Raw genomic sequence first — 229,510 nt, 5'->3', positions numbered from 1 at the left:
GTTTGAGTCAGTTTGAGATACATGTGTTTTCATTTATATCCATTTGTACCAATACTCTTTCTAGTTTAAAGCCAAGTAAAGTCAATATAAACACCCCAGCCAACATTACAAAGAAACAAAATGTAGATACTACAGATACAGGCACAGCAGATACTATGAGATAAGTTAAAGGATTATCTGATCTGATCTTATCTTATCCCAGTTTACCAGTAACCGTGACGCAGCTGTATTTCGTAATTGTCTTGTGAAACTTTCCAAATTATTAAGTCAGAGGTAAATGTGATCTCATCAGTGTTTTTTATTTTCCTTACAGCCCATAAACCATTTAAAGCAAACCATTCAAATAACAGTTGATTCAACGTAGTGATTTTATGGGCTTTTACGTAGAGATCAGGAAACAATGTGGTAGGAAAAGGAAAATGTGAAAACAAACGTTTGACCATAAAACATTCAGTTAGAAGCCAACCTTTGGTATCCATTGATCTGATTGTAAAACTGTACGAGCCTTTCTCCAGTTTTATCTCCACCCTAACAACGCCCTACCTGGCAGCTATTGTTCTTTACCCAGGGTGTTGCTACTGATACCAACACATTAACACACACCTGCAAATTAAGAGATTTGACAGGTTTAAATGAGCAGATTTTTTTTTTTTTTTAGTATATCTTTAATAAGGTGAATTTGTCAGTGAAACCTGCCACAGTTGTAGTTGGCATTAATAAGAAATTGGGCCGTTTTATACAGAAGTACAAAGCAGCCATTTCATTTTTATTATTATTATGACTTTTTGTTTTTTAAATCACCAGATTGTTAGCTTATTTTGTCAAGAAAATACAAAAATGAATTTTATCACTAAATTTTAAGTCAACTATGGAGTAAAATAACGACTAAATTTGAGAATGAAATTCCAAATACCATTTACATTTTGCCTGGAAATCAGGCTGGAACAATTTACAGATTAAAATAAGGACATAAAAACATGTTGGCTAATCCACCAAATCAAATTCCTGATGGTACAAAACACCTGTAAATTTTATATTTTTCTTTATCTTGTTGATAATCAAAAATGGGAATATCTATTCCCACAGCTCCTTTGTTATAAAGCTGATTTCTAACAAGGCTGTCTCCCTAGCAAGGCTGTCTCTCTGTAATCGTCTCTAGGTCAGGACCTACTGTAGAAAAGTGAATGTAACCTTACTATTGCCAGTTGATTCTGTACTTGCTATAGTGCATGTGTCGACTCCTTGCTGCAAGTAAAACTTTTGAACGAGAACCCACTGACTCTGTCATTCTTGATTAAAGAATTTCCCTAAAAACTTGGTCCTTTGAGCCGGATCCCAACAGCCTTTCATCCGTCCAGGTTTTGGGGCCAACACCGCGTACAGAGGCATCTGGGACTCCTACAGAAAGACCTCCAACTGAATTGTTGTGTAAAGAGGCCGGTACCCACTGGGAGGAGGAAGGGTGGCGGGATCCCAAAGAGAACACAGCAGGCTCACTGGACTCTTGGGTAGGCTAATTTAAGTGTTCTGTTGGAAAATACAAAGACTAGTTCTATTTAAAAGGTTAAGAGTAAGATAAAGCAGTGATGATGTTATTGTTTAAATCAAACACCCGTCAATATATTGGTCACCATATTGCGGACTTGATACAAGAATAATCAGAGAAACACAGCCACATTTAACTGAGTAAAACAAGAACTAGGAATAGTCCATAGTCTGTGTGAGAAGACTACAGGAATAAATAACAAAAACAAAAAAATAAATAAAAATAGATAAAAAGGAGAGGCTAGTTGGATTGGTTATAGTGTCTTTTGGTGAAGGACACAGAGAGGGGCAACCTAACAGTGACAACAAACTCTCTGACCACGGAAACCTAGCGGTGATAACAGAAGTGGTGCTCACCAACATTGGACCAGTTGCTCGGGTGAACTCCATACAAACCAGTTGGCTATAACCGAGACGAAATAAAATAAGATCAAGGCAGATAAGATATGAAGATGGGGAACTCATGTTGTAAAGCTAGAACAGAAGATGCAAAATTCATGATACAGAGAGAAGACAAAAATGTTAAACATTTGAAGAAATGGGAAGAGAAATACGGATTTGCAGGGAAGTTAAGTTTACCAGAATGTGCTAAACTAGTACAGGCAATAGAGCAGGAATGTGGAAAACCTAAAAAGAGAAGTGAGATAGAAACACTTGCATTAATAGACAAAGATGATGAGAATACAGCAGTAGGGAGAAGAAAAGGAGGCGAGGATCTAGGGCGAGGGCTTGATCCTCCGTCTTATCTAAGTAATACACTACCCATGGCATCTGTTCCAATGCACCCAGAAATGCCACCACTCAGGACACCTCAAAAGGTGACAGGTACAAAGTGGGGTACATGGTCAGTACTAAACCCATTTGCAGCACAACCACATCTCCACACAGATGAGACTGAAACATTCCCAGTGATAGCAGCGCCCAATCCTAATCCTGGTGAAGGCAGAGACGCTAAACCAGTAATGTATGTCTATAGACCCAGGACTGCTGAAGATGTAAAGAAAGCTACTGAAGGCATCCCTCACCCTAAAGTGAATGTTAGAGGAGGGCTATATGAACGCTACCGCCTGAATGGCCTAGAGCTAGAAAGGGCAGTCCAACAGGTAATGAGTCCTGATTGGTGTTTAATTGGTGGAGATTGGAATCCTAGAGGAAACAATGACCAACCCTTAGCATATGAGACTGCTGACCTGAACCAGAGATTGAATGCCCTTATAGCAAGGAACCGAGGGAAATATCAGGTTAGAGCAGACTGGACAGGAATAAACAGGTGTGTCCAGAAGGAAGAGGAGGATGTAGATACATATTATGCTAGACTTAAGGAAGTCTATGACACCCACAGTGGGGTGACTCCACCAGCAAACCATGACCAGGACAGTCCCTATGAACAACACCTTAAGAATACTTTCCTGAAAGGCTGTCTGCCTCAAATAAGCAGCTTTATCACTAAACATATGGAGACCTATGGCACTGCCAGAATGACCGACATACAAGAGTATGCTAAACAAGCAGAACAGCATTACAAAAGCAAGAAGAAGGGAAAGAAAGGACAGATACTCTTAACAGAGGAAGATACCATCTTCCTAATGACAGAACACAGAGGAAGGGGAAGAGGCAGGGGAAATAAAAAGCACAGGGATATGTGTTATGTCTGTGGGAAATATGGCCATTGGGCCCGAGAATGCAGACGCAAAAAGGGACACCGTACAGGACATAAAGAGTCATTCATTCATTCATCTTCTGTAACCGCTTGTCCTGTGAGGGGCCGCGGGGGGGCTGGAGCTGTCATCGGGCAAGAGGCGGGGTACACCCTGGACAGGTCTCCAGTCTATCTCAGGGCTAACACAGAGAGGCAGACAACCATTCACACTCACACATGCTAACTCCACTCAGAAAGGCCCCAGTCGGCCCATGGATTCAGACCCGGAACCTTCTTGCTGTGAGGCATCAGTGAGGAAGGAAGGAGAGGACAGGAGAAAAGAGTGTTTTGGAACAGAAACAGATTGTATGTGCTAGATGTGTAACTCCATCAGCCGCTCATGCTGATATGATGTCTTGCTCATAGCTGAATAATGTACTGGGACAAGTGTTTTTGCTGGAAAAAGTACATGGGGGAAGGAAGATGAAGAAAGGTTTTTGTAAGTGTTAATGGTTGCAGAGATGGGAAAAAAAGAGAAAGGGACACTAACCTTATGCTCAAAGTTAGTGTCTGTTAGTTACATCAATTAAATATAAACGTGTATTTCTAAAAATGGATATATTTATATTGCAGTTTAGTCTCAAGGCTTCTAAACTGACGATACGAGACTCCGTTATTTCTGTTTAGCTACTTGAATGAACTAAAGAAAACGTGTTAACTCGTGTAACGAGCACCACAGCACAGCCCACTTGCTAACAACAACGTTGTGCGTCCATTTTCTCGCTCGAAGGGCAGCATGGGAAATGCAGTCCTTCTTGACACAACGCCATACATTTGCTTGTACCCATTACTTAAATCAAATATTCAAATTAAATTTACAGTGCCTTTTTAACGTATTATTTTCTGTATTTACTGTTTAAATGAATCAACTCATTAACCCAAATAAATTATGTTCTTCCAAAATAAATTATCTAACAGTATTTAAACGTGTCAGGCTAAAGAGGGGCTTGAATTTATTTTTTTTGAGTGTGTAAAAGAAAAGAACAAATGGAAAAACGAAGTTGCACAACTACAAGTAGACACAGAACTATACACCTGACCTGAAGGCAAACCAATCCTCCCAAACAGTTTATTTAAATATGCTGCTTTATTGAGCCACGGACTTTGTCAAGTGTTTACTTTTAGTAAAAGAGATAATCCCAAACTATGGCATTCCTGAAAGAATCTACAGTGACAACGGGACTCATTTTGTTAACAGCGTAATCACACTCATGTCCCAGACTCTGAAGATACAAAAAAAAACTAAAACATTGTGCTCATCACCCACAGTCTGCAGGATTAGTGGGAAGAGATAATGGCCGAATAAAGTCAAAGCTGAAAAAGGCCATGGAAGAAACTGGAAAGAACTGGTTATACTGTTTACCCCTGGTAATATTGAATATGCATATTGTCACAGTATCATCAGGTCAAACACCATTTGAAATGATGTACGCCAGGCCATGCCAAATTTCTCAGCTAAAACCATTCAAGAGACCATAAGGGGAAAAAAAGCACAAACATTAGCTGACTGCATGGTACAGATGCTAACAAACTGAGAGATTTCTTCAGTTAACTCTGTTCCAGACACTCCCCTGAGTCCTGAGGACTAAGCCTGGAGACTTGGTGTTGATCAGAGTCATAAAGAGAAAGATGTGGTCCAGTCCGAGATGGGAAGGCCCAGTCCAAGTCCTTCTCACCACCCCGACTGCTGTAAAAATCGCTGAAAGGACTGCATGGATTCATCTGTCACACTGTAAAAAGGTACTTGGGTTGTCTGAGGGGACAGACAGAACTGATAGCTCTTTAAAGACACTGATCCGCCAGTGGCTGGGGGAAGTCTGGGCTACAAAGGGGGTTCAATTAGATAAAGTTAGAGGACCGTCTCAAACCCAGTGAAGAGTCAGAGATCCCAGTCACTTAGAGGAGAAAGTGTAGAGTATTTCAGTAGAGGTAACTCCCTGAGGAAAACCACAAACAAAATGGACAGACCTAGACCATGGCACCCCTTCAGATATCATCCAGGACTCTGTGGCTTAAGAGGAACAACATGTATCTTAGAAATGCCGGCAGTGATTATAGTGTTTCCCATATTCTGGCTAGAAATCCAACACTCAAAGGCTCTTAACTCCACACACACAGACGCTGACATTCCAGTACATGACACATTCACATAATAATAATGTGATGACACCCTCAACAGGGTATTCCTCTTCTATGGGAAGGAAGAAAAGAGAAGTTACAAATCAAGCAATTATCACTCTCACTGAAGGACAGACCAGCATGTTGCATCTAGACTTCGCAACTCCTATATCTAATCAATGTAAGTCTTTGAGTTTGTTGTTTCCTCCAGTCAAGGACTCCCTCCCACCAATGACAGCCGCCCTACCAGGTAATTCCACCTGTTTTCTACGATCAGGAAATGGCATGGATGTAAGGACCCTCAAGTGGTGCTCCAATACCATCAATATTACCGCTGACAACGGCAACTATTCCGCCTCGTGGTTTGTAAAGAAAACTACAAGCAGAGCTGACCTCTGGTGGCTGTGTGGAGGCCGAAAGTTGAGATCTAAGCTGACTCTGAGGTGGTATGGTAGCTGTGCGGTGGTGCAGTTACTCATGCCATCCCAACTCGTCGCAGTAGGAGATTTTAAGAATCTCTCAGCTATACTCCATGACAGACAACTGCACAGACAGGGCATACCACCGTTCAAAGAGGGCTCAGCCAGGAGGTACGTCTGATAGCAGAGTGTACATTGATGCTGCTGGTGTACCAAGAGGTGTTCCTGATGAGTTTAAGGCATCACTTGGCAGCTGGGTTTGAGTCATTCCTTTTCTGGTGGTCTACAATAAACAAAAATGTTGATTGGATTAACTACTTGTACTACAACCAAAAGAGATCTATGAACCACACAAGAGATGCTGTGAGAGGCATAGCTGAACATTTAGCTCCAACTTCTCTCATGGCATGGCAAAATAGAACGGCTTTGGACATGTTGCTCGCTGAAAGAGGAAGTGTACGACGAATGTTCGGAGCGTTCTGTTGTACTTTCATTCCTAACAACACAGCTCCGGATGGAAGCATCACCAGAGCCTTGGAGGGACTGACGGCTCCGTCGGAAGAATTGGCTGAGGACGCAGGGACAGATGATCCATTTAAGAATCTCTTAGAGTCATGGTTCGGTAGGTGGAGCAGAATGATATCCTCGAAGAAATCCAAGCCCAAGGGCCCTGTACCTTAACGACACTGAAGTGAACTACCCATGATGCACGTAATGAACATCTTTTGAAGTGTTATGTGTTGATGTTACTCAGGATGAACACAGTGAAGCTGATGTTCTGTGATTTTTCTGTTTTCCTTTGTCCCACAGATAAGGCACCGATGCACCCAGGCTTCAGCTCCCTTGTTATGATTAGCTGATTTCTAACAAGGCTGTCTCCCCAGCAAGGCAGTCTCTCTGTAATCGTCTCTAGGTCAGGACCTACTGTAGAAAAGTGAATGTACCTTACTGTTGATTGTACAGTTGACTCTGTACTTGCTACAGAGTATGTGTCAACTCCATGCTGCCAGTAAAACTTTTGAACGAGACTCCAGTGACTCTTGATTATTCATTCTTCATTAATTTCCCTAACACAGCCACATCTCATGGACCATACTGTCCTATTGCTCAAACACACTTGTACTATTTAATCATTTTATCTTGGCAGACATCAGATACAACTATCTTGTGGTTATGGCTTAAGTCTGATATAGTCTTGAGTAAACAAACACTGGGTTTTGCCAGATTTCAACACTGCAGTACAATTTGTTTTGGCTAGATGAATCAGAACTAACTTTAAAAAGTTTAATATGTTCCTGATTGTTTTCACCCGTGACATGGCATCAGCTTAATTTATGTACGTTTACACACCGAATTGTATTCAGTGCCTTTGTCAAATCTAACATCAAGAGTCCCACACAAGACAGACACGTTTTTTTTTTTTTTTTCATCCAACACATTTATTGACATAGTCGAAAACATTTCAGGTGTGGTAGAATATTTTCCCAGGGTAAAATGGTATAAATTAAACAGACCTATAAATTACAGAGGTTAGCAAATGTTTCTGGCTAGCATGCTGACAAAATGAAGCATTTTACTACAAACTGAAAAAAAAAGAAAACCAAAAAAATGGAAAAAAAAAAAAGGCGCTCTTTAGCTTCCATACTTCCACAGACTTTAAGAAAAACAGACTGTGACCTCCAGGTTTAGGAGTTATAGATAAATTCTGTTATTAGAGATTAGTTTCAGGTCTACCTCTGAGTCTGTAAAACAGCCTCACAAATAATCTCCTTTAGTAAAGTTAATGTCCACTGTGGAGAAAATGAACAGAAGTTTGAGAGCAGATGATCTGCTGGTTTAAAAAAAAAAAAAAAAAAAAAAAAAAGGATGGTAGCAGGAACAGCAGAGGTCATGGCAAACGCATGGATCAGTGAGTGAAAGCCCGGCTTAAAGCTGTCCTGCTCATCCTGCTGCTGATTTAACAAACATCTCGCTGTGAGTCTGGACCTGGAAAGGAAATGAGACGGCGGGCAGAATATTTTGTCTTCACTCAGCTGTGATGTGTGGCCTGGTCGTGAGGTCGAGAACGTAGACTATATTATAAGCTCTGTTAATGTCTGCCTGTGTGTGTGTGTGTACGTGCCGTCCTCTTCACAACACCATCCCTCCGCCCATGATCTCCATCCTCTGTGGAGAAGACAAAGGAAACTTGGTAAAACACACTGGGCCCTCTGAAGATTCATTTCAGGCTTTTATATATTGAAATTAGCATTCATAGCAGTTCACTGTTGGATATACACTAATCAGCCATAACATTATGACAGGCCAAGTGGATAACACTGATTATCTGTTTATAATGTCAGTGGTTGGGATGTACAGTGGGTACATTTTTCCCTTTGGCTGCTCAAGGAAGAGCGGCCAGTGGGTAGCCAAGGATCACTGATGAATGTGGGGACTGATCCAACAGATGAGCTACTGTAGCTCTAACTGTTGGAAAAGTTAATGCTGGTTCTGATCCAAAGGTGTCTGATCAGTCATGCTCATCACCCTGAGTATCACTGATCAGGAAGAGATAACCCAAAGATGTTTGTGTTTAAACCCCAACTGAATGCTGAATGCGTTACTTGGAAGAGACTCTACAAGTCCAGATACCCTCGTTTCAGCTTGCTTTTTGGAAATACTACGACCTGAAGACTGAGAACCTTCACACACAGTTTGTTTTTATGGTTCTGTGTAGATGCAGACTGGTAAGTGTGTCCGTGCCAACCCGTGTCCACTGATAAAAGCTCCTACAATGGACACATGAGAACTGGACCACGGAGGACCAATGGAAGAAGGTGGTCTGGTCCGTTTTCACTGACAATTACTATTACCATGCTTGATCTGCAGCAGGTGGTGGTACGCATCAAAGTATCATCCACGTGGATGCCAGGAACCAGGTTTAGCAGAAGAACATTACGTCGTAAAGAGATCATCGATGTTATTCACTTCAAAGGCTGGGGGTTTTAATGTTGTGGCTGATCGGTGCATGAAAAAACAATCAATATTATTCTCACATGTGGTGTGCCACGCCTGAAACTACTTTCACAGATTTTGTGAGAATTAATACAACTGAATACAATCACAGCAAGAGCAAACACAATGTGTTTCAGTCACATAGCAACTATACTGAGATGAGTCAAGCCGTGGATAAATCCCCACCTCTTCTTCAATAGTTTGTGGAGACCCTGGTCCTTATTGCATCATATATGAACAGTTAGAACTTAAAACCACCATCCTAGTGCTTCTTTTCTTCTGACAAAATGAGCACATTGTGCCCTCTACTGAGCTGAAAGCAGTAGCACAGCAGGCTCAGGTGCACAAGACTCTTTATGAAGATTTAAGAGGCCTGGGAGGAGTCAGAAAACCTGAATGAAAAAGCTTGATTCATTAGGGAGTATTAAGAATGTCCTGGTCTTAAAATAAAACAAACACAGACTGGACTCTAACTGTGAAACAAATCCTCTGCTTGCCTTATCCAAAATTAGACTTCATCAGCTGAGGGTTCAGTACGTTCTGAGAGGCCATAATGTGACTATGCTCCCGCAGCCCTTTGGAGACTTTACCTGAGGAGTCTCTATGAAAGCCAGCCAATCAGACGAGTGCGTCGGGAGCAGCCCCATCGACTGGCACTTGTAGATGGCCAACGCCGAGCCCAGGAGGTTACCGACCAGGTAGACGAGTCCCTGCAGCCACTGCTGGCTGGAGCTCTCCAGAAGCTTGAAGGCTGAGACGCAAGAGGACGTAGGGGTGAGGCGAAACAACAGGAGACTTTTGAGACCGAATCAAACGAGATGGTGAAACGTGGTGACGGGAGACGCCCCGAAGGCTGGATACTCACTGGCAGACATGGACATAAGAGCCTGTATGGGCCTCCAGGCCATCATGCAGACCATCATGATGGGGAAGATGGAGATGGTGTTGCCCGACATGTACATGATGAACAGGTTCATGGGGATCTGTTTCAGGGGCCCGAGGGCCACGTCCCAGCAGCGCTGTAGGACGAAGAGAGAGACAGAAGGTAGACATTTAATCTCTTTCTCACAAGTTACACTGAATGCAGATTACTCTTCTCATCTTAGAGGAACTGGAGAAAACGAGGAAGAGGCCACTGCTCCAAAACTGCCACAAAAAAAGAAAGAATACAGTTTGCAGCTGCACATGAGGGCCGAAAAAAAATGTTCTCTGGTCTAAGGAAACAAAAATTTTGCTTTAATGACAATAGTTAAGTCACAGGGGGTACGGCACGGGGGTGGCAGCATCATGTTGTGGGCTTGCTTTGCAGACAACACGATGAAGGAAGACTGTGTGGATATACTGGAGCTACATCTGAAGATATCAGCCAGGAATTAAAAGGCCGGTCATAAACAGGTCTTCCAAACGGACAATGAAGCCGAGCATACTTCCAAAGACAGAATATTACTTTAGGAAAGGGTCGCAAAGCACAAGAGCTACGGTAAAATAAAACCCTGATCGCTGCTGGAAATAAGTGGAATGTGTCCGTACCACAGAAATAAAGCTTTCCTCACCTTCTCCACCAGGTTCTTGTCCGTCTCCTGGATGCTGGTGTCGGGGACAGGTTTCTCAGAGTAGCCGATGGGGTAAACCACGTCCCCCTGGCCGCCCTGACGGTCCCCACGGCCCCTGCAACGCAAAAGAAACACAGTCCGTTTAACTTTTATTCTTCATGATCGACTGTGGACTCTTTCAGCTCTGTCATTTGAACCAGACTAGCTCGTGTGTTTGTCAATATATACCACAGTTGATATTTTTTTATTTGTCTTAAACTCTTCTGGATTATTTTAGAGATTTTTTTTAAAATTCATGTTGTCAGATGATGTGACTGCTCAGAGGGATGCTCAGGGTTTAGTTTAGTTACTCCGTTCCTGTTTACCTGGTGTTTCCCAAGCTCAGCTCCAGAGCCCATTTCATCCTCCTGGCCCCGCCGCCTCCTCTCGTCGACAGAGCTCCTCCTCCTTGTCCCCCTGGAGACGCCATGGCAACCGACAGCACTGCTGGACCTCAGAGACAGAAAGCACCTGGAAAGATGAAAACAGGAAGGCGTCGTGGTTACTTTAAAGAACAAAAACTGAAAAAAAAAAGAACACACAAAAAAAAATAAAAATCAACAAAAGCACAAAAAACACATCAACTGTTTTCAGAGCCAGTTCAAAACCATGAGGATATCTAACGGACAGACTTAAAGACTGACATTAACCAATCAGCCACAACATTAAAACCACCAACTTTTGAAGTGAATGACATTGATGATCTCATTAAGGTGTTATGTTCTTGAGGGAAACCTGGTTCCTGACACCACCACCTGGACACTGCTGCAGACCAAGCACACCCTCATGGCAACGGCAGTTTGCTGAAAAGTGAAAACCTGATACATCAGACCAGACTACCTCCTTCCATTGATCTGTGGTCCAGCTCTGATGCTCACATATCTTTCACAAGTGGACATGGGTCACCCAAATGGTGATGCGCTGTGTGTTCCAACGCCTTTCTACCAGAACCATCCAGGTTCTTGACCACACGGACCAGCCCTAAATCCCTACCGGCGTCAGTGAGACTTGGCCACCCATGAGCCTAGCGCTTGTTCATCTGTTTTCCTTCCTGATCACTGCTCACATGGAACGTCTTGTTTACTTGTTCCCTTATATGTCCCACCCACTGACATGTGCCGTGGTAACCAGGTAATCAGTGTTATTCACACCTACGAGTGGTCATAATGTTATGGCTGTATGATTAATTGTCTTTATTAAAAGGTATTTCTCAAAGCTGTTAAATCCACAGCAACTCGCATTACTCACTGCTCTGCCATAAGCACTCTTGATTTATGGTAGAATTTTTATTCAAAATCAAATTCGTGTCGATTTAATCAATGTGATTATCGAAGACCTCCTGACAAAATGAGTTTATTTAGTTACATGTTTCCTGACATTATCCAACGGTTCATATGAGTCTCATACTCTAAAAGCAAAAGGGATTAATATCAATCTATCGACGACTAACCGACTAGTTTCAGGTGGTCCGTTAAAGCAGCGCAGGCAATTTAAACAACACAGCCCGTAAATTAAAGCGACGCGACGCAACGCAGGATGTTACCGTCACTTGACGTCGATGTCGTTTATCAGACATGAACACAAACAAGTCAACGCAACGCGATTCTAAAACGATATTACCTTACAGAAACATCCAAGACAGCTGCTATGAGGTTACTCAGGCGGTAGTTTTGATCAAAACAGCAAAAACCGACCGAGCGCTGTAAAAGAGGAACAAGTCAACCCCTCTCGTCGCTCGATGGTTCTGGGGCACGCAGTGATGACGCAGGTACGCGTACGAGGCGGATATTGCGTCATGCAGTCTGCGTCGTTGGCGAAAATAAAATAAAATAAAATAAAACGAAATAAAATAAAATAAAAAGGGGAAATACAGCACAGACCTATCAAATATTTTATAAATAGTTAAATACATTCAATTCAAATAAAATAACAAGAAATAAAATAAAGAAGAAAACCCCAAATAAAATAAAATGGCTATATTTTGGCTCATAGGTTAAATCGACTTCAGCAGTATATAGATGATTTATATCTTGTACATCGTTGTACATTGTGGGAAGGTTTAAAATGAACATTGATGATGCAGTTATGTCTTTAAGAATAAATGAAACTAAATAAAAGAGAAATAAACCACAAAAAATATCAACTAGTTGATCATATTGGGAACTATAGCCTGTGCTGTATTCAAAAATAAAATTAAATAGAAATAAACAACATACTAAATATTATCAATAACAAATAAATATGTTCATAATTAAGATTTAGAACATTAAGTTGTGGGAAGTTTTAAAATTAACTTTTACTTGTGTGTAGAACATGTTATTTTTGAACAATGTGCAAAATTTGGTATGTAATGTTTAATAAAAAAAATAACTTTTTGACTGCATAACAGCATAATAACAATACTGCATCATGAAGGATTGTTTGAGGTACCTGTGCTATAACTTACCATTATTGTTACATATCCTTTTTACTTATTTATTATCTTTTACACATTCCATTTAATGTAGAGAGATTTTTGGGCGCACAATGAAAAGACACAAATAAATGCAAACTGGAGGAGGATCATAGTTTTTATTATGTCAGACTTGGATTCCACTTTTTGTATTAAATTAAACAACCCGTAAGCAATATAAATGTTGAAACATCAGTGTGCAACTTTACTGTCAGTTAAAGGCAGCGCTATTATATACACACACACTTACTGACATGTAAAGGAAGCAGTGCAAATTGAACGGTACAGTGGACACTTGTCATAGGCACAGTGGTTCTGTACAGTGTGTGAGTTTATTAAGGCACAGTAAACTAAGGTTTGCAGCAGCATAGTAAAAAGTTCAGGAGTGCACAAAATCAGTTAGTTAAAAATAATCTACCGTCTGTGCAGATTTGATCATAAGGCACATTAGACGTGTGTAAATACTGCAGTTTTTGTGATTTAATTGTGTTTAAGGAAGAGAGCCAAGCATCTTACATGCTACAATATAACCTTCTAGGACACTTACAGCTGTTCTGGACTTACTACCTGAACACTCAAACACCCTCTGACACAAACACCTTAACTTCTAAGTGTAAACAAGGCCCGACAGGCCTTGAACAGGTCACGTGTCGAGGGGTTTTGTGAGCATTTCAAATTCTACTGGGTGAAGTGATAAATAAATGCTGGTCAAGAACCTGAGGACGAGACATCTGAGCAGCTTTCAGTCACTTGTAGAGGCTGAGCTCAGGGCTGTGGTAAAGACACATGTAGGAGTCACAGAGCAGGCGGCGGGCGGACTCCCGCAAGGAGGTGGAGTCCACTCTGCTCAGCTCCTGCTCCGACAGGCTGAGGTAGCGTCCCACCTCAGGACAGGCCTTCACCTGGGGGATGTTGAAGCCGTTCTCTCCACCTGGTTTAGACGATGCAGAGAAATGGGATCTTAAACAGTTCGATTGTGACATTTGTTCATACCTGTATCAGCAAAAGTTATTGTTATGTTACCTTCCCGGTCCGCCATACTGTCAAAAAACAGCCAGTCGGTGGAGAGGGGTCCGTGCTTGACGAAGCTCACATAATGGCTGGTCTCGATGCACGTCACAGCAAAGAGGGACATTCGCTGGCGTGTGCAGTGCAGAGGGCCTGTCCACGGTCCACCAGGAACACTTATCTTCACAGGATTGTGGGACGCTCGCTTCTTGTGACTGTGGACCTGATGATCGATAGGAAAGATGATCAAATATATAAAAAGAGACATAGGGACTCCAATTTCCCGGTTTCTCTCTGGTTGGAATAAATCCGTTCTTTCTGAGCATGCTTGCTCCACGTGGGGTAAACAACATCTGACATGATGGGGGGGTTGAAGAATTAAATGGTGCTTTAAGCTAGTACCTACCTCTTAGGTACCAACACAAGCTGCAAAGACACACTGTATGATCACCATATAAAGTTTAAGTGGTAACTGTTAACATATACAGTGGGATTTATTTAAAGCTATGTTTCTGGCTACTTGATTAATAGCTCCATTTTTGGTCTCCTCCACCTCCTGAGGGAAATATCTGTCACTTTTTGCTATTTGTGTCACAGTGTTACAGTGAATTAACTCGATCTACCTGCCGAGTCTGGATACAAAGTCGATGTCAACAATGAGTGCGCCAAAAAACAGGAAAGTCGTAGCCAGTAACACCTAAATAAATTCCCGAATTGTGTCTTGAGATCCAAAGTATGAAATGGCTACCTGTGTGTTGCAGGTTTGGCAGTACTGTTTCAGTTGTCCTGGAGTGATGTCCACGTCTTCATAACATTGCGGACACTCCCACTCAGCCACAGCTTGACAGATACTGCACTGTCTCAGAGCTGCAAAGAGACAGAGATGGAGAGAGCAGATTATATGAATACTTAGAAAGACATGAGATCAATATATAAGTAAAACTAAATCATAACTGTATTCATTTGATGCGGCTAAAGTGTCCTTACTGTCATCCAGCAGGTCTGTGATGTCCAGGCTCAGGGTGGGCAAGATGGCGTCAAACATTTTGAAGTCCTTTCCAAACCTCGGCATGAGCAGTAAGAGGCAGGAGGGAGCCTGGTGGGGGGGATTGATATACGTGATGTGTTTCAACAACAAGCTCTGTTTTGATTTGACGTGGCATTTTTTTACCTCGACAAACTTGAGGCCGGCGTGGAAGAAGGAGGTCTCCAGCAGGGCTTGGACGCTGGCGACCCTCATCCGACTGGGCGACGGTGAGGAGAGGGGGATGGGGGAGTTCAACGGGGACAGGGGTAAAGGCGAGGTAGGTGACGAAGGGAGGATGGGAGGGAAGAGCTGATAGAGGTGGCACTCCTGAGGCTGCTGAGTCATAGATCTGAAAGAACAGAGAGATTACTTTTACATCTAGAGCAGCTAAATAAACCAACAGAAGGGTCTGATCTGGAGTAAACTAACTGCAGGTCTCCGAGAAGAATGCCACAAATGCAGGAGAACGGCTGTGTGGGGAAAAACTCAACAACTGGCCTCAATCAAAGACACAAAAGGGGCAGTGAGGTTACCTGATCTTGAGGAGAGGCTCCACTCGGAGGAGCTGGAAAAGCTTGTTGAGGAACTCTTCCGGATCTGATAGACAGAGTGAAAGCAGCGTGACAGCATTCCTCGGACTCCTCAACGTCGTCTGTGGCATGTACGCCAGCAGAGGGCTGATAGAGTGCAAACAACCACATACCTTTCTCCTGGTTGGTGAAGCCGCCTTCGCTGTTGGCAGCTTCCAGAAGTCGTCTCAGGGCCATGGTCTTACTGGCGCACACGTATCCGTACCTTACAACGCAACAGGAAGATTCTTTAACATAAAAAACTACAGCTCACATTAACACGAATTCTTAGATTTTAGTATTAATTTGGGCGTCACAACTACAACAAGTTGCAGCAGTTTATAGTCAAGGCCATACACTGTGTGAAACTAAATTTAATCCTATTATTAATCTCTGCGCCACATCCCTGTGATTTTTTGTTTGGAATTCCTTCTAGAACTTTCCTGAGCAGTGAGGATATGTTGAGTTTTAATGTTTTACCTTGAAACAACATCGATGAGGGAGGTTTGATATTATCATTTAGCCTTTGGGTCCTATGGGTTGAGGGGAGGGGCCTCTGTGGATCATCCCACAGATACTTGATCAGTTTTGGATCTAGTGAATTTAGAGGTCATGTCAACACCTTGTGCTGTTCTTCATGTTTTTTTTAGTTGTTCCTAAAGCGTTTTTGTGTGTGTGTCTGTGTCAGGCTGCATCCTGCTGGGGATGGCTGCTGCCATCAAGGAGTGTCATTGCTATGGGGTGGGGGTGTCTGGTCTGGTCTAGGTGGGTGCTACATGTCTAAGTAACATCCACATGAATGCCAGGTCCAATAGTTTCCCAGCAGAACATTGAATTATGACAAGATGGTAATAATAACACACATTTGCATAAAGCTTTCATGTTAGTCCACTCCTATGTTAATAAGTGCATTAAAAACTTGAAAAATATATTTATGGTACATTGGGAACAGAAAAAAACAGCGTGATTAAGTTCAATTAAATATTTAAATCAAGTTGCTGCCATTTTATTAACATGAATACTCTAGTAACAACACAAGTTGATAAAGAATGAGTTTAATGTACAATCCAAAAGATACACACACCTCCTCAGTGGGTTGACTATCTCGCAGCGCAGCAGGTCCTGGGCCTGACCGGAGCTTTGTTCGGTTTCAGCATCAGAAGGCCAAAATAACACCCAGTCTGCTGAACTGCAGCAGGAGAACAGACTGAAACAGACAGGAAGAGACAGACAATGATTAAATGAGCAGCCGTGCTATTTTTAGAGGATACACTGTGCAGACACTCCTGGTGGAGGACGGTGAGCTACACCTACATAAAGATGGCCGACACTTGTCACACTATAAATAAAAGCTGAGCTGGCTTCACTGTTTTTCAGCGCTTCAGTGACACATCAATAGATCACATTGATCTATTGATGTTAAGGCTAATAGTGAGAATGTAGAGTAACTGAACTGTCTGAAAGGATCTTAAGTAAATAAAATAGCCCAAAATAGCTCAGACTGATTAGTATCTTCCCTTATCTTCCCTTCCTTTATCTCATCTTAATATTATACATGATAACTTTTGTAAATGTATCAGTGAGCAGTCATTAATCTCCACCTTAGACAAACAAAGCTATAATTCATTAACAGGGGAGACTTTGACAACCCTAATTGAAAAATGTCTGACAGTCTCCGTCTCAATGCAGATTTCTTTACCTGAACAGCGTAGCGTCCAGGTAGCAGGAGTTCAGGTGACCCTGGATGCCTCTCTTCCAGCCCTGGTAAAGCTCCCTGGCCTCGTCCCCGTCCACAGGTGGCGTGTGGTCCTCCACGCGCTCGCTGCCCCACTCTGCGAAGGCTGACGGCCACAGACACACAGAAGACTGAATTTAACCTCAAATCTGAAAGCACGTTCAGAGCAGAGGAGATTTAACAGTAGAAGGCCTGATAGTGGGTGTTGTTGGGGGGGTCAGGACGCTCAAGATGAATAAAGGCAGAATTGAGGCCCCAAGCAGTAGTTGACTTGCACCCCCCCAGAAATGTAACTACGAATCGCGGCGACGCAGAGCACAAGAGCTGTGACACATTTCAGCTTTAGTATTTCCAGCTGCTTCCCGGCAATTTTCAAATTGATTGTTTTGGATCAATGAAGACGGAACACATTGAGGAAAGGTTAACGCAGGAAGTGGAAAGTGAAGCAGGCAGTAGAAACAAAAATGAACCCGACTGGCAAAAAAGACACAGCGCCAACTAGCGTTTGGGTGGTACAGAGCGAGCCAGACTGATGAGCGCACAAGTATCAATGGATCGCACAGACAGAGGGTAGGGTACGTGTGTAGGTTACACCGTCTATGCCCCGCAGAGGAATAAACTCCACTTAAGATGAAATAGAGGTGTCCTAGCAAATGTTGCCAGCATCTTCTTACCGATAGAGTTGCATCGCTCCACCTGATTGACAGGCGTCTCGGGGGCGGGGAACCTGGAGTCCCGCCTACAGTTATGAAGCTTGACGAACAGCCCCTTGTTGGCCGGGCAACGGAAGTGACGCTCGCCGAGGTAACTGCCGTCTGTTCCTGCAGACAGCTCCTGGTCCTGACACACACACACACACACACACACACACACACACACACACACACACACACACACACACACACACACACACAAAAAATGGGTTTGTATTTCATTAGTGATGTTTACAAAAAGGAACCTAATGTTTAAATGAAAATAAATCCTTTTATGGAACAATTCTTGGTATGTTTTGCATGTTACCATACATTTTTTTCATCTTTAATAAATAATATGACTGATAATATACGCCTGGTAACAGAAATCATAAGTAAGGGGTGAATTACTTCACACTATTAGCACAAGTTTGCTGACAAAGAGTAAGCAGAGTAATAGTTGCAATAGTTAGTTGCATAGTTTAATAGTTATCATTATATTTCTATTTACAAAATTGACCTTTCTCTACCATTTAAATCCCAATTTACCTTGTCTAAAAGTAAACATATGCACCTAGTACTACTAATACTAGTACTATGAGTATTTGTTATCTGTGTGCTCATAAAATAAAACATGTATTTGAGACAGGATCCACTGGACTAGCGCAACAATAAACAGTCTAGAGTCAGTCCTCACCAGCTCTATCCCTGCCACTGGCACTGGAACGCCGTTGATCCGCCCAATCCAGCGGATAACCCCAAAAAGCGGCGGGTCATTCACTTCGACCATGGACCCCACCTCCAGCTCGTCCCAAACTCCTGCCTCCTCGTTCTCCTCTGCATCTCCGGCGCTCTCTGGGGACCTCAGGGGCGAGGGAGGGCCGTGGACGTCGCCGGCGTGCTGCAGCTGCTCGGTGGCAGCGGTCGGGGCCAGGCCTTGAGGTTTCGGCGGCGGCAGAGGAGGCAGGGGCTTCTGCGTGGGCTTCGGCGGAGGCGGGGGAGGAGACTTAAGCGCAGGCTTGGCAGGGGGCATCAGGGCGATCTTGGGAGCTGACGAGGGAGGGGGCGATACCGGGACCGGTTTGGTGACGGGAGGCGGAGCCGTCTTCAGGATGGATTTGGGAACATGGTGAGGAGGTTTGTGTCGCTGGGGTTCTGGTTCTGAGGAAGAAATTTTAGTTCAGGATCATCAATCTTGGAAAAATACTGTCATTTATTTATTTACTTATTCTTTCAGTGAGGAAATTTCTTTTGAAAACAGAGATTCAAATCTAAAATGCGACAAACGTTAGAGGATTAAAGTGAAAACTAAGACTGTCAATGTAGAGAGTTGCTATACCTGGGAAAACCTTGGTGACTGGCAGCAGGAGTCCATACTGCGGTGAAGGAATGTGGCAGAGCTTCTCTCCTTTGAAACCACCGTCCCAGTTACCAACGGGATGGTCCTGCAAAGCAAATTGTCACACGGACTGAATACAGAGTACAGATGAACCGATAATCCCGAGGGCAGATGTTAGGAACACGCTAAGAAGCAAACATACTGACCAGAAGGACTCCAACGTATATTCCCGACATGGACCGACTCAGCAGGGGCCCACAGAAGCGCACCTCCCCTGCATAGATGGTGTCGTCCATGGGGAAACACACCCGCTGGCCGACATGGAACGGCGGCGGTGAAGCAGGGCCTCGGACCTGGTTGTGAGATGCCGATTCTGCCGTTCGCGGGAGGATGCCCAAAGGGTGCAGCTGAGGAGGGCTGCTGGGAAGATGATGGTGGAAACTAATCTGACGACCGTGCTGCTCCTGATGGTGATGATGATGTTGTTGATGATGGTGGTGATTGGGACGGTGGTCACTGTTGCTATGGTTCCCGTTCATGGGATGATTACCGCCGCTGCCTCGGTGGTGGTAGTGGTGCTCTCGGTCGCGGGCTCGCTCGTGTGCGTCGGAGCCGTTGCTGCGAGACCAGAGGCGCAGCCTGATCTGGCTGACCGGGACGAAGAGGGCGCAGTCATCGGGGCAGGTGAAGTGCCTGTGGCCCTTAATGGAGCCGTTGCCGAATCCTTGACCCATCGCTGCGCCCTGGAAGAGGAGCAGATGAACAGTTGCAGGTGCCACAATGTCTGCTTTGGAAACATCCTACAATATATGACAATACATTTCCTTCTTGTTACATTAAAACAAAACACATTAAATCTTCTTTTAGCTCTGATTAGGGCACTGGCTCCTCAGCTGCTAATAGTTCCACCATGTGACAAGCTAGTTGCTAATTTTGTCTGTATTTGGTGATGGCCTTAGGCAGATGGGTCCCTCCATATGAGCTGGGTTCTGCTCGAGGTTTCTTCCTGTTAAAAGGGAGTTTTTCCTTGCCACCGTTGCCTTCAGGCTGCTCTGGGGGTTTCAGGCCGGGTTTTTGTAAAGCGTCTTGAGACGATTTGTATTGTTATTGACGCTATATAAATAAAATTGAATTGAATTGAATTGAATTGAACAGGGAAGGTACCGTCGGTATGTTACCCTAATTTTCCCACACTGTTCTAAGCAGTTGGACTGCTGTCACCAGCTTTTGGGGCGGCTGTGGCTCAGTAGGTAGAGCGGGTTGTCCATGAACCAGAGGATTCGCGATTCGATCCCCAGAATGTGCCACATGTCCTTGAGCAAGACACTGAACCCCCAGTTGCTCCCAGTGCGTGGCACTGGTGTATGAATGTGTGTGAGCGAATGGGTAGATGTGTCTATGACTGTAAAGCGCTTTGAGTATCAATAGGTAGAAAAGTGCTATATAAAAGCAAGGCCATTTACCATTTTCCGGCAATTCATATGTGGTTCATGCTTCTGTGTTAAGCTGACGCAGAGGCTACGGCGACAACGCAGACACCTTCCCAGAGCCTGGCGCAGCAAGTGATGTGCACCTCCCCAGAAATGTAACTACGTGTCACGGCGATGGAGAGCGCAAGAGCTGTGATTGGTCCGCTTATTAGTAGCAAATTTTCAAATGGATTGTTTTGGTCAAAAGTTTCGGTCGCCATTGTTGAAAGTGAAGCCGGAAGTAGAAACGAAAATTAACCCGACGAGCAGAAAAGACACAGCGCCGACTAGTGTTTTTACAGAGCGAGACAGGCTGACGAGCGCACAAGTATAAACGGATCGCACCGGCATAGGCTACTAATTTACGGCGTAATTTACGGCGTTTATGTCCCGCAGAGGCATAAACTCTGCTTCAGTCGGTAGAACACGTGCAAAGTGCAAAAGAACAGAAGTGATGAAAGCAAACAAAACGCCAAAGTTCAAAAGGTCACACAGAAAGTGTTGTGGAACCTGATCCTCTTGAATGAATAAACTGTAGACCGGCTGATCAGCATGACTCAAGAGAGGCCAGCTCCGTACAACGGTACACACACTCTCCCTAGCTTCCTAGCCTCCCAGCTAACAGTACCTCTTCCTGTTTCCTCTTTTGAATGACGAATACTGCCACCCACTGCTGTGAAGAGTTATTTCCTTGCGTGGTGCATGAACAAGCCGACTGTTAGCCGTAGTTTTTGCGGTGTGTTCACTTTTTTGCCCAGACACAGGCAACGTATGTGAGGCGAGGTCATAGCCCAGCCTGCCTTCACTGGCAGTAGTTCTTTGATGCTGGTGGAGGTGACAATTCTCCGCAGGTTCCTCATTATAAGCAACCCCACAGTTCATTAGGTACACTAGTGAAAACTATTCAACTGTTGATTCAACTGTATGACCACGTTGGAGGCTGTAGTTTATAGTACTATTGAATGGTATTGAGACACATGTTTCTTATATTTTGCTTTTACATAAACTGAACATCAGCTCAGTCATGAAGGAGGACTTACCTTGAGTTGTACCCCAAAGTACACAGCGCTGCTTCCTCTGGTCAGCGGCCCGATGTACTTCAGCTCGGCCTCTGCCAGCTCGTCTGGCTGACCCATCTGGACCCACAGCGGGGTGTCGGCAGGCAGAGAAGCAAACTGCTGCAGCTTCCCAGGGTTGGCTGAAAAAAACAAACAAATCAAAACATTACTACAGAGGCAGGAAAACAAACAACTGGGTTTGATTAAAGGGGCTTTTTGGTTACGTTTCAGGTCGTAAATGTACATGTAGCAGAGAAACGCTTCAGTGAAGCAGTGACGTCTACGTGCATATGCAGGTAGTTACCCGTGAAAAGTAAAAATAGTACATCTTCAAGAAACTAGTCATGCACTTTGACTGCACTTCCCGTATTTGAGCATAATTTAGGAAAGGAAACTGACATTAGAAGACAAATGTAACGCATTACATAGAAGTCTTAAGCGAGCCTCCGGATCCTGCACAGCCTCCAGCAGGCCAGTGAGGTCAGACGGGACGTCGTGGAGGACCTTCCTCTCTATTTTCACCATCTCGTTATTGTCCAACACCTGCAGGAAAACAAAGGAGGTTCAGACAAAGACAAATGCGTTGAAGGAAGTACGACAGAAGGGATTAGGAACACAGAAGACAAGTTCATTCTAAATATGCCCACCATTTGAAACGTTCAGGATGATCTTATCCAAAGTGTGACACGGTCTCATAACAGGAGAAACATTTTAGGACGAGTGAGCCAGGCGATGTAATTAAAAGAGATTCATCAAGAAAGCAATCCGAAACCCCTCTTGCCATCTTTATGGATGCCAGCGCTTATGTTGGTTGGTTATGTTGCTCCAAACTTTGATAGAAGTAATTTTATAAAATATAAAAATAATGCATTGTTTTTTTTTTTGTTGTTATTTTTTTTTTTACAATAAAGTTGGTGAACTGATATTACTGATATCAGAGTGGTACTGTAGCCTCCAAAGTAGCTTATACCTCCGTATGTTAACTTAACTGGAAATGCAAATGACTGTTAATACCTTAACCCAGAGGCAGTCCCCCCTGGTCTTGCCCGAATCTTGCTCCTGGCAGATGAACCCCCGCTTTAACAGAATGGTACCGTCCAACTGATCATGCAGCTTGAAGTCGAGCGCGATCAAGAACGTTTTGGGGGGGCGGCGCTTCCTGTTCTGCTCGTGGGCCCCCGACATCTTAAAGGTGTCCCGTGTGTGTAGCTTGTTCACAGCGGAATTAAGTCCGTCATTTTTCTAAATAAAATGAAATAAAAAAGAAGAAAGTGAGTTAAATGGGTGCCAGAGTGTGTCCGTCCACCTCAGCTGACGGTCAGGTAACGACGGTTAAATGACGTTCACATTTAAACTCATTCACGTTCAAACTTAAATTCGTTTGTGAAAGCCTGTTAAAAGAGCAAAAGCAACAGTTCTACCAGTGGCGTACTAACAAAATAAACACACAGTTAACTTTGCCAATAAATATGGTCGCCCATTACAAACTCACCAACTTCCATCAACTCCGACCTGAACGTTTCCCCTCACATTTAAAGGAGCTCGGCTTCAACAACAAATCGCACAGTGAAGCAGGAAGCGGGTTGATTGACAACACAACAGCCAATGGGAAGTAAGAAAACATAAGCGGGTGAGAAGTTTAAACCAATCAGAGCGCCAGTGAGTATTACCGGAACAAGAGGGAAATTCCACAGGTCTCAATAGTCAAAGTACATTTTATGCATAACTGCTACGAAACTGCTATGAACAACACAGACAAGAGTGGATGTATTTGTTTTTATTTTTATTTTATTTTTATTATCACATTATAAATAGAATAGAAAAATATTTCCATGTAGTGAACATTGTCAGCCTCTTTTTCCATTCACACTTCATCATCATCATCATACATCATTCACAACAGAAACGCATTCTGTGCACAATCAAAATGTACTGTATGTAATGCAGAATTTCCTTCAAAAACACAACAAATTAGAAAGTGCAATGTCAAATGTGCATCATAACTTTTCACATCATCATTATACATACATGCAGAGATGTCACAACACGATTAATGTCAGTTTTGGGCCATAGCGGATAAAGAAATTCTACTCTGTATCAGCATAGTTGCTGTAAATGTCTCTGGCTCCAGCAGTGAGTGATCGCACTGATCCAACTGGCTGCATATGGTGAGCTGTGGGAAGTTTAAACAAAGACCGATCTTCCCTTTCCAGATTGTTTTGCTTGAGTGGCCAAGTCAAGTAAAACGAAACAAAACTTCCCAATAAAAGCACAAGTTAGAGAAAAGCAAAATAAATGGCCTTTTACAACATTTCACATATATAAACGCATTTGAATTTTCGTATCCCGAAAATCATCTTGTCCCGCCTTGACAAGAAAGGGTGAAGAGGGCATTCCACAGAGGCACTGTTAATGTTATAAACAACAGCTGTGCTTTTCCTTCATTGACAGGTCAAATACCAAAGACACTGAATATTCCATATAAATACAGTCCATAATGACAAATCTGACTTAAAAACAGTAATGGGATATTTTTTGCAACTTTGTGAAAAACAACAAAAAACTAAACACAAATAATCTAAAATAAAATCCTATAAATAATAAAATGGTCGTCATATTTCTTTATGAAGAGGTTACTTCTGTATAATCGTTCATAAAAATAATCTTTATTTTTTCCAATAAAACAACCATCTATGTCAACATTGTCTTGTAACTGGCCAATACATGTAATTAGCCACTCTAAGTGTACCAAAAAAGCACATTTCAGATTACATGTTTTCAGAATAACCCGGTGATACAGTAAGCAACACGACTGGTCCTCTGAATGAGTCCGTGCTTCCAGTCGCCAGTCAGGATTTTATTTCGTGTCTCATCCCAAAGACAAAGGAAGTTGATTCACAGATGTAAATGATTAACAGGTGTTCTGTCTCTGTTTCAGCGCTGAGTCAGTGCAGGCGTCCGTAATGACTGCAGGCCTGGTTGAACATACAGTGGTATTCTATTTTAAGTCCTCACCACTGATTGTGTTTCTCTGTCTGAGGGGTAAGCCAGAATGAGTCATGTAGTGTCAGTGTAGCTTCATTACAACAGGCACAGGCCTGCCGAGGACATCTTGATTAGAACTGAGGAGACGATTGATCTGTGTTAATGAAGTAGGTGGTGAGTTCCCCTTTGCCCTTCACGTTGACCACTCCTCTGAGAGTGACATTGTATCCCACACTCTGGACCATCTGGGCTGTCTCATCCGTTACCTGAAAACACATAAAAGGTTCATATGTTCAAATATATCCTGTTTATTCTTGAACAACCCCTGATCTGCCATTCCTTTAACCCCTTTCATCCCTTCACTTCCACCCCTCTAAACTTCCATCAGGTTCCCTCTAGATTTCTTGTATTAATTAAGGCGATGGTCTTGTAAATGCAGCACATATTGTATTTCTCATGTACCAGAAACATCTCTTTTACTCACCTGTATCTTGTCCAGCACTCCTGTGCTTTCCATCCTGCTGGCCACATTAACAGAGTTGCCCCAGATATCATACTGAGGTTTATGGGCTCCGATAACACCCGCAATGACTGGACCGTGGTTAATTCCTGCAGGTAAATAACAAAGATGAATTATTAAATATTTCTAAAGACAGATCATAAATCTTGAAATTGCCACATAGCACGTTTGATCAATGGCCCTTAGTTCTTTGTGAAACATATTAAAAATCTTGTATGATTCATAAACTGAAATATATCCTGATAAATGAACACACAGGCAACCTTAGATTAGACTCTACCTTTTAGTGTTGAGACAAGAAAATGAAAAAAGTTTAAGATTGTTTTTAGATTTAGTACTAGTTTTCTTGCAAACACTACTTCCTATCATTATTCATCCAGAACAGACTCACCGATCCTGAGTTTGAAGCTGTTAAAGGAGTGTGTGTTGATGAGCTCCAGTTTGGCCATCAGAGCGATGGCAAACTCCACCATGGAGCGAACATGGCTGTAGGACATCTCTAATTTCTGTAGGGGGAGCCAGAGGTCAAACTATTATTTTGCTCATTAATTAGACAGACATTTATTTCCAACACTCCATTCCAGTGAGGTTTTTATGTCCTTGTATTTATAGTAGTAATAGTATACCAGCTCAATGCACTTAAAGGACACAAACCTTTGTTTCATCAACAGGTGACTGTGTCAGCCCTGCAGCTGCCATGTAAGTGCTGCCGATGGTCTTAATCTTCTCCACTGAGGAGAATTTAGGCTTAGAAAGAAGCTGTGTGGATGAAACACAAGAAGGTGGACATAATTATAGCTGTAGACAGAGACAAAATGTCCCGAGCGGCCGATGCTGACAGTGAATGTTAATCCCATTGCGTCGCCACAGCATTCTCTTCCTCATACCTCATCAAAGTCTGATATGATTTCGTTGAGGAAGCGCAAACACTCCAGACCGTCCCTGTTGACGCTGCTCTCGCTGTAAAACTCTTTGAACTGAGGCACCGATGCGAACATCACACACACGCAGTCACATGACTGACTGTACAAGTCCTGGAAACGAGTTTTGGGAGAAAAACACCAAGAATACAAAGTTATGTCCAATCTGCAGCCGTAAGTCTTAAGTCAGATGACCAACCCATTCATATAATTTGTGTACATGAGTCTATGAATGGTTTTCTAACAACGTGAAAGATTCAAGTGTAGTTTATACAGGTGCACTATATGTGGGTCAGTAATGAATCTTTTTGAGTTTTGTTGTACTTACTTGGTTGCCAACTGTTTTTCCCATGAACGAGGCAGCGACGTGGAGCGGCAGGACGTTCTGAAGGAGCAGCTTGTTGACGTTCTCCATGGTCTCCATCTCGTCTCGTTCTGTCTGGAAGCAACGCTCCAGCAGGAAATCTACACGGCAGCCCAGCTCATCCTGACGGAGTAACACAGGCACAGGTCAAATGTGTACAAACATACCTGGACTTGGATGACTTTTTTTTTTTTTAAATTACAGTAAAAACACACACCTGTCTGGCCAGTATGAGGCACACAATGTAAAAAATGACGAGCCAAACTCCAGACATGATTAGAGGGTCCTTCAGCACACCAGGCCTGTAATAAAACACATATTTAAAGTTATTCTTTGCAAGTTACTAAACCACTAACCAGATTCCATTACCTATTTCCTCAAACAAGAGTGTCTTGTATGTCAAAGTTAATTGGACTTGCACCCCCGGGGAGGCATCTGTCTTTAGAGAACTGCTGAATTAATGATGGTGATCTGAAACTCCAGACAAGGATTCACAATCTGGGCTCTTAGTGATGGACAAAAGGCAGGAAACCTAACACCTAGGCTGAGCAACGCAGAGACTGTGTGGCGACTGGAGAGTGGGAAATGAATGAATGCGGAAAGTTTTGTTTTCCAGGATAACTGGGAGCCTGTGAGACTGTGTGGACACCTAACAAGCGTCAACATTTTACAGTAGACTGAACAGCCACAACATTAAAACCACCGCCCACTGAAGTGAATAACATTGATGATCTTCGTGATGTTCTTCTAGGAAACCTGGGCCCTGGCGTTAATGCGGATGTTACTTTGATCAAACCACCACGCAGCACGCCCCAAAGGCAACAGAAATTACAATCCATGTGATGGAAAAGAAAATGTGAGACCAGACTACCTTCTTCCATTGCTCTGTGGTCCAGTTTTGATGTTCACATGTCCACTGAAGGAGCTTTCAGCAGTGGACAGAGTTCAGCATTGACGCATTGACTACTCTGCAGCTACACAGTCCCTATCACAAACTGTGATAGTCTGTCAGAACTGTCATTTACTAGGAATGCTGAATTATCTATGTATTGCTATACTGTGATGAATACTGTTAGTATGGATCACTTTTCTTTTCAAAATAAGAAAAAACACACCTGTACTTATGGCTAATTTTCTTTCCTCGAAGTTAACTACTTAACCCATTCAGGCCTAAACACTCTTCTGTAAACCCCCTCTCAAAACCTGAGGTTTTTCAGAATATATCAACACTTAAACCTTAATTTCTCAGGCTCTGTAGCAGATAAAAACATGAGATAAAAAGCATTTGACAGCTTACTTCTTTGGCTTTCAACTTGACTGACTTGCTAGGGCATAATCTTCAAATGCATTTTTTTTAAAAATCAATAAACACCAAAAATTTTGAAAATTTTGAAAATCAGTAAAGATCTATTTTTTTAATTACTTCGTCAATATCACTTCCTTCACTTGAGTCAGCCGTGACGGATCGCTAGCACGGTGTTTAAAATTTTCAATCAAAACATACTCCACGTGTAGGCTTATTTCGACCAATCACAAAGCGTTTTATTAGTCGCATGAGTTTAAAAAAAAATCCCTAAGCATCTCTGTCACTCACCCAAGAATATTTCAGCCAATCACAGTGCATATAATTGGCCATGTGCCTCGAAAAAGACGACAACGCTCAAAATGACACAGCCGCGTTTGCCGGCCTTAATGGTAACTACGCATAGATGCGTGATCCGGTCTTAAAGGTAAACACGCACAGATGCGTGATCCGGTCTGAATGGGTTAACAGAAAAAGACCTGCTTACAAAATGTGTCTTCATTGTTGTTAAGCTTGACAAAGCTTGCATTCCATTCTTTCACTTTTTACAGCTCAACCAAAATCACAACACGGCTGTTTCCTGCTACCGTTTCCAGTACATGCATCCCCTGGTGTTTAACAGTCCCAACATATGCAGTGCTACTTACCTGGTCTCATTGTAAAGCAGTGTAACCAGACACGCGGACCTGGGAGCGTAAACGTCGAGGAAGAGGGCAAGGTAGACCACCACAGCAAGGGTGAGCAGCAGCACCTTCACAGATAAGGACGTTCTGATGAACACGATCACTCCCAGCATGGCCAACAGGCAGCAGTACAGGTAGTACTGGAGGTGACATTAAAGGACAAGTGTCAGTCTGACATATTAGGAAAGATTACACTAAACCTATAAAGGAGATTACAGTAAAATTAAAATTAAGATTTCAGCTAATAAACTTTAAAAAGACTAAATAAAATAAATGGTTTTTTGGAGGAATTTTCAAATAAAGGATTTATTTATAATTTTAGGTGTACTCACAGGCACAGTATAGAGTCTGAGAGCCTCTAACTCTGTCTTGTTGGTGATTGAGCTACAGTTTGTGCCTGGGAGGAAGATCTGGCAGGAACAAGAAAGAACACAAAATTAAGCACAACAGAAAACAAAAATTAAAATTCCTTACTGAATTAAAACAAAAAAGTAAACCGGATGCTGAAATAACTGTAAAGGGAGCATACAATGTTTAGGAAGGCCATCAGCAGGGTGAGGAGCACACAGAGGGTGACCACAAACAGCCGTACCGCCGCCCTGGTGGAGAGGCCACGGGACAGCCCAGATATCCACTGGACACTCAACGGCATCTTGGAGCGCCATTTCTGAGAAGACCAAAAGCATGTGAGTTTATATTGATAATCTGTGCAATAGGAAAATAGAATCTCTTTATAACCATGTAAACACTTGATCTGACTGTCTCTCTCTGGCTGGAATAAAGCCATTCTTCCTAACCAGGGGAAACATCAGGTGATGTGATGTGAGTCCAGTTAGAGGCCGGTTAGAAAGAGGAATGAAACCGGAATTGAGATGGATCCATCTTTTTCTATTGAATGAATTCAATATTGTCAGTAAAGTTTTGCAGTTAGCCTGGAAGCCAGATCAACTTCACAGTGCAAACATTTTTTTTGTGGCGGACAATCGCTCAGGGGTCACTTCACTGGGAACTGATTTTGCTCTGGATCTGCCGAGCCAATCAAATCGTTTGGGTGGGTTTACAGCAACTCTGTCATACACGTCATCTGATCACCATGGAGATGAATTTGTTTACAAAATTACCAAATGGGCCTGATTAGTTGTAGGACTGTCCAATTGTGTATTATTTTCTCCGTATCATTTAAAACACACCCCATAATGAAATCTCCACTGACTCTGATCACTGTTACTGTCACTTTTCAGTCACTCTTTCCACTAATCCTGAATATATGCTACCGGAGCAATACTTTTTGTTTTCACTTTTGATAAGACAATCTGTCTATTTTATGGTCAACCACATGTGTTCGTTTACCTCCAAGTATCCGGTGAAAGAAATGGACAGAAGCAGCACCACCACTGGGAAGGATGCACCGTAGGACACAGCCAACTCAAAGTTCCTGGAAGGAGTTAAATTGAAGAATATAAAACACTTCATTAATTCAAATGGATTAAGATATTTCTTTGTGAGCTGGCAAGAGACTTGACGCCAAGCTTGTGACAGCCAAAGTTTGTTTTAGTTTTATGTGAATGGCTCTCAATCACAGTGTGGTCGCGTGAATGAATATGACAAACTCACTTTTCAGAGACGAGCATCTGGACAGTGAACAGAGTTACAAAGATGTAAGCGTTGAAGCTCACTGAGTGGTGCAAGCCCTTCACGCCTGAAAGGCGGAACTGGAAAACAAATTGCAAAGTAGCTTAAGAACATTACACTGATCGTTTATACAAATAAACACTCACCTGCCAGTTCATTAGGTACACTTGTGAAAAGAAATGCATTCTAATATAACAGTTTTCATACTGAAGGATGCTGTTTGTAGTACTATTTAATTGTATTGTGTTGTACTGACAGCATAGACTGTATAAATATGGACAGCATGTCCCCGCTTCCTTGCATTGGCCAAACTGACACTATCTTCCTGGGGATACGGGCGGTGCCATCTTGCGACTTGCGGAAATACAGTCTGCGCAGTACTGTCCAAGAGTGGAGCCACGTGGAGCCACAATATCGTTGACACTTCAGCCAGACTCATTCACATTTCGTTAAATATACATTGTACTTATTTTAAAAATTTTTTTTTTTTTACAACTCTCAGGGTCGCCATTATGTCACATTCTGTTTCTATAGTGTCATATAACTTAATTTGGCCCAAGTCCCATCCACTAACATGGAGGAGGTGGAGCTTATAACCTATACTGCAGCCAGACACCAGGGGGAGCTCTACTAGCTTTGGCTTCACCTTTGAGGAGCTGTCCATGTTTATACTGTCTATGACTGACACATGTTTCTATTATTTTGACAACCCCACCATAGTCAGTGGCCAACGCTAAATAATAGAAACACTTTAGTGTCTAATTCAGTCCATTTTAACAGCAGCAAAACTACATCCTCGAAAATGATCATCCAGTTGGATTACCACCTTTCTGATTTCACCACAAACTGAACATTAGAACAGTCATGAAGAAAAGCAGGACTGTTACATTAGATTGCATTTGGTTTTACAAGTGTACCTAACATTGTGGCAAGAGAGTGTAAATCCAGCACAACACAACACAACACTGTCATCTTAGAGGTGGGAATCTATGTACCTGTTTCTCCAAGGAGAGGTCGTTGAACAACAGTGTAAAACAGTTGAGCTTCTTTGCTCTTCTCCTGAACAACAAATGAAACGAGTGATCAGATCTCTAACTTTGTTTATGAATATCAACAGAGCCATCAAAAGTCCAACAAGTCGTATTTCTAAATGATTATTAACTGGTCTAAAGAAGCAAAATGGCCTTGGTAAATGGCCTTGTTTTTATATAGCACTTTTCTACCTATTGGTACTTAAAGCGCTTTACAGCCACAGACGCATCTACCCATCTACCCACTAACCCTCTGGTTCGTGGACAACCCGCTCTACCACAGCTGCCAAAAATCAGAATAAAACTTACTCCGCAGTGTCCAGTGTGTCCAGTGATCCTCTAACGTGATTATCCACCACCAAACTGGGACAAAAGAAGAACACATTAAACTCAAAAAAGTATAACCAGCTTTTTTATACTTACATGGTAAATAAGAGTAGTTAATTTATTATACTGTTTGACTGGTCCATGGTACGTACCAGTTGGGGTTGTCCTGACAAGTTAGTCTTTCCTGAATAAAACACACAAACACACTGTCAGAGACTCTTGACTCAAATCTACACAAGAGAGGTGTGAGTACAGTATTTAGATACATAGTTCATGAATATGAAAGGAGGAAGTAAGTAACGAGGAGGAAAGAAGCATGAGCACATACTGCAGACGCCTGTGCTGTGTGGGTCGTGACAACACTGGTGGGGTGGATTTGCTTCTTGGAGGGTGTGGCGTCAGGGTTGTTCAGGCCTGCGAAGGGGTTGATGGTCTCCCAAGACTGGAGGTAAAGAGACATCCGGACCGACGCCCGCTGCCTCTTCTCTCCTGGTGCCTGAAATGAACACAGAAATAATTATATCTTAAAACATGAATGTTATCAGAGCAAAGTTTGATTTCCAAAAATCTCTTTGGCTCTTTTATTTGGGCTCCTCACAGACGTGCAGACACCTACCAGCCTATGTTGGTTGGAAATTCTATCTTTCTTCTGGGGGTCAATCACCAGGTATGTTTTTCTTCCTTTAAGAAGAGAATCCCTACTCGCCCCGTCCCCCTCCTCCACTTGGTATTCTCCATCCAAGTGTTGCAGCGTCTCCTCTGTGATATGGACTCGCCTGTTTGTAGCATTAATATCAAAATAGACAAATACTTTTTATAAAACTGGACCTATTGCCTTATCTGTTTATCGAAGCTTTTTAGCTTTGAATTATCTCTGAGCTGAACATTTTGAGACTTTCTCACCCAGGAAGTCCTCCAGATTCCATGTGATTGGCTAAAGTAACGTCATGTGACCACACATCGTACTGCCACTTCTGCAAGCCGATCACGCCAGAGAGAACGTTGCCGGTGTGAACGCCGACCCGCATGTTGATCTCAACCCTGGTCGCCTTCCGCAGATCACTAGGAGAAAAAACATCTTGCTAATGTCTGGCACTGCTGTTTTTTCTAAATTGTACCCATTGAACTAACTCCACAAAAAATGAAGAAATATATGATTATACATGGATGTAAAACTAGTTGAAAGTTGTCTCTGAGTAACTGTCCCACTAGTAAAAAAGTTCTTCATGTCAGTCAAACTATGCACTGTTTATGATTGATTTTTTAAGTGTAAATTAAGATTCAGAGAGGTAACGTAAGACCAGAGGTTGCGCTAGACTTTTTCGTTGTCTGTCATTTTGACTGACAGGGTCATAAAAATCCCGTCATAACCTATTTTTAACCGTCACTTTAATTTTTTAAAATGATAATAATAACATATTCAATAGCATTTTAGTTTCATTCATTTTTAATTAATAGTCATAATATTTAATATTCATTCATTCACTAAATGGTAAAAACAAAACAAAAAAAAATGTTTGGGCTGCTGACACGTCTTGTCCGTACTCAGACTGGGACTGCTAGCGCTGACAGCTCCAGCGGTTTCTGTGCTCACTGCAACATGCTTTGCATTTAGATGGCACCGTGGGGTTGAAGTGCTTCGGATGTATGCAAACTCGAAGCACAACAACTCCGCTTTTATCAAGGCTTCCATCAGGTAGTTTTTTTTAAATAAAATTTGCCTTCCATCAGTCCTAGCAACTTGCTTTCATCCGATTAGAGACAAGAGCCAATTAATAACACCCCTGACCACCAAGTGGTCAGGGGTGTGAATTGCAATCTGTCAAAATGACGGATGGCCTTCAGGTCACAGTTTAAGAAAAACGGTCAATGATGGTAAATATTCGGTTAACGCGACCCCTGCGTAAGACATTTCTGACAAATTTAAAATTGGAAGAAAAACTAAGACAATCTAATTGACAGGTGACAAGAAACAAAGAGGATTTATACAAAAATCTGTTTCTCATTCATCTTTCTGTACTTCACAGAAACTTAAAGCAGAGTTAATAATCTATTGACTAGTATCTGGAATAGTCAAACTAAAATCATAGCAAATTTTAATATTAACTCTTTGGATGAAGAAATAAAGTTCAGATTGAATCTGAATAAATATAATTAGGAGCTGTGCCGTTTACTATATCATAAAGTTATCTGTTGTGGTCCATTCATATAAGGTATTACAGTGGTTCCACGTTTTACAACTGTGAACTTTCAGCTATTATATACAGAGTAGTTTCCGTTGTAGATAAAATAAGCGTGTCACAGGAGCTATGAGGAAGTACAGAGTATGCGTCATCAAATGCAAAGTAAGACAACTGACTTGTTGTTCCAAAACTGGGAGCAGAAAATATAGAAAACTAATTTCTATATTTTAAATGAAATAACAACAGACTCCAAGAGGCTTCACATGCGTGCAGAGGAGGAAATAAATCAGAATACCAACTATATCTCTATGAACTGACCCGATAGCAGTGCACATGTCCAGGCCCATCTGAACACAGTTCTTGGCGTGGTCGGGAATGGGATCAGGCAGACCAGACACACAGTAGTAGCAGTCGCCCAGGATCTTAATGCGAAGACACCCATTATCCTACAGAGGAGGAAAGAGTGAGCTCACACGTTAACGTTTTCTTTGTGAAGAAATAACATTTGTTTATTCTGAGCTGGATGTGCTGGTGGTTTCACCTTGGCAATGTCGTCGAATTTGCCAAAAAGCTTGTTGAGCACAGCAACTAGCTCCTCTGGGGAGCAGGTACTCGCCAGCTTTGTGAAGCCCACGATGTCTGCATATAGGATGCTATAAAGCCCCAACACAGACACACACACGTATTAGACATGTATTAATCACTTGAAATAAATACAATAGATTGAAGACAAATGTACGAATCTCTCACTGCGAACATACTTACATCCCATACTACAATTACCAATTAATCCATGACTTAAACCAAGTGGCAAATCAGTACAAATATAAGAGATTAAGCTACAATAAACATCTTTATAAAAGGGATCATCACCTGACATCTTTGTGCTGCCGTATATAAAGGCTGTGAAAGTTGTGGAAGTTGGATTCATTCTCCGTTTCACTCTTGGGCTTGGACAACCTCTTTATCACCTCCGTTTTCAGCTCCACAGCAATGTACCGCGGCAACACCGACAACAAGAGCTGCTCCTGTCGCCAAGGGGACATAAAGGATGGAAGTGAGTTCTGAGATTCTGGTATTCGATTCCGTTTCTTATGGAGGAGACAATCTGCTGGCAGCGGCCGTGAAAGAAATCACTGGCCATCGAAAGCCTCCTTGAAACGGTGCCGTTTTTACTCAGCAGATAACGTTTCATCGGTTTGTTTACTTGCTGTGAATAGTGTCCATTTGGGGTTTGCCTATTCTGACGCTACTGGGCTTCAGACAAGTGAATGATTAATCTATTGGCCTAATAGCATGAAAAGCATACAGAGACCAAACCGAGACTGTACAGAGCCCTGTACAGAGTGATTACACGGTTTAAATTCAGAGATTATTAGACTAGCTGCCCAGAGAGAACAGGAGAAGTACATTTCTGTGAAAATATCCACTTGAACAAACAATCACATTAAAATTTATTTTAAATGTTTTAGATTATATTTAAATCAAAACAATTGCTTACATCTGCTTCTACATCTCTGCATTTGCTATAAAACTAAAGAAAATGAACCTCTTGGCAGATACTCTCATCTGTTTTCAGATGCACTATATTGTGATCTAGTCCTAATTTGATAGGCTGGGATGGAATGCATGAAATGGACGATTCAATCAATCATACTGAATCAATACTGTTTAGTAAGCTGGAGGTTCAACCTGCTGATATTTCCTTATTTCCTTCTGGGAGCGTATGGCGCTGAACCTCTCTCTCTTCTGATTGGACAGCCTGAGGTCGTGCTCAGTCGTCCACAGGTGAAAAACCCCGAAAGCGTTCACGCAAACGAAGAGCACGGCGTTGGCCACCAGCTGTAGTAAAAGGAGAAGAGATAATCGATTACTTATTCATTATCCCCTAGCCGTTTACACAGACAGACCGCTTTCGTGACTGCAGAAATTGGACTTCTCTGTAAGAGTATCAGGCTATAAAGATGATTTACATTTTTTTCTGGTGGCACTAACACCAGCTAGTCGCAAACTACAAAAGGCTATTGTGCAGGCTGACTGAAGCAACATGCAACATTTGAATTTGGACACTTTTTTTAGCAAATGCAAAAGCTGCATCCCTCTAAAAGGGAAGATTATTTGCAAGTTCATTCCCACATTTCCATTTGAAGCTTTATAGCTGGCACCAGTTGTGGAAATTAACTGTGATTATTGCACGTTTTAAATGTTTATTATACATTTTCCATTTGGTGGTGAAACTATTCAACGTCAAAACATAAGTTCTAATATAGGAGACTTTACCTGCACAGCTAGATCTGGTGTCTCTGGGCTGGTGACGGGGACGTAGGTGCTGATAATGATAATGTGTGAAAGACTGGTCCCTATCCCAACTATGAGGGCCCAGGACAGAGAAAGAGGCAGCACAGTGTACACACTCAGAGAGAGGAAGAGGAAAAACGCGACCTGAGAAGATAAAAGATAAGAATTTCAGATAAGCCCTCTAAAATAAACTCTAAACCTTTTTCTGGATCCTTCTCACCTGTTCCCACGTTGTAACAGGCCCTCCAGTGAAGATGAAGACAATGGCGGTGACGTACAGAGTCCCCCAGACGAAGAGTGCCAGCGCCCCTCCGCATCGCCTCACCGTGGCCAGCCAGGGCAGGCAGACGAGCAGGCCGGCACTCAGACAGAGAACCACGCACACCACCGACAGAGCGCCGACGTGGACATCGATGTTCTGTGCAGGGATGAGAGAGGAAAACTAAAAATTAGTCTAGTCTTTTCATCATTTCCTCTGCAGCTAGATAAATGTTGTGTCCGCCTGGCTGTTAAAAAGCTGCTAACCTAAAATTAAATTCACGATCAGACGCTTCTGCAAAGCTTTACCTTACACTGTCCTGATTTGACTCTGCTGTTTACTATATTCACAAAAACCACCTGTCTGCGCGAAATTAAAATGCTTTTATTCATCAGACATGAAAGCCTCAAACAGGTGGTGCAATGTTTTTAATCTGCCTCTGCCATGTAAAGTAAAGGTATTTTTCCAACAGGAGCCAGGGCTGTGGTCATTTTTTTAATGCTTTTAAACGAAATACTACATTCTATTACCACCTTCAACCTGGTGACCTATTTATAAGTTCATTGGAAGAGAAGGAAACACTGAATGACTACAATTTCTTCTTTAAAAAACGTGCGACTAGTTACTGGAGGCTTAAACACAAACTTCATCTGCATTCTAACTCTATTGCATTTTTGTTTGTTTTGTATGTTAGACCAGGGGCTCCCAAACTTTTCCATGCCAAGGCCCCCCCAAACAGCATTAGCTTCTGGCCGAGGACCCCCTTTGCAAACCCACAGACAATGCTACAAAATATGCAGAGAAACGTCATCTTTTATAATGTTTTTTTTTTTTCCTCTTACTTTTATTCACTATTTAATAACTATTACATTTGTTTAGCGTAAGTGCTGCCTCATATTTTCTGATTTTAGCTGGCCAGGAGCTCTTAGTTTGTTTTTTTTTGCAGCAGTGTCCTCCAAGACAGGGCTGTTGGTCTGTTCCTTTGGTCTCTTTCTTGTCAAAAACCTGTCCATTTTGCGCTAGCTACATGCTAGCTACATGCTAGCTACATGCTAGCTACATGCTAGCTTGAGGAGCAAAGCAGCTTGATAAATGGAGCAAACCACAATGTCTACACAGATTATGAGGTCATGAATGATGTTTTGACTGGCAGGGAATCAGAAAGATGAGCATGGCAAATAACATTTAGATATGATATATATAAATGCGTTACAAGAAATGGTGGATAATTTTAAGAGAAGAACCTTCATATTCCCACGGCCTTGTACATGGACATTAGCTTACTAACCGTTGGTTGCCTTGGCGGCTTCTAGATATCATCAGTTGCCAAGCAGCTGTGTTCTCATGACTTACACCAAGCATTTTGTGTACACAACTTTCAATGTTGTAACCGCAAGCTTACAAGTTACTAAATTTACAAGTTAATCTCTGCATTTGAGCCATCCATTCTTTCACACAGCAGTGTGTACACTACTGTGTGAAAGAATGGAGCGGTGAACTGCCACCTGTGCTGCTCTTGTACACGGCGGAATGCGAACCTGCGACTCTTTGGTCCCAAAGCTGCCTCTCTAACCACTGCTGCACAACTCCTCCAAAACTAGTGACGAGCCCAACGCGGGGCTCGATACCCACAACCCTGAGATTAAGAGTCTCATGCTCTCTGGATTAAGCTAGCCTGGCTACCAGGTCTGTTTGAAGGCAGCGTTAGTGGACTGGAAAACATAAGTGATGATATAAATGTTCTGTTTCTTCTACTGCAGGCCTGTAATAGCTTTGGCATACCATGTACGTTTCCCTAGTTCCTCAGGTCAAATATGTCTTTTTAAAAGCAGGTTAATGCCGATGACCTATATCCATTTTGTGAGAAGTCTTGTGCTTCTGTTAGACAGCACAGGAATGTTATGGCGCTTTGGAAGAACAGGTTTCAAGTTCTGTGTCATTTTCTCTTTTGTTTCTTTGTAATGTGATTCTGTCAAAAACTCAAAAAAAAACAACAACTTAATATTGAACGGGCCAGCTATGCTTTTGCTCATTTACATCGATTTGGAGCCAGTGATTCATTCTGTTACCGATAAGCCACCCAAATGCGCAAACAAAACGCACACACAGACACTGCCTCACCCTTCCAGTTGTTGGAATGAGGACGATGATGACCACGCAGAAGAGCAAAGACAGCAACAGTCCAGACAGCATGGCTGGAGTCTCCTCCACGCACTGCAGAAAAGCCCGGTGGAAGGCCTGATAGCAGCAGCACACCCCCTCCTTCACACTCTTCCTGGACCGCGTGCTCTGCCTGTCGTCGCCCACATCCTCGCCATCCCACCTGACATCCATGACATCCCCAGCTCGGCTGTCTTTGAGTGAAACACGAGGGACTGTCTTGGAATCATTCCCGTCACTATTTAGACTATTTTCTGTGTCCAAGGTGGACGTGGACAGACTGACGGGAGAATTAGGGTTTAACCTTTCCAGTGAGTTTACATCAAGCTCAGATAACTCTTGGTCAAAGGTACCGGTGCTGACATTACTGCAAGCGTAAGCCGGGCCGGATTTTGAGCTGCTGTAGTCCGAATCACTGTTCACGTGCAATGAGGTGCTGCTGCCATTTTGTAGCTTATCAGAGGACGAGCCGACCGGGACATCACGATCCATATCCTGCGGGGTCACACATGTCCCCTTCAACAAAGAATTGGTCTTGAAAGGTTCAGGGGCCTGTGCTGTTTTTGCCACACCGACCTGCACAGACGCCTCGGACACACCGAGTCCTGGCTCATCACTTGCTTTTAAAATGTTTACATCACTGTTTTGTGCAGAGTGTTTTAAGAGACTTAAGTCATCAAGCTCCAAGATATCACCTCCGGAGTGTTTCCCCTCTAATTCACTGGAGGAGACAATAATGTCCGGCACTAAGGCCACCCGTGGTCCTTCTTCTCCAGCACTTCCCTTGTCCTGAAGACCTCGGGCCTCGTCTGGCATGGTGACCTTTCGCAGTCTCGATATGTCCCTTTGCTTCCCTTCTGTCAGCTCGTCTAAACGAAATATAAACTCTAATAGTTTTCCTTGTCAGGCATCGTCCAAGAACTTCAGAGTCTGAGACTGATCCAGAAAGAGTCCAGCTCCTCTGATTTCAGTACTCTGCCACAAAAAATCTCTTTCAGTGAAGATTCTTCCCAACTTCGCGGCGTCACGGTCCCAGAGATCGGCAATCAAACTGTGGCGTAACCTCCTCTGAAGACCGATGATCCACGCCGGGAAGAAGAGGAGTCTCCCTGCCAAAAAAGGGGATTAGCGTTTAGAAAAGTCACAAGTCAATCAGCAAAGAGTAAACAAAGCTAACACATCCAGATTTTTAGCTCTCTCTGACTTGCCAAAAAAAACGTCCAACGAAAAGAACAACAACTTGTACCTGCACATGGTTTTAATGCCATTTTAATGACATCTGACAGTCATTTCCCCATTATGCAAAAAACTTGTTAGTCTAGCTGCCGGCTCTTCCTCAGTAACCCCATTCAGGTGTGTACAGGAATGACATGCCTGTGACGCACCCTGTGCACATCAGAAACATTTTTTTCAAGCCACCACCTACACTCAGTGGTTTATTTTGATCTGGCTCTCGGTCGCTTTCTTCTTCTTCCTCCCTATCACCTGACTTTGTCAAAACTCTGTACACTCTGTACCTGATCGGCATGCAGGACATCACCTGCCTCACACTGCTCCAAATTGTGGGCTTAAAATATATTTTTAATCCGTCTCCTCTGCTGCAAATACATCTGATTTAACGGCAAAGTCGCACATGGATTACACACTAATTCACTTGATTCATACCGTTCACCCTGACTGACCTGTCCATCTAAACAGATTTACATATCCTTTCACATTAAATAACAACACTCTGGTTCCCTTTAAAACCAAAGCACTTCGGTGACTCTGTGCAGTAATAACAGTGCATTTATTGTTCTTTCTTGCGTGCACTACTGTTCCTCTGGTGTCCCTTTTCCCCTCTCTGCTGGTTTCACTACTCTGTTCTGCTTGTTTGTGAGACACTTTCCAAAAAGCGGAGGGGATTTTCCAAAACTTCTTTAGATCAGACTCAGTCCAGCGACACAAGATCTGCATATCCAACCATAAAAATAAAGCATTCTATTTTCTAAAGAACATAAAAGAATATTGATTAATCTGTGAAATACTGTGTCGACTAATCCCCTGGCATACCATTTGACTTCTGTAAAATGTGGGAAATAAGTAAAACATTGTCCAGCACAGCTATCAAGAGTCTCGCCTTGTCCGACTAACAGAATTCAACCCCAAAATGTTCAAGTTTTCATATAGAAAAGTGGATTAGGCTAATTTTAGTGACTGATTCAACCTTATTTGTGTGCTCTGAATACCACAAGCATGATCTTATTTCTTTGTATCGCTCATGGAAAACGTCTTCCAAGTTTAAAAACCTTGTTAAATCTACATGTTACATTAAAGTGAGTTTTAAAATCAGGTTTAAAAGTAAATTATGAAAACAAATCTTATCAGGGAAGAGGAACAAATGAATGACTGGGTTGACAAAGCTAAAACCTAGCTAGCAGTCTGTGGTGTAACAACACGTTTTTAAAGCCCACCTAAATAATTTGCAGATTTGCTGAACAAAACACTATGTAATTACAAGTGCAAAACATTAACTTCTTAATATACCTAACTTAACTTATTTGACATGTCAGGAATAATAAGTAGAGTTTAAAATAACTTTGTCTTGTTAAAATAACTGGTAACGTTGCTAATAGTTTTGCCATCAATATCATTGGTTCAATGGACATCACTCACTTACTTAAGCTAACTGTTAAAGAGACTAATTAAAAAAACAACTTTTATTTGACATAAAATATCTGGTTAAAAAAAAAGTAGAATCAGTAAAATTTATTTAAAAGAAGTTAAAGTGTTAATAAGATACGCTTACCTCATTGTTTATTAATGTTAACGTCCAACTCCCTGTCACTTTTGACGTTTGTCAGCTCCAACACTCGATTACAGTAATTTCCCCGTGCGGCTTTATCGCCCAGTTTCCTCCGTCATCTTTTTCTTGTTGTCAGAGAGTGGCTCACGGCCGCGTTTAAGGTCCACAAAGCGGCAAAAAAGTTCAAAAATATACCGATAAAATCTTCTTTTCTCTCTCAAAAAAAACCAAACAGTCGTTAGAAAAGTTCGCAGCTGCTTTCTGGCGCACGAGCCACTCTGTGTGAGGCTCGGGCGCGAGGCAGGTGAGCGAGGGAGTGAGTGAGTGAGGGCGGGGGCGCGGCCATGCGAGAGCGCGCTCTGGTCTAGCAGCTATGCAAATAAGATGGAGGTAAACAGAGAGGCAGAGGGATGGAGACAGAGGTCAAAGGTTACGCCACGGAGGACTGGATGCTGATGGGAGTTACTGGCGTTACTTTTACGGTTTTGTTTAGATTTGTAGGTGCATCTAACTAGAAATAAAGCTGTCCAATGCTGGGATTCATCAGTGTCGGTACACTGGAGGGATGATTATTTTTGAATTTGTTTACATCTTTTTGTCGCTGTTATTATCAACATGAATGCATCTGCGTACGGGAAATGATTCGATCTGCAGAAAGTTCCCAAGTCACTATACAAAGAAGACAAAATTGTGCAAAAGGAGGGAAAATGTTGTGCAAAAGCAAGGCAAGAATCGTGCAAAGACAATCCAAATCGTGCACAAGGCGAAATGCTGCTATGACAAGACAAAAACGGTGAAGACAAGACAAAAAAAGTGCAAACGTCTATTCAAACTGTGCAAAGACAATACAAAAATGGTGCAAACACAAGACAAGAATAATGCAATGCAATGCACAATGCAGAACAATGCAAGTGTAATGCAAAGAAATGGTAAAAACAGTGCAAAGACCAGGTAAATGTAGTGCAAAGAGAAGGTAAGAACAGTGCAAAGATAAGGTAAGAGTAGTGTAAAAACATGGCAAAAAATGGCAGACTGAAAATGACGCGACAAGGCAAAAAATAACAACAATTCAAAACTGGAAAGACAAGGCAAACTAGAGCAAAAGTTCGAACACAGTATAACAATCCAAATTATAAACAGGGCAAAGTTATTATAAATTATCTTCAGTCAGTATGCAATTGCAATTCTGAATGTCCTTCCAGAAGAATCCAAACTGGAAAATTCAGGAATAACTTAAAAAAATAAAAGTTTTTGTATCTTTCTGTTGTTCTAATATCAATAACATTAAAGCATTGCATTGTGCAAAATAGGCAGTCGAGTTGAAAATTTTTCAAAATGGTGCAAATGACAAGGCAAAATTGTGCAAAGTTTGGATTAAAACAGTAAAACGTCAAAAACAGAGCAAAGACAAGTCAAAAACTGTTCAAAGGCAACCAAAAACATGCAGATATGAAACATCAAAACAGTTCAAAGACCAGTGTTGGGCACGTTACTTTTAAAAAGTAATTAGTTACAGTTATTAGTTACTTCTCCCAAAAAGTAACTGAGTTAGTAACTGAATTACTCCACTGTAAAAGTAACTATTTACTTTTTGGGAGAAGTAACTAATAACTATAACTAATTACTTTTTAAAAGTAACGTGCCCAACACTGGTAGCGCATAGTTCTGACAGAAGCAGTGCAAATGACAAGAGACAAATTTTTAATCATGACAGTGCAAAGGCAAAGCAACACTATAGTGCAAAGACTAGATAAAAATAGTGCAAAAGTAAAACACTGCAAAGACAGGGCAAAAATGAGTGCGGATATGATAAAACCTGTGCAAATGAACAATTTAAAACTAGTGCAAAGACAAAATAGAACAGAACATTTAACCATATTATTGAACATATTGAAGGTTGAGTGGGTGTGGTGAAATGGAGGTCTGCATTTGAAATAGTCCTCTAGGGATGAAATGTATTTGAGATGCTGCATTCACTTTCAGTTTTAAGTAGATCTTGATTCAACTCTATGGTCATTTTTGAGCCTGTAATTTGTGTTACTGTTTTATGAACTATGTTTCTAATATTTTGGGTCTCTATAACAATGCCAGTCAATAAAGCAGGAGTATTTAGTTTAGTTCAGGGTTGTTGCTAATTGCAATAACTCAACCAGTGCATACAAAATACGGAAATATGTCATATAATGAATTCATCATTGTTAAAAGTAGTCATGAACACTATATGGACTTGAAAAGAAGTCTCTGTTTCCATCTCTGTCTCATTTTTTTCCAACACACGCTGCTTTATTGCTGTAGTAATATTTCCCTATATTGGCAAAGAAGCAAATTTTACAACATCAGCAAACACACACGGCCAGACTGCGCCGGGGAGGGAGCAGCCGCTGGTTTTATGGCCTTGTTGAGTCTCCATGATGAATCCCTGGCATTGACATCTGGTATGCGTGGACATTGTGATGATACTGAGTGTCAGATTTAAAATACTCCAAAGTATTGAAGTAAAAGTGACTGCCTTGACCGTCCCAGTGATCATTATGACCACCTTCCTAATATCGTGTCGGTCCCCCGCTGTGGTATCCAGCACCAAGACGTTAGCAGGTGAAGCCTCTGTAGGATCCAACAGATGCTTGATTGGACTGAGATATGGGGAAATTATGTCAGTCAGCACATTAGACTTGTTGTTGTGCGCCTCAAACCATTCCTAAACCATTTTTGATTTTTGGATAAAGTGTTATCCTGCTGAAAGAGGCCACTACCATAAGGGAATTTCCATGAAAGGGTGAACATGGTCTGCACCAATGGTTAGGTAGGTGGTATGTGTCAAAGTAACATCCACATGGATTTCAGAACCTGAGGTCTCCCTGCAGAACATTGACTAAAGCTTCACGCTGCTTTTCTTGACTTGTCTTCTAACCATAGTGCATCCTGATTCCATGTGTTCCCTAGACAATGATTCATCAAGCCAAGACACCTTCTTCCATTGCTCCAGTTGTGGTCCAGTTCTGATTCCCACATGGCCATTACAGGAGCATTAAGCAGTGGACGGGGGTGAGCGTGGACACCCTAACTGGTCTTCAGCCATGCAGCCCCATTCAAGACAAACTGTTATTCCCGTTTGTGTTCTGACATCTTTCTATCACCACCATCATTAACTTTTTCAGCAATTTGTTCTTTAATAGCTGATGTTGGGTCGCACTACCCAGTGTACGTCAATGAGCCATTGACGTATGTTGGGTAGTCCGTCGGTAGTCAGAACATCTTCAAAACTTAGTTCAGGGCCATGCCAGTTTTGAAGATGTTCTGAGCCAATCATCTAGCCATCACAATTTGTCAAAGTCACTTAAATCCTTCCAAATTGTTCACTTGCTGCCTGGTATATCCCATCCACTCGCTTCATCCCAGCAGGTGCGTGGCATTTCTAAATACAATAATGCACAAAACAAAGAGAACAATCTGGACACAACCCAACAGACAACACAATGGCAGCCAGTCAGAGAAGAACAGAATTTCAAAGCAACAAAAGAAAGTCAGCAGGAAAACAAGCCACTCAACAAACAGCACAGAGAACGCTGCAGTTAGGCATTCACCGACCATCATTTTCACTTTCTTTTCATCTTATTTCTTTTGGTGTAACTAACTTGGGTAAGTGTTAAGGCCTCTTAACCTCCTTACCCACCCAATCCAGGTAGTGTTGAGGTAATGAGTGGAAACATAACAGAGACAAATTTAGGTAGTTTCATGATGCTGTGCGTTTACTGCTGCAGTTTTTTAAGTCATTCAGGGACAAAGCATCACCAAACCAACAAAACACTGGGCAATTTGTGCTTAAATTCTCATGGAAGCCCTTATGTGCCAAAGACGAAATGTGTTTTCAACAGTCTTCACGAGAAATCAACGTTTCTTTTGGGTCAACAGGAGCAGCTTCCTGTTTCAGTCCTTTCCTAACTGTTGTTACAGTTTCATGTTCAAACCTCAAAAGAAGGAACTTCTATGCAGTAATATTATCAGCATTGACACGTTTTTTAGGTTTACCACAGCTGTAAAATAAAAGCTTGTTTTCATGTTCCTCCTCCATGTGTGAAGTTCAAAACCACACTGCTGTGATTCAACAGTTTGACTCTAATCAAACTATTGGAAAGCTTGATGACACCACAGGTAGTTTAGAAAAAAAGAGAAGCAGAGGGTAATGTTAACTACTAAAACAGAGCTCAAAAATAGGGTAAAGACAAGGTAAGAAAGTGCAGACAAAAAAAACTATACAAACAGGAACATGTCATTTCAAGGTTAGATTATGAGAATGCAAAAGCAAAACTGCAAAAATAAGGACAAAACAGAGTCAAATATGATGCAAAACAAAGCCAAAACAGTGCAAAAGGCAAGGAATATGTGCAAAGACTGTACAATAAAAGTGCAAAGGCAAATAAATGAGAGAAACAATTCAAATACGGTGCAGACTAAGCACAAACTTTGCAAAGACAAGACCAAAACAGTGCAAAACAAGGCCAAAAGGAGTGCAAAGACAAGGCAAAAATGGTGCAGACAAAACAAAAATGTTGCAAAGACTATGTAAAAAAACAAAAGTGCAAAGACAAGGCAAAAACCATGCAAAGACAAATTAAAAACCGTGCAAAGATGAAGCAAAAAGGATGAAAAAGCAGTGCACAACAAGAGAAAAACAGTGCAAAGACAAGCAAAACGGTGCAAAGACAATGCAAAAACAAGGAAATGACAGTACACAATAAGAGCAAAACAGTGCAAGGACAAGGCAAAAGGAGCACAAATGACAAGGAACAGGTGCTAAGGTTATTCTAAAATGTGAAGGCCAAACCAGTGCCAAGACGAATCAAACGGAATGCAAACGACAAGGAACTAGTCGAAAGATTAGATGACTGCCAGCACAAAAACAGAGAATGTCAAGTCAAAAGCAGCGCAAACACAAAAAAAGTGACGATAGGATAAGAAATAGTGCAAAGACAAGGCAAAAATGGTGCAAAGACAAGGTACAAGGAGAGCAAATGACAGTGAAGAGGCGCAAAGATTAGAGGAAAATAATGCACAAGTAGGCAACAAGATATGATGTTTATGATCATAATGTCGAGGAATCTGTCCTGCTGTTTTTCTAGCATGTATTTCAGTTTTCTTTGCCTTTGTCTGCTTCCTTTCTCTCCATTGTGACTCCTTTGCCAGAGCAGATCAAAATGACAATACAGTCTGTTTATTGGTGTTTATACAGCAAAGCCTTAACGTAGAATGACTTGTTACTTCTTTTAGGCTTCACAGAGGTGCACTTCTCTGTCTGAAAATAGATTCATAATAAACCGGTTAGGTGAGGTGTTGAACAATAGCGATAATAGACAGCACATCTCTTTTATTTTGAGTGAACAGGGCGGAGGGAATTTTCACACAAGCTTGACACATAAAAAGAGGCACCGAAGGCAAGCTAATTAACTTGCGTGGTATGTAATTAATATTCACGTGTCTACGGATGCCTTGTCTCTGCAGAAGTTTAAATCAGTGAGCGGGTGGTGACTGTACAGTTGGTCTGATCGGCCCTTTTTAAAACCAGTTTAACACCTTTGCGAGTGATACAATGATGGAAAAGCACAGATAAACTCAAGGCCCAGGAGATAATCTAGTAAATAAAATTATCACGTGAAAGTGTTTGGTCCTTATGGAAGTACATTGCTGCCCAAAAAACAATTAATAAAAATTTCATTATGACTAGAAAGCTGTTAAAAATGAATGAGTCAGTATCTAGTTTTTGTCTTTTCTTCTTCACATTTCCTGATAAAAAGTAGTGAAGTGCGCCCTCTGGTGGAAGTTGAATGAACATGGACGTTTAATAAGGGGAGTGAGGTGCTGAGTAAAAAAGTAAAAAAAATCAGATTTTAGTTTAGTCATTATGGTCAAGGTCTATTTGTCATCTTAAAACTAAATATGGTATGAGTCACTTCTTTTTTTTACTTTAAACTACTACCCACAATGGAATACAATGCCTGAATTTGACAAAGCTTTCCAAACATGCAGTCTGAACCAACTCAAATGGACACGGGACATGTTCCAAAACTAAAGTTGAATGGACTTCTTGATGGGTCAAACACTAGTGGAATCAGTAATATTTAGTGCTACGGTACTCTGGTTGCAGAACAGAGACATTGTTGGAGTTTGCAGTTCCACCTGTGCCTTTCCTAGGTCTGAATGAATCTGATTAATTTAGGCAAGATTTAAAATTATATGACGCAGTCAATCAGGGAATGCTTTAATAAAATCTTAAAACGTACAAACACGAACAATACAAACAGGATCATAAGTTTTCACAAATGGTAAACTTCAAAATTGCCTTTGAAAAAATACTTTATTGTTATTGTTTGGTCTTTATTTGATCTCTCATCTAGGCACAAGGCTTATATAAATGAAAACAAAAGATTTGGTAAAAATAAGTTAACGATATAAGTGTACACATTATTGTAAGGCTTGATTTAGTAGGTTTCTAGCAGGACACAGACTCATTCATCTGTTTACCACACACTATAGTCAGCGCCACACAGTGTTCAATAAAATGGCTGCACGGCTGAAAATCCAACCAATGCATTTCAGCTGTTCACCAGAGGAAAGTGGATGATAGGCGTCATTATGCACTGACTGTAATTCAAATATTATAAAAAAAAGACATTAAAAATACAAGAAGACTACAGTTATGTAAGGAGAGCTGATGCTGTGGCACAAATACTATCCTAACTTATCTTATCTATCTGAGATAAATGCTAACATTAGTGTGCTAACATGCTCACAGTGCTAACAAGTACTGCTGCCTTCAAATGGAGTTGTATTTCCCGGGTTGGAGATGAGTCGGTATTCACATATTCATATTCACAGTGACATTCACAACTTTCTAAGTTAATTTATTTGTTGAGGCCCGAGTTTGAGTCGTGACGTGTTAATTGACGTTTTCAGAAATGGTAGGGGTGGATGGTGAATTAGTATACTGTAATTTAGCCTTAATAATATGTCTATGTGAAAATGTTGATATTCCCAACAGCCTCGTCTTTTTATTGTGCCTTTGCGCTTCTTACATTAAGTTACCCGGTTGTTAGCTTGCTTAACTGTTAGCCTCAGTGGTTTCCAAACACCAACAGTTACCACTTGAACATCAAACATTTTGTGTACGTGACTTCCAGTGTTGTAGCCATGAGTTCACAGATTCCATTTGAAGGCAACATATGACATTTACAATGTTCATGTGTTAGCTTAGTGTGTTAGCATGCTAACATTTAGCACTAAAGCCAAAGAGAATGTCACAAGTTTTGCTGGTGTCTCAACAAAAAGCACTGGACAAAATAAAACAAATCTGACACTGTAGAAAACTTAAAAGGATAACTAAAGTTACCAGAATTACTTTTATGGGGACCTTGAATGTCTAAAACTAATTTTGTCATCTAATAGTAATTGACTTGAGGCATTCCTGCCAGAAACAAAGTGGTGGACTCATGACATAAATCTCTTGTTTATGTATCCATTTATCCATCAAAAATCAACATAATTCATTTATTTTATTTTTTATAATTTCCTCAGTGAGAAGTAGATTATTAATTCTGCTGTTTCTTTTCCACCAAATCATCCTCATCTTTATGGCTACTCTTTGCAAGTGTTTTGTTGACTGTCGAAGATGGTGTCAATGCTGATAAAGAAGACAAGAAGTTTAAACTAAAAATGGGCAAACTCTAAAAGTGAGAAGTTTCTAGTCCTTTTGCTTCTCCAATATCAGATCGGACAAGACGTTGATGTCAGTCTCCGTCGGGTGGCACTGCAGCACCAGCGTCACCATGTGGTCCTGCCCCAGGAAAACCTGACCGAGCTGCTCTCTTAGGTTGGCTGTTTCCTCCGGACTCCTGTTCACATGGACCACCGGTCCAGGACCTGCAGCCCCCGGCTGGCCATGCTGGTGTCCCATGTCCCATCCCTTTTTGTGTCCTCTCCCTCTACCCCTGCCGCCTCCACCTGATGCATCCAGGGCACCCCCAAATGTGCGGTCACGGAAGTTCAAGACCTCGGTCTGGGAGCGTGGAGGCTTGGAGGAAAGGAATGACGAGGCTGAACCAGCAAAAGAGTGATTTCCTGCATCAGGAGTCCTGAAAGGGAATAACATAAAGTGTTGTACATAATTATTTAGAATAAACAGATAGGATAAAAGAGGTCATGCTGGTTTTTATTACCTGTGCTCTGAACGTAGAAAGTCATCCAGGTGAGGTCCTCCTCTGCCCAAAGGGTCGTCAGGGACCATGAAGTGATCCCCAACAAATGTGTACTGAAGAAGTCTGGGGAGGCAACAAGAGATCATTCAAAAAAACTGCAAATTTGGCTATACAAAATATTTGTTTACATATTTTTATTTAAAGTAAAACTGAATATAATCAGCTTTTCAAGACTAAATAAAATACACTAGCATCCTGCTTGTAAACCGTTCAACATGAGCAAACTTGTGGCTTTGCAGTTCAGTGATGCTTGCTGCAGTGGCGGATACATTTTTCTATCAGCCAGAAACAGGAAATCCCCATGACTGCAGAGTCTGAGTACAATGAAAATTAAAACGAAGATGTTGGGCAGTCCTTGTTCAGCGTTCCCTACCTCTTCTTAATGATGTCCCTCCATACAGGGGATTCATCCGAGAGATCTCTCAGGTTGTCGTTAGTTACAATCACTCCATCTGTCTTTTGTGCAAGCTGCAGTATTAGTCTGCGGAAACAAGGGAGAAGAGGGTTAAGCGAGATACTATAAAATACACCTGGTAAAGAAGTCTCAGTCTTCAGCGAGTTGAGTTGTCTGAAAATGCCAAACTCTTGAAAAAAGGGGAAACAGAAGAGCTAGCTGGGAGGCTAGGAATATAGGAAGAGTTACAAACCAGGGCACAGAGGTGATTCACCATGCTGAATTGTGTGAATAGCCACCGACAGAATTCCAACTAGTGCCAACAGTTTAACCTTGAAGCAGATGCATATCAGAGTATTACATTGACCACACAGGTTACTCTATTATTGACCAACCTATCTAATCTGTAGATTTGGTGCATAGACTGTATATAAATATGGACAATGTGTCCCCACTTCCTTGCATTGGCCAAACAGACGCTATTTTCCCGGGGAAACGTGAGCTGCCATCTTGTGAGTTTGGAACCAGAGTCTGCGCAGTACAATCCGAGAGTGGAACCACGTGGAGCCGCATTATCGACGACCCACTTACACTCACGGGATGGCTTCACAGAGCGGTTGGCATGGCAACTTGTAGTCATCATGATGTCACATCCTGCGTCTATAGCATCAGATGACTAACTAAAACGAAACTTAACAGAACAATTGACATTTCAGTATGAATCCGTATTATATCAACTACCTAAAATGACAGAAACCATCCTTGGAAATAAAAAACACCAGGGGAGCTCTACATGTTCCGTTGTCCATCTTGACAATGTGCACCACACACCCACACACATACACACTGACTGATCTACCTGTCATCATACGAGCTGATCCTCTTGCCTTGGACCTCTCTGGAGGGTGTGTAGGAGACCAGTCCCAACTTCTGCAGTTCTGTCAGATAGTGCTGCTCTGAGAGACAGGAACAAACAACGCTAAGTTTAGTCTGCTGCGAGGGGAAAACACACACCCACACACTCGCCGAACGAACACCACAAGGCCACATTCACGGAGTCCTGATTTGTTTTATCCTTTAATGTGTGACTCAGAATACAATATGAGCAACAATTTGGAATCCATTCTCTTCCTGTAACAGCAAGTAAACACACATGCACAAATGCATGGAAGCACAGAGGCCTTTGTAATTTTAAAACCACAAAATGTGTTACCCAAAAAGTATGAAGCGCAACTGTGACTGTGCGCAAGTACTGCACTGGAAACTGTTTGTTTTCTTTTTATTTAAAAGTTTTAACAAAAAGCTGGAGGAAATTGTGAATCAAATGATGAATCAAGGTAGAGAAAATGTGTCTTAAAATTGATATCTGTAAAAAATACAGAACCGAATAGATACTATGGGTTAACTGGAACTAAAGGCTTATGTTTTCATTGACAGCCAATGCATGATATTGTGAGGTAGTATAATGTTACAGCATGTTTTACCCAAGATTCTATAAATCCCACAAATTTAACATTACACGTATTTGAATTATACAACAGGGTATGCACAGAAACTTTGCACTGTATTACACTGTAGCAAATGAAGTGTACGTTGATAAATAAATTATTTGAGCCGAATGTCAAGACTCTCTCACAAGTAAGAACTGGCTGTTTCAGTGATTGTAAATGGATCATCGTCAGTCATCCAGATCACGGTATATCTAAAAACAAAGCTAAAACAAAGTCCAGTTGGGACTTGTTTGAGTTTAAATGAAAACATTTTTTGCACCCAGCATCCAAGTGGTTTCTATTAAGTGTTACCTTTGTTCCTGGGGTCAATCTTCTGTCTCCACTGTGGCAGCAGAGCGCTGATGTTACGATGGCCTCTGTCCCAAAAGTGCTGGACGGCCAGAGCAATTCCCCGACAGGAGAAGAAATGACCCAACCCGTGACTGCACAAAAAAATATGAAATTAAAACAAACCCAGTTCACTGTTTTCACAATCCTAAATTTGATTTATTGCTGAGTGGCAGCTCTTTTGAATGAATGGTGTTCACCAACAGAAAACTTATTCTAAAGTGTGATATCAACAGAATTTATGTGTGTTTTAAGAGAAGAGGGCTACTTCTCTATTGGCAGCTGATGGCGGTAACAGGCCAAGAAATTTAACAACACCACTAAGGTAGTGTAAAGCTTTTGTTTGAATTTATTTAAAATATTATTTGGAGAACAAATAGTAACGTAACATGCAGATCCACAAACCTGGAAAATAGTTTTTGCCAAATGTCAGGACCAAAAAATATATATAGATATAGGCAGTACCTAAATTGCATTCCAATAAATTGTACACATTAGTTTAAAACCTAATTTTTCCACTCTTTCTTATAATTCCCACCTCATTGCCACATTGCTCCCGTCAATGATGATCGTCCTCAGATTCGGGTTTCCAGGCTTGTCTGTTAGTTTGAGGTCAAAGGGAGCCTGCAGACCCTCCAGGAATCGCTGCTCCCCTGTCACCACCACTGAAGAAGCAGACGTGAAGCCGCGTCTTTCCTTCGGTCTGGTGGGAGACGAGTCATTAACGGTGAAGATGAGGGGTTGAGAAGCTTTAAGTGTTTGTTTTACGGAGTTTGAAGACTGTGGCTTTGGGTTAGGGGCGTTGTCTTGATGATTTGATTTTGAAGTGGATGGATTAGTCCAGTAGACGTTTTGGACCTGCTGGTCAGATTGGAAATTAGGGAGTGGGGGATCTAGGGGATAAATAGGCATGGGTGGCCCTTTGACTTCAGGCTGGATGAGTGGTTGAGGAGTTGGTGATTTTGAAATGTGGTGTAGCGTTGGCTGAGATGTGTAGTGACTTGTCGGCAGGTTCTGTGCAAGGTTATTCCAAGTCAACAAATCTGGTTCGGCAGCAGACACATTACGATTTGGAGCCTTTACTTGTCCTTTCTCATCAGATTCTCTCTGTTCTGCAGGAATGAGAAGCTCACTTTCTCCTCTTGTTTCGACGTCTGTTGTTCCACCTTTTTCTGCATCCTTTGCCAGAACGACATCATCCATCTCCCGGGGTCCATCCCTCAAAGCATCCATCTCTCTGCCCTCCTCTCTCTGTAGCTCCAAGAGCAGCTGGTGAGTGGATCGGTCAGGCAACATGTTGTAGACTTTGGCTACGTTCTGTTCGGCGTAACCACAGCTGGCTGCTGCCTTCTTCACCACTCCCAGGACAAAGTCTTCCTCTTGCCCTAGCTCCGCCGCCTCTTCACGGCCTTCTCCCTCAAAGTGTCTTGTTTTTCCTTCCCCATCCTCGTCTCTCTCTCCAACTCCTCCAATTGCTCCATCACCACTCATGACCTTATCTCCTCCAGATGCGGTTCCCTCGTCCTCTCTGTGCTCTGTCTCGCAGGGTGGGTTCCTCTCCCTCTGATTCACAGAGTCTTGACCTTTTGGGTCCGTGGCACCACACATTTCCTGCTTCGCCCGGTCACTGCGATCCTGCTCCTGTTGTACCAAGTCCAGAATCTGTGATGCTTCCTTAAGTCCTGTTTGGGCAAGGACACGTTTCACAACGTCCTCCGTGTAACCCATGGCTGTGAAGAACTTCAAAAGTAGCCAAAACTCTTTGTTTCCTGTTGACAACTGCATCTCCTGTTCCTGATCTTTGTGTAGTCCTGCTTTCACCTTGGTGCCTAATGTTGCCATCTGCCCCAGCTGCTCCTCTTCTCCTACCTCCTGCGGAGAATGCATGAGTCTCTCCTCAGCGCCCTCAGGCCTCCCTCGGGTCCCTGCAGTGGTGGAAAAAGACTGAAAGAAGGAGTTCCTGGCTGCAGAGTCTTTCTCCAGACCTGCAGGCAATCCTTCAGCCCATCGATCAGTAGTGCTAAAAGGATCAGGGAGTGTTTGCTTAGTGGCATTTGGATTGTGCCATCTATCCCCCAATTCCCCATGTGATCTTGCCCCCGTATTTCCATCTGTCAAATCTGAGTTTGAGCTCGATCCAAGTCCCGAGTCTTTCACCAAATCCAGCAAGATTTCCTTCACTGACCACGGAAGCACAAGAAGATCGAGGGTGTGTCGGTCCTCCAGCTTCTCCACCAGAGTTTTAAAGGCCCTGCGTGAATCCAGGGATTCGCCCGAGCTTCTGTCCACAGTCTCAGGGCGTCTGGACTGCGTGCACTCATACTTCTGCACCAGGTCTGCAATAAGGGAGTAGGCCCGCACCACCGGCTCCGTCAGACCCGATATGAGTAGGAACCCTGGAGAGCCAACCTGGTTCGGTGCGAGGAAAACAGAATGACATTGATTCTTCTTAATGACAGCAAAATAAAATGTTAATGTCAAAAACAGCCCTGAGTTAAAACAATGAAAGAAGTATGATCAAAGACATCCCGTTTGAAAGATCCACAAGTATGGAGGCTCGTCAACGTCCAAAACATTGCCCAGCTGTAGCTAATACTAAGAAGACTGCCTCTGGATTGCACAGCCATGGAGAGTCGTAATTGCTGGCCAGCCCTTTGCAGAATGACTTTGCAATGAATTCCAGCAAAAGTCAGGGATTTTATTTTGTTGTTGCTTGAGCTGCCTTCATTGAGATGATTGCTACTTTACTTTACAAATGAAGGATAATCCCCTTGAACCTTGGTAACAACTTTCAAATAACATGAGCACGCACATTTTAGGGTGCATGAATTCTTTTAAAATAACAGATAAAGTTGAGAGATACTTTACTGATTCCAAAGCTATTTCTACAAAGGGGTGAAGAAACATTAATAAGGAATATTCTAAGCAATTTGCATCAACTAATAATGAAAAAGAAAGTTGTCAAAAAGAAAAAAAAAAAATCCCTGAGTATATTCAAGTGTTAAAAGATCATGTTAATAATAGATTAAAAATTCCCAGTGACAACAGTATGAAGTTACACCCAAAGGCAAATTGACGAGGTGACGCCTTTATTTTGACGCAATACTGATATTGACCAATAATGTAATTTCATGTTGGAATAGCAAGAATGGAATCACTAGATATCACATTATTAGTCAATATCACTGTTTCATCATTGGTCAGAAATGGTATGGTAAAGTATGAAGTTGGTGGGGGATTGGTACGACGCTGGAAGTGATTCAAGGGTTGATGTAATATGGACAAAATTTCATTTCTCTTTTCAAAACTCTTCATGGGATTAAATAGAACCGAAACAGTTAGTCAGAATTAGTCAGAATGTTGGACTCATGGTTACATAAAATTAGATTTCAGGATACCACCTTATCCTCAGAGAAATAGCGATGTGCATTGCTTCATAATTTTGGATTGACACTTATTACAAAATCATTAGTCAAATGAATCGGAAAAATAACAGGAATACAATTAAAAGATGAAAATAATTGTAGATAATTATATGAATGTTCAGCACTTACCACTATGTGTGCCGAGGTGTTTTTTATCAGGCTGTCCAAGAACAGCCCTCTGGCTCCACAGAAGATGCAGTGAAGGACCCCGGGGTACGAAACCTCCTGCTGTTCCTCCTGGTTCACAACTCCCTTCACAAATAACTATAAGACAGGAATATTTCAAACAGACTATGTGATTTAGGCTTCTCAACAAATGCTGTGATTGCTGTTAACTATTTAACATGTACTTTAATTTCACTGTTGGTATCTTTTACAGCAGATGTGACAGCAAAATGCAGACATCTCACTTCTCTGATGGCGGCCATTTTGTTGTAAACAAAATCAACTCAGTGGCGTTCAGATGACTTGTATGATTACGTCGCTGTTATTCTTCCGTCCATCACCCGCCCAAATGATTTAATCCAGTCCACAAATTTTGTGCGTTGGGAATTCTAGTCATTGCTTCCAGGATAAAACTAAACATTGTGCATCCACATTCAGGAATAAAGTTGAAACAAAACCTGGTAGATAAATGTGACCCGTTATTTCTTGATGTTGGATACAACAGGACCACTTAATCTCTAACGCCTAGTCTTTGATCACTGAGCAACCTCTGGTGTATGTATCTAGTGTCTCCAGTAAAGACTGATAAATCTTCCAATCAAGCGAGTGAAAGCAACTCTAGTCTAGCTTTATTAGTGGATATCTCATTATAGTATAGTAAAATCTTGATTTAATTGTATAATATATTTCAGCCAATCTGAGCCATGTCAGATTGTGTGATCAATCACTGGTGAATTGTAGCACTAGTATTCAAACTGAAAAAAAAAAAAAAGGATTTGAAAGCAGTATCTTAGCTACGATATGTATGTATGTATTGCACTATACTGGTTGTTCATTTTGCAAATGTTGGATGTAGTCATGTGATAAGTCATAAGAGAAAATCGTCCTAAATTGACACCACAGGTTGTCTTTGGTCACCAAGCAGACTGGGAGTTCTACACGGATCAGCCACAACATTATGACCACTGAGATTAGAAGTAATTAGCATTGACCATCTTGTGACAATTCAATGTTTTGCTGGAAGACTTTTGGACCTGGCATTCATAATGGCAGCAGCTATCACCAGCAGGATGCAGCCTGACACAGACACACACACAAAAAAGGTTTATGAACAACTAAAAAAACATGAAGAACAGCACAAGGTGCTGACCCGGCCTCCAAATTTAAGGCCCCCAAAGGCCCCCACTAACAACATTCTGGGACACCCTCAGAAGGCCCATGTCCATTCTCTGATGAGTCACAACTGTTGAAGGCACAACATGGAGGCACAAGGGAGACCTACACAATATCAGGATTAGGTCATAATGTTATGCCTCATCAGTGTAGGATCACCATTTTGGATCGAAGACTATAAACTTCAGTGTATTTTTATCAGGCGTGTCAACTTCTCAGACAGCCAAAAATCGTAGAGTGAACATGAACTTAAGTGGAGGTTTCGGAAGATGAATTGTGTTTCAGTTAGTTGAAGTGCCAACAACGGCACGCCACACGCAATCGTAGTTATGTGCTTTGACATTTAGTCAGATTTCAGATCCCACACTGTTTTTGCCTTCTTTAGTTGAATGAAAGGTCAATGATCTTTACTTGTTTTTTATCCTCTCATGTGGTTTTGTTGCTTTTTATTATTCATTATTATTCATTTTCCTAAGTCACAGTTTGGATTTTGGACTGTGAATTCAAAAAAGGGCATTACATAGAAATATATGGGTTTTTATTTTAGCCTGACAAAGTTCTTGGCATGCAAGAGATCAAATACATTAAATAAAGTTAAATCCCGATTTGCCAAACTAAGTTGTGTCTCTCCAAAAATTTATCTTAGCAGTGAGAACGTACAACTACATTTGGTTTGCAAACTCCGAACAATGAAAACACAGACTGTTTCTAATAAAGCCTTACTTTATTCACGCACTTCACTTGGTTGTACTTTCCCTTTCTTTGTATTTGAATTCAGTTCAGTCGTATGCAGTCAATCGGTGTGACTGCATGTGTCAGTAGGTTTCCAATCAATTAAAAACACTTGATGAGTCATTTCCCTGGGACGGAGCCTTTCTCGTCAAACAACTGTAAACTAACACTAATGGTTAGGTGTTCAGAAATTTCTAATTAAAATATACAAACTAGTTACAAATCAGTCCATCAAAAATCAGTACTAATGCTTTCAAAACTCAACTGACTCAACTATTGGCTCACAGTGTGTTTTAAAGCAAATCATAGCGCCTTACTTTTGCAGCTTTCACGTTGGTGCTCGGGCCTCGCAGCTTCAGCCATATCTGACCGTTGTTGCCATGAGGCAAATCGTCCGCCCCGATCGCGAAAGTCACCCTGAATATGCGCTCCACGCTGCTGTGCAGGGAGGTCAGAGATCCCCGTAGCATCCCGGCACACGCAAACTCATCCTCCACCTCTGGATCTCCACCACCACCTCCATCACTTCTTTCACCGTTCATCCCGTCGTCTTAAATTGGGGCAAGAGAGCCAAACATACTGCAACAAAAACAAAACCAAAAAGATTTCACATTTCTGTTTAAGACATTTATAGCATAATGTTTTGGTTATACTGAGGTTCATTACTTCCTTGGTAAAGGGGTGTTTTGGATTACGATAGTTGTTTCCTTGCATGGGTGAAATATTGTACACAAAAATGTCAAGTGGCCAAGTTGTTACATGTATTATAGTGTTGCTGCTTAATCCCCCTGAGCATAATGCATTATAGTTCAATTTGCAAGTATAATTTTGTACAAAACGTGAAAACACAGACGATATGGATTTTACCCTAAACACTTTTAGGGTACTGAGGGATGTGGACGCCGCAACCTAGGCATGTAGGCAACGCCTGTGCGTGTCATTTATAACTGTACTCGTCAGTCTGGCTCGCTCTGTAAAGACACCACCCAAATGCTAGGAGTGTCTTTTTTGCCAGTTGGGTTAATCTTTGTTTCTACTTCCTGCTTCACTTTCCACTTCCTGCTTTCAACAATGGCGACTGAAACTTTCACCGAAATTTCGCTGAAGTCGAGTCATACGAATGTTTGTATCTCCTAACCACCTCAGTTAACCTTTGCTGGTTGTGGTCCATCTTTATTGACCCAAAACAATCAATTTAAAACTTGCGGAGATGGAGAAGAAGCCGGAAATACTAAAGAGGAAACATGCTACTTCCAAGTGGACCAATCACAGCTCTTGTGGTCTGCATTGCCGTCTAGAAAGTATAGAAGAAAAAAGTCGAGGTACCAGGCCGGGCCAGATGTTGCCTATGCCTCTTTCCTTCAACACTTAACATAGATTCTTAGAGTTTACCGGTGTCTGGAGTATCTTCAAAGTCAAAGAGAATCACTGGACAAGTCAGGAGTTGATTCTTAAAAAGATACAAACTCATCTAACCAACTTCAACACACCACAAATACTACAGCCAAGGACTCGCTGGCTAATACATTGCGAAAAACCACAAGAGCCACCATTAGCTTGAGAGCTAGGAAGCTAGGAAGAGCTACAAACTATCGTACAGAGCTGTACAGAACTGTGATCTCTTGAATCATGCTGATCAGTTGGTCTACAGTTGAGTCATTCCAGGTATTCATGTTGTTGTGAAAATATTTGTGTATTTTTAGGTTCAGATGAGTTGAAGATGTACAATGATAAAAAGCGTTCGCCGTAACTTTTGATCTTTGTCAATTTTGTACTTCCATTTTTCATCTCGAGCACTGGCTCTCTAAACTGATCAATCAGAGACCTCTCTGAACGGCTTGTTCTGCCGAGAAATCAACATAATCTGTTTGCTGGAAAGTCACCAACAGGGTTGCGACTAGTACCAGCGGTACGGGACACACCGCCAAACCTGGAGCCAAAAACCCTCAACAACGGGAAACAGCCGACTGTTGACATCACTGGTGCATCATTACCGTAAGAAAGAATACTAACAGAACAATCGAAAAATGTTGCGTAAACAGTAGAAAGATGCAAACGTATTATCAGACAGTTAAGCATCTACTAAGACCGTTGCACCAATGCAAAAACATCTTTTCAGGAACGCTGTAGCAGGTCGAGGTAAGACTAAACCAACTAAGACGACAAGAGGGGAATTTTTAGTGCCTTTGGTGAAACCACTCATACAACAACTCGCAGACACAATGCACTTAGCTTTGCCTCACTGTCACACACTTACTTGCCATATCATTAGGTACACTAGTGAAAACGAATGCCATATAACAACTCTGCAGTAAATCCCCCTTTATGACTGTTCTAATGTTCAGATAAAAGGTGCTAAGATCACTGTGGAGGACCTAGTTTGTGGTGCTGTAAAACTGTAGAGTGTTTCTGTTATTTAGCCTAGCCCACTGGCTAAAATGCTGTTGCCAAAATAATAGGCACGGGTGTCGATACAACACAACACAATTCAGTTGTAGCTACTATAAACCACAACCTCCACAATGAAAACAACAGCTCCCTCGGTTATTTAAAAAAACAAAAAACAAAATGCTGTATACCGTAACCTTCTTGAAGCTAGGATTTAATGCAGGAATGTTATATTATAATGCAGTAGTGCACCCAGTGAATTGGCAGTTGAGTGTGTGTGTGTGAAAACCCCTTAATCTGAAAGTAAGCAGAGATCAGTGCTCTGAAATTTAGTGAAATATATATAAAACACACAATAATAAAGCAAATTTGCCACTCATATAGGTTTGTAAACATGAAAACAAGCCTCTAGTGTCTTTCTCTGACATTTTTTTGACATTTGGAACACTGTACCAAGAAAGACAAACATGGCTGGTTGAGTATAATTAGGGAACTGTCTGAGTGTTGTGAAACGTTTGTGTTATTGGCAACCGATCACAGACAACAGACTACGTTTCTACGTTTCTGACATATAAAAGTGCAAATAATAATCAGCGTCGTTTTCTTACGTGAGGTCGATCGCTCTCTGCGCCGTCTTCAAAGTTTCGTTTCCAGCAGCGGCAGCAGCTCGGTACAGGGAAGCAGTCGTCGCTCTTCCGCAATCACGAAACAACAACAACAAATATAGGAGTGTAAAGTTCAACACATGCTCCAATGATCGCTGACAGTCACGTAACAATGACCGGGGGAGGCTGGAGCCGCTGGACGGATGAGGAAGCCTGAGCCGAACCTGGCCATCACGTCACCGCTGAAAAACCCAGAAGACAAAACCGAAACTAAACGAAAAGAAGGTCTTTATCAGACTCGAGTTTACCTCCGTCTGCGTCATGATACGACTTATAGTGAACAATGTATTACACCCAAAAGCGCGTAAAATGCGCTTCAAAGTTTCCCATAACAGCCGCTTTAATCAGCTCTAATGTACATTTATTAAACATGTACATTTATTTAGCTTAAAATATTGATGGGTTGAACAAAGCACGGTACCGTCACTGTCTTCATGTTTAATATAAGCCGTGTTTAAAAATGTTTGACTTTTGTCAAACAGGAAATAAGGGGGATTTCCACTGACGTCACAAGCTTTTGTGCGTGTGTATTTCTTGCTTTTATTACGTTATGGGGACCAAAGTGTAGCGTTTTTCTAACGTTGTGGGGACATGTTGTCATTCTGGGGCCATATTTCCCGTCCCCACTCAACTATTTGAGGGGTAAACCCCGTTTAGACTACAATTAGGTTACTGCAAGCTTTACATTTAGTTAATTTGGTAAAGGGCTATATACATTATGTCAATGGAGTGTAGACTCAAAACTAGAAACATTAGTTTGTGTGTATTCTGTTCAATAACAGGCTTGATAGATGAGCAGTTTTTTCCACATTCCTCCTTTCAACAAATCCTAGTGTCAGTTGATTGTAAAATAAATACACTTTTTAATGTGTTTATTAAATGTTTCTGGTGCAAGAATACGTGGAAGCTCTGTTTTAAAGACAGGAAAAGAAGTGTGACCTCCTACGCAACTTCCTGTGTCATCCATTTAAAAAAAACAACAATGACCTGATCTTATTAACTGTCATCCGTGTAGCTAGACTTATATTTCCTCCTTCCTCTGTGTCATGGAGGTCAATTTTAAAATCATAAATCATAAAAAATAAAAAACTTTTTTTTTATTATAGGTTGTAACTCTACAGGTCCTAGATTGGAGACCTGTTTATACATATATGTTTATGCCATTTACTATATAAAGACTGACGATCCCTCCATGGCGCCAGCCATAAGTTTCTTGAAGACTGGTTTTGAAGCTCAATGTAGTGCCTCTCAGAGTCGCCATCTTGGCAGTGACTGATTCCTCCTAACTGCTAGCTAATTCAAAAATGGGCAGAGAGGTGGAGCGCCAGTGAATCTGGCAGGTGGGCGATGCCAAGGTAGACAGCCACCTGTGACCTTAAGTACTCACATCCTAAATTATGAGACTAGCAGTGCTCTGCCAACAACAGACCATGGAATCTGAGTCAAATTCTGTAAGACATTGCAATGAAAGGCGAAAAAACTATGGCAATGCAAAGTGGGCTGGTATCATGGTGAATTAATCTCAACTCTGAGGTGACGTTCAGTGCAAGTCACTGGTAAAGTTTTTTGAAATATGGGTGGGAAATATACAAGAGATTTACCACTGCTATGCTACGTTTAAACTAGCAATGATACAGGCTGCAGTTTATTGTCAATGGAAGCCAGCGATAGGAAGCATCAAAGTGACATCCGATCAAAGGTGAGCTGGCTTAATTTTTTTTGGATTTCTCCAACGATGCGGTGAGGCGTCAACCAATCAAATGCATTTGTTTCATCAGTTAACCTTTAAACAGATGATGTCAACCAACGTCAACAAGCACTTAGCTCAGCTAAGTGATAGGCAACAAGCAAACCGCTTTATAGGTGGACAGGGCTTAAGGCTTGATATCATTTAAGGTGAGTTCTATAAAATGTTTTGCTCCATACAGTTGTCATGAGTGGAGAAATAAGCTACAGAGGCCAAAACTATTTTTTGTACCAGGATGGTAATGTGTTCATTTCTGCTGTAAAGTTAGATTTTTTGACACAGAGGTCTATGTGTTTGTTGCCTTGTATTTGAACATGTGTAATGACATCAAAGTTGAATCGAATCTAATCTAAGATAATCTGGTGTAGGTAGATTGATTCACTTTTGGAGCCAACTTCAAGTGGTTATTTCAGGAGCTGCAGTTTTGGGCCTTCAGTGTTGACCTGAAAATGCTTCATACATAGGTCGGAGCTGCCTTTTAACCTGGATCTGAAGTAGCAGTGGTTATATCATTTCACCACACACACACACACACAGATAAGTTTCACGTGACTGTAAATAAAAACCACCCTGTCCAAGGGTTTTCACTATGGGTTTCAGTCTTACAGAACACCACATGATGATAACGTGCTTAAATGAAGGCTGTATTCAACTGCATTCTCATGCTGGAATGCAACCTTTTCTCAAGTTTTAATGTGGTTAGTGGAAAATGCACAACACACCTTAAATCTGAAATGTATGACACTATATTTTAGCTTTCCTTTGCTTTAGTTATGTTCATTACAAAGATGATTCAAATCAAATGCCAACAGTATTTGTTAAATTAAGTCTCTATATTGTTTTAACTGTCGAAATGTATTTGACAGTTAAAAACAATATATCTGACAGTTAAAAACAATGTATTTGACAGTTAAAAACAATAGGACTGTTCAGGAGTGAAGCCTTTTGTAATCCAGGCTTGGTGTTAGTCATTCATTTTGTATAAATCTTCCATTTACTGTAATTGCCTTGACAGGTTGATTCGAGTGCCCTCTGCTGGACAAATTAAAACAAACTCTTCTGTATTGAACATTCTTGTTTTGACTTTACATTAGGTAGTAAACTGTTCATCTCTATCTACAAATCTCTTTCCCTGAGTAAGTCTACTTCTTATCTGCCAAATTTAAAAAGTAATCTTGAAAATGTATTAATCAAAGAAACACCAAACTGGTGGCAGTAGTTTTAATTTTTAAAACATACTTTAGTTTGAAATGTGACCCTCCCCTAAATGTAGATGAGGATGTATTAAAAAACATTACACAAACTGCACACTCATAGGGCATACAAAAAATCCAAATATGACAATGAGGATTAGAGTTACATAAAAAAAAAGTCAGCTAGTTTGTTGAGTAGCACAGAAGCAGAAGTAAAAGGAAGAATTATGGGATGGATCAAGGCTACGTGGTTTCACTTCTGCTTTCAGCTCGAGCTGCTGCTACTAGTAGAAAGTCACTGAATGAGCAGGAGGGTTTTTACACTCCGTCGTTATGGTTGAATGATGAGGGAGAAGAGCTGATCCCTAAGGGTGAGTGGTTTCCCCATTTTTTGACAAATCACCTTATTAGTGAGTCTGTAGTAGTGAATTTGTCTTTCTCCTTCTTTGTGGTTTCTACCTTTAAGGTAGTCTTTTTTATTTATATATTACACTTAAGCGGTCGGTTGGTTAATCTCAACAAAAGTACGTGTATTTCTCATAAAGTGTTCAGATTATGAACATAACTACATGTAAAGTCAAGAAAAAGATTTATTTCATGGCAGGAACGCTGTATTTTTTCATTTCACATTTGTCTTTGTTACCTTGTCAGCTCTCTGGACTTTCCATAGCATGCTTGTGGTTTCCTGTAGTGTGTGTAGGTGTGCAAATGTCTATGCCACTCTGTGAAAAGGTTAAACCATAGTATGTTTAATAATGGACCATAAAGACGAGGCTCTCTGAATATAATGATCCAGAACAAGGCAGCAAAAGTAATTACACCCTGCTGGTGTTTATGTACTTCCTGTACAGTGATGATAGGGAGGTGAGTTTGGGAAATTTAAAGGGAAAGGAAAAGACATCCAGCATTATAATGTATAATGTTTATTAGTTAAGTAATTAAATAACCATATCCAAAATATTTTGTGATTTTGGTTCTTTTAGGATAATTTTTTGTTCAAGTATTGTCGTCTGTTTGTATTGCAACAAGTACGCAGCATGAAACAAAAATGTTGTTCATAATCCTAGCTAATTTCAATGTTTGCCCATAGACTGGGTTTTAAAATACATAAAACTCAAAACTCACAAGGATATACGCACAGCAACAGAAACATACAGAACAATACAAGACACAATCGACTATTTGACCTCTGGGGTTACATACCTTTAACAGAAAAGGTTGACAATCTCCATAAATGTGTTCTGTTGTGTCCAGTAAGGACCTTTAATCACACAACTCGTGATAAGGTAAATAAAATTCTCTCTGCAGTTTTAAACTCCAAACTCCAAATCCCCCCCACCCCCACCCCACCCATCACCAACATTATAAACCAATCATTGGAGGAATGTATTTTCTCTAGTGTACTAAAAACAGTTATTGTAACTCAAATTGGGTGACAAACAGGAAGTCAGTAATTATAGACCCATCAGTATACTTCCTGATGTCTCAAAAGTGATTGAAAAGGTGGTAGCTGAACAATTGCTGGCCCACTTAAATTCTGAAAACTTATTACATCCTATGCAGTTTGGTTTTAGAACAAATCATTCAACGACCCTTTATGTACATGATAAAGACCCCAAAAAAGATGCTGCCAAACTGGGGGGAGGGGGGTCTATACTTCTATCCTACCTGCCCTGGGACTGCAGATGGAAAGTAGCAATTTGCTAAATCTGGTACAGTGTATCTTCTCCTCTGTGATTAATGCAGTTTGTCCCTGTAAGAAAAAAAAAAAAAAAAAAGACATTCAGACATTTAGAGACTAACTGGTGGACACAGAGAAGCCAGAGGTAAAAGGAGGAAGACTGCTAAGGTGCACTGTTTCCAGCTTGTTTCTGCTTCCCCGGTTGGCAAAAATGGCAGTTCATAAGTTTGTATTTATTCATATCAGAAGTTGCCTTAAATTTGAATCAGATCCATGATCATAATTTAATGTAGCTTTTTTTCCTGGCTTAAATTTATTTAGACCCAGAGAAGGGCTATAATGGACAATCTAGTGTCGAGGATAGAAGCCTGTTGACCTCCAAATTACTTCCCTAACCAAACAGCCTAATCACTATAACCAAAGTTTTGGTCCAGACAGTGCTTGTATAGAATATATTCTCAGAATGTAACTGCCATTGACAATCTTCTTCTTCTTCTAGTGAACAATGGCACTGATGAGCGGTCCAGCTCCAGTTATGATTGAAGGCGACTTTCTGGAGGGCTGGAAAAAGATTGACTCTGGTGGTTTTGGTCAAATCTACAAAGCCAGGCATCGTAAATGGTGCTGTGATGTGGCTATTAAACTGCTTCATTTCGATGACGGGTAAGTAGTCAAGCTGAGTTTCTGTTTACTGGTAATAAAATAATTCCTAAGTAAGCAACTGATGGTACATACCAACACAAACAGGACCAGTTCATCTTTGCTGCGCGAAGTCGACATGATGCGCCAAGGAAGCAACCCGCATGTTATTCATGTCTTCGGGGTGTTCAGGGGTCGATTACCCTCGTGTGCATCTACATCAAAGCTTGGACTAGTCATGGAGTTCATGGAGAGAGGATCACTGGCCTCCTTACAGGTAAAAGACATATCTGGTCCACCAGTTTGTTCCAGACTGAAACATTTCATCAACCGTTGGATGGATTGTCATGAACATTTGAACATTAGTGTTTTCCCAGAGGATGAAGTCAACATGTCTCCCCATTTTCAAAAGAAAAAAAAGTTATTTTTCAGCCAATGAGAATGACATCTTCTGATCTAACAGCCCAATGAACAGGATGATATTATTCGTCCATTACAGCGGAACTATTTTATAATGTGATGAGGTTATTGCGTTGCCTTGGTCAGGCTTACACACAAAACTCATTTGGGTTAAGGGAAATACAAAGGTTTAGGCTGAAATATCTACTTGGGTAAAGTTAAGAAACATTGTGGTTTGGGTTACAGGTTACAAAACCTGCGTTCGCATGGTTACAGTTATGAAATATGGGCTTGAAGTTGGGGATCAGTTGTGGTCATGGTTAAAAAAAACATTAACTTGTGATATGAAATGGGAAATAAATTGTGGTCTTTTTGTTCATTCTGCATCTTCATTAATAGAAAATTGCACTTTCTTGAAAATTTGGTGACCGATACTACTGCAAGATTTTATCATGTTTTTGGACATTTCTGACTTCATAGCCGGATTAATAGGCTTCTGTATACACTTTCATCATGATTTGATGTTACTTTTACAATCCTGCTATTTAAACACATTTTGAAACGAATTTCAGTTTAGAGTAGTAAATAACATAAATATTTATCATTCTTCAAACAAATCAGGGTACATTGCCCACAACAGCAGCAAATATATATCCAGTTAGTTAGTAATGCATATCCAAATATGTATCCAGTTAACAAGACTTCTCATCGTAATTATTTGTATTAACTTTACTGTAAATGCTCAAAACTAACATGCTAAACTAAGATGGTGTTCTGGATATACAGTATAATGAATTGGTGATAATTTACTTGTGAAACAACAAAGTAATTAAAAAAACTTGGAGTCAGCAAACAATCTGGCTGTTAATACTTTCATAAACTTTACTGTAGCACTCAACATGCTAAACTAAGATGGGAAACAGGCTAAACCTGCTAAGATTCTGCATGTTAGCATAGTAACTGTGAGTAAGTCAGCTGGCTAACATTAGTATTTAGCTCAAAGGACTATGCTAGCAAGTCTTGTTATGAATATATTCAACTTTACTATAACTGCTAGCATGCTAAACAAAGATGGGACACAGGCTAAACCTGCAAATATTCTGCATGTTGGCATAGTAACTGTGAGTAAGTCAGCTGGCTAACATTAGTATTTAGCTCAAACGACTATGCTAGCAAGTCTTGTTATGAATATATTCATCAACTTTACTGTAACTGCTAGCATGCTAAACAAAGATGGGAACCAGGCTAAACCTGCAAAGATTCTGCATGTTAGCATAGTAACTGTGAGTGAGGCAGCTGGCTAACATTAGTATTTAGCTCAAAGGACTATGCTAGCAAGTCTTGTTATGAATATATTCATTAACTTTACTGTAACTGCTAGCATGCTAAACGAAGATGGGAAACAGGCTAAACCTGCAAAGATTCTGCGTGTTAGCATAGTCACTGTAAACATGTCAGCTGCCTAATTTTAGCATGTAGCTTAAAGATTTCCACTGGCAAGACTTGTAGAATAACAAAGACCATTTTATTTCCCTCCCTACATGTATGATGAAAAGGTGAGGCAAGGCAAGAGGATAAAGTAATTCATAGACTCGTTTATTTTTCTCTAACAGAAAACCTTACAAGGACCCCCGCCCTGGCCCCTGACCTTCAGACTGATTCACCAGGTGGCTCTGGGTATAAACTTCCTCCACAATCTGTCCCCTGCCCTGCTGCACCTGGATCTGAAGCCCAACAATGTTCTGCTGGACTCTGCTCTGAATGCCAAGGTGAGACCTAGGAAAATATTATCACAAAATTGATGAGACAAACTCCACTTCTCAACAGTGTGAGCAGGTGGCGTATGAGACCATCTGAGGCATTATTTCATTAAAAGAACTGATATATATATATTTTTTATTTATTCAACCTTTATTTAACCAGGAAAAGTCCCATTGAGTTACAGTAACTCTTCTCCCAGGGAGTCCTGGCCAAGACTGGTGGCAAAAAGTTACAAAGAAGAATATATATATAGACAGGACAAAGGTTACATACTACACCACAAATCTCTGTACATACATTATACATACTAAAACACAAACAAGACATTACACATTTAAGTGAGCTTTGAATGAATAAGACTTAATTATCAAATGTTAATTGGACCTCAGTTACTGAAATCACTGCTTACTTGGACTTGAAAGGCATCAGAGCAGTGGATCCAGAATTAATCCTGTTTTTGGATAAAAACAGGACACTTATCATAAAACAAACCAACTGAAAACCAACAAATTTGTATATAAATTACAAAAAGACACAATGTCAAGTAGATATATTGTATTTACACCCGTCCTGATGTAGAAGAGCAAAGACATGTCATGTCCCTTCAGTCTCGCAGGATCAATCAATGTCCAGAGGTGTCATACGTGGACTGCTCTTTTACCCTATTGTATACACAGGTCAGCAAATTACCAGTGAAACATGCAAATGGTATTCTAGCTAACAACAGCATTGTGCTTTGATGACTGACATAACTTCGCTGTAACTTATACATTAACCAGGTTATTTTAGCCCACCAGCAACCATTGTTAGTATCCTACAAACAACTTCTTTTTGATAAAATGTAGGTTACAGGATATAGTGATTGTTTGTACAGTACACCTGAAGTAGTGAAGAGAAGACCTCTCATCAGCGTCTCTACATTTTTTTTCAACAATTCCATCCCAACAGTGTCCAAAGACAAAGGCTCATCTGAGCCTTTTTTCAACCAACTACACAGAAAATTAAAACTTTGATTTAGTTTGTTGTTTACACTGTTTCTGTCTATGTTGTACACAGAGGCGTTGTTTTCCTCAAAGATGACTAGGCTCTGGGTGACCTATTCCCTGTTGGATCAATAGTTCAATAACCCAATAGCTTGTGATCTCTGTGTTTACTTAAATGCTTCCTTGTTTCTATGCTAATTTTCTTCTCCTTTTCACCGTCTTTCTAGCTAACAGATTTTGGCCTTGCCAAGTTTTACCACAGTGTGACACGGATTTCCAAGGAAAGCAAAGATGAAGGGGGGACTCTCAGCTACATGCCTCCAGAGGCATTTGACTTATCATACCATCCTACACTGGCCTCCGATATCTACAGGTAGATGAACATGGAACCAGTTATTTGCTAAAAAATTATTAGTACCATCTAATTTGGCTTTACTCAATAAATACAAACATAAAACAAAGTAATTTTAGTGAAGTTAATAATTGAAGTTGGATATATGTCATAAGGGCGAATTAACACAACATATTTGACAAACCATACACTTTACACATTTAAACAGATTGAGACTAAGTAGGAAGCCTTTAACAAGTAAGGGAACCGGATTATTTGCATTCAACTTCCTGGTAATTATGTGACTTCTTCATACAACAAACTGCCTCTACATCTCCCTCTGGGCTCTACATATGACGACTCTGGTATATTGTGATTTAAGTACTGCAGTCAATACATCATTTGGAAATCTCTCTCTGGTGCTCTTTCAGCTATGGTATAGTGCTTTGGTCCATTGTCACAGGAAAACAACCATATCCATGTAAGTGGCTTTTAAGTTATTATTCTATTATGATGCGAGGCATTCTGAACTATAATGCTTTTTTTTACAGTTTTACAGAAGAACCCCATGAACAACAAGTGTCTCTTACACCGATCAGGCATAACATTATGACCAGAATGTTGTAAGTGGGGGGCCGTTGGGTCCCATGGGTTGAGGGGAGGAGCCTCTGTGGATCATCCCACAGATACTTGATCAGTTTAGGATTTGTTAATTTGGAGACCATTTTAGAATTTTATCTTTTCTCAAAACAAAATATATGGCAACGTGATGGGAAGTGACCTGACTAACAAAACTTTATCTCTGTTTTGGTCTCAACCATCTTCTTGAGGACATTACAGACTGTTTAGCTGTTAAAAACAGTGATATGTTTACAAGGTTACTGCTAAATTCGTCTACAGTGCATGCTTGTTCGTGTTGAGGAGGTAACACAGGGATGAAAGCAACAGCCAGAGAGTGTACCAAAGCAGTGACACTGTGGTCCAGTAAACCAAAACAATATGTTGAGAGCCGCTCCTTGGAGCTAAGGAAAGCTGCAAGTTGAGTGAAAATACTCATATCAAGTTCCTTCAAATGACATGTTTAATATTCCTTATAGCTGTCAGGCCGGGACTCAGAACAGGACTCAGACGCAGAGAACGATTAAAGGCAGATGCCGACTTTAATGAACAGGACCAATATAAACCTCTCGACGGAGAGAGAAAGTAAACAGCCTACAGAACTTAAGAGAAATCAAAATCACTCCTGAAGGAGGCAAACAAAAACTGTGTGGAAATTAATGTTAGTTTTGATTCAAAAAACTAGATAACAAAACTCACAAGGAGGCAAAAGGAATCTGTCTAAGGCAGCGTGAACAGACTTAGCTGTGGCTTGAGATACAGACTTGGACAAAAGGCTGTGGTGCACAATAGGCTGAAACACTCTGGCACTAAACAAGTGGAAAAGCAGACTATATATACACATAAGGGTAAAGGGGAACAGGTGGAAACAATCAGAAATCAGGGAAGACAATCAGACAGGTGACATGTGAGGGATGGGCAAGTGACCTGAAATGAGAGGACAGTTACTTTTCAAAATAAAACAGGAAGTCACAAGACAAAATGAAACGGGAACGAGACAAAACCTCACCTCAGCAATCTAGTGCATTGTTAGTATAATTTTAGTGCAGTGTTAATTCTAGAAAAAGTTGTTGCTAATCAGTTGTGTGACCACTTAAACAAGAATGGTCTGTTTGAAGAGTTTCAGTCAGGTTTTAGTTCATCATAGTACAGAAACAGCTTTGGTTAAAGTTACCAATGACCTCCTCATGGCTTCAGACAGTGGACTTGTCTCTATACTTGTTCTGCTAGATCTTAGTGCTGCATTTGACACTATTGATCATAATATTTTACTACAGAGACTTGAAAGTGAGGTCAAGATTAAAGGAACTGCATTAGACTGGTTTGAATCCTATCTATCTGACAGATTCCAGTTTGTTCATGTCAATAATGATTCCTCTACTTATACAAAAGTAAGTTACGGAGTTCCTCAGGGGTCTGTGCTAGGACCAATACTCTTCACGTTATACATGTTGCCATTAGGCAAGATTATTAGAAAACATGGCATAAACTTTCATTGCTATGCAGACGACACCCAGCTATATTTATCTATGAAACCAGATGAAACTAATCAGCTGGTTAAACTCCAAGCATGCCTTAAAGACATAAAGGCTTGGGTGACCTGTAATTTCCTACTCTTAAACTCAGACAAAACAGAAGTTATTGTATTCGGTCCTAAGCATCTCAGAGATTCATTATCTAATCATGTGGTGTCTTTGGATGGCATTACCTTGGCCTCCAGTACTACTGTAAAAAACCTTGGTGTTATATTTGATGAGGATATGTCCTTTAAATGTCACATAAAGCAAGTGACCAGGACTGCCTTCTTTCACCTGCGTAATATTGTCAAAATTAGGAACATCCTGTCTCAGAGTGATGCTGAAAAAGTAGTTCATGCATTTGTGTCATCCAGACTGGATTACTGTAATTCATTACTGTCTGGCTGTCCAAATAGCTCTTTAAAAAGCCTCCAGTTGATTCAAAATGCCGCAGCAAGAGCACTGACAGGAATTAGCAAGAGAGATCATATTACTCCAGTTTTAGCTTCTCTTCACTGGCGCCCTTTAAAGTCTAGAATAGAATTTAAAATCCTCCTCCTTACATACAAGGCCCTTAAAGGCCTAGCTCCATCGTATCTTAAAGACCTCATTGTACCATATCATCCCAACAGATCACTTCGGTCTGAAAGTGCAGGCCTACTTGTGGTTCCTAGAATTTCAAAAAGTAGAATGGGAGGTAGAGCTTTCAGCTATCAGGCTCCTCTCCTGTGGAACCAACTCCCAGTTTGGGTTCGGGAGGCAGACACTCTCTCTATTTTTAAGGTCAGGCTTAAGACTTTCCTTTTTGATCAAGCTTATAGTTAGGGCTGGACTAAACCATCCCTTAGTTATGCTGCTATAGGCCTAGGCTGCTGGGGGACGATGCACCAAACACATGTCCTCCTTCTTTCTTCTCTCTCGCATCCTCCACTTTCTTTTCTCTGGCACAGAGCTCTTGCCCTCTAATTTCCTATCTACTACTAGTCATGCAATTCTGTGCTATTACTATGTAGAATGTTTACTGCTGTGTGTGTCCCCCCCCCCTCTTGTGAGTATCTCTGGCCTGGAGCTGTGCGTTTCCTGTGGCGCTCCATACTACATGTTGTCGTGGTCTCATCAGCCTGCCCAGTCTTCATGGAATCCTGAAGTTATCCACTCCTTCCTGAATGAACAATTCTCCAACATGTCTATGATTCCTCTTACATTTTCAAACTGTCATGTAATATCATCAGTTTGTATCATAAGATTCCACATGTACGCTTTAGTCAGATATGTGTATCTATGACAGATGTATGTTTATCTTGCTGTTCTCTTCTCTTCTCTCTTTGCTGTTCTCTTCTCTCTTTCTTCTGTCTGTACCCGGCTGGCCTTAGGCAGATGGGTCCCTCCATATGAGCTGGGTTCTGCTCGAGGTTTCTTCCTATTAAAAGGGAGTTTTTCCTTGCCACCGCTGCCTTCAGGCTTGCTCTGGGGGTTTCAGGCCGGGTTTTTGTAAAGCGTCTTGAGACGATTTGTATTGTTATTGACGCTATATAAATAAAATTGAATTGAATTGAATTGTTAATCCGTGAAGAAATGTGAAAACATGCATCACTGCAGGCACTTAGAATATTCAGGGCTTTCAAAAAGACATACAGCATCCTGATGTTAATGCACCATCTTCAATTCTTCCTCTGCCGTAGATGCAATGTCCAGTATGGTGCGGCTTCGCATCCCACAAGGAGACCGTCCACCGATGGACGAGATCAGATCTCAGGCTGCAGGGATTGCAGGTTTGACAAGACTGATGGAACTCATGGAAAGATGCTGGGAGACAAAACCCTCACAAAGGCCCTCCTCCTTTGGTAAGAAAACAACCTTTGGTATTTATAAAGATCTATTTTTTCTTACTAATCATCATGTATGGGTTGTGTTGATAAAATCCATATGGTCTAAAGGTTTTGTTGTACCAAATACCAGCAAAGCTTTTGTAGTTCTACTTAAACTATACTCTATATATTTATAGTGCAGCATATCTTAGATATAGATGGCAATACAGAAGTCTTAAACTCACATAAAAAGTTACTAATACAGTTACTGATGTCTGCTTATGTCTGCAGAGTGCACAGCAGTGACAGAAGAATTGTATAAGATGCACAAACATGCAATTCGTAACGCTGTTGACGAAGTGCTGGAGAAACTGGTAAGGGACAAATCTCTTCACATACACAGACGTAAGTCATGCTCAGATGTAAACTTTTGGCATGACCTGACAAATCACTAGTTTTATTCTTAATTTACGTCACATCCTGATTTGCTCTTTCACTTCCTATTTCCAGGACCAAAAAGAAGAAGAAGAAGAGGGATTAGCATGGCAGGTTCAGACGGTTTATATTTCTCAGGCTTCAGGTCTGTTTTATGATATGATTTCAGAAACTACTGCATCTATGTTCTATTGTTGATCATTTCATTTTGCAAATGTAGCACAAATTACTATCTATCACATTAAAAACTTACTTATTAAGTATTGTATGTTTAATCTATAGACAAACCAAGCAGTTACACCTTGTTTCAAAGATTTATGCTTAACTAAGCTAAGTGGTTGCTAACTGTAGCTAAATCTGCTCATCTAACTCTCTGTGAAAAAGCAAATATGGATAATTCCTAAAATGTAAAACGGTTGCTCTTAAGAAATGAATTCATACTTTTGAAAAATATTTTTTTTCTTAGAGTTAAATAAAAACATTAATACTACATTCATGTTCAATTTGAAGCTAAATGAGCTCAGCAACTGTTTTAGTTTAGCGTAAGGAATTTAGCATAAAGAATAGTTGAAAACAGCTAACCTGCTTCTGATAAAATTTCAAAAAATCCCATTATTACAACCTTCAAAGGCAAATACGTTTGTTCAGTCCTGCAAGCCTTTCCTCAGTCTTTATGCTAAGCTAACCTAGCTAAGCTAGCTGTAGCCTCAGATTCAGAATAAGCTAACATATGTCTTGATATATAAAAATCCTTTGTTACTTCAATTAACTTTCAGGCACATCTAATCCACTTTAATTTCTCAGGTAAGAATTTGTGTTACAACACAAACGCACACAAAAAAGACATTTTCAAGGACCAGTCTGACATTTCATATTGTTTTTTTTTGCAGCGAGTGCGAGAAATGCAGCGGTGAATTATCATTGTACTGACAATGTGCCGACAAGAGGCCCGCCTGTCCAGGTGAGCCAAGAGTGAAGTTCATGTCTTAAACACTCAAATTATATGATTTAGCTCAACTCTAAATCACATGTAGATACATTGAAAAACTTTAAGTGACTCACTATGTGATGTTTTTTTTTTTTTTGTTCGGGACTATTTTTTCCCCTTTGCCACAAATGGGTCAATGCCACAGTATTTCTACACTGCATGTTTTTTTTGTTTTGTTTTTTTTTGTTTTTTTATGCCAGTGCGGGGAAATACCGTGCGCATCACTTCCTGGTGCAGCAGGGGGATTTACATAGGAAAGTGTGTTGAACACTTTTGAGCAAGTTTGGATCACTTTCAGTTCTATAACCTAAATGTTTGTCAGATGGTTGTTAAACCATTTATAGTGCTGTCAGCATTTTTGACTTTTGGCCTGAGCTACCTTTGACCTCAGTTTGGCTGGTTTTGAACATCAATTGACAAATGAATGCAGTTTTCAGAGTGGCTTCACATGTTGGCTCTAGTTAGTCCATATTGTCCACTTTTTGAACGTAAAGTAATATTTTATTTTAAGAAGCATCTTCACTTTCTTACAGAGATTGATTCCTCTCATGTGTTTGTAATAAATATGTAGGTAATTTTAGTTTAGATTAAACATTGCATTGTCTAAATGTAACTAAAGTCTTGCTACCACTAAATTCAACTAATTAAAATGTATTTTGAACTAAAATTGCCCTTCACTCCCTCTTTCAGTGAAGTCAAATCTTTTGCTAAAGTAAGGATTATAGCATTATAACATTGTTCCACAAGCTAAAATCCAAAGCAAACAATTACACACAACCATAAAGCCCATAACAACCTTCAAAAGGTAAAATAAATCCACTTTGAACCGTTGGGTCTTAATCGTAGTCATCTTTAATCTGGAAGTCATCATGTCGTTTCAACGAGGTCACCTGTCACAAACAACCATCAGACAACCCGCACACTTCCTTCTGTTGCAGGAAATGGCTGGTGGGTGGACTGCAAATCAAAGAGACAAAGCAAGAGTCACAAGTAAGAAGGCAGCTGGTGCCAAAGCAGCACAGTTTTTGATCATCCAAACAAGTGAAATCATGGCTCAATGTTTCCTTTCAGATTCATCTTCCCCTCGAACTGCAAGTATGTGTCATAATGAACACAACAGGACGACAGGGCATAAGATGAAACCGTCGTCTGTTCATCCCATCCAGTCGCCACCGCAGCCTCATTGCAGTAGGAGGGCACCTCAAGACAGAGGTGCACAAAACTCCCGGCTGGCTTTTAAGGAACAGTACCAGGTGGGTTTGTGTGAGGAAGGCTGACGATTTCATACCTATACTTTAACACACTTGTCTCAGTGAAGTGTTGGAAAAGCAGGACCCAAACGCAGATTAGAGACAAGGAAGACAGGAGTAGTTACATGGTGGGTTATCTGACCTCTGGGTTCAGAGAAGGCCATTCTGGCGCACAAAGACAGAGTGGGTCAACAGTAGTGTCAGAAATTTAGGACAAACATTGCTGCATTCAAATGGGGTCATGTTTAAAATGTTGGTGAGAAAAGGCCATATGAAAAGTGTTGTGGTATTCTCGATCTGTGTTGGCAGATGTTCTCATAAAAGGCTGAGGATACTAAGTTAATTTACAGTAACTTAGAAGTATAGGTTTCATCACAGTTTTATAATACGTCTGAAGAAAATGTTGATATTCCCAACGGCTTCAGGGACTCTCAAGTCACATCAACTGATCTGCTATGGACTTGATAAAATTGCAGAAGTTCACAGACATGTTCCAGCTGTCAAGTTACAGAAGATCTTCCCGGATGTTCCCCTCAAAGACCTCACAAGACCCAAAGAAATACAACTTCTGATCAGCTACAAAGAAGGCCAGCTGGTACCCCAGTTTCATTATGCCTTTTCATTTTCTAGATTAGGTCTCCCACCCACGTTCCTGCTAACCTCGGTGGCTTCTAGACACCAACAGTTACCTCCTAGTAGCAGTTCTATCACATCTTAAACACGTAATTCTGTGCACACAACTTCCCCATTGTCACAATTCCTATCTGAAAGCAGCCCACCTCACAATGCATAAATTGATGAACTGACAAACACAACCGCACAAACGTTTGTTTGTACATGTGGTGTTCGACTGCTACATCACTTGAGTGTACATTTGTATTTACGAGAAAAGAGAAGCTTACCTAAAACTCTCTTTTTACAATTAGAATCAGATTCTTTGGATTTTTTTGCCTTTCCAATTTTTAATCTTGGCTTTATTGCTGTCCATGGTTGCAGTTGTAGTTGGTTGGTTGTATGGTTGCAGTTCATCTTTTGACTTGTGTAGTAGCCTTCATAGCTATTAAGATCGTACAGTTTACGTTCTGTATTAAAATTGTGTTGCTTTCATTAAACTTTTAGGATCATTACAATCTTCAGCCTGTGGAGGCTTTTGTAGGCATGTAGGCTGGCAATGAGAACCACAACCGTTAATGGAAAATAGCTGCACCGGTTTCTGGTTGTTAATACAACAAGCAAGTATCAGTAGGAGTTCCTATTTAAACCTCAAACTTCCCACTAGTCCCCTAGAACTGAAGAAGCTACTCGGATGAGTGGTGAAACGTCTTCTCACAGAGACTGAAAACCAGAAAACAAGGCTGGAAGGTGTTGAGTCTCGCTGAGAAGCCTCACCAACTTCCCCAGCCCACAAAGGTTTTGGGGTGGAGAGTTGGTCATATCTGTTGGGATAGGATTATGCTCCAGCAAAGATCTGCTGCACTAATCAAATTAAATCATTTCTGGACCTGTTCCTCAACTTTTCAGGGTACTGCCGCGATCCCTGCTGACACCCTGCAGGCGCTGGGACAGGGTTGGCAGATCTGGCAACTTTAATTCTACTTTATCATCTCTGCTTCCATCTGCATTAGACATAGAATAAATGCATTGCTAGAGTGTTGTAGCCAGGAAACCAGACCAGCTTCCACTGCCCACAAACTTTTCATGGCATAAAACTGATCTGGGGTCAGTCCATTTGGAACTAATAATGCTTCAGCAAAGACCTGCCATTTGACTGACAATGAACAAAACAGCTGTTTCATTCAAATGGCCAGTCTTCCGTGTTTATTCTTTAGGTTATAGAATAGCTTTGAATTTAAATGCACTTATCTAGAGTGTGATTTTTTTCAAGTTGTTTTAGTACATACAATAGTTTGGGTTAAAATACGGTCATTTTAAAGTGACAGTACGATATTTCTTCATTTCCCATTGGGCAACACTGGTTACCAGACACATATTCTGGATAGTAGGAGACCAGGCATGGATTGAACAATTAAGAACGTTTCTTAGTCGTTTCTTCAAGACAGTTCTTGATATGATAGCATGCTATCATAGCGGTACATTTGGTAAGCCACTGGATCTATATGCCAACAATAATGCTGAACAAGTATTAATATGTTTGTCTTTTCTCTCTGTAGCGTCAGTTTTCCAGTCCTGACACCAGCTATGCAAGCCGTGGACGTGCAGTCTGCATCAACCTCAGCAACGTGACAGGATTTCAGAATGGCGACAACAACACCATGCACATCATCGCCACAGACCCCTTGGAGAGGAGGCGGCACCCAACGGCCCCATCTACCATTAACCATTAAGGAGGGAGGACGATGGGAGGTGTCAACTGAGTTCTCTAAATTTCTGTAACAGTTCAGTTTGGTTTGTCCAGTCTTGCACAACAGGAAGGAAATATGTAGAAGCTAAGGGCTTGGCTGGATTGTTTGTCTTCATTTTTTTCATTTTTCGCTTTGCAGATCTGGGCAGGATTCAGATTTTTGTGTGAAGTGAGTTTTTTTTTTCCCCTCTTTATTTATTCTGCTCGTTTTGTTTAAAATTCTAACCCCCATGACCAAAACCTCTCACTTCTCCTTTGCCCTGTCAGCAGATTAAATCCCAGCCAAGTCCAGTCATATGGTTTTTGCTTTTGCACAGTTGCAGTGCCAGCTCACCAGCTTTAACAGGTCCAGTGCATATGTGAAGAGTGCTAGAAACTCCTCAGTAATACAATATCTTGTAAAATCTTGTCATTTTTGAAATGCCGTAGAGCTTAAAACCAGTTTTCATCTGAAATATTCTAAATTTATTGTGTTGTGTTTGTTATGCATTTGGGCATTACATGTTCAGACCCAATATCTTTTGTAAACTTTATATAGAGAGTGAATAAGAGGGATTTTAAAAGAAGCCATTTTTTAAAAGGATTTTTTTTTTTTTTTAAAGGTTGAATTGTAAAGTGTGTTTTAAATGGCTTGTCAGATCTGAAGAGTTCACCCAGTAGAAGCATGATGTGTCGGGACAACTCTATGCGACGTATTTGACGCTGTTGATACGTCTGGTGCTGCTCGACAAAATGTGTTTGTCCTTCTCTGTCTGACTCAAGCCCATTGATCCTGTAGAACCCTTTAAAAGCAGATTTGTACAAAGAAGGAAGTTGTTTTGTAAAACGCAGCCTCGGGAAAACTGATCATTTAACGCTGAAGGTACTTTAATAAAGAGGCATCGTGATTGTAATAATTAAAGAAAATAATGTTATACTGTATGCTGTGAGTGTTACATTACAATTTGTATGTTGATCTAGTTGTAATAATAAAATAAGGGAGTTCCTTGACTTTTAAAACATTTTCCCGTGTTTTAATGGATTATCTACAACTTTTAAAGTTATTTTTTGAGTAAAAATTCTTCTCAAGCAAGTCACTCAACATGTCACCTTGACATATGGATGTTAAGGATACTCCTAAGTTAAAAATATAGAAATCGTGAATTAAACGTGAGAGTTCAAAGAAAACATGAACACAGCTGTTGAGGGAATTCGTTTCACACTCCTCCTCAAACCGAATAATTAAATCCCTTAGATCCATTTTTGGACATTTAATTTTAGTTTCTTTTTTTGATGCTTGTGTTCTATCATCTGCCGCTGATGTGGGCAGTAACTTCCTCTGGGTTGTGTGTCGATGAGTGTCTGTAGGTGGCGCTCCCGGTTTTCTGTTCTGGCCAAGCTTTCTGTGTAATACACCAGTTTCAGTTCACCAAGAAACCCTTTCTCTTAACAAGAAATACATTTTAAAGTTAGATTAGGTGCCGTGAGTAACACTGATATTCTGGTTATCTATTGGTGGGTGGGATATATCAGACAGCAAGTAAATATTTGGTTTCTTAAACTTCTTAAATGTTAGACGGTGGACAAACAGACAAATGGAATAATTTGAGAGACTTTGACAAGTTTCATACAGTGATGGCTGGACGACTGGGTCAGAGCATATCCAAAACGGCAGCTCTTGTGGGGTGTTACTCGTCTGCAGTGGTTAGTACATATCAAACGTGGCCGAGGAAGAGAAAGTGGTAAATGGCCTTGCTTTTATATAGCGCTTTTCTACCTATTGGTACTCAAAGCGCTTTACAGTCACAGACACATCTACCCATTCGCTCACACACATTCACACACCAGTGGCATGCACTGGGAGCAACTGGGGGTTCAGCGTCTTGCTTAAGGACACTTTGGCACACTTGCTCAAATTGCTGAAGAAGTTAATGCTGGTTCTGACAGAAAGGTGTCAGAAAGGTAATGGGTAAGGTTGTTTTGGTGGCAAATGAGGGACCCAGAGAATATTACACATATGGTCATAATGTTATGGCTGGCTGCTGCTGAGGAGATTTTCTGTGCTAGTTTTTGACTTTGAAGATGTCACGCGGCATTTGTCTGCTGTTGGTCTTTTCACTTTGTTTTGTACTCCAGACACGACTCTCTAAAGTGCTAACAAAGGCCTCTGCTGTGCACCGGGACGTTGAGCCTAATCCGTTGTGACGGTCCAGTGTGAACTCAGCAGGCTCCTGGCTCTGGTTCCCTCTCTCCACTGCCAACCCTCCATCTGCCACCGGATCCACTGCCGCGAGACTCGGGATCGCTGTACGTCAGCGGGGACGACTGCACGCATGTATAGCTTATCGTTTCTAAAACAACGCCGCAACTTTAAAGAGTGAAATTTATTTTCATGCACCGCTACAGTTTGAAAAGGATTAGATATTTAGAGTGAGTCTAAATCCTCAGACGCCCGTGACTCTATGTACACCTCTTGGGGTAAACAGCAGGGATGGCCGCTATTTTCAGAACAACCGTCTGTCTGCACAGAGTGATTTATGGAGCATATGTAGGTGTGATAGAGATGGTTTGGAGGCCAGAGTAGTGTCAGCATTTAACCAAGGACGCGTGGTAAGCAGTTCCTCATCAGACAGCTAAACATGTCACAGTGAGAGACAGATGCAGACTATAGACACAGTAATGATCTTTATTGCTGAAAACATTACTTAATCTTTCATGCATTAAAACCTGGATGATTGAAAACCATTATCTGGTTGAAAGCAAGCACTGACAACACATTACGGTCCACATGTTGGACAAAAGACTATAAGTCATAAAAGTACAATGGAAATGGAATTTACATTCAGAATTATCCATAAAAACAACACAGCTGGAACAAAGTCATCTGTACCTGTTGGGTTTCTTGAAGGCATTTCGCCACCCTTTCAAGTAGCTTCTTCACGTTTCAAAGGAACAAAACAGAACTGAAGAAGCGAAAACCCCCAAAGTCCAGCTGCCCTTGTTTAAGCTGTTTTTTGGATATACCATGACCTGGATGACTGGGAACCTTCACAGAGATACATTCAGGATTATTTGGTGCAATTCACCCATTCATCAAAGCAGTTTACCCATGAATTCATCCTCCTTTATGCCAAAGGCTTTAAAGGAACACAACAACCTTTATGTTTTACCCCGACGGCGACGACGAGAACACCATCTCTCATAATCCTACCTACAAGGGGAACACCAGAAACCCAGAGAAGGTGGAGTACTTCCACCCTCCCATCAGGTTCCCCCTCTCCAGTTTGAGGTAAGCCTTGTCCCCTCTCTCCATCATCACCAGACCGGCATTGGTGGCAGCTTCTCTGGTCACATCCTGGTCCCCTGCGAAGGCCGAGATCACGGGCCAGCCGTTGAGGACCAAACTCACCTGGGAAAGACAAGATATGTCAGAGGAAGTTTATTTACCAGGAAATGATGTTTTAAACACATGAATCATATCTTCGTTGGTGTTGCTACTAGAGCTAGCATAAATCTTGCAAACATGGGAAAACAACTAGCTTAGCTCTATTTAAAATTAACCATAACTCAATCAAATTACATGTATATGTCTTCTACTCTAAGCCATATTGGTCTTTATATATGGCTCACCATTTGTCTATACTGTAAACAATAACTGGTTAGCTTAGCTTAGCACAAAGACAGGAAATGTTCCTTTACTTCTATTTGATAATCATGCCTAAAGTTTGGAACTGCAGTTCCCATGGTGCTTTGGGAGAAACAGGAAGTTGTGAAGTGGGAGTTCTGGAAATCCCATTAATTTAAATAAACTTTGCTTTCTTGAGATTAATAATTTATGATACGTAATAATTGCAATCATGGCAGTACTCGGCTTCATATATATAAGCGGTTTCAGTTAAAGGGGAATTACCGGACACAACGGGGAATAACCCTAGCGTATCATAACAAAATATGCGTTATTTAGAGGCCTCGTTTCGGTGCCCCAGTCACTCCCACTATATGGATATACGACTCCAAATGACACCAAAGTTATATGGGTGAGTAAACAATCGTATTTTATGGCAGACATAAGGTCCAGGTTGTAAAAAACGGTAATTCCCCTTTAAGAGTGTACCAGTGGATGTACAGACCAGTATTACCGGGTTAGTTTGATTACAAAGAAAACTCAGGTCACCTCTGCAGCTTTTTGTCTAAGAAGATTTATGAATTATGACAAACTTAAACTGAGCCAAGCTAACTGCTTCATCCTGTTAATGCTAGCTGTCTAAGCTAATAGGCTTAGAATAGTATCAATGCCCTCGTCTAACTCTCCTCCAGAAATCAATTCAGTGTATTACTTGTATTGTCTGACGGTTGTAAACTTTCACAACATGAAAGCTGAAGCTGTAGACTCCTTTTCTAGGCGCCACGAAGATGCTCCTCGCTGGGTCAAAATGGCTGCCGACGTTCACTAAGATCTAAGAGGAAAAGGAGGATAAGAGAGAGTAGAAGATCAAGCAGGCTCAGAGTCATCACCTGTGCCAAAAAGTCCTCAGTGTCAGTAATGTGCAGGACTTTCAGGTACATACAAATAATCAGATAATCAGATACTGGTTATGACTCCTAACAACATCATGTTCGTAGACTTTCTGTGCACAAATACAATGCACCTTCTGTTCGTGCAGTGTGATTTCAGTGGGAATAAACTATATTTAGTGACAGCGGAAGGGACTGTACCTCTGTAAGCAGCAATGTCTGTCTATTGATTCGAGTTTTGCTCTGGTGCAGACATTTATGGAGCCCGACGAATGAATCTTAGGCTGTTTAAAATGCATCTGTTAAAGGAAACTTGACTAAACTTTGGTGATCATCATGTCAAATTATATCCAAGAATTTGCCAGGTGGCCGTTGTCTGTAGCCTGACGAAAGTGCAATCAAAGAGCCATTTTATTGTAAACAAATTCAACTCCATAGCGCTCAGATGACGTGGGTGACTATATTGCTTTTACTCTTCTGTCCATCACCACGTAAAGCCTGCACAAATTATTTGATTTCTGCAGAAGTATAACCAACGGTGAGACTTCACACCAACTTCCGGTCACACAAAAGTTGTGCATGGGTAAGTTGGTATGGCTTTCAGGCTACGTTGACTGTATTCTTTGTGGTGTGTTTGAGTACAACTTTGTGTTCCCGACACAGGCGGCATGAGACGGCATCAAGGCGACTTCCCATTGTTCTCAGTTCTATGACAGGTTTATTTTTGCTTCCGACTTTTCACACAATAATGCATCTGGGTAACTTGAGAGATTGACTAACTAATTTACAGACTGTGAGAACCTTCAGTACTAGTGTAGATGAATGATCGAAGAGTCCAGGTTTCAAAATTATGGAAAAACTTTATCTATTCCCAATATTCCCATGCCTTTAGAATGAGTGGTTCAATGATAAATATCTGGGTTGGGATGAAAAAAATATTTGAATCATTTGTCTACAAAGCATCCAGGCTGTCCTGGAGGCTACAAAGCCTCAAGGTGGTGGCCTACAGAAGTGGTGACACAGTTCATGATCTTGATAAGCGACTGAGGAAATGTTAGGTGGTGGGAATTACCACAAAACCCACCCGAAGCAATCCATATTTGTGCTTTTTGATAGTAGTATATTTACAGAAGTAAATATTACTGAAACCCACCTGGTCAAAGTAGATGGTCATGGTGCGGTTGCTCATCTCCGACGGTTCATGGTTGGTGTTACGGATTGCTGAAAACGCCACCCGACCAGTTCCTGACCTCACGGACATCCCCAGAGCGTTACCTGATGGCTCTGCAGATGGCGTAGAGTCGCACACCACCAGACACTTTCCCTCCAACACGATCGGTTCCGTGTCATTCTGGCCCTCTGAGGGCCCCAAGTGGATGAGAAGCAGCACTCCAAGGAAAAAGACTGAGCGTGGGACGTGGTAGGGCGCAGGGGGAAGACATGGACCGGACATGGCTCCAAATGAGAAGTGTTTCTGGGCTTTTTATTTGTGTCCTTAATCCAGAATGGCCACCAAAGCACTTCAATTTGAAAAAAATCTTCTTTGAGTGCGCCTCACTTTAGGGTCATCATTTCTCCTGGAAAGTTAACATTAACCAGGGATTCTCTTATTTCACAAACATAAAATGTTTCAGGTAACGCTCCTTTGCTGACACCGTGCAAAGTTGGGTTCTCTCTGGAGACGACTCTTAGTTGGTACCAAGATGGCGGCTTCCCATAACAGCAGAAAGGAAGGCAATGTATGAACAGTGTAGGTGGAGGTGTCTGGTTCCTCACACCACAGCAGGAATGGCCATCAGCCAAATGGGGATAAATCCAAACTTTCTTGGAGGCTTTTTTAAGATTTTAGTCCTGTGAATTGTTAGATCACATGACATAAATAAGCACATTCTCCATATATGAAAAAAACAAGCTCAGAGCATTAATGAGGCTTATTGTGGGTATAACTTGTCAGACAAGACAAGTAAGTTGTAAATAAAAGCTTAAGATATAGGTGTACATTTAAACCAAGTCATGGAGCACTGGAGAAGGCTGAGGGAAAAGTGTGGAAGAAAGAGAAAACTGATTACGTTGAAGAATAAAATCAGTGAGGTAATGGTTTGGACAGAAAGAGCGCTGCCAGCTGGACTCAGGAGGGGGGACAGTGGACTATCACAACCCCACCACTGAGAGGCCATCTGTGGGTAAACACTCCCACTCTTTCACCTCGAACGCCTTTCCAATCCAGTTCCCTCTCTCTGCTCTAACATTCCTTTACACAAACACCCGCAACAAAAACAAATCCAATTCATGCACAATTATTCTAGGGACAGTTCAAACATGCACACGAGACTGATCAATCATAAAACAAGTTTTTTTGTTAGATCGTTCCTACACCATGTGCAGCCATAAAAAGTGCCAGCACTCCCACTAAAAAAATATGTGTAAAAAGTATCACCAGATCACCACCCACCTCTGAATTTAGGCATTCCTTCTGCAGCATCAAAGAGAAACCAGCTTGCCTCAGTGAAGTCGACACATCCCAAGAGCCCTGTTTCTCCGTTACCGTCAGCTTTATCTGCGTTCTTCTCCCTCTCCTTTCTCCATCTCTCTCTGTTTACCCATCTTTCTGTTCCAGGGGACCCCTGTGTTCGAGCAGACGTTTAATCACATCACGAGCGTTACCGCCCTTCTGTTCTCACGGCTCCACGACCCCCTGCCGTACCTGTTTGCCCTCCTTCTCGTCCTCTGTTTTGCCTCGGATATCACACAAAGGATGGCGGAGCTAAAGGAATTAATTATGAACTGCCTTTATGACCTAAAAATCATTTTATTTTATGACAAATGTAAAAAAGCAGTACATCTAAAACTTCCTAAATCCAAGGACAATTCTTATTTGGCTCACATCACAAACCTCCCCTTTTGTGTTTTGGCACAAAGCCTATACTTCAAATGGAGTTTTAGAGGTACAGACAGTCTCTAATTAAAATAATGCCTTGACCTGAAGTCATCACTATCATGATATGTGTCATGATATGTCATGATATTTCATGGTGTTTCTAGAGAGGATCTCCCCCTCTACTAAGCATCCTGACCTTCTGAACAATGAAGGAGAACCGTGGTTTGCTTCAGCCGACTCTTTCGCAATTGCATAGTCCGTGTTACTTGTGCGGATTGCAGTTTCCTGCTCTGGAGGAGCTTTTGTCCCATTCATTCATATACATTCACACACATACACTGCCTGAATAAAAAAAAAAGTTGCCACCTGGATTTAACTAAGCAAATAGGTACGAGCCTCCTTTTGGATAATTACTGCATGGGTGATTATCTTTCAGCTGGAAACAAATTATTTAACCCCAACTGATGCAATGAGTAGCTTCTCATTTCTTAAACAACCATGTCTAAAGACACATCCTGTGGTCTTGGAAAAGATGTTAGTCTGTTTGAGAAGGGTCAAATCATTGGCATGCATCAAGCAGAGAAAACATCTAAGGAGATTGAAGAAACTACTAAAACTGGGTTAAGAACTGTCCAACGCATTATTAAAAACTGGAAGGATAGTGGAGAACCATCGTCTTTGAGGAAGAAATGTGGTCGGAAAAAAATCCTGACTTATCGTGATTGGTGATCATGTAAACGTTTGGTGAAATCAAATCAAAGAAAAACAGCAGTAGAACTCAGGGCTATGTTTAATAGCAAAAGTAAGAACATTTCCACACGTACAATGTGAAGGGAACTCAAGGGATTGGGACTGAACAGCTGTGTAGTCTTAAGAAAACCACATGTCAGTGAGGCTAACCGGAAACAAAGGCTTCAATTTGCTAGGGAGCATAAAGATTGGACTCTGGAGCAATGGAAGAAGGTCATGTGGTCTGATGAGTCCAGATTTACCCAATTCCAGAGTGATGGGGGCATCGGGGCAAGAAGAGAGGCAGATGAAGTCCATGCCTAATGCCTACTAGTGCCTACTAGGCATCCATGCCTAGTGCCTGTTTACTTTAATTGTTTAACGAAATGACGACAATTAAAGTAAATTGTTTAATCTACTTTAATTGGTTTACTTGTGTGTTCATTCATTTCCATCTGCTTATCTGAGGTCAGGTCACAGTGGCAACAGGCTAAGTAAGTTACTGTGTGTACTCAGTCTAAAGTTGAACCTATTGTTAGTATTACTGTTGTCGTAGTAGTTAAACAGTCTTTAAAACCGACTAACTGCCTACCTGAACTACCCAGTAGCGTCGTCCAGATGTGAAGCTTTGTTTCCCCAGAACACAGACGCAGGAGTTAAACCTCTGAGGACTGTCAGGGAGTGGGGCCTTCTTCTTCTGGCAGTTGAGGCTCACCTGTCAAATCAACCAGACATGATTACCATCATCTTCTTCATCACATTACATAGAAACACCAACATCATAATTGCTATGAATCATTGGCCTTATCCAATACCTTTCTTCCATCTGGAGACAGGAGCAGCCAGCCTGAGGCAGTCCCAGGATCCAGAGCGACATCAACTGCACAGAAATAAATAAATTGTGAGCTGGGTAATAAAAACACAGTTAAAGTAGTTGATAAATGAAAAGCAGCAAATTTGTGAACATACCTGCATACTGATTCAGCTTGTCTGCTTCTGCAAAAAGGAAATTGAAAATTTATATTCATGTGTTTATTTTCACGAAAATCCCTTAAATCTTTGGTTATTTTGATGAATGGTTCGCTAATTCCTGGCAGACGGTCACCAGCTTTGACACGGCGTTCCTGACTGCCCCCGTGCAGTTATCTGAGTGCACTGTGACGTCAGACCACGCTCTGGTGGATGGGAGTCTGCTCAGAGCACCCCACAAGGACTGCATTTTTGGAGATGCTCTGACAGTCATCTAGCCATCACATCTAGTCAAAGTCTCACAGAGAGGACACAATGATCAATTGCTACCTAATATATGGCACACACTGACATGATAACCACATAATGGGTGGCTGTGGCTCAGTAGGTAGAGCGGGTTGTCCACAAACCAGAGGGTTAGCAGTTTGATCCCCAGAGTGTGCCACATGTCAAAGTGTCCTTGAGCAAGATACTAAACCCCCAATTGCTCCCAGTGCATGGCACTGGTGTATGAATGTGTGTGTTTGTGTAAGCAAATGGGTAGATGCGTCTGTGACTATAAAGCACTTTGAGTACCAATAGGTAGAAAAGCGCTATATGGCTATGACTGTGTACTACCCTCACTAAAATCAAGGCATTGCAATGGCATGAATTAATATTAATATTTCAAAGAATAAATCAATTACAAAATTATGAAAATATTTATTTAGCCCATTCCAACAAAGCACAATATAAAATAAAATAAAATTATAATTAAAATGTTTAACTTGGCCCCATTCATGTGTACATGAAATAATAATGGAGCAGATGCTTTTGCAGCTGGAAATCAGCATCGATCCACTGTGCAGTTAGAATGACCATATTTGTTTTTATTACGTAAAATTGGTGCACTGCACCTTTAGATAAATAGCGCTGTCCCTTTAAGAAAGACTGTCGTCTGAATTGAAGTTGTGCATGGCTGTGGATGTGTGCTGCTGAACGGGCATGTCACAATAAAAAGTGGGGGAAAAAAAGATGAACGTTTGTCTTGCTGTTTGTTTTGGTGGTGCAGCAGATAAATGATTAGACTAACATCTAAAACACTTTTTCTTCCAATGGCACACGATCTACCTGCACTGCCTTCACGATCTACCAAGTTAAACTGATAAAAACTATAACACAAGGAAAACAACAATCCTCTATACTCAATAAAAAAAACTGTACTTATTTAACAACACAGTCTCACACTTATCAGCATAACACCTAATATAATTCATTCACAGTAACAGTCACAGTGTATTGTCCTCAAAATATCTCCTTCCTGGCTTTTTTACTCACAAAGTCATCAGTGATGTCCTCATATGACAGATGTTTGTCCATCTCATGGTTGATGAGGAATGTGATGGTCCTGGAACATGGTCAGGAAGTTCAGTAGATCCCTCTGGCTCATTGCTGGAGCTCCAAAATAATTTAGCATTGCTCCTGCAAAGACAACGTTCCTTATCAAGCAAGATAGATCATGAGCGCATATTCTGTTAATCTGTTTTTATATTAAACATTGTGATGTAGAGTGTCCCTTTAAAGCTTGTACCTAATTACAAAGTTGTCACTTTTAAGAGTTTTCTGCATTAATTTACACATTGGTCTAGTTAAAGAAATAAAACTAAGATAAATGATCCACTGCCAGAATAGTCTAAAATAATGAACACGATGCCTCATATTTATAAATCACTTAAAAAACAAGCATTTAAAATATTGATTTAAATCATAAAACAGTAGCACGCTTCTAATTATTGACCTATAAAATACACACTAAACTTTGTAAATGAATCCTAAGTAATGCTAAAATAATGTTAAGTGTCAAATATCTGAGAGATAACTTCCACTAAACAATGACAGAGCAGACTACAACAATAAAAATAATAATAACATGAATAAACGGGTCTGGAGTCAGTCATGACCATGGCAGGGCAGACATATTCCATTTTATATTAGCCAGCTTTCATGAAGCAAACACTAAAGTGAGTTTATGACAAACAAATCCTAGCCAGCTTGCTAACAATTATCCAGGGCTAGCTAGCTGGCTAGATAACATTTATCCAGGGCTAGCTAGCTGGCTAGCAAGACAAAGAAACAAACTTGTTAAATAAAAAACTTTGACCGTTTTTTCCCTTCTTTTCCTTCTGTTTTCCCGCACCACTGAGATGACTTCTTTTTGTTCCATTACTGTATTTGTTTAGTTTAATATTCTCACAAACGAGAATGATGGGGGTAGCTGTCAATCATTCTCATCATACCTGTCGGAGGCCCTGGGGCGCAGAAAAGGGGGGGTAAAGGAGACGGATTCTAGGGGCCCATGATTGAGGGGGGCCCAGAGAGGCCCCTAATGATGGTGAAATTATAATACAGAAAAAATAATGACAGTAAGTTATTAACTAACATATAATCACAAATGTTTTATTTTCAATGTCCTGGTAACAATAACTTTATTTGTTTTGGAAACATCAACGCCTGCAGGGCCCCCCCTCCCCCCTCTATTTATGTAAAATGGTTCAGTCCGACTGGATCAGCTGCAGGTAGCGCACCGGCGATTTGTCACACAGAGCCACAGCAAGGACCAGTGATTGAAAGGTTGCAAAAGGAAGCTTGACTCAGTCGGCAACGTTATATATTTGCCATTCTTTCATATATTAAGTTCTACTTAAATTATGAGAAATCATATATGGCCATTTTGTATTTTGATGGTATTTTTGTTTTTGCTGAGATTTTTTTCTCTCCACTGATTATAATTGCTATGTTTTCATGGAAGAGTTTATTTCCAATTTAAGAATCAGTGTTGCAGCAAATAAATGAATCAAAATGAATTCCATTGTATTCAGAGTGCTCAGTTCTTCCCCTACTGCACATGTCAACTGTCATGTTGTTCTTCTTTCACAAATATGGTAATGATAGTCAAACATACCATTAAAATGCATAATTGTATGTAAAATAGCATCAAAAAAGTTTGCCGCTGTGTTGGAGGGCCCTGTAAAGATTCTTTTCATGGGGCCCAAAATCCCTAGCGGCGCCCCTGCGGAGGCCCGCTACGTCACTCACTGTGCGACAGTGCGGTCCAACGAATATGACGTAAAAATGCCACAAAAACGCCAGTCACAGTTTATCACTGGAGTTGATTTGATTTATATAACAGAGATAGCTACAGATAAAGACAGGACATTGTAATTCTCCTCAGATGAGGATGAACATGCAGCTTTGGGGCCCCCTGGTGGTTTTGGGGCCCTAAGCATTCGCCGAGTTCGCCTATAGCAAGAAATGCCTCTGCTATGGATGAAGACCCACTGATGGCCAGGAGTAGCTGGAGGTCCCCCCCTGCCCTCAGGAGGAAGGGCCACAGGAGCAGAGAGCCTGGTTCCTCCCAGGGTTTCTTGAACGACCAGCCTATTGAATATTTATTGTAATAATATCAATTCATTCTATTTTCATTCTAATTTAATTTGAAATATAATTTATATATTAAATATTTTTAATTTTATATACATATATAAATATTTCTTAAAAAATTACATTTTAAAATAAATAGATGATCTTTCGCAGTTCCATCTTTTCTGCCTTGCTCTCTGGGGAAGGTCTGAACGTAGAAAAAACAAACTTTACAATTGGAGAATGTAGTTGTTTGGAACTGATTTACTGTTTTGAATCTTGACAACTCTTGTTTATTTAGAAATTGTAGGCTTTTCATAATCCTTACAGAAGGAAAAAAAAAGGTGAAACATTATAAACCTAATAATGACTTTTTGTTGTGTTTAACAGTGGGTCCTGTTCCACTGACACTTAACTATGCCTAAACCCAGAATCATCTGGGACTTCCCAGATGATTCATCATCACTCCAGACACCTGGAGGAGTCTGTTTAGATCAGACCAACACAACATGAATGCAAAAATGCTGACTCAATTCAGATCATCATCAGTGCATCTATACATTCTCTTTCTACTGCACCTCCTCATGTTGCCTTGATGATTTACTCAAGCAACCTTTAAGAAGGTGATCCGGCCTACCTCCCACTTTTGCATCATGCTTGGGAGGATAACCAGGAAGAGATAAGTACTGACATTATTTTAACCAGCTGAGCATGCATGTTCACATACGTTCTAATTCCACTCAGTTACACATTCGTTTATGTATGAAGCTAAAACACTGATGGTAAACGTATATAAGGATATAAAAATATAGGACAAATATAATACGCATATACATCATATCTAGTATATAAGGATATGAAAATATGGGAGAAAGAGTACATATCTTCATCATATACAGTATATAATCAGATTAGAAAATACTGGATGGATGGATGGATGGAAATATTTACATGTTGAACAGGAGATTAAATTGATAGGATGTGTTAGCAAAATGAAACTTGATTGTAGTTTTCATTTCATCATCCATTCTGTTGGGTAGGGAAACTCTTCACTGATCTGAGAGAACACAGAAGAAGAAGCAACTGACATTTATGGACGTTTACTTCCATTAGGACGCATTAAAGCTGTGCTCACACTACAGGAGTTCAACAATGAGGCTGCAACATGTACTTAAAGAGGAACTCACACTCATTTTAAACTTGAACACACTACAAGATTTGAAAATAGTAAGAAATCACACAGTACAGATATTGTTTAGATTGCACTGAATGCTCCACCTCATGTGATCTCAGGGGATGGAAACACAACACAGAATGTCTGCATGTAGCTTTGTAAAGATTTCCAGGAAGAATAAAACTAAACCAAAGCAACAGCAAAATGAATGTGGATGAGAACATTTTGGGGGAGATGAAGTCAACAAAGTCTTCAGAAAGAACTGGAGATCAGATTTTTAATATCTTAACGGTAGTGTGCCTGTAACCTTCGCTTCAAGTGCTGAACTGTTGAGCAGAAATCCTACTATATTACTGTTTCATATTATCATGCTCACCAAAAGATGTTATTGGTTAAATTTCAGAGTAAAGAACTTCATCAGCTGCTGCACCATCTGATTTTCCTGTGAATAAAGAGGCTCATCTCAGTTTAAACTGTCTTTTATGTAGAGAGATGTAAAGTAAACCTAGTACATAAGAGACAACATGATACAGATTACAGTATCAGTCACATTCCATCAAGACCAACATGTTTCAACTACAACCAATTACTGCTGCAGGTGGATGGAGACTTAACTTGCCTTGGTCTCTCTCAGCTTCATCATTATTGCGCCAGCGTGTCTGTTCATACATCAGACCGTCATCTACAACAAAAGCCACAGGTTTGAATATTACAACATAGAAGATGGATGGATGGATGGATGGATGGATGGATGGATGATGGATAGAATCATGGATGGATGGATGATGGATAGAATCATGGATGGATGGATGGAATCATGGATGGATAGATGGACTGATGGACGATGGATGGATATTAAAGATCTGATTTCATTAAGTGAAGTTTAGTAAAGATTTGGTCAAAGATCCATCTCATGCTTGTATGTTTAAATAATTACATTACTAAATAAGAACTCTATGACATCATATCCTCTCTATTTCAGTTAAAAAGCTACAAAACCAACTTGTCAGCTTTCTAATTTTAAGGGTCAATAAAATCGTCTCAGCTTCTGTATGTTTAATATGTTGTATGTAGTTCTTAAAACACTCACCCGTCTGAGCGAAGGTTTTAAGCTCAATCAAGGAATATGTGGCATCTCTGGATGCATCTGAAACATAGTTACATGGTTGAATCTGAAAGACTCTCAGTCAGTCATATCATTCTAGTATTTCTGCTGCATGTTAAGTATGAATTAGAGGCTGGGAAAAGTGTGTAAAGTCTTTCAAATGTTCTTTTTTGTACAATATAATCTGATCATTATCTACATCAAAAGTTAAAAAACTAAAATGTTTAAACTAATGTCACTGCTAGTGGAAAAAGTGAATTAAATGTTGGATTTAACAACTAGTCAAACCTCATTTGGCAGAAATCAACTTAAACCAGCATTACAGTTCTTCCTATAAGGACTCTTAGCTTAGCCATGTCTGGTGTGAACAGTGCTTTTTAGGTCATTCCACTGATAATGGTCTAATGGATTATGGCTCTAAAAGACACTGATGTACACATTCACATAACCACAAAATAACCACTTACTTGTTCTTGCCACTGAACGTACTCTAGCATTTTCATTGTCTTCAGGGTCTTTGATTGTTTCATAGATACAAGAATCACCTACAGAGTCAAATCAAGCCAAGGTTGGATTAGTCATTATCATCACACCACATGAATTATAGAATCTTCCAGATCAGTTCAACAGTTAGCATTAAAGATGTGTCAGGGATAAGAAGGTTTAGAGAAGCACATTCATTGTGTTGAGCTTCATCCTGGTTGATCATGTGGTCTGTAGCACAACGCTGATTGGTCCTCTGAGACCTGGTCAAACCAAAACATTTAAATATAGTAGATTTATTAAAGAAGCATGGGAAGTTATAGTATGTTGAAAATGAGAGAGGAGAGTGTCGTACCAACCTGGTAAAACATGAATCTGTGAAAAAGAGACACATTTTATACAAACTGTTAGATTTCTTCTACAGTACATGAAGAGTAATCAGAACACATATGTGATTTACATCAGTGTAATAATCTAAAATCAGAAGGAAATGGTCTCACCCTTTGACTGTTTGTGATGACACAACACCAGCAGCAGGATGATAATCAGTACATGTCCACCAATCAGCCCAACGATAAGCAGATAAGGAAATGAAGAGCTATCAGACCTGGACACTGCTGAAATAAATAATAGGTATTAATGAAACACACCTAGAAACCAAACAATGTCCAAAATGAACTTTACAAAACATTAATGCTGCTATTAATTATAATAATAATAAAAGATTCCTCACGTTTTACTTCCATCCAACTCTGTGGTGATTGTTTCCCTGAGGACTGACACTTGTAGAAGCCTTCATGTGACTTTGACACTGCAGGGATGATCAGCTCCCCTCTGGTATCACTTTGGATGAGTTTGTCATTTTGATAGAAAAACACATTAGAAAGAACATTTTGTGTCTTCAACTTGCAGCCAAGAGTAACAGGATCTCCCTCAGTCACAGGATGGACAGGGCTCACCAGGATAATATCATCAGCTGGAAAACAGTCAAACACATTCATTTAGTGTCAGCTGGTTCAAAAACGATAAAATGATTAGGAGAGGTTTTCGTATGTTTTCAGTCTTCTCTCTCGACATGTAGCTTTTAATCATGTATACATCAGGGATCTAAAGCCAGCAAAAAGGGATTGTTATATCGCTATTGACAGGATAACTTAAGTACAGATGAAAAAGACCAGAACAGCATTTAGTTCAGGACTTGTGGACAGTTACATACAGTCAGTTACAGTCGGCAATTACACACAGTAAATGTCAATTTATTAAAGGAGAAAACAACATGTTGCCATGTAGTCATTTAAAGGGGTGGATCACAAAAACACCAGGTAATAATGTTAAACCTGAAGATAGATATGTGTTTTCTAAAGAAAGACTCTGCCTACTTACACTGAATATACAGGACATAGAATACATTAGTTCAGATTTCTCATCAACAAATTCCCAAACAGCAAAGTTTAACATCATAACATGTGATTAAAACTTACTCTGTCCAGTGATGTTGACTGCGTTGCTGAATGCTGATCCAGACTCACACCAGTACACTGTAGTACTGTCCTGTATCTTAGCAACATTACATGTAGATCCAGTCATGGTCCCCCAGGTAGAACAGTGTGACAGGAAGCCATCATCAGTAAACCTCCTCACTCTCCACTCAGTAGACTTTCCCTCACAGCTCAGAGAGACAGAGTCAGAGGTGAAGTGCTGGACTCTGTCAGGATTCACTGTGAGAGACGCTGCTGAATGGAAATCTGAAAAACAAACCATGATAGAAGGTCACACTTTATAAAATAACAATGGAGTTAATCCTTTATGAAGATGAATATACTTCATCATTGTGTGGTATTTAAGCTGTTACTGTAAAATTATTTTACTTCAGCAATCTATCACTGCACAGTTTGTTTTGTAATGTATCATGGATTCACCTGGTGTTGCCATTAAGTATTATTGGAAGTGCCCCGCTGGTTAACAATCCTCTTATCTGACTAACACCTTAAGGATCTTAACACACATATAAAAGGGAGACTTAAATATCATTAACCACAACCTGCATGTGGCACATTATTTCTATCACGAAGAATTATTTATATCACACACACACACAAACACCACATTTGTTACTTCTAAAGCCCAACACTCACCTCCAGACCAGACAAACTGAGGATCACTGTAATCAGTGTAATACACTGGGTCTCCTCTTCCAGCTCTACACACATATCCTGCTGTGTGTGTCTGTCCATCAATGATGTAGGAATCTTGTTCAGTCCCTTTGGTGCTACCAGGCAGCAGCTCATGACTGTAAGATCCAGAGGTGTCTGATAGATCAGGAACAGCTTTATACCAGTAAAACCTCCATCCTGCAGATGGATGTTCAACCTCACAGCTCAGAGTTACTGAGGCTCCAGGACTCAGCCATGATGGAGACACAGAGAGGACAGGTTTGGGTTTATCTGTTAGGAAGAGACTTGATCACAATGAAAACATGTTACTATGTACTGATGGAAGATTACATACAACATTTGTATCCTGCATAGTCTGCATTATATACAATACTTGTAAATACATTAAACAAATGTGAAGATATGTGAAGCCCACAGTATCAGCTAAATAAGTCATGACAGGTGAAATATGATGTGACTTACTGCTGAATACAGTCAGTCTGGAGGAATCACTCCACTCTGTTGAAGACTGTTGTCCACTTTTCATTTTTCCTTTACACTTGTAGTCTCCAGTGTGGAGTGAAGAATCAGATTGAATCCTGAATTCATTTAGATTTGGAGGTTTGAATGAACTGGTAGATCTCCATTCATACTCCCACTCAGAGTCTCCTCCATGGATCTCACATCTGAGAGTAATCATCTCTCCACTGAAGATCTGAGGCCAGTTGGGTTGAAGAGTCACAGTCACCGTGACTGGGACTGTCAGTGTTCAAGAATCACCAATGAAGGTACAAACATCAGAAACAAACACAATGACTTCATGGATTAATAAGTACACAGAGGATTGTTTCTACAGTTTGTATTCCAACAAAACTCACCAACTCAAACACAAACTCACCATTTTTATTGATCCTGATTGGATCACTGAACTCTGTGTAGTAAACTGGGTCTCCTCTTCCTCCTCTGCACCAGTAGAGTCCTTCCTGTGAGACACTGATTTGTCCATTTGAATAAAAACCAGCATCTTGTGTGGTCAGAGGTTTAGAGGACTTCTCATCTCTGTACCAGTAGTATTTCCATCCAGATGATGGATTCTCTGAGCAGGTCAGGATCACACTGCCTCCTACTGGAATGTCTCTGCTGACAGCACTCAGTCTGGCCTTTGGTTTTGCTGTTGTTGAGTTTAGAACAAAAGATTTCATCATTGTACCGCTAAATTTCACAAATTTGATTGTATCAATGACCTGTTTGCATTAAAATCACTACATGCTGTAAAATCACTATACTGCTGTAATTATTTTACTGTTGGCTACTTAAGGGTTCAGGTTAATGATTACTATATGATTATGGTCCAAAACAACATCAAATACAGTTTTTTTTCATCAAGGTACATAAAACTTGTGTTGCCGGCTGGCTGGCTGGCTACCCACACCGCGCATGAAGTGGGCCGGCTTGTGACTGCGTTTACATGGTCTTTAGTATCCCGGTTTTGATCAGGTTTTTGAAGTATCCCGTTTTTGTGTTTGTCCATGTAAACACCATATCCCGAATTCTGAAACCGGGTTATGCCCATTTCCCGATTTCAAGAAACCCGGTTTTGCCACCTGGAGTACTCCGATAGAAGCCGGGATACTGGAGCATGTGTACACCTTATCCCGATCTCTGACGGCTGCCCACTGTCTGCACAGGCGCGAGTGACGCCAGGCGAAGCACGAGATATACAATCAACATGGCGGCAACGAAAAAAAACAAAACATGGCGGCAACGAGAACTTCTCACTTTTGGAGCGACGAAGAGACTGAATTTTGCCTTAAAATAATTAAAGAACTCAACATAACTACGTGTTTAGATGGCAGAAAACACAGAAATGCCGACATATTCAAGTCTGTCGCGGAAAAACTACGTGACGCTGGTTTTCCACCTCGCACTGTTGAACAAGTTAGGTCGCGTTGGAAAACATTGAAAAAGACGTAACACACGCATGCGCAGATAGGATGCAGTGATCAGAAAACGGGTTTCAGGTATTTATCACAGGGATATGAATAACCGGGTTTCTCTGTGTTCCATGTAAGCACCATATCCCGGATATGCTCAAAGCCGGGATAAGCCTCAAAACCGGGATACTAAAGAACATGTAAAGTTTAAACGCAGTCTCCCGAGCCACTTTTCTCCCCCAAGTCAGAACCTGCTTGTGGTGTTTCTTTCAGCAGTTCCAGTTTTCTTTTTAGGTTTATCCCTGGTTCATTTAAATTAAATAAAAATATTTCCTTCATCTACTGTCTCTGCCTCCTCACGTCACAACCCTGTGCCCTTATTCTTTGCATCACAACGCCACCTGGGGTGCAAGTCCCCAGGTGGCCACCTGGGGTGCAAGTCCCCAGGTGGCGTTGTTGGTCCCTCCTTAGTTAACATTGCAAAACTCCCCTCACTCCTTCCCATAAGAACAAACAACAAAGATGACTTACGTGTTACTGATAATGTGATGTGACAGGGATCATACATTAGTGCTTTAGGTCATAATGATAAGAAAATAGAGGTCTTACCTGATACATTTAAAGAGACAGGATTACTACACTTTGTATCCTGTGATCTCTTGTGTCGACCACAGCACTGATATTCACCACTGTCACTTGTAGACAGCAGTATCATGGTGTAGACTTTTTTTGCGTTAAATTTTGTCTTGAAATAAACATGTGAACCATCCTTGTTGATTTTATATTCCCAGTCAGTGTCCTCTCCTTCTTTCATGTCACATATGAAGAAAACAGTCTCACCGGTAAACAAAGTCGAAAAGTTGGGGTCAGTAGTCAGCACAATATCTAGAATCAAACACAAACATGTATATTATACTAGACTCACTCTGTGCAGACACATCCACTAAAAATTATACTGAAAACAGAAAGAGGATGTACTTAAAGTGATGAATTTAGTTGAGATTAGTTTTCAGTGAATATGTAAGGTTAAGAAGTGATGTTAATTCATATTTGACAGCTTTAAGGCTCAGAAGTTAATATAATTTATATTTGAGTTCATTTACTAAAAGTGCATTTACAATGTTATAATTTAGATCAGTTAACTATTTATGTTACACATTTATTATTTACATATTTACATGTTTAAATATTTACAACTGCATCTTTAAGACAGTTAAGTTAGTCTGTTAAATCTGCCTTTCTGATTCCCTCACGTTTACCTTAATCTAAATCCTAGCTTCTGATTGGTTAGTTCAGTCACGTGAGAAGTGCGAACAAGGAAGTGTTAATGTTACGAAGTGCGGAATCTAGTAAAGTGCTGCTTGAGAAAGTCATCTGTCCCCAGTCTGCTGTTTCTTTTTATAAAGAGTGATCCAACCACCACACATCGAACCCGCACATTACATTTGGTGGCAGCGTGGTGTTATTTTGGTGGTTTTTGGTGCATTTGGTGAGTTTTATTTCCCTAAACTGTGGATGTCGTCATTTTTTTGTGCCATCGGGATTTTTTTTCACTCTTGGAGAGCAGCGGATTAACTGAAAACTGGTTTGGAGATATTAAGGACTTTTGCATTTTTTTTTCTTTTTCTCTACTTTCCGTGCTTTTTTGTGGTTTTTGAACTGGACATTTTGTCACCATGTCGGCTGATGAAAGTGAAGCTGGGATGCAGTCTTCTCCCTCTCAACGCCGACCGGATGCTACAAGGACAGGTGCTGCATCTCTAGCCACACGTTCTGTCTCCAGTTCCCTGAAAATTGAGCTTCCACCTGCTTTTAAAGGAGATGGGACTGAATCTTTCACAAGTTGGTCTCGACGCTTTGAAGTGGCAGTGCAGGCTATGAGTTCAACTGATACAGATTTGTCTACAGTGATGGCCTTCATCCTCCGTACTCGCCTAGCGGATGCTGCGTTTCTGTATTGGGACAGCCTTCCTGCTTCAACCCAGAGAGACTATGATTCAGTGAAGGAGAAACTCAGAGATGTTTTTGGACCAAAGTACTCCCTACCATTTTTCCAGACCCATGTGAATGCTCGACCTCGTAAACCAGGTGAGAGTTTGGATGTGTACAGTGCAGACATCACTCGTCTTGTACTTGAAGCCTTTCCCAACTATGACTACAATGCACTAGAGGGTGAAAATTTTCGCCGCTTTGTTGCTGGCTTGGACCCAAACTTACAGTCAAAAATCCATGAGATGGGTGCTGAGGATCTTGGAGAAGCTGTGTGTATTGCCAGCCGCTGTGAGAGAGCATGAGCAGCGCTTCAACTGACAACAGTAGGGTCTCCACACACTCAACCTTCAGAACAGGTAGCTATGGTTCATCCTAGACCTCCTGATGACAAGCTTCTACATGCAGTTGAGCAGCTGACTCTTACCGTCAACAGCTTAAAAAGTGAAGTACAACAGTTACGAGAGGAACACAGTTACTTGGCTCAGCGTGTGGGCTCCAGGCCTGACAGATTCTCCTCCAACGATGCTCGATACAATGCACGCAGCGTCTCTCCACAACCCTACCATAACAGACACCGCAGAGACTATTACTTACCTGAGCAGGGTTATGGTCATGTTCCAGAGTCCCGCTATGAACGTCGTCCTCCTTCCCCTGTTCATCAGAGAAACCGTGAGTGGCATGACAATGACAAATGTGACCGGCACTACTCTCCATCATGCCAATCCTATCAGTACTCCAGGTATGGTCGCCATGACGATGATGACACAAACAGATACAGACGCAGTCCTAGTCCTGCTCCACAGAGAAACAGGGATGGAAGTCCACACACTACAGTCCCTGACAAAAGTCTTGTCACTTATCCATTTTGTAGAAACAACAGTTTATAACCTGACTTTTAATTAATCCATTGGTTTTAGAAATGGCTCATATGAAAGCTAAAACCCTCCCAAATTATGTTTGATATACTAAAATAAATTTGCTTCACTGAAGAAAGATTGATCATTTAATGAACACAGAAAGGTCAGATTTTGGCAAGACAAAAGTCTTGTCGCTTGGGTACAAGTTGACCCTAAGTGCCCCTCAAATATATGTATTATCAATTTGTTTTACAAGCAATGGCTAATTACAATCCCAACAGCTTTTGAAATAATGTTTTGGTGCCAAACAAAACTGCTGAAAAGCATTCTAACGTTCACAGCTTGGTAAAGCCCACTGAGTCAGTTTTTGCAAAGACAAAAGTCTTGTCGATTGTCATATGATGCACCCAATCCTAGATTACAGCCTCAAAGAATAAGAAAAAGATTTGAAGAGACTGGAGATGTTTTTGACAAGCCCAGGTCCGGCAGACCCCGCAAGACAACTGCTCGGGAGGACCGTTTGTTGGCTCGAAAATCCAAGGCCAGCCCCTTTTCCACTGCAGCAGAGCTCCACCAGGCCTTGTCACCTCAAGTCCCCGTGTCAACCAGAACAGTTTGTAGAATTCTGTCTCGAAATGGCCCAGAAACCAGCACTAAACAAAAGGCAATTAAAAAAACGTGTGGCATTTGCCAAGGCCCACAGCCTGCTAAAAGGATGGACGCTGGAAAAGTGGCAGAAGGTGGATTTCTCAGATGAATCTTCGGTTGAATTACATCACAGCCGCCGCAAATATTGCAGGAGACCTACTGGAGCTCGCATGGATCCGAGATTCACCCAGAAAACAGTTAAATTTGGTGGCGGAAAAATCATGGTCTGGGGTTACATCCAGTATGGGGGTGTGCGAGAGATTTGCAGGGTGGAAGGCAATAGCGTAAAATATCAAGAAGTATTAGCTACCTCTTACATTCCCAACCATAAAAGGGGTCAAATTTTGCAGCAGGATGGTGCTCCATCGCATACTTCCATCTCTAAATCAAAGTTCCTCAAGGCGAAGAAGATCAAGGTGCTCCAGGACTGGCCAGCCCAGTCACCAGACATGAACATCATTGAGCATGTCTGGGGAAGAATGAAAGAGGAAGCATGGAAGACGAAACCAAAGCATCTTGATGAACTCTGGGAGGCATGTAAGACTGCTTTCTTTGCTATTCCTGATGACTTCATCAATAAATTGTATGAATCATTGTCGAACCGCATGGATGCAGTCCTTCAAGCTCATGGAAGTCATACAAGATATTAAATATGGATCTCACAGCACCAGTACTTCATTCACTGATGTAATGCATCATATTTTTGTATTTGAAGTAAATGATTTGTTCAATTTTCACATTACTTTCTGTAGGCGACAAAACTTTTGTCTTGCCAAAATCTGACCTTTCTGTGTTCATTAAATGATCAATCTTTCTTCAGTGAAGCAAATTTATTTTAGCATATCAAACATAATTTGGGAGGGTTCTAGCTTTCATATGAGCCATTTCTAAAACCAATGGATTAATTAAAAGTCAGGTTATAAACTGTTGTTTCTACAAAATGGATAAGTGACAAGACTTTTGTCAGGGACTGTAGAGGCAGTGTTCGCTTCCAGTCTCCTGAAAGACATCCACACTCTGATTCCAACCGTCAGGGAAACTGCCATTAGCTGCTGTTGAGGGGCAAACATCAGCTACTGTCTCACAGCCCCAGAATGATTCCCCAAAGTTAATGCCTGACAATAATGACTCACAACCCGATGACTCTGTTTCTAATACAATCTTGGCTATTGTTGAAGGCATTGAAGTGTGCACTTTGATTGACTCTGGTTCTTTTGTCTCCATTGTGAGCGAAGATTTTCGAAACTCTCACCCAGCGTTAAAGAAACGCCCCATGACACCCTCCTCTCTGCCAGCTCGCTCAGTCAATGGACAGCGTTTGGACATATTAGGCAAGTTAACGATTGGGATCAGACTTGGAAAGCAGGTATGGCAACAGGACTTTGAAGTTCTCAGAGGTGCTAACCAGCCAGTCATTCTTGGTTTTGATTTCCTGCTGAAACACCATGCCCTCCTTGACATCAAAAACAAAGTACTGCAACTTTGGGACATGAAAATTCCTCTCCTGCCCAAAGGACATGAAGTGGCCGCCTGCTGTAATGTGTCTGTGCTAGCGCCCACTAAGATTCCAGCTATGAGTGAAACCCTCATCACAGCATGTGTGTCAGCAGCTACACCTGCTTCCCCCATGCCAACTGACTACTGTGGTGTTCTCATGCCCAACCCATCCTGTGACATCATGGTGGCACACTCTCTCAGTGAGGTTCAAAATGGCACAACTGTTATTCGAGTCTTAAATCCCTCCAGAGATGACATTGAGCTGCATTCTGGACAACACCTTGGTGAGTTTCATTCTGCTTCATCTATTGACATCATATCAGCTGAAGAGACATGTTGTGCAACCTCACCTGTACATGATGTAGCTCCACCTGTACATATAAATGAAAGCAACCTGTCACCTTCCCAAGTTCAGTCTCTGAAATCACTGCTTCAGAAATACTCAGCAGTATTCAGTAAACACTCAGAGGACAGAGGTCGCACAAGCATCATCCAGCATCGAATCCGCACTGGTGATGTCACTCCAGTTAAACAGAGAGCCTACAGAGTGACACCAGAACAGAGAGCTGAAATACAGACTCAAGTTGAAAAACTGTTAAAGGCAGATGTCATTGAAGAAAGCTACAGTCCCTGGGCTGCACCAGTTGTTTTGGTGCGCAAGAAAAATGGCACATGGCGTTTCTGTCTGGACTACAGAAAACTCAATGTGGTGACAATCAAGGATTCCCACCCTCTTCCAAGAGTCGACGAAGCACTGGATGCTTTGTCAGGCTCTGCCTGTTTCTCCACAATGGACCTGCAACATGGCTACTGGCAAGTTGAGCTGGATGAGAAAGATCGTGAAAAAACAGCATTCACAACAGGCAGTGGACTTTATCACTTTAAAGTTATGCCAATGGGTCTTACCAACGCTCCAGCCACATGCCAACGCTTAATGGAAACGGTACTTCGTGGCCTCTCATGGAAGACCTGCCTAGTGTATTTGGATGATGTCCTCATCTACAGCCGCTCATTCAGCGAACATCTCCAGCACCTGGAAGAAATCCTCTCCAGATTCCAGTCATCCTTTTGAATGGACTGTAATTCACAAAGATGGCCACCGCCACCTCAATGCAGATGCAATGTCACGTCGCCCTGCTGACATCGAACCACCAGAGCAGAGCACCTCCTCCAGTGCTCCTGCTAATCCACATTCTGATGAGAGATATTCTAGTCCAAGTCCTGTAAGTCTATCTGGCCCCGTCAGTTCTGTACATCACAGCCCCTGCAGTACTGATCCAAAGCCAGTGTCCTGTAACCTGACTGGAGCACAGCCTCCTCCAGCCTCCTCACAGGGTGCTACACAGTCTGTCTCCTCCACATTTGTGCTTCAGCTCCCTGATGATGATTTCAAAAAGGAACAACAACAAGATGCCATACTGTCAGAGGTCAGTAGCTGGAAAGCCAAAGGTCAGAAGCCACCATATTGGCACATGAAAAAACGCACACCTGCTGAGAAAGCACTATGGCACGAGTATCATAGACTTACCTTTCATAATGGAGTACTCTGCCGTAAAGTTTTCAACCCATCCACAAAATCAGTGCTCCATCAAGTGATCGTTCCTCACGCTCTAAAAGACACTGTTCTACAGATGTTGCATGGAAATCCAGTAACTGGTCATCTATCGGCTGATAAAGTTCTGAAACGTGCTCAGCAACTGTGCTACTGGCCCTTTATGTCACGTGATATCAAGATCTGGTGTAAACAATGTATTCCATGTGATGCAAGACGAAGTCCCACACCCAGTGGCGGTTCTACATTGAATTGCGCCCCGGGCGAGACCACCTCCGGTGAAATTAGATCTGGTGTTTGTTAAGACGAATTACTGTTGTATAAGCATTGCAAGCATCGTAGCAAAAAGGCTAACAAACGTATACCACCAGTTAACATTAGCCCTTCATTCATGACATGATACTGTAATCATACAGAGAGAACATAGCATACCTTTATCTTTCCTTTTTCTGTCCATCTCTGTTTATTTGACACTCGACAATCAACAGATTTCCATCCCCCAGCGCTGTCACTCACGACCAGAAGTCAAGACTAAACCAATTCACCTTGGTGACCACATCATCGTTTTGTATTACCTATTTTTATTTGGTCATTTCACACAATTCATAAAAACAAAAACATGCAGGAATTATAGGCCTGTATTTATAATATTAGGAATGAAATGTGCGTTATATGGAAGAAAGCCAAGGTGTGACTGATTTAAGCCCTTTTATACAGTGGACCCCCCATCCGTTCACTTTGGGAGAGACCCAGAGGTGAGCTGTCCCCCGCAATCCCCTCCTCCCCTTTCCCTTTCTCACACAGACCTTCTGTGCACGGCACCTTCTCAGCAAGTAGGGGTGCCTGCAGCTGCAGGGGGCGCCAATTTGCCAATTCCCCACACAGATATGACAGATAATAGAAAACCATGTAGCGGCGCAGATTTATTTGTTTATTTTTTTCCAAGTGCTCGTGCCGCCCCCCTTGTGTCATGAAGAAATGCCGCCCCGGGCGGCTGCCCGGTTCGCCCCTTCCTAAAACCGCTACTGCCCACACCTCATCAAAGAGCTCCACTGAAAACAATTGTTGCTACTGAGCCATTCCAAAAGGTCGCAGCTGATATCCTTGAGCTCCCCATCACAAGTCGTGGAAACAGGTATGTGCTGGTTGTCCAAGATTATTTTTCCAAGTATGTCAACCTCTATGCCATTCCAGACCAGCACTCCACAACAGTTGCAAAATGTCTGTTTGAAAACTTCATCTGTGAACATGACATTCCAGAAATGCTTCACACTGATCAAGGACGGCAGTTTGAGTCTGACCTGCTGAAACATCTGTGTGAATCTACTCCAGTTTCTCCTGCTGACTATGTTGCACAGTTGACTCAGAAACTTCAGTCAGCCTTCAGTTCTGCGGCGTGGAACAGAGATTGTGCCCACAATCAGCAGAAACGACAGTATGACAAAAGTGTTAAGCACACTCCCTATGCTCCTGGAGACCTTGTGTGGTTAAATGACCCCACCACAGCAAGACAAAAACTTGCTACTCACTGGAAAGGCCCCTTTGAAATATTGGAGTGCCTTGGATCTGATGCAGATTCTCCTGGAGTGACGTACAGGATTCATTACCTCCTGGATCAATCTGACAAGTCCCTGATTGTCCACTACAACCGTCTCCGATCCTACCAGGCTCCTGTGCCAGACCGTGGGACACCCGTGTGTGACTCTTTGCAGTCTCACCTCCCTCGTTTGACTGCATTGTCAGGTGCCTTGCCCTTTAAACCTTCGAAGTCGACAGCTACAAAGAACTACGACTTATCTGGCCACAGCGGTGCTCCCTCAACAGCACCTCCTACTGGCCATCAACAACCACGGCCCCAATCCCACACTCCCGTGACTGAGTCTTGGACTGCCCACCCCACTGGCCAAGTATGTCAGTCTGACACTGTCCCCTCTTCCGCTCCTCAAGGTTCTGGTTCCTTGCTATGCCCCAGAAGACGTCCAGTCAGACCTCCCGCATACCTTAGAGACTATGTTCTGAAGTGAACCTGTTGCTTTATTATTGTTGTTTACAGTTACTTGTTTATTTACTTGTTTACTCAACAAGAGAGGTGTCACTTGTTTATTTACTTGTTTACTTATTTATTTTATGAGACGTTTCTTTTGTGGGAGGGGGAGGAAATGTAAGGTTAAGAAGTGAAGTTAATTCATATTTGACAGCTTTAAGGCTCAGAAGTTAATATAATTTATGTTTGAGTTTATTTACTAAAAGTGCATTTACAATGTTATAATTTAGATCAGTTAACTATTTATTACTGACACGGCTTTTGACCCAGGAATGAATTTGACACCGAGTAGGCAAGGCACGTTACTGGAAGCTACTAGTTCAGATGGAGATGGAAAGAAGCAGCAGGTTTGTGTGTGTGGCTGGCAAAAGATAACAACAGTAAAGGGCCTCAGAATCCACCAAGGGAGGAAAAAGTGTTTGGCAGAGGGAACACAGGGACCCCGCATTGATAGCTACTTCTTAAGAAGTGCATTAAGTCAGTCGGTTGAAGTCCAGCGACAGGAGTTAACCCACAGTTCGCAGGACATCAGCACCCCTAATGTTGAGGCAGGTGCAAGCACTGAGGCAGACAGAGAGGCCAGCCAGCCAAAAAGGGAGAAAATTAGCGGTCAGAAAGCAAGGATCAAATGGCCAGGTGCATCAGATATTAGGCAGTGGGAGGACATCAATAGTGATTTGGTTAGTGTACTAGGTAGACTTAAAGGGACGGCGGAGAGTAAGTTGGAGAAAATGGGAGATCTTATTTATGGTTATGGTAAGGAAAGATTTGGTGTGGCTGAGAAACAGAAGAAGCAAGAGGGACAGGTGGTTAGATCGAGGCGTCAGCAAGAGATCGATAGGCTCGTACAGGAGAGAAGACTCCTTAAGAAGCAGTGGAGGAAAGCTACAGTTGAAGAGAAGGAAGGTATTGATTTTTTACAGGCAGATGTTAGGAAGCGATTGGCAGCATTAAGAAGGGCGGAGAATATTAGGAAAAATAGGAAAAGGAAAGAGCGAGCTAGATTAGCATTTTATAAGGACCCATTTAGGTTTTTGAAGTCACTATTTAGTAAGGAAAATAATGGTAGCCTCACGGTACCAAAAGAGAAGCTTGAGGAGTACTTGGAGGAGGTGCACAAAGATACAGACAGGTTTAGAAAGTTGGCACTACCCTCTGATATTCCACCTATTGGTGAAATAGTTAGCCAGTGTGATGACAGCCCACTAAGGTGGAAAGAGGTTCAAGAAGTGGTAAGACGTGCAAGAGCCTCTTCAGCCCCGGGACCTATTGGGGTCCCCTACCGGCTGTATAAGAGTGCACCAGATGTGCTGAGGTTCCTGTGGAAATTGATGAAAGTAGTATGGAAGAAACAGGTTATTCCCAAGGCATGGCGCAGGGCAGGGGGGATTTTTATTCCCAAAGAGAGGGACTCGTTGGAAATAAGCCAGTTTAGACCAATTAGTCTGCTTAATGATGAGGGGAAGATTTTCTTCAGTGTTGTGGCACAGAGGTTGTCCGGTTACTTGGTGAAAAACAGACTAGTTGATACGTCGGTGCAAAAGGCTGGGATCCCTGGCTTCTCTGGATGCTTAGAGCACACCAGTATGATGTGGCACCAAATTCAGTTAGCAAAGCAAGAGAAGAGAGACCTGCATGTTGTATTCTTAGACCTGGCTAATGCTTTTGGGTCAGTGCCACATAGTTTGTTATGGGAAGCATTTGACTTCTTTAGAGTTCCAGGTAGTATAAAAAACTTAGTCAAAGCATACTTTTTAGACATTCAACTCTGCTTTACCACAGCAGAGTACTCTACAGCATGGCAGCAGCAGGAGGTAGGCATTATGGCAGGGTGTACAATCTCTCCACTAGCCTTTACAATGGCAATGGCGGTCATTATTAGGGCTTCCAAATGGGTGGTAGGTGGAGAAAGGCTGCAAGGAGGGCTTCGCCTCCCCCCAATTAGGGCCTACATGGACGACATGACGACAGCAACGTCAACCGCTCCTTGTACAAGAAGATTGCTGGATAAGCTAAATAGCAACCTGCAGTGTGCTAGGATGAAAGTGAAGCCTATTAAATCCAGGAGTATTTCTATTGTTAAAGGAAAGGTAGTAGATAAGAAGTTTGTTATAAATGATGAGGTAGTTCCCACAGTGCTGGAGAAGCCAGTGAAGAGCTTGGGAAGATGGTATGATGCAAGTCTTAGTGATAAGGCGCAGTTTGAAGGGTTGAGGCAGGAAATGATTCAAGGCATTTCAAGCATAGACCGGTCAGGGCTACCAGGGAAGTTAAAATTGTGGTGCTGGCAATTTGGTTTACTGCCTCGGCTAATGTGGCCGCTGACGGTGTATGAGGTTGCCCTTTCAAAGGTAGAAAAGTTGGAAAGAATGATTAATTCATTTATCAGAAAGTGGCTTGGTGTCCCACGCTGCTTAAGTGACACAGCCTTGTATGGGAAAGGCATTCTGGAGCTCCCAGTTACCAGCTTAATAGAGGAGTTTAAGTGTGCTAAAGTTAGACTGGAAATGACTCTTACTCAGTCAAAGGATCCAGTGGTTAGGAGTGTAGCGCCTACTATTAAGACAGGGAGGAAGTGGAAGGCAAAAGAGGCAGTGCAGCAAGCACAGGCAGCTCTTAAACATAGGGATATCATAGGTCATGTACAGCAAGGGCGTGGAGGCCTAGGGCTGTGTGCAGGGAAACCTCTGTGGAGCAAGGCATCAGCAGTGGAAAGGAGAAAGATGGTAGTGGAAGAAGTACAGAAGCAAGAGGAAGCAGTTAGATGCTCGAAGGCAGTGTCGCAGGCTAAGCAGGGTCAGTGGGTGAACTGGGAGAGTGTGGAGAAAAGGAAGTTGAAGTGGAGAGAGCTTTGGACCATGGAGGCTAGCAGGATTAGATTTATGTTAGGGGCTACTTATGATGTGCTGCCAACTCCCCAGAACCTAAACCAGTGGGTAGGTGAGGATGCTGCCTGTCCACTGTGCACTTGTGTCTGCACGACATATTCTGACAAGTTGTAAGGTTAGTCTTTCCCAAGGACGTTACACCTGGCGTCACAATCAGGTACTGAAATGTTTAGCAGCTGCAATTGAGGAAAAACGGGTGAATGTAAATTCCATGGTCGTTAACAGAGAGAATAGATGTATTAAGTTTGTACGGGAGGGAGAAAAGGCTAGACTATCAGGCATCAGGCATAACACGGGACAGCTAAGAGTAGGAGGAGCCTGGCAGATGAGAGTGGATTTAAATGGACAACTGGTTATTCCAGCTGAGATAGTTAGCACTCGACTACGGCCAGATCTGCTGTTGTGGTCTGAGCCAGAGAAAGTAGTCTATTTCATAGAGCTGACTGTCCCGTGGGAAGATAGAGTTGAAGAGGCTAATGAGCGAAAAAGAGCTAAGTATGCAGAGTTAGCAGCAGATGCAGAGCAGAATGGATGGAAGGCTTATGTCCGCCTGGTAGAAGTGGGCTGCCGTGGATTTGTGGCAAAGTCGGTGATTGCTCTGCTGAGTGAGCTGGGCATACGAGGAAGAAGCCAGAGGACTGCGGTCAGCAATATGTCCCGGGCAGCAGAGAGAGCCAGCGACTGGTTATGGGTGCGCAGGAAGCATGCTAGCTGGGGAACTAGCTAAGGTAAGGATGGCCGCATGTAGGCCACAGTCGATTTGTTTGTTACGCGATTTGTTTGTTTGTTACGTGGTTCAGTCCGCATCAGCGGGGTGAATCACGGTAGATTTGTTTGTTTGTTACGTGGTTCAGTCCGCATCAACGGGGCGAATCACGGTAGATTTGTTTGTTTGGCTCGTGGTTCAGTCCGCATCAACGGGGCGAATCACGGTAGATTTGTTTGTTTGGCTCGTGGTTACTCGTTACTATATTAGCTGTTGATAGACATCGAATGGTGAGGGAAACAGGGTTGTGCAGTGGCGGTGTGGAGGGGGGTGACTCCAGGATGCTGGAAGTCACTGTTAAGCCTTCTCGAGGTGTCGTGGGCCTAACTTAACGAAACATCGGTGAAGGGAGGTGCCCACTTGAAAACCCCAATGACATGCAGCATACTGCTGTTGTCTTCTTGTTACGTGGTAGCTATGGTTAGCTGCTGAGCGGGCCATACAAGCCAGCAGCGTTTAGTTAGTTTATGTTTTACAATGTCTGAACTATGCTGCTCAATGGGCTTACAAGCCAGCAGCTTTTACTTAGTTTGTGTAGATTATAGGTTAATTGTCATATTATATGACCATAGGTTTGGTAGGGTCTCTTAGCTGAACAGGGCCTCTAAATGTGTTTTGCCTGGGATTTTGGCACAAGGGATTATAACATCTTATCCTGTGTATTACTGAATATGTTACACATTTATTATTTACATGTTTAAATATTTACAACTGCATCTTTAAGACAGTTAAGTTAGTCTGTTGAATCTGCCTTTCTGATTCCCTCACGTTTACCTTAATCTAAATCCTAGCTTCTGATTGGTTAGTTCAGTCACGTGAGAAGTGCGAACAAGGAAGTGTTAATGTTACGAAGTGCGGAATCTAGTAAAGTGCTGCTTGAGAAAGTTATCCGTCCCCAGTCTGCTGTTTCTTTTCATAAAGAGTGATCCAACCACCACACATCAAACCCGCACATTACAAATAAATAAAAACAGTTTAATCACCTTGAGCGTGTCCTTTGCAGAGGAGTGTATAGAGCACTACAATAAAGAGAGACATTTCAGATAATGTCAAACTAAAAATCTGATATTTAATAAAAACAATCATTTGATGTATAACACTTACCATGTATAACATTTATCAAATGATCAGAGCTGACAATCTTTGATAAATGAAAACACCTAAATCTGAGCCAAGTTATAAACCCTGGCTACAAATATTAATAAAATAATATCTGTTAAGATGATCAGAAAACTTTACAAATGACTGATCCTCTGTTTGTCTCACTAAAATGATTCAAGTCAATCAGTCAGTGATGTACTCACAGAATAAGCACAGCTCACAGAGCAAAGTGTGTCCCATCCTCACATCCAGATTTCTGATCAGTTCTTTGAGTGATGACAAAGAGGGAAACTGCAGAAACCACAAACACAAGTTACATTTCAAATAAATATCGGACCTGATACTGTTTTTCTACTTGTTCTGTCTCTGCTTCCTTCCTTTTTAAGACACATATAGCTACAAGAGTTTAACCACAGCCAACCCACAGCTTACTGTCTCACGGCATTGCATAAATATATCAGACTGATTGTCACGCAAGGGTTTGTGGATGGTTTCTAATGAACTTAAACAGAATAGCATCAGACTATGAGACATTTTTCCAGATATACAAGATAAAAGGTCATTAAAGACAACTTGAACATAGAAGCATTGAGAGGTCATGTGTATCCAAGAGATGTTTCCAACATCAGAACATCCACATGAAAGAAACACAACAACAATAAATGCCTACATTGTTGAGTGATTTCCTGTGGACAGAGTCCTTCCTATGGACTCTTTCTCTATGTTACTGTTTATTCAACATGACTGAGACATCTCTCTGCAACATACAAAGTTCTTTGTGTCATTCAGACAGGTTCAAACTGCTGCTGACACTGAGTTTGATGTATTACTCCAGAGAAGGGTTACAGTTCAGTCCCATCCAATAAGCTACAGAGAAATACATCTGAATGTCCTTCCTGCCACAGATATGATCATCCTGTAGACTACTGCTGCCTCACAAAGAGTCTGGAATTATTGATGCTACTGTAAAAGCTGCTGCAGAGCAACATTATCTACTGATACTGATGACCAGAGGTGTCATACTCACTCCAATCAGTTCACCACAGCAGGTGGAGATAATCCTTACACTTTCTCACCCAAAACTTCATCTGAAATGATTCTTCATCTTAAATGTTGAGCTTCACCAGTCTAAAGTATCCTAATGCCCCACTGGAGAATCTTTTAATGTCCTCACCTTTTACTGAGAGAAGTGTCAAGTGTGTGCATGACTTCCTCCACAGGAAGTGAACAAAACAGAAATAGTGTCATGAACATGATGAGAGTCCTGCCCCCTCCCCCAGCTCTGATCCATTAGAAGTAGCTGTAACTGGATGGGTATTTACAGAGAATGAAACTGTTTTTAGCATTTATTTACACAGTTGGACAGTTAAAGAGGCTCAGTGAAATGTTTTTATCATTCAAATAACAATCCGTTTAGATCGTGATCCCAGAACAGTAGCAGATAGACATTTTCAAATATGTAGAAAAACCTGCAGAAGCTAGAAAGATTAAACTGAATAAAGATGTTGGATAAGAAATCAAATACAGACTTCAACTGTGAGAACTCTTGGTTTAATGCAAATTTTGCAAAAATGTTTCCATAATCTGTTTTTGTAGATAAATAGAGAACATTCATAACATATACACATATGTACACATACCTGGTGAGAAAAAAATACTTTGTGTGACAGGAAGCAAAATCTGCAGACTATGAAGACAAAGATAGACGTGTGTGAAGTCCATGTCTGTGTGGTGCTTAATCGGAGCATTGATTCATTCATTCATTCATTCATCTTCTGTAACCGCTTGTCCTGTTAAGGGTCGTGGGGTCTGCTGTAGCCTATCCCAGCTGTCACTGGGCGAGATGTGGGGTACACCCTGGACAGGTCGCCAGTCTATCACAGCATGACTTTAGACCAGTGGTTCTCAAATGGGGGTACGCGTACCCCTGGGGGTACGTGAAGGCACTATTAAAATATACATATATTGAAAAAGTAGCATCCATGGAAAAATCCTTTAAAAATAATTATTTAATAAATATTTCAGGAAAATATAAGTTCATAAAATGAATTTTATATTTCAGTAGGCTATTCAATTTCATTATCCTAAAAACCCAGAGTCCCCCCCATACCAGGATGGTTCGACCCAACCTGTCACGTACCTGCCATCACCTGTCAATCACTGTTAAAACTCAAATGATGGAGTCTCGGTTGAAGTGTAGCGGCAATTCTTTTGAAAACACGGAGGGACAAGTGGCAAAGAAGGCCAAACCACAGCCGGCAAAATTCCGGCTGTATCTTGAAGAGTATGTTTTATTTGGATTTACGTCCACAAGTTGCAACCCACCCAATGCACTGTTTTTTTTCTGTGGGGAGAAATTAGCTAACAGTTGCATGAAGCCAGCACATCTGCAGCGTCATCTTAATACAAAACATGGATGTCACGTCGGTAAGTTTGTAATGTTAAGATGTCAGTCTTCTTTTTGATTCTTAAAAAGATATTTTAAGATGATAAATACTTTTATTTTTAGCAATTTCTGCTTTTATTTAAAATTAAGTTAATGATTTCTTTTTGAGAACAGATCTTTTGAATTATTAACATTTAAAAAGTTTAATAAATTAGACACTGATGGCACAGTGCTCTGTTTTAAGTCTTTTTTTTCTCAACTAAAAATGCTTTGCGCTGGTTAGGGGGTACTTGGCTGAAAAAATATTTCACAGGGGGTACATCACTGAAAAAAGGTTGAGAACCACTGCTTTAGACAGTGGGAGGAAGCCGGAGTACCTGGAGAAAACTCACGCAGACACAGGGAGAACATGCAAACTCCACGTAGAAAGCCGGGACCTTCTCGCTGCGAGGCATCAGTGCTAACCATCTCACCACTGTGTCGGAGCATATACATCATCTTCACACATCAGTCTGCTGGGAAGTGCCACACTGTATAAATAATATGCGTGAGAACAGACAGCATCAGGGGCGGCACAGTGGAGTGGTGGTTAGGACTGATGCCTCACAGCAAGAGGGATGGAATCCGCCAGCTGACTAGGGCCTTTTCTGTGTGGAGTATAGGACTACTTGTTAGGTTAACTGGTGATTCTAAATTGGCCGTAGGTGTACATGTGAGTGTGAATGGTTGTCTGTCTCTCTGTGTTAGCCCTGCGTTAGACTGGAGACCTGTCCAGGGTGGAGGGTCACGGGGGCTCCAGCCCCCCCATGACCCTCCAGAGAACAAAGAAAAGGAAAAGGAAATGACTGAGATTGCATCAGAGAGATGCTGTAGTGTAGTACCTAGAATGTGACACTGGGAGAAATGTGAACAGCTTTAAATCTGATTCCAATGAAGTTTTTCAGTTCTCTGAAAGGTTTAGATGTGGCTGTCCTGTTTGTTTGACCAAGGTGATGACTGTAAATGACACATTTTAAAAGACCACTTCATTTCTTTTCATAAAGGCATACCAAGACAGTCATTAAAATCTCCTCTGTGCTCTTTGTGTGCCCTTCCTACTGCCTCTCTGCTGTGAGCTGACCACATCAAACTAGTCCTCTACTGAACGGCAGACATTTTGAACCACAGGCTGCATTTCCTCTCTTCAAGGTGGCTCAGCTATAAATGATGAGGTCATTGATTCTCAGTAGATAAAAATAAGCCTGAAGCAGAATAGACAGCTAGTATAGCAGCTATATTATTTTATCCACATGTCAACATTGTACTTAGACCAATCACAAATTATTCTGTACTGTTGTATTTCCAGTCACTTACTGCATTGTTCTTGTAGAACACGTATCACAGTGTTCTTCTGCAGATAGCATCTGTGTTTATCTGAATTTAACTGCAATTTTAACACCTACACTTGAGAAAACAATCTGCTCTCATGCCCACCTTTACGCCGGCAGATCGCCCAGTAGCCACTTTCAGGACGCACCGTGATGGCACCTTTTCTGTTGATGGACTCCCTGGCCACGCCAAGATCCCAGTCTGTCTTATCCCCAACCTGAAACGCAACGTAGGGAATACAGAATTCAATGAGAGGACTAAAAATACCCAAAAAAGCTGAAAAACAGCAATGTAAACCAGTATAGAATTTTACTCCTGCATATGTTACAATTAAAATAATTTAAATACGAGATGTCTTCAAGAAAAAATGTAAATTCTTTGACATAAATAGGACTCTATATATGACTTTAACTGCTGTGTGAGTGCATATTTTCTTTAATACCGCAACAGTAAGCATTCATGTGTAATAAAACGAAAACAAAGGCAACTAGAATGTTTGAGTTTCGTTGAAGATGTTTCACCACTCAAGTGGCTTCTTCAGTTCTAAACATCTAGTGGGGAGTTTAGGTCTGTATTAGGCTCATATGTGGGTGGTGTCCACCTAACATACAACTAGGGTCTGTAACAACCAGACACCACACTGGTGGTGTTTTGTTTGTTCACAATTAGTGGAATGACTGTAGGAGTCCTGTTTAATTATGTATTTCTTAGTATTTCTGCATTTATATCTTTGTTGGTCTGGTCTGTGTTTGATATTTGATAATGAGAAAATGCAACAACTTCAAGAGTTTTCAAGACTGAACATTTTTTTGTGTAGTTAGTGAGGTCTCCTCTGCTCCCTTCACTTGTGTGAGTTCCTCAGGGTTCAATACTAGGCCCAGTCTTTTTCTCAAAGAAGAATGTTGTAATTAACAAATTTCAATCCCCTCAGTGGTGGGGAGTTTAGTTTCTTATTTGGACTATCTGTGGGTAGCCTGGATACCAGACTCTCTGACTTCGCAGAGAGTCTGGCCTAGCTCCATTGGCAAACGTTTATTTCCTGGTGGGAGGGCACAGTTTGAGGTTCAAAATCATCGGAGTTCCTTTAACCAATCACTAACGTTTGGTAATGACGTATGTTATGCGCCGGAGCCTTCAGGCTCTGCTGCCTCGTACTTCCGCTTTCAAGAACGCAACAAGTAAACAAATCGCTACTCTACCATCCCCCATTGCAATTAAGGACGCGAAATTGGAATAAAAGTGCTGTAATGCCAGGAAGCATATCCACAACGGAGCGAATGGCTTCGAGTATATCCGTCTCCGTTCGTGTAAACATTTCAAACTCGGCGCGCAACTGAAACGTAACCGCTCTCAGACCCGCCCTCTGTTCGCTGATTGGTTCGCCAACCAGTTGGCCGGAGTAAACGTTAGCGGATCAAGCTATTCCAGACGGAGTACTGTAGGGAATGCAAATGAGCGGAAGTACGTAGGCAGGCGGAGCCAGGCTAATCTGTGGGTGGTACCCATTTGAAACCCACATGACTAGGGTATCATTATTCTGGATGGGAAAAAAACTAATTTAGAACTGAAGAAGACACTTGAGTGGTGAAACATCTTCAAGAAACTTCAAGTCCTGCTTTAACTGGTTTAATTAATTTTGATTTAATTGGTTTGTGTGTTCATTCATTTCCATTTGCTTATCTGAGGTCAGATCGTAGTGGCAATAGGCTAAGTTACTGTGTGTAACCAGTCTAAAGTTGAACCTATTGTTAGTATTACTGGTTCTCATAGTAGTTAAACAGTCTTTAAAACCGACTAACTGCCTACCTGAACTACCCAGTAGCGTCGTCCAGATGTGAAGCATTGTTTCCCCAGAACACAGACGCAGGAGTTAAACCTCTGAGGACTGTCAGGGAGTGGGGCCTTCTTCTTCTGGCAGTTGAGGCTCACCTGTCAAATCAACCAGACATGATTACCATCATCTTCTTCATCACATTACATAGATACATAGAACAACATCATAATTGCTATGAATCACTGGCCTTATCCAATATGGTAAATGGTAAATGGCCTTGCTTTTATATAGCGCTTTTCTACCTACTGGCACTCAAAGCGCTTTACAGTCATAGACACATCTACCCATTCGTTCACACAAGCGTACACACATTCACACACCAGTGTCACGCAAATTCAGTGTCTTGCTCAAGGACACTTCGGCATGTGGCACATTCCGGGGATCGAACCGCTAACCCTCTGGTTCGTGGACAACCTGCTCTACCTACTGAGCCCAATACCTTTCTTCCATCTGGAGACAGGAGCAGCGAGCCTGAGGCAGTCTCAGGATCCAGAGTGACATCAACTGCAGAGAAAGAGAGAAAGAAAGAAATTGTGAGCTGGGTAAATCTTTGGTTATTTTGATGAATGGTTGCTGACCTTCCGCTGACACTTTGTTTGCTAGTTCCTGGCAGACGGCCACCAGCTTTGACACGGCGTTCCTGACTGACCCCGTGCAGTTATCTGAGTGCACTGCAACATCAGACCACGCTCTGGTGGATGGGAGTCTGCTCAGAGACGGGAAACTCTGAACCAGAAAAGACGCAGTGCGTTATGAGTTTCAAAAATCTCAGTGCAGCACAGAAATATTCAAACGTAATGCTGATTTCTAACCTGCAGGAGATGGAGAGGGCTCTGAGTGAGCTCCAGGTGCTGCAGCTCGCTGCTCCTCGTCTGCAGCTCGTAGATTTCCCGCTCCAGCTCGTCCAGCAGCTCCTCGGGTCTCCTCTGGGCTCGCTGCTGCTTCTCCTCGATCTCTTTGACGAGCTCGGCCTGCTGTTTCTCAATGGCAGTTATCAGCATGGTGCAGACCTCAGAACTGCTCTGGATCTCTCTCGCTGTGATATTCTGTTGATTAAAATAAACGTCAACACTGTAAATAAATGAATGAATGAATGTCTGTTTTCGTCTGAGCATGGATCTATGAATGAACTTACTTTGCTTAGATTTTGATCTCCATCATTTTCTTCAGTCTGGCCTGGATCATCTTCTGAATGTCGACCTTTGTCTCTCTCAGATTTGTCTGCAAACAATTTAATTTGAAGGTTGAAATGAGGATTTTCTCATTTTAAAAAGACAAAACAATCATGAATCAAAGAAAGCTCTCCTCACCTTGATCCTCCTGCTCTCCTTCTCAATGGGGACGATCTTGTGATGTTTATGGTTCCTCTCGGTGCATTTGACGCACACCAGCGTCTGATCTTGTTTGCAGAAAAGGGTCAGGGGCTTGTTGTGGTTTCTGCACAGGTGACTGGTGGTGAAGATGGCTGGATCTGTGAGCCGGTGCCTCTGCAGCGCTGGATCCCTCAGGTGAACCTGCTGAACAACTTCTGTTTTGTCAGCCCTGCCTGAGATTCTTTCAAGGTCCACTTGAAAAGAAATCTAGATTGTGTTTTGTTTTGCGTCATTAAAATAAATAGTAAAGTAGAAGACATACATTTAAATAGCATTTTCCTGGAATATTTGACATGACATTAAACTGATATGTACTGCACTTATCCTAGCATTAGATGGATGTATACTAAGTCATAATACAAGTGAATCCAGGATTGCCACGCAGTAATGACTAGAGTAATAAAAGCAGTAGCAGCACCAGAGTAGAAGCATTCAGTCTAACACTAATAATCAGTGACTCTACAACAGGTTGATCTCTGCAAACTTCACATAAAGAGCACTCACATTATTTAAAGGGATAGTTCACCCTAGAATGATATTTCGCTCATTATCTACTCACCCTTATGTTGACTAAGGGCTGGAAGAAGTTTCAGAGTCCTCCGTCCCTTCTCTGAGTTACAGGGGGTCTTGGTGTAGCAGTGCATTTCAATGCAACGGTTGTAAAGGGACACCAGAGCTCTTCGTAAAAAAACACACACAAAAAAACATCCAAATACCTCCATGATGCTCGTATGTAATGTCCGTCTTGTGCTGAAGCCCCAAATTGCGTAATTGTCCCGAAAAAAATTAAATAAGTCCACATTCCAAGCATGTTTGTAGCATTAGCTCCGAGTGTTGTTGTCCCGGCTCTTCCGCTGCCAGCGCGCATGCGCAAGGTTCGCACTGAGACTCGCTTCCTTGTTTACCCCGGCGAATTGAGCCAGCCGGCGAAGGACCAGAACCGCCGTGCAACGAGAGAAGAAGAAGAAGAAGAAATTAAAAAAAATTAAAATTAAAATTGCACGAAAAAGTGTTGTCCCGGTGCAAGGCAGGCTATTACGGGCTGCTTCTAGTCCTTCGCCGGGGTAAACAAGGAAGCGAGTCTCAGTGCGAACCTTGCGCATGCGCGCTGGCAGCGGAAGAGCCGGGACAACAACACTCGGAGCTAATGCTACAAACATGCTTGGAATGTGGACTTATTTAATTTTTTTCGGGACAATTACGCAATTTGGGGCTTCAGCACAAGACGGACATTACATACGAGCATCATGGAGGTATTTGGATGTTTTTTTGTGTGTGTTTTTTTACGAAGAGCTCTGGTGTCCCTTTACAACCGTTGCATTGAAATGCACTGCTACACCAAGACCCCCTGTAACTCAGAGAAGGGACGGAGGACTCTGAAACTTCTTCCAGCCCTTAGTCAACATGAGGGTGAGTAGATAATGAGCGAAATATCATTCTAGGGTGAACTATCCCTTTAATTATGTTTAAATGACCAAGAAATTAAGTTTGGGATTTAGAGCTCAGTATATCGTTTTGGAGATACACCAATGAGCCACAACATTAAAACCACCAACCCGTGACGGGAATAATACTGATGACCTTGTTACGATCTAATTTTCTTCTGGGAAACCAGGATACTGGTATTTATCTGGATGTTACTGTGACGTCTGAACATTCCTGCAGACCTATCTTATCTTATCTAAGGTATTCCGTGCATCTTGACGGCATGTGTTCCCCAGACTGGTATGCAGTGACAAAGCCCAATAAAAAAATAAACTGTGGTGAACTCTGGTACGGACCATTGCAGACCAGGAGCACCCCACAAGGGCTGCATTATCAGAGATGCTCTGACAGTCATCTAGCCATCACAGTTTTAGTCAAAGTCTCACAGAGAGAACACAATGATCAATTGCTACCTAATATATGGCGCACACTGACATGATAACCACATAATGGGCGGCTGTGGCTCAGTAGGTAGAGTGGGTTGTCCACAAACCATAGGGTTAGCAGTTTGATCCCCGGAATGTGCCACATGCCAAAGTGTCCTTGAGCAAGACACTGAACCCCCAGTTGCTCCCAGTGCGTGGCACTGATGTATGAATGTGTGTGTGCTTGTGTAAGCAAATGGGTAGATGCGTCTGTGACTATAAAGCACTTTGAGTACCAATGGGTAGAAAAGCGCTATATAAAAGCAAGGCCATTTACCATAATCTGTTTTATTCATAATGTTATGGCTGATTGCTGCAAATATTCATTCACTTTCAACATGTTACAGGTGCAGAAGTTTAGAAAGAAATGCATATAAACATGGACTTTTCCTTAGCCATTAAATAATCAGAACAGATTAAAGTCAATCATGTTGCAGCAGCAGATTTTATTCTTATCTTGAAGCTAGGTTTAGTTTTTAGTTTAGTTTGCAATATCTCGATTTAAAGTCTGAAAGTCTAGCTACAATTTCCATTGGTGCATTGGTGCACTGGTGCTTTTACTTGATGGAGAGACAATGCAAGAAAGTTGTTAATCCTCTCTGTCATCACTGTCCAGTTGGTGAATGTGGAGGGTGAGGGCAGAGGACCAAGGAAGACCAAGAAGGTCAGTGTTAGGTAGATGGAGAGGAGGACAGTCTGGAGGACACTGCAAACCCTAAGCAAGATGCTGTTTGGGGGCCAATAGTTTATCAAACTTCGATGAAGAGATTCCTAACTAGGGATGCACCGAAATGAAAATTCCTGGCCGAAACCGAAAACCGAAAATGAAGAAACCAAGGCTGAAAACCGAAACACAGAAAGAAATTATTATGCCAATTATTAGTACCATTGCATTTATGGCTATGACTGTGTACTACCCTCACTAAAATCAAGGCATTGCAATGGCATAAATTAATATTAATATTTCAAAGAATAAATCAATTACAAAATTATGAAAATATTTATTTAGCCCATTCCAACAAAGCACAATATAAAATAAAATAAAATTCTAGTTAAAATTTTTAACTTGGCCCCATTCATGTTTACATTACATAATAATGGAGCAGAAGCTTTTGCAGCTGGAAATCAGCATCGATCCACTGTGCAGTTAGAATGACCATATTTGTTTTATTACGTAAAATTGGTGCACTGCACCTTTAGATAAATAGCGCTGTCCCTTTAAGAAAGACTGTCGTCTGAATTGAAGTTGTGCATGGCTGTGGATGTGTGCTGCTGAACGGGCATGTCACAATAAAAAGTGGGGGAAAAAAAGATGAACGTTTGTCTTGCTGTTTGTTTTGGTGGTGCAGCAGATAAATGATTAGACTAACATCTAAAACACTTTTTCTTCCAATGGCACGCGATCTACCAGCACTGCCTTCACGATCTACCAAGTTAAACTGATAAAAACTATAACACAAGGAAAACAACAATCCTCTATACTCAATAAAAAAAACTGTACTTATTTAACAACACAGTCTCACACTTATCAGCATAACACCTAATATAATTCATTCACAGTAACAGTCACAGTGTATTGTCCTCAAAATATCTCCTTCCTGGCTTTTTTACTCACAAAGTCATCAGTGATGTCCTCATATGACAGATGCTTGTCCATCTCATGGTTGATGAGGAATGTGATGGTCCTGGAACATGGTCAGGAAGTTCAGTAGATCCCTCTGGCTCATTGCTGGAGCTCCAAAATAATTTAGCATTGCTTCTGCAAAGACAACGTTCCTTATCAAGCAAGATAGATCATGACATGAGCGCATATTCTGTTAATCTGTTTTTATATTAAACATTGTGATGTAGAGTGTCCCTTTAAAGCTTGTACCTAATTACAAAGTTGTCACTTTTAAGAGTTTTCTGCATTAATTTACACATTGGTCTAGTTAAAGAAATAAAACGAAGATAAATGATCCACTGCCACAATAGTCTAAAATAATGAACACGATGCCTCATATTTATAAATCACTTAAAAAACAAGCATTTAAAATATTGGTTTAAATCATAAAACAGTAGCAGACTTCTAATTATAGACCTATAAAATACACACTAAACTTTGTAAATGAATCCTAAGTAATGCTAAAATAATGTTAAGTGTCAAATATCTGAGAGATAACTTCCACTAAACAATGACAGAGCAGACTACAACAATAAAAATAATAATAACATGAATAAACGGGTCTGGAGTCAGTCATGACCATGGCAGGGCAGACATATTCCATTTTATATTAGCCAACTTTCATGAAGCAAACACTAAAGCTGAGTTTATGACAAACAAATCCAAGCCAGGTAGCTAACAATTATCCAGGGCTAGCTCGCTGGCTAGCAAGACAAATAAACAAACTTGTTAAATAAAAAAAAACTTTCTCCTTTGACCGTTTTTTCCCTTCTTTTCCTTCTGTTTTTCCGCGCCACTGAGATGACTTCTTTTTGATCCATTACTGTATTTGTTTAGTTTAATATTCTCACTAACGAGAATGATGGGGGTAGCTGTCAATCATTCTCATCATACCTGTCGGCGGCCCGCTACGTCACTCACTGTGCGACAGACAGTGCGGTCCAACGAATATGACGTAAAAATGCCACAAAAACGCCAGTCACAGTTTATCACTGGAGTTGATTTGATTTATATAACAGAGATAGCTACAGATAAAGACAGGACATTGTAATTCTCCTCAGATGAGGATGAACATGCAGCTTTGGGGCCCCCTGGTGGTTTTGGGGCCCTAAGCATTCACCTAGTTCGCCAAAAGCAAGAAATGCCAATGCCCTGGATGAAGACACACTGATGGCCAGGAGCAGCTGGAGGTCCCCCCTGCCCTCAGGAGGAAGGGCCACAGCAGAGAGCCTGGTTCCTCCCAGGGTTTCTTCCTCTTAGTTTTTCCTTGCCACTGTCGCCCCATAAAAGCTGGACAATGAACGACCAGCCCATTGAATATTTATTGTAATAATATCAATTAATTCTATTTTCATTCTAATTTAATTTGAAATATACATTTATATATTAAATATTTTTAATTTTAAATACATATATATATATATATATTAAAAAATTACATTTTTAAATAAATAGATGGTCTTTCACAGTTCCATCTTTTCCGCCTTGCTCTCTGGCTCTAAGGTCTGAACGTAGAAAGAACAAACTTTACAATTGGAGAATGTAGTTGTTTGGAAATGATTTACTGTTTTGAATCTTGACAACTCTTGTTTATTTAGAAATTGTAGGCTTTTCATAATCCTTACAGAAGGAAAAAAAGGTGAAACATTATAAACCTAATAATGACTTTTTGTTGTGTTTAATCATCTGGGACTTCCCAGATGATTCTGTGTAATGAATTATCTTTTTCCAAAGGTCAGAGTGTATTTATACACTTGCATCCAAAGTGTTTCTGGAATTATTCTCACTGTCAGAAACAGAAGTCAAATGATCTGCACTGCAACTTTAAACTGGGTCTCTATAATGTCCAGTTTGAGCATCTGGTTTTCCACAGAGAGACATGAGTCTGAGGTAAATTCCCAAGGACGTTTATTTATTAAAATCACTCCAGACATCAAAAACTGACAGAAGCAACAAGCTACCTTGTAGACCCTTGGGAGGAACCAGGAAGAGATAAGTACTGACATTATTTTAACCAGCTGAGCATGCATGTTCACATACGTTCTAATTCCACTCAGTTACACATGCGTTTATGTATGAAGCTAGAACACTGACGGTAAACGTATATAAGGATATAAAAATATAGGACAAATATAATACGCATATACATAATATCTAGTATATAAGGATATGAAAATATGGGAGAAAGAGTACATATCTTCATCATATACAGTATATAATCAGATTAAAAAATACTGGATGGATGGATGGATGGAAATATTTCCATGTTGAACAGGAGATTAAATTGATAGGATGTGTTAGCAAAATGAAACTTGATTGTAGTTTTCATTTCAACATCCATTCTGTTGGGTAGGGCAACTCTTCACTGATCTGAGAGAACACAGAAGAAGAAAAAACTCACATTTATGGACATTTACTTCCATTAGGACCCATTAAAGCTGTGCTCACACTACAGGAGTTTAACAATGAGGCTGCAACATGTACTTAAAGAGGAACTCACTCATTTTAAACTTGAACACACTACAAGATTTGAAAATAGTAAGAAATCACACAGTACAGATATTGTTTAGATTGCACTGAATGCTCCACCTCATGTGATCTCAGGGGATGGAAACACAACACAGAATGTCTGCATGTTGCTTTGTAAAGATTTTCAGGAAGAATAAAACTAAACCAAAGCAATAGCAAAATGAATGTGGATGAGAACATTTTGGGGGAGATGAAGTCAACAAAGTCTTCAGCAAGAACTGGAGATCAGATTTTTAATATCTTAACGGTAGTGTGCCGGTAACCTTCGCTTCAAGTGCTGAACTGTTGAGCAGAAATCCTACTATATTACTGTTTCATATCATCATGCTCACCAAAAGATGTTAATGGTTCAATTTCAGAGTAAAAAGCTTCAGCTGCTGCACCAGCTGATTTTCCTGTGAATAAAGAGGCTCATCTCAGTTTAAACTGTCTTTTATACAAAGAGATGTAAAGTAAAGCTAGTACATAAGAGACAACATGATACAGATTACAGTATCAGTCACATTCCATCAAGACCAACATGTTTCAACAACAATTACTGCTGCAGGTGGATGTAGACTTAACTTGCCTTGGTCTCTCTTGGCTTCATCGTTATTGTGCCAGCGTGTCTGTTCATACATCAGACCGTCATCTACAACAAAAGCCACATGTCAGGTTTTAATATTACAACACAGAAGATGGATGGATGGATGGATGGATGGATGGAATTATGGATGGATGGATGGATGGATGGATGGATGGATGGAATTATGGATGGACGGATGGATGGATGGATGGAATCATGGATGGATGGATGGAATTATGGATGGACGGATGGATGGATGGATGGACAGATGGACTGATGGACGATGGATGGATATTAAAGACAGGGGGATTCCCTCCATCTGATTTCATTAAGTGAAGTTTAGTAAAGGTTTGGTCAAAGACTCATCTCATGCTTGTATTCTTAAAAGAATTACATTACCAAAAAAGAACTCTATGACATCATATCCTCTCTATTTCGTTAAAAAGCTACAAAGCCAACTTGTCAGCTTTCTAATTTTAAGGGTCAATAAAATCATCTCAGCTTCTGTATGTTTAATATATTGTATGTAGTTCTTAACACTCACCGGTCTGAGCGAAGGTTTTAAGCTCAATCAAGGAATATGTGGCATCTCTGGATGCATCTGAAACATAGTTACATGGTTGAACCTGAAAGACTCTCTGTCAGTCATATCATTCTAGTATTTCTGCTGCATGTTAAGTATGAATTAGAGGTTGGGAAAAGTGTGTAAAGTCTTTCAAATGTTCTTTTTTGTACAGTATAATCTGATCATTATCTACATCAAAAGTTAAAAAACCAAAATGTTTAAACTAATGTCACTGCTGGTGGAAAAAGTGAATGAAATGTTGGATTTCACAATTGGTCAAACCTCATTTGGCAGAAATGCTGAGGATGTCTGGTGTGAACGGTGCTTTTTAAGTCATTCCACTGATAGCAGTCTAATGGATTATGGCTCTAAGAGACACCACAAAGGAACCACTTACTTGTTCTTGCCACTGAACGTACTCTAGCATTTTCATTGTCTTCAGGGTCTCTGATTGTTTCACAGAGACAAGCATCACCTACAGAGTCAAATCAAGCCAAGGTTGGATTAGTCATTATCATCACACCACATGAATTATAGAATCTTCAAGATCAGTTCAACAGTTAGCATTAAAGACGTGTCAGGGTTAAGAAGGTTTAGAGAAGCACATTCATTGTGTTGAGCTTCATCCTGGTTGATCATGTGGTCTGTAGCACAACGCTGATTGGTCCTCTGAGACCTGGTCAAACCAAAACATTTAAATATAGTAGATTTATTTAAGAAGCATGGGAAGTTATAGTATGTTGAAAATGAGAGAGGAGAGTGTCGTACCAACCTGGTAAAACATGAATCTGTGAAAAAGAGACACATTTTATACAAACTGTTAGATTTCTTCTACAGTACATGAAGAGTAATCAGAACACATATGTGATTTACATCAGTGTAATAATCTAAAATCAGAAGGAAATGGTCTCACCCTTTGACTGTTTGTGATAACACAACACCAGCAGCAGGATGATAACCAGTACAAGTCCACCAATCAGCCCAACGATCAACAGAATAAGAAATGAAGAGCTTTTAGACCTGGACGTTGCTGGAATAAATAATAGGTATTAATGAAACACACCTAGAAACCAAACAATGTCCAAAATGCACTTTACAAAATATTAATGCTGCCATTAATTATAATAATAATAAAAGATTCCTCACGTTTAACTTCCATCCAACTCTGTGGTGACTGTTTCCCTGAGGACTGACACTTGTAGAAGCCTTCATGTGACTTTGACACTGCAGGGATGATCAGCTCCCCTCTGGTATCACTTTGGATGAGTTTGTCATTTTGATAGAAAAACACATTAGAAAGAACATTTTGTGTCTTCAACTTGCAGCCAAGAGTAACAGGATCTCCCTCAGTCACAGGATGGACAGGGCTCGCCAGGATGATATCATCAGCTGGAAAACAGTCAAACACATTCATTTAGTGTCAGCTGGTTCAAAAACAATAAAATGATTAGGAGAGGTTTTCGTATGTTTTCAGTCTTCTTTCTCTACATGTAGCTTTTAATCATGTATACATCAGGGATCTAAAGCCAGCAAAAAGGGATTGTTATATCGCTATTGACAGGATAACTTAAGTACAGATGAAAAAGACCAGAACAGCATTTAGTTTAGGACTTGTGGACTTACATACAGTCAGTTACAGTCGGCAATTACACACAGTAAATGTCAATTTATCAGAGGAGAAAACAACATGTTGCTATTGTCTCATAGTCATTTAAAAGGGTGGATCACAAAAACACCAGGTAATACTGTTAAACATGAAGATAGATATGTGTTTTCTAAAGAAAGACTCTGCCTACTTACACTGAATATACAGGACATAGAATACATTAGTTCAGATTTCTCATCAACAAATTCCCAAACAGCAAAGTTTAACAACATAAAATGTGATTAAAACTCACTCTGTCCAGTGATGTTGACTGCGTTGCTGAATGCTGATCCAGACTCACACCAGTACACTGTAGTACTGTCCTGTATCTTAGCAACATTACATGTAGATCCAGTCATGGTCCCCCAGGTAGAACAGTGTGACAGGAAGCCATCATCAGTAAACCTCCTCACTCTCCACTCAGTAGAGTTTCCCTCACAGCTCAGAGAGACAGAGTCAGAGGTGAAGTGCTGGACTCTGTCAGGATTCACTGAGAGAGACGTTGCTGAATGGAAATCTGAAAAACAAACCATGATAGAAGGTCACACTTCATAAAATAACAATGGAGTTAATCCTTTATGAACTAAGACAAATATACTTCATCATTGTGTGGTATTTAAGCAACACTCACCTCCAGACCAGACAAACTGAGGATCACTGTAATCAGTGTAATACATTGGGTCTCCTCTTCCAGCTCTACACACATATCCTGCTGTGTGTGTCTGTCCATCAATGATGTAGGAATCTTGTTCAGTCCCTTTGGTGCTACCAGGCAGCAGCTCATGACTGTAAGATCCAGAGGTGTCTGATAGATCAGGAACAGCTTTATACCAGTAAAACCTCCATCCTGCAGATGGATGTTCAACCTCACAGCTCAGAGTTACTGAGGCTCCAGGACTCAGCCATGATGGAGACACAGAGAGGACAGGTTTGGGTTTATCTGTTAGGAAGAGATTTGATCACAATGAAAACATGTTACTAGGTACTGATGGAAGATTACATACAACATTTGTATCCTGCATATTTGGAATTACTTATATATAGAATACATGTATATATATAGATGTGAAGCTGTACTTCCAGTTTCAGCTAAATAAGCCATGACTGGTGAAATATGATGTGACTTACTGCTGAATACAGTCAATCTGAAGGAATCACTCCACTCTGTTGAAGACTGTTGTCCACTTTTAGTTTTTCCTTTACACTTGTAGTCTCCAGTGTGGAGTGAAGAATCAGATTCAATCCCGAATTCATTTAGATTTGGAGGTTTGAATGAACTGGTAGATCTCCATTCATACTCCCACTCAGAGTCTCCTCCATGGATCTCACATCTGAGAGTAATCATCTCTCCACTGAAGATCTGAGGCCAGTTGGGTTGAAGAGTCACAGTCACCGTGATTGGGACTGTCAGTGTTCAAGAATCACCAATGAAGGTACAAACATCAGAATCAAACACAATTACTTCATGGATTAATAAGTACACAGAGGATTGTTACTACAGTTTGTATTCCAACAAAACTCACCAACTCAAACACAAACTCACCATTTTTATTGATCCTGATTGGATCACTGAACTCTGTGTAGTAAACTGGGTCTCCTCTTCCTCCTCTGCACCAGTAGAGTCCTTCCTGTGAGACACTGATTTGTCCATTTGAATAGAAACCACCATCTTGTGTGGTCAGAGGTTTAGAGGACTTCTCATCTCTGTACCAGTAGTATTTCCATCCAGATGATGGATTCACTGAGCAGGTCAGGATCACACTGCCTCCTACTGGAATGTCTCTGCTGACAGATCTCAGTCTGGCCTTTGGTCTTGCTGTTGTTGAGTTTAGAACAAAAGATTTAATCATTGTACCTCTACATTTCACAGCATAGGTGAGAATCACACTGCCCTGATCTCTGCTGACCCTCACATGGGAGGTTGTTGTTGTCAGCAACCAGTTTGGTCTCTGGTCTGCCTCCACTTTAGTTCAACAAACACATAAGAAGAAATAAGACCAAGCTCCAACAGTATAGGTACATCTATTTACCATCATCATAACATAGTAGGAGAGTCCCAGGTCTGTTGCTGCTGGAGCCATTGAAACAGATGGTTCTATACTGTTGGATATATGCTGATGATAATAATGTTCATATTTATTTGAACTTATTTGGTAGAACAATATAAAAACACTGTCATCCCTATGGCAGATGCAGCTGCCTTCAGACTAAACTCTTTATCAACTAGTGACTATCAGGTGAAACAGAGTCTGACTGAAGATGTAACCCATTTCGTACTTTTAATGCTTCCTGTGATGAGTAGTAACAATTTTGCACAATACAGAAATCAGAGCAAACAACAAACATGACTTACGTGATGCTGATAATGTGATGGCTTCACTCCACTCTGTTGAATATGAGTCATCTCTGCGTCTACTCTTACACATGTAGTTTCCTCTGTTGGACTCAGAAACACTGAAAGTCCAGTATTTATTGTTTGTTTTGTGTGTCGTTAACCAGGGTGTTCTCCATTCATACTTCCACTCAGTGTGTTCACCTCCCTGGACCTCACATGTCAGAGTGATCTTCTCATCTCTGAATATCTGAGGCCAGTTGGGTTGTCGTGTTAAAACAGCCTTGTATGAAGCTGTTTCCACCAGATATGAACAGTTGGGATACAAACAGAAACATGAAATCAACAGAGAGAACTGAACATTGTAGGTTTCATCACTTATCCTAATGGTAATCTTGCACACATATTTCACAGTGGGAGTATAAATGAATAGAGACAATTAAAAGTCTACATTGTATTTACTTTTTAGTATGTTTGTCACAAGCAGACAGAAAAATCTGTGAATAATGGAAAGGACAAGAAGACAATAAACAAACATACAAACTGACCTCCAGACCAGACAAACTGAGGGTCACTGTAATCAGTGTAATACACTGGGTCTCCTCTTCCAGCTCTACACACATATCCTGCTGTGTGTGTCTGTCCATCAATGATGTAGGAATCTTGTTCAGTCCCTTTGGTGCTACCAGGCAGCAGCTCATGACTGTAAGATCCAGAGGTGTCTGATAGATCAGGAACAGCTTTATACCAGTAAAACCTCCATCCTGCAGATGGATGTTCAACCTCACAGCTCAGAGTTACTGAGGCTCCAGGACTCAGCCATGATGGAGACACAGAGAGGACAGGTTTGGGTTTATCTGTTAGGAAGAGATTTGATCACAATGAAAACACGTTACTATGTACTGATGGAAGATTACATACAACATTTGTATCCTGCATATTTGGAATTATTTATATAGAATACATGTAAATATAGATGTAAAGCTGTACTTCCAGTTTCAGCTAAATAAGCCATGACTGGTGAAATATGATGTGACTTACTGCTGAATACAGTCAATCTGAAGGAATCACTCCACTCTGTTGAAGGCTGTTGTCCACTTTTAGTTTTTCCTTTACACTTGTAGTCTCCAGCGTGGAGTGAAGAATCAGATTTAATCCTGAATTCATTTAGATTTGGAGGTTTGAATGAACTGGTAGATCTCCATTCATACTCCCACTCAGAGTCTCCTCCATGGATCTCACATCTGAGCGTAATCATCTCTCCACTGAAGATCTGAGGCCAGTTGGGTTGAAGAGTCACAGTCACCGTGATTGGGACTGTCAGTGTTCAAGAATCACCAATGAAGGTACAAATGTCAGAATCAAACAAATTTACTTCATGGATTAATAAGTAAACAGAGGATTGTTACGACAGTTTGTATTCCAACTCAAACACAAACTCACCATTTATATTGATCCTGATTGGATCACTGAACTCTGTGTAGTAAATTGGGTCTCCTCTTCCTCCTCTGCACCAGTAGAGTCCTTCCTGTGAGACACTGATTTGTCCATTTGAATAAAAACCAGCATCTTGTGTGGTCAGAGGTTCAGAGGACTTCTCATTTCTGTGCCAGTAGTATTTCCATCCAGATGATGGATTCACTGAGCAGGTCAGGATCACACTGCCTCCTACTGGAATGTCTCTGGTGACAGCACTCAGTCTGGCCTTTGGTCTTGCTGTTGTTGAGTTTAGAACAAAAGATTTAATCATTGTACCTCTACATTTGACAGCACAGGTGAGGATCACACTGCCCTGATCTCTGCTGACCCTCACATGGGAGGTTGTTGTTGTCAGCAACCAGTTTGGTCTCTGGTCTGCCTCTTCTTTAGTTCAACAAACACATAAGAAGAAATAAGACCAAGCTCCAACAGTATAGGTACATCTATTTACCATCATCATAACATAGTAGGAGAGTCCCAGGTCTGTTGCTGCTGGAGCCATTGAAACAGATGGTTCCATAATGTTGGATATATACTGATGATAATAATGTTCATATTTATTTCAAGTTATTTGGTAGAACTATATAGAAACACTGTCAGTAGTTGATAAAGAGTTTAGTCTGAAGGCAGCTACATCTGCCATAGGGATGATTATCAGGTGAAACAGAGTCTGACTGAAGATGTAACCCATTTCATACTTTTAATGCTTCCTGTGATGAGTAGTAACAATTTTGCACAATACAGAAATCAGAGCAAACAACAAACATGACTTACGTGTTACTGATAATGTGATGGCTTCACTCCACTCTGTTGAATATGAGTCATCTCTGCGTCTACTCTTACACATGTAGTTTCCTCTGTTGGACTCAGAAACACTGAAAGTCCAGTATTTATTGTTTGTTTTGTGTGTCGTTAACCTGGGTGTTCTCCATTCATACTTCCACTCAGTGTCTTCACCTCCCTGGACCTCACATGTCAGAGTGATCTCCTCACCTCTAAATGTCTGAGGCCAGTTGGGTTGTCGTGTTAAAACAGCCTTGTATGAAGCTGTTTCCACCAGATATGAACAGTTGGGATACAAACAGAAACATGAAATCAACAGAGAGAACTGAACATTGTAGGTTTCATCACTTATCCTAATGGTAATCTTGCACACATATTTCACAGTGGGAGTATAAATGAATAGAGACAATTAAAAGTCTACATTGTATTTACTTTTTAGTATGTTTGTCACAAGCAGACAGAAAAATCTGTGAATAATGGAAAGGACAAGAAGACAATAAACAAACATACAAACTGACCTCCAGACCAGACAAACTGAGGATCACTGTAATCAGTGTAATACACTGGGTCTCCTCTTCCAGCTCTACACACATATCCTGCTGTGTGTGTCTGTCCATCAATGATGTAGGAATCTTGTTCAGTCCCTTTGGTGCTACCAGGCAGCAGCTCATGACTGTAAGATCCAGAGGTGTCTGATAGATCAGGAACAGCTTTATACCAGTAAAACCTCCATCCTGCAGATGGATGTTCAACCTCACAGCTCAGAGTTACTGAGGCTCCAGGACTCAGCCATGATGGAGACACAGAGAGGACAGGTTTGGGTTTATCTGTTAGGAAGAGATTTGATCACAATGAAAACACGTTACTATGTACTGATGGAAGATTACATACAACATTTGTATCCTGCATATTTGGAATTATTTATATAGAATACATGTAAATATAGATGTGAAGCTGTACTTCCAGTTTCAGCTAAATAAGCCATGACTGGTGAAATATGATGTGACTTACTGCTGAATACAGTCAATCTGAAGGAATCACTCCACTCTGTTGAAGACTGTTGTCCACTTTTAGTTTTTCCTTTACACTTGTAGTCTCCAGTGTGGAGTGAAGAATCAGATTCAATCCTGAATTCATTTAGATTTGGAGGTTTGAATGAACTGGTAGATCTCCATTCATACTCCCACTCAGAGTCTCCTCCATGGATCTCACATCTGAGAGTAATCATCTCTCCACTGGAGATCTGAGGCCAGTTGGGTTGAAGAGTCACAGTCACCGTGATTGGGACTGTCAGTGTTCAATAATCACCAATGAAGGTACAAATGTCAGAATCAAACAAATTTACTTCATGGATTAATAAGTAAACAGAGGATTGTTACTACAGTTTGTATTCCAACTCAAACACAAACTCACCATTTTTATTGATCCTGATTGGATCACTGAACTCTGTGTAGTAAACTGCGTCTCCTCTTCCTCCTCTGCACCAGTAGAGTCCTTCCTGTGAGACACTGATTTGTCCATTTGAATAAAAACCAGCATCTTGTGTGGTCAGAGGTTCAGAGGACTTCTCATTTCTGTGCCAGTAGTATTTCCATCCAGATGATGGATTCACTGAGCAGGTCAGGATCACACTGCCTCCTACTGGAATGTCTCTGGTGACAGCACTCAGTCTGGCCTTTGGTCTTGCTGTTGTTGAGTTTAGAACAAAAGATTTAATCATTGTACCTCTACATCTGACAGCACAGGTGAGGATCACACTGCCCTGATCTCTGCTGACCCTCACATGGGAGGTTGTTGTTGTCAGCAACCAGTTTGGTCTCTGGTCTGCCTCTTCTTTAGTTCAACAAACACATAAGAAGAAATAAGACCAAGCTCCAACAGTATAGGTACATCTATTTACCATCATCATAACATAGTAGGAGAGTCCCAGGTCTGTTGCTGCTGGAGCCATTGAAACAGATGGTTCCATACTGTTGGATATATACTGATGATAATAATGTTCATATTTATTTCAAGTTATTTGGAAGAACAATATAGAAACACTGTCAGTAGTTGATAAAGAGTTTAGTCTGAAGGCAGCTACATCTGCCATAGGGATGATTATCAGGTGAAACAGAGTCTGACTGAAGATGTAACCCATTTCATACTTTTAATGCTTCCTGTGATGAGTAGTAACAATTTTGCACAATACAGAAATCAGAACAAACAAGAAACATGACTTACGTGATACTGATAATGTGATGGCTTCACTCCACTCTGTTGAATATGAGTCATCTCTGCGTCTACTCTTACACATGTAGTTTCCTCTGTTGGACTCAGAAACACTGAAAGTCCAGTATTTATTGTTTGTTTTGTGTGTCGTTAACCTGGGTGTTCTCCATTCATACTTCCACTCAGTGTGTTCACCTCCCTGGACCTCACATGTCAGAGTGATCTTCTCATCTCTGAATATCTGAGGCCAGTTGGGTTGTCGTGTTAAAACAGCCTTGTATGAAGCTGTTTCCACCAGATATGAACAGTTGGGATACAAACAGAAACATGAAATCAACAGAGAGAACTGAACATTGTAGGTTTCATCACTTATCCTAATGGTAATCTTGCACACATATTTCACAGTGGGAGTATAAATGAATAGAGACAATTAAAAGTCTACATTGTATTTACTTTTTAGTATGTTTGTCACAAGCAGACAGAAAAATCTGAGAATAATGGAAAGGACAAGAAGACAATAAACAAACATACAAACTGACCTCCAGACCAGACAAACTGAGGATCACTGTAATCAGTGTAATACACTGGGTCTCCTCTTCCAGCTCTACACACATATCCTGCTGTGTGTGTCTGTCCATCAATGATGTAGGAATCTTGTTCAGTCCCTTTGGTGCTACCAGGCAGCAGCTCATGACTGTAAGATCCAGAGGTGTCTGATAGATCAGGAACAGCTTTATACCAGTAAAACCTCCATCCTGCAGATGGATGTTCAACCTCACAGCTCAGAGTTACTGAGGCTCCAGGACTCAGCCATGATGGAGACACAGAGAGGACAGGTTTGGGTTTATCTGTTAGGAAGAGATTTGATCACAATGAAAACATGTTACTATGTACTGATGGAAGATTACATCCAACATTTGTATCCTGCATAGTCTGCAAATATACAATACTTGTAAATACATTAAACAAATGTGAACATATGTGAAGCTCACAGTATCAGCTAAATAAGCCATGACTGGTGAAATATGATGTGACTTACTGCTGAATACAGTCAGTCTGAAGGAATCACTCCACTCTGTTGAAGACTGTTGTCCACTTTTCATTTTTCCTTTACACTTGTAGTCTCCAGTGTGGAGTGAAGAATCAGATTCAATCCTGAATTCATTTAGATTTGGAGGTTTGAATGAACTGGTAGATCTCCATTCATACTCCCACTCAGAGTCTCCTCCATGGATCTCACATCTGAGAGTAATCATCTCTCCACTGAAGATCTGAGGCCAGTTGGGTTGAAGAGTCACAGTCACCGTGATTGGGACTGTCAGTGTTCAAGAATCACCAATGAAGGTACAAACATCAGAATCAAACAAATTTACTTCATGGATTAATAAGTACACAGAGGATTGTTACTACAGTTTGTATTCCAACAAAACTCACCAACTCAAACACAAACTCACCATTTGTATTGATCCTGATTGGATCACTGAACTCTGTGTAGTAAACTGGGTCTCCTCTTCCTCCTCTGCACCAGTAGAGTCCTTCCTGTGAGACACTGATTTGTCCATTTGAATAAAAACCAGCATCTTGTGTGGTCAGAGGTTTAGAGGACTTCTCATCTCTGTGCCAGTAGTATTTCCATCCAGATGATGGATTCACTGAGCAGGTCAGGATCACACTGCCTCCTACTGGAATGTCTCTGGTGACAGCACTCAGTCTGGCCTTTGGTCTTGCTGTTGTTGAGTTTAGAACAAAAGATTTAATCATTGTACCTCTACATCTGACAGCACAGGTGAGGATCACACTGCCCTGATCTCTGCTGACCCTCACATGGGAGGTTGTTGTTGTCAGCAACCAGTTTGGTCTCTGGTCTGCCTCTTCTTTAGTTCAACAAACACATAAGAAGAAATAAGACCAAGCTCCAACAGTATAGGTACATCTATTTACCATCATCATAACATAGTAGGAGAGTCCCAGGTCTGTTGCTGCTGGAGCCATTGAAACAGATGGTTCCATACTGTTGGATATATACTGATGATAATAATGTTCATATTTATTTCAAGTTATTTGGAAGAACAATATAGAAACACTGTCAGTAGTTGATAAAGAGTTTAGTCTGAAGGCAGCTACATCTGCCATAGGGATGATTATCAGGTGAAACAGAGTCTGACTGAAGATGTAACCCATTTCATACTTTTAATGCTTCCTGTGATGAGTAGTAACAATTTTGCACAATACAGAAATCAGAACAAACAAGAAACATGACTTACGTGATACTGATAATGTGATGGCTTCACTCCACTCTGTTGAATATGAGTCATCTCTGCGTCTACTCTTACACATGTAGTTTCCTCTGTTGGACTCAGAAACACTGAAAGTCCAGTATTTATTGTTTGTTTTGTGTGTCGTTAACCTGGGTGTTCTCCATTCATACTTCCACTCAGTGTGTTCACCTCCCTGGACCTCACATGTCAGAGTGATCTTCTCATCTCTGAATATCTGAGGCCAGTTGGGTTGTCGTGTTAAAACAGCCTTGTATGAAGCTGTTTCCACCAGATATGAACAGTTGGGATACAAACAGAAACATGAAATCAACAGAGAGAACTGAACATTGTAGGTTTCATCACTTATCCTAATGGTAATCTTGCACACATATTTCACAGTGGGAGTATAAATGAATAGAGACAATTAAAAGTCTACATTGTATTTACTTTTTAGTATGTTTGTCACAAGCAGACAGAAAAATCTGAGAATAATGGAAAGGACAAGAAGACAATAAACAAACATACAAACTGACCTCCAGACCAGACAAACTGAGGATCACTGTAATCAGTGTAATACACTGGGTCTCCTCTTCCAGCTCTACACACATATCCTGCTGTGTGTGTCTGTCCATCAATGATGTAGGAATCTTGTTCAGTCCCTTTGGTGCTACCAGGCAGCAGCTCATGACTGTAAGATCCAGAGGTGTCTGATAGATCAGGAACAGCTTTATACCAGTAAAACCTCCATCCTGCAGATGGATGTTCAACCTCACAGCTCAGAGTTACTGAGGCTCCAGGACTCAGCCATGATGGAGACACAGAGAGGACAGGTTTGGGTTTATCTGTTAGGAAGAGATTTGATCACAATGAAAACATGTTACTATGTACTGATGGAAGATTACATCCAACATTTGTATCCTGCATAGTCTGCAAATATACAATACTTGTAAATACATTAAACAAATGTGAACATATGTGAAGCTCACAGTATCAGCTAAATAAGCCATGACTGGTGAAATATGATGTGACTTACTGCTGAATACAGTCAGTCTGAAGGAATCACTCCACTCTGTTGAAGACTGTTGTCCACTTTTCATTTTTCCTTTACACTTGTAGTCTCCAGTGTGGAGTGAAGAATCAGATTCAATCCTGAATTCATTTAGATTTGGAGGTTTGAATGAACTGGTAGATCTCCATTCATACTCCCACTCAGAGTCTCCTCCATGGATCTCACATCTGAGAGTAATCATCTCTCCACTGAAGATCTGAGGCCAGTTGGGTTGAAGAGTCACAGTCACCGTGATTGGGACTGTCAGTGTTCAAGAATCACCAATGAAGGTACAAACATCAGAATCAAACAAATTTACTTCATGGATTAATAAGTACACAGAGGATTGTTACTACAGTTTGTATTCCAACAAAACTCACCAACTCAAACACAAACTCACCATTTGTATTGATCCTGATTGGATCACTGAACTCTGTGTAGTAAACTGGGTCTCCTCTTCCTCCTCTGCACCAGTAGAGTCCTTCCTGTGAGACACTGATTTGTCCATTTGAATAAAAACCAGCATCTTGTGTGGTCAGAGGTTTAGAGGACTTCTCATCTCTGTACCAGTAGTATTTCCATCCAGATGATGGATTCACTGAGCAGGTCAGGATCACACTGCCTCCTACTGGAATGTCTCTGGTGACAGCACTCAGTCTGGCCTTTGGTCTTGCTGTTGTTGAGTTTAGAACAAAAGATTTAATCATTGTACCTCTACATTTCATAGCATTGGTGAGGATCACACTGCCCTGATCTCTGCTGACCCTCACATGGGAGGTTGTTGTTGTCAGCAACCAGTTTGGTCTCTGGTCTGCCTCTTCTTTAGTTCAACAAACACATAAGAAGAAATAAGACCAAGCTCCAGCAGTATAGGTACATCTATTTACCATCATCATAACATAGTAGGAGAGTCCCAGGTCTGTTGCTGCTGGAGCCATTGAAACAGATGGTTCTATACTGTTGGATATATACTGATGATAATAATGTTCATATTTATTTGAACTTATTTGGTAGAACAATATAAAAACACTGCCATCCCTATGGCAGATGTAGCTGCCTTCAGACTAAACTCTTTATCAACTGCTGACTATCAGGTGAAGATGTAACCCATTTCATACTTTTAATGCTTCCTGTGATGAGTAGTAACAATTTTGCTCAATACAGAAATCAGAACAAACAACAAACATGACTTACGTGATACTGATAATGTGATGGCTTCACTCCACTATGTTGAATATGAGTCATCTCTGCGTCTACTCTTACACATGTAGTTTCCTCTGTTGGACTCAAAAACACTGAAAGTCCAGTATTTATTGTTTGTTTTGTGTGTCGTTAACCAGGGTGTTCTCCATTCATACTTCCACTCAGTGTCTTCACCTCCCTGGACCTCACATGTCAGAGTGATCTTCTCATCTCTGAATGTCTGAGGCCAGTTGGGTTGTCGTGTTACAACAGCCTTGTATGAAGCTGTTTCCACCAGACATGAACAGTTGGGATACAAACAGAAACATGAAATCAACAGAGAAAACTGAACATTGTAGGTTTCATCACTATTCCTAATCATGAATATTTCAAACACAATGACTGAACTCACGGATTATGTTGATGGTGACTGGATCACTTTTATCAGTGTAGTAAACTGGTTCTCCTCTTCCTCCTCTACATCTGTAGATGCCTCCTTGTGATACACTGATAACTCTGTTTTCTCCATCATTTGTTTCGATTACATCATCAAACCCTCCTGTCTGACGTCTGAACCACTGGTATTTCCATCCAGCAGAGTTCTCCACAGAGCAGGTCAGTGTCACACTGCCTCCTTCTGGTATGGTTCTTGTTCCTGCTGTCAGTGTGGCCCTGGGTCTGTCTGTTATTATAAAATACATTGAACATCAAAATGTTTTTTCAACGTTTCATTTGAAGTAAAATCTTTTTCTTCACCTTCTGCCAGTCTGAAATAAAAGTACACCAACTCTTCTTCTTCTGACAGTTACACTATGTTAATTAATGATCATTTTCTCAGTTTTTTATGAATCAGCTGTGATTTGTATTTCATCATGGTGTCAGAGCTACATTAACTCTGGGTTTAAATCTCAAAATAATCACAATGTCATTGTTTCTCCATTATCTAGCCTGAAGAAGTCACACTGCTAAATGAATACACTGATGGAGGACACAATGATGTGTCCAGAAATATTTAGTATGCACATATGAACAGGGATCATACATTAGTGCTTTAGGTCATAATGATAAGAACATAGAGGACTTACCTGATACATTTAAAGAGACAGGATTACTACACTTTGTATCCCGTGATCTCTTGTGTCGACCACAGCACTGATATTCACCACCGTAACTTGTAGACACAAGTTTCACTGTGTAGACTTTTTGTGTGTTGTAGCTGAGAACTTGTGAACCATTCTTGTTGATTTTATATTCCCAGTCAGTGTCTTCTCCTTCTTTCATGTCACATATGAAGGAAACAGCCTCACCGGTAAACAAAGTCGAAAAGTTGGGGTCAGTAGTCAGCACAATATCTAGAATCAAACACAAACATGTATATTATACTAGACTCACTCTGTGTAGACACATCAAAACAGAAAGAGGATGTACTTAAAACGATGAATTTGGTTGAGATTAGTTTTCTGTGAATAAATAAAAACAGTTTAATCACCTTGAGCGTGTCCTTTGCAGAGGAGTGTATAGAGCACTACAATAAAGAGAGACATTTCAGATAATGTCAAACTAAAAATCAAATATTTAATAAAAACAATCATTTGATGTATTACACTTACCACGTATAACATTTATCAAATGATCAGAGCTGACAATCTTTGATCAATGAAAACACCTAAATCTGAGCCAAGTTACAAACCCTGGCTACAAATATTAATAAAATAATATGTGTTAAGATGATCAGAAAACTTTACAAATGACTGATCCTCTGTTTGTCTCACTAAAATGATTCATCTGTATGACTGAAAGTCAATCAGTCAGTGATGTACTCACAGAATAAGCCCAGCTCACAGAGCAAAGTGTGTCCCATCCTCACATCCAGATTTCTGATCAGTTCTTTGAGTGATGACAAAGAGGAAAACTGCAGAAACCACAAACACAAGTTACATTTCAAATAAATATTGGACCTGATACTGTTTTTCTACTTGTTCTGTCTCTGCTTCCTTTTAATACATTTAACACAGTTAACCAGAGTTTGACCACAGCTAACCCACAGCTAACTCTCTCACGGCACTATATAAATACATCAGACTCATTGTCACGCAAGGGTTTGTGGATGGTTTCTAATGACCTTAAATAGAATAGCATCAGACTAAGAGACATTTTTCCAGATATACAAGATAAAAGGTCATTAAATACAACTTGAACATGATTTCTAATCATAGCTGGAGACTTCAACCACCTAGATTTAAAGGTTTCATTACCCAAACTTCACCAACATGTGGACTTTGCAACCAGAGGAGTCAACACACTGGATCTAGTGTACACAGTCTGCAAGGGGGCATACAAGGCATCCCCCCTCCCCCACCTAGGTCTCTCTGATCACATCTCCATCATGCTGAGACCAGCATACAGACCTAGAGTGAGAACCATCAGGCCTACACAAAAGGAAGTACGGGTGTGGCCAGAGGAGGCTTCCTTTGCTCTCAGGGACTGCTTCGACACAACAGACTGGGATGTCTTCAAACAAGCAGCTTCCCACGATGACCACACAGACAGACATAGAAGAGTACACAGAGACTGTCACAGCATACATTGCAAAATGTATAGATGATGTCACCCACAGAAAAACCATCACTGTTCGTGCTAACCAGAAACCATGGCTGACAGGAGAGGTTCACAGGCTCCTGAGGGCTCGAGATGCAGCCTTTAGGGCTGGTGACACCGCAGAGCTAGCAACAGCCAGAGTCAACCTGTCACGCGGAATTAGGGAAGCAAAACGACAGTACAGCAGTAAAATATCTAGACACTTCAGCGACACAAGAGATGCCCAGTCTCTCTGGCGTGGCATCCAAACCCTCACAGACTATAAACCCCCACCACGGACCTGTGAGAGCGACATCACACTGCTGAACAGCCTCAATGACTTCTACGGCCGCTTTGACACACACAACAGCACACCGGCTCAGAAGTCCCCACTCCCACCGAACGAGCAGGCCATGTGTCTGGCCCCAGCCAGCGTGAAGAGGACCCTCTCCAGGATCAACCCACGTAAGGCAGCCGGACCAGACAACATTCCAGGCCGCGTTCTAAGGGACTGTGCCGAGGAGCTCAAAGATGTCCTCACCGATATCTTTAACATCTCCCTGAGCCAAGCTGTTGTCCCCAAGTGCTTCAAAGCTGCCACCATAATCCCAGTCCCGAAGACCCCTAACCCATCCAGCTACAACGACTATCGGCCCATGCAGAACATCAAATCCATCCTCCCTCCCTCCCATGACCCGTACCAGTTCGCGTACAGGCCCAACAGGTCTACGGAGGATGCTATCTCCACTGCTCTCCACCCAGCACTCACCCACCTGGACTCAAAGAACTCACATGTAAGAATGCTGTTCTTAGACTTTAGTTCAGCATTTAACACAATCATTCCCCAGCAACTCATACCAAAACTGAGCCACCTTGGATTAAAAATCTCCCTCTGCAACTGGGTGCTGGACTTTCTCATAGGGAGGCCACAAACCGTGCGGGTTGGCAGCAACACCTCAAAGACCATGACGCTGAGCACAGGAGCTCCACAAGGGTGTGTGCTCAGCCCGCTGCTCTTCACCCTGCTAACCCACGACTGTGTTCCAACCTACAGCACCAACCACATCATCAAGTTTGCGGATGACACAACTGTGGTGGGCCTCATCACCAACAACGATGAAGCCAACTACAGAAGAGAGGTGAGTCTACTGGTGCAGTGGTGTAAGGACAACAATCTCATCCTCAATGTGGAGAAAACAAAAGAGATTGTTGTCGACTTCAGGAGAGGTCACCCCCAGCATCCCCTGCTGACCATCGAAGGTGCTGCTGTGGAGAGGGTGAGCAGCACCAAGTTCCTGGGGGTGCACACCTCAGAAGACCTTTCCTGGACTAATAACACAACATCACTGGCCAAGAGGGCTCAGAAGCGCCTCTACTTTCTCCGGAAACTACGAAGAGCACAAGTCCCGGCCTCCATCATGTGTTCTTTCTACCGGGGCACCATTGAGAGTGTCCTCACTGGCTGCATCACTGTGTGGTACGGAGGCTGCACTGCCTCCTGCTGAAAGACCCTGCAACGCATAGTGAACACAGCCAGCAAGATCATCGGTGCCACTCTGCCCTCCCTCACAGACATTTTCCACACCCGCCTCACTCGCAGAGCCACCAGCATTGCCAGTGACCCCTCCTACCCCCTACATCCCCTCTTCAGTCTCCTGCCTTCGGGGAAAAGGTACCGGAGCCTCCGGGCCCGCTCCACCAGACTGCTGAACAGCTTCGTCCATCAGGCTGTCAGGGTGCTGAACTCTGCCCATGCCCAAGCTGTAACTATACATTGCACTGTTGTACATAGAAATTTCTATTTTCTATTTATTCACTATATTTATATTATATACAGAATGTTTACATAGCAACTGTTTCACTGCTAACCTCACCCACTTTAGGTCTATTTAGGTTTTTATTTTATTTTATTTATTATTATGTGAGAAAGAGAGAGAAACGTTTTTTCGATTTTTCTGTATGTTGCAAACGTATTGAGAAACTGACAATAAAGAAATCTTGAATCTTGAATCTTGAATCATAGAAGCATTGAGAGGTCATATGAAGCCAAGAGATGTTTCCAACATCAGAACATCCACATGAAAGAAACACAACAACAATAAATGCCTACATTGTTGAGTGATGTCCTGTGGACAGAGTCCTTCCTATGGACTCTTTCTCTATGTTACTGTTTATTCAACATGACTGAGACATCTCTCTGCAACATACAAAGTTCTTTGTGTCATTCAGACAGGTTCAAACTGCTGCTGACACTGAGTTTGATGTATTACTCCAGAGAAGGGTTACAGTTCAGTCCCATCCAATAAGCTACAGAGAAATACATCTGAATGTCCTTCCTGCCACAGATATGATCATCCTGTAGACTACTGCTGCCTCACAAAGAGTCTGGAATTATTGATGCTACTGTAAAAGCTGCTGCAGAGCAACATTATCTACTGATACTGATGACCAGAGGTGTCATACTCACTCCAATCAGTTCACCACAGCAGGTGGAGATAATCCTTACACTTTCTCACCCAAATCTTCATCTGAAATGGTTCTTCATCTGAAATGTTGAGCTTCACCAATCTAAAGTATCCGAATGCCCCACTGGAGAATCTTTTAATGTCTTCACCTTTTACTGAGACAAGTGTGGGCATGACCTCAAAAACAGGAAGTGAACAAATCTGAAATAGTGTCATGAACATGATGAGAGTCCTGCCCCCTCCCCCAGCTCTGATCCATTAGAAGTAGCTGTAACTGGATGGGTATTTACAGAGAATGAAACTGTTTTTAGCATTTATTTACACAGTTGGACAGTTAAAGAGGCTCAGTGAAATGTTTTTATCATTCAAATAACAATCCGTTTAGATTGTGATCCCAGAACAGTAGCAGATAGACATTTTCAAATATGTAGAAAAACCTGCAGAAGCTAGAAAGATGAAACTGAATAGAGGCCCAGTAGCCACAGACTTCAACTGTGAGAACTCTAGGTTTAATGCAAATCTTGCAAAAATGTTTCTAGAATCTATTTTTATTGATAAATACACAGAGAACAGTTACGAAACATACACATATGTACACACACCTGCTGAGAAAACTGTGAAGACAAAGATGGACGTGTGTGAAAGTCCATGTCTGTGTGGTGCTCAATCGGAGCATATACATCATTTTCACACATCAGTCTGCTGGGAAGTGCCACACTGTATAAATAATATGCGTGAGAAAAGACAGCATCAGGGGAGTGGTGGTTAGTACTGATGCCTCACAGCAAGAAGGTTCTGGGTTCTAAGTATAGGACTACTTCTTAGGTTAACTGGTGATTCTAAATTGGTCGTAGGTGTACTTGTGGGCAGGCCAGCGCCCCCCCAGCCGGGGCCCCTCCAGCATCACTGTCTCTGTCACCTGACTGCAGCTGGATCTCTCTCCTCTCTCTCTCATCCTCTCTAACGGAGCTACCAAACTCAACTGTTTCTGTCAAAGATAACGTGTTGTGTCAGGCTTTTATACAAGCTAATGGACTTTAACATTAGAGCTAGCTTGTTAGGTTACGTAAGGCTGGTAAACGTTGGCTGCGCTGTTTCTAACCTTGCTCTACGTTGACTTTACTAGTCCCAGCTTCACCGTCACCACCTTTTTTAAAAAAATATTTGTTAAGAAAATTTTTAAGGCCTCTATTTTCTTCTTCTCTTCTTCTCTTTTCTTTCCATTTCTGAGCACCGGACTTCTGCTGACCGGACATTTTGAGCGTACTGAACTTCAAATCAAATGGCAACATCAAATTTTGATCAGTGGCCAAACCATTTTTGTGTTGGGGGTGGGGGGTAGGCTACTTTACCACTATTTCAAGGACAGTTAGGAAGAAAACAAATAAAAAGCTTTTATGTAACTCAAATATTACATATTTTTTCACAAATAGGCCTATTTTAATTATTATTATTATTTTTCTTAACTATTCCATAATTTAACGAGGGCCCAGTTCTGCCCCCCCCCCCCCCCCCGACGCTGGACCTGGGACAGCTGACCCGTTTGTCCCCCCCTATCGGCGGGCGTGCATGTAAGTGTGAATGGTTGTCTGTCTCTCTGTGTTAGCCCTGTGATAGACTGGAGACCTGTCCAGGATGTACCCTGCCTGTCGCCTCCCCTGGGACCCATCAGAAGACAAAGGGGTTACAGAAAAGTAATGACTGAGATGGCATCAGAGAGTGATGCTGTAGTGTTGTACCTAGAATGTGTTTGACACTGGGAGATATGTGAACAGCTTTAAATCTGAGGCCTATGAAGTTTTTCAGTTCTCTGAAAGGTTTAGATGTGGCTGTCCTGTTTGTTTGACCAAGGTGATGACTGTAAATGACACATTTTAAAAGACCACTTCATTTATTTTCATAAAGGCATATCAGGACAGTCATAAAAATCTCCTCTGTGCTCTTTGTGTGCCCTTCCTACTGCCTCTCTGCTGTGAGATGACCACATCAAACTTGTCCTCTACTGAACAGCAGACATTTTGAACCACAGACTGCATTTCCTCTCTTCAAGGTGGCTCAGCTACAAATGATGAGGTCATTGATTCTCAGTAGATGGAAATAAGCCTGAAGCAGAATAGACAGCTAGTATAGCAGCTATATTATTTTATTTTATAAGTCAACATTGTACTTAGACCAATCACAAATTATTCTGAACTGTTGTATTTCCAGTCACTTACTGCATTGTTCTTGTAGAACACGTATCACAGTATTCTTCCGCAGATAGCATCTGTGTTTAACACCTACACGTCAGAAAACAATCTGCTAAGGTCTGCTGAGCTTGTTACTGCTGATTGTTCATTGTGACACATGGTGGCAGTGCTGTGCAGAATAACAGCACTAGACTATAGGATTAAAACAGGATATACTGTGATTGAAGTTGCTAAATCCTCTTCTGAAGCAGCCACATCACAACTATGGCATGTGAAACTCAATATCTGTGTATGTGATCAGTTGAAAGTTATGAAGCTGAAAAAATGCCAAATATGTTGACTTTAAATGGAGAACACAACGTCACAGATCTGTTGAAAGCAGACATTTGTTTTCAATTTCAAAATTTATATCTCAAGTTATACACAACAAAACATAAAAAAATACATATTTTATATGCATGTGATTCTGTCCTCATTCTGATTAATTAGAATAAAACACAGTTTATATTGCTGACAGAAAACTTTACTGCCCTCTCAGAGGTAAAAGGTTTTGTATTATATATGTCAAAATTCAAAAGAATCATGAGGTCAGCGTGTTGTCTGATACAATTACAGTGTAATGAGTTTGATTAAACCAAAATAGGTTCAAAATTATTCATAAACAAGAGCTACTAAGTCAATTTGTCATGTCATCCTTTCTTACGACACTTCATACGTTTGACTCGATTATGTTCTGCTCTTCCCTGATCCTTCCTACAGCAGGGCAGATAATCAGCGGGGACTCATTTTTGCCGTTCTCTTTAAGACAGGGGTTAAAGTACGGGTACAGAGGCTCGCTGAAGGTGCAACCTCTGTAAGTATAAATGTGAGTCTTTGCCTCTGCATCGTAGAAGGACACAGAGCTTTCTTCGTAGTCCAGGAATATGCCGACTTTCTGGGGGGCTTCCTGGAGGCTGATGGTGACGGAGGGGCCAGCGCAGGCGCTCAGACTGCCGCCTTTACGCCGGCAGATCGCCCAGTAGCCACTTTCAGGACACACCGTGATGGCACCTTTTCTGTTGATGGACTCCCTGGCCACGCCAAGATCCCAGTCTGTCTTATCCCCAACCTGAAATGCAACGTAGGGAATACAGAATTTAATGAGAGGACTAAAAATACCCAAAAAAGCAGAAAAACAGTAATGTAAACCAGGATAGAATTTTATTCCTACATTTGTTACAGTTAAAATATCCGTGAAGGTTCTCAGTCATCTAGGTCATGGTTTATCCAAAAAAGGTTCAAAAAAGGCAACTGGACTTGTAGAACTGTGTGGACTGTATGAGTGCATACTTTATTTAATACTGCAACAGCACACATTCATGTGTAATAATAAAACTAAAACAAAGGCAACTAGAATGTTTGAGTTTCCTTGAAGATGTTTCACCAATTAAGTGGCTTCTTCAGTTCTAAACATCTAGTGATGAGTTTAGGTTTGTATTACGCTCATATGTGGGTGGTGTCCACCTAACACTGACACGACTAGGGTCTGTAACAACCAGATACTCACCTAAATTAGGGGGAGTTGTTCAGATTAACACTGGTGGTGTTTTGTTTGTTCACAATTAGTGGAACTACTATAGGAGTCCTGTTTCATTAAAACAAAAATCATTGAGAACTGAAGAAGACACTTGAGCGGTGAAACATCTTCAAGAAACATCAAGTCCTGCTTTACATATATGACTTGGATGACTGAGAATCTTCAAAGACATAATGCCTTTATGTGATCAGCAACTACTGCGTTGCCTGTTTACTTTAATTGTTCAAAGAAATGACGACAATGAAAGTAAATTATTTAATTTATTTAATTTACTTGTGTGTTCATTCATTTCCATCTGCTTATCTGAGGTCAGATCGTAGTGGCAACAGGCTAAGTAAGTTTCTGTGTGTACCCAGTCTAAAGTTGAACCTATTGTTAGTATTACTGTTCTCATAGTAGTTAAACAGTCTTTAAAACCAACTAACTGCCTACCTGAACTACCCAGTAGCGTCGTCCAGATGTGAAGCTTTGTTTCCCCAGAACGCAGACGCAGGAGTTAAACCTCTGAGGACTGTCAGGGAGTGGGGCCTTCTTCTTCTGGCAGTTGAGGCTCACCTGTCAAATCAACCAGACATGATTACCATCATCTTCTTCATCACATTACATAGAAACACCAACATCATAATTGCAATGAATCATTGGCCTTATCAAATACCTTTCTTCCATCTGGAGACAGGAGCAGCCAGCCTGAGGCAGTCTCAGGATCCAGAGTGACATCAACTGCAGAGAAAGAAAGAAATTGTGAGCTGGGTAATAAAAACACATGGTGATCAAAGTTAAAGTAGTCGACAAATGAAAAGCAGCAAATTTGTGGACATACCTGCATACTGATTCAGCTTGTCTGCCCCTGCAAAAAGGAAATTAAAATGTTATATTCATCATAAACAGCGCTGTGCCTTTAAGAAAGACTGTAGTCTGAATTGAAGTTGTGCATGGCTGTGGATGTGTGCTGCTGAACGGGCATGTCACAATAAAAAGTGGGGGAAAAAAAGATGAACATTTGTCTTGCTGTTTGTTTTGGTGGTGCAGCAGATAAATGATTAGACTAACATCTAAAACATCCCCCCCAATGGCACGCGATCTACCAGCACTGCCTTCACGATCTACCGGTCGATCGCGATCGACGTATTGGGCAAGACCGTACTGGCTGCGGTTTTTACTTGCGTCATCACAACATCCTGTTTCGGCCATGTTGTTTTGGTGATAAAAGTCTTTCATTCGGTGGCCGAATATTCGGTGCATCCCTATTTCTCACCTTAGATGGTCCACTAAGATGAAGCAATCTATTACACTTCATGAGCAAAACAGACTACAATTAAAATTAAACATCTTAAGTTGAGCCACTCAGGCAAGTTAAACTGATAAAAACTACAATACAAGGAACACAACAATCCTCTATACTCAATAAAAAAACTGTACTTATTTAACAACACAGTCTCACACTTCTCAGCATAACACCTAATATAATTTATTCACAGTAACAGTCACAGTGTATTGTCCTCAAAATATCTCCTTCCTGGCTTTTTTACTCACAAAGTCATCAGTGATGTCCTCATATGACAGATGCTTGTCCATCTCATGGTTGATGAGGAATGTGATGGTCCTGGAACATGGTCAGGAAGTTCAGATCCCTCTGGCTCATTGCTGGAGCTCCAAAATAATTTAGCATTGCTCCTGCAAAGACAATGTTCCTTATCAAGCAAGATAGATCATGAGCGCATATTCTGTTAATCTGTTTTTATATTAAACATTGTGATGCACAGTGTCCCTTTAAAGCTTGTACCTCATACCCCTAATTACAAAGCTGTCACTTTTAAGACTTTTCTGCATTAATTTACACATTGGTCTAGTTAAAGAAATAAAACGAAGATAAATGATCCACTGCCACAATAGTCTAAAATAATGAGCACGATGCCTCATATTTATAAAACACATAAAAAACAAGCATTTAAAATATTGATTTAAATTATAAAACAGCAGCACACTTCTAATTATAGACCTATAAAATACACACTAAACTTTGTAAATGAATCCTAAGTAATGCTAAAATAATGTTAAGTGTCAAATATATGAGAGACAACTTCCACTAAACAATGACAGAGCAGACTACAACAATAAAAATAATAATAATATGAATAAACCGGTCTGGAGTCAGTCATGACCATGGCAGGGCAGACATATTCATTTTATATGAGCCAACTTTCATGAAGCAAACACTAAAGCTGAGTTTATGACAAAGACATCCTAGCCAGCTAGCTAACAATTATCCAGGGCTAGCTAGCTGGCTAGATAACAATTATCCAGGGCTAGCTAGCTGGCTAGATAACATTTATCCAGGGCTAGCTAGCTGGCTAGCTAACATTTATCCAGGGCTAGCTAGCTGGCTAGCAAGACAAATAAACAAACTTGTTAAATAAAAAACTTTCTCCTTTGACCGTTTTTTTCCTTCTTTTCCTTCTGTTTTTCCGCGCCACTGAGATGACTTCTTTTTGTTCCATTACTGTATTTGTTTAGTTTAATATTCTCACGAACGAGAATGATGGGGGTAGCTGTCAATCATTCTCGTCATACCTGTCCGCGGCCCGCTACGTCACTCACTGTGCGACAGTGCGGTCCAACGAATATGACGTAAAAATGCCACAAAAACAGTCATGAAAATATCATGTTATTTCAAGATAGGCTATGATATTTTCACGTTCACGTATTCAGAAGCAAGAATAGGCTCCTTTACGCTACCGGAGTTCAATCATGGCTCCTTTACACGAGTTAATCACATTCTATTTTAAACTCGGTTTAAGACATGGTGACATTCTCCAGTTATTGAACACGGTGGATGACGTTGTTATAAGTATGCGCACACTCAGTAGGATTTTAAAACGCCTGGGATTGTACCGACGGAAGAACGAATCCGACCCTCTTGAGGTAGCCTCGTTCCTCATTGATCAATTGGAGGGGCATGGAAGGCTCCATGGGTACAAGATCCACCATCTGAACTGCATCCAAGCTGGATATGTTGTCACCCAAAGTACGGTGAGGCATTTGTTGAAGTTCCTCGACCCCCGTGGTGTTGAACAAAGACGGAGAAATCGCCTGATGCGACGCATAACCCTGGGCCTAATTTTATGTGGCATGTTGACTCGTACGACAAACTAAAGCCATTTGGTGTATGTATAAATGGAGACACAGATGGCTTTTCAAGACTCATGATATGGCTTCATGCCTATTCAACAAACAGCGATCCCAAGATAATCGCTGGTTATTTCATAGGAGAAGTTGAGAGGAGGATGGGGACACCTTCCAGAATTCGCGCAGATTTGGGAACAGAAAATGTCACAATGGCAGAAATGCAGAGGTTCTTACGATGGAGTACAGATCATCGTCACGTCAGTGATTGTTATACAGTACATAGTGGAACCAGAACAAACAATGTGTCACAGAGTCCGTGTAACTGTCCATGGTGCTGATCACTTTGGCAACAGTAAACAATTTGTCACAGCTGTCCATGTAACTGTGGTGCTGAACACCGTGCGTAAAGGTTAGATTATGCTTCCGCATAGTGATCACGCAATGGTCACGCAATGGCCACGCAGTTGCTCGGACGCAGTCGTAAGACCGTGATGGTTCTGCGTGGGGTTTATGTGTCGAAATGCATGCCACACCGGTAGAGGGCGCTATGATTTTTTGTGACCGACCGACCGAGACTCTTGTGACTATCTCGCCTCGTTATTTACCTTCGGCTTTTGCCGTAGTCACAGTGAACGATGGACACCGAGACAGAGAGACTGGCGTTGGAGCTCCAAATTATTCAAGCAGAGGAAGAAATACTTCTTTTGCAAATTAGGGCACGACAAAGGAGACAATGATGTTTATGAGTGGAAACCGGAAAAGCGGTCTCCAGCGGATGTAGTTAGCGGACCAATCACAGCCAATGCCGCTGCGTTGCTGCTGCGTTGCTGTTGCGTCGCCTCGACGCGCGTCGAGGATTTTTGGGAGGTGCGCGTCTGGCCCTTGCGTAGGACGCACGGGGGTCTGCAAGGACGCAATAGGTCCGTAATAGGTCCGTACGCACGGACGCGCTGTGTCAACGCGGAAGCATAATTTGGGCTTAAAGGCGTGCTGCGCGGTTGAAGCATTTGAAAAAGAAACGTGACTTACCGCCTGCATCACACAACTCTAAATGTGGCCTTCCTCTCCGGGTTGGCGCTGACTCCTTTTGTTTTGTTGAGGCTTCCCAAAAAAGTCTAAAATGCGTTTTTGCGCCGTGGTGGTCAGTTAGCTCGACTATAACTTGTACAGTAGTGTCAAGTGTCACGTAAGGTCACGTATCGTCACTTACCGTCACTTGACACTTAACCTTACGTGTGGTCATGTGACTAGCAAGACACAAATTGTATAGTGAATATTAAGCCAGACCGCGACAATTTATAGTTATTAGTGTTGCCAGTTTTAACTTTTAGCATTTTCTTTTTTCCCCCACTTTTTTCACTTTATTTCGTGTATTTATTTTTGGGTAAATACATTTTTGGGGTGCAGCCCCACCAGCAGGGGGTGCTGCAGCACCCCCAGCACCCCTACTTCCCGCGGTACTGGTGTTGACCTGAGCTGACAAAAATCCTATGCCTATGAGTAACAATGTTGTCCATGATATTTTTGTCTTACTATATAGGAAGAACTGCAGCAAGTCGCACATTTGTGGAATACCCATGTCATCCGCAAGAGCAGAAATGCAGTAGCTCCAAATGGACGTCCAATTCTCATGTACACCATCCCTCACCTATTTGGAGGACAAGATCACCTGAAAGAGGTCTCTCGGGAAGCAGTGGAGGAATGCCAACAGAGAGGACCTTACCCTTGTGATGAAACAGTTTTCAACATGTGTTGCCTTATAGTGGCAGAGAACTTTTTACACTCACCCACCACAGCAGATGAAGCTATAGAGCTGTATCTTTTCCTGAGAGCATGCATCCTACAAGACTTAGACACTACCCCATGATTTCTGGAGTATTGTGACTTGGTTAGTTTTGAACATTTAATATATGAGGAATAGTAAGATCCCAACCATCATATTTTTGTTTTAATTTCTTGATCTATTTTGCCTACACTGTAGTTTACCAAGTTATGTATGTAGGGCCTACAAGAATTCAGTGTGGTTATGTTTTCTTTTTTTAGAATAAAACAAACCTAAATATGACACAAAATAAACTGTTGTTTCCCAACATTATGGTGCAATATGATCAATGAAAAAAAATGAGCGATAAGTGCAAGTCTAAATTTATTTGATAGCAACATGTAGGCTATTGCAACCATTGTAGCATCACATTGCTGCCTAACTCGTAAACATGTATTACCTGATAAAACAACAGGTCACAAGAGTATAGAAATACATTTGTGCTCAACTAACATTAAAATCGGTCTTGAGGTCATAGCACTCTGGAACTCATCAACATCTATTACCTCATAAAAAAAGACAACAGCAGCACAACCCCATACATACAGTATACAGGTCTTGAACGTATTGCTCTCTGTGGGAACTCATCAACAGGTAACAAGAGTATGGAAATTTGAGCTTAACTAACATTGAAATCAGTCACACAAAAAAGTGGTCAGGTCTTGAACACTGACCTCTGAAACTCATGTTAATAGTAACAGGCTTGTTTTGCACAAACTTGACAGATGGTAAAATGCTCTGCTCCTATGTCTAATCATTATCTGCATCTCCATCTCTCAAACACAATATGCATTATAGTGCTGATATTGCAGGTAAAACATCCCACAGTATGCCCCAAAACAAAAGACAGATAAATGCTGATTTAACTGAGTATTTTTACCTCATTTTTGTTCAGATGTCCAAAAATATCAGCCTTATTCTTAAACATCTGTATTGAAGTTAGCCTTCTGCTTCTGTTACATTCAGATGAGATACATACATAGTTCCAAAACTGCACCACATGTATGTGCTATAGGTCGTCGTGCCAGTCCATTTACTGTGGTGAACATGATCTCAATCTTGTTAACACAGATTATATCTGAGCCTGTGACAAATCTTAACATCTTTCTGAGACCTGTATCATCCAATCCTCTAATGTATTGTTGCAGGAAACGAAAGCTCTGGTTCTCTGCTTGAGTTGAAGGAGAGGCATCGAGTAACTTCAAAAGCTTTTTGGTTGTTGGCTTTTTGTCCTCATACATGTGCAAGACATCTTGTGGGCTTGCGAAAGCTTCTTTTAGAGAGGAACCAGCAACTAAGGACATCTTTTCAGATGCATATCTTGGCTTCTGGATTAACTGTTTGTGCGCAACTTTTAGCAGGATGCTTTTTAAATTCTCTTGTGTTGGATATGCTGTTACGTCTAAACGGTCCAAAAGGTCAATCAGCTCCTCCCTGTCCTCCTCTGAAATACCTTCTTTTAAGGCAGTGGTGATCAGATTCCTGTCTGAGTGACTTACATATAGAAGAAGACTTTCAAAAAGCACATCATCTGACACTTCATTCTCACTAAAGATAAGTGCCACTGCGAAAGCAGGGGAAAGGCGACAGGGAAAATAGCCATGGTCTTGAAATCCTTTCAGTAGAATTCGGCCAATGGATTTCCACTCGTCTTCTTGCCACTTAGGACACAGAGATGGAACCCTCAGGTCCTCCCCTTCAGCTGTGTGGTCCATAAGCTCAGTCCAGAAAGCAGCATACACATCCCTTGAGACACCATCTATGTCAGCTCCTATTTCATCTATGTAAGTGTATCTCAGGTGGTGTTTGAGAAGTGCCGGATCCTTGAATTGGCCTATCATCTCCTCCAGAAGATTGACCCTATGAAGTTTTATGGTGATATTCACAACATCATATGAAGCTGCAGAACTACTTGCAACATCACCTACAGATGCTGACTCTGGAGTAATGTTTGCTGTGTATGTTATGGGTGAGGAGGGGGTGAGTGCAGGTTGATATGGCAACGTGTCATCCATTTGGCCAGCCATTTCTTCTCCAATATAAGGGCCAAGTATCACATCTGAGGTGTCTAGGTCTATGTATGCCTGTACATAAGGAAAAAGTTGCTCATCTTCATTCAGTTGCACTACATCCATATTCACATTTTCCCCACCACATTCTTCATCATCCTCCTTATCTTTTGGGGTGTTAGTGCACAGGTAAAATCTCAAAACTCCCATTCTTAGTATGCTGTACAGTTCTCCAACTGTAACGGCTTCATCAAATATAGCTTCCTCCTGATAGTCTAATATGTCATGACTAAATGCTTCATATTTTCCTACTTTATTTTCTCCTTTTGGGAAGAAAATGTCTTTGGCATACTGTAATATGTCTGCTTTTTTTGATTCTTTGGGGACATCAATGGTCCTAGTCCCCCCTCCTTTGCGTTTTCGGACTTGTTTACCTCCGTGGATCCACCCCAATTCCACTTTTCTTGTTATTTTTTCCGCCCATTTGTTGTGTTTTGCATTATTTTTTTTCCGTTTTGCAGTAGAAGTCTCCTGGTTATTAGGGTCATCCTTACTCCCACCAATGCCCATCTTCTGTTTCAGTTTTTCAAGCATTGAATGTTTTGTTGATTCTTTTGCACTTGCACCATGATGTTCCAGACAGAAGCGTCTTGCTGCAATCCTATCTCCATAAATTGGGATGTAGCCAGCCAGAGCATCATCATCCATACAATCAATAACTGTGGCATCAATCTGTCAAGACAAACATAATAATTACAACTCAAGTACAAGATTACATTACTTATGCACACACACAGGAAATACAGAGGTTTGTTTGTATTATTAATATTATTATTATTACGAACATTCACATGGAAAACATATAACTGCAAAGAGATTTACTTTGACGCATGAAAAAAACACTTAGCCTGGCCCTAGGCTATCACTGACGACGCTGACACTAATTAGACTACTATCACCAGACTATCGCCAAAAGGCTGTAGCAGGCCAGGGGTGTCAAAGTCATATAGGTAGTGGGCCGGATTTGTTGGAATGAGACCTTGTGGGGGTCATTATCATTTTTCTGCATGGGTATCAGAGTGTTATTTGATGATATCCCTTATGAGCAAGTACAAATAATGTATTGCTGTCATATACTGTCATATACTCTCTTGAAATGCCCTACTTCCATGTTAGGTTTTCCGCTTCCTTCCTGAGGATGGTTTGTGGCGCTAGGTTTAATCAATTTATCATAGAGATATTGCTTATTACACATTGTTGAAGACAACTTCCTACCAAAAACATCTGGGGGGCTGTATGAAACCTTATGGCGGGCCTGATCTGGCCCCCGGGCCTTATGTTTGACACCTCTGCTATAGGCTAAATCAGAGTCTAGGCCTATGTAGGCTACAACCTAGATAATGATGTGCTATTGCCATGTAGTGGATAGTCTACCTTGCGGTAAATACACCTTCATAGCTGGGTCAAAAGGTTTCACGTCTTTTTAATTATCAGCCAGAGAGAAGAAATGCTTTCTGATTGGCTGGTGAGGTGGCTATTAATAACGGGACACCTATGAAGTAGCCTAGATCTGGTAAAACAAAGGGTCTGTCCGAAACGGGAAAAAATGCTGCCTTTTAAGATATCTAACAGGGGAGCGAGGCATCGTGGCATGTCCGAATCAAAAATGCTGTCTTCTAAGATACCTTCGTTTTGCCCAATTTTGAAGGCAGCATCGTCGTATCCTTCATGCTGCCTTCAACGTCCAAAGTTCTATCGAACTATGATGTCAGTGACCGCTGGCAACCGCGGGAACAGCTGTTCACAAAGAAGAAACACTGTCGGTGTCATGGCAACGGCGTTCTGTGTTGCTATCTTGCTAGGCCATCCGAAACAACGTTCGTAGCTGGTACCTTGATGTTTACTAAGGCACGTGACTCGCTAGGCAGCCGAAGGCAGCGAGACAGCAGGCAGCTGCCTTCCGTTTTGGACAGACCCAAAGTTTAATCACCGTTCCATATCAAGGCATGGTAACTATGCCAAACAAACATAGTAGGACGACTAAGCAAGCTTCGCAACAATAATCAACTGTGAACAATCTAACTATCCATGCTATCACTGATATAGGGCCAGAGAAAGTTGTACAACAAACAGAACACGTAGAAAATGTCTAGGCTTAATCTTTTTTAAACGGAACCACTTGTTTCCTTTGCGTGCTATAAAGGCATGACTATTGCCTAGTGGCAACCGGGTGATACGCGGGATAACGACCTTCGAGGTGTCCTGTTAGGCTATGGAATTAATGGACTTGAACCTCCGCTGCGTGTCGGAGTTCTTTGCCTCTCGCCCCATTAAGTTATGGACACGTTACGGAGGCCATTATCCCTTAGGCTACTTGTTGGAGAGCTAATAACACAGTGTTGCATATTCTACAATAGGCAGTTCTAGCCCCTCATAGTCAGTGTGTAACGTTAGCTTAGGCCTACCATTAGGCCTACTGTGCTGGCAAGCTAAATTAGCCAATAGCCACTGTAAGCTAATCACACACAATGTTTTGAATTAGATGGTGGGGTGGGTGTAAAAAAAACCCGCACTTACATGTTCTTGCTCCATTCGAAGAAGACATTCTTCGGGTACTCCACGAACTCGCAGAAATCTGGAAAGTGGAGAATCCACATTCTGAGCCATGGCGACACTCACTCACTGCGACCACTGCGACACGGAGAAGCATGATGTGAAAGACAAAAGAACGTCTTATCTTGAAATAACGTGATATTTCATGGAATAACGTAATAAATATCTTGTAAAAACGTGAAAATATCATATCTTGAAATAACATGATATTTTCACGTTATAACGTGAAAATATCATTATCATGAAATAACGTGATAATTTCATGTAAAAACGTGAAAATATTTTATCTTGAAATAACATGATATTTTCACGTTATAACGTGAAAATATCATTATCATGAAATAACGTGATAATTTCATGAAATAACATGATAATTTCATGTAATAACGTGATACTTATCTTGTTAAAACGTGAAAAATATCATGTTATAACAAGAAACTTTCATGTAATTACATAATATTGAGCCTTTTTTTTTTTCTACAGTGTGGCAGCAATACGCTTCCGTACTGGAGTTGATTTGATTTATATAACAGAGATAGCTACAGATAAAGACAGGACATTGTAATTCTCCTCAGATGAGGATGAACATGCAGCTTTGGGGCCCCCTGGTGGTTTTGGGGCCCTAAGCATTCACCTAGTTCGCCTATAGCAAGAAATGCCAATGCCCTGGATGAAGACACACTGATGGCCAGGAGCAGCTGGAGGTCCCCCCTGCCCTCAGGAGGAAGGGCCACAGCAGAGAGTCTGGTTCCTCCCAGGGTTTCCTCCTCTTAGTTTTTCCTTGCCACTGTCGCCCCATAAAAGCTGGACAATGAACGACCAGCCCATTGAATATTTATTGTAATAATATCAATTCATTCTATTTTCATTCTAATTTAATTTGAAATATACATTTATATATTAAATATTTTTAATTTTAAATACATATATATATATATATATATATATATATATATATATATATATTAAAAATTAATTTTTTAAATAAATAGATGGTCTTTCACAGTTCCATCTTTTCCGCCTTGCTCTCTGGGGAAGGTCTGAACGTAGAAAGAACAAACTTTACAATTGGAGAATGTAGTTGTTTGGAACTGATTTACTGTTTTGAATCTTGACAACTTTTGTTTATTTAGAAATTGTAGGCTTTTCATAATCCTTACAGAAGGAAAAAAAAGGTGAAACATTATAAACCTAATAATGACTTCTTGTTGTGTTTAACAATGGGTCCTGCTCCACTGGCACTCAACTATGTCTAAACACAGAATCATCTGGGACTTCCCAGATGATTCTGTGTAATGAATTATCTTTTTCCAAAGGTCAGAGGGCCTGTATTTATACACTTGCATCCAAAGTGTTTCTGGAATTATTCTCACTGTCAGAAACAGAAGTCAAATGTTCTGCACTGCAACTTTAAACTGGGTCTCTATAATGTCCAGTTTGAGCATCTGGTTTTCCACAGAGAGACATGAGTCTGAGGTAAATTCCCAAGGACGTTTATTTATTAAAATCACTCCAGACATCAAAAACTGACAGAAGCAACAAGCTACCTTGTAGACCCTTGGGAGGATAACCAGGAAGAGATAAGTACTGACATTATTTTAACTAGCTGAGCATGCATGTTCTAATTCCACTCAGTTACACATGCGTTTATGTATGAAGCTAAAACACTGACGGTAAACGTATATAAGGATATAAAAATATAGGACAAATATAATACGCATATACATCATATCTAGTATATAAGGATATGAAAATATGGGAGAAAGAGTACATATCTTCATCATATACAGTATATAATCAGATTAGAAAATACTGGATGGATGGATGGATGGAAATATTTACATGTTGAACAGGAGATTAAATTGATAGGATGTGTTAGCAAAATGAAACTTGATTGTAGTTTTCATTTCATCATCCATTCTGTTGGGTAGGGCAACTCTTCATTGATCTGAGAGAACACAGAAGAAGAAAAAACTCACATTTATGGACATTTACTTCCATTAGGACCCATTAAAGCTGTGCTCACTTAACAATGAGGCTACAATATGTACTTAAAGAGGAACTCACTCATTTTAAACTTGAACACACTACAAGATTTGAAAATAGTAAGAAATCACACAGCACAGATATTGTTTAGATAGCACTGAATGCTCATGTGATCTCAGGGGATGGAAACACAACACAGAATGTCTGCATGTAGCTTTGTAAAGATTTCCAGGAAGAATACAACTAAACCAAAGCAATAGCAAAATGAATGTGGATGAGAACATTTTGGGGGAGATGAAGTCAACAAAGTCTTCAGCAAGAACTGGAGATCAGATTTTTAATATCTTAACGGTAGCCTTGAACCTTCGCTTCAAGTGCCTAACTGTTGAGCAGAAATCCTCCTATATTATTGTTTCATATCATCATGCTCACCAAAACATGTTATTGGTTCAATTTCAGAGTAAAGTGCTTCATCAGCTGCTGCACCAGCTGACTTTCCTGTGAATAAAGAGGATCATCACATTCCATCAAGACCAACATGTTTCAACTACAACCAATTACTGCTGCAGGTGGATGGAGACTTAACTTGCCTTGGTCTCTCTCAGCTTCATCGTTATTGTTCCAGCATGTCTGTTCATACATCAGACCGTCATCTACAACAAAAGCCACATGTCAGGTTTGAATATTACAACATAGAAGATGGATGGATGGATGGATGGATGGACGGATGGACAGATGGATGGGCGGACAAATGGACGGATGGATGGATGGATGGATGCATGGATGATGGATGGATGGATGATGAATGGATGGATGGATGATGAATGGATGGATGGATGATGGATAAAATCATGGATAGATGGATGGATGGAATCATGGATGGATTAATGGATGAATGGGCGGATGGATGGATGGATGGATGGATGGATCATGTATAGAATCTTGGATGGATGGATGAACGGATGGACGGACGGTTGAATGGAATCGTGGATGGATGGATGGATGGATGGATGGATGGATGGATGGATCTCAGGGGATGGAAACACAACACAGAATGTCTGCATGTAGCTTTGTAAAGATTTTCAGGAAGAATACAACTAAACCAAAGCAATAGCAAAATGAATGTGGATGAGAACATTTTGGGGGAGATGAAGTCAACAAAGTCTTCAGCAAGAACTGGAGATCAGATTTTTAATATCTTAACCGTAGTGTGCCGGTAACCTTCGCTTCAAGTGCTGAACTGTTGAGCAGAAATCCTACTATATTACTGTTTCATATCATCATGCTCACCAAAAGATGTTATTGATTCAATTTCAGAGTAAAAAGCTTCAGCTGCTGCACCATCTGATATTCCTGTGAATAAAGAGGCTCATCTCAGTTTAAACTGTCTGATATATAGAGATGTAAAGTAAACCTAGTACATAAGAGACAACATGATACAGATTACAGTATCAGTCACATTCCATCAAGACCAACATGTTTCAACTACAACCAATTACTGCTGCAGGTGGATGGAGACTTAACTTGCCTTGGTCTCTCTTGGCTTCATCGTTATTGTTCCAGCATGTCTGTTCATACATCAGACCGTCATCTACAACAAAAGCCACATGTCAGGTTTGAATATTACAACATAGAAGATGGATGGATGGATGGATGGATGGATGGACGGATGGATGGAATCATGGATGGAATCATGGATGGATGGATGGGTGATGGACGGATATTAAAGACGGGGGGATTCCCTTCATCTGATTTCATTAAGTGAAATTTAGTAAAGATTTGGTCAAAGACTCATCTCATGCTTGTATTCTTAAAATAATTACATTACTATATAAGAACTCTGTGACATCATATCCTCTCTATTTCAGTTAAAAAGTTACAAAACCAACTTGTCAGCTTTCTAATTTTTAGAGTAAATAAAATCGTCTCAGCTTCTGTCTGTTTAATATATTGTATGTAGTTCTTAAAACACTCACCGGTCTGAGCAAAGTTTTTAAGCTCAATCAAAGAATATGTGGCATTGTTGGATTTAACAACTGGTCAGATGTCATGGCAGAAATCAACTTAAACCAGCATTACAGTTCTTCCTGTAAGGACTCTTAGCTTAGCCATATTCTGAGGATGTCTGGTGTGAACGGTTCTTTTTAGGTCACTGATAATGGTCTAGTGGATTATGGCTCTAAGAGACATTGATGTTCACATTCACATAACCACAAAGGAGCCACTTACTTGTTCTTGCCACTGAACGTACTCTAGCATTTTCATTGTCTTCAGGATCTTTGATTGTTTCATAGATGCAAGCATCACCTACAGGGTTACGAGGGTTTAGAGAAGCACATTCATTGTGTTGAGCTTCATCCTGGTTGATCATGTGGTCTGTAGCACAACGCTGATTCGTACTCTGAGACCTGGTCAAACCAAAACATTTAAATATAGTAGATTTATTAAAGAAGCATGGGAAGTTATAGTATGTTGAAAATGAGAGAGGGGAGTGTCGTACCAACCTGGTAAAACATGAATCTGTGAAAAAGAGACACATTTTATACAAACTGTTAGATTTCTTCTACAGTACATGTAGAGTAATCAGAACACATATGTGATTTACATCAGTGTAATAATCTAAAATCAGAAGGAAATGGTCTCACCCTTTGACTGTTTGTGATGACACAACACCAGCAGCAGGATGATAATCAGTACATGTCCACCAATCAGCCCAACGATCAACAGAATAAGAAATGAAGAGCTATCAGACCTGGACACTGGTGAAATAAATAATAGGTATTAATGAAACACACCTGGAAACCAAACAACGTCCAAAATGAACTTTACAAAATATTAATGCTGCCATTAATTATAATAATAATAAAAGATTCCTCACGTTTTACTGCCATCCAACTCTGTGGTGATTGTTTCCCTGAGGACTGACACTTGTAGAAGCCTTCATGTGACTTTGACACTGCAGGGATGATCAGCTCCCCTCTGGTATCACTTTGGATGAGTTTGTCATTTTGATAGAAAAACACATTAGAAAGAACATTTTGTGTCTTCAACTTGCAGCCAAGAGTAACAGGATCTCCCTCAGTCACAGGATGGACAGGGCTCACCAGGATAATATCATCAGCTGGAAAACAGTCAAACACATTCATTTAGTGTCAGCTGGTTCAAAAACGATAAAATGATTAGGAGACGTTTACGTATGTTTTCAGTCTTCTCTCTCTACATGTAGCTTTTAATCATGTATACATCAGGGATCTAAAGCCAGCAAAAAGGAAACGATTAATTTTGTTATATCGCTATTGACAGAATAACTTCAGCACAGATGAAAAAGACCAGAACAGCATTTAGTTCAGGACTTGTGGACTTCTGTGGACAGTTTGTGAAATTGCACACAGTAAATGTCAATTTATCAGAGGAGAAAACAACATGTTGCTATTGTCTCATAGTCATTTAAAAGGGTGGATCATAAAAACACGAGTTAATACTGTTAAAGATGAAAATAGATATGTGTTTTCTAAAGAAAGACTCTGCCTACTTACACTGAATATAGAGGACATAGAATACATGTGATGAAAACTCACTCTGTCCAGTGATGTTGACTGCGTTGCTGAATGCTGATCCAGACTCACACCAGTACACTGTAGTACTGTCCTGTATCTTAGCAACATTACATGTAGATCCAGTCATGGTCCCCCAGGTAGAACAGTGTGACAGGAAGCCATCATCAGTAAACCTCCTCACTCTCCACTCAGTAGACTTTCCCTCACAGCTCAGAGAGACAGAGTCAGAGGTGAAGTGCTGGACTCTGTCAGGATTCACTGTGAGAGACGCTGCTGAATGGAAATCTGAAAAATGAACCATGATAGAAGGTCACACTTTATAAAATAACAATAAAGTTAATCTTTTACAAACTAAGATGAATATACTTCATCATTGTGTGGTATTTAAGAAAACTGTCACTGTCATACTTTGTCTACTTCCTGTAACTTGAGACCACATGGATAGCCACACACACACACACACACACACACCCACACACACACAAACACACACACAGACACAGACACACACACACACACCACATTTGTTACTTCTAAAGCCCAACACCCACCTCCAGACCAGACAAACTGAGGATCACTGTAACCAGTGTAATACACTGGGTCTCCTCTTCCAGCTCTACACACATATCCTGCTGTGTGTGTCTGTCCATCAATGATGTAGGAATCTTGTTCAGTCCCTTTGGTGCTACCAGGCAGCAGCTCATGACTGTAAGATCCAGAAGTGTCTGATAGATCAGGAACAGCTTTATACCAGTAAAACCTCCATCCTGCAGATGGATGTTCAACCTCACAGCTCAGAGTTACTGAGGCTCCAGGACTCAGCCATGATGGAGACACAGAGAGGACAGGTTTGGGTTTATCTGTTAGGAAGAGATTTTATCACAATGAAAACATGTTACTATGTACTGATGGAAGATTACACACAACATTTGTATCCTGCATACTCTGCATTATATATTATATATATACAATACTTGTAAATACATTAAACAAATGTGAAGATATGTGAAGCTCACAAGCCATTTCATACTTTTAATGCTTCCTGTGATGAGCAGTGATGGGCACGTTACTTTTAAAAGTAATTAATTACAGTTATTAGTTATTTCTCCCAAAAACTAACTGAGTTAGTAACTGAATTACTCCACTATAAAAGTAACTACCAGAGAATGTCTAATAAGGGGAGAAGTACCACTCTCAGCGAACTTCCGGCTTCTGAACTGCTTGCAGTTCCACTCTGGTTCCATATGAGGGCGCTCTCAGGACGAGTGCAGAATGAATGGCGGTCTATGGAGCAATACCCCTCAAAATCCACTTTTCTCAGGATATAATTTTTTGTGCAGTAATTTGAATATTGTATTTGAAAGGAGATGCAAAGAAATTACACATTGCTGGGTGTTCGATTTTTTAGAGTCACTTATTTGCTTTAAAAAGTATTTTAAAATGTCAATGACATCATACACATCGTACAACCAGATACTGCTTTACGGCAATCCTTCAGTCACTGCTTTGGTGCTTTCGCACTCTGCACTTTCTTTTCTCTCGAGGCATGGACAACACAGTTGACACAGGTAAATACACGTGCTAGAACAGTTTTTGTTTTGTTGTTTTAAAAGTTGTTACGTTGAAAAAAAAAACTTGGGCGAAAAAGTCTGCCTTAACATTCTGGTCCCGCTTCGGATGCCACGATGCCGTCAAGCGGGATCTGGTCGTAATCAGTCCTTCACTGACCAATCAGCGTTCATTAGCACAATGCTAGCGTGTTATGGGCAACAACAACTCAACCTTTAAGAAAACGAAAGGACAGAAGTTCTCGTTCATTCAACTATTGACCTATAACCCATGTTGAACTTGCAAAACCTACAATCAAATCTGAGATTTCTCAACGACAATCGGGTGAAAGAGACACATTTAGCCGTTTAGCTCCATAGACTCCCATTCATGTTGCACTCATGGCGATCGCCCCCAGTGGAAATCTGGTGGAACTGCAACCAAAATTCGTTACAATGGGACTTAATAGAGAGTGGCAAGGCTCTCCGTAGACGGGCTCTGGTAACTACTTACCAGGGAAAGTAACTATTGCGTTACTTTAAAAAAAATTTTTTTTTTTTAAATCATTGACTCCATATACTATGGACAAACCCATCTTAACGTCACCCATTGGATTCTGAATTCAAAAATGAAGCCTGTAGTGGGCGGAGCCTTGGGTCGCCATGTTGGTTTTGCTTTACTCCGCCCACACGCGGATACTCCAAATATGGGCATGGGCGTCGTGTTGGGGTGGACTTAAAGCAGCCTGGACGTCGAAGCCCGCCACTCAACTCTCTGCTACCGTGTTAGCCCAGGTTACCGAGCTAGGCTAATCGCTATCCGAGGTGCTAGCAGCCAGCTAACATGGCAAAGGTGCCAACTCCCCGTTTTTTCCTCACCCATCTTCCCAGCACCCCAGCTCATCTTGCTTGAGGTAAGTTCACCCGAAGCTATATAACACTCGAAATAATGATTTATGTCTTAATTTTATACTATACAACTAGTGTGTTGCAGAACTTTGTCACGTTGTCATAAAACTGTTACAGAAGGGGTAGCGGGGATGGGAGTTTTGGACCCAAATGCAGGACAGAGCAGGAGTAGGCAAAAAAAGGGTTTTTAATTAACAAAAGGACAAAGCTAACCAAAAGCACTGCTGAGGCAGGGTATCCAAAAACCAAAAAACTATGAAGAAAAAACTTGAACAAAACATGAAACTACGTGAAAAAACTATGGCATGGAAAACATGAGCAAACTATGGCATGAAACGCATGAACGTGGCAGACAAAACGTATGACACAACAAGGAACAAAGGGGAAGGCAGGGCTATATATACACACACGAGGAGCAGGGGTGACAAGACACAGGTGAAGCAAATCAATAACACAAGGTGAAAACCAATGACAGAGAATGTCTAATAAGGGGAGAACTTCCACTCTCAGTGAACTTCCGGCTTCTGAACTGGTTGCAGTTCCACTCTGGTTCCATATGAGGGCGCTCTCAGGACGAGTGCAGAATGAATGGAGGTCTATGGAGCAATACCCCTCAAAATCCACTTTTCTCAGGATATAATTTTTTGTGCAGTAATTTGAATATTGTATTTAAGGAGATGCAAAGAAATTACACATTGCTGGGTGTTCGATTTTTTAGAGTCACTTATTTGCTTTAAAAAGTATTTTAAAATGTCAATGATGTCATACACATCGTACGACCAGAGATACTGCTTTACGGCAATCCTTCAGTCACTGCTTTGGTGCTTTCGCGCTCTGCACTTTCTTTTCTCTCGAGGCATGGACAACACAGCTGACACAGGTAAATAAATATCACAGTACATACATAACCATAGGCAGATAAAAGTGCCAGCAACCAAAAAAAAAGTTGTTACATTGAAAAAAAAAAAAAACTTGGGCGAAAAAGTCTGCCTTAACATTCTGGTCCCGCTTCGGATGCCACGATGCCGTCAAGCGGTATCACTGGTCGTAATCAGTCCTTCACTGACCAATCAGCGTTCATTAGCACAATGCTAGCGTGTTATGGGCAACAACAACTCAACCTGTAAGAAAACGAAAGGACATAAGTTCTCGTTCATTCAACTTTTGACCTATAACCCATGTTGAACTTGCAAAACCTACAAGCAAATCTGAGATTTTTCAACGACAATCGGGTGAAAGAGACACATTTAGCCGTTTAGCTCCATAGACTCCCATTCATGTTGCACTCATGGCGATCGCCCCCAGTGGAAATCTGGTGGAACTGCAACCGAAATTCGTTACAATGGGACTTAATAGAGAGTGGCAAGGCTCTCCGTAGACGGGCTCTGCCAATGATCTAATCAAAGGAAAACACGGAAGTAACACAAAATAAAACAGGAAACTGAAAAACTAAACACTAAACCATGACTATGAAAACCAAGAAATTAAAATACAATAAACCCCATAAAAGAAAGATGGCGCCGACGAGGGTCGCCACGGTGTTTTGGTGCGCTCTACTTTGTTTTGCTTTTTTGCTTGTTAATCCTGTTTTTTGTTGTGTGAGGAACACATACACAAGGGATGACCTGCTAAATATCAGAACTACAACACCATCGAACTTATTCCCGGATTTTATTGCTCCATCCGGTGATATTTTGGACATATTGGTCAAAGGTGCGCTCACCTTTGCCAACGCAATACGCCGGCGACGACGCAGGAGAGGAAAGCGCACTGGCGCACTGGTGCGCCTTCGTCAGCGCGGACATCGCACTCCGCTGCTGGGCATTTTCCTCTCTAATGTGCGCTCACTGTGCAGCAAGATAGAAGAACTCCAGCTACGGATGGGGAAAAACAGAGAGTCCTTTGCTTCACCGAGACCTGGCTGAGTGGATTAATACCGGACTCCGCGCTGCAGCTGGAAGGTTTCCAACTCTTCAGAGCGGATCGCCACACAGAGCTCTCCGGCAAGACGAAAGGTGGAGGTCTGTGTTTTTACATCAACTGTAGCTGGTGTACCGACGTGACAGTGATCCAGCATTACTGTTCCCCGGATTTGGAATCACTTTTCATAAACTGCAAACCCTTTTACTCCCCCCGCGAGTTTTCTTCATTCATTCTGGTCGGTGTTTACATTCCGCCGGCAGCCAACGTCCATGACGCACAGCGCGCGCTGGTCGACCAGATTCTACACGTGGAGAAAACTAACCCGGACTCCTTAGTCCTCTGTGAACGACTCACGCCTGGCCAACAACCTGAATGAATACTTCTGCCGCTTTGAAAGACAATGGGACAGTACCACGACCACCACCCCCCACGGTGACACCTCTCCCACCAGCACTGGTATCTGTGAAACCTCACAGGCCCTCACACCAGTGCTCCCCTCCTACCCGACAACAACAATGGCCAAGGCTCCCTCACAGCCGGTGGGCTCAGAGCCTCCCTCCTCCATCTCACCTGTCACCATCCTGGAGAAGGACGTGAAGAGGCTGTTTACGAGGCAGAACCCCCGCAAGGCTGCTGGACCAGACGCTGTGTCTCCATCCACCTTGAAGCACTGTGCTGATCAATTGTCTTCAGTGTTCACAGATATATTCAACATCTCACTGAAATCATGTCACGTGCCAGCTTGCTTCAAGGCCTCCACCATCATCCCAGTCCCCAAAAAGCCAAGGACTACTGGACTCCATGACTACCGCCCTGTTGCCCTGACATCGGTTGTGATGAAGTCTTTTGAGCGCCTTGTGCTTTCTCACCTCAAGGATTTAACAGACCCATTCCTGGACCCCCTGCAGTTCGCCTACAGATCAAACAGATCTGTGGATGACGCTGTCAACCTGTCCCTCCACCTCATCCTCCAGCACCTGGACTCCCCCAGATCATATGCCAGGGTCCTGTTTGTGGATTTCAGCTCGGCCTTCAACACGGTCGTTCCGTCTCTACTACAGGACAAACTCTCCCAGCTGACTGTGCCTGACTCCATCTGCAGGTGGATCACAGACTTCCTGTCTGACAGGAGGCAGCATGTGACGCTGGGAAAAGACATCTCAGACTCCCGTACCATCAGCACGGGTTCCCCTCAAGGCTGTGTCCTTTCTCCTCTGCTCTTCTCTCTGTACACCAACAGCTGCACCTCCAGTCACGAGTCTGTCAAGCTCCTGAAGTTTGTGGATGACACCACCCTCATCGGGCTCATCTCAGGTGGAGATGAGAGTGCTTACAGATTGGAGATTGACCGCTTGGTGACTTGGTGCAGCCGCCACAACCTGGAGCTGAACGCCTCCAAGACAGTGGAGATGATCGTGGACTACAGGAAGAACACAGCCCCACTCCTCCCCATCATCCTGTGTGACTCTACAGTCAACACTGTGGAGTCCCTCCGTTTCCTGGGCACCATCATCTCCCAGGACCTCAAATGGGAGCTGAACATCAGCGCCCTAATTAAAAAAGCACAGCAGAGGATGTACTTCCTGCGGCAGCTGAAGAAATTCAACCTGCCAAAGACAATGATGGTTCACTTCTACACTGCCATCATTGAGTCCATCCTCACCAACTCCATCACCACCTGGTATGCTGCAGCCTCTGCTAAGGACAAGAGCAGACTGCAGCGTGTCATTCGCTCTGCAGAGAAGGTGATTGGCTGCAGTCTGAAGTCTCTCGACGAGCTGTACGCTTCCAGGACTCTGAAGCGTGCAGCTGAGATTGTGGCTGATCCCTCTCACCCTGGACACGGACTATTCAACAGACTCCCCTCTGGCAGACGGCTGCGATCCATCGAGTGTAGGACCACTCGCATGGCGAACAGTTTTTTTCCATCCGCAGTCTGTCTGCTGAACAATGCCAAGCCCCCCCCATGAACACATCAAACCCACTACCATCCCACAGTAAATGTTCTGGTGGAATATACATATATATATATATACTGTGTATATATTTTTGTATTTTGTTGTATTTTTATATTTTATATATCTGAGAGGAAGTTTCTATATTTATTCTATAATATAGTTTCTATATTTTATTTTATTTTATTTTAGGCGTAACAACACCAAAGCAAATTCCTTGTACGATCATGCTTGGCAATAAAGTCTTTTCTGATTCTGATTCTGATTCTGAAACTAAACCGTGACAGAAAACATTTACTCATTACACATCTACAGCATTCTACCAACGAACCTGAATCAAATAACTTCACATTTAAACTTTTATGTTATATTTTTATTATTTAATTCATATTTTACACAACTTTAGTGGACTGGATGTTCATTGGATATATTTACTATTGTTAAAAAACCACGTTACGTTTGCTGGTTGCTGTTTAAAGTTCTTACCATAAATTACATTATGATCTCAAAAAGACAGGTACATTTATATTTATTACAAGATGATTCTCTTTCAGTAACTGGTTCAAGTCATGGCTACCCTTGATGTCTTCTCCATACCTGCTACACATAGCAGGAACTGCAAGTATCATCTGGCTTGATAGTTGACTGCTGATATTGCAGTGTCTTTAAAGGAGAAACCACTTTTATTTAAAGACTGTCAATATATGCACTGGTATTATCATTTCCATTTAACCCTTCAAATGTGACATTATAGTTTTGTTAACTTATACTTTTTTCCCTTTCATAGATACAGTGTGGATAATTGGTGATGGCGTGGGGCCTAGAGAGCTGTGACCACCATGGGAAGCAACCTCAGTCTGCTGGATGTCCTCATCTGTTGGTTTGGTTGGGTGGACTGCAGTGGAAAGGCCTTCTTCCCTTTTTTTTCTCTTTTGTTCTATAACAAATATTTTTAAATATTATATTAAAATCCTGTTGGTATTTGCACTCCTTTTGTCTTTCATGCTTACTGTAGATCTTTCACAAATGTCACAAAAGTTAAAAACAGCAACAGGCAACAACAGGCAATGGTGTTTAACACACGAGATAGAATACAGAACTGTGGTTTATGTAGAAAGGTAACAAAAAAAACTGTGCTAAAATGACCACAATATTAACACTGAAAACCGATGAATGTCAGCAAGTCCAACAATTGCTGTTAATTTAAATTATATTTAGTCTTTTCTATTTTAATAACACAAAATATTACTGTTATACAAGCAGTGGTTTAACAAGTTAGAATCAAAAAGGCAACTGGACTTGTAGAGTTTTTTGAGAAGACGTTTCACCACTCATCCGAGTAGCTTCTTCAGTTCTAGGGGACTGGTGCGAAGTTTGAGGTTTAAATAGGAACTCCTCCTGAAAACTTGCTTGTTATGCTAACAACCAGAAACTGGTGCAGCTAATTTCCACTAACGATTGGGTACTTACTTGTTGTTGGGGGGGGACTGTTTGTGTCCCCCTCCTCTTCCCTATGAATGGTGCTCTAACGACTCTTGTCCGTCTGAGGCTCCAGTGTCAAGGTGTGAATGGGGTTGAAACTTCTAGGGGACAGAAGTTAAAACTGTATTGGAAATAGATGGCAGATTAAATCTCAGTCCACCTCCTCTGTTTAGTGAAGGTTTTTCCAGTCTGACATAGATGGCTTCCTTTACTCCTCTTTCAAACCATCGGTCTTCTCTGGCTAAGATTTGGACGTTGTTATCTTCAAAGGAATGTTCTTTGTCCTTCAGGTGTAGGTGGACCGCTGAATCGTTTCCTGATGAGCTGGCTCTCCTGTGCTGGTACATGCGTTTATGGATGGGTTGTTTGTTTCCCCAATGTATAAATCTGTACACTCCTCACTGCACTGAACAGCGTACACCACATTACTGTTTTTGCCTGGGTGTTTTGTCTTTTGGGTGGACCAGTCTTTGCCTAAGTGTATTCCCTGGTTTGAAATAAACTGGAATACGGTGATTTCTGAAAATTTCTCTGACACTACAGCCACGTAGGGGATGACGATGTTTTTCCTTTTGTTGTTCTCCTCTTCTCTGTCCTTTTTGGGGTATCTTTTTGAGCCTTTTACAAAGGCCCAGTTGGGATATCCACATGTATTGAGTGCCCGTTGGACGTGTTTCTGTTCCTTCTCCTTGCCATCCAGTCTTGTGGGTACAGTCTGTGCTCTGTGCTGAAGCGTTGTGATGACCCCTAGTTTGTGTTCCAAGGGGTGGTGAAAATCAAATAAGTGCTGATCAGTGTGGGTGGGTTTTCTATACACTTCAATGTTGAGGCTTCGGTCTTCTTCCACATGCACTAGACAGTCCAGGAAAGCCAAACTGCCTCTGCTGATGTTCTCCCGAGTACACCTGATGTTGCTGTCCACTGCATTGATGTTCTGTGTGAAAGATTCCACTTCCTGCGTCTTGATTTTAACCCAAGTGTCGTCCACGTACCTGAACCAGTGGGTGGGGGTGTTTCCTGTTAAAGAGTTCAGGGCTCTGGTCTCGACCTCCTCCATGTAGAGATTGGCCACAATAGGATTGGCCTCAAAAATGAGGTGAACTATTTTTCCCAATCTCATACAGAGGCAGTAGGTTTAAAAGTATCATCATCGTAAAGTCCAATACTTCCATATTACGTATTGATTTTGATACAAGTCGGTTTAATAACCGTGACAACCAACAAAGTCCTCCCGTTAACATCGCAGCTAATGAATTACCCGAAGGCGAATTCATTAGCTGGCTAACTAGCTAGCTAACAAGCTGAGCTAACGCGCCTGGTTTGTTAAGCGCAAACTCCAATGCTTGCTAATTAGTACGAACATATTTAGAATAAAACCAGTGTTTCACTCACCGAAAAAACTGAACAGCAGATTTCTTTGAAGGTCTGTTAGACTAACCTTACAGCAAGCCATTGTTTATTCGGTATTTGTCAATGGTATTTGTGTGAACAATTTTCCAAAACTGACTACAAGCACGGCCAGATGGTTGTGACACTATAAAGCTAAAGAAGCGGGGACTAGCGGAGAGACCATAGCTAGCAGCTACCGCCAAGTGACCGCGCCCATACGTCAGCTGTCACTCAAAGCAGGAACGCCCTTAATTATGCATAATTTTAAACCTTAATAAAAAATAAACGAACGCGTTAGAAAAAAATTCACCCCCCGTACAGTTGTCATGAATAGTGAAATAATGCATTGAGACTAAAACCGTTTTTTGTACCAGGCTGTAAACATGTTTAATATTGCTGTAAAGTTGGGCATTTTAACATGGGGGTCTATGGGGATTTGCTCCCTTTTGGAGCCAGCCTCAAGCGGTCACTCGATGAACTGCAGTTTTTTGCACTTCCGCATTGGCTTCAATTTTCAGACCCGGAGGTTGCCACCTAGTTAAAATATGTCTAAGAATTAGAATATTTTTCTGAGTGTAATGTACACTTGTACACGTGTACATTCTTGCCTTTTACCTCAATGAGGTTAAAGTAGTGCCTATACTTTCACCTTGAAGACGGCAACTTTACATCTGAATGCTCCAAACTCTCCATTGCTGTAAACTATCTCTGATCGCTTGTGTGATACTGCTATGCGCACCCGTCCAACTGAACACTGTCCTGCTTCTGATTGGCTTACCATGAAATCTTACCCAATCTTAGCCAATCATCATCACTTATGCAGCTTCCCCCACCCCACCCAGAGGGAAAAAACACCTTCGCAATTCTTGTGGCTGTCTGACAGCACAAGTAACGCACCGCATTTAACCGTCGGTAACGGTAACAGCGTTGTAACGGAGGAAATATTAATTAATTAGATTACTCGTTGCTGAAAAAAATAACGCCGATAGTAACGCTTTTTATTTTAACACCGTTATTCCCATCACTGGTGATGAGTAGTAACAATTTTGCTCAATATAGAAATCAGAGCAAACAACAAACATGACTTACGTGATACTGATAATGTGATGGCTTCACTCCACTCTGTTGAATATGAGTCATCTCTGCGTCTACTCTTACACGTGTAGTTTCCACTGTTGAAATCAGAAACACTGAACGTCCAGTATTTATTGTTTGTTTTGTGTGTCGTTAACCTGGGTGTTCTCCATTCATACTTCCACTCAGTGTCTTCACCTCCCTGGACCTCACATATCAGAGTGATCTTCTCACCTCTGAATGTCTGAGGCCAGTTGGGTTGTCGTGTTAAAACAGCCTTGGATGAAGCTGTTTCCACCAGATATGAACAGTTGGGATACAAACAGAAACATGAAATCAACAGATAAAACTCAACATTGTAGGTTTCATCACTATTTCTAATCATGAATATTTCAAACACAATGACTGAACTCACGGATTATGTTGATGGTGACTGGATCACTTTTATCAGTGTAGTAAACTGGTTCTCCTCTTCCTCCTCTGCATTTGTAGATGCCTCCTTGTGATACACTGATAACTCTGTTTTCTCCATCATTTGTTTGGACTAGATCATCATACTTTCCTGTCTTACATCTGAACCACTGGTATTTCCATCCAGCAGAGTTCTCCACAGAGCAGGTCAATGTCACACTGCCTCCTTCTGGTATGGTTCTTGTTCCTGCTGTCAGTGTGGCCCTTGGTCTGTCTGTTATTAGAAAATACATTAAACATCAAAATGTTTTTTTTTCAACATTTCATTTGAAGTAAAATCTTTTTCTTCACCTTCTGCCAGTCTGAAATAAAACTACACCAACTCATCTTCTTCTGACAGTTACACTATGTTAATTAATGATCATTTTCTCTGTTTTTTATGAATCAGCTGTGATTTGTATTTCATCATGGTGTCAGAGCTACATTAACTCTGGGTTTAAATCTCAAAATAATCACAATGTCATTGTTTCTCTATTATCTAGCCTAAAGGAGTCACACTGAGTACACTGATGGAGGACACAATGATGTGTCCAGAAATATTTAGTATGCACATATGAACAGGGATCATACATTAGTGCTTTAGGTCATGATGATAAGAACATAGAGGACTTACCTGATACATTTAAAGAGACAGGATTACTACACTTTGTATCCTGTGATCTCTTGTGTCGACCACAGCACTGATATTCACCACCGTCACTTGTAGACAGCAGTATCATGGTGTTGACTTTTTTTGAGTTGACGTTTGTATTGAAATTAACTTGTGAACCATCCTTGTTGATTTTATATTCCCAGTCAGTGTCTTCTCCTTCTTTCATGTCACATATGAAGGAAACAGTCTCACCGGTAAACAAAGTCGAAAAGTTGGAGTCAGTAGTCAGCACAATATCTAGAATCAAACACAAACATGTACATTATACTAGACTCACTCCGTGTAGACACATCAACACAGAAAGAGGATGTAGTTAAAACGATGAATTTGGTTGAAATTAGTTTTCAGTGAATAAATAAAAACAGTTTAATCACCTTGAGCGTGTCCTTTGCAGAGGAGTGTACAGAGCACTACAATAAAGAGAGACATTTCAGATAATGTCAAATTAAAAATCAAATATTTAATAAAAACAATCATTTGATGTATAACACTTACCACGTATAACATTTATCAAATGATCAGAGCTGACAATCTTTGATTAATGAAAACACCTAAATCTGAGCCAACTTACAAACCCTGGCTACAAATATTAATAAAATAATATCTGTTAAGATGATCAGAAAACTTTACAAATGACTGATCCTCTGTTTGTCTCACTAAAATGATTCATCTGTATGACTGAAAGTCAATCAGTCAGTGATGTACTCACAGAACAAGCCCAGCTCACAGAGCAAAGTGTGTCCCATCCTCACATCCAGATTTCTGATCAGTTCTTTGAGTGATGACAAAGAGAGAAACTGCAGAAACCACAAACACAAGTTACATTTCAAATATATATTGGACCTGACTTTTTTTTTCTTGTTCTGTCTCTACTTCCTTTTTAACACATTTAACACAGCTAACCAGAGTTTGACCACAGCTAACCATCTCACGGCACTGTATAAATACATCAGACTGATTGTCACACAAGGGTTTGTGCATGGTTTCTAATGAACTTAAATAGAACAGCATCAGACTATGAGACATTTTCCAGATATACAAGATAAAAGGTCATTAAAGACAACTTGAACATAGAAGCATTGAGAGGTCATGTGAAGCCAAGAGATGTTTCCAACATCAGAACATCCACATGAAAGAAACACAACAACAATAAATGCCTACATTGTTGAGTGATGTCCTGTGGACAGAGTCCTTCCTATGGACTATTTCTCTATGTTACTGTTTATTCAACATGACTGAGACATCTCTCTGCAACATACAAAGTTCTTTGTGTCATTCAGACAGGTTCAAACTGCTGCTGACACTGAGTTTGATGTATTACTCCAGAGAAGGGTTACAGTTCAGTCCCATCCAATAAGCTACAGAGAAATACATCTGAATGTCCTTCCTGCCACAGATATGATCATCCTGTAGACTACTGCTGCCTCACAAAGAGTCTGGAATTATTGATGCTGCTGTAAAAGCTGCTGCAGAGCAACATTATCTACTGATACTGATGACCAGAGGTGTCATACTCACTCCAATCAGTTCACCACAGCAGGTGGAGATAATCCTTACACTTTCTCACCCAAAACTTCATCTGAAATGATTCTTCATCTTAAATGTTGAGCTTCACCAGTCTAAAGTATCCTAATGCCCCACTGGAGAATCTTTTAATGTCTTCACCTTTTACTGAGACGCTGGTGTCGAGTGTGTGCATGACTTCCTCCACAGGAAGTGAACAAAACAAAAATAGTGTCATGAACATGATGAGAGTCCTGCCCCCTCCCCCAGCTCTGATCCATTAGAAGTAGCTGTAACTAGATGGGTATTGAAACTAAACTAACCAGCATGTCTTTGGACGCTGGGAGGAAGCCAGAGTACCTGGAGAGAAACCACGCAGACAGAGGGAGAACATGCAAACTCCACACAGAACGCCGGGACCTTCGCGCTGTGAGGCATCAGTGCTAACCACCTCGCCACTGTGCCGCCCCTTAATCGGAGCATATACATCATTTTCACACATCAGTCTGCTGGGAAGTGCCACACTGTATAAATAATATGCGTGAGAACAGACAGCATCAGGGGCGTCACAGAATGGTGGTTAGTACTGATGCCTCACAGCATGAGGGATGGAATCCGCCTGCTGACTGGGGCCTTTTCTGTGTGGAGTATAGGACTACTTGTTAGGTTAACTGGTTATTCTAAATTGGTCGTAGGTGTACATGTGAGTGTGAATGGTTGTCTGTCTCTCTGTGTTAGCCCTGCGATAGACTGGAGACCTGTCCAGGGTGTACCCCGCCTAGGCTCCAGCCGCCCCGTGACCCTCCGGAGCACAAAGAAAAGGAAAAGGAAATGACTGAGATGGCATCAGAGTGATGCTGTAGTGTTGTACCTAGAATGTGTTTGACACTGGGAGAAATGTGAACAGCTTTAAATCTGAGGCCTATGAAGTTTTTCTGTTCTCTGAAAGGTTTAGATGTGGCTGTCCTGTTTGTTTGACCAAGGTGATGACTGTTAATGACACATTTTAAAAGACCACTTCATTTCTTTTCATAAAGGCATATCAGGACAGTCATTAAAATCTCCTCTGTGCTCTTTGTGTGCAAACTAGTCCTCTACTGAACGGCAGACATTTTGAACCACAGACTGCATTTCCTCTCTTCAAGGTGGCTCAGCTACAAATGATGAGGTCATTGATTCTCAGTAGATAAAAATAAGCCTGAAGCAGAATAGACAGCTAGTATAGCAGCTATATTATTGTATCCACATGTCAGCATTGTACTTAGACCAATCACAAATTATTCTGTACTGTTGTATTTCCAGTCACTTACTGCATTGTTCTTGTAGAACACGTATCACAGTATTCTTCTGCAGATAGCATCTGTGTTTATCTGAATTTAACTGCAATTTTAACACCTACATGTCAGAAAACGGTAATGGTAAATGGCCTTGCTTTTGTATAGGTCTTTTCTTCCTAGTGGCACTCAAAACACTTTACAGTCACATATACCCTTTCGCTCACACAAGCACACACACATTCACACACCACTGCCACGCACTGGGAGCAATGGGGGGTTCAGTGTCTTGCTCAAGGACATTTCAGCATGTGGCACATTCCGGGGATTGAACCACTAACCCTCTGGTTCGTGAGCAACCCGCTCTACCTACTGAGCAATAGCCAGTAGATTTTACAATCTGCTATGGTCTGCTGAGCTTGTTACTGCTGATTGTTCATTGTGACACATGGTGGCAGTGCTGTGCAGAAAAGCACTAGACTATAGGATTAAAACTACTATGGAATTATATTTGTGCCAGTATCCTGAGCGAGCAATGATATATTCTGAGCACACAATGAGAGATTTTGAGCACAGAAAAATATATTTTGCAAGCACATCAATTATATTTCAAAAAGAAATTACACTCGAGCAAACAAAAATATATTCTGTGCTCCATAAATGTGTTTGCATGTTAGTTTTACTCATAATGTTCTCTCACAAACTCTTTCCATGGTGCACAAACAGACCGCTGCGCTCGCTCGCTCCCCCATCCCTCTCTCGCTCAACCTCTCTCGCTCTGCGCGCTCGGGTTTGTTCTCTCCGCGCGCTCAGCTTGGCACACACGTTATAAATGTGCCACAAAACCAACCAATCAGAGAGCTGGCGGAAGTACATCCTGATTGGCTGTTCGCTCTCCAATTAGATCGCTTGTTACATTAACCCGGAAAAAACAAAGGAGATCGCATCAGATGGACTCGGACTGGATGAGGAGGACTTCTTTTAAAAACAAATTTCGGTCAGTATTTATTATTATTATGATTATTGTCTGATGTTACGTTAGGGTTGCGTTGTCTGGGCTTACATTATGTCCTCTTATTTTGAGACATTAGCTGTTGTGTGACTGACGAAGACTTTTCCTTTCTGTCCTGGACACCATTAGATAATGTCAGGTGAACAACAACAACCACATGTAAGTAGTTTGTGTTGCCTTTGTTATAAACACAGTGTGTTATAAAACATTTGTAAAGTTCTGTTTTTACGTTAGTTTTAACCATTGTAAGTTTGCGAACTAGCAAAACTAGTTTGCAAACCTTTCGCTGGCTAATGTTATGTCAAGAAACTAGTAACGATAGCTAATACCAAGATAGTTTGACATCTTAATTAGATAACCAGTCATTTTATTTCAACATATAACGCCTGAAGAAGGTACTTTGGCGATATGTCGGGCATTACGAATTGCGTCGGTTTCCTCAGGGCACTCCGGTTTCCCCCACCACCAAAAAACATGTACGATAGGTATAGGGACTGCAGATGGAAATTAGCCATTGGCTATAATCAGATGTGTGTTTACATTCAATACCTAGTACTGAAATGTTCAGTAACATGCGCTGTCCCTCCCAAATAAACTAAACTAAACTTAAGGAAATAGTCTTGATTACCTTTACATAAGATTTGATATTCTAATGTTGCACTGTCAAATATGATTTGTAGGCATGCATTCCCCTCGGTCACTATTAGCTCTGAAAAGTTTGCTTTTCTGACAACATGGTTATTATGTCTAATGATGAGCTTGTCATGATTTGTGTAGGTGATGCAGATAATTTTCACTAACAAACCATGATGCCTTTGTTGGTTGCAGTGAGTGAGAGGGACATGTTTAAAATCCTTGGCAACAGTTCAATAACCAGTAGTTTTAATTTCTATGTTGAGTATAAACAGATACACTTTTATGGAACAGTTGTTTATTTTTATCAACAAAATACACACAGCAGTGTAATATTTTAATAATAGTTTTGACATATTGTTTTTTATTTTTTTGGTCTTTCTGGACTGCCCTGAGGAAACCGACGCAATTCGTAATGCCCGACATATCGCCAAAGTACCTTCTTCAGGCGTTATATGTTGAAATAAAATGACTGGTTATCTAATTAAGATGTCAAACTATTGTGAGAGAGGGGCGCAGGTGTGACGTCAATGAGGGGCGACTTTGTTGTTGTTGTAGAGAGTGCGCGGGGTTAAGGAAGAAAATAAACGGAGCGTGTTGCTCAGCTCCAAAGAGTATTATGTTCGTGAGTTTTTGTCAGCAGAAAAGAGTTACTTTAGAAGCCCTGTACACCTCGGAACGCTACATTGGTGGCAGCGGTAATTGGAGTGAGTCCTGGCTTTTGGAGCAGTTTTCTCTTTCGGCAATTACTGAACTTTTTAGTCGATCCTGCTAGCCGGCTAACTGTACTCGTGTGGTTGCTGTGGAGCGGCATGTTCGGAAGACTGAAGCGCGACGTTACGGACTGTGACATGGATGAAGATTATTTCGGGAGTACCGCTACGTGGACTGGTGGCGTGAGTGGCGTGAGAGTGGAGCTCCCGCCGCCGTTTCGTGGCGACGGCGAGAAGCCGTTTGCTACGTGGGCGAGGCAGTTTGAAGCCGCGGTCCACGCCCAGACAACAGGAACCAGGAGCGGGAGTTACACCGCTGCTTTAGTGAATCTCCTCCCTACGAGGCTGGACGGCGCAGCTTTCCTGTTGTGGGACACTCTACCGCCGGAAGTTCAGTGTGATTATGAGCGAGTGAAGGAGAGGTTAAAGGACGCCTTTGGACAAAAACAGTTCCTCCTGTACTTTCAGACGTGCATCTCCGCGCGGCCCCGTCAGCCGAACGAGTGTTTGGAGGTCTATGCAGCCGACGTCTCCAGGCTCGTGGCTGAGGCTTTTCCTGATTATGACAGAGCTGCCAGGAATGGTGAGACTTTTAGACGTTTTCTTGCTGGGCTCGATCCTGCCCTCCAAGCTAAGTGCCATGAACAGGGGGCGACAGATGTGGATGAGGCTTTGATTATAGCAGGCCGTTGTGAACGGGCCAGGCAGGCTCTGAGGGCGAGCACACCTGGATTGCCCTACTCCAGCCCGCATCCTGCTGTTGTGGCCGCTCTCAATCCGGTGTCACAGAGTGTGTTGGACTGTAATGCTAACGCCACAGAGAAGCTTGTTCATGCCATGGAACGACTCACCTCGAGGATGGACGATTTGCAAACGGAGGTGAGGGATTTGAGAGCACGTACCTGTGGGACTGAGTGTGGCGGTCGTGGCTCCCCTTTTCCTGGGGCTCGTCAGCGGAGCCCAGGGGAGCGCAGAGAGCAGCAGCGCGCCTGTCACTGCGCTTGTGGCGGGTTCGGATGCAGGTCCACCTCCAGGGACTTCCGGATGGACGACGGCGCGAGAGGGCTGTCTCCGCAGCGCAGGCTTCAGGGAGGATACGGTGACAGGGAATGGTCTCCACGAGAGCGGGGAACCCGAGACACCACTGCTGGCTTCTCGCCGCGCCGGCTGGAGAGTGAGGACCAGAGGGAGCCGCGTTTTGCAGAGGAACGTCAGTCGCGACGCGGAGTGAGGTTTCTATCTCCCTCGCGACGGTCACCGTCTTCATCCCCTCGAGGAGAGAAGCGGGGAAACTTCCAGTAGCTGGCATCGAGACCCAGATGCCAGTGTCGCCACCACAGGGTCACCATGACAACTCTGCAGCGCCGACTCCGGACCCCACGGTGGACTCCTGTTCGGTGGGTGAGTCCGAGTCTACGGCCTATGTTAAAGGACTGGTAGAGGGGGTTGATGTGACTGTTTTAATTGACTCTGGCTCTAATGTTTCCTTGATTTCTGAGGAGTTCAGGATGTCCATCCCAGCTTTACGTAAACGTGTGTTGAATACACAGTACATGTATGCACGTGCAGTGAATGGACAGTTATTGGACACTTTAGGTACTGTAGCGCTTCCAATAAAGTTGGGGGGCAGGTCTTATGAACAAACTGTGCATGTTGTGCGGGGAGCTACACAGGCTATCTTACTGGGTTTTGATTTCATGCGGCTGACTCATGCAGTTATGGATGTGGGTCGTGGGCTTCTCAGCATTGGGGGCACTAACATTCCTCTCTTGCAAGCTACAGACTTTATTCCGGAGTGTTGTAATATCTCTATGTATACTGATGCTACTGTTCCACCTTTCAGTGAAATGATTGTCCCTGTCCAGGTGGGGCCCCCACAGGTTGCTGGACCAACTATTGACTCTTACCTGGGCTATTTAGAGCCTGATGTGCGTGATAACATGGGACTGGTGGTCGCTCGCACTGTAGCGCCAGTGAAAAATGGATGCACGGTGGCACGGCTACTCAACCCGACCAACCAGGAACTGAAACTGCGCCCTGGGTCTCACCTGGGGGTATTTCACCATGTTAATGACTGTGACATACTCACCCCTGCAGAGGTTCTTGATTCTCAACAGGTGGATGCCCCCCTACCTGATGTAGCTGATTGTCCGCTGTCTGACGATCAGAGGCAGCAGCTGCAGGCCTTGCTGGGGAAGCATCAGGGAGTGTTCACCCCTGCACGGGGTGGAACGGGCAGCCCCAACCTGATCAAACACCACATTCAAACAGGTAACCACGCCCCAATAAAGCAACGGGCCTACCGCACTTCCCCTGACAAGCGGTGGGAAATAAACAGGCAGGTCCAGCGCCTTTTGGAGGATGGCATCATCGAGGAGAGCTGCAGCCCTTGGTCCTCTCCTGTGGTTCTCGTCAGGAAGAAGAATAACACATGGAGATTTTGTGTTGATTATAGGGGCCTCAATGCTGTGACAATAAAAGATTCCCACCCATTGCCGCGTGTTGATGATACACTGGACGCTCTTGCAGGAGCCACCTGGTTTAGCACCCTGGACTTCTCGGACGGCTACTGGCAGGTGGAGGTGGCGCAGGAGGACCGTGAAAAGACCGCCTTCACCACCGGCCAGGGCCTCTACCAGTTCAGATCCATGCCCATGGGGCTCACAAATGCACCAGCGACGTTCCAGCGGGTTATGGAGCTGGTGTTAAAGGGGCTGCCATGGCACATCTGCATGGTGTATCTTGATGACATATTGATATACAGCAGGTCGTTTGAGGATCATCTCTCTGCTCTGGGGGAGGTCTTCACCCGAATCGGGGCAAATGGGCTACGGCTGAATGCTAGGAAGTGCCACCTGGCCCGGGACCATGTGGTCTTCCTTGGGCACGTCATCTCTGCTGAGGGGCTTCGCCCTGATCCCAAGAACACAGAGAAGGTGAAGTCATGGCCTGTGCCGAGGTCTGCCACGGAGGTGCGTGCCTTCCTGGGGCTCTGTTCCTACTACAGGAGGTTTGTGAGGAGTTTTGCCCAGCGAGCCGCCCCCCTTAGTCACCTTACTGGGAAGGATGTCCCGTTTCAGTGGACTGCAGATTGCCAGGAGGCGTTTGAGTTCCTGCGGGACGCTCTCTGTGCTGAACCTATAATGAGTCACCCAGACTTCACTCACCGTTTCATTCTATACACCGATGCTTCCCAGGTCGCTGTGGGGGCAGTGTTGGCACAAGATGCTGACGGTCTGGAGAAGGTGGTGGCTTATGCTAGTCACTCCCTCACGGCGGCCGAACGACGATGGTCTACGTATGACAGGGAGCTGTGGGCGATAGTGTGGGCGGTTCGGCACTTCAGACACTACTTGGGTCTTCGCCCGTTCACCATTGTTACAGATCACCGGCCGTTGTTGGGTCTCCGACGGCTTCCCATTGATAATGACAGAACGGGGCGTCGTAGCCGCTGGGCCCTGGAACTGGATCCTTATGACTGGGTAATCGTGCACAAAAGTGGAAGTCAACACACTAACGCGGATGCTCTTTCACGCAGACCCGAGCTCAGTGCAGAGCTAATGGACAATGATTCCCCTGAGACTACTCCCACTCTCGTGCACACAGGTACCCAAACAGTTATGGACAATGACCCCTGCTCTGTGTGCGCCATAGAGACTCCCACTTCCACCGTGGCCCCTACAGCTGCTCCCGGCTCCAGCCCCGGCCCCCCTTTGCCTTCTGATCCCCAGGCTGGTGTGGACCGGGCCTTGATCTACACTCTGTCACACAATGGCTCCAATGTCAGGGAGCTCCAACGGGGTGACGCTGACATCAGACAAGTGTTGACCTGGCTGGAGGAAGGTCAGAGGCCCCCTAGGTGGAGGTTGAAGGATGCTGGTCGGGGTTTAAAGAGACTGTGGCACGAGTTTCCCCGACTGACTTTCGTTGATGGACTGTTGTGCAGGATTGTGTGGCTGTCTGATGTGGGGCAAACAACACAAGTTGTGGTCCCTGCTGTCTTGGTCCCTGAGGTCCTTGGACACCTCCATGGCACACCTTTGACGGCTCATCTTGCGTATGAACGGGTCTTGGCACGTGCCAGAGGTGTTTGTTATTGGCCCACTATGTGCGGTGATGTTAAAGCTTGGTGTGATCAGTGTTACGCCTGTCAGAGGAGGAAGTCCCCAGTTCCTCGACATCATGCCCCTATGAGGACTTCACAGGCGGAGAGACCTTTCCAACGTGTCGCAGCCGACATACTCGAGTTGCCCGTCACCTCTAAAGGCAACCGGTATGTTTTGGTTGTTGAGGACTATTTCACTAAATTTGTTAATCTGTATGCCATCGCTGATCAAAAAGCCACCACTGTTGCTGAGTGCCTCTTTCAGAACTACATTTTGGAACATGGTGTGATGGAAACGCTGCACACAGATATGGGGAGGCAGTTTGAATCAGATATGGTGAAACATTTGTGCAGGCTGCTGGGTGTGAAGAAAACTCACACCACTCCATACAATCCAAAGTCTGACGGTATGGTTGAAAGGTTTAATAGAACACTTATTGACCAGTTGGCTAAAACGCTCTTGTCATCTGAGGGAGAGTGGGACTCTTTCCTATTGCAGGTTGCTTTTGCATACAACACCAGTGTACACTCCAGCACCGGGTTCACACCTTACTTCCTCACACACGGCAGGGAGGCCCGGACGCCAGTAGATGTGGTGCTGGGCTCGCTGGTGCAAGGCAGGCTGGTTGGTGGTTCCCCAGAGGACTTTGCTAGCTCTCTCCTCAGGCGCTTGGACACTGCTTTTAGTCATACAAAGGAAAACAACATTGTGGCAAGCAGAAGGCAAAAGACTTTCTATGATACCAGGTTGAGGCATGAACCATACGAGGTTGGGGACCTTGTGTGGTTGAACGACCCCACAGAGAGCCGACGTAAACTGGCTCCCCACTGGAAGGGGCCTTACTTGGTGCAACGGCGTATGGACAGGGATGGTGAGGTTGGAGTCACTTACCAGATTAGTAGCCCATTTGGAGAGGAGCCCCCTCTTCAGACCATCCACTATGACAGGCTACGGCGCTACAATCTGCCTGTGACTTTTCCCTTGGAGGGCCCGTCGAGGAACCTCCTCACCCTTTCCCCGCCCTCTGCGCTGCAGGAGGATGCTGCCATGCCTGGTAGCCCTGCGGGCGTGTCCCTCTTTGACGAAGACATGGCCCGTGGTCGTGGCACTGGCTTAGGTGCTGGTGGTTGCTCTGACCAGGCAGTTTCTCCGCCAAGGTTCTCTCGGGCTGGTAGGTCATCACGGGCCCCTGCTCGCTTTAGGGACTATGTAATGGAGTGACTGTTTTATACATGCTCATGTTCACTGACTCCCTGTGTTTTAAGGGGGGGGTTTGCATGTATGTTGTTTTTGTATTTCTAATGTGTGGGTTAACTAGGCTGTTTACACTTTACTGTTGTGTTTACTGAATAAGTGCCTCATGGCCTGTTTGGCTGTTTACATGTGTTGTGTTTTATATGCACATTTTACTCTTTCTCTCCCCTGTGTTTTGTTTACATGTGTATTGAGAGATGAGGACATTCTCTACTGTAAGGGGGGACGCATGTGAGAGTGGGGCGCAGGTGTGACGTCAATGAGGGGCGACTTTGTTGTTGTTGTAGAGAGTGCGCGGGGTTAAGGAAGAAAATAAACGGAGCGTGTTGCTCAGCTCCAAAGAGTATTATGTTCGTGAGTTTTTGTCAGCAGAAAAGAGTTACTTTAGAAGCCCTGTACACCTCGGAACGCTACACTATCTTGGCATTAGCTATCGTTACTAGTTTCTTGACATAACATTAGCCAGCGAAAGGTTTGCAAACTAGTTTTGCTAGTTCGCAAACTTACAATGGTTAAAACTAACGTAAAAACAGAACTTTACAAATGTTTTATAACACACTGTGTTTATAACAAAGGCAACACAAACTACTTACATGTGGTTGTTGTTGTTCACCTGACATTATCTAATGGTGTCCAGGACAGAAAGGAAAAGTCTTCGTCAGTCACACAACAGCTAATGTCTCAAAATAAGAGGACATAATGTAAGCCCAGACAACGCAACCCTAACGTAACATCAGACAATAATCATAATAATAATAAATACTGACCGAAATTTGTTTTTAAAAGAAGTCCTCCTCATCCAGTCCGAGTCCATCTGATGCGATCTCCTTTGTTTTTTCCGGGTTAATGTAACAAGCGATCTAATTGGAGAGCGAACAGCCAATCAGGATGTACTTCCGCCAGCTCTCTGATTGGTTGGTTTTGTGGCACATTTATAACGTGTGTGCCAAGCTGAGCGCGCGGAGAGAACAAACCCGAGCGCGCAGAGCGAGAGAGGTTGAGCGAGAGAGGGATGGGGGAGCGAGCGAGCGCAGCGGTCTGTTTGTGCACCATGGAAAGAGTTTGTGAGAGAACATTATGAGTAAAACTAACATGCAAACACATTTATGGAGCACAGAATATATTTTTGTTTGCTCGAGTGTAATTTCTTTTTGAAATATAATTGATGTGCTTGCAAAATATATTTTTCTGTGCTCAAAATCTCTCATTGTGTGCTCAGAATATATCATTGCTCGCTCAGGATACTGGCACAAATATAATTCCATATAAAACAGGATGTACTGTGATTGAAGTTGCTAAATCCTCTTCTGAAGCAGCCACATCACAACTATGGCATGTGAAACTCAATATCTGTGTATGTGATCATCAGTTGAAAGTCATCAAGAATGGGCCACGCACAAAAAAATAAGGTGGAGTTGAAAAATTGCCAAATATGTTGACTTTAAATGGAGAACACAACGTCACAGATCTGTTGAAAGCAGGCATTTGTTTTCAATTTCACAAGTTATACACAACAAAACATAAAAAAAATACATTTATATGCATGTGATTCTGTCCTCATTCTGATTAAACACAGTTTATATTGCTAACAGAAACCTTTACTGCCCTCTCAGAGGTAAAAGGTTTTGTATTATGTATGTCATGGAGTGAAATTCAAAAGAATCATGAGGTCAGCGTGTTGTCTGATACAATTACAGTGCAATGAGTTTGATTAAACCAAAATAGGTTCATAAATTGTTCATAAACAAGAGCTACTAAGTCAGTTTGTCATGTCATCCTTTCTTATGACACTTCATACGTTTGACTCGATTATGTTCTGCTCTTCCCTGATCCTTCCTACAGCAGGGCAGATAATCAGCGGGGACTCATTTTTGCCGTTCAATTTAAGACGGGTTAAAGTACGGGTACAGAGACTCGCTGAAGGTGCAACCTCTGTAAGTATAAATGTGAGTCTTTGCCTCTGCATCGTAGAAGGACACAGAGCGTTCTTCGTAGTCCAGGAATATGCCGACTTTCTGGGGGGCTTCCTGGAGGCTGATGGTGACGGAGGGGCCAGCGCAGGCGCTCAGACTGCCACCTTTACGCCGGCAGATCGCCCAGTACACTCAAAAAAGTGAACTCTGTGAGTTGTTGAATTAAATAAATGATCCTATTTTACATTTAATTAACATTTATGTGTTTGGTTTTAAAACCAAGTCCACTTTAATACGTGTAACTTAAAATGAAAACTTGTCAAAGCAAAAGAAGCCAGCTAAGTAAATTCAACATAACACTGTTGAGTGAATTGAACAATCCAGGGCCGGAGTGGGACTCATTTTCAGCCCTGGAGTTTCATGCCTCAGACCGGCCCACTTTAGATCATGACCTATTACATTAAAATAATGTAACAATTAAGATTTTGTTCAATGGCAAAATAGGCAGGCTTATTCCGTATTACTTTACTATTACTAATGATAAAAAGTATAACGGGCCACTACTATCATTTGGGCATAGAAAGTGGTTTTATTGGAACTGATGCTTGCTTGTTCACACACTAGCTCACCTGTTTCTTCCTCACCACTGGCTCCTGGCTCTGCCTCTGACACTAAATCATAAAAATGGTCATAAATCTCATCACAAAACTCCCCTTTTTCAAGTTAAAAATTCAAGTCAGTTTCATTATTGTAGTGCTGAATCATCTATCATCATCAATTATCTCAGGGCATTTATCATATAGAGCAGGTCTACACTATACTCTTAATTCTAATAATAGTCACTTAATGAGCAATCCTACCTGCACAAATTCAAACAAACAAATCCTACCTGTGGGCTCATGGCTGGTGCTTGCATCTTGCATCTAAGGGGCTACAAGACAAAGTTTGTGGCCAGTTATGTGGCGTCGCATCATATTTAAATGATGTAAGGTTAGGTTAGACAGGCTATATACAACGCCACGCAATTCATTGACTTGATAGGCTAATTAATTAACTTGAACCGTGCAGGTAAAGTTGCATTTTGTTCAACATCTTGTCTTACCCGTTTCATCATCTTCATTGGTCGTTTCAGACCGCGAGCACGTTTTATTGAAAAAGCTGCCGATTTTTGCACATTTGGCTGCATCTGTGTCCAGTGCTTTTCTTTTTTTAATTCTCGCGTTTTCTGCGCCACCTTTGCTATTTTTATTTTCCATTTTTCAAACACCCTTGCACTTCTGGTTCTGGACCCATGCTCCAAACACCACTGACAGTGTGCGGTGTGCACGGACGTGTCAGGTTGCGTCAGCAAAAAAAGAAAAAGAAAAGAGCTGCAAGTGGAGACGGCCCAGCGACAGCGGTAACAGCATAGACGTGATACCAACTCAGTGCGATGACTGAACACCGGCCCAAAATAAATAAACAAATAATTGAACACCGGCCCTCGCGGCCCGAAAGTCAGACCGGCCCACCGGGAATTGTCCCGGTCCTCCCGATTAGCCATAGCCTGGGTGCCAGCCGAACTTAGTCCCGCCCACAACATTTGAGGTCTGGAAGTTCGGTCTGGCAATACTCCGTTGAGGCGCAATTATGCTCGAACAGGAGCTTTTAGTACCAATCAGATTCTCAGGGCGGGCTTTATATGATGATGGACAGATGATCAACTTCTTCTTCTTCAGCCTGGTCTCCTTCGTCCTCTGTCCATTTTTAAACACGGGCATGTCGCGTCCCAACCGTGTTATTAAGGACTGACAGGACCGACAAATGCGACACGATTTGTTTGCTGTTTTGTGGAGATGTAATCCTAAACTGAGAACTTGTTCGTATACGCATTCACCTTTAATATTTATCTCAAAAATGATGGCCGTGTAAGTAGCTACTCCGTGTATCCTTAGATTCTTTTTACAACACCGGCAAAAATCGTTTACACTCATCTTCTTCTTCTACATCTTCCAGCGTGCATGCAGTTGAGTTCGGTTCTGTTGACAACTATGCGTCGCTTAACATACGTCACACACTCTGTTGCTCTGATTGGTTATAGGTCTATCCAATTGAGTGCAGAGGCATTTTTTTTCCTGGTTCGGTTGAAACACGCCCCATAATCACAGCCCAATAGAGAGCCGAAGTCCCGCCCCCTCTACTTCCGGGTTATGGGACCTATCTTTCGAAAAAATATGAACGCAGTCTATGGCGAAAGATAAATTATTTTCTGGTCCAGATCGACTTGTGCCTTGGATTATACATATGTTGTTTTTCAGAATAAAAAATGATTTTACATGTCAGGAATGTCACAGTTTGTCGCAAGATAGTTAAGTAAAACGCTATGGAAAATACGTAATGAAACGAACTACAAGTCCCGCATGCTGGCGCGTACAAAACTCCCTTCGTGTAACTACAGCTCTCGACATGACCCGATTTATAATGATTTTCACCTCGTTTGATGCTTCTTCCTTCATCCTGGAAGAAGACGGTAAAGCTCAACAAGGAGACAGCCATAGTTCTCAAGTGACGTACATTGTTCGAGACGAGAGATGTAGTTCACTAAGCGATCTCATACAAAACCTAATGTTGTTCAGCTTATTTACGTCAAATAATTTATCTCTTGACGTGAAAAATTATCTTTTAAATTCACACACATCATATGTGAAATTCATGCCACAATTCGATCGGGACCAGAAAATAATTATGATCTCTCCATAGACTGCCGTTCATATTTTTTCGAAAGATAGGTCCCATAACCCGGAAGTAGAGGGGCGGGACTTCGGCTCTCTATGGAGCAGTATCAGACTCACATTCTGACTAGAATTGAGTATGGCTACGTTAGGCTAGATTAGCCACTCCGGGCCTGACACAATCACACCGAGAATGTTCTAGATGGGTTTCTGAGCATGCTCAGAAGCTGATTCCACAAACTCCACTGTTGCTGTGTGAAAACTGACGGGTGGATGTGTTTGGTCAAGAGCCTGATTTCATCAAATTGGCATCTATCTTTGTCTAAGTATATTTTTTGATGTTGGAACATTCGTGAATGGTTAGAGAGAGGTGTTGCCGGTGCTACTACTTGTCTTGCGAAAATCTAGCATATATGAACACATGTTAGCTCACACCAGCTGTTTGTTTGTTTTGTTTGTGTTTGTGGGCCCTGTGATAGACTGGAGACCTGTCCAGGGTGTATCCGCCTCTCGCCCAATGACAGCTGGGATAGGCTCCAGCAGACCCTGAGACCCTTAACAGGACTTAGCGGGTACAGAAGAAGAAGATGACTGAATGTTTTGTTTGTTAATAAATAATATTTTTCACAGAACTAAGGTGTTGTAATTTGAATTTACTTACCTACATTGTGTGGAAATTGTTGACATAACTAGGTTTAGTAAGTCCAACATTAATCACCAACTTGATAATAAAGAAAACTATGTAAGTACTGATTATTCAAGTCAGTTAAGTTGGAACTACAAGGAGTTGTTCAGTTAGTGTTACTCAGTGCAGCTGAGTTACATTTACATTAGTGAGTTAGGTCAGTGTAATGAATGCTTGTTAAGTTAGCTGAACACTGCCTGATCAATTAAAGCTAACTTGACCAAATAATATCGAAATTACTTAATACAGTCTTGTTGGTTTCACATAAGTTTACTATTTACTCTGTAACAGTAGTATTAAAGTAGTTTGAACACAACACAGTTATGTGGAAATTGTTGACATAACTATATTAAGTAACTTGAACAACTTATTTTTTTGAGTGTAGGGAAGTTGAGGAGCACTCCAAATTTGTCTTTTACATCTCCAAGGTTCTGAAATCTTCAGAAATTGTCAGAAAAGACAGTGTTTCTGGAGGACCCAAGGATATCTCTAGCTTTCTTAAACAAGTCAACTGCCACATCTAGCTGCATGGAGGGTGACTGCATGAGTTTACTCACATGCTGGATCTTGATGAGAACATTTTGCAGCAGAAGCAGTGCAACCTATAATCCTTTTTAGAGTACATGAGCCAGCTTCTCCTCATTTTCCCCATTGACTAAGAATCTGGTAAAATATTCATGCTGACACCTTTATCTGTCCTTTTGTTTTGGAAATGCGAAGCTATTTTCAACTGGAAATGGACCTCTGTGAACTAACTCTCTACGTACTTGATCAGTTAGAGGAGATGGCCCAGAGGCGTAGCACCAAATTCCAAAAAAAACACACAAAAAAAAATTGGGGGCATTTATTTATAAATAAACAAGCATAAATAGGGTTTTAATCTAAAATCAGATCAGATTATATTGATGACTGGTTCTTTCATTCACCACCTGAACTGATGCATTTGGCCTACTTGTGCCCCAACATCTATAAACGTTAGACTACATCTGGTTTGTGTACTAACGTTTTGATCCATGACACATTTTGATTTAAAAACATTTATCCTTGAACAGGAGCCAACAAGTGTACACAGCACCACTGTTTATTTCTGAAACTGGTTAATGTTGACAACTAACGTTAACTGGCCCATAATCGTCTTTACTTGTAACAACAAGCAGCCTGGTTGGCAAACTTTAGCATACAAGCATCGGCAACTGACAAACTGCATGCTGTCTGGACTACGACAATGTTAACGTTAATTGGATGCAGTTACACAACAAGTAAATTCGGTTCCCCTTTCAGAAAGAAAGAAAGCAGTTAACAGTTGCTTCCCCTCATTCTGCCGTATTTCTTTTTCTTTCTGCTCTTTCTTTTTCTGGTACCCCGATCTGTGTTTTTTGGGCAGCATGATGACAGTTAGCCTCCAGGTCATTCAATCTGGGCTCACTGACGTACTTGTAGCAGGCTGCTGTCTATGGGCGGACTAAACCATTTTGCGTCTCCAAGAGGGGGCCCCCAGAATGTCCAATATGTTGGGAGGGCTGTGACACAAAGTTCATTCTCTCAGTTGATGTTATCAGTATATTTAAAAATACATTATGACACCAGTTCATTGGAGGGCCCAATTCATTCAGAAAATAAATAAACAAATTAAGGATTTTCATGGGCCCTCTCCCTACTCGGGCCCTGGGTAGTCAGGTCCCCTTTTCCCCCCACGTCGGCCTGTCAGCAGGGTCCAATGGTGCAGCATCACTGGGCTCCTCTGAGGTGGAGGGGACAGAAGGAGTGCTTGATGCTGCTGAAGTTGTGATATCCAGGTGATGGCCCAACATTTGCAAAGGCTGGACTTAAATATCTCTAAAGTGCATCTGAAGAGAGTAGTGTTACAGCTATTACAGTACATAAAAATGATGATTCATAGAAAACAATGAAAAACCTAATAGATACATGTTGTCTACTATGCATTTAGAATATACAATGTATTTTTTCTGATATGCATATTAGATTAGACCCAACTTTATTGTCATTACAGTGAAATGTTGATCATCATTTGTAGTAACGTTAATTGGTCATTGTAAGACTTAATAGCAATAACTAGTTTTAATAGAATTATATTGAACATGATTTTTTTTGTGGCGCCCCCTGGAGGCCACGGCGCCCTTAGCATTTGCCTGGCTCTGCCTACAGGTCAGGAAACAATCTGCTGAGGTCTTCAGCTGAGCTTGTTGCTGCTGACTGTAACCATAGACTGTTCATTGTGACACATGGTGGCAGTGCTGCACAGAATAGCACTAGAAGAAGAAAGGACAGTAAGAATGCATCAAGAGAGAGACACAGATACATGGATACCAAAAACACTTCTATCAAACTCAATAATGATTCAGTCATTTAATTTCACTTTATTGAACTGAGTTATTGAAACATATACACTTGTCATATAATATAGAAACCTATATATACAATGAATGATATGATTTAAAACAATGTTTCAGCTTTGAATTCATCCTTTCCATTGCACTTATTGGACTTAAATCTGATGTTAAAGTCAACACAAATGAACACAACAACTGATTATCAATGACTGATTACTAATGGACTGAGCATAAATCTACATAATAAACAGTTAAGTTCCTTGACAACTAATTTCCAGACCTTTATCAAGCTTCATGACAACACAACACCCTCTTTAACCTCATTACTGGCATGAAAATAGCCTGGTCGTTACCATCCTACGTTTCCGCCCGAAATTTGATTTCGGTCTGGCACGGAGTCTGGCCAAATTGCACTTCCACGGTTCGAGTGTAACCGTGCGGTCCGCGCCAATCAGCGAACAGTTGAGTGATGACGCGGAACTCGCATGCCGAGTTGCTTGTAGTCCAGCGAAGCTTGTAGTTCAACAGCAGAGCAACAATGGCGTCGGAGGAAGAGACGCGAGAAGCCATCCGCGAAGTTGTCTCAACTCTCGAGAGCACCACGGAATTAAAACCAGAACAAGAGGCTTGTCTTGTCAATTTTATAAATGGCAAGGACGTCGTAGCTCTCCTTCCAACTGGCTTTGGGAAAAGTTTGATTTATTTAACTGGAAGCGGAAGTGGTAAGCGTAAGAGCCTGAACTCCGGCGCACAATATACGTCATTACCAAATGTTGCTGATTGGTTAAGGGGACTCCAATGATTTTAAACCTCAAAATAAGCATCCGCCCATTACAGAGACAGATTCCTATTACATTGGGCCAGACTAACGTGCCAGACCGAAATCAAATTTCGGGCGGAAACATAGGATGGTAACGACCAGGCTAGCATGAAAACTACAAACTTATTGTGTCAATGCAACACAAACACACATGATAAGCATATATACAAAACAGACTGCATGGTCAGTTTGGACATTAAATCCAGATACAGCTGGAATTATTTAACAGGATCAGAAACAAAAATGCACAAAAGACTCTGATGGGTGACTCTGTCATTCTGGATGGCATCTGTTTTATAAATGTTGTCAAAAACATCTTTAAACATGAATATTGTTGTCATGTCATTGTCTGTGAGTCCCTTGTTTTTCTGATGATGCGCTTCTTTTTATGGACCTGAAACAAAATCACAATCAGTAAAACTCTAAAGCTGAAAAACAAAGACATGATGCTACTGGGGATGTGACCACACTCTTAGCCTCTTAACTTTTTTAAAATTAGACATTTTCACACAACAATAATATTATCAGGGATATTGTACAATTAAACTTATAAATTAACATCGTCTTCATCCTTCTCAGATTTCAGATACATTTGTGAGCTAAATTTCCAGATCATTATATTCCACATTTTGTGTAATTACTGCTGAACATGAAGCTGAAGATGAGATGTAACATCACCATATGTATCGTCTGGTTCACCTGAAATCATAATGTTGCATGAATTTAGATCAGTCACTGATAATAATCTAATGTCTGACAGCTCCACATGAATCAAAGTTTATACTGTACCACTTCCTGTGTTTCCAGAGCCTCTGATTGATTCATAGACAGAAACATCAGCTACAGGTCAGAGAAAATCAAGACAACATGCAATGAGTCACTTCAACTTTTGTTTGAAAAAGTCAAAGAGGGTGTTAGAAATAGTTGTGAAAAGAATCAAAGACTGACCATGGAGAAGAGAGGAGTAAACTTGAGTTTCATTCTGGTTCACTGTTTGCTGTGTAGCAGAGCCTTGATTGATGTTCAGAGACTGAGTGAGACTAAAGCATGAAGGAGTTTAATAAGGAACATGGAAAGTATTGTTATTAGGATCAAAATGGGACAAGAGTGTTGGACCAACCTGTTACTGCATGCATCTGGAAAAGAGACAAATACAAATATGACACTGTTTTATATGGAATATGTTCTTCACTTCATAGAATTTATCAGTAATTATTAATAAACTGTAACTTGGAAAAAGTCTCACCCTTTCTTTTTCTCCAGCAACAAAGCAGCAGCAGTGGTGTAATAATGAAGATAATTCCACAAACCAGACGAATAATAAATGAGACGTTAAAGGAGGAGCTTTCAAACCTGGACAATGCTGTCAGAAAGAATGGTTTAAAGTCACTGGATGTATACAAAGACTAATATTCACTAAAGTTCAGTAGACCACTGCTACTATTAACACTGATAACTGAAAAGATTCCTCACGTTTTACTGCCATCCAACTCTGTAGTGATTGTTTCCCTGAGGACTGACACTTGTAGAAGCCTTCATGTGACTTTGACACTGCAGGGATGATCAGCTCCCCTCTGGTATCACTTTGGATGAGTTTGTCATTTTGATAGAAAAACACATTAGAAAGAACATTTTGTGTCTTCAACTTGCAGCCAAGAGTAACAGGATCTCCCTCAGTCACAGGATGGACAGGGCTCACCAGGATAATATCATCAGCTGGAAAACAGTCAAACACATTCATTTAGTGTCAGCTGGAGGAGAGTAATGTACAATGATAACATACAATGAGAACATATATTCAGTCTTCTCTTACATATGTGTATGTCTCACATGTAGCTATCAATCATGTATACAGCAGTTATCTAAACCAACAACAAGGAAACAATTGGTTTTGTCTATTGGCAGAATAACTTCAGTACAGATGAGAAAGATTGGAGATTAGGACTTCTGTGAACAGTTTGGCAAATCACATACAGTAACTGGTAATTTATCAGGGTAAAAACTAACATGTCGCGATTGTCTCAGTGAAAACTGATGGAAAATGTGACACTGTGCTACTTTAACTCTACAGCCTAATACTGTTTACCATAGAGATGACCACTGATGAAGATTCATTTAAAGATTTTTCTAAAGAAAGACTCTGCCTACTTACACTGAATATACAGGACACAGAATACATTAGTTCAGATTTCTCATCAACAAATTCCCAAACAGCAAAGTTTAACATCATAACATGTGATTAAAACTCACTCTGTCCAGTGATGTTGACTGTGTTGCTGAATGCTGATCCAGACTCACACCAGTACACTGTAGTACTGTCCTGTATCTTAGCAACATTACATGTAGATCCAGTCATGGTCCCCCAGGTAGAACAGTGTGACAGGAAGCCATCATCAGTAAACCTCCTCACTCTCCACTCAGTAGAGTTTCCCTCACAGCTCAGAGAGACAGAGTCAGAGGTGAAGTGCTGGACTCTGTCAGGATTCACCGAGAGAGACGCTGCTGAATGGAAATCTGAAAAACAAACCATGATAGAAGGTCACACTTTATAAAATAACAATGGAGTTAATCCTTTATGAACTAAGATGAATATACTTCATCATTGTGTGGTATTTAAGCAAACTGTTACTGTCATACTTTGTCTGCTTCCTGTAAGTTTGGACCACATGGATAGCCACACACACCCACACACACCACATTTGTTACTTATATAGCCCAACACTCACCTCCAGACCAGACAAACTGAGGATCACTGTAACCAGTGTAATACACTGTGTCTCCTCTTCCAGCTCTACACACATATCCTGCTGTGTGTGTCTGTCCATCAATGATGTAGGAATCTTGTTCAGTCCCTTTGGTGCTACCAGGCAGCAGCTCATGACTGTAAGATCCAGAGGTGTCTGATAGATCAGGAACAGCTTTATACCAGTAAAACCTCCATCCTGCAGATGGATGTTCAACCTCACAGCTCAGAGTTACTGAGGCTCCAGGACTCAGCCATGATGGAGACACAGAGAGGACAGGTTTGGGTTTATCTGTTAGGAAGAGATTTGATCACAATGAAAACATGTTACTATGTACTGATGGAAGATTACATACAACATTTGTATCCTGCATAGTCTGCATTATATATTATATATATACAATACTTGTAAATACATTAAACAAATGTGAAGATATGTGAAGCTCACAACCCATTTCATACTTTTAATGCTTCCTGTGATGAGCAGTGATGGGCATGTTACTTTTAAAAGTAATTAATTACAGTTATTAGTTACTTCTCCCAAAAAGTAACTGAGTTAGTAACTGAATTACCCCACTATAAAAGTAGCTAGTTACCAGGGAAAGTAACTATTGCGTTACTTTAAAAAAAATAAAAATTTAAATCGTTGACTCCATATACTATGGACAAACCCATCGTAACGTCACCCATTGGATTCTGAATTCAAAAATGAAGACTGTAGTGGGCGGAGCCTTCGGTCGCCATGTTGGTTTTGCTTTACTCCGCCCACACGCGGATACTCCAAATATGGGCATGGGCGTCGTGTTGGGGCGGACTTAAAGCAGCCTCGACGTCGAAACCCGCCACTCGGCAGATAAGGAGGACAAATAAAGCAAAGCGGAGTAGAGGAATGAAAGATAGTGAGGAGAAATGGAATGTTGTTGTGAGGTTTGAAGAGTCAGGAGTGAAGAATTTGGATCCATTAAAATTGACGAAAATAATTAAGAATCAGGTTGGCGAGGTTAAATATGCTAGAGTTCTAAATGATGGGAATTTATTAATTGGATGTATCTCTGAAGAGCAGGTTGGAAGAGCTTTAAAGATGCAAACTGTTGGGAAAGCAGTGGTCGTAAAGGCGGTGAAAGTGGGTGAACAAGGAAGTAAAGGAGTGATTTATGGGATTCCTTTAGCAGTTGAGATGAAGGAGCTGGTCAAAAACTTAAAAGAAAAATGTGATGCTGTTCAGAGTGCAAAGCGTTTAACTAAGGGTGTTAAGAAAAAAAGAATCTGAGTCAGTTTTGATACAGTTCAGCTCAAAAGAATTGCCTACAGAGTTATACTTTGGGTATATGAGATATAGAGTAAGAGAGTTCACTCCTAAGCCAACAAGATGTTACAAGTGTCAGAAGTTTGGTCATGTAGCTAATTTGTGTAAAGGGACTAAAAGGTGTGCTAAATGTGGTGGGGAGCATGATTATGGGGAATGTGGAGAGGGGGTTAGACCTAAATGTTGTAATTGTGGAGGAGGGCACAGTGCGGCCTACTGGGGATGTGAAGTAATGAGAAGGGAGACTGAGATTCAGAGTGTGAAAAGGAAGGAAAGAGTTTCTTATGCAGAAGCAGTTAAAAGAGTGGAGCAAACAAAGAGGATTAATGGAGGAAATGTTAGAGAAGAAATAACAACAGGGAATGTACGGATTCAGAGGCAAGAACTTAGAGAGCAGGAGAAAAGGGGGGGGAGGGGGAGGGACTTGGTTATCTTTATTGCAGGGGTAATTAATGCAACACCTGAGGTCAAATCTAAAACTGAAAGGATTCAAATTGTTACGAAGGCAGCAATTCAGCATTTTGGTATGCTAGAATCAAAATGGGAAGAAATTAGGGACTGTCTTACTGTACATTCAAGCCAAGAGGTAGGTAAAGGATGATCTTATTTATTATGTTCATTCTGCAATGGAATGCAAGGAGTTTGTTGGCAAATGGTCAAGATTTTAAACAGTTTATAGATGGAAAAAATGTAAAACCAGATGTAATGTGTATTCAAGAAACATGGTTAAAACCCAGATTCGATTTTGTTTTAGCTAATTATATTGTTATCAGACGAGACAGAGAGCAAGGAAGTGGTGGGGGTTGTGCTACTTTTGTAAAGAAGGGTATACCTTATAGGGTGTTGGGTTCAGGGAAGGAACAAGAATATGTGGTAGTGGAAGTATGGGCAGACAAAAAGAAAATAGTAGTGATAAATTATTATAACCCTTGTAAACAGTTAGAATTAAATGAACTAGAGGTAATAGAAGGCCAGGATAGAGATAATGTTGTATGGCGTGGAGATCTTAATGCCCATAATACACTGTGGGGAGGGGAAAAAACAGACAAAAATGGGCAGGTGATTGAAGAACTAATGAATGATAGGAACTTAGTTTGTTTAAATGATGGTAGAGGGACTAGGATTGATATTAGAACTGGTAAAGAGTCAGTGTTAGACCTCACATTTTTATCTAGTAGAATGGCGTCAAAGTGTGAGTGGGAAGTGCATGGAGAAGGCACTATTGGAAGTGATCACTTCCCAGTTATATGTAAATTGGATGTTGATGTAAGGGTGAGTGTAGAAGATAGTCATGGAAAGTGGATTTTTAAAAAAAGCAGACTGGGAGAGATTTATGGAAACAAGTGATTTGTATATTAGTTCATTTCAAGAAACAAATGATGTTGAAAGAAGTGAAATTGACTTGCGACAAAGTATTTATATGGCTGCAATGGCTACAATACCAAAAAGTTCAGGAAAACTGGCTAGAAAAGGGGTTCCATGGTGGAATGTTAAATGTGATGAGGTAGTTAGGGAAAGGAACAGAGCGTTAAGAAGGTTAAAATAATTTTCAACATTAGATTGAATATAAGAAAGCACACGCAATAGTGAGAAGGATCATAAGGCAAAGAAAAAGATCATACTGGAGGGAATATTGTAGCTCAATTGGAAGTACTGTTAATATAAATGATGTGTGGAGAATGATCAAGAAAATGGAGGGTAATAGAAGAGAGTGGAATTATCCCATCCTTTCAGTTGGTGAACAGGTGGCTGTAACAAACCTAGAGAAAGCAGAAATGATGGTGAATACACTGAGTAAAGTACATAGTTCCAGTAATTTATCAGAAGAAGAAAGAAGGGGTAGGGAAGAAACAAGGAGTCTGTATGCTGAGATTATTCAAAAGAAAGAAAAAATAGAGGATAAATATAATGTTCCATTCACACTGAGAGAGTTAAAAAATGCGTTGGATAAGTGTAAGAATTCAGCTCCTGGTAAAGATGAAATTTGTTATAGCATGTTAAGAAATTTAAGTGATAAGGGAATTCAGAAGGTTTTAAATGTATTTAATAAAGTCTGGGAGGAAGGAAAGATTCCAGCAGGGTGGAAGGAGGCAGTTATTATTCCAATAAGAAAACTGGGAAAAGATCCTAGTAATCCAGCAAACTATAGACCAATAGCGCTAACTTCTCACTTAGGTAAGTTAATGGAAAGATTGGTGAATGGAAGGTTAATGCACTTTATTGAAGAAAGGGGGCTGATGGCTAGTTGTCAGAGTGGTTTTAGAAAGGGGAGAAGCGCTATTGATTCTATCATATGTCTTGAGGATGAAATAAGAAAAGCACAGATACAAAAAGAGACAGTTGTAGCAGTATTTTTAGATGTGGAAAAGGCATATGACATGCTATGGGTAGAGGGTCTTTTAATCAAAATGCATATGCTAGGAGTTAGGGGAAATATGTTTAACTGGGTAATGGACTTTTTAAATAATAGAAGCATTCAGGTGAAAATAGGGACAGAAACATCTAGAAGGTGTTTGGTAGAAAATGGGACACCACAAGGTAGTGTTATTAGTCCATTGCTGTTCAATATAATGATTAATGATGTTTTTTCTAATGTTCAGCCAGAAATGGGAAAGTCATTATTTGCAGATGATGGTAGCATATGGAAAAGGGGGAAAAATGTGAAGTATACTTTGAAGAAGGTACAGGAAGCTCTAACCCTAGTGGAAGATTGGGGAAGGAAATGGGGTTTTAGATTCTCTATTGAGAAGACTAAGGTTATGTTTTTTACTAGGAAGAAAGTCGATGAAAGTATAAAATTGAAGCTGTATGGTAGGAATTTGGAAAGGGTTAAAAGCTTTAAATTTCTTGGTGTGGTCTTTGACAGTAGACTTACATGGAGGGAGCATGTTTTAAAAGTAGCAGATAAATGTAAAAGGGTGATGAATTTAATGAGATGTCTTGTTGGAACAGAATGGGGAACAGATGTAGTTTCCTTGAAGCAAATTTATATATATTTAATCAGAGCAAGAATTGAATATGGGTGTTTGGTTTATGGATCTGCAGCCAAGTCAGTTTTAGCTGAGTTAGATATAGTTCAAGCTAAGGCATTAAGAATATGTACAGGAGCTGTGCGATCTTCTCCAGTATGTTCCTTACAGGTAGAAATAGGAGAAATGTCACTCTATTTGAGGAGAAAGCAGCTGCAGGCTAACTATTGGGTTAACTTGATGGGCCAAAGGGATGTTCATCCAGTTAAAATAGCAATTCAGTCAAGCTGGGAGAGAGGGAGGGCAAGACTTCCAAGTTTTGGATGGACAGGGGAGGCATTGGCATAGGAAATGGTTATACGGGATAAGACCTTTTGTCCAGGAGTACTGTGGCCATCAGTTCCTTTATGGCAGTTGGAGGTCCCAAAGACTGATCTAGAGATACTTGGGATTAAGTTAGAAAACCCAGAGTCAAATTTGGTGCATGAATTCCAGTGTCATAAGAGAAAGATATCAGGAACACATATTAATTTTCACTGATGGGTCAAAGGATCAAGAAACAGGTGCTACAGGAGCAGCTTTTGTTGTTCATATGTGGAATGTTCAAGCTTGTAAGAGAACCTCAAATTTTCTAAGTGTGTTCACAGTTGAATTATATGCAATCTTGATGGCTGTGCAATGGACTGAACAGATTCAAAATCATAAAGTGTTGATATGTAGTGACTCTGTGTCAGCTATCAATAGTATTGGGAAAGGGTCATCAAAGAGTCAACAAGACCTTGTATATGATATACTTCTGGCAATTAGAGATGTGAAAATGAGAGGAGTAGAAATATCATTCATATGGGTCCCAGCTCATGTAGGTATTGTAACAAATGAAAAGGTTGATAAGTTGGCCAATGAAGCTGTTCAAAAGGAAAACACAGATGTCAACATAAATTTATCCAAGGCTGAGGGTAAAAGTATTGTGTGGTAGGAAACCATTTTAAAATGGCAACAGCTCTGGGAGCAAGAAAACAAAGGGAGGCACCTATTTTCATTATCTAGTAAGGTAACTGACTCAGTTAATGTTTGTAAAAGAGAAGGAATGAGACGTAAGGAACGGATGATTATTTCTAGAATGAGGATTGGTCACACGTTTCTGAACAGCACTTTATTTATTTTAGGAAAACATCAGAATGGTTTGTGTTCATGCCAGGAACCTAAGACGGTACAACATGTTTTGATTTATTGTAGAAATTACGTCCTCCAAAGACAAGATCTTATCAGAGAATTGCGTGAAGTTGGTTTGAAAGAAGTATCTTTGAAAAATATTTTATAAGTAGGGTCAAGCAGGAGGGGAAAACGTTGTTTTTTCAAATTTTTAATAGATACTGGATTGTATCTCTCTATATATATAGTGCACTAAGGTGCTAGTCCCGTAGATGGCAGCAATGCAACTTTTTGGATGCCGGCTGCTGTAAAACCCCAAAGAAAAAGAAGAAGAAGAACCCGCCACTCAACTCTCTGCTACTGTGTTATCTCAGGTTACCGAGCTAGGCTAATCGCTATCCGAGGTGCTAGCAGCCAGCTAACACGGCAAAGGTGCCAACTCCCCGTTTTTTCCTCACCCATCTTCCCAGCACCCCAGCTCATCTTGCTTGAGGTAAGTTCACCCGAAGCTGAAAAAATTATTTATGTCTTAATTTTATACTATACAACTAGTGTGTTGCAGAACTTTGTCACGTTGTCATAAAACTGTTACAGAAGGGGTAGCGGGGATGGGAGTTTTGGACCCAAATGCAGGACAGAGCAGGAGTAGGCGAAAAAAGGGTTTTTAATTAACAAAAGGACAAAGCTAACCAAAAGCGCTGCTGAAGGCAGGGTATCCAAAAACCAAATCACTAACCAAAAAACTATGAAGAAAAAACTTGAACAAAACATGAAACTACGTGAAAAAATTATGGCATGAAACGCATGAACGTGGCAGACAAAACGTATGACACAACAAGGAACAAAGGGTAAGGCAGGGCTATATATACACACACGAGGAGCAGGGGTGACAAGACACAGGTGAAGCAAATCAAGAAATAACACAAGGTGAAAACCAATGATCTAATCAAAAGGAAAACACGGAAGTAACCCAACAGGAAATCAAGAACTTAACAAAATAAAACAGGAAACTGAAAAACTAAACACTAAACCATGACTATGAAAACCAAGAAATTAAAATACTATAAACCCCATAAACTAAACCGTGACAGAAAACGTGACAGAAAACATTTACTCATTACACATCTACAGCATTCTACCAACGAACCTGAATCAAATAACTTCACATTTAAACTTTTAAGTTATATTTTTATTATTTAATTCATATTTTACACAACTTTAGTGGACTGGATGTTCATTGGTTATATTTACTATCGTTAAAAAAAACACGTTAAGTGTGCTGGTTGCTGTTTAAAGTTCTTACCATAAATTACATAATAGTGGGCAGGCAGTAGGTTTAAAAGTATCATCATCGTGAAGTCCAATACTTCCATATTACGTATTGATTTTGATGCAAGTCGGTTTAATAACCGTGACAACCAACAATGTCCTCCCGTTAACATCGCAGCTAATGAATTACCCGAAGGCTTGCTAATTAGTACGAACATATTTAGAATAAAACCAGTGTTTCACTCACCGAAAAAACTGAACAGCAGATTTCTTTGAAGGTCTGTTAGACTAACCTTACAGCAAGCCATTATTTATTCGGTATTTGTCAATGGTATTTGTGTGTACAATTTTCCAAAACTGACTACAAGCACGGCCAGATGGTTGTGACACTATAAAGCTAAAGAAGCGGGGACTAGCGGAGAGACCATAGCTAGCAGCTACCGCCAAGGGACCGCGCCCATACGTCAGCTGTCACTCAAAGCAGGAACGCCCTTAATTATGCAGAATTTTAAACCTTAATAAAAAATAAACAAACGCGTTAGAAAAAAATTCAACCCCGTACAGTTGTCATGAATAGTGAAATAATGCATTGAGACTAAAACCGTTTTTTGTACCAGGCTGTAAACATGTTTAATATTGCTGTAAAGTTGGGCATTTTAACATGGGGGTCTATGGGGATTTGCTCCCTTTTGGAGCCAGCCTCAAGCGGTCACTCAATGAACTGCAGTTTTTTGCACTTCCGCATTGGCTTCAATTTTCAGACCGGGAGGTTGCCACCAAGTTTAAATACGTCTAAGAATTAGAATATTTTTCAGTAACGGTAACAGCATAGTAACGGAGGAAATAGTAATTAATTAGATTACTCGTTACTGAAAAAAATAACGCCGATAGTAACGCTGTTTATTTTAACACCGTTATTCCCATCACTGGTGATGAGTAGTAACAATTTTGCTCAATACAGAAATCAGAGCAAACAACAAACATGACTTACGTGATACTGATAATGTGATGGCTTCACTCCACTCTGTTGAATATGAGTCATCTCTGCGTCTACTCTTACACGTGTAGTTTCCTCTGTTGAAATCAGAAACACTGAACGTCCAGTATTTATTGTTTGTTTTGTGTGTCGTTAACCAGGGTGTTCTCCATTCATACTTCCACTCAGTGTCTTCACCTCCCTGGACCTCACATGTCAGAGTGATCTCCTCACCTCTGAATGTCTGAGGCCAGCTGGGTTGTCGTGTTAAAACAGCCTTGGATGAAGCTGTTTCCACCAGATATGAACAGTTGGGATACAAACAGAAACATGAAATCAACAGAGAAAACTGAACATTGTAGGTTTCATCACTATTTCTAATCATGAATATTTCAAACACAATGACTGAACTCACGGGTTAAGTTGATGGTGACTGGATCACTTTTATCAGTGTAATAAACTGGTTTTCCTCTTCTTCCTCCTCTGCATCTGTAGATGCCTCCTTGTGATACACTGATAACTCTGTTTTCTCCATCATTTGTTTGGACTACATCATCAAACGTTCCTGTCTTACGTCTGAACCACTGGTATTTCCATCCAGCAGAGTTCTCCACAGAGCAGGTCAATGTCACACTGCCTCCTTCTGGTATGGTTCTTGTTCCTGCTGTCAGTGTGGCCCTTGGTCTGTCTGTTATTAGAAAATACATTAAACATCAAAATGTTTTTTTTTCAACATTTCATTTGAAGTAAAATCTTTTTCTTCACCTTCTGCCAGTCTGAAATAAAACTACACCAACTCATCTTCTTCTGACAGTTACACTATGTTAATTAATGATCATTTTCTCTGTTTTTTATGAATCAGCTGTGATTTGTATTTCATCATGGTGTCAGAGCTACATTAACACTGGGTTTAAATCTCAAAATAATCACAATGTCATTGTTTCTCCTTTATCTCGCCTAAAGGAGTCACACTGCTAAATGAATACACTGATGGAGGACACAGTGATGTGTCCAGAAATATTTAGTATGCACATATGAACAGGGAACATACATTAGTGCTTTAGGTCATGATGATAATAAAATAGAGGACTTACCTGATACATTTAAAGAGACAGGATTACTACACTTTGTATCCTGTGATCTCTTGTGTCGACCACAGCACTGATATTCACCACCGTCACTTGTAGACACAAGTTTCACTGTGTAGACTTCTTTTGAGTTGACGTTTGTATTGAAATTAACTTGTGAACCATCCTTGTTGATTTTATATTCCCAGTCAGTGTCTTCTCCTTCTTTCATGTCACATATGAAGGAAACAGTCTCACCGGTAAACAAAGTCGAAAAGTTGGAGTCAGTAGTCAGCACAATATCTAGAATCAAACACAAACATGTATATTATACTAGACTCACTCCGTGAAGACACATCAAATATAAATTATACTGAAAACAGAAAGAGGATGTACTTAAAACGATGAATTTGGTTGAAATTAGTTTTCAGTGAATAAATAAAAACAGTTTAATCACCTTGAGCGTGTCCTTTGTAGAGGAGTGTATAGAGCACTACAATAAAGAGAGACATTTCAGATAATGTCAAACTAAAAATCAAATATTTAATAAAAACAATCATTTGATGTATAACACTTACCACATATAACATTTATCAAATGATCAGAGCTGACAATCTTTGATTAATGAAAACACCTAAATCTGGGCCAAGTTACCCACCCTGGCTACAAATATTAATAAAATAAGACCCCCATCACCCCCTCCTCTCACAATCCTCAACAGGCCAGTCCCAACAGTTGACTCATTCAGGTTCCTAGGGTCCACAATCTCACGGGACCTGAAGTGGACCGCCCACATAGACTCTGTGAGGAAGAAGGCCCAGCAGAGGCTGTACTTTCTGCGCCAGCTCAGGAAGTTCAACCTGCCTCAAGAGCTGCTGACCATCTTCTACACTACAATCGTCCAGTCTGTCCTGACCACGTCCATCACTGTCTGGTTTGGATCCTCCACCAGGCATGACAGGGACAGACTGCAGAGAACAGTCAGGGCTGCAGAGAGGATCATTGGCACCGATCTGCCCTCCATCCAGGACCTGTACCGGTCCCGGGTCAAGAAGCGGGCCAGGAAAATCTCCTCAGACCCCTCACACCCTGCTCACAACCTGTTTAGACTCCTCCCCTCAGGCCGGCGCTACAGAGCACTGTACGCCAAAACCACCCGTCACAAGGACAGTTTCTTCCCCCGGGCTGTCGCTCTGATGAACTCTTGAGTAGTCACAGAGTGTGAGACTATTCACATGAACAATAGACAATGACTCTGCACTGTATATACTCACTGTATAATAACCCCGGTTTGGTGTATATACTATCCTATATTTTATATCCTATATTTTATATGTACAGAGTGAGATTTATTTTATTTTATTGTGTTTTATTTTATTTTATTCTATTCTTATTTTACCAATTTAAGCTGTACTTTACTAGAGAGAAAAGTTACCGGAGTCAAATTCCTTGTATGTGTACATACTTGGCGATTAAAGCTGATTCTGACTCTGATTCTGATTCTGATAATATCTGTTAAGATGATCAGAAAACTTTACAAATGACTGATCCTCTGTTTGTCTCACTAAAATGATTCATCTGTATGACTGAAAGTCGATCAGTCAGTGATGTACTCACAGAATAAGCCCAGCTCACAGAGCAAAGTGTGTCCCATCCTCACATCCAGATTTCTGATCAGTTCTTTGAGTGATGACAAAGAGGGAAACTGCAGAAACCACAAACACAAGTTACATTTCAAATATATACTGGACCTCACTTTGTTTTTCTTGTTCTGTCTCTGCTTCCTTTTTAACACATTTAACACAGCTAACCAGAGTTTGACCACAGCTAACCCACAGCTAACTCTCTCACGGCACTATATATATACATCAGACTTATTGTCACGCAAGGGTTTGTGGATGGTTTCTAATGAACTTAAATAGAACAGCATCAGACTATGAGACATTTTTCCAGATATACAAGATAAAAGGTCATTAAAGACAACTTGAACATAGAAGCATTGAGAGTTCATGTGTATCCAAGAGATGTTTCCAACATCAGAACATCCACATGAAAGAAACACAACAACAATAAATGCCTACATTGTTGAGTGATGTCCTGTGGACAGAGTCCTTCCTATGGACTCTTTCTCTATGTTACTGTTTATTCAACATGACTGAGACATCTCTCTGCAACATACAAAGTTCTTTGTGTCATTCAGACAGGTTCAAACTGCTGCTGACACTGAGTTTGATGTATTACTCCAGAGAAGGGTTACAGTTCAGTCCCATCCAATAAGCTACAGAGAAATACATCTGAATGTCCTTCCTGCCACAGATATGATCATCCTGTAGACTACTGCTGCCTCACAAAGAGTCTGGAATTATTGATGCTACTGTAAAAGCTGCTGCAGAGCAACATTATGTACTGATACTGATGACCAGAGGTGTCATACTCACTCCAATCAGTTCACCACAGCAGGTGGAGATAATCCTTACACTTTCTCACCCAAAACTTCATCTGAAATGATTCTTCATCTGAAATGTTGAGCTTCACCAGTCTAAAGTATCCTAATGCACCACTGGATAATCTTTTAATGTCCTCACCTTTTACTGAGACGCTGGTGTCAAGTGTGGGCATGACTTCAACCACAGGAAGTGAACAAAACAGAAATAGTGTCATGAACATGATGAGAGTCCTGCCCCCTCCCCCAGCTCTGATCCATTAGAAGTAGCTGTAACTGGATGGGTATTTACAGAGAATGAAACTGTTTTTAGCATTTATTTACACAGTTGGACAGTTAAAGAGGCTCAGTGAAATGTTTTTATCATTCAAATAACAATCCGTTTAGATCGTGATCCCAGAACAGTAGCAGATAGACATTTTCAAATATGTAGAAAAACCTGTAGAAGCTAGAGTGATTAAAGTGAATAGAGGCCCAGTAGCCACAAATTTCAACTGTGAGAACTCTAGGTTTAATGCAAATCTTGCAAAAATGTTTCCATAATCTATTTTTATAGATAAATACACAGAGAACAGTTACAAAATACACACATATGTACACATACCTGTTGAGAAAACTGTGACGACAAAGATGGACATGTGTGAAAGTCCATGTCTGTGTGGTGCTCAATTGGAGCATATACATCATTTTCACACATCAGTCTGCTGGGAAGTGCCACACTGTATAAATAATATGCGTGAGAACAGACAGCATCAGGGGAGTGGTGGTTAGTACTGATGCCTCACAGCAAGAAGGTTCTGGGTTCTAAGTATAGGACTACTTCTTAGGTTAACTGGTGATTCTAAATTGGTCGTAGTTTTCACCGTCACCACCTTTTTTTAAAAAATATTTGTTAAGAAAATTTTTACAGCCTCTATTTTCTTCTTCTCTTCTTCTCTTTTCTTTCCATTTCTGAGCACCAGACTTCTGCTGACCGGACATTTTGAGCGTACTGAACTTTAAATCAAATGGCAACATCAAATTTTGATCAGTGGCCAAACCATTTTTGTGTTGGGGGTGGGGGGTAGGCTACTTTACCACTATTTCAAGGACAGTTAGGAAGAAAACAAATAAAAAGCTTTTATGTAACTCAAATATTACATATTTTTTTCACAAATAGGCCTATTCTAATTTTTATTTTTTTTTTAACTATTCCATAATTTAATGAGGGCCCGGTTCTGCCCGCCCACCCCACGCTGGGCCCGGGACAGCTGACCCGTTTGTCCCCCCTATCGGCGGGTGTACATGTGAGTGTGAATGGTTCTCTGTCTCTCTGTGTTAGCCCTGTGATAGACTGGAGACCTGTCCAGGATGTACCCTGCCTGTCGCCTCCCCTGGGACCCTCCAGAAGACAAAGGGGTTACAGAAAAGTAATGACTGAGATGGCATCAGAGTGATGCTGTAGTGTAGTACCTAGAATGTGTTTGACACTGGGAGATATGTGAACAGCTTTAAATCTGAGGCCTATGAAGTTTTCCGGTTCTCTGAAAGGTTTAGATGTGGCTGTCCTGTTTGTTTGACCAAGGTGATGACTGTAAATGACACATTCTAAAAGACCACTTCATTTATTTTTCATAAAGGCATATCAGGACAGTCATTAAAATCTCCTCTGTGCTCTTTGTGTGCCCTTCCTACTGCCTCTCTGCTGTGAGCTGACCACATCAAACTAGTCCTCTACTGAACGGCAGACATTTTGAACCACAGGCTGCATTTCCTCTCTTCAAGGTGGCTCAGCTATAAATGATGAGGTCATTGATTCTCAGTAGATAAAAATAAGCCTGAAGCAGAATAGACAGCTAGTATAGCAGCTATATTATTTTACCCACATGTCAACATTGTACTTAGACCGATCACAAATTATTCTGTACTGTTGTATTTCCAGTCACTTACTGCATTGTTCTTGTAGATCACGTATCACAGTATTCTTCTGCAGATAGCATCTGTGTTTAACACCTACACGTCAGAAAACAATCTGCTAAGGTCTGCTGAGCTTGTTACTGCTGATTGTTCATTGTGACACATGGTGGCAGTGCTGTGCAGAATAACAGCACTAGACTATAGGATTAAAACAGGATGTACTGTGATTGAAGTTGCTAAATCCTCTTCCGAAGCAGGCACATCACAACTATGGCATGTGAAACTCAATATCTGTGTATGTGATCATCAGTTAAAAGTCATGAAGAATGGGCCACGCACAAAAAAATAAGGTGGAGTTGAAAAATTGCCAAATATGTTGACTTTAAATGGAGAACACAACGTCACTGTTGAAAGCAGGCATTTGTTTTCAATTTCAAAATTTATATCTCAAGTTATACACAACAAAACATAAAAAAAATACATTTATATGCATGTGATTCTGTTCTCATTCTGATTAATTAGAATAAAACACAGTTTATATTGCTAACAGAAAACTTTACTGCCCTCTCAGAGGTAAAAGGTTTTGTATTATGTATGTCAAAATTCAAAAGAATCATGAGGTCAGCGTGTTGTCTGATACAATTACAGTGCAATGAGTTTGATTAAACCAAAATCGGTTCAAAATTGTTCAGAAACAAGAGCTACTAAGTCAGTTTGTCATGTCATCCTTTCTTATGACACTTCATACGTTTGACTCGATTATGTTCTGCTCTTCCCTGATCCTTCCTACAGCAGGGCAGATAATCAGCGGGGACTCATTTTTGCCGTTCTCTTTAAGACAGGGGTTAAAGTACGGGTACAGAGGCTCGCTGAAGGTGCAACCTCTGTAAGTATAAATGTGAGTCTTTGCCTCTGCATCGTAGAAGGACACAGAGCGTTCTTCGTAGTCCAGGAATATGCCGACTTTCTGGGGGGCTTCCTGGAGGCTGATGGTGATGGAGGGGCCAGCGCAGGCGCTCAGACTGCCACCTTTACGCCGGCAGATCGCCCAGTAGCCACTTTCAGGACACACCGTGATGGCACCTTTTCTGTTGATGGACTCCCTGGCCACGCCAAGATCCCAGTCTGTCTTATCCCCAACCTGAAACGCAACATAGGGAATACAGAATTTAATGAGAGGATTAAAAATATCCAAAAAAGCAGAAAAACATCAATGTAAACCAGGATAGAATTTTACTCCTACATATGTTATAGTTAAAATGTCTGTGAAGGTTCTCAGTCATCTAGGTCATGGTTTATCCAAAAAAGGTTCAAAAAAGGCAACTGGACTTGTAGAACTGTGTGGACTGTATGAGTGCATACTTTCTTTAATACTGCAACAGCACACATTCATGTGTAATAATAAAACTAAAACAAAGGCAACTAGAATGTTTGAGTTTCCTTGAAGATGTTTCAGCACTTAAGTGGCTTCTTCAGTTCTAAACATCTAGTGATGAGTTTAGGTTTGTATTACGCTCATATGTGGGTGGTGTCCACCTAACACTGACACGACTAGGGTCTGTAACAACCAGATACTCACCTAAATTAGGGGGAGTTGTTCAGATTAACACTGGTGGTGTTTTGTTTGTTCACAATTAGTGGAACTACTATAGGAGTCCTGTTTCATTAAAACAAAAATCATTGAGAACTGAAGAAGACACTTGAGCGGTGAAACATCTTCAAGAAACATCAAGTCCTGCTTTACATATATGACTTGGATGACTGAGAATCTTCAAAGACATAATGCCTTTATGTGATCAGCAACTACTGCGTTGCCTGTTTACTTTAATTGTTCAAAGAAATGACGACAATGAAAGTAAATTATTTAATTTACTTGTGTGTTCATTCATTTCCATTTGCTTATCTGAGGTCAGATCGTAGTGGCAACAGGCTAAGTAAGTTACTGTGTGTACTCAGTCTAAAGTTGAACCTATTGTTAGTATTACTGGTTCTCATAGTAGTTAAAGAGTCTTTAAAACCGACTAACTGCCTACCTGAACTACCCAGTAGCGTCGTCCAGATGTGAAGCTTTGTTTCCCCAGAACGCAGACGCAGGAGTTAAACCTCTGAGGACTGTCAGGGAGTGGGGCCTTCTTCTTCTGGCAGTTGAGGCTCACCTGTCAAATCAACCAGACATGATTACCATCATCTTCTTCATCACATTACATAGAAACACCAACATCATAATTGCTATGAATCATTGGCCTTATCCAATACCTTTCTTCCATCTGGAGACAGGAGCAGCCAGCCTGAGGCAGTCTCAGGATCCAGAGTGACATCAACTGCAGAGAAAGAAAGAAATTGTGAGCTGGGTAATAAAAACACATGGTGATCAAAGTTAATGCAGCTGACAAATGAAAAGCAGCAAATTTGTGATCATACCTGCATACTGATTCAGCTTTTCTGCTTCTGCAAAGAGGACATTAAAATGTTATATTAATGTGTTTATTTTTACAACAATCCCTTAAATCTTTGGTTATTTTGATGAATGGTTGCTGACCTTCAGCTGACACTTTGTTTGCTAGTTCCTGGCAGACGGCCACCAGCTTTGACACGGCGTTTCTGACTGCCCCCGTGCAGTTATCTGAGTGCACTGTGACGTCAGACCACACTCTGGTGGATGGGAGTCTGCTCAGAGACGGGAAACTCTGAAGCAGAAAAGAATTTTGTTATGAGCTTTGAAAATCTTGGTGCAGCACAGAAATATTCAAACGTAATGCTGATTTCTAACCTGCAGGAGATGGAGAGGGCTCTGAGTGAGCTCCAGGTGATGCAGCTCGCTGCTCCTCGTCTGCAGCTCGTAGATTTCCTGCTCCAGCTCGTCCAGCAGCTCCTCGGCTCTCCTCTCGGCTCGCTGCTGCTTCTCCTCGATCTCTCTGACGAGCTCGGCCTGCTGTTTCTCAATGGCAGTTATCAGCATGGTGCAGACCTCAGAACTGCTCTGGATCTCTCTCGCTGTGATATTCTGTTGATTAAATTAAACGTCAACACTGTAAATAAATGAATGAATGAATGTCTGTTTTCGTCTGAGCATGGATCTATGAATGAACTTACTTTGCTTAGATCCACTGAGTTTTTGATCTCCATCATTTTCCTCATTCTGGCCTGGATCATCTTCTGAATGTCGACCTTTGTCTCTCTCAGATTTGTCTGCAAACAATTTAATTTGAAGGTTGAAACGAGGATTTTCTCATTTTAAAAAGACAAAACAATCATGAATCAAAGAAAGCTCTCCTCACCTTGATCCTCCTGCTCTCCTTCTCAATGGGGACGATCTTGTGATGTTTATGGTTCCTCTCGGTGCATTTGGCGCACACCAGCGTCTGATCTTGTTTGCAGAACAGGGTCAGGGGCTTGCTGTGGTTTCTGCACAGGTGACTGGTGGTGAAGATGGCTGGATCTGTGAGCCAGTGCCTCTGCAGCGCTGGATCCCTCAGGTGAGGTGTGAGGTGGATTTCACAGTAGGACACCTGGCACACCAGGCACGACTTAACTGAAGTCGACTTGTCCCCGTGGCAGACGTCACAGGGGACTTCGTCAGCTTCGGAAAGTTGGTTCCAGTTTTCAGTGGTTTCCACAACATCCTCTTGTGTTGCCGTGGGCGACAGAGACCTTTTGATATGAAATAATTCAGTGAGAAATAAATTCAAAATCCTCTACTACACAAGGATACACAGATTTATTATTATACAGACCTTTTATAGAACTCAATGATGTCAGAAAATCCTCGGTTGATCCTCAGCTCCGGACGGGTTCGGAACTCCTCTTTGCACAGCGGACACTCTTGCTTGTCCTTCGTATCCCAGTAGCCTTCGATGCAGTCCAGGCAGAAGTTGTGCCCACATGGGATGGAGACAGGGTCGGTGTAGATGTCCAGACAGATGCAGCACCGGAACTGATCCTCAAAGGACACAGAGGCCACGTTTCTGACTGGGAAACACCAGCATATTTTATTTTACTCACACTTGTTTGCACTTGACATTTGCGTGCAAGAAAAGAGGTGGAATGCTAGACTCCTGGCACAAAGAATGCACTGATCAAGTACTGAAACCTTTTTGATTCCTGCTCACCCTGATGAACAACTTCTGTTTTGTCAGCCCTGCCTGAGATTCTTTCAAGGTCCACTTGAAAAGACATCGAGATTGTGTTTTGTTTTGCGTCATTAAAATCAATAGTAAAGTAGAAGACATTCATTTAAATAGCATTTTCCTAGAATATTTGACATGATATTAAACTGACATGTACTGCACTTATCCTAGCATTAGATGGATGTATACTAAATACTAAATAATAATACCAGTGATCTAATTTTCTTCTGCGAAACCAGGATACTGGTATTTATCTGGATGTTACTGTGACGTCTGAACATTGCTGCAGACCTATCTTATCTTATCTAAGGTATTCCGTGCATCTTGGCAGCATGTGTTCCCAGACTGCAGGTATGCAGCGACACAGCCCAATAAAAAAATAAACTGTGGTGAACTCTGGTACGGACCATTGCAGACCAGGAGCACCACACAAGGGCTGCATTCTCAGAGATGCTCTGACAGTCATCTAGACATCACAGTTTGGTCTTTTTAGTCAAAGTCTCTCAAATCCTTCCACTTGTTCATTTTTTTCTGCTCCAAACATCAACTTTGAGGACACAATGTTCACTCGCTACCTAATAAATGGCGCACACTGTCATGATAACCACATAATCAGAAGTTTAGAAAGAAATGCATTTAAATGTTGACTGTTCATTAGAAGAATTGAATAATCTGAGCAGATTAAAATCAATCATGTTGCAGCAGCAGATTTTATTCTAATCTTGAAGCTCGGTTTAGTTTGCAATATCTTGATTTAAAGTCTGAAAACTTGCTGTTCTTGAGTGCGTGTGGAATTATTTTACAGTTTTAACATGCTCCACTTTTTCTAAGTTGATTGTCAGAACACTTCTTTCTTCATGTACCAGGAACGTAACCACAGTATGTCAACCTTACTCAAGCTTACGTTCCACAACAAAACAATAACCCAGGCAGCACATTTATTTCTAACAATCAATCGATGCACAGTCTGTTAACAAAGTCAGTGGAGTTTTGTTGAATTAATTCATACCTGTTTGGGCTGACATGCTGAGCGTCTTGATCATCCTCACAGAGGCAACACATAGAGCAGAGGCAGTGTGCAGTGGTTTAAATACTCCTCAGAGTCACTCCTTGCTTGCTCTGGGATTACTCATGTTACCATGTCCCTCCTCCCTGCCCTGCTAGTTTCATTTCAGTCTGGTGTATCTGGTTCTTTTGTTTTGACTGCTCACTTTGTTAATAAAGCAGCAACTTGCAGCAGTTGAGCAAAAAGTGGTTCAAGCTGGTTCAAGGTTTTATTCTCAAAATTTAAGAAACTGTGTCATTATTTCCATAATAACAATGTGGATTAAAACATGATATCAATATCATCAGAGCTGTGTAGTTGTTGTTAAATCCAGCTCTTCAGGCGAGGACTCAGTAGTCCACCTACACTTTTTAATTGAGATATTGAGTATTTTGGTGTGTTTTATTTTGTATTAACTTAAACTTTAATCTAATGTGCCTGTATTTAAAATAAACCTGTTTTTAAAATTTGCAGAATATTTTGTTTTGCACTTTTGCAATGTTTATTTGAAAAGTGCTACAGAAAATTCTTATTCTTATTCTTATTAATAACTTTCCTTAAATCAGCAAAAGCACTTGCTCTATTTTTCAGGATTCACAGTATATTAGGATCAGGAAAATTAAACTAAAGCTGCATGTTGCAACTTTTGCCAAACACTCTTGATGAGACTTAGCTGATAAAGGTTTCCGCTCCAGTTGTACTTCTGCATTTCTGCGCTGTGTATCACACTGATGTTGCTTTACAAACCTGTTCTGCACCTGTTCACTATGTTCTCTTAGAGGACAATGAACAAAAACACACACGTCAAGAGTAGTTGATCTACATTACTACAACAGGAGATCTGATAAGAATGTATCACATGTTTAAAAATATTTAAAAAAAATAAGTAGTATAGTTGATTTGTGGAATTAACTCTACTAATGGGTTAATTTGTGTAGAATATTAGAAACTTTCCAAATGTTTATAACAATATCTCTAGCCTGAATTATTTAGATAACAAGACATAGACCGAGAGTCTGCATCCATGCTAGCAGCTCTAAGAGGCCAGTGCTGGCCCTAGGATCTTGGTGACACTCACTGACATTTAGTTTGTGGGACAAAAACAGCACAATCACAAACAAATAGATCCAAATGTAGTGCTGCAATTGAGTGACACAATAAGCTGCATTCAAATCAAACTTATACCAGGTTCAGTAATAAGTAGCTAGAGGCTGCAGGCTAAAGTTCGACCACATGTAAAGCTAATGTCACAGATCGGTTTCTATTCCACTGTGTTATTAATGTGTTATAGGTGGTGTGTTTTTCTAGTGATTTGTTGAACAGTCAATAAAAGCAGGTAAAAAAAACTTTTCCCCTAACACCTGGTAAGGTTACCAGCTTGCTTTGGAGATGACTTGTTTATTCTGGCAGCGCACAGTAGGAGTTAATAAATCCATTTCCTGATACTCTTAGGTGGGGCAGATGCAACAAGATGCAGCACATGTTTTTAGTCAAGCACAACAAGTCATCTTCTTTCTATATTTTCCTTTCAGATTACCTGCTTTATTGTTTTTGTCTTCATGTAATTGCCAATTCCTGTGTCAGGCTGCATCCTGCTGGGGATGGCTGCTGCCATCAAGGAGTGTCATTGCTATGGGGTGGGGGTGCCTGGTCTGGTCTAGGTGGGTGCTACATGTCCAAGTAACATCCACATGAATGAATGCCAGGTCCAAAAGTTTCCCAGCAGATCACTGGATTGTCACAAGATGGTCAGTGTTATTTATACACTCTTGATGAGTGTATAAAGTGAGTAGTTTTTTTTTTTAAGGACAGTACCTGTGTCAAGTTTCATCAGTGCACAGTGAATTTACCACAACTGTTGTGTACATTTGCAGCCCTCAGTATCCCACAGTCACTTAACAGAGTAATCAGATGATTATTATCAGCTCACAAGCGTCACATTGGTATTTGCAGCACAACAGAATGACGTCAAACAATGCTGGACCAATAACAGTTCTTGTAAACATCTTATTATCTTATTAATGATTTTTATTTCTTCTAGTAGTCAGTTTTTCCAAAATAATAACACCAGAGTGATCAATGAATGCTGTATCTATAATATATACACATAAAAGAGCATTCAATCTGTGTAGTTTCTTTGCAGTTGTAGACTAAATTAAATTAGTCTGTAAAAACTTTAATGTTCAGTGCAGTTTTTCAATCAATTATCATATAATCAATAATATAACACTGCATGGAAACTGATTTAAACTTGAACACAAAGCTTCTGACAACCAACAATTAAACATGGAACCAGTCAAGTATCACCCCCTAGAATTTGATATATCCAAATACTAGTTTGAGGGTACTAAATAGTTAGTGACAGTAAACAACTTGTGCTATAGCAGAAAGCATCAGTATGTTTATTATGTGCCAAAGTTAAGTACAGCAGCTCACATGCACATAGCTAACACATAATTCTTTGAAATGAGTTGTCAGGTATTAAAGTGATGACAGAGTTTAATAAGTCATATGAGAACAGGTTTATAAAAGATTAAAGAAATGAGGCCTGTTCCTGAGGCTTTATTTCCTCATCTCTTCTGCCTTCCCATGCCTTCAGACCTACTTCATTCTCAACATCTACATCACCACTCCAATGATCTGCTGTATTTACCCATCGTCTCTGAGCCACTTAATTCCCATGCATACCTACAGCCATGTTTGGATCCTCTATGGACGGGATGGAAGTGTCTTGTCTTTGTACATGTTGTCTAATATTCTAGTTTTGTATTTCTTTGAAAGTATCATATTTCCCATGTCATGCTGCTTTTATTTATATAGCGTCAATAACAAATAACAAATTGTCTCAAGATGCTTTACAGAACCCGGTCTGAAACCCCCAGAGCAAGCATGATGGTGATGGTAGCAAGAAAAAAACTCCCTTTTACCTGAGCCAGCCCTAACTATAAGCTTTATCAAAAATGAAGGTCTTAAGCCACAAGTGTCTTACATTGCCCTCCAGAGCATTTGAGGCTATCTCCAAAATTCAGTCCAACGCTGATGACCTCCATGATAAAATGTCCAACTTTACAGAAGAAGAGCCCGGCCATTTTGACTAAAAGGTAGGTGTTGCTCGACCACTGCCAAGATGGTCGGAGAAACCAAACTGAACTCCACGTTTCTGGAATTCCTTCTCATGTACTTCCAACTTGACAATGTCCGCATTGTAAAGATAACACACAGCGAGATCAGGGCTTTCTTTTTTCAGTGCATGCATCATCAAACCAGTGAAAGTATTTCTGAATGCTTGTGCTTTCTGATGATGAGATCTCTCCATCTCTGACGCAGGTGGTACATTTGGAACTTTAAAAATACATCTAGGTCTCCATACACAAAAAGTGAATGTGTAAAATAAAAACATTGATTTCTGTTGCCAGTAAGTCAGTTGGTGTTTCAGTTCAGGTTCACACTTAAGTATAAACATGAGTCGTTGCTTCTGTGTTTTAGAAGTGTGTTTTCCACTGTGTCATTTGTGTTAATGGTGTTCAGGACATACTATGATGGCCTCCAACCTAACATAAGAATGCCAAACAGAGACACAGAGCAGGACATGGTAAATGGCCTTGCTTTAATATAGCGCTTTTCTACCTATTGGTACTCAAAGCGCTTTACAGTCATAGACACATCTACCCATTCACACACACGACATAGACTGGTCATGATAGAAGTTAATAATAATAGTAATTTACTTTAAGAATGGATGTTTGCTTTCATTCATATTCTCTAATAACACAAAAGTAGAGCATCTTAAGATAGAGGTGAGCATTACTATAGCCACCAGGGGGAGTGAAGAGCTATGGGAGGTTTTCCTGCATGTTACAACCGGTGAATACAAGCGAATCAAAGATTTAAAGGCTGATTTTTAATTGTCATGGAAAGTAGAAAGAAAGTATCAGCATATGTTTTAAAGGTATAATGAGCAACATCTAACTTGGAGCCTGTGCTCCAGTGAGAGTGAGCAGCCTGAAAGCAGCAGGTACTCACACACACAGAGTATTTTCAGTATCTCTGCAAAGACACAAGGTGAGGCATATCCAGTCAACCACACAGTGTTCTTTAAATGAGCAGGCAGTAATTCAGGTCACACAGTGGCACGATGAGAAAGTTTTAACTGTTTTATTTGAAGCATTGGATGTCCACATTAGATGGCCACATATGGAAAAGGAGTTACCAAACAATATATATTTAATGTATACATGAAGGGATTTTTTTTAAAAGAATACACAACCCATCACTTTCATCCAAATTCCAACACTTCTGATTTTACAAGTTACAAAAACATCAAGTCAGTCTCGGTCATGTGCAATAACAAAAGAATAGTGCAGATTCAGTTAAAAAGGGGAAGCTGTGGCATAGTGGTTAGAGAAGCAGCTTTGGGAGCGTGTCCATGGTGAGGTCCAGAAGCACACTCTACCATACACTTCACTATCTCACACTTCAGCTCCTCTTCAGACATGTCTATATCAAAGAAACCATTAGTAGGAGTTAATTTGAAGGGCAAATTAGAGTCCATTTGTTCAGAGGTGTTGTTCAGTGTCCCATCTTGTTTAAAAAAGAATCAGGGATTTGTCTCAGTCTGATCTTCACAGCCCATGTTTGTGTGTATGATGGCATGGACTAAGGAGCTTTCAGAGGACCTCAGGAAAAGAAAAAGGACTCTGTCTTATAGCACATAATAAACAAACAGTAGTATCAAAAAATCCAAACTTTGCTTGTCGGCATGTTGTAAATCCTTCATTTCTTATCTGCGCGGGGCTTCTGTGAGACTGACCACCTGTGAGTGCTTTGGGACGGGAGAGGGGCTCACGGCAGCACCCGCTGCTTGTTGAGGACAGTAACTGAAAACCGATATGTGCTTTCACATCAGAGTCTCCAAGAACCAGAAAAGTCTCCAATAACACCAGAAAAGTTGCTAGATTTGTCGCTAGTCGCTATTGACAAAAAAAAGTCGCCAAGAGGATTTGAAAGTCGCTGGATTTAGCGAGAAAGTCGCCAAGTTGGAAACACTGCTCCAGATCGTCTGAATTACAAATTCAGAGAACAGATAAGACACACACACTCCTCACCTACCTGGATAATAGAACTGAGGACGCAATAAGTGAGTGGACATAAAAAACACAAACATTTGGATTCCTTTTCATAAGTGAACTCACCAAAACCTTGATTTCACCAGACTCTTATTTTGTTTTCTTTTATTTTTCTGGCGCCTTATTATTTTGGTAATTGAACAGCTAAGCTGTCACTGTTAATTAATTGTTGTATGTTGACATTAAAGTGTCACTTGTTCATAAACCAACACCCACTCCTCTTTGTGTGTAACTTCCTGGTGTAACTCCTGCCAGACCTAGAGTGATGTGAGTATCTCTTAACCTAAAAGTTAAGACCAAAGGTGCTACACTGGGCTGGGATGTGACGGTGGAAAACACACATCTAAAACACAGAAGCAATGACTCATGTTTATACTTAAGTGTGAACCTGAATTGAAACACCAACTGACTTACTGCCAACAGAAATTAATGTTTTTATTTTTTACATATTCACTTTTTGTGTATGGAGACCTAGATGTATTTTTAAAGTTCCAAATTTACTACCTGCATCAGAGATCAAGAGATCTCATTATCGGAAAGCACAAGCATTCAGGAATACTTTCACTGGTTTGATGATGCATGCATGGAAAAAAGAAAGCCCTGATCTCACTGTGTGCTATCTTGCTGTCTTCAAATGGAACTTAAGAACTTGTCATCTTCACAATGCGGACATTGTCAAGTTGGAAGTACATGAGAAGGAATTCCAGAAACATGGAGTTCAGTGTGGTTTCTCCGACCATCTTGGCAGTGCTGGACTCCCAGCTAGTGGCAAGGGACACCTACCTTTCAGTCAAAATGGCCGGGCCCTTATTTTATTGTAAAGTTGAACATTTTATCACGGAGGTCATCGGGGTTGGACTGAATTTTGGAGATTTTGGCCTCAAGTGCTCTGGGGGGAAATTTAAGACACTTGTGGCTTAAGACTTTTCTTTTAAAGCTTATAGTTAGGGCTGGACTGAACAATCCCTTAGTTATGTTGCTATAGGCCTAGGCTGCTGGGGGATAATGCACTGATCACATGTCCTCTACTCTCTTCTCTTTTGCACCAAGCTCCTATCCTCTAATTCCCTTTCTCTGGCACTGAGCTCCCGTCCACTAATTTCTTACCTAATTTCTTCTCTATTACTGCTCATGCAATTGTGTGCTACTGTTTAGCATGTTAGCAGCTGCGTGTCCCTCTCTCCATCAGTTTATCAATATATCACAATTAGATTCTATACACTTTAGTCAGATGTGTGTATGACTGATGTATGTTTATCTCGCTCCTCCTGCTCCTCTCTTCTCTTTCTTTTTCTGTCTCTAACCAGTGGGATCAAGCAGCCATATGAGCTGGGTTCTGCTCAAGGTTACTTCCTGTTAAAAGGGAGTTTTTTTCTTGCCACCATCGCCTTCATGCTTGCTCTGGGGGTTATCAGACCGGCTTCTGTAAAGCATCTTGAGACAAATTGTATTGATGCTATATAAATAAAAGCAGCATGACGTGGAAAATAAGATACTTTCAAAGAAATACAAAAATAGAATAATACACAATATAAACAAGTCACTTCCATCCCGTCCATAGGGGATTCAAACATGGCTGTAGGCATGCATGGGAATTAAGTGGCTCAGAGGTGATGTAGATATTGAGAATGAAGTAGCTCTGAAGGCATGGAAAGGCAGAAGAGATGAGGAAATAGAGCCTCAGGAACAGGCCTCATTTCTTTAATCTTTTATAAACCTGTTCTCATATGACTTATTAAACTCTGTCATCACTTTAATTACCTGACAACTCATTTCAAAGAATTATGTGTTAGCTATGTGCATGTGAGCTGCTGTAGCTTAATAAACATACTGATGCTTTCTGACTCACCCACTTTCTGCGATAGCACAAGTTGCTAACTGCCACTTACAAAAGTTTAGTACCTTCAAACTAGTATTTGGATATATCAAATTCAGAATCAGAATCAGAAAAGACTTTATTGCCAAGCATGGTTGTACATGGAATTTGCTTTGGTGTTGTTGCACTCATTGTCATGATTTGTTTAGTTTCCTGGGTTTCTGTTTATTGTATTCTGTTAACTGCTTGTTTTTTCACAGTCATGGTTTAGTGTTTAGTTTTCTGTTTCCTGTTTTATTTTGTTAAGTTCTTGATTTCCTGTTGTGTTACTTCCGTGTTTTCCTTTTGATTAGATCATTGGTTTCTCCTTGTGTTATATCTTGATTTATTTCACCTGTGTCTCGTCACCCCTCTGTTCCTCATGTGTATATATAGCCCTGCCTTCCCCTTTGTTCCTTGCCGTGTCATGCTGTTTGTTTGCCTTGTCCATGTTCTAGATATCATAGTGTTTCGATTTTTGCTTTTTTTGGATATCCTGCCACGTCGGCAGCGCTTTTGGTTTTATTAGCTTTGTCTTTTTTTTGTTAATTAAAAACCTTTTTTGCCAACTCCAGGCTCCTGAGTCCTGCATTTGGGTCCGAACCTCCAACCCCTGCTACCCCAACGTGACACTCATTATGCGTAAAATAAAATAAAATATAGAAACTTGGCCCAAATATACAAAAGTACAAAAAATATATACACAGTATATACAACAATCAGAACATTTACAGTGGGATGGCAGTGGGTTTGATGTGTTCATGGGGTTGTTCAGCAGACGCACTGCAGATGGGAAAAAACTGTTCGCCATGCAAGTGTTCCTGGACTCGATGGATCGCAGCCGTCTGCCAGAGGGGGGTCTGTTGAATAGTCCGTGTCCAGGGTGAGAGGGATCAGCCACAATCTTAGCTGCACGCTTCAGAGTTCTGGAAGAGTACAGCTCGTCGAGAGACTTCAGACTGCAGCCAATCACCTTCTCTGTAGAGCGAATGACACGCTGCAGTCTGCTCTTGTCCTTAGCAGAGGCTGCAGCATACCAGGTGGTGATGGAGTTGGTGAGGATGGACTGGTGATACTTGACTGGTTCCGTGTTTAATTGTTGGTTGTCAGACTTAATTGATAATTATCAATAATTGTAATATTAAACATCTGTGAGAAGCTTTGTGTTCAAGTTTAAATCAGTTTCCATGAAGTGTTGTATTATTTTTAATGACATTTACTTGAAAAACTGCACTGAATGTTAAAGTTTTTATAGACTGATTTAATTTAGTCTACAACTGCAAAGAAACTACACAGATTTAATGTTCTTTTATGTGTATATATTATAGGTACAGCATTCTTTAATCACTCTGATGTTATTATTTTTGTAAACTGACTACTAGAAGTAATAAAAAATCATTAATAAGGCTCTCTGTTCCCTCCGTGGCTAAATCATACATCACCAGCTTGGCGTGTTTTATTAACAAATAAATCCATTTGAGGGACGACTCCCTGAAAAACTCCCTCTGCTCATATTTTAACTACTGTACTGAGCATGCAGCATCAAAATAACAGGTTGTGCAGGAATGAATATCGATCTGTCAGTACTTCACAGCTGAACACATTTGTTTACAGTACAGTTATTCTCAGAACTGCAGATAGCTCAACAGATAGCTCTGATTTTACGTCAAAGGGCCTTTGTTCGGCCTCCATACACCACCATGACAGGGTTTGAAAAAACATCCTTGATTGCTTCATGTCAGTTGGACTTCACCTTCATACAAGCGCTGTTATTGGTCCAGCATTGTTTGACGTCATTCTGTTGTGTTGCAAATACCAATGTGACACTTGTGAGCTGATAATAATCATCTGATTACTCTGTTAAGAACAAGACTGTGGGATACTGAGGGCTGCAAATAAACACACCAGTTGTGTGTACACTCACCTCAACCCATAGGACCCAAAGGCCATTCACCATTCTGATGCCAGACACTACAGGACACCCTCAGAAGGCCCATGTCCATTCTCTGATGAGTCACAACTGTTTCGGAGGCACAAGGGAGACCTACAATATTAGGGTCATAATGTTATGCCTGATATTTCGGCAAGTGAGTGTTTATGTTAATCCTTGTGTTGTAAGATACCCCACTGTCTTCCTGGTTTAAACAGAGAGGGAAGTATGACAGGCCTCCTGAGACCCTGTATTGGGATGCACAGATTTCATCTTGAATAAATAAGAACCCTGAGTGGCATCTATGGAGATGTACGTAAAAGAGAAAATTGTAGACAGCACAGCCCTGTGAACGTTCTTCCATTTTTAGCCATGGTAGTAACTTCTGTTTGAAGGATTGGCACAGCCGACAGATTTACGCTACTCAAATGGCTTTAAACTAGTATATAAAATCTACAGAACTGGATATAAAATCTACAGAAGGAATTAGCAATTACATGAAGACAAAAACAATAAAGCAGGTCGTCTGAAAGGAAAATATAGAAAGAAGATGACTTGTCGTGCTTGACTAAAAACATGTGCTGCATCTTGTTGCATCCGCCCCACCCAAGAGTATCAGGAAATGGATTTATTAACTCCTACTGAGCGCTGCCAGAATAAACAAGTCATCTCCAAAGCAAGCTGGTAACTACTTGAATTCCCCCCAAATGAACATAGTTACCAGGTGTTAGGTCGCTAGGGGAAAAGGTCTAGTTAATTCAAAGCCATGAGTATGGATCTCAAACTACAGGTTTAATGTAATCGTTTATAACCTGCTTTTATTGACTGTTCAACAAATCACTTAAAAACACAACACCTAATGATAACACAGTGGAATAGAAACCGATCTGTGAAATTAGCTTTACATGTGGTCGGACTTTAGCCTGCAGCCTCTAGCTACTTATTACTGAACCTCGAACAAGTTTGATTTGAATGCAGCTTATTGTGTCACTCAATTGCAGCACTACATTTGGATCCATTTGTTTGTGATTGTGCTGTTTTTGGCCCACAAACTAAATGTCAGTGAGTGTCACCAAGATCCTAGGGCCAGCACTGGCCTCTTAGAGCTGCTAGCATGGATGCAGACTCTCGTTCTGTCTTGTTATCTAAATAATTCAGGCTAGAGATATTGTTATAAACATTTGGAAAGTTTCTAATATTCTACACAAATGAACCCATTAGTAGAGTTAATTCCACAAATTAACTATACCAATGTTTTTTTTTTTTTTTTTTAACATTTATTTTATACATGTACTGTCCTTTTCTTATCAGATCAAGACAACTACTCTTGACGCATGTGTTTTTGTTCATTGTCCTCTAAGAGAACATAGTGAACAGGTGCAGAACAGGTTTGTAACGCAACATCAGTGTGATACCCAGCGCAGAAATGCAGAAGTACAACTAGAGCAGAAACCTTTATCAGCTAAGTCTCATCAAGAGTGTTTGGCAAAAGTTGCAACTTGCAGTTTTAGTTTAATTTTCCTGATCCTAATATACTGTAAATCCTGACAGACAGAGCTAGTGCTTTTGCTGATTTAAGGAAAGTTATTAATAAGAATAAGAATTTTCTGTTGCACTTTTAAAATAAACATTGCAAAAGTGCAAAATTTTAAAAACAGGCTCATTTTAAATACAGGCTCATATTAAATACAGGCTCATAAGATTAAAGTGTAAGTTAATAAAAAATTAAACACACCAAAATACTGATTTAAATCTTAATAAAAAGTGTAGGTGGACACAAACTACGCTGCTCTGATGATATTGATATCATGTTTTTATCCACATTATTCTTATGGAAATAATGACATGGTCTCTTAAAGTTTGAGTATAAAACCTTGAACCAGCTTGAACCACTTTTTGCTCAACTGCTGCAAGTTGCCGCTTTATTAACAAAGTGAGCAGTCAAAACAACAGAACCAGATACACCAGACTGAAATGAAACTAGCAGGGCAGGGAGGAGGGACATGGTAACATGAGTAATCCCAGAGCAAGCAAGGAGTGACTCTGAGTATTTAAACCACTGCACACTGCCTCTGCTCTATGTGTTGTCTCTGTGAGGATGATCAAGACGCTCAGCATGTCAACCCAAACAGGTATGAATTAATTCAACAAAACTCCACTGACTTTGTTAACAGACTGTGCATCGATTGATTGTTAGAAATAAATGTGCTGCCTGGGTTATTGTTTTGCTGTGGAACGTAAGCTTGAGTAAGGTTGACATACTGTAGTTACGTTCCTGGTGCAGGAAGAAAGAAGTGTTCTGACAATCAACTTAGAAAAAGTGGAGCATCTTAAAACTGTAAAATAATTCCACATGCACTCAAGAACAGCAAGTTTTCAGACTTTAAATCAAGATATTGCCAACTAAACCTAGCTTCAAGATTAGAATAAAAGATGCTCCTGCAACATGACTGACTTTAATCTGCTCAGATTATTTAATGGCTTCTAATGAACAGTCCACGTTTATATGCATTTCTTTCTTAACGTCTGATTATGTGGTTATCATGACATTGTGTGCCACTTATTAGGTAGCAAGTGAACATTGTGTCCTCAAAGTTGAAGTTGGAAAAGTGGAAGGATTTGAGAGACTTTGACTAAAAGGACCAAACTGTGATGTCTAGATGACTGGGTCAGAGCATCTCTGAGAATGCAGCCCTTGTGTGGTGCTCCTGGTCTGCAATGGTCCATACCAGAGTTCACCACAGTTTATTTTTTTATTGGGCTGTGTCGCTGCATACCTGCAGTCTGGGAACACATGCTGCCAAGATGCACGGAATACCTTAGATAAGATAAGATAAGATAGGTCTGCAGCAATGTTCAGATGTCACAGTAACATCCAGATAAATACCAGTATCCTGGTTTCCCAGAAGAAAATTAGATCACTTGTATTATTATTTAGTGTTAAGTATAAATCCATCTAATGCTAGGATAAGTGCAGTACATGTCAGTTTAATGTCATGTCAAATATTCCAGGAAAATGCTATTTAAATGAATGTCTTCTACTTTACTATTTATTTTAATGACGCAAAACAAAACACAATCTAGATTTCTTTTCAAGTGGACCTTGAAAGAATCTCAGGCAGGACTGACAAAACAGAAGTTGTTCAGCAGGGTGAGCAGGAAGCAAAAAGGTTTCAGTACTTGATCAGTACATTCTTTGTGCCAGGAGTCTAGCATTCCACCTCTTTTCTTGCACACAAATGTCAAATGCAAACAAGTGTGTGTAAAATAAAATATGCTGGTGTTTCCCAGTCAGAAACGTGGCCTCTGTGTCCTTTGAGGATCAGTTCCGGTGCTGCATCTGTCTGGACATCTACACCGACCCTGTCTCCATCCCATGTGGGCACAACTTCTGCCTGGACTGCATCGAAGGCTACTGGGATACGAAGGACAAGCAAGAGTGTCCGCTGTGCAAAGAGGAGTTCCGAACCCGTCCGGAGCTGAGGATCAACCGAGGATTTTCTGACATCATTGAGTTCTATAAAAGGTCTGTATAATAATAAATCTGTGTATCCTTGTGTAGTAGAGGATTTTGAATTTATTTCTCACTGAATTATTTCATATCAAAAGGTCTCTGTCGCCCACGGCAACACAAGAGGATGTTGTGGAAACCACTGAAAACTGGAACCAACTTTCCGAAGCTGACGAAGTCCCCTGTGACGTCTGCCACGGGGACAAGTCGACTTCGGTTAAGTCGTGCCTGGTGTGTCAGGTGTCCTACTGTGAAATCCACCTCACGCCTCACCTGAGGGATCCAGCGCTGCAGAGGCACCGGCTCACAGATCCAGCCATCTTCACCACCAGTCACCTGTGCAGAAACCACAACAAGCCCCTGACCCTGTTCTGCAAACAAGATCAGACGCTGGTGTGCGTCAAATGCACCGAGAGGAACCATAAACATCACAAGATTGTCCCCATTGAGAAGGAGAGCAGGAGGATCAAGGTGAGGAGAGCTTTCTTTGATTCATGATTGTTTTGTCTTTTTAAAATGAGAAAATCCTTGTTTCAACCTTCAAACTAAATTGTTTGCAGACAAATCTGAGAGAGACAAAGGTCGACATTCAGAAGATGATCCAGGCCAGACTGAGGAAAATGATGGAGATCAAAAACTCAGTGGATCTAAGCAAAGTAAGTTCATTCATAGATCCATGCTCAGATGAAAACATTCATTCATTCATTCATTTATTTACAGTGTTGACGTTTATTTTAATCAACAGAATATCACAGCGAGAGAGATCCAGAGCAGCTCTGAGGTCTGCACCATGCTGATAACTGCCATTGAGAAACAGCAGGCCGAGCTCATCAAAGAGATCGAGGAGAAGCAGCAGCGAGCCGAGAGGAGAGCCGAGGAGCTGCTGGATGAGCTGGAGCAGGAAATCTACGAGCTGCAGACGAGGAGCAGCGAGCTGCAGCACCTGGAGCTCACTCAGAGCCCTCTCCATCTCCTGCAGGTTAGAAATCAGCATTACGTTTGAATATTTCTGTGCTGCACTGAGGTTTTCAAAGCTCTTAACAAACTTCTTTTCTGCTTCAGAGTTTCCCGTCTCTGAGCAGACTCCCATCCACCAGAGCGTGGTCTGACGTCACAGTGCACTCAGATAACTGCACGGGGTCAGTCAGGAACGCCGTGTCAAAGCTGGTGGCCGTCTGCCAGGAACTAGCAAACAAAGTGTCAGCAGAAGGTCAGCAACCATTCATCAAAATAACCAAAGATTTAAGGGATTTTTGTTAAAAATAAATAATAATAAACACATGAATGTAACATTTTAATTTCCTTTTTGCAGAAGCAGACAAGCTGAATCAGTATGCAGGTATGTTCACAAATTTGCTGCTTTTCATTTGTCGACTACTTTAACTGTGATCACCATGTGTTTTTATTACCCAGCTCACAATTTCTTTCTTTCTGTGCAGTTGATGTCACTCTGGATCCTGAGACTGCCTCAGGCTGGCTGCTCCTGTCTCCAGATGGAAGAAAGGTATTGGATAAGGCCAATGATTCATAGCAATTATGATGTTGGTGTTTCTATGTAATGTGATGAAGAAGAAGATGGGATTCATGTCTGGTTGATTTGACAGGTGAGCCTCAACTGCCAGAAGAAGAAGGCCCCACTCCCTGACAGTCCTCAGAGGTTTAACTCCTGCGTCTGTGTTCTGGGGAAACAAAGCTTCACATCTGGACGACGCTACTGGGTAGTTCAGGTAGGCAGTTAGTTGGTTTTAAAGACTCTTTAACTACTATGAGAACCAGTAATACTAACAATAGATTCAACTTTAGACTGGTTACACACAGTAACTTACTTAGCCTATTGCTACTACAATTTGACCTCAGATAAGCAGATGGAAATGAATGAACACACAAGTAAACCAATTAAACAATTAACTTTCATTGTCGTAATTTCTTTGAACAATTAAAGTAAACAGGCAATTCAGTAGTTGCTGATCACATAAAGGCGTTATGTTTGTGAAGATTCTCAGTCATCCAAGTCGTGGTATATGTAAAAACAGGACTTGAAGTTTCTTGAAGATGTTTCACCACTCAAGTGTCTTCTTCAGTTCTAAATTATTATTATTATTTTTTGTTTTGTTTGTTTCTGTTTAATTGGGAAAAAACAGGACCCCATCCGGAATAATGATACCCTAGTCATGTGGGTTTCAAGTGGGTACCACCCACAGATAGTCCAAATAAGAAACTAAACTCTCCACCAGTCAGGGGATTCTAATTAACATTGTACTTTGAGAAGAAGACTGGGCCTATTATTGAACTCTGAGGAACTCCACAAGTAAAGGGAGCAGAGGAAAAATAAGAAGAGACCTCACCAATAAAAATGTTCAGTCCCGAAAAATCTTGAAATTGATACCTTTTCTCTTTATCGAATATCAAACACAGACTACACCAACAAAGATATAAATTGCTGAAATACAAAGAAATACACAATGAAACAGGACTCCTATAGTAGTTCGACTAATTGTGAACAAACAAAACACCACCAGTGTTAATCTGAACAACTCCCCCTAATTTAGGTGAGTATCTGGTTGTTACAGACCGTAGTCGTGTCAGTGTTAGGTGGACACCACCCACATATGAGCCTAATACAAACCTAAACTCATCACTAGATGTTTAGAACTGAAGAAGCCACTTAAGTGCTGAAATATCTTCAAGGAAACTCAAACATTCCAGTTGCCTTTGTTTTAGTTTTATTATTACACATGAATGTGTGCTGTTGCAGTATTAAAGAAAGTATGCACTCATACAGTCCACACAGTTCTACAAGTCCAGTTGCATTTTTTTAACCTTTTTTGGATATACCATGACCTAGATGACCTTCACAGATATTTTAACTATAACATATGCAGGAGTAAAATTCTATACTGGTTTACATTGCTGTTTTTCTGCTTTTTTGGGTATTTTTAGTCCTCTCATTAAATTCTGTATTCCCTACGTTGCATTTCAGGTTGGGGATAAGACAGACTGGGATCTTGGCGTGGCCAGGGAGTCCATCAACAGAAAAGGTGCCATCACGGTGCGTCCTGAAAGTGGCTACTGGGCGATCTGCCGGCGTAAAGGTGGCAGTCTGAGCGCCTGCGCTGGCCCCTCTGTCACCATCAGCCTCCAGGAAGCCCCCCAGAAAGTCGGCATATTCCTGGACTACGAAGAAAGCTCTGTGTCCTTCTACGATGCAGAGGCAAAGACTCACATTTATACTTACAGAGGTTGCACCTTCAGCGAGCCTCTGTACCCGTACTTTAACCCCTGTCTTAAAGAGAACGGCAAAAATGAGTCCCCGCTGATTATCTGCCCTGCTGTAGGAAGGATCAGGGAAGAGCAGAACATAATCGAGTCAAACGTATGAAGAGTCATAAGAAAGGATGACATGACAAATTGACTTAGTAGCTCTTGTTTATGAACAATTTATGAACCTATTTTGGTTTAATCAAACTCATTGCACTGTAATTGTATCAGACAACACGCTGACCTCATGATTCTTTTGAATTTTGACATATATAATACAAAACCTTTTACCTCGGAGAGGGCAGTAAAGTTTTCTGTTAGCAATATAAACTGTGTTTTATTCTAATTAATCAGAATGAGAACAGAATCACGTGCATATAAATGTATTTTTTTTTATGTTTTGTTGTGTATAACTTGAGATATAAATTTTGAAATTGAAAACAAATGTCTGCTTTCAACAGATCTGTGACGTTGTGTTCTCCATTTAAAGTCAACATATTTGGCATTTTTTCAACTTCATAACTTTCAACTGATCACATACACAGATATTGAGTTTCACATGCCATAGTTGTGATGTGGCTGCTTCAGAAGAGGATTTAGCAACTTCAATCACAGTACATCCTGTTTTAATCCTATTGTCTAATGCAGGGATGGGCAACTTAAACAATGGAGGGGGCCACAATTTTTCATAAACACTGCCAGAGGGCCACATAGGACCGCACACTTAACCATATATGATAAAACTGCCATTTTAAATATGTTTGTGTGTATATATATATATATATATATACATGTTTATTGAAGCAACCAAAAAATAACCACTTGTTTTTTTTTAGCGC

At 41.2% G+C, this 229,510-nt stretch overlaps 11 protein-coding genes and 1 pseudogene across 20 annotated transcripts; 2 read left to right on the top strand and 10 right to left on the bottom strand.

The window, feature by feature from the left end:
* Nucleotides 1-7,616: 7,616 nt before the first annotated feature.
* Nucleotides 7,617-12,127, bottom strand: emc4 (ER membrane protein complex subunit 4). 2 transcript variants are annotated; one of them, XM_084544669.1, is made up of 6 exons: nucleotides 11,993-12,127; nucleotides 10,694-10,838; nucleotides 10,329-10,443; nucleotides 9,641-9,794; nucleotides 9,366-9,526; nucleotides 7,617-7,947 (listed from the first exon to the last, which is right to left on the bottom strand). In XM_084544669.1, exons 2-6 carry the CDS (start codon nucleotides 10,795-10,797, stop codon nucleotides 7,912-7,914), a joined length of 570 nt encoding a protein of 189 aa, XP_084400795.1. In that variant the 5' UTR covers nucleotides 10,798-10,838; nucleotides 11,993-12,127; the 3' UTR covers nucleotides 7,617-7,911. The 2 variants fall into 2 exon arrangements, with proteins under 2 accessions (XP_084400795.1, XP_084400794.1); XM_084544668.1 differs by having other exon boundaries at nucleotides 11,988-12,117.
* A 792-nt stretch (nucleotides 12,128-12,919) lies between these two features.
* cyld3 (cylindromatosis (turban tumor syndrome) 3) lies at nucleotides 12,920-23,281 on the bottom strand. Its single transcript, XM_084553120.1, has 17 exons — nucleotides 23,209-23,281; nucleotides 22,731-22,958; nucleotides 22,142-22,259; nucleotides 21,699-21,856; nucleotides 19,396-19,932; nucleotides 19,190-19,295; nucleotides 18,548-19,011; nucleotides 17,833-17,998; nucleotides 17,123-17,264; nucleotides 16,508-16,630; nucleotides 15,558-15,649; nucleotides 15,388-15,451; nucleotides 14,999-15,203; nucleotides 14,815-14,923; nucleotides 14,576-14,694; nucleotides 13,843-14,050; nucleotides 12,920-13,750 (listed from the first exon to the last, which is right to left on the bottom strand). The coding sequence occupies exons 2-17, from the start codon at nucleotides 22,899-22,901 to the stop codon at nucleotides 13,566-13,568; spliced, it is 2,967 nt and encodes a 988-aa protein (XP_084409246.1). The 5' UTR covers nucleotides 22,902-22,958; nucleotides 23,209-23,281; the 3' UTR covers nucleotides 12,920-13,565.
* Nucleotides 23,282-23,520: 239 nt separating this feature from the next.
* On the bottom strand, nucleotides 23,521-41,483 carry LOC311488351 (adenylate cyclase type 2). Its single transcript, XM_084544992.1, has 26 exons — nucleotides 41,170-41,483; nucleotides 38,343-39,490; nucleotides 36,183-36,380; nucleotides 35,945-36,106; nucleotides 35,357-35,506; nucleotides 34,538-34,692; nucleotides 34,206-34,317; nucleotides 33,983-34,110; nucleotides 32,385-32,543; nucleotides 32,098-32,257; nucleotides 31,810-31,977; nucleotides 31,634-31,665; nucleotides 31,464-31,517; nucleotides 31,119-31,182; nucleotides 30,106-30,203; nucleotides 29,842-29,926; nucleotides 29,021-29,158; nucleotides 28,824-28,901; nucleotides 28,456-28,631; nucleotides 26,723-26,807; nucleotides 26,470-26,628; nucleotides 26,109-26,255; nucleotides 25,876-25,980; nucleotides 25,613-25,727; nucleotides 25,186-25,310; nucleotides 23,521-24,967 (listed from the first exon to the last, which is right to left on the bottom strand). Exons 2-26 carry the CDS (start codon nucleotides 39,195-39,197, stop codon nucleotides 24,833-24,835), a joined length of 3,843 nt encoding a protein of 1,280 aa, XP_084401118.1. The 5' UTR covers nucleotides 39,198-39,490; nucleotides 41,170-41,483; the 3' UTR covers nucleotides 23,521-24,832.
* A 5,926-nt stretch (nucleotides 41,484-47,409) lies between these two features.
* On the bottom strand, nucleotides 47,410-61,034 carry khnyn (KH and NYN domain containing). The gene is made up of 9 exons (XM_084563979.1): nucleotides 60,139-61,034; nucleotides 57,460-57,721; nucleotides 55,202-55,336; nucleotides 52,186-54,056; nucleotides 51,612-51,742; nucleotides 50,669-50,765; nucleotides 49,789-49,896; nucleotides 49,377-49,478; nucleotides 47,410-49,292 (listed from the first exon to the last, which is right to left on the bottom strand). The coding sequence occupies exons 2-9, from the start codon at nucleotides 57,682-57,684 to the stop codon at nucleotides 48,902-48,904; spliced, it is 3,060 nt and encodes a 1,019-aa protein (XP_084420105.1). The 5' UTR covers nucleotides 57,685-57,721; nucleotides 60,139-61,034; the 3' UTR covers nucleotides 47,410-48,901.
* Nucleotides 61,035-62,662: 1,628 nt separating this feature from the next.
* Nucleotides 62,663-78,966, top strand: ripk3 (receptor-interacting serine-threonine kinase 3). 2 transcript variants are annotated; one of them, XM_084553878.1, is made up of 13 exons: nucleotides 62,663-63,506; nucleotides 65,316-65,479; nucleotides 65,564-65,732; nucleotides 67,468-67,623; nucleotides 68,826-68,971; nucleotides 69,361-69,410; nucleotides 72,747-72,908; nucleotides 73,164-73,246; nucleotides 73,383-73,452; nucleotides 74,198-74,268; nucleotides 75,234-75,285; nucleotides 75,367-75,548; nucleotides 77,717-78,966. In XM_084553878.1, exons 2-13 carry the CDS (start codon nucleotides 65,322-65,324, stop codon nucleotides 77,888-77,890), a joined length of 1,473 nt encoding a protein of 490 aa, XP_084410004.1. In that variant the 5' UTR covers nucleotides 62,663-63,506; nucleotides 65,316-65,321; the 3' UTR covers nucleotides 77,891-78,966. The 2 variants fall into 2 exon arrangements, with proteins under 2 accessions (XP_084410004.1, XP_084410003.1); XM_084553877.1 differs by having other exon boundaries at nucleotides 75,234-75,548.
* Nucleotides 78,967-80,967: 2,001 nt separating this feature from the next.
* LOC311485801 (cerebellin-1) lies at nucleotides 80,968-88,388 on the bottom strand. 3 transcript variants are annotated; one of them, XM_084541431.1, is made up of 8 exons: nucleotides 88,295-88,388; nucleotides 86,978-87,004; nucleotides 86,824-86,888; nucleotides 86,601-86,723; nucleotides 84,854-85,025; nucleotides 83,555-84,252; nucleotides 82,224-82,343; nucleotides 80,968-81,295 (listed from the first exon to the last, which is right to left on the bottom strand). In XM_084541431.1, the coding sequence occupies exons 6-8, from the start codon at nucleotides 83,852-83,854 to the stop codon at nucleotides 81,098-81,100; spliced, it is 618 nt and encodes a 205-aa protein (XP_084397557.1). In that variant the 5' UTR covers nucleotides 83,855-84,252; nucleotides 84,854-85,025; nucleotides 86,601-86,723; nucleotides 86,824-86,888; nucleotides 86,978-87,004; nucleotides 88,295-88,388; the 3' UTR covers nucleotides 80,968-81,097. The 3 variants fall into 3 exon arrangements, with proteins under 3 accessions (XP_084397557.1, XP_084397556.1, XP_084397555.1); XM_084541430.1 differs by having other exon boundaries at nucleotides 86,601-86,888; XM_084541429.1 differs by lacking the exon at nucleotides 88,295-88,388 and having other exon boundaries at nucleotides 86,601-86,989.
* A 1,982-nt stretch (nucleotides 88,389-90,370) lies between these two features.
* Nucleotides 90,371-110,486, bottom strand: LOC311488926 (low affinity immunoglobulin gamma Fc region receptor III-A-like). 5 transcript variants are annotated; one of them, XR_014699093.1, is made up of 16 exons: nucleotides 110,453-110,486; nucleotides 97,835-98,110; nucleotides 96,190-96,462; nucleotides 95,775-96,050; nucleotides 94,620-95,596; nucleotides 93,872-94,114; nucleotides 93,639-93,755; nucleotides 93,498-93,513; nucleotides 93,331-93,401; nucleotides 93,123-93,200; nucleotides 92,641-92,697; nucleotides 92,170-92,232; nucleotides 91,927-91,992; nucleotides 91,328-91,433; nucleotides 90,521-90,584; nucleotides 90,371-90,394 (listed from the first exon to the last, which is right to left on the bottom strand). XR_014699093.1 is itself a non-coding variant. In XM_084545794.1 (14 exons), the coding sequence occupies exons 5-13, from the start codon at nucleotides 94,897-94,899 to the stop codon at nucleotides 91,943-91,945; spliced, it is 975 nt and encodes a 324-aa protein (XP_084401920.1). In that variant the 5' UTR covers nucleotides 94,900-95,596; nucleotides 95,775-96,050; nucleotides 96,190-96,462; nucleotides 97,835-98,110; nucleotides 110,453-110,486; the 3' UTR covers nucleotides 90,649-91,433; nucleotides 91,927-91,942. The 5 variants fall into 5 exon arrangements, 4 of the variants coding, with proteins under 4 accessions (XP_084401920.1, XP_084401922.1, XP_084401921.1 ...); XM_084545794.1 differs by lacking the exons at nucleotides 90,371-90,394; nucleotides 90,521-90,584 and having other exon boundaries at nucleotides 90,649-91,433; XM_084545796.1 differs by lacking the exons at nucleotides 90,371-90,394; nucleotides 90,521-90,584 and having other exon boundaries at nucleotides 90,649-91,433; nucleotides 93,639-93,752.
* On the bottom strand, nucleotides 110,439-126,767 carry LOC311486305 (E3 ubiquitin-protein ligase TRIM39-like; annotated as a pseudogene). The gene is made up of 10 exons (XR_014699960.1): nucleotides 126,662-126,767; nucleotides 124,202-124,264; nucleotides 117,469-117,725; nucleotides 117,294-117,379; nucleotides 116,971-117,204; nucleotides 116,598-116,884; nucleotides 116,131-116,253; nucleotides 114,430-114,541; nucleotides 110,774-110,861; nucleotides 110,439-110,488 (listed from the first exon to the last, which is right to left on the bottom strand). The product of XR_014699960.1 is annotated as an E3 ubiquitin-protein ligase TRIM39-like (transcript).
* An 8,560-nt stretch (nucleotides 126,768-135,327) lies between these two features.
* On the bottom strand, nucleotides 135,328-206,099 carry LOC311486297 (Fc receptor-like protein 5; the record flags this gene model as incomplete). Its single annotated transcript, XM_084542096.1, has 8 exons — nucleotides 135,328-137,339; nucleotides 137,897-137,986; nucleotides 138,099-138,383; nucleotides 171,916-172,188; nucleotides 172,316-172,585; nucleotides 202,429-202,701; nucleotides 202,829-203,101; nucleotides 206,066-206,099. The coding sequence occupies 8 exons, from the start codon at nucleotides 206,097-206,099 to the stop codon at nucleotides 136,840-136,842; spliced, it is 1,998 nt and encodes a 665-aa protein (XP_084398222.1). The 3' UTR covers nucleotides 135,328-136,839.
* LOC311492846 (pyrin-like) lies at nucleotides 145,391-147,388 on the bottom strand. Its single transcript, XM_084551263.1, has 3 exons — nucleotides 147,164-147,388; nucleotides 146,941-147,063; nucleotides 145,391-146,040 (listed from the first exon to the last, which is right to left on the bottom strand). Exons 1-3 carry the CDS (start codon nucleotides 147,332-147,334, stop codon nucleotides 145,642-145,644), a joined length of 693 nt encoding a protein of 230 aa, XP_084407389.1. The 5' UTR covers nucleotides 147,335-147,388; the 3' UTR covers nucleotides 145,391-145,641.
* Nucleotides 206,100-208,245: 2,146 nt separating the features above from the next.
* On the bottom strand, nucleotides 208,246-213,294 carry LOC311487182 (E3 ubiquitin-protein ligase TRIM39-like). Its single transcript, XM_084543356.1, has 10 exons — nucleotides 212,956-213,294; nucleotides 211,554-211,788; nucleotides 211,098-211,470; nucleotides 210,913-211,008; nucleotides 210,590-210,823; nucleotides 210,359-210,506; nucleotides 210,241-210,267; nucleotides 210,076-210,140; nucleotides 209,853-209,975; nucleotides 208,246-208,960 (listed from the first exon to the last, which is right to left on the bottom strand). The coding sequence occupies exons 1-10, from the start codon at nucleotides 212,987-212,989 to the stop codon at nucleotides 208,562-208,564; spliced, it is 1,734 nt and encodes a 577-aa protein (XP_084399482.1). The 5' UTR covers nucleotides 212,990-213,294; the 3' UTR covers nucleotides 208,246-208,561.
* A 10,702-nt stretch (nucleotides 213,295-223,996) lies between these two features.
* On the top strand, nucleotides 223,997-229,116 carry LOC311493095 (E3 ubiquitin-protein ligase TRIM39-like). Its single transcript, XM_084551635.1, has 10 exons — nucleotides 223,997-224,034; nucleotides 225,194-225,428; nucleotides 225,512-225,884; nucleotides 225,974-226,069; nucleotides 226,159-226,392; nucleotides 226,476-226,623; nucleotides 226,726-226,752; nucleotides 226,853-226,917; nucleotides 227,018-227,140; nucleotides 228,394-229,116. The coding sequence occupies exons 1-10, from the start codon at nucleotides 224,001-224,003 to the stop codon at nucleotides 228,790-228,792; spliced, it is 1,734 nt and encodes a 577-aa protein (XP_084407761.1). The 5' UTR covers nucleotides 223,997-224,000; the 3' UTR covers nucleotides 228,793-229,116.
* Nucleotides 229,117-229,510: the final 394 nt, after the last annotated feature.

This window comes from Chelon labrosus (assembly GCF_963514085.1).
Source record: "Chelon labrosus genome assembly, chromosome: 1".
NCBI classification, from domain to species: Eukaryota; Metazoa; Chordata; class Actinopteri; order Mugiliformes; family Mugilidae; genus Chelon; species Chelon labrosus.
This window is presented reverse-complemented; position numbering and strand designations above follow the sequence as displayed.

Bases quoted from the DNA above. Each gene is read 5' to 3' on its own strand.
- emc4 (XM_084544669.1), bottom strand. From the start codon at position 10,797: ATGGCGTCTCCAGGGGGACAAGGAGGAGGAGCTCTGTCGACGAGAGGA. The intron at 9,795-10,328 runs GTGAGGAAAGCT...TTCGTCCTACAG, and splicing joins ACAAGAACCTGGTGGAGAAG to CGCTGCTGGGACGTGGCCCT. The intron at 7,948-9,365 runs GTAAAGTCTCCA...TCTTCTCCACAG, and splicing joins CTTTCATAGAGACTCCTCAG to AGGATGGAGATCATGGGCGG.
- cyld3 (XM_084553120.1), bottom strand. From the start codon at position 22,901: ATGTCGGGGGCCCACGAGCAGAACAGGAAGCGCCGCCCCCCCAAAACG. The intron at 15,650-16,507 runs GTGTGTGTATCT...TTGCGTTGTAAG, and splicing joins ATAGTCAACCCACTGAGGAG to GTACGGATACGTGTGCGCCA. The intron at 14,695-14,814 runs GTAAGGACACTT...GTCTCTTTGCAG, and splicing joins CACAGACCTGCTGGATGACA to CTCTGAGACAGTGCAGTATC.
- LOC311488351 (XM_084544992.1), bottom strand. From the start codon at position 39,197: ATGCCAGACGAGGCCCGAGGTCTTCAGGACAAGGGAAGTGCTGGAGAA. The intron at 28,902-29,020 runs GTATGCTCCCTT...TGTTCCTGCCAG, and splicing joins TGATGGCCTTCCTAAACATT to ATCTTCCTCCCAGGCACAAA. The intron at 25,311-25,612 runs GTGAGTCTGTTC...ATTTACCTGCAG, and splicing joins CAGCTTCAAACTCAGGATCG to GAATTAACCACGGTCCAGTC.
- khnyn (XM_084563979.1), bottom strand. From the start codon at position 57,684: ATGAACGGTGAAAGAAGTGATGGAGGTGGTGGTGGAGATCCAGAGGTG. The intron at 54,057-55,201 runs GTAAGTGCTGAA...GCACCGAACCAG, and splicing joins ACACCTCGGCACACATAGTG to GTTGGCTCTCCAGGGTTCCT. The intron at 50,766-51,611 runs GTAACACTTAAT...CCTGTCTCTCAG, and splicing joins GATTGACCCCAGGAACAAAG to AGCAGCACTATCTGACAGAA.
- ripk3 (XM_084553877.1), top strand. From the start codon at position 65,322: ATGGCACTGATGAGCGGTCCAGCTCCAGTTATGATTGAAGGCGACTTT. The intron at 65,480-65,563 runs GTAAGTAGTCAA...CAACACAAACAG, and splicing joins CTGCTTCATTTCGATGACGG to GACCAGTTCATCTTTGCTGC. The intron at 75,549-77,716 runs GTGGGTTTGTGT...TTCTCTCTGTAG, and splicing joins CTTTTAAGGAACAGTACCAG to CGTCAGTTTTCCAGTCCTGA.
- LOC311485801 (XM_084541430.1), bottom strand. From the start codon at position 83,854: ATGTCCGGTCCATGTCTTCCCCCTGCGCCCTACCACGTCCCACGCTCA. The intron at 82,344-83,554 runs GTGGGTTTCAGT...TTTTCCTCTTAG, and splicing joins TGACCATCTACTTTGACCAG to ATCTTAGTGAACGTCGGCAG. The intron at 81,296-82,223 runs GTAATACACTGA...TGTCTTTCCCAG, and splicing joins ACAACCGTCAGACAATACAA to GTGAGTTTGGTCCTCAACGG.
- LOC311488926 (XM_084545794.1), bottom strand. From the start codon at position 94,899: ATGGTTTGTTTTTCAGATTTCCATTCAGCAGCGTCTCTCACAGTGAAT. The intron at 93,201-93,330 runs GTGCTTCTCTAA...TTGACTCTGTAG, and splicing joins TGAAGCTCAACACAATGAAT to GTGATTCTTGTATCTATGAA. The intron at 92,233-92,640 runs GTGAGTGTTTTA...CTTTTGTTGTAG, and splicing joins TAAAACCTTCGCTCAGACGG to ATGACGGTCTGATGTATGAA.
- LOC311492846 (XM_084551263.1), bottom strand. From the start codon at position 147,334: ATGCAGGTATGTCCACAAATTTGCTGCTTTTCATTTGTCGACTACTTT. The intron at 147,064-147,163 runs GTATTTGATAAG...TTGATTTGACAG, and splicing joins TGTCTCCAGATGGAAGAAAG to GTGAGCCTCAACTGCCAGAA. The intron at 146,041-146,940 runs GTAGGCAGTTAG...GTTGCATTTCAG, and splicing joins GACGCTACTGGGTAGTTCAG to GTTGGGGATAAGACAGACTG.
- LOC311487182 (XM_084543356.1), bottom strand. From the start codon at position 212,989: ATGATCAAGACGCTCAGCATGTCAGCCCAAACAG. The intron at 211,009-211,097 runs GTGAGGAGAGCT...AATTGTTTGCAG, and splicing joins AGGAGAGCAGGAGGATCAAG to ACAAATCTGAGAGAGACAAA. The intron at 209,976-210,075 runs GTATTGGATAAG...TTGATTTGACAG, and splicing joins TGTCTCCAGATGGAAGAAAG to GTGAGCCTCAACTGCCAGAA.
- LOC311493095 (XM_084551635.1), top strand. From the start codon at position 224,001: ATGATCAAGACGCTCAGCATGTCAACCCAAACAG. The intron at 225,885-225,973 runs GTGAGGAGAGCT...AATTGTTTGCAG, and splicing joins AGGAGAGCAGGAGGATCAAG to ACAAATCTGAGAGAGACAAA. The intron at 226,070-226,158 runs GTAAGTTCATTC...TTTAATCAACAG, and splicing joins ACTCAGTGGATCTAAGCAAA to AATATCACAGCGAGAGAGAT.